Source organism: Mytilus galloprovincialis, chromosome 10 (assembly GCF_965363235.1).
Source record: "Mytilus galloprovincialis chromosome 10, xbMytGall1.hap1.1, whole genome shotgun sequence".
Taxonomy (NCBI): Eukaryota; Metazoa; Mollusca; class Bivalvia; order Mytilida; family Mytilidae; genus Mytilus; species Mytilus galloprovincialis.
This window is the reverse complement of record NC_134847.1, coordinates 80,121,415-80,403,589: the sequence shown is the minus strand read 5'-3', so window position 1 is coordinate 80,403,589 and position 282,175 is coordinate 80,121,415. Positions and strand designations below refer to the sequence as shown.

The following is a 282,175-nucleotide window of genomic DNA, read 5'->3' as shown; positions in this document are numbered from 1 at the left end:
CAGGAATATGGCCATTGTTATATTATTGTTCGTTTCTGTGTGTGTTACATTTTAACGTTGCGTCGTTTGTTTTCTCCTTTTTTTTAGTGTAATTTCTATTGCGATAAGACGTGTCACGGTACTTGTCTATCCCAAATTCATGTATTTGGTTTTGATGTTATATTTGTTATTCTCATCGGATTTTGTCTGATGTTTGTTCCGTTTCTGTGTGTGTTACATTTTAGTGTTGTGTCGTTGTTCCTAGGTTTTAGTTTGTTACCCCGATTTTGTTTTTTGTCCATGGATTTATGAATTTTGAACAGTGGTATTCTACTGTTGCCTTTATTTGAGCTTTTGTTTTTGCCATTTGTCTTAGGACTTTCCGTTTCAAATTTTTCTCAGAGTTCGGTATAAATTTTGTTTTTGTTTTAATTCATTAAACAGAATCAGGTGAAAGGAAAAAAGAGAATCATTTATTGTAAATCGCTGGGTCTTCCAAGTGTTCCACGAAAACTCTTTCTAAATTATTAACATCGATTTTATCAGCAATCAAAGATGGGCTTCAAAGTTATTGTGAAACTACCTATTCTAGAGGTGGCGTGAATCGGATGTGGATACTAAAAAAAAACATACAATCCAAGACTCTGTTATCCTGCAATATTATTAGAACAGTTCACTCAAGTCTTCCCAATTCCAAACTTAAAGACAAATTGAAAGAGTTGGTATTGCTTTGTTTTCTAAAAAAAAAGAATGGTCAACGCAGAGTACCTTATCGTAGGGAGGGATAAATCCTACTTTGTAAAGAATCACTCTGATCTAAACAAAAAAATATCTGAAACTGACATTATCATGATGTTTGATTTCTTGTTTGCCAACATATATGTTACGTTTGGAGGACGTGTTTTTCAACAGTCTGTAGGCATTCCAATGGGAATCAAAATGTGCCCCTTTTCTTGCCGACTTGTTTCTTTATTATAATGAGGCTGACTTCATACAGGAACTTCTTAGAAAGAACGAAGTTAGCAATATCCTGTAACTGATTTTTCCGCTGTATATATGGTGTTCTCTTAATAAATAATTCTCAAATTTGTGACTACATTGAACGCATCTATCCCATCGAACTAGAGATATAGGATAAGTTAGTGTCATATTTCGACTTACATCTGGAAATTGACAATGAGGGTCGTGTGAAAACAAAATTTAACGACCTAAAAGATGGTTTTAGCTTTCCAATTGCGAACTTTCAATTTATATGAAACAACATTACAGCACGGATTATATATCTCCCAATTGATATGATATTACCGGGCTTCTATGTCCTATCATAATTTTCCTTTATAGAAGGTTGCTGCTCATAAGGAAGCTATTAAATCATGAGTTCCAAATGGTGAAGATGAAATCATCCCTTCGTTAATTTTACGGACGCAATCACGAGTTGGTTGAGCGTTATGGAATAATCGTTTCACAGATGATATCGAATATGTTCCTTATGTCGTAACAACAATCCCCTTTTTACGAATATGACCTATGAATTATACTATATACCGGGTTTATAATAACATGAGCAACACAACCGGTGCAACATGTGGAGCATGATCTGCTTAACAAACCGGAGCACCGAAGATCACCCCTAGTGTTTTGTGTGGTTCGTGTTGCCTAGTCTTTAGTTTTTTATGTTGTGTATTGTGTTCTATTACTTGTCTGTTTTTCTTTTTCTTTTTTAGTCATGGCGTTGTCAGTTTTATTTTCGATCTTTGAGTTTGACTGTCCCTCTGGTATCTTTTGTCCCTGCTTAATAGACATTTTCACTATAAGCCGATACCGAAACCACAAATAGTAGCGAGGTAAATGAAAAATGTTTATAATAATAATTATTTCAACCCTTAAACTCCATTGTATTGTTTGAAATTTGAATAACCTAGATGGAGTATTACTTCAAAGGTTTGATTATTTCGAAATACTAAGGATTTTCTTATCCCAGGCATAGATTACTTTAGCCGCATTTTGCACATTTTTTTGAATTTTGGGTCGCCAATGCTCTGCAACTTTATACCTATTTGTCTTTCTAACTTTAATCTGAGCGTCACTGATGAGTCTTATAGTCTTATGTAGACGAAACGTGCGTCTGGCGTTACAAATGATAAGTCTGGTACCTTTGATGACAACGTACTTCAATTCATCAGTTCACCTGAATCTTTCAAAAACTAAACTTAAATTCAACCATTACTGAATGCAGTAATGCAAGTAATATACAATTTAAGATGATGATGTAATTCATTAACGATGTATATCATTCATGAAGCAGGTCTCGTCATTGGTAAAAAGACGCACATATTTTTACAAAAGGTGCAATATCGTTCCGACTATGTCTATAAAGAGGACCTATTATTATGTAAATTTTCATTCGTCTTATGGAATGTTCTAGTTCTACATAAACTCTTCTTGCAGGAATCACTTCATTGAAACATTTGTTTTGGTCGCGGATTTTTGCATTTTGATTGGGTAGTTGCATTACAGTATCTGCTTTGATTTTCAGATGGATATATGGTATCGTCAAGTAAGTAACAATCATGAGGAAACGGAAATATCTCGTGTGGATAAACTCATCATAGATACCAGGATTAAAATTTTATATTTACGCCAGACGCACGTTTCGTCTTCCAAAGACTCATCAGTGACGCTCGAATCAGAAAATGTTTAAAAGGCCAAATAAAGTACGAAGTCCAAGAGCATTGAGGACCAAAATTCCTACAATTTTTACCAAATACAGCTAAGGTAATCTATTCCTGAGGTAGAAAAGCCTTAGTATTTCAAAAATTCTAAGTTTTGTTAACAGTTAATTTATAATTATGACCGATCGCAACCATCAATGTGCAAGTCATTGCGTCTTTGTTACGACATACATTTTGTGTAGGAAACATGTTTTGATGTTTCTTATTTTCTTTTTGATGTCTCTTATGACTTGTGTATTAAGTGTATAGGGCAGTTGACAATGTCCACTATAAAACAATTGTGTTTTTTTGTTAGGCGATCTATTCTTTGGGATGTGCAATAAATAGATCCAAATATCTCTTCCATTTCTGGCCAATCACCCATCATAGATTCCCGGCCCATTCTTCAGCTTAAGGCCATATTATCAATAATCTGAATGTTTGATGAATAATTTCATGGATAGCTTATTTAATAATTTCATGGATAGCTTAATGCATTCATAGCACCAAACATCCAAACCATTTGTTTAAATGTAGGGTAACATCTTTACCAAATCAAAACCATTACAAGTTTATTTTTCTAGCGTATACATGGTATACGTACCGCTGCTTTATTCCTCTGTCTAACTCTCTCATTTATGTATTTTTATTTTTAATCGTTTATAACTTGCGTTATCATATTTTATATTAAATATTCGTTGAATTTCACTTTGCTTTTTTGATAGATTCATGTAAATTGTTGAATTTAATTAATACTCAATCTTGTGTATTCAAATTTCACACCATATGATAGAGGTGGCACGGTAGTATTTGCATTCCAGAATTTAGGTTGCTCTTTTGTGTACCCTACGTAGGTTAATGTATTTAAACAGTGTGATTGGACAAAAAATACAGTATCAACTGAACATACTTTCCCAAACTGAGGGATGAATGGGGTGTAGAACAAATGCAATAATTTTACATACAGATGAAAATGAATTTTTGAGAATTTTTTTAAATTTTTTATTCACTGCACCATAAAAGACCTAAAAGTACTAGTGGCCTTAGGTTTTTAAAAATAGCAAAAAAAGTAAACGGTCATGATACATATTCAAATTCATTTCTGAATAGTAAAATGAAAACACTTCAGTTAAATGTGAATGTAGAATTTTTTGCAGTGTTAGAAAGTGGTGAAAATTCTAAAAAGGCCATCATTATCCCTTATGGGCCAGGAAATACTACCGTGCCACCTTAAGGGGGATATACATGTTTACACTAAATCAATAAAGGAATTTATTTTACCTATGCAATTTGTAAGTTGATCAATAAAAAGTTGATTAAGTGCAACTATGATAAAAACAAGCCTTAAATTCCACCCCTGAGAGTAAAAATTGCTGATTCAGCAAATTTTGCCTGATCTGTGTGTAATAATGTAAAAATTTACCTAGAAAGTAGAACTTCATTATTTTTATGTAACTTGCAATACATTTTTAATTATAAGTGCTCGCTTTAACTTTTCGCATTGTCTGACACATGTGCAACCACTGAAATTTGAGACGCGACATTCTTCGGTTGCATGTACATGTACATCCTACTATTTTCACCGAAATAAATAAATTGCATAATTTCTTATTTTTTTTCAACACATGTACAGCTATACTAGTTTTCTTCATGTTTAATTTGTAGTTCTGATGTAACATGACACCAGTAGCAGCTTTTGGGGAACCAGTAAGTGGTTAAGGGGTCCTTACTTATTCATTTAGCTCTCATATTGGTTTGAAATAGAGATAGAAATAGGGGTTTCTTTACATTGACTAGACATTATTTTTGACAAAGAATGTTTTTATGATGTTATATCAGCAAGATTAAATGGTTTATTCATTTTCCATGCAAATACCATTAATTGTTAAGATTTTCTGACAGTGAAAAGCACAATAAAGGCAAATTGATTATGAAAGGGGACACAATTTAACTTAATGCATACATGAGAAATAGACAAACAGTCAACTTAGTGATGTATTCTAGTACATGTATTGTGAAACAGATTTTGGAATAATAGTATAAGTGCAATCTAAAGACTATTGTTGTATAGCCCTCATAATCTGGAAATGTTTAAAGTAGTATAAGGCATGCTGTAAAATGTGGAATGGACTTTAATCTCATTTTTCATGATTTGGTGCTTTAACTGTTTCTTTCAGTCAGATTAACAATAAATAGAGTTGGCAATCCAATAATTCCTACTGAATCACCATGTTTGACTTCTATGTTGATTTGAAACATCATATATTTGGGTTTTGTTCACTCTTTAAGTAAAAATGGTAAAATGAAAAAAAAGTGAAAATCTGCCAGATGGGGTAGGGATGTAATGTTTCATTTTTTTTTTGTAAGAAATAAGTGCAGACTAGTATTCTTTATTGTAATATGTTCCAAAGTAAGAAGTCTATGCATCATAGGTGTTATGACTGGTTTCAAGTTTGTTATGTCTTAGTTAAGGTGGCACGGTAATATTTGCATTCCAGAATTAAGGTTGCTCTTTTGTGTACCCTACTTAGGTTAATGTATTTAAACAGTGTGATTGGACAAAAAATACAGTATCAACTGAACATACTTTCCCAAACTGAGGGATGAATGAGGTGTAGAAAAATATGAAATAATTTTACATACAGATGAAAATAAATTTTTGAGAATGTTTTTAAATTTTTTATTCACTGCACCATAAAAGACCTAAAAGTACTAGTGGCCTTAGGTTTTTAAAAATAGCAAAAAAATAAACATTCAAATTCATTTCTGAAAAGTAAAATGAAAGTACTTCAGTTAACTGTGAATGTAGAATTTTTTTGCAGTGTTAGAAAGTGGTGAACATTCTAAAAAGGCTATCATTATCCCTAAAGGGCCAAGAAATACTACCGTGCCACCTTAAGTAACAGTGTTGCATTTATTAAATATGTAAACATTTATCATTTACCTCACTACTATTTTTTGTTTCGGTATCGGTTTCGGATCAGTATCGGTTTCGGTATCAGTATCGGCTTTTGGTGAACATGTATAATATGCAGAAACTTGACATGTTTCTTTCGTACAGCTGTTTGAAAAACATTTGAAGAGATATTATATATACTCCAATATTAAAGATCAAATGCTACACATATATGTTCATTCACATTTCTGTGTTCTAAATTGTAAATAGTTGAAATGTTTCAGGTAAATGTCAGATTTAAAAGCTACAAAACATTTTAACGCAGAAATCAACGAAAGGTATTGTTAGGAATTTCATGTGGACAATATTTATTAATAAAATTGAGAAAGGAAATGGGGAATGTGTCAAAGCGACAACAACCCGACCATAGAGCAGACAACCTTATATAACATTATAATATTTGCTTATTTATTACACTGTTACATTATGTTTGGTTTGAACATGCTAAATTGCACCATTGTGCGTGCTTTATGATCTGATATATCTTCATATTTATGAACAGCAACGGAACATATACTGTTATAATTGATGTTTTCCAGCAAATCTTACAACGTGTAGTTATTAATTATCCTATTTAATCGTGTAGTATATGTTATGCACGTGTAATGTGTAACATAATGTGCACTTTTGAAAAGTAGCAGAGTTATCCTTCTTTTCATTTTACCACTACATATTTAGCAATTAGATGATTAAAAGTATGTGTAATCTCTAAAGAAATAGATTATTTCTCATTTATGTTAAGTTTTATCTTGTACCTTTTTAAACAAGTTCACATTGTTTGTTTCTTTTTAATAATTTGATAAGAACATTGATCCTATAATAATAAATAATAATAGTAAAAATTTCTATAGCGCCCTATATAACAATAAAATCACTCTAAGGCGCTTTACATATATATATATATATACATGATAAAAATATATTAAGTTAACCACAAAACAAAATGAAATAAAAAATGTTATGTTTAAAAGAACTAAAAACGTATATATGAAAGATATATGAACATAAATAATTATATTGATAGAAAAATAATAGAATTAAAATCAATAATAAGTACAAAAAAAAAAAAAAAAAAAAAAAATAATTAAAACATAGAAAGCGAAAATATATGAAAAATTTAGCAGAAAGATTATAATAAATAATTGAAATGGTCATGATATAAGAACCGTTGTCTTACATTGATGTAGAATGAATTCTTATAAATATAACCCTCTCAAACAGTTATCATCGGAGATATCTATTATCTTAGGTTAAGCCGACTGTAACATCTAAGACAAAATTTCTTACTAGAGGATCAAAGGCTCGACCCTCTGGAAGTACTCTTGTTAGAGGAGCCGGGTGATGAAAACCTGAGATATAAATAATCTTCGTTTTGCAATATATTTTTTTCTCAAACCAATACACAGTGTAAAAATTTTACAACGGCAAATACATGTATTATTTTGATATCGATGTAAATCCAATAAAGTAAGTATTTTTTTCTTACGTAATCGATCAATTTAATTCATTAAATATTAAGTTTACACAGATCGACATTATGCACATATATTAAACACAACTGTTCGTTTAAATTGACTATTAGATCGATGTTTTGCTACTGTTAAAGCAACATAGCGTTATAAGCTTTATTTATTGTGGCCAGCAATGCTAAATGACTACTATATAAAATTAAAGACATTCGACAAAAGACCCGAACGCTCTCTATGCAACATATGATACTGATTTCATTCTGGTTCACTACCTGCAATAACATTAGTTTAGGAAATAAATCATAGAAGCCATACATTTTTTGGAAATTTACACATGGCCTGTCGTGATATTCAAATTTTATCCTGGACTTTATCGAGGGATAACATTATGAATATCCAAGCAAAGGCCATGTGTAAATTTCCAGAAAATGTATGGCTTCCATGAATTATTTCCTAAACTAATGTCAAAATATGTTTACGTCAGAAAGTATCAACCATAGTTTACACAATTAGTATGTATCACCTTCTAGGAAGGTTAAAGGGGACTTTATATATATCTAACTACACGTATGTGCCTTTCTGCAAGATAACGGCTGCCGTCAATATTGTGTTTGTTGATTTTCTGTTCTAATAACATATTTCCAACTATTTATATACGCATGGAGACAAAACACAAATAATGCTTTTACTCGGAATCCGAATATGTTTTATGTTGTGTTGTTGATTTCCATCAATATCTGTAGACACGTGTATTTGACAGTAATATCATAGCTAGGACTCTCCCGCAGCTTGACATATCTTCAGCAAGTGTCATAACAGCCAATAAAAATACAGTTTTTAGCCGGGTAGGAAACATTCTAAACTATATTCCTTTACATAATGGTAATAAAAAGATAATATAACAAGGTGATTAACAAAATCAACACTCTACCTGTATGAATTTTCTATTCATAGTGTGGTGATTAGATTCATACCACCAGGTCGCACACTGATTATATATGTCGATTATGGTTAACTTACTTCCCTTGTGCTCATTAGATCTGTTAGGGAAATATGCCTCTTTCAACAAATATATCAATAATATTTGTCTGCAACAATTTACTTCATCATCTAAAATCAAATGCTTTGAAATATTGTAAAAAAAAAATTCCAAGATTTACATATGTTTGCAGTTTCCTGTCTCTAATATTTAAATATTACACACCACATCGTAGTTTCGTTCATTTATTTAGTAGCATACATATACGATCTGCGCCTTTCAGAAAGATGGAGATCTTACAGCCAGAGTTAGCCGCCATTATTACAGCCAAAGTTAGTACTTGGACAGGAGGATGATTAGGCTACCTCCTGATATCCTAATATATAAGCGACCTGTAGCTGAAATCAGGAAAATGATAAGCGACCTGTAGCGCAAATCAGGAAAAAATATAAGCGACCTGTAGCTCAAATCAGGAAAAAAATATTATCGATCAGTAGCTGAACAGTCACTGTGTCCATAAACCAAGGGGTATTAAACTCTGGCTGTTGTGATCTTCGTTTTATCAAATCTTTTAAAATCAAATATTGGCATTGTAAAACATTCCATGACAATAATATTAAAAAATATGTAGTTAGAATGCCACATTTTCAGTTAGTGTCAGAAAACAAATTGATTTTTTTTAATTTACCATTGAGATGCATTTATACACAAAAACTGTATTGATCTATATTGAAATCGGTTTATATTCTCAACTATTTTCTATGTATAATTTTTGCATGGAAATTCTTTTTGCCTACATTTTTTGATTTTTATACTTATAATTAGGGTATTCTTTTAAAATATTTCACTTTAGTTTCCTGCCAAGATTTGTGCGTTTACAAGTGTGATCATGCGTTATATGTTGCTATAAAATCAGGTGTAATTGTGAGTTAATTTACAACGTTAACCTAAAGGTATCGGGAAGGAATATCTAGTCTTCCTTCACGTTCTGTTATTGTCAACAGGCATAATCTGCAACATAACAAATACGAGTCTTTATAAAAAAAAAAGAAGATGTAGTATGATTTCCAATGAGACAACTCTCCACAAGAGAACAAAATGACACAGAAATTAACAACTATATGTTACCGTACGGCCTTCAGTAATGAACAAAGCCCATACCACATAGTCAGTTATAAAAGGCCCAGAAATGACAATGTACAACACTTCAAAAGAGAAAACTAACGGCTTATTCATGTACAAAAAATGAACGAAAAACAAATATGTAACACATAAACAAACGACAACCACTGATTTACAGGCTCCTGACTTGGGACAAGCAAATTCATAATGAATGTGGCGGGGTTAAACATGTTAGCGGGATCCCAATGCTCCTCCTAACCTGGGACAGTGGTGTAACAGTAAAACATAAGAATGAACTATAAAATCAGTTGCAAAAGGCTTAACTCATCAGATGGATAAAAGTACAAGTGGACGTGGACGGATACTTGTACATCCTAACAACAAAAAGAGGTAAGGTACAGATCTAAGAGTTCTCGCAGTTAACGTTAAATGATATCTAGTTAAACGCCTCTAACAACTTTAAAAATCATGCATCTAAGACTAAATTATCAATCCGTACACATCCAACATCCAATGGATTTCGTGTTAAGACGTCATAAACAGTCAAAGAAAGACATTACCTTGTGCAATAGCAAGAAACAGGTATCGGCATATTGTAGATCCATGAATGTGTATATGTATATAACAAACAAGTAGTATTTAATTTGCTTTAAGTTTACTGATAACAAAACCAATATTTATACCAATAAAAACGATATTCAATGATCTTATTACAGTGTTGATTTTGTAACCTTTTAGAATATGTTTATTTAAAGGATCGACAGGTTTACCAGGATCGTTTCTAAATTTTCGGGCACGGTTAACAACATTTCCGTAGAAATGAGGATGTGCTGTCCCGTTGGAAATACGTTTTCTACAGGTACAGGTAAACATTAAAACCAAATCTGTATATCTATGGAAGAAAATAGTAAAGGTTGTAAGTAATTTATGGTAACGACACCCCTGGCTTAATAATTTATCAGTTATAAAATTGAGAAAGTAAATGGGGAATGTGTCAAAGCGACAACAACCCGACCATAGAGCAGACAACAGCCGGAGGCCACCAATGGGTCTTCAATGTAGCGAGAAACTCCCGCACCCGAAGGCGTCCTTCAGCTGGCCCCTTAAAAATATGTATACTAGTTCAGTGATAATGGACGTCATACTAATTATAAACTCTAAATTATACACAAGAAACTAAAATTAAAAATCATACAAGACTAATAAAGGCCACAGGCTCCTGACTTGGGACAGGTGCAAAATTGCGGCGGGGTTAAACATGTTTATGAGATCTCAACACTTCCCCAATACCTGTAGATTACGTTCGTTAAAATCAAAAACGTCCCAACAGGCACGGGCATAGCGAACGAGATGTGAAATATATACACTGTAAGATGGTGCAAAAGTAACATCACCATCTTAAAATTGAAAATAAACAATAGAAAACGAAAAATCGTCCCTTTTGTCGTAAATTTTAAGTGTGGAGTTTCCCGTTTAAGACCGAAATATCTTAATCTAGGAAAGGACAGTTATTACCGTTTGAATTTAATTTACTTAAAGTAAGTTCCTTTGGGTAAATTTCAGCAGTATATTGAGAAAATTCTTGATTGCTTAATGGAAAAATATCATCAAGATAACGGTAAGTGTTGTTGAATTAATCAATTTAATGCATTTTTGATGGGTCTTTACTGAGTTTGGTCATAAACTGTGATTCATGACAGTACAAAAACAAGTCTGCTATTAAAGGGGCGCAATCAGTGACCATATGGATACCTAGAACCTGTCGATACATTTTGTTGCCGAAACGTACATTAATATTAACAAAGATAAAATTAACAGCTTCAATCATCTCATCACACCTCCAGTAAGTATATCTAGCATATTTACCTTTTTCATCTAGTTTATGTTAAGCTTTATATATCTTTATATGTTCGCTGTAGTTTGTGTCCCGTCATCAGAGATAAATAAAAATATAACGAATTCGGTAAATAATTGATATTAACACAACCATTATAATTAGTAACGTGCAAAATTGCCAGTCTGAGAGTGAATATAGGGACGGAATTCTTATAAACTGCAAACAAGGGATTCGGCAGCATGTGTTTATAGCAGGTGCAATATGGATATAGAGATAAAGAAGCAGTCTGATCTACAATCGGATTTCAATCACAAAAATACCGAACTTCGAGATAAATTAAGACAGAAAGTCCCTCATCAAATGGCAAAATCAACAGCTAAAGCACATCTAACGAATAGATAACAACTGGCATATTTCTGTCTTGGTAGAGGTATTTTCTTTTGTAATGAATGGTGGATTAAACCTGGTTTTATCGTTAGGGTCAACGCATATGTCTCAACTAGAATAGGATGTATGCACAAAGTTTTTGGTATAAATTTGATAACAAAGCAATTGGAAGAAAATATTAACTCCAAGGTAAATTCCAAAAAGCTGAGGTCCATAAAATAGGACAAAATCAAATGATCGTCTATATTGACCAACGGAGGAATAAAAGAAACCCTGCCATATTCCTGACTTAGTACAAATATTTGATGCACTAAATGGAGGGATAACTCTGGTTTAAAGCTATGTGTAGCTAAACCTCTTTAGTCTGACAGTTATTATGATTCCAATATTTTGATAGAATTAGGTGGGCAGTGAAAATTCTTCTATACAATATTTATTTTGAATAGGAGCAACACTTATTACAAGCTCTGTATGTCATATTTTTGTTACAAAATATAACAAAACTCTAAGGCAATTTAAAAAAGGGGGAAATCCATAACAACTGACAAAATGAAACGCTATCAATCAACAGAACAAGTGAAAAACTGCTATATTCTTGAACTGGTAAAGATATTTTCGTAGAAAATTACGGGAATGGTGAATGGTCAAAGTAGTATGCAATTAATTGACGTCCTTTTTTATTCAATCAGATACCATATATCTAAAACTGATTTTTAATTTTCATTTAAGCCTATGCCTTGCTTGACAATTTTTGAAAAAAAGTCAGAGTTGCAGATCATATGTTAAATGCTATGTCATACAACAGTAGTTCGTATTTTAAAATCAAATCATTATTCGAAATAGTTTCATAAAAAAGGCCTTAAATATCTACGTCACTTTCTGATTGAAAAAAAAACACAAAATACTCAAGTCGTCCGCTTCGTAAATATTACTGTTCATAATTTATGAAAGTGAACTAAAGTTACTGTTGTAACTCTCTTTGACACACTTTTCGCTGTTTTATGAATGTCAGGTTGAATGATTCCAGACATTTATATTTTATTAACCTTCCAAACTTTTGATGACAACCAAAGGTCTGCAAAATGAAATAATTTCGGTATTACGCGGAAAAAGAAATCAGACATTTCTTTCTCATTAGTTCAACACATGGTGTCATATCTCAAAAATATTTTGCGTCCTTCTTAGTAGATATTTTTTTTTCTTTTATTGTGGTTATTTTATACAACTCTCAGTTTGCCAACATTTCAAACAAGATTCTTAAGAATGTATTTCTGTATACTATTTTTATTTTGGTGAAAACATGTATAATACTAGATCGCACTTTTTTTTTCAAAATGTTTCAATTTTGGTTTTTTTCCTTTGTGCTTATATTCAAATATAACACTATACATCTCAGTTTTATTGGGTTTTTGGTACTATGTATATATATATTTATATAGCGGATGTGGTCGAGTGGTATCGAGCGCTGGACATAAGGCTAAACGATTGGTTCTGTAGTGCATCAAAGGTGTGAGTTCGAATCCCGCTGAGGGACGGACAAAAATTTGTCAGCAGAAAAATCTAGTTCTAACACTGTTGGGCGAAATTTCCAGACTTATATATATGGATCTAGATACAGCACAAACAACATTTTCCAAAAGATAAAAAAAGTGAAAAAGTATAGTTTAATAAAACGCATTTGACTAACAGGTCGAACAACTGATGTTCTTAAACCCTGTGGATTACCATTGACGATTGCCAAATAAATTAATCACTTGATTTGACAAATGGATTTTTTATTACTTATTTAATACCAATAAACTCGCGACAAAGATGGTAAAGTACAAACATGAGGTACTATTGATTTCGACAGTTAATGTCTCTTCAGTGATGCTAGGGATCGAAACAGTATTTGGAAGCATACGGTTTTATCCAACGCAATGATCTTTCGTTCCTCTTTTAGCAACTATTAAAAAACATATGAATAGTCATATTTAGTGATTAAGAACAAATATGCAAAAATATAGTGCATGACATTTTAGCGACATTTCATTGTCTTTAGAACAAAAAAGGATTTTGAAAACGAAGGTATGTATGTTACTCTGGCAGTTGAGATCTTCGTTTTAATATATGATTTAGTTTCAACTTTTTACCTTAAAAAGTATACCATGATAACAATAGTACAAATTATGTGGTCTGCTGCTAGAGAGGTAGAATCAAATGTTTAGGACTGACTGAATATAGGTATTTTACGAGAAAATACAGGCTTGTGAATCAAACAAATCATCACAAGTAAACGTTAACAAACGATGCTAAAATGTGTTATAAGCCATTTTTTTAATTATATTTTTAAGACATAAAAAAAAATATCATTTGAATTCATCCAAACCTATCTTAATACGTTATTGTAAATATATTTATTAAAGTTATGTACACCGGTATGTAAAACAATACTACGTGTATTTGTTTATTAATTTACACGTGAGGTGAGACTGAGCATTCAAACACATTTTAACCGGTAAATCACAAAGTAGCAACCACATAGTAGACGAGCGCCGTGATTTAGCTGATACTTTTGAACTTTTGAAAGTGTATTTTGACAATAAGCTAGTAGATCTTAAATCAGATTAAGTCCGTGAACAAGACGTAATTTCCAAAAAGTTAAAAGAAGAGGTTTCCCTTAAATCCAAGCACGAGGGCAACAAAATACAATACAAATTTAACGAGGAAACTATTACTGAGTTAAACAAGGTTTATATTTTTGTTCCCCGTTCCGGAACCAAGTTTTCACGTATCATCATAGGCCTCATAGATAAGGTTAGGGCAGAAACAAACTGATACGCATAGCAGATACTTCAGCCGGTAGTTGGGCTACTTTTAGAGAGTATGAAGCAAAAGTTATCGCTTCAGACTCTGAAGATGAAAAGAAAATCCGCCAGGCGAAGTCAAGGACCATGCGTTCGACTAAAGACAAATCGATCCGTCGCCCATAACCCTACAAGACAACTTCTAGACCGGCTCCCGTTGAAACTGCTCCTAATCCTTATTATTCCAATCAGTATCAGTGTCAGAACCCGTCGCCCTTTCGAGCTAGCAGCGGGCGGCGTGAGCCGTCCCAGCATTATATGAGCCATGTCTGTAAACAGTTTGGCCACTGGAGGAAGAACTGTCCACTTTTTAAACACAACCACTTCAACTACAACAATACACAACAGAACAACTAACAACGAACAGTTAGTTTAATAATGATAAGTATAGATATTTATTTTCTGATTTTGATAGTGATTATTGTTTAAATCATGATATTGAGATTTTGCTTACACAAGTAAGATTTTTTTTAATTTTAAATCTAACACGGGTATTTTCTCTGGTGTAAAGGGAAGGTTAGCTAAAAGTATTCAGTACTGGGAGCATATTAGGGCTAATTCTTTTATTTTAGACACATTGAGCATGTACATGAAAATAACAAATCTGTTTTTCAGAATAATGATTTTGTTAGCTAATCTGTAAATGAACTTGTTCTTTCAGGTTGCGTCATTTAGGTCCCATTTCAACCTTACATTGTCAATCCGCCCAGTGTAGCTACTCAAAAGTCTGGGAAAAGGCGTCTTATTTTAGATTTGAGCACTTTGAATTTATCTGTGAAAAAGGAAAAGATTAAATTTGAAGATTGGAAAATAGCTGTGCAATACTTTCAGAAAAATGATTATCTGTATAAATTTGATTTGAAATCTGGTTATTTTCATTTGGATATATGTCCACAGCTGTCTGCAGCACACATATCTAGGTTTTTCGTGGGAAGATAAATTGTATTGCTTCTCTGATTTAGCATTTGGTCTTTCAACGGGTCCTTACATATTTACAAAGTGTCTCAGACCATTGGTCAAGAATTGGAGAAAAAATAGTATAAACATAGTTTATATCTTGATGATTGATTTGGTATGAATAACGAAAATAATGAATGTATCAAAGATGCTGAATTTGTGAAACAATCACTTTTGAGTGCGGGTTTTCTTTTGAACGAAGAAAAATCAGTTTTTACTCCTGTACAAAAGTTGGAGTGGTTGGGAAGCATTTGGGATTCATGTAATTTCACTTTATGCATTCCTCAAAGAAGAATTGGCGAATTATTACAATCTATTCATAATGTTTTCAGAGAAATTCCATATATTTCTGCCAGAAATTTGGCCCAGGTAACGGGTAGAATTATAAGTATGTCTCCTGTGATCGGAAATATTACTACAATAATGACTAGATATTGTTATATGTCTATTGAAAGTACAATGTTATGGGACAGTTATTTAGTTTTAGATAGTAAAAGTTTTGTGAAATCAGAATTAAAGTTCTGGCTTGATAACATTGCAAATGTAAATTTTAAAACATTAAATCAATATAGTCAGTCGCATGTAATGGTATATTCTCATGCTAGCAGCATAGCTGCCGGAGCATGTACAGTAGAGTAAATTTTCACACTATGTGGAAATCCTCTGAAATGTTAGAGAGTTACACGTGGAGGAAACTAAAGGCCATAGACATGGCGTTGATGTCTTATCAACATGCATTTGCTGGAAAATCCTTAAAATGGCTGACTGATAATCAAAATTATGTCAGAATGGTTTAAGCAGGAAGCATGAAAGAAAAACTGCAAGATATAGCAATTTCCATTTTTTCTATTTGTCTACAAAAGGGAATCTCCATTAACGTACAATGGATTCCGAGAGGTGAAATTTCGAAAGCTATAGGGTTAGGGTTAGGGTTAGGGTTGATTATATCAGTAAAATCATTGATTATGAAGACTGGGGTGTTTCAGAAATTTTCTATACTTTTATTAACGACCTTTGTGGTCCTTATACAGTCGATCGTTTTGCTAGTTCTCGTAACACAAAATTAGAAAGATTTAACTCTTTATTCTAGAATGTAAATACAGAAGCTGTAGACTGTTTTACTCAGAATTGGTCTGATGAAAACAATTGGATTGTACCACCTATTTACTAAGTGTTGAGAGCTATAAAACATATAATTGCTTGCAAAGCTATAGGTACTTTAATTGTACCAACATGGATATCTGCGACCTATTGGCCTTTCATTTTTGATACAAATATGAATTTCAGAGATTACATATCTGATGTTATTGAATTTAAAAATACAAGTGATATTTTTGTCAGTGGTTCTAATAGAAAATCCATTTTTGGCACTGCGCCTTTTCATTGCTCCAGTATTGGCATTAAAATTAGATGCGATAAGGATAACAAGGCCCTAGTGCACTAATGTGTATTGTAGCTGGTGATGTTAAAGTGGCGAGGCCCTAGTACACGAATGTGTATTGTAGCTGGCGAGGTTAAAGTGACGAGGTCCTATTACACGAATGGGTATTGTAGCTGGCGAGATTAAAGTAACGAGGCCCTAGTATATGAATGTGTATTGTAGCAGGCACGGTTGTTATTGATAAGGCCCTAGTGTGTATATACATTGTAGAAAGCGTGGTTGTATTCAACACGGCACTAATGTATATAGCATTGTAGTTGGCATGGTCAAATAAATATTGGACTAGGTCCTGTTATGTTTACAGTGGCATGGTTCACTTGTATATAAGTTGTAATACTTTCACATTTTTTAATGTTTGTTTCACGATTGCACATTTTTCAGATATTTAGCGAAGAGTAAAACTGATATTTACAGAGAAGGGAGGGATGCGGTTATTTTTAGAACTAATCTTGTAACTTGTCCTGTCTCTATGCTAGAACGATATCTCAAATTAGCTAGTATTACATCAAATTCTGATGAATTTATTTTTAGATCTGATAATTCTTATAAACTAAGAAGTACAGGTCCGTTGTCATACACGAGAGCTCGGGAAATACTACTTTCAAATTTACAGAGTATAGGCTTAGATAGTAAAAAATTTGGACTGCATAGTCTCCGTTCGGGAGAGGCATCGGCTGATGCAGCGGCTGGTGTAGAGGACAGATTGTTCAAGGAGCATGGTCGGTGGGAAAGTGACACAGCAAAAGACGGTTATGTTAAAGAGTCTTTGAAGGATAGACTTTCTGTAACAAAACATATTTGAATTTGATTATGTTTTTTTTCTTTTATTTTTTCTGTACCCTTTCCTTATTATTCGAAGCTTTGCTGCACACTGTCAGGCGAGCTGATCCCATACAAAGGTGTTGAGTTTATTTTGTAAATAATTTATGTTCGCTTGAAGTAATGAATTAGAACATAAATATATTTATTAAAGTTATGTACACCGGTATGTAAACATTACCACTTGTATTTGTTTATAAATTTACACGTGTTTGAAAGTATATAATAGGTTAAATGTTTTTCATTGGTCGAACTAGAACTGACCATAATATTTGAATAAGGTCATTTCAAATATTTCGTGCTATACTTTTGGCGGTTTTGTAAATTAAAGATATTGTCATTCGAGGTTCGCTTTTGGTGCAGTATTCCCTACCTCCCACTCGACTTATGTATTTTTCTTGTGTTATTTTTTTTATAATAATGTGTGTAAGAACAGAATCTTTATTTGATTCATAATATGTATTTGCGTACATAATGACAATTGTTTTTATTTTTGCAGATTGGTATTTGTGTTTGTTACCTGCAGCGGCCTAGGCAGACAGTAACACTGATGAACATTTATTACATTGCATTGTCTTTAATAAAATTAAAGCTTTGCTGCACACTGTCAGGCGAACTGATCCCATACAAAGGTGTTGGGTTTTTTTGGAAATAATTTATGTTCGCTTGAAGTTATGAATTAGAACATAATCAGGCTAAGCATGTCACTAAATCAGCTTTCTTCGTTCTTTTACGTCAGTATAATAGTTTGACTTAATTGGGTTTTGATTACAAAAATGCCTGTACTAAGCCAGGGATATGACAGTTGTCCATTCGTCTGATTTGTTTGAGCTTTTGATTTTGCTTTTTAATGACGAACTTTCCGTTTTTACAGTAATTTACCTCAAAGTTTGTTATTTTTGTTACTTTACCTTTTTCCAATGTTTTACAATTTTGCAAGGAGAAACAAAAAATTTGTAGGTATACCAAACTATATCATTGTCTAGACAATCCTGACATTAAAAAAGTGTTTTGATATTTTTATGTACGTTTTTGCTTGCACAATTTCCATCCATTCCATTAATCTGTTTTACAGTTACAAATTAATAAGCAGACCCGTTTGATTATAAATCATAACCAAATTATGCACAGTGTAACTAAGTGATAAAATTTATACCAGATCACACACAATGCACCACTTATATTCCATTTGTTCTGAAAGGCAAGGCTCAATTGTCATATCTAGATAATGACGGTATTTGAGAAACAAATCTAAAAGTATTATTAGGAGTAGCATAAAACGCAAATCATATGCCTACAATTTGGAATGACTGAATTTGGAAATGCTAAATGACGGCTTGTTGCCGAGCAAATCTTACAACGTGTTGTAATTCTATGTTATCGTGTATATCATGTAATACACGTGTAATGTGTAACATAACATGCATTTATGATAATGATCAGAGTTATCCTTCTTTTTATTTAAGCACAACATATTTTGCATTTAGATAATTAATAGCATACATAATATCTAAAAACACTTATTATTTCTCATTTATGTTAAGTTTTTTCTTCAAACTTTTTAAACAGCTCACATTGTTGGTTTATTTTTAATAATTTGATAAGGACATTGAACTGTAAAGAACCGTTGTTTTATATTAATGTAGAATACATGCTTATAAATATAAGCCTCACATATAGTAATCATCGGAGATATCTATTATCTTAGGCTAAGCCGACTGTAACATCTAAGACAAATTTCTTACCAGAAGATCAACGGCTCGATTTTCTGGTAGTACCCGGGTCGTTATACATGTTAGAGGATCCGGGTGCTTATAACCTGAGATATAGATAATCTTCGTTTTGCAATTAAAAAAATCAAACTAAAACAAAATTACAAAATACATAACTTTAATTACTACGGCAAATACATGTATTATTTCGATACCAATGTAAATCCAATAAAGTACGTATTTTTTCTTAACTAATACAAATGCAAATTTTGATGATCGCAGTACGATCGTGTAGATTGCAGTAAGGTCGTATCACGGTCGTGGTGAGGTCTTCAAGATCGTGATGAGCGTGGCCAACACTCAACAAGTTCAAAACAATCGTGGTGCGGTCGTCGCGAAATCAGGTCGTAGTAGAAGCGTAGTGAGATCGTACTAAGATCGTGGAAGATCGCAAAGGTCACTATACAATTGCAGCGAGAGCGAAGCGAAAGCGTGATTCTTTTCGGAGAGATTTCGCTACGATCTCACAGCGACGTTATCATGACCTCAATACGACCATCACGTTCTCACCGCGACCCAACTACGCTTCCACTTCGACTATACCACGATGTTCACGACGATAGTACGATTCTAGCACGCCCTTGTCGTCCTTATCACGCTCTTCTTACGACCATCATTCTCATTGTCATTTTCACATAAAATATATAAAAAAGCTCCCTTAATTTTGTTTTTTCTGAATGTAATTATCAATTTGCTCTAACGGCTCAACCATGTTTCTCGATTTTATGTAGTTAGACCGTTGGTTTTCCCATTTAAATGGTTTTTCACTAGTAATTTGTTATGCCCTTTATAGCGTGCTGTTCGGTGTGAGCCAAGGCTCCGTGTTGAAGGCCGTACCTTGGTCTATAATGGTTTACTTTTATAAATTGTTACTTGGAAGGAGAGTTTTCTCATTGGTACACATACCACATCTTCCTATATCTATTGACACATCTTTGTCATCTCTGTTATCGTTCACTAAAATATGGTCATTTGAGCTTCATGGACCAGCAATATGTTGTAATTTATGTTGGATTAGTTGGTCCGACATCTCTGCTTAATCAGGATTCGTTACTTTGCTCCCTCTGTCTCTACATCAACCCCTACCACCACGCCCACGTGTTCTAGTAGATTTTGGTGGCATGACTGTATTGTTTCCGATAAATCTACGTATTAATCAGAAATATATAGAAGGAATTTAACTGTATTGATATGGAACACAATGTTGACGTTATTGCTGAGAAAGTAGTGAGATCACGGTATGAACGTAGTATAATCGTGGTAAGAACGTGACTGTTATAATCTCATTAAGATCGTGTTGCAATCGGATAACTCGTGGTATGGTCGTAGTGAGAAAGTGAAGAGCGTAGAAAGATCTTGATAAGTGTAGTGATGTCGCAGAATAAGCGCGGTGAAAACGTGGTATTATCGTAACGGGATCGTTGTAGAAGCGTAATGAGGACGTAGTAGCATCGTGAAAGCAACGAAAATTTGCATGTTCATGCCGCTCATACCGTGACCGCACCACGATCTGAATTTATTTTAGATCGCGATGAGCATAGTGCGATCGTAGTCTAGTGGGACAAGGGCATCATCGTTGATTGAACTAAGGAACAAGCAAAATATCAAAACATTCTAAACACGGTTCCGAAACATATATTCCATTACATACTAGTAATAAAAAGACAATATAACAATATATTCAAGATGATAACCAAAATCAACATTCTACCTTTATCACTATTCTATCCGATTTTCTGATTAGATGTATACCACCAGGTCGCACAATGGTTATATATGTCAAATTCAGTTAACTTACATCTTTTATGCTAATTTGATTTGTTATGGAAACATCTCTTTTAACAAATATATCAATAAAATTTAACTGTAACAGTTTACCTCATCATCAAAAATCAAAAGCTTTGGAATATTTCCATGATGAACATATTTTTGCAGTTGTTAATTATCTCTAATATTAAAATATTACACACCATATCGTACTCACTGTAGTATCTTTCGTTGTTTGGTAATATTCGTATACGGTCTGACCGCGCTGAAGTACGTCCATTATTCATAGTTCATTATTCATTATTCAATAATGAATAATGAAATAGTTCACTATTCACTATTCACTGTTGAAAAATGAATAATGAATAATGAAATGGTTTATGTTTCATTATTCAAATTGAAGCGGTGAATAGTGAAAAAAATATAGAAAAATATTGACTGTGACACAATAGCTATATTTTGATTCGAAATGACCATAAGAGGGTTTACGGAGGATCTAAATGCCACAAAATGCATAAAAATGAGGAAATTTAAAAAAGAAGATGTGGTATGATTGCCAATGAGACAAATATCCAGAAAGACCACAATGACACAGACATTAACAACTCTAGCTCACCGTACAGCCTTCAACAATGAGCAAAGCCCATACCGCATAGTCAGCTATTAAAGGTTCCGCAACGAATATTAGAAGTCCTAAATGCCGAAATACGCGTGAAAATCAAGAAATAGCCAATTTTGAATAATGAAATGGATATTTTGAATAATGGAATTGAGTGCGGCGACCCTTTAGCCCCCAATTATAGATAAACCTTATACCTCATTCGAAAGCTGATTACAAGACGAACAAAATGTTTATAGTCAATATGTTCCGCAACGAATATTTGAAGACCTAAATGCCGAAATACGCATGAAAATTAAGAAATAGCCAATTTTGAATAATGAAATGGATATTTTGAATAATGGAATGGAGTGCGGCGACCCTTTAGCCCCTAATTATAGATAAACCTTATACCTCATTCGAAAGCTGATTACAAGACGAACAAAATGTATATAGTCAATATGTTCCGCAACGAATATTTGAAGACCTAAATGCCGAAATACGCGTGAAAATTAAGAAATAGCCAATTTTGAATAATGAAATGGATATTTTGAATAATGGAATGGAGTGCGGCGACCCTTTAGACCCTAATTATAGATAAACCTTATACCTCATTCGAAAGGTGATTACAAGACGAACAAAATGTATATAGTCAATATGTTCCGCAACGAATATTAGAAGACCTAAATGCCTGATTACGCGTGAAAATTAAGAAATAGTCAATTTTGAATAATGAAATGGATATTTTGAATAATGGAATGGACTGTGGCGACCCTTTAGACCCTAATTATAGATAAACCTTATACCTCATTTGAAAGGTGATTACAAGACGAACAAAATGTATATAGTCAATATGTTCCGCAACGAATATTAGAAGACCTAAATGCCAAAATACGCGTAAAAATTAAGAAATAGCCAATTTTGAATAATGAAATGGATATTTTGAATAATGGAATGGAGTGCGGCGACCCTTTAGACCCTAATTATAGATAAACCTTATACCGCATTCGAAAGCTGATTACAAGACGAACAAAATGTATATAGTCAATATGTTCCGCAACGAATATTAGAAGACCTTAATGCCAAAATACGCGTGAAAATTAAGAAATAGCCAATTTTGAATAATGAAATGGATATTTTGAATAATGGAATGGAGTGCGGCGACCCTTTAGCCCCTAATTATAGATAAACCTTATACCTCATTCGAAAGCTGATTACAAGACGAACAAAATGTATATAGTCAATATGTTCCGCAACGAATATTAGAAGACCTAAATGCCTGATTACGCGTGAAAATTAAGAAATAGTCAATTTTGAATAATGAAATGGATATTTTGAATAATGGAATGGACTGTGGCGACCCTTTAGCCCCTAATTATAGATAAACCTTATACCTCATTCGAAAGGTGATTACAAGACGAACAAAATGTATATAGTCAACATGCTCTGCAACGAATATTTGAAGACCTAAATGTCGAAATACGCGTGAAAATTAAGAAATAGCCAATTTTGAATAATGAAATGGATATTTTGAATAATGGAATGGAGTGCGGCGACCCGTTAGACCCTAATTATAGATAAACCTTATACCTCATTCGAAAGGTGATTACAAGACAAACAAAATGTATATAGTCAATATGTTCCGCAACGAATATTTGAAGACCTAAATGCCGAAATACGCGTGAAAATTAAGAAATAGCCAATTTTGAATAATGAAATGGATATTTTGAATAATGGAATGGAGTGCGGCGACCCTTTAGACCCTAATTATAGATAAACCTTATACCTCATTCGAAAGGTGATTACAAGACGAACAAAATGTATATAGTCAATATGTTCCGCAACGAATATTAGAAGACCTAAATCCCTGATTACGCGTGAAAATTAAGAAATAGTCAATTTTGAATAATGAAATGGATATTTTGAATAATGGAATGGACTGTGGCGACCCTTTGGCCCCTAATTATAGATAAACCTTATACCTCATTCGAAAGGTGATTACAAGACGAACAAAATGTATATAGTCAATATGTTCCGCAACGAATATTCGAAGACCTAAATGCCGAAATACGCATGAAAATTAAGAAATGGCCAATTTTGAATAATGAAATGGATATTTCGAATAATGGAATGGACTGCGGCGACCCTTTAGCCCCTAATTATAGATAAATCTTATACCTCATTCGAAAGGTGATTACAAGACGAACAAAATGTATATAGTCAACATGCTCTGCAACGAATATTTGAAGACCTAAATGTCGAAATACGCGTGAAAATTAAGAAATAGCCAATTTTGAATAATGAAATGGATATTTTGAATAATGGAATGGAGTGCGGCGACCCGTTAGACCCTAATTATAGATAAACCTTATACCTCATTCGAAAGGTGATTACAAGACAAACAAAATGTATATAGTCAATATGTTCCGCAACGAATATTTGAAGACCTAAATGCCGAAATACGCGTGAAAATTAAGAAATAGCCAATTTTGAATAATGAAATGGATATTTTGAATAATGGAATGGAGTGCGGCGACCCTTTAGACCCTAATTATAGATAAACCTTATACCTCATTCGAAAGGTGATTACAAGACGAACAAAATGTATATAGTCAATATGTTCCGCAACGAATATTAGAAGACCTAAATGCCTGATTACGCGTGAAAATTAAGAAATAGTCAATTTTGAATAATGAAATGGAAATTTTGAATAATGGAATGGACTGGCAGGACCCTTCAGCCCCTAATTATAGATATATATTATACCTCAATCGAAAGCTTATCAAGAAAGGAACAACGGTATATAGTCAATATGTTCCGTAACGCATATTAGAGGAGAAATGAAGGACTTAAATATCGAAATACGCGTGAGCATTGAGAAATAGCCAAATTTGAATAATGAAATGGAAATTTTGAATAATGGAATGGACTGGCAGGACCCTTCAGCCCCTAATTACAGATATATATTATAACTCGATCGAAAGCTTATTAATAGAGGAACAGAATGTATATAGTCAATATGTTCTGCAACGCATATTAGAGAAGTAACGAAGGACTTAAATATCGAACTACGCGTGAACATCGAGAAATAGCCAATTTTGAATAATGGAAGGGACTGGCAGGACCCTTCAGTCCCTAATTACAGATATATAATATACCTCAATCGAAAGCTTATCAAAAGAGGAACAAAATGTATCAAGTCAATATGTTCCGCAACGCATTTTAGAGGAGTAACGAAGGACTTAAATATCGAAATACGCGTGAACATTGAGAAATCGGCAATTTTGAATAATGAAATGGAAATTTTGAATAATGGAATGGACTGGCAGGACCCTTCAGCTCCTAATTACAAATATATATTATACCTCGATCGAAAGCTTATTAATAGAGGAACAAAATGTATATAGTCAATATGTTCCGCCCTATTAGAGGAGAAACGAATGACTTAAATATCGAAATACACGTCAACATTGAGAAACAGCCAATTTTGAATAATGATATGGAAATTTTGAATAATGGAATGGACTGGCAGGACCCTTCAGCCCCTAATTATAGATATATATTATACCTCAATCGAAAGCTTATCAAGAAAGGAACAAACGGTATATAGTCAATATGTTCCGTAACGCATATTAGAGGAGAAATGAAGGACTTAAATATCGAAATACGCGTGAGCATTGAGAAATAGCCAAATTTGAATAATGAAATGGAAATTTTGAATAATGGAATGGACTGACAGGACCCTTCAGCCCCTAATTACAGATATATATTATAACTAGATCGAAAGCTTATTAATAGAGGAACAAAATGTATATAGTCAATATGTTCTGCAACGCATATTAGAGGAGTAACGAAGGACTTAAATATCGAACTACGCGTGAACATCGAGAAATAGCCAATTTTGAATAATGAAATGGATATTTTGAATAATGAAATGGTTATTTTGAATAATGGAATGGACTGCTATGACCCTTTAGCCCCTAATTACAGATATATATCATACCTCAATCGAAAGCTGATCAAGAGAGGAACAAAAGGTATATAGTCAATATGTTCCGCAACGAATTTTACAGGAGTAACAAAGGACTTAAATTTCGATATACGCATGAACATTGAAAAATAACTTATTTTGAATAATGTAATGGACTGCTGCAACCCTTCAGTCCCTAATCAAGGCAAAATTTATACACTAAATTAAAGCTTATTGATAGAGGAATGACCATTAGAGGGTTTACGGAGGATCAAATGCCAAAATACGCGTGAAAATTAAGAAATAGCCAATTTTGAATAATGAAATAGATATTTTGAATAATGTAATGGAATGCTGTGACCCTTTAGCCCTTAATAATAGATAAACCTTACACCTCATTAGAAAGCTTATTACGAGAGGAACAAAATGTATATAGTCAACATGTTCAGCAACACATATTAGAGGAGTCACGAAGGACCTAAATATTAAAATACGCTTGAACATTAAGAAATAGCTTATTTTGAATAATGGAGTGGACTGCTGCAACCATTCGATCCCTAATCAAGACATTCTTTGTGGAAGAAAGAAACACACACACAAAAAAAAAAAAACAAGAGTGCACATGCTGAAATGTCTCGCCTTCTTTACTAATCATTGATATTATTTTGATAGTCTTACATATAAAGCTTTATTACAACTGTCACATAAACTCAACATAAACCAAGAAAATGAAACATTGATCAATTAACCATGAAAATAAGGTCAAGGTCAGATGAACCATGCCAGGTAGACATGTACATCTAACAATTCTTCAATACAACAAATATAGTTGACCTATTGCTTATAAATTAAGAAAAACCGACCAAAACACAAACACATAGCACTTAGCAATGAACCGTGAATATGAGGTCAATCAAATAAAACCTGCGCCACTGACATAATTTTATTATAGATAAGTATTTAAATAATTTCCATACACCAAATATAGTTGACTAAATGCATATAGTATTAGAAAATAGACCAACACTCAAAAACTTAACTTTGACCACTGAACCATGAAAATGAGGTCAGGGTCAGATGACACCTGTCAGCTAGACATGTACACCTAATAATCAATCCATACACCAAATATAGTAAACATATTGCATATAGTATGAGAAAAATAGACCAAAATTCAAAAACTTAACTTTGACCACTGAACCATGAAAATGAGGTCAAGGTCAGATGACACCTGTCAGCTAGATATGTACACCTTACAATCATTCCATACACCAAATATAGTAGACCTTTTGTATATAGTATAAAAAAACAGACCAAAACACAAAAAACTTAACTATAACCACTGAACCATGAAAATGAGGTCAAGGTCAGATGACACCTGCCAGTTGGACATGTACACCTTACAGTTCTTCCATACACGAAATATACTAGACCTATTGCTTATAGTATCTGAGATATAGACTTGAACACCAAAACTTAAACCTTGTTCACCGATCCATGAAATAAGGTCGAGGTCAAGTGAAAACTGTCTGACGGACATGAGGACCTTGCAAGGTATGCACATACCAAATATAGTTATCTAATTACTAATAATAAGAGAGAATTTAACATTACAAAAAATCTTAACTTTTTTTCAAGTAGTCACTGAACCATGAAAATGAGGTCAATGACATTGGACATGTGGCTGACGGAAAGTTCGTAACATGAGGCATCTTTATATAAAGTTTGAAGCATCCAGATCTTCTACCTTCTAAAATATAAAGTTTTTAAAAGACATTAAAGATGTTGACACGAAGTAAAAGTCTGCAAAATTGTAACCTTGTGCTCGAAAGGGGAAACTATTCGCACATGGGAATGTGAGAGATTAAACAAGCAGCTTTCTACCGTCTTGGCAAAGAGAGAGACCGATGGAGCTGTGCAATTTTTGAGCTATGGGATTAAAAAATCCAGACACACCGGGTACGTTTCACGACTTTCTGATTTTTCATAAGGATGTAGGATCGAGAGTGTTAGGATAGGTTTTGTAGGTCCCAAAACTTGGTCTGAAAAACAGTGAACTGGGGATGGTGTTTTTGGGGTGACCTTAATTGATTTTTTTATTGTTAGGATAAAGACATGAATCCAATAGTGAACATGGAGTTAGTAGTTGAAAACGTGAAAGCCCTGAGAGGTATAGTCAAAATGAACCACCTTCAAGGGTATTCCCGGTTGAGGAAAGATCAGTTGGTTGAGAGGTGATAGAAACGAAGACAAATCTTAAATTTCATCGTCGTCCCAAACCCCACACGAGGAAGGAGATTATCACCCAGACAAAACAACTTGGGTTGAAAGGGGTTAGCAGGCTGTCGATAGATCGACTGCTAAAGAAGGTGCAGGAAAAGATTTGGGAAGATAGGAAGGCCACTGGGGATAACATTAAGGTACATTTGCCGTAGAAAGCCTTTAAAGATGTATTTACTACCTGGAATATGACCCCATCATGGCATGGATGTGCAGACCCCCCTTGAGGTCTCTCGGGTGTCACGTGGGGAACTTATAGAATATGGGCATTGTAAGGGGCAAACCAATGTGATCATGCACTGTACCTTTGAAAAGATTAATCCAACAGGTAAGGCGGATGATGAGAACGAGAGATACTTTCACTCTGGAAACTAGATTTTCACCGCGGCCAAGGACTTGGTTGAAACCCTTGAGAAGATAGATGAAAAGATCGTAGAAAAGATTGCCCGGTTGACCTCTGACAAAACTAGGGAAATGGTGAATACTTCCTCGGTCCAGTGGGGGTGTAATTCTATTAGCTATAAATGGTTTTTGTATTTTTGACGAATACAACCAACTCAGAACGATTTGGCTATCACACCAAAATGTAATTTCTGTAATTCCTAAAATATTTGACACATGTTTAGCTAATTTCGCTCCAACTACGGCGCCCATCAACTCCAATCGCGGCAAAGTAATTACTTTAAGCGGTGCAACTCTGTTTTTAGCCATAACTAATTGCGAATGTTTTCCTTGTACAATGTAGGTGCATGCTCCATAAGCTTGTTTGCTAGCATCGGTAAAAATGTGTAATCTTGCTGTTTGTGGCGATAATCCATCGTTGTTAAGTAGTCTGGTAAATTCAACTGATTTTGTATCTTTAAGATCTGTAGATAAAGTAGTCCATTGCGTAGTTACATCTTCAGGTAAGCGTTCGTCCCATCCAAAATTACGTTTCCATAGTGACTGCATTAGTATCTTAGCTTTCACTGTCACGGGACTAAGTATGCCAAGCGGATCAAAGATTTTAGACGACTGTCGTAATATTTCTCTTTTGGTTACATCTACCATGGTTGAATCTATGTCTACTTCGGCAAATAAAAGTTTGTCGTCCGCAACATTCCAGCGCATTCCAAGTATGTTGACCTCGTTACTGGAATCTAGTACGTTTTCTGTTTCAGCAAGTTCTCGTAGTCTGTTAGAATTAGAGTTCCATGATCTGAGGTTAAAGCCTCCTTTCTGTAATAAACACCTGGAATCACGGTAAAATTGCATTAAGTCGTCTTCGGCAGTAAAACTAGTTAAAACATTATCTACAAACAAGTCTTGTGTAATTCTTGAAGCTGTTGGACTAGGATTCTCTTCAAAGTGTTTTAATAAAGTTGCATTCAGTATAAATGGTGAGCATGTAGCTCCGAATAAGACTGACTTGAAACGATATGTTGTAAACGGACTGGTTGAATCTGTTGGGTCACTTAACCAAAAAAAGCGAGTTACATCACGGTCAGATTTATGAAGTCCAACTTGCAGAAATGCCTTTTTGATATTTGTTGTCACTGCAAACTTCGTGACAGCGGCTCTATTTCCAGCTCGAATACACTTGATTCTCGACGAATCCATCTTTTATCCTGGTCACGGCACCAATCTCGTGATCGTATAATTGTAGTTTGCGTTGTGTTGTATGAATAGAGAAAAAGACGTCTATACAAATGGATGCTTTAATGCTGGAATACAATGACGTTTATATAAAGCAACCATGACGTTACATATAGAGAGCGGTAACGCGTATAAGTACATGTATGAATCCCGCGTAATGTGATTGTCTCTATTCATCCTCGACAGGGATGTATCCCTTCTCGAATGTACCTTTCATCTTGGTGATTCGGAAAATCGCGGTGGTTTAATGGGAGGTATGCTGCCGTAAAGGTTCCAATACAACTTGTTTTCATTCTCCTTATGACTTGCGGCAACAGGGACCATCTTGATAGCGGTGCTTGATGGTATTGCACTGGCGATCAAGATCGTCCAGGACATCGATATAGGTGCGTGTGGAGTTGGCTGAAAAGTATTTGAACATTTTCTCTTTCATGGTGCGGTTTCAACGTTTGACAATACTCGATTTATCTTCGTTCCCGGTGGAGTAGAGATCGATACCATGCTTTTGAAGCAGCTGATTTACATGTGTGTTGTAAAACTCAGTGCCTTTGTCTGTACATAGCTTCTTGGGCACACCGCTTGGAAGGCATCCCGCACCATCAGCCCCTTCCTGTTCTTGAGTGGTATCGGCCAGTCATATTTCGAGAAGACATCGATAATGCTCAGGATAAATTTATTTCCCTTGATGTCCCTAGAGAAGTCACTCATATCAATGAGGTCGGCCGCCCAGGTCTCATCCACACCACCCACCGCTACACAGCGTTTATGAAACTAACGTCAAACTGGTTTGTGCAACTCCTCAGCTAGCTCATCAGTCCAGCGAACAGTTTTTTAACACCTAGACGGAATCGAACTTTGGTACCGATGATTGGTCCGACGATACTGCAGTCCAAGCGTTCGTGTGTGGTACAGTTGGGAATGGTGTTAAGCGAGGCTAGCATAGCTTCGTCACATATGGTGTTGCGTGCGGTTGCATCCTTGTGCTGGGCATAACAAAGATCGTGGAGATATTTGGTCAACTTGAATAATGGGTTTTGACCAAGCCTTCGGGTGCCATCGGGAAGTAGTAGCTTTCTAAGTCTAGTCCCTCGCCCGGTGAAGTTGTGTCCGGGTACATGCAATGCCATGGGTAATCGGTTGATTAGTTTGTTCATGAACCCTGTACCGGTTGTGGCAACGAACTGAGACTTCTTGGCATCGCACACCTTGCAGTTGCCAACCTTTCTTCGTCGCCCGTTGCTGGTCATTACCTCGCTAGCGCTTGTGTTAACTGTGTCCGTCTTTCTATGACTTTCACGCAGAAAATCATCTCTATGTTATTTTAATAAATGAACGTTGAAGACATTTCCTACAGTGCCAACGCCCCCGCGAGGAGTAATCACTACCTCCTACTTCAGCGATCGATAAGTCAGTTGATCATTGGGAAATCGGACAGCGCGATTGATGGCTCCGACTAAAATCGATTGTACGTCTACGGATAATCGCTTCAACAACCTATCTACCAGCAGTTGGAGCAAGAGCTGGAAAAAAAGCTTCCCTAAAGAAGATATCGAGACCTACTACAGTGCAAAGGCAAGTCACCCTACTCGTTGATCGATGTGGTCAACACCTTATCACCACCACGACACCCGAGTGGTATCGATACTTTTTTCGATCAAGGAAGCGATGTACCAAACCCCCGAGAACTTGATCCCAGCCGTAAGAACCTCATGGTGAACCTCATGGTGTTCGACGACTTGATGCTGAGAAAACAGAACACGTGTAAAGACAACGTCGATTGTTTCTACCTGTGCCAGAACTACTTCACACTGCCCCGCCAGTCGATCCGGGAGAATGCCAACTTCCCCTGCCTCTTTCAGAAGAATGCTAAGAATATCGACCACATCCGACACGATCACTGCAACAATCTCACCAAGGAACAGTACAGTTTGACGCTCTGTGTAAGCATTGCTGGTCCAAGCCCTATGGATTTGTAACCATCGATTTTACAAGCACCAAGGCAAATGGAAAATATGCAAATTAAATGAGTTCTTTGAGGTATAAGATAATATAAATAGATGATATCTGGACACAGAGGAACCCCAGCCCTGCAAGTTCGAATGGCCCTGCAAATGCAATTTTGAGTGGGTTCCATGTTGAAAATGCAGTTGAGTGATCCTTCGACCGATCTACAGCGGTGGAGGTGATTTCAATGCATGGAACTCCACCATTATGGTAAGGTGTAGCGATTTTCTCAACCTCAATGCCCTGCCAAGACGCTTTGAGGCCACCAGTGCACATACCCATGACACTTGAATCTTTCGAAGAAAAGGGATCCGTATCAGCTGTGTAATACCTTCATGCGCAACTCATTGATTAGGGGCGTTCACACCAACGCTCAGGGGCGTTCAACAGCATTCGATCCTATTAGATAAATGACATTTATCAAGATTATCGACCCTAAGCAGCGTGAGGCACTTGTCAGGGAGTTGCAAGACACCAAACGGAAGATTCAAGCCAGTAATATGCAACATCGCCTCTACAAGATTGAACTTAGCCGGGACCTTTACAAGGTGTTCAAGCCTGTGGTTGAGGCTTAGCGAGAGGCAGCTTCACAGATCACCAAAAAGATTGCAGACCTTCCTGCAACAGTGCCAGTACTCCCTCCTCCACCGCCCAAGTTTGCCGACCCACTACTAATTGCACCACCTACAGAAACAGTCCTTGGAGCTCGAGCACAGCAGCATTTGCAGCTCAGTATGACTACATCCGCCGACCACACCTTTTGATTGCGATCTGAAAACGATGGTATCTTCATCAGAAGCTGACCAGTTACTTTTGACGGCGATAATTTGTTCATGGATAGTGTAAAGTACAAAGGAACCCTTGGCCTCTGGGAAGTTATGGTGAAAAAGAAACCAGAATCGTTCGAGCACGACGACCTTGACGACTATGAAGAGATCCTGAAAAGTTCCGGTGATATGTATAAAGTAGGGATGGCAACGAGTACTCGAGTACTCGGGTACTCGCTCGGAAGGCCGAGTACTCGAGTACAGTTTTAGTACTCGGATACTCGTTTGCCTGTTATACATTTTGAGATATTTTCTCTTCACATTTCCGCTCACTTTGGTTCCGTTGAAATATCCCCTTCGTAATATTAAATAAAATCAATTAAGATTATAGATATGTTTATCCTGAGGCTACTATTTGTTAAAGTAGTATCAGCAACGTCCTTTCCTTCCGAGGGAATGTTTTCATGTGCACTACTTGTAACAAAAAATAGAAAGTCAAACAGTCTTTCGTCTGAAATTGTTGACCAGATCATATTTCTAAATAAGAACAAAATCAAAGTGACCGGCGGTGAACCCTACGCAACAGATTAGGGACATTTTTAACGGTGTTTGTATACGGATCAACACTTTCATGGATTAATAATTAACTCGTCACAAGCCATAAAACTCACCTTTGTTTGTTAATCAAGACTTCTATGTAAACGTTATTGGTATGAGATGTACAATTAAATTAATTTAATCACTCTGTATTTTAAACTTAACTATAATTGTTTAATATTAAAAAAAAACAAAAGTCGAAAATAAACTGACAACGTCATGGCTTTAAAAAAAAGAAAATCAGATAAAAGATGGTGCAAAAAGGGAAGACTAAGCAATACAAAACAGTTATTTGAAGTCCAATATTATTGTTGCCAAATTAATGGACAAGTCCTATCATAAAAGATACCAACTCCTCATGAATAGATGATACATATATTGGCTACTTTGTCGGACTTTATATGCAAATATTTTTGTTTTTTTTTTTATTGTAATTTGGTTCATGAACACGTACACAAACTGCTATTATGATAGGTTATTTGTAGAAAACGGCAGTCGGTAATTCATTGCTTAATTGACACAAAAACAGAGGAGCAATGTTTATAGTACGTTAGTTTTATATGTAACAAAACACTGCATCCCACCTTAACTCTCAACTTTTCAATAGACGTTTAAGATTCATCCGAGTACTCGAGTATCTTGACCGAGTATCCGAGTATTAAATTTCAGATCTTTTGACATCCCTAGTATAAAGGCAATTCCATCTTTTTAAGAACCCCGAAAGCGAGTAAGAATTACAAGTGGATGGGAATCGTGTCCCACATCTACCAGAAATATAAGTTTGGCAGTGAGCTGCAAACCGTGTTTTTTTCCAACTTCAAGCAGCTTCTAGATCGCTTGGAACTGTGTGCTGCAGCATACCGAGCAGGAAATACTGGTGTGCGCAACGAAATTGTGTCGATTGTCCATGCTATGAAAAAGGGTAGATATATCAGCATCGAAGAATATATGGCGCTTCATCATAGTATCCTATAATAAATGTTGCAAATCAAGAAAGGTTACGCCTGAAAGTAGGCATACAGTGGTAGAGGACTGTTTGACACAATTAACAGTTTGGCTGGACGCATGTTTACTTCCTCTGCCACCAAAACCATAGGAAGTAAGACCGTGAGTGCAAACACCAATGAAGCCTTGAGAGGTGTTGAAAAAGGGGCCCCAAAGCCGTCGACCATGTGGTTGATAAAGTGACCCGCCCCCGAAAATGCAGAATGTCCACTCAACAGTCCAATGGTCAACCAGCAAACCGCAGCAAATCCAGTTGAACAACCTGATCTCCGGTTCTGGCATTGCTACCAGCCACGACTTTGTGCAGCGCTATAAATAAATACATAATGTACAACATCCTTATAATCACCGAAGGGTTGATCTACGACGTAAGTCTCCAAAAATATAAGGTTCACGGATACGAACCTCAAGCTGGTGCCAACCTGAATAATTCAGGTGAGATCCGAATCAACATCGAAACCCAAGACTTGTTCCTCCATCCCGCTGAAAGTTATCTCTTGGTAAAGGGGCGACTGTAAAAGAACCACGGTAGTTCATATGCTAATGCAGATCTAGTGTCTCTCATTCACAATGGAATCATGTTTCTCTTCAAGACTATCAGTTACAATTAATGCAAGCTCTCATGCCAGCTGATCGAACATATCAACGACCCAGTCGTTGATATCACTATGCTGGGAATGTTGATTTATCCCAACAATTTCTCCAAATCCCAAGGCCTTAACTAGCTGTGGTACAAAGATTCATCTACCGAAGCCGAGGCCGAAAACACAGGCTTTGCAGCACGTCATGGGTATATTATCACCAAGCCCGCCAATAATTGGATCGTTTTCATTCACCACACCCCTGAGACATATTTTCGGCTTTGCAGACGATTACAACAAGATTGTGTATGGATTCAAGCACGAATTGTCACTCGTGCGCGACTCGGACGACAATGCCATCCTGCTGCTGCCGTCAACGACGTGGCGAAAATCATCCTGAGTAAGATCTCTTGGTTTGTTCCTCACGTCCTTCCTTCCTTCCGATAAAAAAAAAACTGCGGTTGTAAAAGACCATCCAAAGCAAGAGTAAGATCGATTTTGGTTCCGAATACGACAGTGTGATTCTACAAGTGCTACCGAAACCTTACAGTTCCACTGGCGTTTGTCTGCCAAGAGCGGTCGGGAGAAACTGAGATACATCATCGTAGCCTTTCAGACCGGTAAAAGTACGATCGGACTTAAAATGAAGCCGTGTTCGACCACTGCCGGTTGCGAACTATCTACGTCACCCTCAACGCAGAACGCTACCTGGCGTTAGACTTCAATGCCAGTTTCACACAAACCAAGATCGCCAGAGAGTACAAGAATGTCGCAGAGTTCTAACTACTTTTTTTATCAGCAACTGCAACATTAACCCCTCCGATTTCAACGATCTGTATCTACTGTTTGTCATTGATGTGAGTCACCAGTCCATTTGAATCCGATAGTCAGAAGATGAACGGCGTGTACAAAAAGTACAAAAATGGATAAAATTCACCTACAAGTAACTCCTCTTTGCCAGCCGCCCTGCCGAAGTCTATGCGATCGTTGTGATCAACAACTGAGAAGTATGACGGTATCGAAGAGTGGAAGTAAAAATATGTGATAATGGTGTACCATAAATAAATGGATAACACATGGTTTCAGCAATTGCTAAAATCACCAACCCCAAGCATGGGTTTTCCTTCATCGTTTCTGGAAACGATAGCCAAATTCTTTCCCGGTTCAACCTCTACTGCAACTCAAGGAATCAAAGACCTACGAGATGGCATTGGTAAATCTGAAAACCAATAATTCCACCCCTAACATTCATATGTATACAGGAAACCATTCAATCTGCTACTCTCCCGATGATGGTGCCAACTGGTTTTCCATCGCACTGAGCACAGGTTCTTATGACATCGAAGACATCAACAATGAAATCCAGCGACAGCTACGGCTCAACAAACACAAAACGAAGATCATCATCGATGCCAACCAAGCGACCCTAAAGTAACGCTGACCCTCGCCAAACTCTATCAAGTAGACTTCAAAGTTGTCAATAACATCAACACCGTCTTGGGATCCAAGTGGCAGATTTACACGTTCGGTATGATCACAAACGGTTATACAGAAGGGGAGCACATTGTAAATATCATCAGAATCAACAGCATTCTGGTGAATGGTGATATCAACCATGAAGTTATGTAAATGGTACACAACAGTCTTCAATCTACAGCTTTTTTTTCCCGCAGACGGTCCTGGTATGAAAATCATTCAAACCCCCAAGCACCTTTGGTAGTATACTTGCTAGTGATCTTGCGAACCAGCAATCGCATGCAAACATATATCAACGATCAAGACGGTAGGCTCATCGATCTCAGAGGTGAACATCTCACTATCCGTTTTCATCTTCTTGCGTTTACACAGTGAATCCCAGTGGCCACGGTCTCTACCTCAAATCCACAAACGCCCGGATTACCTATGGGTATGGACTCTACTTGGAGCGTGGTCAGCAATTCCATGACGGAGCCGTTCTGATCTTATATTTAGATGCTTACAGTCCCTTCAAAAACATTGCCCTCCTCGGTATGCTCCTATAAAATAAATGAACGATTTAGATTCTTGGTACCGACAATGTGTGTCGAATCAACTCGATGCAGAAATTTGAAGGTATCAAACTACCTTGAATGCCTATAAACGTCTGGACAAAGCTGTATCTGTAGCACTGGGTGCTTGTTCTGTGGTTAGTTTGATGTTAACCAGCAGTACCCTGGGTTCAGCTTTGACCGGTACAGGTCTTATAGCCACCCTTCCTCTGGGGTTTCTAGCTTGCTTGAATGCTACCACCGTAATGGATCTCACACTTATTTCTAGGCATGTAACAAAAACAAAACAAAAAAAACACCACGATACCTTGCGATTGCCCCAGTCCAAAGAGTCCTTGGTTGAGCAATGTATCAGATCTGATTTAGCTAATGATGAACTGATCTATGATGCCGAGTTTGGGAAAGTCGTCACCTGCCTCAAAAACTCAATTCAATGGTTTTATACCCGATTTTCAGGCTTAAACAACATATCCTAACACTTCCAATTATACCGTCCTTATCAAAAATATAAAAGCCGTGGTAATCATAGCCGGTGCGCCTAGTTTTTTTTCCATCCCATAGCTCACGATTTGCACTGCTCCATCGGTCTCTCTCTTTGCCCCGACGGTGGTCAGCTGATTGTTTAGTCTTTCACATCCCCGGATATTTTTCCCTTTCCAGCACAAGGTTATGATTTTTGCGAACCCACATTTCGTGTCAACTTCGTGTCAACATCTTTAATGTCTTTGACAATCCAGGGTGAGTACTGACTAACTGCTCGCCATTTGAGGGTTTCCTCAGCAGTATTTTCCAAAATTTTGACCTCTTGCGCCATATTCTCTCTCTGATCAGACATATTTATAATCTCACAATCCATTGTGTTTATTATCTGTGGAGTTTTCTTGGTGTGTTTTCTTTCTTCCACAAAGATACATTTTCCCACGACCCCAGCCCCCACTTTTTCTCCTCTCAACCTCGTCAACGAGCGTGCAAGATTTTCGAATTTTTCAGTCCGGTCCCAGCAGAACTCCCCTCAAAATGTTCACGCATATTTCGATATTTAAGTCCTTCGTTACTCCGCGGAATAAATTGACTATATACCATGTGTTCCTCTTTTTATAAGCTTCCGAATGAGGTATAAGGTAGATCTGTAATAAAGGGCTGAAGGGTCACAGTATTCCATTCCATTATTCAAAATATCCATTTCATTATGCAAATTGGCTATTTCTTAATTTTCACGCGTATTTTGGCATTTTAGTCCCCCGTAACCCCTACAATGGTCATTGCGGTACATATTGGTTTTTTTCTCAATTTATTCACGTATTATTTCGACATTTAAGTCCGTCGTTACTCCTCTAATATGCGTTGCCAAACATATTGACTATATACCTTTTGTTCCTCTCGTAATAAGCTTTCGAATGAGGTATAAAGTATATCTATAATTAGGGGATAAATGGTCGCAGCATTCCATTCCATTATTCAAAATACCCAATCATTATTCAAAATTTGCTATTTCTTAATTTTCAAGCGTAATTTGGCATTTAGGTCCTCTGTAATCCCTGTAATGGTCATTGCGGCACATAATGTTTATTCTCAGTTTATTCTTCTATTAATAAGCTTTGATTTGGTGTAAAAAAATCCTGAATAAGAGGCGACAGGTTGCAGCAGTCCATTCCATTATTCAAAATATCCATTTCATTATTCAAAATTAGCTATTTCTCAATGTTCACGCGTAATTTGATCTTTAAGTCCTTCGTTACTCCTCTAATATGCGTTGCGGAACAAATTGACTATATACCTTTTGTTCCTCTTTTAATAAGGTTTCGATTGAGGTATAATATATATCTGTTATTACGGGTTGAAGGGTCCTGCCAGTCCATTCCATTATTCAAAATACCCATTTCATTATTCAAAATTGGCTATTTCTTAATGTTCAGGTGTATTTCGATATTTAAGTCCTTCGTTACTCCTCTCATATGCGTTGCGGAACATATTGACTATATACCTTTTGTTCCTCTCTGAAAAAGCTTTTGATTGAGGTATAATATATATCTGTAATTAGGGCCTGAAGGGTCCTGCTAGTCCATTCCATTATTCAAAATATCCATTTCATTATTCAAAATTGCCTATTTCTTAATGTTCATGCGTAATTCGATCTTCAAGTCCTTCGTTACTTCTCTAATATGCGTTGCGGGACATATTGACTATATACCTTTTGTTCCTCTCTTGATAAGCTTTCGATTGAGGTATAATATATATATATCTGTAATTAGGGGCTGAAGGGTCTGCCAGTCCATTCCAATATTCAAAATATCCATTTCATTATTCAAAATTGGCTATTTCTTAATTTTCACGCGTATTTTGGTATTTAGGTCTTCTAATATTCGTTGCAGAAAATATTGACTATAAGCATGTTGTTCTTCTTGTAATCAGCTTTCGAATGAGGTATAAGGTTTATCTATAATTAGGGACTAAAGGGTCGCCGCAGTCCATTCCATTATTCAAAATATCCATTTCATTATTCAAAATTGGCTATTTCTTAATTTTCACGCGTATTTTGGCAGTTAGCTCTTCTAATTTTCGTGAACATATTGACTTTATACATTTTGTTCGTCTTGTAATCAGCTTTAGAATGAGGTATAAGGTTTATCTATAATTAGGGGCTAAAGGGTCACCGCACTCCATTCCATTATTCAAAATATCCATTTCATTATTTAAAATTGTCTTTTTCTTCATTTTCACGCGTTTTTTGGCTATTAGGTCTTCTAATATTCGTTGCGGAACATATTGACTATATACATTTTGTTCGTCTTGTAATCACCTTTCGAATGAGGTATAAGGTTTATCTATAATTAGGGGCTAAAGGGTCGCCACAGTCCATTCCATTATTCAAAATATTCATTTCATTATTCAAAATTGACTATTTCTTAATTTTCACGCGTAATTAGGCATTTAGGTCTTCTAATATTCGTTGCGGAACATATTGACTATAAACATTTTGTTCGTCTTGTAATCAGCTTGCGAATGAGGTATAAGGTTTATCTATAATTAGGGTCTAAAGGGTCGCCGCACTCCATTCCATTATTCAAAATATCTATTTCATTATTCAAAATTGACTATTTCTTAATTTCCACGCGTAATTAGGCATTTAGGTCTTCTAATATTCGTTGCGGAACATATTGACTATATACATTTTGTTCGTCTTGTAATCAGCATTCTAATGAGGTATAAGGTTTATCTATAATAGGGGCTAAAGGGTCGCCACAGTCCATTCCATTATTCAAAATATCCATTTCATTATTCAAAATTGGCTGTTTCTTAATCTTGACGCGTATTTTGGCATTTAGGTCTTCTAATATTCGTTGCGGAACATGTTGACTATAAGCATGTTGTTCCTCTTGTAATCACCTTTCGAATGAGGTATAAGGTTTATCTATAATTAGGGTCTAAAGGGTCGCCGCACTCCATTCCATTATTCAAAATATCCATTTCATTATTCAAAATTGGCTATTTCTTAATTTTCACGCGTATTTTGGCATTTAGGTCTTCTAATATTCGTTGCGGAACATATTGACTATATACATTTTGTTCGTCTTGTAATCACCTTTCGAATGAGGTATAAGGTTTATCTATAATTAGGGGCTAAAGGGTCGCCACAGTCCATTCCATTATTCAAAATATTCATTTCATTATTCAAAATTGACTATTTCTTAATTTTCACGCGTAATTAGGCATTTAGGTCTTCTAATATTCGTTGCGGAACATATTGACTATATACATTTTGTTCGTCTTGTAATCAGCTTTCGAATGAGGTATAAGGTTTATCTATAATTAGGGTCTAAAGGGTCGCCGCACTCCATTCCATTATTCAAAATATCTATTTCATTATTCAAAATTGACTATTTCTTAATTTTCACGCGTAATTAGGCATTTAGGTCTTCTAATATTCGTTGCGGAACATATTGACTATATACATTTTGTTCGTCTTGTAATCAGCATTCTAATGAGGTATAAGGTTTATCTATAATAGGGGCTAAAGGGTCGCCACAGTCCATTCCATTATTCAAAATATCCATTTCATTATTCAAAATTGGCTGTTTCTTAATCTTGACGCGTATTTTGGCAATTAAGTCTTCTAATATTCGTTGCGGAACATGTTGACTATAAACATGTTGTTCCTCTTGTAATCACCTTTCGAATGAGGTATAAGGTTTTTCTATAATAAGGGTCTAAAAGGTCGCCGCACTCCATTCCATTATTCAAAATATCCATTTCATTATTCAAAATTGACTATTTCTTAATTTTCACGCGTAATTAGGCATTTAGGTCTTCTAATATTCGTTGCGGAACATATTGACTATATACATTTTGTTCGTCTTGTAATCACCTTTCGAATGAGGTATAAGGTTTATCTATAATTAGGGGCTAAAGGGTCGCCACAGTCCATTCCATTATTCAAAATATTCATTTCATTATTCAAAATTGACTATTTCTTAATTTTCATGCGTAATTAGGCATTTAGGTCTTCTAATATTCGTTGTGGAACATATTGACTATATACATTTTGTTCGTCTTGTAATCAGCTTTCGAATGAGGTATAAGGTTTATCTATAATTAGGGTCTAAAGGGTCGCCGCACTCCATTCCATTCTTCAAAATATCCATTTCATTATTCAAAATTGACTATTTCTTAATTTTCACGCGTAATTAGGCATTTAGGTCTTCTAATATTCGTTGCGGAACATATTGACTATATACATTTTGTTCGTCTTGTTATCAGCATTCTAATGAGGTATAAGGTTTATCTATAATAGGGGCTAAAGGGTCGCCACAGTCCATTCCATTATTCAAAATATCCATTTCATTATTCAAAATTGGCTGTTTCTTAATCTTGACGCGTATTTTGGCAATTAAGTCTTCTAATATTCGTTGCGGAACATGTTGACTATAAGCATGTTGTTCCTCTTGTAATCACCTTTCGAATGAGGTATAAGGTTTTTCTATAATAAGGGTCTAAAAGGTCGCCGCACTCCATTCCATTATTCAAAATATCCATTTCATTATTCAAAATTGACTATTTCTTAATTTTCACGCGTAATTAGGCATTTAGGTCTTCTAATATTCGTTGCGGAACATATTGACTATATACATTTTTTTTCGTCTTGTAATCACCTTTCGAATAAGGTATAAGGTTTATCTATAATTAGGGGCTAAAGGGTCGCCACAGTCCATTCCATTATTCAAAATATCCATTTCATTATTCAAAATTGACTATTTCTTAATTTTCACGCGTAATTAGGCATTTAGGTCTTCTAATATTCGTTGTGGAACATATTGACTATATACATTTTGTTCGTCATGTAATCAGCTTTCGAATGAGATATAAGGTTTATCTATAATTAGGGTCTAAATGGTCGCCGCACTCCATTCCATTATTCAAAATATCCATTTCATTATTCAAAATTGTTTATTTCTTAATTTTCATGCGTAATTAGGCATTTAGGTCTTCTAATATTCGTTGCGGAACGTATTGACTATATACATTTTGTTCGTCTTGTAATCAGCTTTCGAATGAGGTATAAGGTTTATCTATAATAGGGGCTAAAGGGTCGCCACAGTCCATTCCATTATTCAAAATATCCATTTCATTATTCAAAATTGGCTGTTTCTTAAATTTCACGCGTATTTTGGCATTTAGGTCTTTTAATATTCGTTGCGGAACATACTGACTATATACATTTTGTTCGTCTTGTAATCAGCTTTCGAATGAGGTATAAGGTTTATCTATAATTAGGGTCTAAATGGTCGCCGCACTCCATTCCATTATTCAAAATATCCATTTCATTATTCAAAATTGACTATTTCTTAATTTTCACGCGTAATTAGGCATTTAGGTCTTCTAATATTCGTTGCGGAACATATTGACTATATACATTTTGTTCGTCTTGTAATCAGCTTTCGAATGAGGTATAAGGTTTATCTATAATAGGGGCTAAAGGGTCGCCACAGTCCATTCCATTATTCAAAATATCCATTTCATTATTCAAAATTGGCTGTTTCTTAATCTTCACGCGTTTTTTGGCATTTAGGTCTTCTAATATTCGTTGCGGAACATATTGACTATAAACATTTTGTTTGTCTTGTAATCAGCGTTCGAATGAGGTATAAGGTTTATCTATAATTGGGGGCTATAGGGTCGCTGCACTCCATTACATTATTCAAAATATCCATTTCATTATTCAAAATTGGCTATTTCTTGATTTTCACGCGTATTTCGGCATTTAGGACTTCTAATATTCGTTGCGGAACCTTTAATAGCTGACTGTGCGGTATGGGCTTTACTCATTGTTGAAGGCTGTACGGTGAGCTATAGTTGTTAATGTCTGTGTCATTGTGGTCTTTCTGGATAGTTGTCTCATTGGCAATCATACCACATCTTCTTTTTTAAATTTCCTCATTTTTATGCATTTTGTGGCATTTAGGTCCTCCGTAAACCCTCTTATGGTCATTTCGAATCAAAATATAGCTATTGTGTCACAGTCAATTTTTTCTATATTTTTTTCACTATTCACCGCTTCAATTTGAATAATGAAACATAAACCATTTCATTATTCAGTATTCATTTTTCAATAGTGAATAGTGAATAGTGAACTATTTCATTATTCATTATTGAATAATGAATAATGAACTATGAATAATGGACGTACTTCAGCGCGGTTACGGTCTGTGCCTATCACAAACATGTAATTCATTTGGCAACAGTTCAGACAAAGCAAAGCGTAAATTGACATCCGTTTTTATTCTAAGCTACCCTTTTATGGCGAAATTATGCATAGAACTCCTTTTTGTCTTTATTGCTAAACTTATAAATTATTCTTTCTAAAATATTCCATTATATTTTTACTTGCAAGGATTGCGTGATAAAACCAGGCCTAGGTGTAATGATGAGTTTATCTACAACCTTACGCTATTCAAAAAAGAATATCTAGTATTTCCTCGCATTCTGATATTGTCATCAGACATAATCTGCAATATAACGAATACGAGTGTGTAGATCATGTTAAACTTTATATAAAGGTTCACGATTTGTTTATCCATTGGCTTAAAAATGTCATCATACATATATTATAACGAATTCAATAGAAAACTGTTATTAACACAACTTAATTCATCACCTGTAACTTGCAGATTTGCCTTTCAAATGTTTGGCTCTGAGCGTTCCTGATGAAGGTTATTCCAGAAAAGCGCTTCGGACGCATGCAATTGTTAACCGTGTTGTGTCCAACTTTTTTCATTTTTTTGTCCGAGTGAATTTTCGAAAACTGCAAACAAGAGATTCTGCAAAATGTGTGAAAAAAAGATCGAATGTCATAGGTGCAACTTATATATAGAGATAAAAAAAACAAGTCTGATTTACAAAGGGATTTCGACCGAAATTAGAGTAGCGAGGGTCAATGAATTTGTCTTAACTAGAATGGGATGCATGTTACTATTATTCTGTATAAATTTGAAGATACATAATAATCCCCCCAAAAATGTAAAAAGTATTAACTAAGGTAAATTAAAAAAGGCAGAAGTCCATGAAACAGAACAAGACGGTTGGATAAACTTGGTTTCAAGCTTAATGTTGCTAAACCTCACTTTTATGACAGAAGTTTTTAGTTCCATTTTATTGATAGAGTTAAGTGGGCAGTGAAAATTCTTCTGTTCAATATAAATTTTGAACAGGAGATCACTTATTACAAGCTCAGTACGTCATATTTTTGTTACAAAATATAACAAAAATACCGAGTTATAAGGCAGTTTTAAAAAGGGAAAGTCCAGATAACCTCATACGCTATCAATAAACAGAACAAGTCAAAAACTGCTATAGACCTGACCTGGTACAGACATTTCCGAAAAAAAATGTCTGGAATGGTATATGGTGAAAGAGACTTTTGAGGTAGGCAACTAACTGACGTATATTTTATTTCAATCAGTTACCATATATGTAAAAGAGGGACGAAAGATACCAAAGGGACAGTCAAACTCATAAATCTAAAACAAACTGACAATGCCATGGCTAAAAATGAAAAAAACAAACAAACAACAGCACACACGACACAACATAGAAAACTAAAGAATAAACAACACGAACCCCACCAAAAAACTAGGGGTGATCTCAGGTGCGCCGGAAGGGTAAGCAGATCCTGCTCCACATGCGGCACCCGTCGTGTTGCTTATGTGATAACAAATCCGGTAAATAGTCTAATTCGGTCGGTCACATTCAGGAAAGGGAAGGGGATTGTAGTTACGACGTAAGGAACATATCCGATATCATTTGTGATACAGTTATTCCATAACGGTCAACCAACTCGTGATGGCGTCCGTAAAATTTACGAAGGGATGATTTCAACTTCACCATTTGGAACTATTGGTTTAATAGCTTCCTTGTGAGCAGCAACCCTCTATCAAGAAAATCATGATAGGAAATGCAAGCACGGGAATATCGTATCAATTGGGATATATATACCCCGTATGCAGGTGCTGCTGGAATGTTGCTACTTAAAAATGGAAAGTTCACAATTGGAAAGCTGAAATCATCTCTTTTGTCGTAAAGTTTTGTTTTCAACCGACCCTCATTGTCAATTTCTAGATGTAAGTCAAGACATGAGGCAGACTTAACTGTATCTGTAGTATCCTTTACCTCTAGCTCGATTGGATAGATGCGTTCCACATAGTCACCAAATTTTGAATTATTTAGTGAAAGAACATCATCTATATAGCGAAAAGTAGAGTTAAAGGATAGTGCTAACTTCTTATCTTTCTTCATAAGAAGTTCCTGCATGAAGTCAGCCTCATAATAATAAAGAAACAAGTCGGCAAGTAGAGGGGCACAGTTTGTTCCCATTGGAAAATACAATGTAAATGTTCATTCAAGACAAGGTCCCTTGCTTGGAAAAATAAGAAAAAGAGTAAATGTTTGAGATCATATGTTTTAACAGTAAGCGTTAGCTGTCAGAACTTGCTAATCACAACACGGTGCTCAAGCTACCTCCTCATTTCCCAGAAATTAGCTTCATTAGATAATTTGAAGAAGCCTAAAACAAATTAAACATGAATAAATAAAGGCATTCTGTAGCTATAGTTTTAAGAGGAATGTGAACAAAACCCTTTAACAAGTCTTCAAACACTTCAAAATAATGTTTTTACTGCTAAGTCGAAAAAGTTGAAAATGACTTCGTTATACGGTAACCAAGATTGAAAAAAAAGTTGAATTCTGTTATCTTTGTGTTTTTGCCACAATTTTAACTGAAAAAGTCAGTTTTTGTCGGGTTTACTCGAATTCCTTTTGTGTCATTCTTAAACACTATAATTGGTATGTAGCCGTAAGCGTTTGCCTGTAATACCGAGGATAGTGGTAATCGTCATTATAACTTGAAGCAGTATTTTTGATAATTTATACAATTCAAAATTGGTTGATGAACGTTTTACGTAGGCGTCTTCAGCATGGAATGCGTTTTCTTTGCTATAGTAAATAAGGACCAGCTTGCTTTACTTATGTTGAATGAAAAATACGCAACAGTTTCATTGGAGAAAAATAATTGGTAGGGCGTTGTACCTTCTGCTCATTGATGTTTACATTTCTATAGAATTTTTGTCATTGTGAAAAGACAGCTAACAAGATTACGGTTCTGTCTGATACAACTTTATCCCAAAGATAGATTTTAAAAGATATTTTGCAGGAAACATCATTTTGTGTTATCTTGTGATCAGTTTTGTTCCAGATTTTATAGTTATGTGTGATTTATTGGATATAGTCATCACAAGTTGTAAATAAACAATTCTGGAAAAATATTATCTGGCTGTTCCGGATTCTTGATTTTGCGTGTACGTAATATTTTTTTAAGTGAACCTTAAACATTTTAAACCATCTTTTTACACTCTAGTCAGTATTTATAGATATTGTTTATATTGGTTTTCTTCTTTCATAAAAGCAAAGCACAGGAATTTTATTTTGTATTTGTCTTTCCCATTTTCATTATTAACTAAATCATGCAATTAATACAACGAAGAAGAAGAAAAAGAATGTAATATTGATTATCAACATTGTCAATGTCAGAGTAAATACTTAACTTTGTGTACACATATTACATTTATTAAAAATCATAAGCTATGCACATTCAGGATAAGATGACATAATACTGAACAGATAACATCATTTCTAAATGCATATAGAAGATTAGTGTGTTTTATTTATATATTGTTTATAAATATAGCGCATATGTCTGATTGGTCTCATTTTCACAATAAACATATATAACATCCAAAAGTTCTTCAGTAACACATTTTTGAAATGTCTAGACTTCTACAGTTACAATGGATGCTTTCACGTTAAAAAGTGGTAAAGTACGAGACAAACGAAACAGAAAGTTTTTGTTCATAATGCCTGATTATACAGTAAAGGATGTTTCTCTGCTGAAACGAATGTTTAGCGAGAAAGGCGAGTATTTAATATTTGCTAAACACGACAAATCGTTGAGGGTATATTTTGTTTGCAAAGTCAACAGATGGAGACATTATGACATAAAAACATTCAATACTAGATGTGAGTTTTTAGATGAATCCTGGAAGGAACTTGATGATATTATACATTTTTGTAAACATGAAAGCCAATCGTTTAAAGAGATGGGTACCAAGAAGAACGTGAATCGCGGGAGAAGAAACGATTTACGTAAAGCGATTGAAGACCAAAAGAATGGTTATAATGAAGAGGAAATGGCCAAGAAATATAAAGGGACATGGAAACGGTGGAGACAATTCATCCGAGCTATAATTGCCAGCGATGCAAAAATGGCAGCTCTTCCAAACATGGCAGAACAGTAGGGAAAACACTGCACACGAATGCGCAGTTTGATCGATTACAATTTCAATTAATATGTTTAATTTATTTAATCTATTTAATTTATTTAATCTATTTAATACTATTTTCTATGTCATGTTTATGTTCTAGTTGAAAAAAATCTTTAAATGTTCTTTTTCCTGGTACTAAATTTTCCTTCTACTTTTTTCTAAGTACTTAATTTCCTTGTCCATCGTGTTTATATAGGTTTATGATTACAAATTAAAATTAACAAAAACAGAATTGTTATCTATATACACAACTTCAATTCCAATAAAAAAAAAGAATAACAAAAGGAACCAAAACCCTATGTAAATTCAAAAATAGGAAAATTCAAAGTCTATAAAAGTTAAACGTGATGCATTATCATCCAACGGATGGAACGAATCGAAAAAGTATCCGTGACATTTCTGACTTAGTACAGAAATATTTAGATGTCAATGGAGGGCTCTTTATGTCAATTCAAAAATGGAAAGTCCATACAATAGTTATCAAAGGTACCAGGAGAATGTTGAATGGTCAAGGAAGTACGCAACACATTGACTTATGTTTGTTTCCCAATCACATATCAATTATCTAAAATTGATTTAGATATAGGAAGATGTGGTATAAGTGCCAATGGGACAACTCTCTATCAAAGTAACAATTTATAGAAGTAAAACATTATAGGTCAAGGTACGACCTTCAACACGGAGCCATACTCACACCAAACAGCAAGCTATAACAGGTCCCAAAAATTACTTGTGTAAAACCATTCAAACAGGAAATTAAAACCAACGGTCTAATCTATATACAAACGAAAAACGAGAAACATTTATGAACCACTAAACAGATTAAATGTTTAATTTAATTCAGAAAAGATCCATTACTGGTAAGTTAAGAAAAAAGAAAGTTTAAGTTAAATATCAAAATGTTAATTGTTATATTATGCAACAGTTTGTCCTTTTTAGATTAATTATTCAAACTTTTCATAATTTGCGTTGTATGCCTACCGTCACCTAAGACAATTATAAGTCATGATTGAAAACAAATATGTTAGGTGTTACATAGCTTCTAAGGGAGTTCACTCTAACATAATATACTGAATGTTTTAATCACAAGATATTAGTAAAGATATTGTTATTCAAAATGATATGTATCCAATGAAATTATTCCTGTAAAATGTGTGTTGAAAATGTTTGAAATTTTAAAGTTTTGTCACCAAATCAAAGTAAAATTCTTGTCCCAAGTTTGTGAAAATTCAAGGAGCAAAATCTTTAGTAACCCTTTCCAACGTCCGCTCAGTAGAAAGTACTACCTCTTCATTGACTTTATTTATTAAACAGTTCATAACATATATAATTGTACTTACATTACGGTTGTAAATATCTTAGGATCAATTAATTTAAACAGGTTTTGCTGTAATGGGCAGGCTTTTATGTTTATTGCTCTAAACTATTTCATATGTTCAACTCAAAACTTTTGATGACAAACAAAAGTCTACAAAATGAAATAATTTTAGTAACACACAGAAATCGAAATCATACATTTCTTTCACATGAGGTAAACACACAGTTTCATTTTTCCACGTCATGATAAGTCTATGGCTAAGAATGGTAAAATGCTAAACATTATATTTTGTCACTAATTGGATACATTCATTTTCTTTACACAAAACAATATTGGTATCCGTCTGTGAGTTTTTGCACATCCCCTCATGCAGGGAAATATCTTTTTTTCACCAAAAATGATGTGAAGGATAAAAGAAAGCAATTTGCTACGGATATGGTGTATACAAGCAGAGGAAGAATTTATGTAGCTATTGGGAGCCGTTCTCGTCAAACATATGATTAAGCCAATTTTTGAGAGAGAAATACGCAATGGGGTTAAGTGAAAACACACTGATATCAACAAACTAAAAACAAACATTGATAAGAACAAATAACACATTGAGGCTTTAAAAGGCAATAAATACACAATTTTAAAATTCAGTGAGATCAAAATAGTTATAAAGCCAAACAAGTACAAAGTTGAAGGGTATTGAGAACCCAAAATTCCAAAAAGTTGTGCCAAATACGGCTAAGGTAATATATACATATTGAGATTCATAAAGAAAAACACATCTTAAGTTATAATGCTGTATCTGAAGTTTAGTCGACGGGTGCCACATTTAGAACAGGTTCTGTTCACCCATCCAGAACACCTTAAATCACTTCTGGTTTTGTTTTATAGGGGTTCGTGTTGCTCTTGGATTAGTTTTAAATGATGTACATGTTGTACGTTGTGCATTTTCCTTTTTTTTAATATATGTAGATATAAGACAATGTGGTATGAGTGTCAAAGAGGCATGGAAACCAACGGTCTGACCTAAATGATAAGCGAGAAACGAGAAACACTTATGAACCACATCAACTTACGATAACTATTGAACATCATATTTTTGACTGTATTCCAAACGAAAAAATTTAAGTATATTTGTTTTGTGTTGTTTATCCCGGTTACTGTCTTGTCTATCAAATTTTATGGATATCGTGTTTCGATTTTAAATTTCAGAATCTGTCAAGTTTCGGGATTAAAACATTTACCTACGAATGGTTTAATTATTACTTTTTGATAACCAATCTCTTATCCCTTGGTTTTATCAACGTTTTCTATCTAGGAAGTAACATGGCGGGTGTCGTATTTTGAACATATGCTGCTCCAGAGCACCTGAGTGTACCCTAAGTTATTTATGGAGTTCGTGATGTTTAGTCTTTACCTTTTATATTTGGTGTCTTGTGTACTGTTGTTTGTTTGTTTGTGTGTTTGTTTGTCTTTTTTTCTTTTTCAATAATGGCGTTGTCGGTTTATTTTGACTTATGAGTTTGAATGTCCCATTGGTATCAACCTAATGTGTCAAGTCATTTCAAAAAGATTTCTACAAATTGTTCGTATGTTGCGCTATTATTCCATTTATAACCATGTATACGCCGTCATATTTTATATATGACTACCTCAATTAAAACTGATTCATTAACAATACCGATGCCAATGTAATCTATTCGTGGCACTGACTAAATATACAGGCTAAACTGATCTTGTGAACGCTTTTAATTCTCCTTGAACATAGTAACGTAGTCACAATATGTCGTAACCGTCCAGTACGAACATCCTTTTGGGGTTATTCGTTCAACGGTTTTATCGGGTGGTTAAAATCGCAGCCATGTTTAAAGAAGTTCAAAGAAGACTATTTGAGAGATGGATTTTTGCAAGGCATAATTTGCAACCGTAACTCTTTTTCAAATTATGTTGACTGTATATTTTGACCAATCAGTTCGATCTCGTCTAAAGTATGCATGGCTTCTCATTTGATCTATTTTGCATTGTCATGTCAGATGCCGTTCGATATCGGACTATAACATATTAAATAATCTGAATATGTATTCAATATAACGGTCCCTCGGGAAAGTTGTGATTTAGAATTCTATTCCCAAAGTCAATCAGAGATAAACTACCAAAATATGAAAGATAAACAAGCGTTCTTATACTTACTATATATATATCTTTATTCTGACAAACCTTCGTCAATACAATGGTATAAAGAAGTTACATGTGATAAATAGCACAATTATAAATTACAGAAAACATAATGTGTACACTATTTACAAATATAAGTTGAACTTAGCCAGGAGAACACACACATGAATTAATATGCCTTATAAATGTACATAGCTTTTTTAAATATGATTGTTTTGCCATATTCATTACTTCCTTAAATTTAATTCTATTTGGATAATCAATATACTTTTTAGCGATATACTTTTGTCTTTCTATAGCCATAAATTTACACTTCATTACATAGTGGAATTCATCTCCAAAATCTTTTAAGTCACATAGTTTGCATGCATATTCTTTTATCTCTCTGAATTTTTTTCCATCTTCCACTTTCTATAGGTAATCTGTGGTTAATGAGTCTAAATTGACATAAAGTATAAATATCTCGGGGTTCCAAAATGTCTAAATACTTTTCGAATCCGAAAAGTTCCTTAAAATACTTAAAATGTTTTGCTCTAGGAAATCACAGCAGGAAGTCAGAGTGTCCAACATTTTGATTGAGATTCCATAGTTCAGTTAGTTACATTTAGGTCAATACCGATGATTGACAAATCCTTTCACATAATGTATGACCTAAACCGGAATAATATAGTAACTATATGTATTGTCAAACATAGTACGGCCATTACAATCCATGATCTAAAGGAAATTTACGAGAAAACTTTAATGAATTTTTACATTTACGAGAAAACGTTAATAAAATTTTAACATTTACCATTACACAGTCATTTTTCATCATATTTTCTAATCGAAAACTTTGAGACCTCACATTGAACGTTAACCGACCATATTAACCTTCACCACGTCGTCTCTAATCCAATTTTGTACGATCATACCCTCATAGTGTTATTTCTCTTCTGACAAAAAACATTTTACATACAGATGACTACATTTCAATACACCACTTTTATGACATTTAAACATATTAAATATTTGAGATGTTATCTGCATGCTTGCTGTGGATTCTATATAAAAACGAATATATTTGATATGTATAATTTCCTTACAAAAACCTATATATTTATGAAACCATCTATTTAAAAAATACTGTCAGTAATTCAAGTATATTGCATCGAAACAGAGGTTCGTGTCATAAATTTTGATCAATATATCCTAAAGTATACTTTTTAGTCGAAAAATGTTAGATCTTAATCTTCAATAGTTTTAAATATCGATATGAGACTTCAATATGTTTATTCTAGTCTTATTCTATTTTGATAAATTGATTACTTGTCGTTGAAAGGCACGATAGGAGCTTATTAAAAGTTTCCAGATTGATTTAAAACCAATAACGTTTTTAAAGTTAAACACGACTACCTTTCATATTAGCTATACAATACTATAATTTTTATGCGTTTCTCTATGATTGACAGTTTACTATGTGCTTTAAATCTGTTGAGGTTTGAGCTTAAATCGTCAGTGTTGAAAAGTTTAGTCCTGTTATCTATGGTTCGGATATTCGTAAAATAAACAAATTATGACGATGACATCCAGAGAAAACTGACCAAAGTTTACCTTATATATTTGTGAGGATTTTGTAAATTATGGAATGTGCAGTGTTTGCTATTGTAGATTTTATTGACTTATATTTTTGAGATTTTTTGGATTTTGTAGTACAAGTAAAATAGTATGTGCATTTTCTCAAATCGTTTTTCTAAATAGTTAGCTTATCATCATAGTTTTCAACGCATATAATCTTCTGAATACTTGATCAGCTTTTATTTGTGGTAACAATGGCATTTCCTAAGAAAACTTCATCGAAAGAAGTATCATTTCAGCATTCTCACAGCGAGGCGGATATAGCTAAACTATTGATATCACTACCAAGTCTTAGTTGTTCTACGGGAGATTTACCTTCAAAAGAGCAGTTAATTTCTGATGACAACGAGGATGGGGTTTATTCATCGGAAATACCAGAATTCGAATTTGAAAAGACAAAACGAAATGTTGGTATCCCAATGGTTGCTGGTCAAACAGAAAATGAAACAAAAGCCAGAAAATTGAATAAAACGGAAGAAAGCCGACTGGAAACATTAAGAACACACTTTGAAAAGCAACGAACTATGTTTGAAAAACAGTATAATCAGCATCAACGCCGTTTCAGAATCAGATCTGCACGTGTTTTGCAAAATGGTAATGCAGCAAATGGAAATAGTGCCGGGAATACTGTCTCGCCACGATCACGGCCGAAATCTTTGCCAACGACTATGCCATCACGTGATTTAGAAAGACTGGTTTTCAATAAGCAAGCGTCCGTTCATAATGAATGTAAAAATGACAAACTATGTGGAACATGTGAGAGGATCCAGAGAATAATTAAACAATATGAAATAGAGATGAAAACCAACTTTGATGTTACAAACACACATCATACTGTGTGTTTATTTTCTGACGCTCAAATAAAGAACTTTATCAATCTAGTGGAAACAAAATATTGTAGTGATCTTCCTGGGGTAGTAGAAATGCTTCATAGTTCTAAATACTCTGGCGTTAGCCGAAATCATTCGTCAAGTACTTTAGTACCAAAGTCTGGAATTCAAGACAGGATTAAAGCATTCTGTAGGACACAGGAGGAATTCAATAAAAAGCACCCAGTGTCTCGTTCTGTAAAACTATTTGTGGATAATGAAAGAATAAAGCAAGCTCAGCTGGCTACAAAACTTTTCAAAAAATGAAGAAAAATACATTTTTTATATTAAAGTTTGACGACGATTTTGTTGAATTCTAAGATCTGTTTGAAATCATTTTTATATATAAAGGAAAATGTTTCTCGTATCAGGGTTACTAACCGTGGCTTCCTTCAATTATTTGTGCGGCTTTTCATTCATACATGTAGTACATACATCGAAAACTATTCTTTAGAAATATAGAATTTTGTTTTATAATATTTTATCTCCGTTTTGTAAAGTAAGTTGTGAATTTATTCGTGTTCTCATAAATATCTGAAAGTTTAACTTGTTAATGCTTTTGTTTGAATTCCAACATTCACGTATTTGCAGTGTTATCCAAATTTCTACATAGCAAATGTGTATTTAGTGAAGTTTCATCTTAGAATTTTTTACAAAGGTTTAATACATCATTTGCTCATTTATCAAAATGTTATACAACAATGTTTGATCATAACCGACGTCATTTGCATTCAACTGGCATACATGTCTTATATATGTTATAAATAACATTGTTTAACACAGTCATTTGTAGGCATATTACGTATGGCCATGCAATTCACTTCGATTCAATTTTAATATCCTTTCATACTCATATTTGATGAAAACTTTTCTTTTCATGTCGTCAAAAGAATAATTTAATTTCATACATGTATTACATGTATTTATAAACGGAAAGGCTTATATCAGTCGCAAAGATTATTATAGCAACACGTTTTGAAATAGATAATTTTGGTACACCGTTTTGAAAATATAAATTTTGATTACCATTTTAGGCAACTGTAATAAAATTCTACAAGATAAAGTATTAATTAAAAGAAATACCACTATTCTAAATTGGTTTAACCAGAATTATGAATGTATGGTATTTTAATTTGTGATTTTCAACTTTGTATGTAATATTGAATTGATTAAAGATCCTTCTTTAAAAATATTTAACAATGATAATCTGTGCTTATGTAATATATCCTTTCAACACACAATTGTTTTCTTATCACACTCTGACATATTATTTTTTTTACATAATGGGCATAATTCATTTTTATTTTTGATATCTTTGTATCGTTTTATTAACATGATATAATGTCAGTTACATATGAACTTTTTGTTTGTTGGTGTTTGATCAAAAACCGAAACTAGACAAGCTTGAATTTTACTTAAGACAAATAAGATGAATTAGAACTTACCATATATAAGTCACCGTGCGGCCTTCAACAATGAGCAAAACCCATTATATTCTATAAAAGGCCCCGAAATTTACAATGTAAAACAAGTCAAACGAGATAACTTACGTCTTGATTTTACGTGAAAATCACATTAATTGTTCACGTGAAATTCACGTTAATTTACCACAAAAGAGCGTATACGTAAAATTCACGCGAAATAAGTACATGTGAGTTTTACGCGAATCTCGTGTGAAAATCACGTGAAAATCGCATGATTTCTTTTCACGTGAAATTCACGTTAATTTACCACAAAAGAGCGTATACGTAAAATTCACGCGAAATAAGTACATGTGAGTTTTACGCGAATCTCGTGTGAAAATCACGTGAAAATCGCATGATTTCTTTTCACGTGAAATTGACGTAATTTATGGTAAATTTTGAAAATAAAGTTATTCTAATAACATCTAAATACTATCTTTTTATAAAGTTCACGTGAAACAATTTCATGCTGGGTTAATGTGAATCTCAGTTCATGATGAAATAAAATTATTAAAAATTATCATGTAAGTTTCACGTGAACATAGTGAGTTTCATGTGAAATTCACGTGAGCAAATTCATGCGTGCCTGTTTATTTTGAAGAGAATAATATTTTAAATTGGGTTTTTTTTTCAGTTTTTCAGACAGATTATTTTCTCTTATACAACTACTTAATGTAAAAATTCTCTCAAAAAAGGTATACTCTTCTGTGTACTTAATAGCTTTTTTTGGCCAGACTATTTACAAAATGTAGCTCAATGCCTTCCTTTTTGCATTAAGTTGTTAAGTTTACTTTTATTCTAATCCTGTATTTTCTTTTGATCAACACCTTCAAAAAGGATATTAAACATGTAATTGGAATTAAAAATCAAAACACAATTTCCTGTCAAAATATTTATCAAAGGACAGAGTTCGCAGGGTAAAGAAAACCATATGTAAAAAATGTAAGACCAGACTTTTAAGTTAGCATTTATACTTTAACACCTTTAAGATTCTTTTTAATCAAAATGTTCCTTCCAATTAAAGGACAAAAAAATACAAAATGGTACAATTTATTTGCCTGGTGGTAAGGTCAACATTTTGGTAACAGAGTATTATTCCTTGAACGGTCATTATAATTATAATCTCAGTCTATCTCGATTAGTGATCAACGATAGTAGAAAAGAAAAATCCAAATAAAGATCTTTTTAAATACCTTTAATTGTGCATGTAATATATATTGCTGAATTAAAAATTTAAATTTACTTGATCTACTAAAATGTAACAATTTACTTACAATGCATTATTGAAATAGTTACATTCAAAAAACATAAACTTAGTTACTCGAAAAGTTTAATAGCAATTTTTTTAAAGTTCGTGTACTCGGCGTGTAGTAATTTTGTAAAAACGCCACAGTGTTCTGATGATGCCGTGACCACTTCGAATGCTGGGGATCAGGTTAAAAAAAAATGCTTTAGAGTTTAGATTCGCTGCTGTTTATGGCAGGCTTGCGAGAGCGAAAACTGTTTGGCACTTAATAATATTTCCGCGTAGGATATGTTACTAGGTTGGAATCGTTCCTACTATGTATGTACAAGAGGGGCGACAGATACCAGACGAACAGTTAGACTCATAAATCAAAAATAAACTGACAAAACCATGGCTAAAAACGGACAAACAGACAAATAATAGTACACAAGAAACAACATATCAACTAAAGACTGAGCAATACGAACCCCACAAAAAACTGGGGGGGAGGGGGGGGGCAGATCTCATGTGCTCCGGAAGGGTAAGCAGATCCTGCTCCACCCGTCGTGTTGCTCATGTTATTACAAATCCGGTAAATAGTCTAATTCGGTAGGTCACAAGATCAACCAACTCGTGATGGCGTCCGTAAAATTTACGAAGGGATGATTTCAACTTCAACATTTGGAACTCTTGGTTTTATAGCTTCTTTGTGAGCAGCAGCCCTTTATCAAGGAAATCATGTTGGGAAATACAAAAGCGGGCATATCGTATCAATTGGGAGAAATATACTCCGTATGCAAGCGCTGCTGGAATGTTGCTACATAGAAATGGAAAGTTCACAATTGTGAAGCTGAAATCATCTCGTTTTTCGTAAAGTGTTGTTATATATATAATTATATGTATGTAATATATATACGGATTGACGTCTTAGTAGCCATCAATTAATCAGCCAGCAACGCAAACAGACAAACAAACTAGCAAGCAAACGAACATGCAAACAAGCAACGTGAAAGGCAAACAAGCAAGCAAGCAAGCAAGCAATAAAAATGTGGCGAAACAAAAATCGTCTTACTTCATTTACCTATAATTATTTTAAAAAGTAACTTTTAAGATAAGATTGGTTATGAATTGTGATAATATTTCTACTGTAAGTTGGCGATATTCCTCAGATGTGTTTGAAGATGGATTAAGGTATTACTTATTCAAAAGTAACTTTAAAAAGTATGATTAAATATTAACTTCGTTGTAATTTGATTCAGTTTTAGATTGATTTTGCGTTAAGTAGATAAGGCAGCACAGCAGACATATTATTGGTTATATAAAGCAATTCTCGTTATCAAAATAATTTACCAAAAGGAAATGTCATTATGGTAATACTAGAATGACGTAGACGCTATTGTGACCCACTAACCAGAAAACTTGGATAAACTCCGTTCTCGAATACATCTGGGTAGGTTGGTTCCCTCCATAAAATATTCAGTATGACTTCAAAATATACAAGTATTAATATTGTCAAGATCGTCAATAACGACCAGGTACCAGTCTAACAGGTGGGGAAATGTAATGTTATGGAAAAATATCTGATGACTTTCATTTTCAGTTTATTTTTGCACACATGTATTTTTGGGTTGCTGTCAGAGTACACTCAACATCTCCTTTATAAATACTTTTTAACACCTGATTGGGATATCACATGTATGCACCTTTGTCTCTACATATATGAATTGAGTATTATATATCACAATAAATATTTTCTCAGCTACACAATTTATTAATGCAAAAGCATTTTTTACATTTTTAGAGACTTAGCTAGTACCATTTTTTAGGTGAATGGTTATATTCACCGGTGTTATATTAGAATAGTTTAAACGATATTCATCAACATAATACAATCTACAACTTAATAATTAGCAATCCTTAAAACTCGAATTTTGAAAAATATCAACTATCCAAACAGATTTGAACAAATACAAATATGCAAACTTGCAAATTACACATGTATACTAATATGATTAACATTAGAGTTTGTCCATCTAATAAAATGACCTTTAAGAGGATAAACAAATTGAATCATTTAAACAATACAAATTGGTCAATAATAATCTAATCATAGATTAAGTAATTCCATAATCTATTTTTTTTCTGTTTCACTTTTAAAAAGCTTATAAGTGTCGAGTTAGTTATCAATGAATAATTTCATTATATTTTTATTTTCAACGAAGGGAGAAAATCCCGCACCTGAAGAGTGCTTCAGTTGGCCCCTAAACAATAAAGTATACTATTAGTTCAGCGAAATTGATAACACACTAAACTCCGAAACATATAAATGGACCCAAATTAAAAGAAAACACACACATACGACTAACAAAGACTAGAGGTTATTCACTTGACATACCGTCAGTCTCATTAGAGACGAGCACTAAGTGTTAAGGTTTGTTTGAATTGTGAAGTACAATTAAGAGTTACAGTACCCTTTAGCAGTTAAATATATGCTTAGAGGTGTCTGTTTGGGTTTTGATTGATGTATAAATACGCACCAGACTGAGAGTCCCGTCAGAATGGGAATATGAACCCATTGCTTCTTGTATTCTGAGAGACACGTTAAAGAACACTTACAGCATTCAGGATTCTATAAATGAACTATAAGAATATTCCCAGCCTTGTCTACGTATGCTCTGTTTTTCTAGTCACAGTCGAAATTCCTGCCCCCTCATCCTAGCATCGCTTACCTCATTTGAAATAAGGGTCAATATACAACACTGATTCCTTTTAAGATAGCATGACATGATATAATCAATAAAATTATGTAATTCATATTAATGGTAATACTTATGATACAAAATGTAATATGCAAACAAAATACATTCAAAGAATTTAGTGAGTCTGTTAATATCTTAATGACCCTATTAGTATTTAGCTTTATTGCATATCAAGGATCTATAAAATTGAATCGCTGTTATTTGATAAATGTAATAACGTATTGTGTAGTATCAATTTACTTTCAAATTAAATTACTGATATTCATATTTGATGTTATAGTTACTTGAAAAACCAATTAATTTGTTTTAAATGGCATACTTAAAAAATATATACTGCCTGTGCGATGTTATCGAACAAACATAAACACCAGTCTTTGATATAGGTTTACCAATAAACTGTGACATCTTCTGATTGTACGCAAACGCAAAAACTATACAGAATATTCGAAAAGGAAATTTGAGTTATTCTGGAAAATCTAAAAAATGATTTTATATCACACAACGATATTTTTTTTTATAAATTATAAAACTTTGTTAAACATTTTTCAATATGATTGGTTAAATAAAAGGAACTTGGCATGATTGCCTTGCTAAGTTGTACGTATCTACCATATTGAAATATTTATCATCGACCGAAATGGACTGAATAATATGATAAGTTCTTAAAGAAAAACAACCCTACTATGTAGTTATGTATTTTACATATACAGCAGATCTACACGATCGAATTGAAAAGATAGCTAGAATGATGCTTATTTTGCATATGCATTGTATAATGTGTTAAAGGTTAGGGGGATCACTCACTTGCATGCCTTATCCCACCACATTCTGTGGTCAAAAGCCTTTAATTCAGTGGTTTTTGTTGGTTGACTTCTGTTTTCGTTTGTTTTATACATACTAGTAACTCAGATCCGTTGGGTTTTTTTTTTTTGTATGTCTTGAATTGTTTTACATTATTTAATGTTGCGAGTTTTTATAGCTTACTATACTGTTTTTGCTTTGCTCATTGTTGAAGGTCCTGCAGTGACCTATATCTACGTCATTGTGGTGTGTGATTGGTATTTAATGAATGGCTAATATTTATTTTGAATTTATGGAACCATAAAATTAATTATGGACTCTTCACATTGAATAATATATTTTTTAGTTCCTGCGAATACTTGATGACATTGGATTGTTCCTTAAATTCTATTGACAGTGCTTATCATATACATATCTCATTACATTTAAAATATGTGGAACAGAATACAGATTTATGGTTTCTTTACCATCTATTTAATTGTGTATCATTTACTCCTTAAGGGTGACCATTTGATATTCAGGGATGGGATACTATAGGCTTTTAGAAATGAATATTCTGGCATGGTTAGAAAAAAAGGTAATCCCCTTAGAATTACCATACCTGAAATTGTGTGGTCGAACATTATAAAAAAGATGTTCCTCATTAAAAATGCTGTTTTTGTTCGGGTTCTTGTCGCTTTGTTCTTTGAAACTCAGATTAAGAATCGCATTATTCTTTTTGTGAACTGTCACTTCCAGTTAAAATCCTGTATACGTACTGCTATTCAATGAATGACAATCTAAGGTCGAGTATTTCGTTACTTCTGATTAGTTCGATAAACATTTGAATGAACATTTAAATTTTATAATTTCATGTATTCTATTCTGTGGTTCATTAATAGCGTACAATTTTTAGTTTGACAATTTAAAATGTTATAATCATATCTACAATACTGTCATTGAAAGATCTTCATATACATTGTATTTGATTTAAAAATTTAATGATAAATGTAAATACTTTCAACTGCTAACCTTTAAAAACAAATTATGGCTATATATTTCTCTGTCTTGGATTTCATCTTTCACATGTCTATACTTAGTTCAGTCATGATCAAGTGGTAGTGGAGATTACTTACTAATAATTTATTAGTTAGTTTTATATATTAGACTTAAATACTATACCAAAGTCAATGACCACTTGAGACTATATCGTCTTATTGATGTAATCAAAGATTTTTATAACCTTCTTATATACCTGAATATTTTGATTAAGTGTCTTCTGTTTGTTATCTACTAACAGGAGTCAAATTCACTTATTAAACACGAATCTTGGACTTGCCACAACTATTATAAAGGCTTCAAATTCCCAAATAATTTAACAGAAATATTTCCCGGTTAGTCAATATTTATAAAATTCAACTTGGCTACATCCTTAATCGCCTGAATGATGACTTATGATTCTTAAGAAATGGAACTATATAGTGGTGCCAATCTGTTCAAAAACATATGGTAGATCTCCAGAAAAGAAACTATGTTTCTGGTTTCACTGCACACAAAACAAGTCTTTGGAATAGAATTCCTGTTGTGCTATACAAAATGTTAGGAAAGATCAAAATAAATAGTTTTTAATAAAATAAAATTTTGAACAAAAGCTGTTCAGTGTATTAATAGGTTTTTATATTGAAATATATTTTTCTGTGAGCATCATCAAAAAGACATTTGTTTAAATTGCACAATTTGGGCAATATAATTGATAGTGCTAAAATAAATGTAATTTTGCTTGCAGCAGTTTGTTAATTTGAAACCCCAGAATTAAGTCTTGAATTGACCTAATGATAGACATATCTTTCTGTTTTTCAATTTCATAAAATACACTGACATTAAGAGGGAACACACTCAAACAGTATGATTTTAATAGCAACATCACTAACATGAGAGAAATGTTTCTTAATCCGAGACTTGATGATTGTTCACCATTGCAGTAGTTGATGAAGGAGTAGGCATGCTCAGGATTTAGATTCCTTGCAATTGTTTAATTGCACTCTTGTATTTCCTTTTATAATTATTTTCATAGGTTTATAACCCGAATTATGAGAGGGCTTACTTCCCTAAAGTTTAGAAGAATCAGTTTAAAAAAATAATTGAAAGTTAGATACAGTTTTACCCTTGTATCTAATTTTCATATCAGGAAGAACAGTCAGGTAATGGTTGCTCATAATGAACCCTGTACTGTAGTGTCACTGTACAATAAAATTGTCAAATCAAAGTGCCTGTGAGCACATTACAGGTAACTATTGCTCTCATTTAATTAAATGGTCTGTGAGAAATGAGTAGGTAAAGATTTCTCTCATATTTTAAAAATTGTGAACTAAATATACTGGATTTCTTGTAAATTAAATATTTTGATGTAACTTATCTCCCTTTGACCATAGACTGAACATATAATAGATTTAACAAAACTGTTGTCTTAACATTTATCGTTATAAACATGTAAATTTCACTTCAAACAAGCTTATACGTGAAACTCACATTAAAATAACCTCCTTTTTTTTTTTACATCAAATTCACATGAAGTCCATGTTATGAAAGAACTGATTGTATATATTGGACATTGAAAGACTAAACACAATGGTCACCTCACTGCACTTTAATGTGTGTACTCATAAACTTAGGAAAGAGTAGATTGATGTTGTATAGCTATCAGCCACCTATCTGTGACCTTAGAGATTTTATTGCACACTGCTATCTTTACCCCAAAACAGATGATAAACCACCTAAATCTAATAATTTTACTCTAAAATAAGCTAATATTTTAGTCTTGGATGTATGATTTTTTTATTAGTTGTTATTGGCTTAGAACTAGCTGTCTGTAACCATGGTAACTGTCACAACTCTCAGATCTGTATATGTACTTATTGTCTTTTTTGTTGGTGGAATGTATATATAAAAGTACATTACCATGTATGGTCTTGTTTTGTTAGATGTATTTCTGCTATGAATCAATTTTATGAATTAAGCCCTTTTCAATGATTGTTGGTTGCTTAATGCCTATTTCAACTGATTTTTATAGTTCGTTCTTAAGGGCATACGATACAGTTTTGATCCTGTATTTACAGTTTGATGAAAATTTCCATTCGACTATTTTTTGCCTGATTAAATCAAATGTTATAAAAAATATACCTTCATGTGCTACTTTTCGAGTTAAATGAGGTCGAAATTTTGTATATTTGCTCAAAATTCGGATTTGTGGCCGTATTTTATCTTTGAAAGAAAGCCACAACTTTTTTGTTTTAAAAGATAAACATAAATTGTATTTGTTATATAATTTGTAGTTTCTGTATTTTATAAGTATTCTAAAAACTTATGCATTTTTTATTCAGAAACAACGCATATTTATCAAATGGTCATGAATTGAGAATAAAACGTAATTTTTTGCTGTATATTTATCAACATAAAAAAAAATTACAGTTTTATAAAATTTGGTACACATAATCTCCCTGCAAAATGAAACAAAATGTGGTTTTAAAAAATAGGAGTTCATGCACTCTTTTCAAATTAAATCAGTTTGAATGATAAAAATCAGTCGAGAAATGCATCTTTTCCTGATATGTCACATAGTCCGGCGGCTTTGTAAAAAAATGTGCACATCCTGTTACAAGCATGAAATTTGGCATAGACCTTCCTCAACTATTACTCTTTTATTTCAGATAGGGAGGCATTTGAAAAAAAATGTCTCACTTCCGGTAAAATCCAAAATGGCGGACGTTATACTTAAATCAGCCCAATATCGAAGGCTAGCGTGTAAAAATGTCCTATTATCATGCTACTATCATAATATTTGGTACAGACCTTTGTGTTTTACTACTTTTGGATAAATTAAATAGATTAGATGTCTTCAGAAACCCCACTTCCGGTTAAAATCCAATATGGCGGACATTGTACTTAAATAAGCTTATTTTTTAGGGAGGGTAATTAAAATGTGTTTTAGCGTATTGCTACTATAATTACATTGTGTATGAACCTTTCTTTGGTGCTTCTGATGAAAACAATGTATAAGACATATGTCTTAATCAAAGAGCTGAAAGCTCTGAAGAAAAATGACGCCACTGTCTCTAATATTGGGATAGTTTTTATGCAAGTCTTGATTTTCACATACCGTAATTAGTTTAACAATGCAACATGTATCGTAAGCATATAATTGATATTCGTATATGTGTGTGTGTGTGAAGTGAAGGTGACAACTGGCTGGTTTTTTAAGACAAATGAATAGGTCAAGACTAGCTGAATTGTACAAATAAATACCGTAGAAAGGCTTGTATATTTCTCACTGGTACATAGTCTGAATCTGAGTCCATTCGCTTCCATTCACGTTTGCGCCCACTCATTTTCACCCCTTTCACTTTCACACCCTACATGTTCACACCCAATCTTAATTGGTTTTGTGTTTAATAACTATGTAAGCAAGTGTTTTCTTATAAGTATAATTGTTGTCATTGTCTCAAAATAAAGTGAGACAGCAATTTTTTTTTTGTGTTGAATAAATCTTAATTATGTTTTGGATAAGGTATTGCTAAAAATAATAATAATCCTTTCTAAATAAAGTGGTATTTTGTCAACGTTTTATTTTGTGTTGAATAACTCTTAATCATGTTTTGGTTAGTGTATTGCTATAGCTTGTTTCATTGACTTGTTTCAAAATGAAGCGAGATTCTGACTATGTTTGTTTCTGCGTGTTGAATAAATTTTATCATGTTTTGGTTATATTAGTGGATTGCTATATTTTGGTTTCTATGTTTTATTGTTTCGTTGTTTCAGATCAATGGGACCAAGCTGTTAAAAACAATTATCTTTTGTGTTTTTTCCTTTAAAATCTTCAATGTTATACTCATACCAAGCTATAAATACATTCAGTATTTACACCAAAGCAATTTAAAACAACAACCATAATTTTCCAATTATTCAACTTGAATTTGAATTAAAATTGGGTGTGAATGAGTAGAGTGTGAATGTGCGAACGTGTAGGGTGCGAAAATGTATTGGGCACAAACAGACCTGATGCCACACAGTCTGAACCCCTTCTCCCACAAAATATTAAGTAAATAATCTTTTTGTTACTGCTATCAAAGGTCTTATGAAACTCAGATAGTTTCAAACATTTGTCAAAGAATTCTAGTCAAACTGGCACCTAGTTAAATTGGCACCTGAACGTCGTAGGAAGGCGTCCCAGAAAAATAATAAAATAGCCTTGCCAGACGTCATAATTATTTGGACTAATACATGAGATATTGTGTATTTTTCTGCATTATTTTAACCAGTTGAGCATTTTACAGGATTGTTGGTTTAATGCTGTTTAAACTTTACTGAAAAAACAAACACCTTAAATTTGCTAATTATTTGGCATGAAAGTTTGATTAATTGAAAGGGACTCATAGTTTTCCATTTTATTTTAATAATTGACTTGTTTTTACAATTACACAAATTGTCTAATTGTTAAAACAACAGCTTTGGTAAGGGCTTCGTTGTTTACCTTTATACACTACATATTCACTTTCGTTTCGTGGTTTACCGAAATACACAACAACATATTCACTATGTACTTGGTAACAGTAATTAATTAATTGAATAGAAAATATTATATCAAATATTATTGGATGCCGAATTGACGTCGAATAGGTGCCGATTTGACTAGATGCCAATTTAACCAGGTGCCGACTTGACTTGTACGTTTCAATTCCTCTGCGATCGTTTGCGGTATTTTCTTGAGAAAACCTATTTTCCATCATCAAAGAGAAGAAGAAACTGCTTTAAAATGATTCTGGAACGCTTCATGATTGTTAAAATAAGTTTAATTCCCTCAAAAACAATTTTAAAACTTGCGATTAAACAGGAAGTTTCCAAAGCACGTGTAAAAGAAGAAATTAACCGGTGAGAGTGGAAATCCGTATATGACAGATATCCCTATAGTACGACTTTGAAAGTAAAACAGTTCAATCCTTTTGTAAAACAATCTTTAATATACCTATCACATTAATGTTTAAATGGTCTTAAGCTTATTCAAACCATATAAGTCGGTATGAAACACCAAAACGGAATGAACAATAACCGATTACGTTTTGTAGTTTACAAATTCTAAAACTGGTTCCCGTCAAACTACAACACTTTGTTCGAGTGTAGTGGAATACAAGCAAAAACCAGTGTAAACTGGGTCCTGGCTGGTTTAATACTACACAACGATGCATAATGATAACACAAGCAGGTTCCAGTTTGTTTGGAAAATAGGAAATACGAAACCAAGCGCGGTAGGCAGAGCAATGTAATGAAGTTCAGGTCGGCAGTTATGGAACAATGACTGCGTCATTTTCCAAAAACCCTTACTTCCGGAAGTATCCAAAATGGCGGACAGAGAAATATCAATTTTTTATTCAAATTTTCAACTTTCTTCAAAATGTAAAGAAAATGATTTTATTTTGTGCTGGTCATTAAACTTTTGGCTTTAAGTTATCCCCAAAACCACTTATTCTAGCATGTTGTAAATGCTAAGATATAAAGTTGAAACTTCCGGTAAAAATATGACGTAAATTTTAAAGATGAGTCCTCAATCTATTTCTTCGATGTAGAGTTTTGGATAGATTGATTTAAACAAAATAAAATCACTATAGTACTAAAAAATATTTAAAACTACTTCTATTTGGCCAAGAATACATGCTTATTCACAATCACCACCACATGCACACAAGGCAGTGCACGGGAGACTCGATTTTACACATTAAAAATAACCGCGGCATCCTTTCTTACATCCATAATGTACAAGCTTCTGAAAAAATGATGAGGTCTCAGAAAGAGTTTTTTTTATAGGGACCCTCTTTGTCCCTTCGCAATCCATTAGTGACAAGACTAGGTAGCATAAAAGTCAATCCAAAGCTCGTCTCACTAAACACCTGCATTAGTATACTACACGTTTTACATGCTTGAAAAGACTAGAACAAGTCGTGGGAAAAGCCTCACTTAAAATGAGATTTCCCTTTTGTGCAAAAAATTGACTTTCTTGGTTCGTTAATCATGTTAGATCTGATAAGTTTGTACAGTACAACCCCGGTGATTTAGGCTGATCAATCATCATTCTTTATGTTAAAGTCACATCTTCAAATATCATTAATGTCTCCCACGCAGTCTTTTTTTTCCTTTTCAAGCAAAGAGAGAACAGTATCACAACCCGTCATAAGGTATTGGTCAGAAATAAAAGTGTGTGATCACTCATTGCCTAGTGCATTTGAAAGGCCATTGATAGATATTAATCCAAAGATTTTTGCCTCCATAAATACAATCAATAGTTCGTCTGCCCCTTTGTTACGAAATAGCGAAATACTGGTAGTTTTAAAGCTGCTAAAAGAAGCAAGGGCAACATTTAGGGGAAAGGGAATACACAGACGAACCCAGGATTAATAACATCCTCAAAGATGGGAAAGTTTTCTGAGAGATGACGACAGTAAGAAAGAACTTTTAAGTTTTCATTCACAGGAGCTTGCTCAATACAATTTTGAGTACAAGGTAGTTGAAGCAACAAATGCTCAGGATGTTTAGTGTTATCCACCACTTGATGATGTTTCAAGTTTAGCACCATGTTTACACGAAGAGACTGACACTAGAATCAAGATAGATGTGTCTGATGCAGTGAAACATAGACTTAACTGAGTCATGACTCAAACAGTCGATACTGATGTCATTGCTGTTTCGCTATTCCGTGACATAGGGCAGACAAACTTTGGTTTGCATTTAGAAGGGGAAAAGTATAAGATATATATCAATCAATGACCTTTCAAATGCACTAGGCATTAAAAGATAACACGTTCGCTGGAAAAGGAACTGCGTTGGTGACATTAATGGAGTTTGAAGATGTGACTATAGCATTTAGAATGATGATTGACCAGCCAACATCACCATATGGATTTGATGTTTAATGTCATTGAAAACGATACGTGGTTTTGTTGGAAGATAAAAAAAAAAGAAACAGATTAGGTTAACAAGGCAAGAAAATATGTGTTTTTGCAGAATTTATTAAGATGTGAGAAACAATACCACAGTCTTTGTAAATGTTGGAAATCAGCTCTCCGATTGTGAATTGCGGCCTACTGAGTATGCTGATTGGGTATTATGTCCTTACCTAAATAAAATACCTTGAAACTGAAATACGAGTGGATGAAGTCTTGGATGCGTATGGTAGTTATAGCAACAAATGGTCAGGATATTCTATCTTATCTACCACGTAATGTATTTCAAGTTCAGCACCCAGTTCACTTTTAGAGGCAGACACTAAAATCATGGTGCATGTGTCTGATGCAGTGAAACACGCACTTAAACGAGTCATGATTCGAACAGTCGTTAATGATGATGTTGTCAATAGTGTTTCGCTATTCCATGACATAGGGGTAGACGTTGTGTTTGGGAGAGCAAAAGACTTTGGATTAATAACTATCAATGGCCTTTCAAATGCACTAGGCAATGAGTGATCTGGGTGATCTGAAACACTTATTGTTATCCATGTCTTTACCTGTTGTGATATGGTTCTCTCTTTGCTTGAAAGGGGGGAAAAGACTATGTGGGAGACATTGATCGCATTTGAAGATGTGACTTTAACAAAAAGAATGATGATTAATCAGACTAAATCACCGGGGTTTTACTGTAAGATCGCACAAACTTAGCAGATGGGTATAACATGGTTAACGAAGCAAGAAAATAACTATTTGCGCAACAGGGACGGCTTTTCGAGGCTATTCCCTCAACTTGGTCTAGTCTTTTCCAGCATGTAAATAATGTTTGACGTTGCGAAAATAACATTTTACATAAGCAACGTCATTATCTCCCCTATAACTGTATCGTATGCCCTTAAGTTGTACTGTTACACCACTGTCCCAGGTTATTGGATTTTTGTCACCCCAAAACTAGTTTAAAGGAACCAAATTCTGTGTGTCTGTCCCAAGTCAGAAGTCTGTAATATATTTTTTTTCAAATTTTATTCATTATTTTGTACATAATCAATTCAGTAGTTGTCTTGATTGGATTGTTTTACATTGTCATTTCTGGACCTTTTATAGCTGACTATGTGGTATAGGTGTTGCTCACTGTTAAAGGCCATACAGTGACTTATAGTTGTTAACTTTTATGTCATTTGTTCTCTGGTTGAGAGTTGTCTCATTGGAAATCATACCACATCTTATTTGTCTACCTATAACTTATGGAAATAAGTGTTAATTTACTATGACATTTCTTTTTATTATTTGAAAATATGCATTGTATGAATTGGCAAGGCAAACATAAAATGAATTAATTTGATTCATTACTGCTATCAGAATCTGAATAATTTCCTAAGAGTCCAAGTCCTGATGGTTTGACTATTGTATTTGTTGCACTAACATCACTATTTTTTAATGCTGTAGCTGTGCCATTAACAGTAACAGGTTGTCCATTTGATTGAGTTTGACTTATTTTCTGCCACGTAGGTAAAGCTACTTTCTTTTCGGTCTCTTGACTATTTTTGTATTCACTATTATTGCTATTTTCTGACTGATTGTCACTTGGTTTAGAGGTTACAGTTGTAGCTTTCTTTCTAACAACTAGTCCTTTTAATGATTTCTTGCTGTTAAATCCCCCCACACTTTTCTCCCAGGATTCTGGTTTCTTCTCTGTCTTTTGCTGTATAACTGATGAACTCTGAAAAATATTGTTTTGTTGTTATATATATATAGTGACAAACATAAACAATAACAGGTAACTTAAAGAAAGAAGTATAATTTTCAATATAAATATATATTTAGGTTTTGAATCAAGAAGACTATTAGATATATTTCATTTTGAATATTCTTATTATCAATAATGGTTAAGATTGATTTTATTTATAACACTACTCCTACATAGACATCATGCATACAACAAACATTATTACGTAAAAATGCCGTATTTCAAGTGTGTTAATTTACTCTATCACATGGCTGAGCGGTGACAATTCTTTTTAATGTTACCCTCTCGTCCAGACCAATCAAAAATTGACAATGCAAAGGGCAATGAATTTCTACGTTTTGGCTCAGATTTTATTATTTGACTGTCAAAATAAAAAAAATAAAACATTTTGCCTCACTTCTGTTGATTTTTCTAATACCTGTAATGTTGTTATGTACATGAAGTCATAGAACATACTTTTAAATACAATTCATCTGTAGAAGAAATAATAATCATAATGATAGGACATTCAATCAGTATAATAAATTGAATAACACATAACTGAGAGGGTGATAAAGCAGATTGGTACCCCTCGATAAAAGCAATGTCAACATATTGACTATCTTTATTTATATTGTGTCAGTCCCCGCATAATTGACATAGACCGTGTTGGTCCCTTTCTCTGTCATTTCAAAGTAACTTAGTTGAGCAACAAAAAACAAAGAATTAATAAAAATTCATACATGAGACATGTGAGACCTGTAAAATATTAATTTCATCAATTTGTTTTCCATTATTCACACAGAGTGATTTTGTTTTAAAATTCATCACTTGTTTTATCCAAAAAGTTGTTCAAACCTTAAATTATTCATCTATCGTTATGAAATCTATTATTATGATGTGTTTTTGTAATAACTATGTTTACCTGTGATAAAATATCTGTTGGTTTTTCTGTTGCTAGTTTTTTAGATTTAGGTTTGTCCTCGTCACTGTCAGAATCCTCCTGTAATCTCTTCACAGCCAGACCATCCTTTTCACCAAATATAGATCTGAAAACATAATACATGTAATACACAAACATTAATACTGTAATCTCTTCACAGCCAGACCATCCTTCTCACCAAATATAGATCTGAAAACATAATACATGTAATACACAAACATTAATGATGTTAATTCAGAAATTATTATGATGTTTATGTTATTGCAAAAAAAGGCGACTGGGTTATAAACGCAATAATTTAAACTCGCATTTTACTTTTTTTAGGAAAAACTAACCAGAATAGAATTCATTTTGCAAAAATTTAAAATTGCATTTTAGTCTTAAATGACAAAATAGCAATAATAAATGCTTGCAAGAATTTCTGAATTTATAGTATTTAAAATATCATAAAAAAGCATAAATTTTATCTGCTCATTGAAGCAACAATAGTAACAAAAGACAGGACTGACTTATTAAACATCACTAAATCAAATTTATAGGAGATACTTGTTACTGAAAAGGTCAAAAATTGATCCCACGTACCCTCACTCGCAGCAATTGAGAGATTATGATTTAGTTTTTGTAGCAGCATACAATGTTGAAATATTCCTCCTAAATTTCAACCATTTTAATCAAATATTCTTTGATGTCATTTATTTCATTTCTATATAAATATGATGGAAACAGTGAAGTGCAATAATGATCATTATCTGACTATAAATGAGGATTCATATTTTCAAACTGTAAGCAAATTGAAATAGCTATGATTGAAATAGTATGATGCATTTCAAAAAAACTCTTTCAAAAATTCCTATTGGTAGCTAACTTCCTTAGGATAAAATTGACAAATAGTTTTGTTACTATTCAGTACTACAAATTATAAAGTTTTATATTAGGAACCAAGTTCTAGTTATAAATGTTACAAAATACTTGTGCAAACTATAAAATTAAATCTCATAATATTTAAGAATGATTAACACTATTAAATAATTATTAACATAGAACAAATCAATTACCTAATTTCTTTTTCTTCCTCCTCGTCTTGTAATTTCTGTAGCTGTTTTTCGTACTCCAAATGCATCTCTATGACCTTGGCATGATCTACAGCAGCTTTCCTCGAGTTCATATCTCTTATTTCTTCTAAGGCATCAATTGTTTCTATCTCATTTCTGCTGGCTTTTGTTCGGTTTTCTAATAACTAAAATTTACAATCACATCTTTAAAAAACAATCAATTTCTTTTAGAGTTGTCTCCCATATACAGTTAAATTTTAAAATAAAAGATATTGTTTTTGGTTTTCCTGTCTTGTCTGTTGTTTTTTTTTTCAGCCCAAAAGTTTATTTTAGTCAAAATTTATAAGAGTAGGTGGGATTTATTTTAAGTCATCATTCAAATATTGTGTTCATTGAAGTCTAGTTTTATACATATATGGCTTCTACAGTTTGTCTTTTTTAGTGATTTTTAACGAAATTATAAGTAATGTAAGTTACAATGTCTAACACATTTTTAAAAAAAAAAAAAATATTGCAGTTTTTCATGATATAAGTTAGCAAATAAGGTAAATGATATGTTGGTTAAAAGTTTGTGTGAAGTCTTCCATAAATACTGGATTTGCTCTCAAAATTAGAATCTTTAAAAAATCCTTTAGCACAGTCTTTTTATTTATTTTTATTTATCTATAAAAAAAAACTAGAATACTAAATGTACTATGAGTCTCGATTTAGTTTAATATTTAATATTTCTTGTTACAATTACAGTAACATGCAGTTACATTATTTTCTACACATAGTGACACTATGACTTACTTTCATTGGATTATTTAATTCCTCCTGTTCTTTTTCTAGTTGTTCTTTCTCTGCCATTTGTTTTGCCAATTTCTCAGCCTCAAATAACCTTGTAGCTCCAGCTTCTAGTACATAGTCTGTGTTTTTTAAATCTGTCTAAAGTAAAATAAGAGATACTTTTGTAAATACAAACTTTACTTTATTTCTAATTTGTCTTTAATCAATAATGCATGTACACGTATGAGGTATGAGCTCAAAATATTTTATATTATTGCTAACATTGATAAACTGACAAAAAAAAGGGACAAATAGTAAAATCAGAACCCTACAAAGAATCAGAGAAATGTCTGAGAGAGATACATGAACATTCCTTTATTTCAAATGGTTTCCTAATTTTTTTAACATCAAATTCTAATTAAAAAGTATCATCTTTTCTTGACAGTCAAAAGTACTGAGCTGGTGATACTGATGGACGTATAAGTGATTTAAGGATGTACACCTCTGAGAAGCCAAAATTTACTACAATTCAACTTTATATCTTAACCTGATTTTTGGGTTTATAAGACTGTAAAAAAATAATTTGTGAAGAAAAAATTATGGTGGTGAACTTCCTTTTTTGCTACAGCCCTTTGAAAGTACCCAATTTTGATGATTTTCTGATTTTCATCCATTTTTACCTATTTTTGGTGAAAAAAATTCATTCCACAATAAAAAAAAATTCTTACTTTCAATAAAGATGAAGTGGAGGAATCTGAATAAATTTAACTTATAAAAACTTTAGGTAGGTGTTAATATAAGAAAGTTTTATCATAGTTTGATGCTTTTTTGTGTCAAATTTACCATGCTGTCAATTTTGTAAATTTGTGATTTTCTCTGTTTTTAGAACAAAATGCATATTATCTCAACTTGTTTGTTATAGATGATTGAAATAATACATATCTTAGAAGTTTGAAAAGAAAAAAAGTAATATGGAATGAACATGTTTGTGGTAAAATCATTTATTGTATCCCTCACCCATTTTCTCAAAATTTTGCCTAAAAAGACTGTCAGACCTGATTGGTAATAAAATTTGAAAAATTAATTACTTAAAAACTACTCATTGCAGATACATATTTTTTTAACAGAGTTAAGTCTAAGGGACATAACTAAGCCAATTATTTTTTACCTATAAGAGTAAATAAAATTCACTTGTATAAGTATCCTACAAATTTACTTATATGTGTATATTTTTTTTACTTCTTCAAGTAAATAAAAATTACTTGAAGTAGTATAGAAACTCAAATATTTCTTATTTGCAGATCTAAACTTTCAAACATGTTAAACTTTTACATGTATGTGGAGAAAAAGTTAATTTGTTCATCAATAAGTACCTTAAAAGCAATTTCTGATACACAACTAGGACATTTGATATAAAACCTGAATATTCTCAGACCAAGGAAGGTCTCATCCTCTACATCCTCTTTTCTGGAATTAAATTTCTTTCCTTTGTAAATGTACACACCACATGTATCACACCTGGAAATAAAAACACTAAACATAAGTCATGTTAGTAGTGTTTTTTATGATACTAAATTTCCTACCATTTATGTATACAGATAACATATAGAAAATAAGAAGATCTGTATTACAATGTATCTAACAACATTTTGATCTGTGATTTATGTTTGTTTCTATTACAAATTTCTTTTTCTTTTTATCTATTTCCATACATGAAGGCTTCAAACAACTATCTAGAATATGTTTCTTGGCACACAATGCTTGAGGGAAGTTTGGAAATTAACTTTTTTTCACTTCTGTTTTTCATTAACAATGTTTGTATTGTACAATGTTTTAGGTGTTAGTTAAAAAAAGTACAGTGAAACCTGTCCAAACCGAACACCCACTGGACTTTCCGTTTTGTTCGGTTTTCACAGGTGTTCGGATTGTAGAGGTAAACGGAAGTCGACATTCAAATTATTTTGGCACTAACTGACAAGGGATAATAAGTGACACAACAGACCACAATTTATTTTTGTGTTGATTTTGATGTAAATGTAAAAATATAAGTAGATGAAGATGGACGTATACGTATTGCTACATTTTTTTTTATATAAACCAAACGCCACTCCGTCAAACACGGCCGTCGTTGTGAAACTATAAATCGTTCAATGATGTCCGAATTGGAGCGATTTTGCTTAATTTACTGACCAATTCAGATTCCAAGTCTCTGTCAAATTACAATGCCGAAGTTGAATTGAGGTCGTCATTTTCAATTAATATCTGTACACACGAGTTCTCACACTAATCTGGCCCCCTCTGATTGATACTTCGCCACAAGATAAGAGTGAAACAGCAGCAGGGGTCCAGTTTAATCTCGGACTTTATCGTTACTAAATAGCTAACTGAAATCTACAGGATCATCTAAATTATATATAGGGCTTCTAAAGGGAATCCGACATCCCGTAAACAATTAACATGATTCGAAAGCCATTGAACTTGTTGTGTTGCATGACTTCTTAATCCAGTAAATGGCTTTAAAATTTAGATTTTGTGGCTGTAATTATTTGTGTCAGAGATTGTTGAGTAACGTGCATTTGAGTGATCTCGGGGAAAGTTCATTTCTTGTCCTTTTCGGCGATCGGTGCAGTTTAATGTTTCTTAACAAAAAAATCATTTGATCACTGAATGCATGGACACAAACATGCTAATTAGTTTGAAATAACAACTCATTAGTTGATTTAACCTCAAATACCCTCGGCGGTCATCCTGTGTTTGTTTAATTAAATCATGCAAGTAATTAAAAATACTTTTTTGTTTTGATTGCTATCGACCGATTTTGACAGGTAGTGTTTAAATACAAATTTACTAACGAGCCTTCAATAAGCGTTCGGAATTCAGTGTTGACAGGGTTCGGTTTTTTCAGGTTAAATTAACGCAAATTGATAGGGAAATTGTGTGGGACTTTGAAAATTGTTCGGTTTAAACTGAAATTCGGTTTTATCAGGGTTCGGTTTACCCAGGTTTCACTGTACAATTATCACCTTTGTAATAATGTCTTATCATGCTTATAATGCATATCTTTATATAACATGTCTTTGAGAATACATTACTATGATTGATAAGTTCTCAAACTTGTGCCTCATATATTTGTTTAGTTCATTAACAATAATAAAATTGAGAATAGTTTGGCGATTATGTCAAAGAGACAACAAACGACCAAAGAGCAGATAACAGTGGAAGGCCACCAATGGTATTTAATTGGTATAAGAAGATGTGGTATGAGTGCCAATGAGACAACTCTTCATCCAGGTATCAATTTATAAAAGTAAACCAATATAGGTCAAAGTATGACCTTCAACATGACATCATTTTCATGTATATGTATCTTTTTAGATGTCTATACTTGTTACCTCATGTTACATGGTGCCATTAAACGTATGTTGAAAGGTCTATTTTTCTCTCTCTTCATCTTAGGAATATTGTTTGGATCAAAATCTGCTGGATAGTATTTCTAAAACAGAAAAATAATCATGAATGTTGCATCAAGTAAAAGAAGATTTGGAGTATATGTCTACATGGTCAATCAGACAGCAACCCAACCACCTACATGTACATGTAATCAACTAAAATACATTCAATGGTCAGCTTAAACAATGTATGTCCGAAAACCTTTATTAAATATAATGCTTTGCTGAGTGCAGCCTGATATGACTGCAGATGTCTAACCCTGATCAGTTGGGGCAAGTCTGGACACATTATATTCAAGCTTGATACTCTCTGAATTTGGATAATGATAAAAATTTTGACATTATATATACATTTAGGTTTCAACATAAAATAAATGTGGTCAAAGATCTTTAAAATCTATTGTTCAGTACTGTGCAATTTAAGATTCCTTCTTGAAACTTGAAAAAAAAATATGAACCCCTCAAAAAAATTAATCAATTAGATGTATGAATACTGTTTTGTATAAATAATCTATTGTTATTGGGCATCATTCAACAGGCACACAGGCTCATTTGGCCAATAAGTTATTGTCTTGGTCCAGGTTGTCTCTGGTCCTGGTTTACCTGATTTCATGAAAACTATGCATTCACTAATAACATAAACAGGTCATTTGGGAAAACTGGTCTTCCGTTCCATCTAAACTGTCCTAAGTCAGGAATCTGATGTACAGTAGTTGTCGTTTGTTTATGTAATTTATGTGTGTTTCTCGGTTTTTTTATATAGATTAGACCGTCAGTATTTTCATTAACACGATTGTCAAATGAGGCCATACACATAAAAAAATGATGTAAAAATTTGCTGTTAAGTTACGTTTTTCTCTTGTTTGATTTCAATGATTGTCAATTTATTCACGCTTAGACCCCAATGAGACCCACTATAGAAATTGACTTTTTTTTATAATTTATATTTTCTGATAGAATATTGAATTTCTTGTCACTAAATTTATTTTCTTGACGCTTAATAGTGTTCTTGTCATTTCTTGATGCTTGTTGTTGCTTAAATTCTTCTTGTTGCTAATTGGTGAGACTGGTCAAAGAGTGTATTGGATCTTGATATAGTCTAATGTTTATGATATTAGTTTATTTGATTTCAATACAATTTAATTAAATCAATGTGAAGAATGTGAATGCTGGTTTATGCTTCCAGGTAGTAGTATGCTAACTGCCAATATATAATTATTATATCAAAGCTTTAATAAATAATTATAAAGAGCACAAAAAAAGGCATGCGAGTTAAAAGCTCATTAGAGCTTATGTTATCTCCTTGTTTAATGTTTGTAGACTATAAAGCTATCTATTTATTAACCCGAATAATTCAGTAGTTATATTCCGCTGATCTACAAAGGCTACATTAACGCCTGAACGTCTTCCTCGATCAAGACTGTCAACCGGAATTTCCACACCGCTTTGCAATATGGGAATTTTGATTTAAATTGGCAGCTAAAGAAGGAGGAGTTCCGGATGTTAATTGATGTTAAATGATGTAAACTGATGTTAATATTGATGTTAATTAATTATTATTGGATTTGTGTTAATTGAACAGACGTGTTTGGTAAGACAATTACAAGAGAGTTGCGCAGACTCATTATCCTGATCGCCGCTGATTGGCTCTCTCTCACAGAGAGCAGGCGACACGGCCAATGATCATAAGGAGTTCAAGCCCTCGTGTGGGAAAAAATCGGACACGGAAAGGGCTTGAATTATTCGAGTTATCTATTTATTTATCTATTTATTTACAAAAGGAGAAATGCACATCTGGTCAACAGTTTAAGCTATCAGATAGCTTCGCCTTGACACTGACAGCTTTATTTTTTATCAACAAATTAAACCAAAGACAAATGGACGAAATGGCGAGGGATTCAATTTTTCATGACGAAAACGGCTGTGAACTCTATATTCTCAGCATTTTCTATTATTCTATATGATAAAATATACATACGTTTAAAACTTTTCTTTCCGACATCTTTAGGCTTTCTTTAAAACGGTGATAAAATCTGTAAAATTAAAAATATCAAACGTAGTTTGTATCCGGAAATAACAAAGGGTAGTTAATATTAAGTCAGCTACGGACCTGATATGTGCCAACATCCGGATACTAACTTGGGCACATTTTTACATTTTTAAATTTTTAAATTTAAAAATAAAACAAAAACACAAAGCAATTAGATGTGTTTTTCGTCATTTTAATTATGTGCAGTTTAGCAGAAAATTCATATTGTGAATGTTGGCAGTATCATTTTAGAGGAAGGTAAAAAGATATGAATTTGCATTGTGGTATTCAGTGATCTTCAGTGTATTTTATAACTGAACAAAAATGCTTATGATAAAATACTTGCTTTACATTATCCAAAGTCATTTAAGAGTCTCCTAATAAAATTTACATATTGATTTAATAAAATAAAAATTATTATAAGATTCGTTTCGCTGGCTATTTGCAGATGACACCATTGCCTACATCACAGTTGTACATCAGATGATAATAATACCCTCCAGGAAGATTTAGACAAGTTGGCTGTCTGGGAAGAAAAATGGATGATGAAATTCCATCCAGATAAATGTCAGGTACTATCAGTAACAAAGAACAGAACACATATTATTAAGCATTACTGTTTATATAGCCACACTTTGGAGCACGTAACATCTGCAAAATACTTAGGGAGTAACTATAACATCAGACCTCAAATGGGATAAACATAACGGAAACATCTGTGCCAAGGCAAATAAAACCATCGGATAACCCATTTCTCAAAAGAAACATCAATATCTCTAACAGCGATATCAAAGAAAAGGCCTACATCTCCCTCGTTAGACCAACAGTCGAGTACGCCAGCTCTCTATGGGATCCATACCTCTAAAAGGATAAGGCAGCAACCATTTGATTTTCTGGGGGGGGGGGGGCTATGGTTTTTTTTTCTGAACAAATTTTTTTTTTCGCCTGCGGCGAAAAACAATCTATTTTTTTCGCGACAAGTCGAAATCAATTTATTTCTTTCAATTTTAGCACTACATATAGTGGCAGCTGAGGGTGAAACAAACAATTTTTTTTTCTCAGAATCAAAAACAAATTATTTTTTTCTCCAAAAACTGGAAACAAACTTTTTTTTCCAAAAAAAACCATAGCCCCCCCCAGAAAATCAAATGGTTGCTGCCTAAACACAAGTTAGAAATGGTACAAAGGAGATCAGCCAGATATGTAACAAACCGGTACAGTAACATATCTTCCGTTACAGATATGTTTGAACAACTAAAGTGAACACCACTTGAAGGTAGAAGGAGAAGCGCACCGTCTATCAATGCTGTATGAGATCAACAATCAAGAGGTCAACGTTTCAGCAAGCCACAAACTCATCCCACCAGACAGGATCTCAAGAAGTATGGGCACAAACTCTTTTCAGATCCCACAATGTAACACATCAGCAAGGAAAGAGTCTTTCTACCCGAGGACCATTAGGATTGGAATGCCTTACCCTCCTCAGTTACATCTGTCAGCAGCCTTGAATCGTTCAAGAGGCTCCTGACAAACAAATCAATCAAAAGCCCTTGTTTTTAATCCCCACTGTTAAATATTTGTATAGCACCTTTTTGTTTTTGTTTGATTTTTTAATTAAAATTATTTCAGCGCACACCCTAAAGTGAAAAAAATAGTCAACATGATGAAGGTGGTCACTAACCGGTAGAAGTAGAAGCTGTTTTTTTTCAATATTTTTTCTCTCTGTCTAAGTCACTTATAATTGATAAAAAAAACACACAAAATATCCATTGTGTATGTTACAGGCATTACTAAATTTAGGCATTTTGTAAAATATCTTAAACGTTCGCGTTCGGCATTTTCCAAATGACTGCAAGATTCAGTCATTATACATAATGACTAATTTTTCTAGGCATTTTTACAAAATGCCTGGAAAATTTGAAAGGCATTTTCAACAAAATGCCTGAAGTTATTTATAGAATGAAATTAAAAAAAAAAACAAACTGAAAACTTTGAATACCGGAGCAGTTTTATAGCAACTTAGATAAAAAAAAAAATGAAAATAATCAAGAATGAATTTTATTGAATTATTCCAAATTCAAACAAGCACAGAACTTGGCAATTATTCATTATATACCAAAATGTTTAGATGATAACTGTTTCACAATATTTGTCCTATTCTTTTTTTTTTTTGGCATATCAGTTGGGTTTTTTAGCACTTCAAACACATTAGGAGGAACATGGACCATCACACATTTAACTGTTATAACCTTTACTGATAAAACTCTTAAACTTTGACAACATTGGGTTTAGCAATAAGCACACACGTCATACATGCATGCCTATCTTCTTGCTCATATGTTCCCCCCAAAAAATCAGTCGATGCTTCTGTTGTTTGAGTTTTTATTCTCCGAGAGTATCACCAGCCTATAAGCTAGTATACTAAACAGCTGCGCCATGAGCGCATGATACGCCCGACGTCTTGTGTGGAAGTTTTATGCAATATTCATAAATAGTTTCTGAGGAAGTTTTAAGCAATAACCATTTATTGTTTTTGAGACACGGCGGGACATGTGAAACCCCCCCCCCCCCCTGTTTTTTTTTTTTTTTTTTTTTACAAATATCACTAAAATAAAATATTGAATCAAACCAAAAAGTATACAGATCTTTAGATTAATATAACAAAGAAGCGTGTAAAGTTTTAAGCAATAATCATAAATTGTTTTTGAGATACGGCACGACATGTAAAAAACCCCTCCCCTTTTTTACAAAATACCCAATAACTCAAAAATGAAATTTTGAATCATCACCAAAAAGTATACAGATCTTTAGATTAATATAACAAAGAAGTGTGGAAAGTTTTAAGCATTAATCATAAATCGTTTTTGAGATACGGCGCGACATGTAAAAAAACCCTCCCCCTTTTTTACAAAATACTCAAAAACTCAAAAATTAAATTTTGAATCATCACCAAAAAGTATACAGATATTAAGATTAATATAACTAAGAAGTGTGTAAAGTTTTAAGCAATAATCAAGAAACGTTTTTGAGATACGGTGCGACATGTGAAAAAAACACACCCCTGTTTTAGTTACAAAGTGCCGTAACTCAAAAAGTTTAAATCTTATTTTCACCAAAAAGTATACAGATCATTTCACCATCATAAGAAAGAACTATATTAAGTTTCATGAAATTTCGATAAGTCGTTCTCAAGTTACGGTGCGACATGTTTACGCCGGACCTACGGACAGACGGACAGACAGACAGACGGACGGACGGACACCGGACATTTGTATACCATAATACGTCCCGTCAAAATTTTGACGGGCGTATAAAAACTGTTTAAAACGCTTTTATTTCTTGAAATACTAAGGCTTTCCTTCCTCAGGAATATATTACCTTAGCTGTATTTGAAAAAACTTTCAGGAAGTCCTAAATGCTCAATTTCGTACTTTATTTGACCTTTTTAACTTTTTGTTTATTCGTATGCCACTGATGAGTCATTTGAAGACGAAACGCGAGTCTGACATAAATACAAAATTTCAATCGTGGTATCTATGACGAGTTTATTTAAATTCACAATTTAATGGTCTATTTACATTCTTATTTCTGTTTGATATTCAACCAAAGATAAAGAAGTGGCTATCCATTAACATAACAAAGTGTCCTTACAAGCAACTTTCTTCTACTGGGTCTGCCAGGTACTCCAAGAAACATCTTTCCTGGTACCTTTGATAAGTTTATTCACAACCACTGGGTTGATGTCACTTATGGTGGAGGTTATCATCGGTCCAGTATACGTAGTCAGCACTTCTGTGTTGACATGATCGAGTTATCATTGAAATGATTATACATGTAATCATATTTCCAAAAAAAATATTCCAGGTACTAAATATTTTTTACCCAGAAATAGCCTACAATTACTATATTTGCCATAACATTTAGGAATTTTAGATCATAAATGCTCTTCATCATCGTACTTTTCTTTGTTTTTGCTTATATTTACGCGTGTCTATAGCGTTCAAAACTTTAATGTTGATACCTATGTGCTCAGTTTATTTTCAAAGCGATTAACAGTATTTGTATTTATACTAGGTCCCTTGTGTTATGTGCGAAATAAAGTACTCGAAAGCTGGTGGAAATCAGATAGTGATACTGAACATTTCCAAAGCTTTGTTAGAGTTCATATAATCCAAATATTTTTACTTGTAGTAGTACACACATTTGACCTCTATTATTTACGCTGCTTTTACCATTTGAAACGAAAAGACATATTGAAACAATTAGTTCTTATTTGCTTCTTTTGAAAGAATGGTCAAAGTTGATAAAAATATCTCGTGTTAGCAGGATATAAATCATAGTTTGCAAACAAAATAAACCACACGGATTCAAACAAATAAAATGTCGAATTGACATCACAAAGTTAGTTTTTCTATGCACGACATACTTGTTACGTTTGAAGGACGGGTTTAAAAAAAAACACGATTTCCAATAAGAACCTACTGTGTTAAGATTTTTTGCCGTCTTGTTTCTCTATTCATTTGAAAACGAGGAACTTTTCAGGGAAAGAAATAAGCTAGCATTATTTTTATACTTTCAATTTTGCTAAATTGATGATGTCTTCTAAATAAATATTTTAAATGGTGACTTCTAGTATCACATAAATGAACTTTAGATAAAGAATATCACAGAAGCTGTTAAGGCGAGATCTACTCCCAATTGACAAAAAACTTACATGTAGAAATTGACAATCAGGGTCAGTTGAGAACAAAACCTGACAACTAATTGGATAATTTTAAGTCCTTCTATTTATATATAGAATGCTTCCAGCAGCACCTGCATATGTAGTATGTATCTCTCTCACAGCTGATAATATATCCAAGGGCGTATCCTATCCTGATTTCCTTGATAGATGGATTTGCTATTGAACGTATTTGCGGTGTCAATGTTGTCGACGTATGAGCTTTGAGACTTTTACAGGAACCATACCTTCGACTTTGGTACGACTGGTATGGATATCACCTGACGTACAGGAACCATACCTTCGACTTTGGTATGACTGGTATGGATATCACCTGTATATAAGTTAATATTTTTGTTGACTGGGGAGTGATCGTGAACATAAATATATTACCGGTAATTACGCAACTGTTTTTCAATTGACATCACCAATTCGAACAGTTACAATACGTATTTCGGTAACAGATATTAAAGCTATACTCACTTAAGGAATAGTATTTTGCCGTCACAATAAATGAAATAAAATTATATTGCATGCAAACAATCTATGTACGACTGTTTTAAATAATCATCATATTTCTGGGATTCTTGTCTCTAAGACTTCTCTACATATAACAGTAAGTATTCCTATTCAGATTGATAGGCGTATTTCTGAACGCCAATGAACAAATATTTTTTGCCTTTCAGATAGGTTCTAATGTCAACCGGGATGAATGAAAATTTGGGATAATTCTGCTTGATTGGGATTTCAGCTGCAGACTTAAACAGTTCTTCATCTTCTGTTGAAATTTCAAAGGAACATAGAACATACCTACGATTATCCTGAATGTCTCCTTTAGAAAGTGTCATAAGGGTAGATGTTGAGTTTCCAAGTGAATTGTCAATACCTAATTTGCTGTCATGATTTAACATTGATATGGTTATATTTATAAATTTTAAAACTGTTTACATAATTTAGAATTTTTGAAATACTAAGGCTTTTCTACCTCAGACATAGATTACCTTAGCTGTATTTGGCAAAACTTTTAGGAATTTTGGTCCTCAATGCTCTTCAACTTCGAACTTTATTTGGCCTTTTATACTTTTTTTGATTCGAGCGTTTAGTCCTGGTATCTATGATGAGTTTATTGTATACCAAGCAGTATATAAAATGTGATTTACACACAAACATGATGTTATTTTGGGGCTTTATTTGCAGGGACAACATAATATTTGTCATGGAGATAGAATACGTCTTTGTCAACATTTGGGTCTTTAAAGATTGTTGTAACTTGGGTGTTGATAGATCTAGACCCAATCATTTTCTTAATTATGATTTGTATTTACGACCTCACTGCCTTAATTCATTTCAAAGAGTATCTATGTATCATTTTTCGCCTTTAACCCATTGCCCAGCATTATCTGTGACTGAAGCAATCAGTATTTTGAAGTTTTTCCAATTGATCGATTAAGCCTTTCCATATTTCAGACCTTTGGATAACACATTGCGCATAAAGTGTTGTTGACAATGTTGAGGGAATCAGTAAAAACGTGGACAGCCTGATTATATATGAATGGGAAACTAGTACAGATGCAATTAAGTAGTTCAAACTTTTAATCGTCAATAATGAGATCCTACAACATGTGTTTGTAATTGAAAATGTTAGTTGCAAATGGTTTGGTATAGGTATGACATGATAGGTACAAACTGATCTTTTAAAAAGGATTGAATTTTCGATTGAACTGATTGAAGATAAAGAATATTGCCTACGTTGAAGGCATCGAGAACTTTGTTGGTAAAGGAGATCTTTCTGATTTTTCCAATGTGCTGGTTTGAAAAGTCTGTGCCTTGCAATATCCGAAATGATAGATGTAACCTTGTATTGATTTGAATGCGGGTTTGTAACAGTGGTTTCTAAATACAGGTTGTAAAGAGAATGACGTTTTGAAAGGATAATGAATAAATTTGTGTTCGAATGTGATGAATACTTATCAGCTTTTGTATTAATGGTATTCCACTGCATTATATATCTGAAATGTTAGATGAATAATACTTAATAAACAGTTAGCGTGTATATTAATTCATTGGGAAATTCCCGGAACACAGACACAAGGGACATTTGAAATATTTTATGTTTTTAAAAGTTGAATTACAAAATATACACAATGTTTATTGACAATGCGATATTCATATGTCACACATGATTCAGTTTCATTTATATACATGCACATCAAAAACTTGTAATGTAGAGGTTTATGATTTTTATAAAAACAGAAATGTGATCTGTAAACAATCATCAGAAAAATAATTCAAATAGAAAAAATACAAAGAAGACGTAACACTATTATAAGGTAACATTTTTTGTTAATCTTGTTTTATTATAATGTACAAGTAATATAGACCTTTTGCATCTGTATAATTTAGGTAAGATCATACCAAAAATGAATCAATTAAAATTAAGATTAAGTCCTCCTTCAGGGGACATTTGTGTAATTTTGAGCGGTAAATTTCATCATAGATAGCCAATGTTGTGAAATCTATTGATACCATGTTATTACTATGAAATATCATTAAACACTATTAATTGACACTTTGATCATCACAACAGAGCAAAAGGAACGTGTAGAAATAAATTACATCAAATTAGAAATTCAGCATGATCATGTTCTACTTATAACCTTAAATTATGACAATGCACGACTAGTTTTTTTTTTTTTATTAAACTTCATTATTGAAATGATAAAGATTCAAATTATCTGCTGCCCCATGATCACATGACACGCCCGCAAGTCACATTACACTTTAAAAATAGATAACGAAATATATATTTTAGTACTCGTCAAATTGAAAACTGCCCATGTCATAAAAATTATAATTCAGAACCGATCAGTGTATAACTATTTTGAGAAAGAAATCTAGCTCATAGATGAATTTGAGGTTTTACATGTATAAGACAAGCTTTATTTCTTGTTTTAAATATGAAAGAATATAATACAAAAGAAACACTGTGCTTGCAATTATGACTTAGCACACGTTGTGATTCGTATGCGCATCATGGGTGCTTCATCCTCTGCAATGATAAATTCTACTGGTGAAGGAGATTTCTCATTATGGACATATTCTGATGGTTCTGGTGATCCCTTAGAATTGTTATTGTGTCCATAGATACCCAGATCCGATTTAGCACGTGATAATGCAGAAGAAGGCACTTCCGGAAGTCTTTGTCGAACCAGACCTGCTGTTTTTGGTTTCGTGTAATCTGAGATACCACTACTCAACATTTTCGTAGTCGATTTGTCAAGCAAAACCCTCCCTGAAATAATATAAAACACACATGAATAAATGGTAAATATTTGACAAACTATTGTAAGCTATTCATATACAATATAAACTTTGCTTTGTAGATCTGTTTGCACTACAGTTATAGCTTAATTCTTTCACATGTTGTTTTGATGTCATTTCTTTCTTTATTTTTTCTTCTTCTTTATTTTAAAGGACGCTTTACAGTTATTATAGTACATTTTATTTGAATTGCGAATATACCACTTATTATTAAAAAGTGTATCGTAATTTGTTCAAATTCGTTGTGTTTCTTCTGTTAAAAATAATAAAGATTTTTTACTTGATATGTAAAGGTATGTAAAAAATTCTAATTGTTCCGAAACGATCAATGTGATAGCTCCTTATCCACATTTTAACAATATTTTTTAATCACTTGTACTACTCCCATGGACTGTTACCTTGTGTTACACGTATTTGTGCGAAAAACAACAACAAAACCAATATAGCGTGTCAATCAGATACAAATTATTGTTCATTAATATGTTTTGCATGTAACATTTTTCACTGGACGTTGAAACTGTTTATTTAATTTATGCAGTGATTGGTTTTGTTTAGAAACCCTCATTTACCTTCACATAGCCAGGGAATTTCGTTTATTTTATAAAACACACACATGCATCGTGGAACTCGCAAAATGAGCTTTGAAGTATTGCAATTATCAGATTGCACTTTATATTTCGCATATAATCATAAATAAAGGTGTGTACCTCTGCCAACAATTTTTGCATATTTAATGTCATCTAACGTCGGCATTGCATCTCTAGGAGTGAGCATTTTCTGTGATGAAATTGAGTTTGCGTAGATTGTTTTGGTTCTAGATAATGTCAGTGCTGCACCGCGTACTAGTCTCTGCCGACTTTTTCCTGTCATACCCCATAACTCCTCCGGGTATGGATCACTCAGGAAACTTGATGCTTGTTCTGACTCCTCGTGTGACTGTGGTTCTGTTAGTGTACGTAATGAGTACCTGTATGGTGTTTTAACAGATCCTGGACGGGGACCCGCAGGCGAGGTTTTAGGGACAGCCGTTTCCCTTTCTTGCAAAACATTGTTTAGTTCTATTTCAGTTTTGGCTCTTCCGCCAAGTGATGTGTTTGGAGGGGGTGGAGGTGTTTCAATATATGTACTCGCCGATTGTCCATTTACATGTTGAAATCGTTCATAAATATTTTTCTTAATAATAGGAATATTTTTGGGTACTTCTGGTGTGTCATAGCTGACAACGCCGTCTGCTGACCATTCATATACAGCTTGTTTAGGTTGGCAAGATAACATAAAATCTTTAGCTGGATGTTTTTGATCCGAACTTTTGTTTGAATTTGTTTTATATTGCTGTGACACAGCCATTCTTGGTCCTTTCTTTCTTAAAATAACATTTTCTCCTTGTTTTGAAAGTATCAAAGGTTTAGTTTTTGCATCTTTTAAAAATTGCAGGTAGTTTTTATACGATGAGGGTTGAAACCCCTGATTTGACAAACCTTTGTCAACAGTTTCTTTAACGTATCCATTAGATCTAGGAATCGATGTCTCCTGACCTGGAAATGATAACGGAAATGACGTAAAAGTATGACTTTTCCTTTGAGGAAAAGAAGGATCCATTCCTAGTCCAATCAAATGGAGTCCTGCTTCAAAGCGTTTGTGAATAAGATGATAGGTTGCGGCAACAGAATTCACTTTCCTTTCATGAAGCGAAAAAATAATATCACTTTCGTGGAAATTGAACATTTTTGTCATGTAATTCATGACAGCACTCTGAGGTACCAATGGTCCAAGTTGTGAAACAGTTGGATATTTTTGCACCGGAAGATCGTGACTGTCCAATAACCAAGGATGTATCATGAGTGCGTCCATTCTTATCCGCTTCCGGTCGTCTGCTGTGAGCATTCGCGTTAAAATATCGGCACATTCTGAAGTAAAGAACACAATTCATAAAACAATCACAAAATCATACCAAAACAAATGCAAAAGTAGTCCACGCAACTTTATAAGTTATAAATTAATCCAGTGAAATTAACAGTATATTATTAAATATTTTCTAATGTTTCACCTGTCCACAATGATAAATAACTTCAACATTACTACTTAGTCTGTCAAAGGGTTATCAGAACAATTAAAACATATTTGTCCAGCAATGATTTAATTTCCATAAAGATCAATTAATATTCAATATTATCTACTATTCCATACTCAACAGGTCTCGAATGTCAAAGTCACGTTGCAGATGTATTGTACATTCTAGATGAATATTTACATGGATGACAGAAGCTCGGGTCTATTATAATAGACTTAATGTAGGAATAATGCATTATCATTTCATGCTAATAATTTAAAGTTTGAATATGTTTGATTTAAATACCACAATTGTTCTTTTATCACATACTGGTATAGTTTATTAACATTAAAATCCTATATAATCTCAATAAAAGAAATCAGTCGTGTCCAGAGGTAGTCAAAGGTTAACGTTAGTTCATGCGTTGTATAATATATTCAATGCAAATAATAGCATTTACAATTTACTCACATTGCACGAAGCACTTTTTGAAAACATAAACTCAGAATATATCACTCTTTATATTCAGACAACATTCCCCATTTCCATTCTCAATTTTATTTCGTTGTTGACAGGACAATATCTCGTTATGTTTCTAGTCCAGTAAAAAGGAAAATAAGGTACATATGCACGTTTTGTCCTTTCCGTGTCTCGTGTCTATGTTTTGATGATGGTCTATTAAACAAATTTGACCACTTCACTGATTCGAGCAGTATGCCATTACAAATCTTAAGACATAATTTACAATATTAGGTTTCACTTTAATTAAAGTCTACACAATAGAAGAAAAAGGATTGACTCGTTATATTTAATTAAATATATATATAATTATTATACCTTGTGATAACCCGTCTGGTATCTCACAACCTTTCAATAGTAAGCTATGGAGCTGAGATAGATTGTTCGGTGAATCAGGAATAAATGGCAAGGCTCCTACCAGCATAGCATATAGACAAACTCCACTGTAAACATAAACACAATTACATTGATTTAAACTTAATTACAGTGCTGAAAAAGTTAAGAATAAATGCATATCAAGTTATTTCTATTTTTTGAATTATGATATACAAGAAACAAACCTGATTCTTGGGAAAAAGACTCGGTCAAATGTTTTCAGCTTAAAACGTCAGAGATTAATTGATTTTAGCTAGGTTCTGAGACCAAAAAAATAACTTTGGGGTAGAATGACAGGAGAGCGGTGGACTTTTGCTTCAGTTCAATAATTAGAGAACCATTCATACCAAAATTTCCAAATTCTAATATGATGTTATTGATGACCAGATGTAAGATAAACTCGATATTGTTGATTTGTACGTATAAAGGATCAGGAGCTACAGTCCTTCAGTGGTTGACTCATGTCAGTTTATGGCGCTCCGTGCGAACCGAATTTGATATAGCTTGACAAAATACTCGTCAAATTTTGATATAATAGTTTTTCTTGTATTACAATGAAGGTCAGGATTAGTTTTGACGGTTTTCACTTTTGTTGTATACGATTTATAACACTTGACTGCTTTAATAATTACACTAATAGTTGTTAAAATCCTTCTTGTTCCATGTTATGTCCGAAACCAAAATACTAGCATTGCTTCCAACAGCATTTTGATTTATGTATTAATATGATTAGCCACAGGCACTTAAATCGCTAATTCGGACGCCTCTACTAACTTAACATAATGTACAGTGTAACTTTACAATACATATTACACGCTTAATTACGGAAATGATCACGGTTATGAGGACTATAATCTAAATGCACTTAAATCCAATCAAATCACTGTTAACAAAATCTAATACGTACCATAATTGTAAAAGATTTAATTTCATAGGACCCAAGTAAAGTATACTTCTAAATGATTCGTATAAAAGTAAATCATACCGCATAAGCCCTTATAACTTTTTATGCGCATTATTTGTTTTCTTTAGTTTTAAGTATCTTCTTATTAAACATTTAATTTTTAACACTTACATATATATTTGTAAGGTGTAAACTAATGTTTGAATAGTTTGTCACATGCTACTAGTTTTCTAGACAATGTCTCAGTTGTGTATTTTATGTACATGCAACTGTAGTCCTCTTAAACCGACAGAAAATAATTTTGTTGATGTTGATGTTGTAATGTTTTGTATTTTATGTTACTATGTTATATTATTTTTTTTATTGTATTTTATTATGTTATTTCTGTTGGTATGTTTTTTATATTGTTATCTAATGCGTTTTTAACAAATAAAAATAATTTTATTCAATTTATTTTCATTACTTGTTGGTAGAATATTTGAATAGGACAAAGATGTTTCAAAGGCTGTAAACAAAAATAGACTTTGATCATCGTAAATTAATTCGTTCTTTCAACACCACAACCTATGCAAAAAATATCAACTACAAATAAAAGTCGTAAATCCTCGATGGAACTGTTTGGGTTGGCCGAATGCATATACATGCTAGTAATCAGCCACGTCTGATCAGAATCGGAACCCTAACGTAAGAAGAGAATCGCATTCTCTTTGTGTTATATAACTCTTTCAACAGCTCTCTGGAAGGTCCAAAAGTTATAAATGTCTGTCCCTATCCTCAGGAACATTTAAAACATTTTATAGTGATAGTCGAAATTTCCAGCCTTTCACCTCGGTTAACCCGTTCTACAGTATTCATTTTATTCCCGGGTATTTTATATTTATATTTTGCTATTCTACCGATAAAATGCAGTTGATATGATTTAAAAATGAAGTCAGAAACTTAAAGATTAAACCAAACACGTTTTTACCTATGTTTGGCGATCAAGTTCACGAAAAAGTACCCGGGATTCTAATTGTGTAATAAAATCAGATGTTTAATTGTTTTTTAGTACGTGGGTGAATGCTAAAACAAGGACATAGTAGATATAGTATGTCATGACTATATCATTTATAGTACAAACGTATCTATATCTGTTTCCGCTGTACTTCCGTTGTGGTATAAACAAGTGTAAATTGCACATGTTAGTCAACTATTTCCCAAAATGTACTTTGGTCGAGTAAATATAAAAAGTATACAAAATGATACTTGACATTTTAACACGTGATTTACGATCAAGTTACAAGTCCCTTACATGTACACTGGAATAAACGAATGCTAAACATGAATTTAAGCTGACGATTTTCAGTAGATTCATGCTTCGATAATTTGAAGCAGATTAAATTTTATACAGGCCATCGAATAAGCAAATCTTAAAATTGTGAATAAATTTGAACCCCAAATCAGTGTTCAGAGATATTAACTCTCTCCCTTTCACACCGGTACAGCTTACCGGTGAAACCAATTTCAATATTTTTTTGGGACATTTAGACATGTTTAATCGCCATTTGTTGAAGTACAGATGTGGTAAAGGGCTCAAATTAATCCTCAGATAACCAGCCATGCGATTTAATGTGCATCAAAGTTAAGTTTGGCCCTGTAGTTTCAGAGGAGAAGATTTTTGTAAAAGTTTACAGACGACGGACGACGGACGCCAAGTGATGAGAAAAGCTCACTTGACCTTTCAGGTCAGGTGAGCTAAAAAGGACATTAACAAAAATGAATGCTTCTTTCTAACTTATCTTACAGGTCAACATTTGCGTAGTGTCTATAAGGAACCCTACAGTATTAAGTTTTACACGTAATTCTACTTATTCAAATAAAAAGTAAAATCACAAAAATACTGAACCCCGAGGAAAATTCAAAACGGAAAGTCCCTAATCAAAGGCAAAAGGACAAAACACATCAAACGAATGAACAACAACTGTCATATTCCTGACTTGGTACAGGCATTTTAAAATGTAGAAAATACTGCCAAACGTTTTATTTCGAGTCAAATGATATTTTCGTCCATTTTATTAGGATCTCTTAATGTCCTTCGCCGAAGAACGATAGGAGTAAAGCATTACTATACAGAAGATAGTCTGTGTTGAAACCTTTCTGTTTTAAGTCGTTATGATATTAACTGAGTTCAGTTCAAATTTTTAAAAATATCACGAACAGGATGTAAAGATAATGTTCCGTTTTGTAGGTCAGACTTTCTTTTTTACATTATTTTCTTTTATGTCCTATTCCAAACACATCCTATTGTCGTCCATTACTACTGCATTCACAATAAGATCCAGATTGCAATTGTTGAGTTATCTTGTAGGGCAGGTTTTTACATGCAATTCTGAACTTCATTGCCAATACAATGGGTTTTGCCAAAGTGCATATACATTTTTATATATGTTACCAATAGTACCAATAGCCAGTATTAGTAGGTGTTAAACGGACATTTTTCATTTACGATAATTAAATAATACTTGTACGCTCTTGACCTTTTGTCGATTTTTTTAAATGAAGTATTACAGCTGCGTGTTGATGATATTTTATACTGACCATATTAGTATAAATTGCCGTGACTTGGTTACATATTCCACCGGCACATAGAATGGTATACACACGGAAATATATACTGTTAATCAATTAAGACGACTTTTATGTTTTAAGTTCAAAAATGATTCGAAAATATTAATGAAAAAGCAATATTGTACCCTTTTGGAGCACCTAAGACACTCCCTGATTTATTCTAGGGTTCGTATTGCCGATTAATTATTTTTCTATGTTGTGTTTTGTAAATTCTTGATTAATTTTGTTCGGTTTTTTGTTGGTTATTTTTTATGCTTTGGTAGTCTCTAGTCTATAGAAGTGTCAACTTGACACTATAATCTCTTTGTATTTTCGATCACTCTGGTAATTTTATGTCGCTATTGTATACAACTCATTAGTACATTTGTATTTATGATGTGGCACTGCAGAGAAAAATAAATAAATAAATAAAAGATTAATTAAATTATTTTTTTTAAATGAATAAATAATTAACCCTTATAAAACCTTAACTATCTATTTTGTGAACCTTCCAGTATCTTTACTAAAGACCCCTAACAAATGTTGAATATCTTCTATGTGATGTTTGTAATTTTCATTTTCTGTAGTTGCTAATAATATTTCTGATTCAAGTTTTAGTTTTGATGTTATGAAGTAGAGTGCAGAGCGGAGTTTCTCTCTAGCTTTCTCATAATTTTCACAATACAGTAGATAATGGTCAACTGTTTCTATTTGTCCACAGCTGCATTTGTCGATGAGTGCTGGGCATATCATTGATTTGTACGAGTTTAAATTACAATATCCTGTTCTTAAACTAGTAGTTATCCGATATATTTCAGTTGACGGTTTGTCTTTTGGAAGTGTATGTTTTACATTTTGTTGACAGGAATAACATCTTCTTCCTTTATCACGGGTGTCCCATTGGTTTTGCCATTTTTAACATTACACTATCTTTTGCTTCTTTTTGTATATCTTGTTTTGTAAATATTGGAATGCTTTGTATTTTTTCTGCCTCCTGTGCTGCTTTTTTAGCTAGTTGGTCTGCTAGTTCATTACCTTGTATATCAGCATGTCCAGGGGTCCATTCAATGGAAACAATGATTCTTGAAATATATATATTAAAAGATGCTTGAAATTTGAAAATGTGACTTTTTATCAAGTTACCGGCCCTTCATCTGTGCACCCACTCTTAATTTTCATTAAAAGCATTAAAAGTAAGTAGATGAATGTCTCGTCAATTCAAATTGACATTTTGAAAGTGTAACAATCCATTTAATTTGTAAAGTTTAGAGCAGTGTACAAAGACTCATATCAAGACGAAAGCATTATTCAGGGAGTAAACAACTCAGATATAAATCACACCAGCATTTCAATCAGCCCGATCATTCCATCGTTTCTATGACAGTTCGCATTATCGAAAAGATATACCATAGCTCTAACAATCCTAATCTTTCAACGACTCTCCGTAGACAAAAAGAAGACTACTGGATTAGACAATTGGGAACTGCAACACCTTATGGCTGCAATGACAAAATTGATGGTATAGGTATTCTATCTAGTCCTTCGTGTAACTCGGTGAATGTGATGAATATTTTCAACTCGACTCCTCGACGTAGACGCAGTCGTGGTCATCGTCATTATACATCACCTTCTCTGCATGATGTCTCTATTAATGACTTGCTGCCATTCATACAAAAGCCGTTAGGTATTCATCACATTCGCACGAAACTTTATTCATTACCCCTTTCGAAACTTCATTCTCTGTTCAATTTATGTTTGGAATCCACTGTTACAAACCCTCATTCAAACCAATACAAACTTGAAGCTATAATTTCGGATATTGCAAGTCACAGACTTTTCAAGCCAGTTCGCATTGGAAAAGATGAAAAAGAGAAAAGATCTTTTCTTAATCTTTCCTTTGCCAACAAAGGTCTCGATGGCGTCAACCTAGGCAATATCCTTCATCATAAATTAGTGCAATCGAAAATACCTCCTTATTTCAAAGACCAATCTGTACCAATAATTTCTTATACCTATACCAAACCTATTGCAACTAAAATTTTCAATTACAAACGCGTTTTGCAGGATCTCGATATTGACGACTTCAAGTCTAAACCTCCTGATTGCACTTGTGCTAGTTCCAAATTCACATATAATCCTGCTGGCCACGTTATTACCGGTGACCTTAACATTGTTAATAACACTTCTCTACGAAATGTGTTATCGAAAGGTCCCAAATATCGTGAGCCTAAATCCATCAATTGGAAATACAACTTTAAAATTTTGATGGATTCAGTCGAGGATTATGCCAGGCAATGGGCTAAGAGCGAGAAGGAAGACGTAGACACTCTTTCCGAATGGATTAAGGCAGTGAGGTCGTTGATACAAATCAGAATTAAGAAACTGAATGGGTCCATCAATAACCATGCTACGTCAATCTTTAAAGACCCAAATGTTGCAAAACACCTATCCGACCTCCATGACAAATATGTTGTTGTCCCTGCAGATAAAGCCCCAAATAACATCGTTTTTGTGTGTAAAAGTCACTACATCAACTGCTTGATAAACGAATTAGGTATTGACAATTCATGATCACTTGGTAACTCAACATATACCCTCACGACACTTACCAAAGAGGAAATCCTGGATAATCATAGGTCTGTTCTATGTTCCTTTGGAATTTCAACCAAAGATGAAGAACTGGATCTTCCATCACTGTATTGGATACCTAAACTACATAAGTGTCCTTACAAACAACGGTATATTGCTGGGTCTTCCAAGTGCTCCACGAAACCTCTTTCTAAATTATTAACATCTATTTTATCAGCAATCAAAGACGGGCTTCAAAGTTATTGTGAAACTGCCTATTCTAGAGGTGGCGTGAATCAGATGTGGATACTTAAAAATTCAAAAGATCTTTTAGAGTACATACAATCTAACTCTCTTTCATCTTGTAACAGTATTAAAACATTTGACTTTTCTACCCTGTACACAAGTATTCCACATTCCAAACTCAAAGACAAATTGAAAGAGTTGATATTACTTTGCTTCATAAAAAAGAATGGCCAACGTAGATACAAGTATCTTGTCTTAGGGAGGATAAATCCTACTTTGTAAAGAATCACTCTGATTCAAACAAAAAATTCTCTGAAACTGATATTATCAAGATGCTTGATTTCTTGATTGACAACATATTTGTTACGTTCGGAGGACGTGTTTTTCAACAGACTGTCGGCATTCCAATGGGAAAAAACTGTGCCCCTCTACTCGCCGACTTGTTTCTTTATTATTATGAGGCTGACTTCATGCAGGAACTTCTTAGGAAGAAAGATAAGAAGTTAGCAATATCCTTTAACTCTACTTTCCGCTATATAGATGATGTTCTTTCACTAAACAATTCAAAATTTGGTGACTATGTGGAACGCATCTATCCAATCGAACTAGAGATAAAGGATACTACAGATACAGTTAAGTCGGCTTCATATCTTGACTTACATCTAGAAATTGACAATGAGGGTCGGTTGAAAACAAAACTTTACGACAAAAGAGATGATTTCAGCTTTCCAATTGTGAACTTTCCATTTCTAAGTAGCAACATTCCAGCAGCACCTGCATATGGGGTATATATCTCCCAATTGATACGATATTCCCGTGCTTGCATTTCCTATCATGATTTTCTTGATAGAGGTTTGCTGCTCACAAGGAAGCTATTAAACCAAGAGTTCCAAATGGTGAAGTTGAAATCATCCCTTCGTAAATTTTACGGACGCCATCACGAGTTGGTTAACCGTTATGGAATAACCGTTTCACAAATGATATCGGATATGTTCCTTACGTCGTAACTACAACCCCCTTCCCTTTCATGAATATGACCTACCGAATTAGACTATTTACCGGATTTGTAATCACTTAAGCAACACGACGGGTGCCACATGTGGAGCAGGATCTGCTTACCCTTCCGGAGCACCTGAGATCACCCCTAGTTTTTGGTGGGGTTCGTGTTGTTTATTCTTTAGTTTTCTATGTTGTGTCGTGTGTACTATTGTTTTTCTGTTTGTCTTTTTTTATTTTTAGCCATGGCGTTGTCAGTTTGTTTTAGATTTATGAGTTTGACTGTCCCTTTGGTATCTTTCGTCCCTCTTTTAAAAAGCATGAAAAATAGAGAGAAAGAAAAAAAGACCAAACATACCAAAACAAGAATTTAAGCAGCCAGCTGTTTTATGTCGCAGTATTATTGCCAAAAATTTTGTGATAGATAGCGGCAACAGTAGTATAGCGGTGTTCAAAAGTAAAAAATCGATTGAAAGATAAATATATCCCGGTTACAAACTAAAACCGAAGGGAACACATCAACTACAGGAGAAAAGCAAAGCAAAAACAGGAACACTAAAATGCAACAAAAAACTAACGCCAACATACATAGACACAAACTATTTAATAACAACTGTCCTATTCCTGACTTGGTCGAGGACCTTTGAAGAAAAAATGGCCGGCTGAACTTAAATATCTAGCCAAATCACCCGCTTAATTTACAATGCTGAAACATATAGGTAATATAAAATAATAACACTACGTGACAGAAAAACACCACAAACACACGCAAGACACTGATCACAGAGAGATGCACACACAAAAAATATAATAGTCGACAACTCTTGCAAACCGCAGCGAAACAACTAACATCTTCCAGTAGCCCATTATAAAATTGTGTTTATCATAACGCATCGTCATAAAACAAACTTTTATATTGTATTTCATTCGATTTGTTTTATCTTTTGATATTTTATTTAAATCAAAACGAGTTAACCTGAAAAGAAAACAAAACATTTAGAACAATAAAGCTTTTCATTAATCTTCATATGTACTCGATATGTTTTAGTCAAATGACATGTTTATTAAATTTATCAGGGAACCGATATTTTCTTCAATGATGAAGTGGCCAATGCTCCGTGTTGAAGACCGTACTTTGACCATTAATTGTTTACTGTTACATATTTAGACATGAATGGAGAGTAGTCTCATTGGCACTCATATTTCATGTTCTTAAATCTAATTACTATCCAGATGATAAGCCGTATTAGCTTATTTATGCTTGTGTATTACTATATGAGTTCAGATCAAGTTCACAAAAAACATACAACGACCAGTATATGAATGTTTGTACGATGAGACTTTCTGATCCAATCTATCATTTTTTAATTTAAACTAGATCGTGTAACCGTCTATCACTACTGCATTATTTTACAATTTACTATTAAAGCAATTGTTAAGCTATCTTGTACAGCAGCTTTTTGAATGCACTTCTTATTGTCAAAGTGCACAGCAAATTTTCAGATGTGTTACCTCGTGCATCTGTGGTACCAATAAGAGGTGCAAAACGGTCAAAATAGTGCAATACTGATAATTATAATAACTTATAGGTTCTTGGCCTTTTATCGATTTTTCAAATTGCATTTAGAACTGTCACGTTGTATTTATGATATTTGACAATTACCATAAAAATATAGATTACCTGTGAATTGGTATCATACCAGACTGGCACGAAGAATTGTATACAAACGGAAATATATTGTAAATCAGTTTAGTCGAGTTCTAATAATAAGGTCAAAAATTGTCTTCAAATATTGATTATTTTTATTAGATTTCCAGAGTACCAGAGATCACTCCTATTTGTGTTGGGGTTCGTGTTCCTTAGTTTTCAATATTCTATATTGTGTTTTGCATACTGTTGTTTGTTGTTTGATGTTATTTCTTTTTTGCCAGGCGTTTTCAGTTTATTTTCGACAATTAGGTTACCAAAGAGACTTTGATACCTTTGACCTCTCTATTAACCTCAAATTTTAACTTAAAATAAAAATAAAATATAAACAGGGGTTTCTCAAAATAAGTACATGCTTCACATAGATTGCCAAATTTCTTCATTCATGAAATATCATTCTTGTGCGTTCAATTCTGAAAAGTTCTATTTTAATATGTATGTAAAAACTATTTGATTACGTAATAACAAGAAACTAGGCTGTAATGTAGAGATCCTATTGGTTCAGATCTATTTATACATGCTGCACTTCCTGATACAAAATGTACCACAATGCGCAAGAATGTATACCTTCAATACGATAGGATATGTGAGTTTTCGTATTCAATTGCAAGGTTATACCTCTCAAGGAAAAATGTCACCGACCTAGATTTGTATAAATTTGTGACATTTGTTATTCATCACGTATATTTATTTTTATGTGATATATATTGTGAAGGGAAATTTTGGGACAATTTTCTCATTACTCTGGTCTATTATTAAAAAGAATGTTAAAGATTTGAAGACTTCGTGTTGATATTTGAATATGATATTGGTCTATTTTGTTCTATACATGATTTCAAAACAGGTCACGTAATAAAAGATAATGAGGTATTGACAAATATTTCGGATCAACAAATTGACTGCTTTAATGAAATTTCTTTTATCAAACACTAAACAAAAAGACGTGGCTATTCACTTATACATCCCAAAATTTTGTGTAAATATATATTGATTTATGAACACAATCTTGAACGAAAACTGCTTGTTCGTCCTGTTGATGACATTTCGATGATTAAGTGTTAGCTAACTTGGAGGTGTTGCATAGCTGACTGGGAAAAAATAGCTAAACTAACTGAAAGAGTGGATTCTTAGTAATATAACTCCTGTGGTCAGTCAGGCATTTGGTGAATGGCTATTTTGACTCACCCACATATTGAAGGCAACAAACCGATCATTCCAAAATGAAAACAAAATTCGTAATTTGCTGATATAAACATTGCAAAATATTTTGTAGTTCTTGAAGGTGGTTTTATAGATTGTTTGTCACCACACAGTGGCATATGAAATAGGTTTAGACACATCAGCTCGCACCGACAGATTCTTCCGACCTTTTGGTTCCCTAAGACATATCAAATGGTGGGGTGCTCCAAAAATATTTTTTGAATTTATTTTTCTATTTATTTCACATGCTGACGATTCCTTAGAGTGGGTATTTGGACTAATCCGTTCATGACGAATATACGATGCAATAATGTTGTTCGGACGTGTCAGCTTACCATACCAAGATCAAGGCACCAGAGTTGGGTTTCATTTACCCGTATTGAATAGATGAACAACCACAGATGAACACGATAATGTCTTATTTTACCCATCCAAAATCCCATCCTCTTTTTATGGCTGTATGACATTAAAAAAGGCAAAATTCCAATTATCATCGAAGGTTAACTTGAAAGGCGCACTTAATATTCCGTAATCAAGAGCTTGCAGCTCATACTCAGACTGTGTAAAACGTCACCAGTGTCTGAGCCGAAAGTTAATGAACCAGGAGTATGTCAAAGAACGTCTTGTCCTTTCTCTAAAAAATTTCATCGGAATTACCAATATCTTGGTGATAAATATCCCGTATAAACTTCACAAATAATACACGATGGTCTTAAAGTATATATATTTAGTACTCACATTGTTGATCATCTTAATACCGAGTTATAGTATTTTTTTATTTGTCTGAATGAATATGTAAAAGTCTGTACCAAGTCCGGAGTATGACAGTTGTTGTCATTCGTTTGATGTGTATTAGCTTTAGATTTTGCCATTTGATTAGCAAAAATTTCCAATTTGATTTTTCATCGGAGTTCAGTATTTTTATGATAGGTATATAAAATTACGTTACAAGTTTATAATCAAACATTTACCATGGCACAATAACACAATGACGGGATGTATAAGTACAGAGCCACGTCATTATAACAGAGAAACACCTAAAGGCATATAGACATATAACAAGTCAACACTAAAAGGCATATAGATAAATTATAGAAAAAAGGATAGAAGCAAATTGAAAGATAATAAATAAATACAGTGACCAAAAATCTTTTTTTTAGGGGACATGTTATATGGTGTACCCCTCATCTTTTCTCTTTTACAATTGAGACAATAAAAAGTAAATGAAGCAAAGATACATACACACTCCAGATATCCACTGCTGGTCCATACTTCTGATTACTGAATATCTCTGGTGCTGCGTATGCTGGTGAACCACACTGTGTTACCAAGGAGGAGTCACCGTAGAAAACATTACTCAGACCAAAGTCTGAAAGAAAAGAAAATTATAATAGAAAGTACGTCTAGTAGATACAATATATCACATCCAGGTAATTGTTATTGTGTCTACATAGTACTAAGGAGACTGCTTTCCGATGTTCCTTTGTTTAATCTTACATTGTGTTATTCAATTTTACATTGTTTTGTTCAATCTTACATTGTTTTGTTTAATCTTACATTGTAACTCCACAACCATAAATTCTACCGTAAGCTATGACGATTGATTTATTCTCAACTTGTATTATTGTTCTACATATTCAGGACGAATGTCGCATTGAATTGCTAATGCAGATATGTTTTTATATAAATTGATAGAGGCGAAATCATTAGACAGCTACTCTGAAAATCAATATACATTACAGAGATGCTATATTAAGGAATTATGCTATGAAGTCGTCAAGAAAACAATGTATGACTTTAACATTAAAATCTTAGTGAGATCAGACAATCAATACAACATCAAAATGGAATATTTCAATTATTTCATTTTGTCATCTTTGAATATATCAGTTTCAAATAAACTCATCATAGATACCAGGATGCATTATGTAAATAGTTTACCACAAAATACTAATAAAAAGTACAGTATTTGCATCAATCCATATGAATTACAAGAATAACTACTAAATTGATTGTATTTTTCAAGATTCAAGATGCAATGTGTGACCAAAGAGTGGGGTCAGGTTTCCTTAAATTGTATTAGTTTCATCCATGGATTCAAAAAACCAAAACGTTGATGTGCCTATTTTTTATTTCAAATTCCATAATCTGAACATTAACATTTGTTTTATTTACAATTTTTCATTAATCTATTAAGTTAAAATTATTTTTAGTTAACAATTCGCTGTTTTAAGCAGTTTTGGTGAAACATCGCTGATTTAGTCTTCTTTTATATCCACGCTTTTCTTGTAGTTTGGTATGTAATGATGAGAGAATCAGTCATTCTGTTCGAACGTTTATCCTTTTGTTTGATTGAACACCTCTTATTTCATTCTTTATCCGAATGATGTTTTAGATTAACTTTGAGATGTCTTGGACTTTCACTCTGAATTTCACACCAAACTACACATGTCTATCATTTTCATCTAAGTCCCTGATCATAAGTACTACTTAATGAAACTTTCTTTGACTATGTTATACTATGCATTGATTGTTCGAAATATATTACGGGTTTCCCTTATTAGGTCTTGGACTTTGAAATATGCGGGGTATTATGTTATTCGCACTGCTTGTAGTACCTCTAGTTTTTAATGGCGATGTTTGTTTTGTTTATTGATGGATAATAGTGGCGGATCCAGAAATTTACATAAGTGGGGGCCCACTGACTGACTTAAGAGGGGGCCCGCTCCATTCACGCTTCAATGATTCCCTATATAAGCAACCAAATTTGTTCCCAAAAAAGGGGGCCCGCCCCTGCCCCCTTCCCCTAAATCCGCCTCTGGATAAGTTTGAACTGGAGTAAACAGTCATATTAAAGCGAGGGCTTTGAAACGCGGTAAATATCTCAAAATAGGGATATCTATTTGAAGTGGTTGAACAGTATCACGGACCATTCTTTTTAAGTGGATTTTTACTAAATTCATTTATGATATTATTTCTTACAGTATACTTAGCATTGATGCATTATTTCGTTTATGAATGTGTAACTGTACACATTATGTTAAGATAATATGAATGTGTAAATGTCTGAAGACTGTGCGACTGTCATACAATTGTGAGGTGTAACTGGCTATAACATCAGGTTTAATCCACCATTTTTCTAAGAAAATGCCTGTTCCAAGTCAGTTTTTATCGTTTGTCGATTGATGAGTTTGAGCTTTTAATTTTGCCATTTGATTTTAAATTTTCCTTTTGGAATTTTACTCTGAGTTCAGTATTTTTGTGATTTTACTTTATGAATTTTCAGGGACGCACAATGGTTTAATAATGATTCTTAAAATTTAAGAAAATAGTACGTTTATCTCTGAATATCGTATAAACTTGAATATACTCTATACGCATGTGTTGTTATAAAGTTGTTGCTTAAAATGAAAAGTTTTAAATGAAAAATTGAAGCCCTCGTCAAATAAGGTATGCATTTGCATACCGTATATTATTAGAACACCTTGTCGAGGTACACGGACAATTGTTCTTTTGATTATTTTACATTCATTTTCCTTCATCTTGTTTCAGTTGTACGTAGAATAAATCAAATATGCTTCAATGTTTTCGTCACCGTAAAAGTAACAAAAATAATCGAACGTATTCCTTTTCACTATAATCAGTTATATGCATCTGTTTGCTTATGTGCAATCCAGGAAGTTCTACAAAATGTATTTGCATTTGTAGAGTTAATATTTATTCAAGGCTTACTGTATAAACATCCCGATATATTTAAAATAGAAGGTTGTACAAATTTAGCATTATCCCTGACAAGAACTAATTTTAGAAGTTCCTGACACGTCTGTTCGACAAGGGTATTCTACAAGATAAATAGCCCAAGGGAATGCAGGAAGTGAATCATAAAACTGCATATCATTCGTTAATGGACTCTGGTCCTTTTCACTAAAACTAACAATAGTATATCATTATAATTGGATATTATTTTATAAGTATCTTCTTCCTACTAAATCTATTAAGAGTGTCGGTTTTACAATGCAATCTTTTAGGAAATATAGACGTAATACTTGCCTACTTACACAAGAAGAACAATACGTTTCGTTATGTATAAGGATTTGTCCATTTAAAGATAAAATGAAAAGCCACGCTGTCTATTTAAAAGAAAACTTGCTTCTTTTTTTCATTATTCGCGTGATACTGAAGATAAAGATGACAAATTAACCTGATCTCAGGAGATCTAAACATATTTAATTTCAAATAGTGCACAACTAGTCTAACATTGAAACATAAGATAAACATTTTAAAGGTAAATCATCATTTCAATATATTGTTAAATCCAGAGAACTACAAATGGCTGGCACACTAGATGGTCATGTTCACAGGCAAGACATCGACATGACAGTTTCGAAAGACTGTCAGCAGTTTTATATTGAAAATGAAACGTTAAATGAAGATAAAACAAAATCAACAAATGGTTATGAAGATAACTTTAGTTATTCCGGCATTGGTAACAAGTGCAATTGTCAACAGATTGAAAATCATGGTGGTCATAAACCGAACAGAACCATAATAGCTTACAAAAACAAACCTTCGAAAGATACAGTTGAAAATGTCATGAACATTCATTGTGAAAAACTTTACAGCAATTCTAAACCAAGCAACTGCATAGATTTAACAGGAGATTGCGAAGATATTTATTGTAAACAACTTCAAAGCGAAGTAGGTCAAAGTCATAAGAAGATAGAAAAACGTAGTATTAAGCGGAAACATTTGTATAAAATATCGATAGTGGTTGTGATTTTAGCAGCACTGACAATACCTACAGTTATATGTTATATTGTTCATAGACAAATACTGGAAAATGATAAAAATATTCAGTCTAGCACCGACTTTCAGTCGAGCAATGCATCTCAATTAACTGACAATAAGAAGGACCAATTTAGCAGTGGTACCTTTGAACTTGATTTTTATGACAGTCGTTTTGAGGATAAAAGCGCCTCTTTAAATGGAGCAAAGTGGATAACTAAGGATAATATATTAGTTGATTTTAACAATCGGAATAATACATTTTCTGTAAGAAAACCAGGTCTATATTCTATAAATTTGTCGCTTAATGTTGGAACATATGTAACACGAAAGTTGACAAAATCATTGGTATGCATACGTTTTGGTAGTGGAAAGCATGAAAGGTGCAATCGAGTCGTGTTGACAGAAAATATAGACATTCCGATATATATACAGGAAATTCACTATCTGTCTACAGGAGACACTTTCTGGATTTCGTTTACGAACAAGAACATATTATACCGGTCTTCTTCAGTTAATACATTAACAGTATGGAAAATGTAAAATTTTCTTATCATCCAATATTATGCAAATTATGTAATTATTGGATGTTTCCAATTAATGAATATTAGTATATCACATAAATGAATGGTATTGCATACGTCAACATTGTTCATTTTGAAATACTAAATTGCACACATCCACGCATTCAGACACTTCTGTTATTTATCAAATTTGTAGTTTTTTATACGTTGTACGTATGAATTTTCAAATAAAGATGAGAATCTGTACTGGTTTGAATTTATTTCTAGGTTCAAACATGAAAATGAAAATGACATTATTAATAAATTCGTGCGTCCCTTGAGCTTCTTTTGATATATTACATCAGAAACGTCCAAACCCAGACACTTGAAAGCCAATCAATCATAAGAGTTAAATCTATGAAGAGCTATCAATGTGATCATAAGGGACCTAACACCATAGAAAAATTATCTGAGATTAACTTTGCTCATGATGAGAGTGCAGATTGAATAATGTGAAATTTTTCTTATTCTTGAATGTGACCATATAACTAAGTAACGAAATCATTTTGATCATCATCTTTGCAATGTAGACAATTGCGATGTTTTTATTATTGCGAAATATGCGACAGGATTGTAATCGCAATAATTTAAACTCGCATTTTGAAATTTTTTATATGAATTATACAGGATTTTTCTCAATATCGCTAAAATTTAAAGTCGCGTTTTAGTCCAAAATGACAAATCGCAATAATAAACGTATACAAATCAGTTTGGAATTCTATAGAATCATTAACTTGGTCAAATTCAAATATCTAAAAATAAAGCTTACATTTAAAGATATTCGACTTATTGAATCGACTCTAATATTAACACATTTGTGTCAAGGTCATTTAAAAGATTCAAGTTCAGCATACTTTATGTTTGTTTAAAAATTCCTTTGCAACTATTTTAAATGTTTTAAAACTTTAAAGTTATGACTATTTTTTATAAAATAAACATGACTACTAACAGGAAAAGCATAATATTTTTATATCCAAATTCTGGTCGTATAAATAACTGTACTAAACTAATTTACAATTTATATAATTGTATTTATGCGACTATCAATGATATTCTGGAATATCATAACATGCAAACATTAATCTTACATAATAATATATATAGCTACCAAAGAAGTTCCTGAAAGGATAAAAAAATACCATGCAAGATGTAAACAATATCATTCGTTCCGTAAGGTATATTTACATGCAGTTAAACCAGTATTCAGACGTGTATATCTATGTTATTGTGATATTTATTAAATATCTGGTATCAGTTTAATGTTACATTTTACATTGCCATTAAAGCGGGAGGTTTGGCATGTCACAAAACCAGTTTCAACCCACCATTTTTTTTTTGAATGTCCTGTACCAAGTCAGGAAAATGGCCATGTTATATTATAATAGTTCGTTTCTGTGTGTGTTACATTTGAATGTTGTGTTTCTGTTGTGTCGTAGTTCTCTTATATTTAATGCGTTTACCTCAGTTTCAGTTTGTAACCCGTATTTGGTTTTTTTCTCAATCGATTTATGAATTTCGAAAAGCGGTATACTACTGTTGCCTTTATTTATACTTATATAGTATATTGTAAAATTCACCATATGTAGATATACCATACAGACTGTTTTGTTAATGCAATGAAATCACTACTTGACGAATCAGAAGCAGAAACCAAATATTTTTAAGTCATGCAGTTAATCGTTTAACAACATCCTGTTATTTGTGTGATATGCAGTTCCTTTGCGAATCACTTATCTATCTTGTTTTCATTGTTGACATTTTTATAGGTTTCAAAGCAGAATTTTTCTGCTTCATTCGAGGAAAAAAATACAAGCACAAAGAGAGCGGGATAATCTGGTTTTTTGAAATGCAAATCGTCAATTTGGTTTGTTTTAAATGTTTCCAGTAACGTTTACTTCAGATCTATAAGATCTATACTTGGAGTTCGTTCAACCAAAACAGGGTCTTCCATGTGTGTGGTATAAGGAATTCGGGAAGCAATTAATTGAATCAAAAAGTATCTGAAAGAGAGATCAGAATACCTGAAATGCAATTGATATTACCCCTTAATGTTATACATATAACAACAAGCCATCGACCATCAGTCTAATAAAATAGGTAGATGTGGTATGGTTGTAATAAGACTATCCACAAGAGAACAAATGACACAGACAATTTCCAGTTCAAAATATGGAATGAACCAAAAATTAAACATAGGACATAGCTTCATCAGAAAACACTTTTTTTTTAAGAAAGTATACCTATTTTTTAAAACTGTCTTAAAATAAGAAGATGTGGTATGATTGCCACGTTTCAACTATCCACCAGGCATCAGACGTCTAAAGATGAACAAGCAAATATACCTGGCCAATATTTTCTATAGGCATTGAACCATCAATTCAAACTTCATGGCTTTGAACATCGTCAATCATCCGTCGTCCTTGAAAAATGGGATATTCCAAGTGATTTATTTTGGAGATATAATTTAAAGGGTTATTAAGTTTAGAAAAAGTACCTTTTATATACATTTAAAACTTTTGCAATTTAGCATGAATATTATGACATTTGTAACTATAAACCTTCGTACATGTAATAGGATGTTGTTTTTAAATTTGTAATCTAAGATTAGGTTAAAAATCTAAAAACCAATTTGATGGTTTCTTTTACTATTTATGATTCTACTATCTTTGGTATAACAATGGCTGAAAGAAGTTCAATACATTTGAATTTTCAAACAAAAAATACATGGTTTTTGACGGCGGTAAACAATGTGTCTCTGTTGTTCTAGTGATATAAAAATGCAATTTTGTTTGTCTTACTAAGTGCAAACTTAAATATTCTAAAAGTAAATGTTCCATTTTAACATTACTATGCACACAACGTGAAGAAATGTAATTATTAAAATGATGGATTCAAATCAATCAAAAGATAGTGTTCTGTTATTCATCAATTATTATATATGTTACGATACTACAGGTATAAATTCCCTACTAAACTTCATTATAAGTAATTTCAGGTAGAATACGTTTCTAACAGTGCTTGCAATGAAACATTAGAACATAATTATTAATAAAAATTACAATAAGCTTACATGTAACGTAACAAAGCTATTCAGTATATTTCCCGATAAAAACCCGACTGACACTGAGAGTTCTGTTCTTACAGTATACCACATTATAATACGGTGTAGCATGTGTACATCTACGGTTAGAGATCAATTAGGTTCTGGTAAACAGCAACGTCCGTTATATGGAAAAGTTGTAAAGTCATGGATGGGCGAAGTGCAAGATGTACTAAAAGTATTCATCGGCTGCATGCATATAAATTGAAGATATAGGAAGGTTAAGAAAACTATCTCTCATTCATTATAACTCTCTTGTTCCTTATAATTATACAAAATACTAACAGGACTAGGTACTCCAACGTCAATCCAATTTGTTTAGCATGCAACAATGTATATAGCTGATTGTTCGATGAAAATGCTGACTATGCATATTTTTCAAACAGCAAACATTATATTTTACCATGTGATTTAAACAAAGCAAATTGAGGGAACTAATTGTTAAATTATAAATAACTTCGCATATATATGTTAATTAGTCTAGAAACCAGTTAAAATTTTGGAAAACCCGGAGAACAGTCAAATATTTTGTGACCTATTTAACAATACATGTAGATCACGAATCACTTATTGATTAGAGTACATAGTGCGTACACAGTATATATGATGATATATATATATATATATTCATACTAATGTGACGGAATAATGGATTCACGTTACACTTGAAGTATCATTAATTGAAAAGATGAAGTTTCTATAAAATTAAGTACATGGTTCCGAGACATGGTTATAACTGAAAAGTCATCTGTTTTGCACTTATATAATAGACAAAACTTAATAGCTACTTAGGTGGAATAAAAACGTTTTTAGCCAAAGAGTTTATTCCTTAGGCTTGATATCCCTTTCTCGGTGTTTGTTACTATCAACTTCGAATAAGGACATATGTCGACATTGCAACATTACAAACAAAACCAAAATATCATAGTAATGATAGAATAGATGCAAAGATAAGGTATCTAGCCATATCACAAATTAGACCCAAAGATTATATTAAAATATATACCCATCTCACAAATTAGACTGAATGATTATAAAAAGTTCTACTCCATAACACAATTCAGACCCACAGGTTAACAGAGTAAGGTCTCTAGCAACATAAAATGCGGACCAACAGGAAACCATATGAAGGCATATTTCAATTTTAGAAATAATACTAAATGTTATCATACTCCTTACTCTAGCAACATGAAAAATTAAACCAACGCTCCCGTGTCGAGGTACATAAAAATATATATTAAGGTTATCATATTCGTGTCCCTAGATCCATCATAAATGAGGTAAAATAAATAACGATATTAAAATTTAAAAAAAAATTACAACAAGTACTTAAGCTATAAATTTCGGAAGTGGTATTGATAGATTTAAACAAGATAACCACATGTCCAACTGATATAGAACACATATTTTAAAAGATAAATTAAAATCATGGAGAGAAATCTGCAAACATCGAAAATAATTCTGACCTGGGCCAAGCACATATCGTTTATTCTTCTTTATTTTTTTGCTAGTTTATTTTTTTGCTAGTTTTGCCGAAGATTTTCAATTTGATATCATGTTTTTTGTTGTTGTTGCTAATTTTGCTGCCATCAAACAGTGGAACATGTGGGAATAACCAACGAATTTGATTTCTGATATTCTGCAACCAAGTCTGTAATCATTTATGTAAAGCTACAAATTAATATATCCAAAAATTTCTATCAAGTAAAAGAATGAGCAGAACTGGAGTTTGAAACAGCATATTTAATTGTTACTCAAATTTAAAAAAAAAAAAAATAATATTAAAAGACTGGTTTACAGAAAAATCAGGACCTTATTATTACTCCCACATACTTAAATTGTGTGAATGGACTTTTTATCTTCGTCATATCCGATATAACAGTAAAGGCATGTAGTTAGTCACCCTATTGTTACATAACAATTACCATATTTAGATAGCGTATTTTGTGAAGTAAAACATGTCTTCTTTGAAATACGGATGAAAAGTTGATAGAGTATACAAATGGCAAGTTTGATCATCTTTCACCATTTAAAAGAATTCCCAAATTGCTTTGGTTGAAAAGTAAGCAATATTTTGTGTAATTATCATGAAAATAATAAAGCAAAAATACAATGGAATAAAAATATTAAACATAATGAACTCCAAGGAAAATTTAAAACGGAAAGTCATATTTTGAAAGGCATAATTAGTTATAGCTCTATAACAAAATCTTGTATAATTATTAACCAATTACTTTTTTTTCGTCTTTCTCATTTAAACTAAAACAATGTCTCATACGGGGTGGGGAAATCAAAACCTATCAGTTAATGGAGGCCATATAAAAAATAAAGTGTTGGCATGCATAAATTTATACAAATGCACAAAACATAACAGAAATCATGTGAATACAGATGCACTGGAAGGGTAATTATTTTCTGATGTACTAATAGCAAAATGCAATAGATAGCAAGTGATTGCGTTTATCAATTCGTTAATATATTTTCCGGACTTATACTAAAAAAATGGCTCTTTAAAATACCTCCCACGCTGCTACGAAAGCAACTTAGTATGTTGACGGCATCAACCGATAAATTACTCAATTATTGTATTTAATGATCCTTTACTATTCAGATGGAAAGGGCAAAAAAATGTTAATCCTAAAAATTATTTCGAAACTCAAAGACTGACGTAGGTACTGAAAATCGTCACACATTTTAAATAAGATATTAGGAAATTAGCTAAATAGTTAAATTATCAAGCTCATTTCAGCCAATCCAGGGAATCTTCAACGTAATGAAATAATTCAATTGTGAACATTTTTTTTAGTCAATGCATTTTTAATTTTGTTATTTTTTCTAGTCACATCAACTATTCATAAATATCAGAATACATACAATGCAATGTTAACGTAAAAATACTGGAACACTGAATACTTTTTAAATATTTTTAATTGAAATCATACACAATTTAAATTATCTATATATATCGCTAAAATTTGTGTCGCATTTGAGTGCTGCTGACTTTTAGATTACGTATATTCCATACATTGAAGAGAATAAAACCATCATATATCAGTTATGGGAATTTTGTAAATATGCATGTAAACAAGTCACAAAGTTGTATTTGAATGTTTTATAATAAGATTACCATAAACAATAATAAAAAACAGAGGATATACATTAGATTGTTTCTGCAGAACGGAAGATGATGAGGATTTTTTTAAAAGACCTAGAGGGTCTTGAATGGTCGGTTTTTAAGCATGTGCATTTATTAAATTGGATGTCTTCCTGGTTAGTCGATCAAATTCCTAAAGTTCATAACTGTACCAAGGACGAAGCAATATCAATACCTTAGTGTGCCAGCTTAATAATTAATTCACAGAAATCTACAACATGCAAATGTTAAATAAAATACCGGTGTGGGCCAGCTTAATAACTAATTCAGAGAGAACTTAAATATGCAAATGTTAAATAAAATATCAAATCGTCTTCAAATATCACGTGTAATTGTTTAAATAAAGAATTCATAAAAGTTTAATTTTAGACATTGCCGTTTATCCATCTAAAACATTATAAATCAAATACACCACGTGTTTCGTGGGGTAACTATCCATGTAATTCCTTAATTTTATAATAATTATATCAATGATCATGCTATTAATAACTCAGTCAAAAAAGTCCTCATGAAATTTGAATTAAAAGTAACATTTGTTTTATGAAATGTCACGGAGCCGAAATTAAAAATAGCTGATTATTCACGTTGGATGGTGGTAAATTATTATATTTACTTATCTCGAATTATCAAACATATATCATCCTTTACGTCAACTTAATGTTACACCCACTATGGAGTGAACGGCCCGAGGTAAAGACAATCACTGTCTGCTCTATTGTAAAGCTCTATTCTCATTCAAGCATTATAATTTATAAATACTTATTCGTACACCGGTCGGAGAAAGAGAGGAGGGTAGTCCTAGATATGAAGGGTTACAATATTTTGTAAATTCCCTGGGTAGAATATTGAGGGGCTAGTTTATCTGCAGACAAAACTATTTGTATTGATCCCTATTTTTATCAAGGGCCAAGTGAGCTTTTCCCATCACTTTGCGTCCGTCGTCCGGCGTCGTCTGTTAACTTTTACAAAAATCTTCTCCTCTGAAACTACTGGGCCAAATTATTCCAAACTTGGCCACAATCATCTTTGGGGTATTTAGTTTTAAAAATTGTGTCCGGTGACCTGGCCATCCAACCAAGATGGCCGCCACGGTTAAAAATAGAACATAGGGGGTTAAATGCAGTTCTTGGCTTATAACTCAAAAATCAAAGCATTTAGAGCAAATCTGATATGGGTAAAATAATTATCATGTCAAGATCTATCTGCCCTGAAATTTTCAGATGAATCGGACAACCCGTTGTTGGGTTGCTGCCCCTGAGTTGTTAATTTTTTTAGGAAATTTTGCTGTTTTTGGTTATTATTATCTTGAATATTATCATAGATAGAGATAAACTGTAAACAGCAATAATGTTCAGCAAAGTAAGATTTACAAATAAGTCAACATGACCTAAATGGTCAGTTGACCCCTTTAGGAGTTATTGCCCTTTATAGTCATTTTTTAACCATTTTTCGTAAATCTTAGTAATCTTTTACAAAAATCTTCTCCTCTGAAACTACTGGGCCAATTAATCCAAACTTGGCCACAATCAACTTGGGGGTATCTTATTTAAAAAATTTGTCCGTTGACCTGGCCGCCACGGTTAAAAATAGAACATAGGGGTAAAATGCAGTTTTTGGCTTATAACTCAAAAACCAAAGCATTTAGTGAAAATCTGATTAGGGGTAAAATTGTTTATCAGATCAAGATCTATCTGCCCTGAAATTTTCAGATAAATCGGACATTCAGTTAGTGGGCTGCTGGTAGCAAAGTTTTAAGATTTACAAATAAATCAACATGACCGAAATATGGTCAATTGACCCCTAAGGAGTTATTGTCCTTTATAGTCAATTTTTTACCATTTTCATAAAATTTGTAAATTTTTACCAACATATTTTCCACTGAAACTACTGGGCCAAGTTCATTATAGATAGAGATGATTGAAAGCAGCAAGAATGTTCAGTAAAGTAAGATGTACATACACATCACCATCACCAAAACACAATTTTGTCATGAATACATCTGCTTCCTTTGTTTAATATTCGCATAGACCAAGGTGAGCGACACAGGCTCTTGGAGCCTCTAGTTATTTTATTCTTACACTTTTTAGATCTTTTTAGAATTGCAAAATTTATTTAATTTATTTGTACTAAAAGACAACGAAATTTTTCATTAATAAACTTGTACTCATGTATACGCTGATAAAATAACATTACCTGTGAATATATATATATAAATTCATGAATGAAATTTCGTAAGATGTATTTTAGATAAAGGAGCGGACGTTCCTGACCTTGTTGTGTCAGTCAAATGTGATAACAAGTGTTACTGCAGTATATCATACAATAGATTATTTAACACGCTATAGGCTATATTTGTTTATTTTTTTGTCAAATTCATAAATAATGCTACATGTGTGTATATATATATATCTAATAAATAATAAACAAGATTTAAATACCATTTGTAAAAATATACAATATAGGTAAAACCTATTGGAAAATACGCGTAGCGAATAACTACCGATATGTATACACTTGTTACCGAGAAATTGTGACCCGAAATCACAAAGGCGTAATGATCTAAAAATAAAACTTATGAAAACCCACACGTATGGTATATTAAAGAGATTAGTTGGCAGTTTTCCGTCAGTCCAAATGAACAAAATGCCAAGTCCAGTAGAAGAAGAATCTACGACTTTGAATAAGACCATGGAAAAAGGCGTGGAAACAAAAGGTCAGGATAACACAGTATGCAAATGTGATAATTACGATCCCACGACTGAGGATACAAATAACAATGAGAATTGTGAAAGTACCAAAAAATCATCGAAATTCAAAGAAGATAGTTCTTGTGAACCCGGCGAGAAAAAGAAATTCATTATGGACGAGGATAGGGATACCAAAGACTTTATAGTATCATTTTCGTGCTCGCAATGTACATGCATTGCATACAAAGACTATTCGGATGACAAAGAAATAAGAAAGAGAAAGAAGACATCAAAACGTTGTTTTTGTTTGACTTTGTCATTTGCTGTGATATTCTGTGTTTCGGTGATAGCGTCTTTATCTTATTTGACTTTTTCTATACTTAGTAATACGAACTATGACAATCAAAACCAGGAGTTGAGTAACTTTGGAGCTACGGCGGCGCCGCTTGTATATGAACATCGGAATGAACCGTCGAGAGTTAGGTCGTCTGTGGCCAAATATGAACTTGATGTGGACGAATTTGAGCCCGCTACTGATAAAGTATTACCATGGAAACAGCACAAAGGTAGTAGACCTTTGAAAACAATTTATAGTTATAACAAATCAAACAATTCCATTTCAGTATTAGAGAGTGGTGATTACTATGTACAAGTGACTTTAAGTGCTGACACTCATTCGTTTCCCAGTGGTGATCTAGTGACAATAATACCATGCATTAGATATAACAGGAATGACAATTGTCAAAGAATGAAGATTCCCGCAGGAATGGCTGTACCGATACATCTACAAGAAGTTGTCCATCTGGAATCGTATGATACAATTAAAGTGACAGTTTTATCCAAGACAAATTGTATCTATACAAGTGCTCTACATAACGTTCTGACAATTGTTCGTCTTCACTAACTCAGGATCTCAGTAATTGTTAAATCTTGTTTTCAAATACTCGTTAAAATATTAAATTATGTTACTGTTCATTTGTGTTTTTTATTTTTCTAATTTTCAAGGTATGTATATATATAGTCTTTATTATACGTATAAATTTATGCAAACATACAAAAGCTAGCTTTCAGTAGCTGCAAGAACTACAAGACCGTGTTATGTCCGTTGTTAAGTGTGTGTGCCGAATGATATGTCCCTTACTAAATATACTTCCGAAACTTGTGTCTTTCGGTGTGATTCCCTCCTACTCGGGATCTAGTTTTAGAAATATAATTCAAATGTCAAGATAACATTAAGAAGCTGTGGTATGATTGCCAGACCAAATGATGATAAAGTAGCAGCTTTCCATGGTCATTTTCTCGTGTTATCTTTAACAACCCGGTGTCATTGGCATTATTTTATCAACGATCAAAACCCTTTACATGTTTTTTTTAAAGATTTTTAGGTGTTTAGGAAAAAAAGCATTATACTCATTTATCCAATCACAACGCACCAAAGTTAACTTCCTTCGTCTTAGTATGCAAACATAAAAATGAAACACTTCTATTTTCTATATATGTACTGAGGATTTAAATATAAAACGACATAAAAGGAAAACTCAAAGCTGCGATTATCTAGATACTGTTTTCTTATGTAATTGGGGAGTAAACACTTTTATTCTTTTTATAAATATATTGCGTTTTAAATACAATACAGAGACATGTAAATCCGGATATCCTGGTCGGTAGTCAAATCTTTACAATTTTTTTATTCAGTTGTACTATTTGAATTAATTACAAGTAAAAACTGTTTAAACCAATTGCAGTTCCATGCAGTATTTGTTTTCATTTTCCAAATAAAAAAGAACATATTGTCTGGCGATGAGGAAAAAAATCATCACTTATATCAATTGACCATATCGTATCGTAATATTGTACTGAACACATAATATGCTTATGTTTGTTATTTGCCTTAATATTAGTAAACTTTATGTATGTCAATGTGCCATTTTCTATTTTGAAGACTAACTAGAGGCTCTAAAGAGCCTGTGTCGCTCACCTGTATTAACTGATGATTTGGAAATCATGTAAAATAAGATTAAAATCATAATTTACAGTTGAAGATATTATTAGATACTATAATAATATCTAAGATAATAGCAAAAAACTACAAAATTTAGGTAAAGTTACTAACTCAGGGACAACTGGTTGTCGGATTTGTCTCAAAATTTCAGGGCAGATATATCTAAATCTGATAAACATGTTTGCCACCAGTCAGATTTCTTTTTTGCTTTAGTTTCAGAGATATAAACCAAAAACTGCATTTTCCCCTATGTACTATTTTTAGCCATGTCTGTCATCTTGGTTCGCAGGCAGGGTTGTCGGACACATTTTTTAAACTAAATATTCTTATGATGATTGTGGACAAGTTAAGTTACATTTGTCAAAATCTACAGTTTACCCCTATGTTTTATTTTAAGCCATGGCGGCCATCTTTGTTTGCTGGACGGGTCACCGGACAATCTTTTTAATTAAATATCCCAATGATGATTGTGGCCAAGTTTGTTTAAATTTGGCCCAGTAGTTTCAGAGGAGAAGATTATTGTAAAAGTTAACAGACGACGCCGGACGACAGACGACGGACGCCAAGTGATTAGAAAAGCTCACTTGGCCCTTCGGGCCAGGTGAGCTAAAAATAAGAAAAATGTGGTATGATTGCCGATGAGAAAACTCTCCACCAGAGACAAATGAACATATAAGTTGACAACTATAATAAGTCACCGTAAATACGGACTTCAACAGTGAACAAAACCAATTCAAACATATTAGTGTGCATGATCACAATAAGACATATAGCTTATGTAAAAAAACATTGAGGAGGCATGAAAATGTCGGGTGATCATCTGTCCGTACGTCCGTCCATATAACTGCCAATTTAATTACCACAAAACACGGATTAAGTCTGAATATTTGTGATTTCACTTTAACCATTCTAGGGTTATATAAATGGACCTTTACAAATGGTGAAAATTATTACTTTTTTGTTTCCGTTCTTTAACTTAAGATTGCCTCAATCAAATTTTATGAAACTTATACACGATGTTTCTTACCACATAAATCAGATCAAATTTGAAATTGGGTGCCGTCAATTTTATTGTTCCTAAGTTATACCCTTTTGTAAACATAAAAATTGCATTATTTTTTCAATTCCATTCTGTAACTTTAGTTTGCTTATTCAAATATTATGACACTTATACACAATGCTTATTACAACAAAATACAGATCATGTTTGAATTTTGGTGGTGTCATTTTTACCGTTCTAGAGTTATGCCTGTTTACAAATGGAAAAATTGATGATCTTTTTTCTGTTCTACAACTTAGGTTAGCATCAACCAAATGTTCTTAGACTTATACACAATACTTATTACCACAAAACTCAGACCAAGTACAAATGTGTGTAGCGGCACTTTTAACGTTTTTCATTAATGTCCCTAAAGTTAAAACTTTATATGATATGCAAGCGGGGGCATCATTTGTGCTCTATGGACACATTTATTTTTTGTAACTTACTGCAAGCACATTGCCATAGTCTATATGAACAGACCTTTGAATAATACAGACACAAACGTCTTAATTTTATTTGTACATGGGGGAGAAAGATGGAAAAGAAATTTCTTGAAGTTATTCAAACAATTAACAAGGACACAATAAACAGAATTCAGAAAGTGGTTAATGTCCGACTCCTTTACTGGGTCCGTAGGTGATCTGTTGCAAGGCCAACTTTGCTATTATCCAAAAAAATCTTCCTTTTCCAGTTACCGTCGATATTTACCTACCGTACCCCCCCCCCCCCCCCCCCTCCCTTTGACAGCCTAAAAAAAAAACCTATCGATTGTATTCTTTTCTAATTTTTTCTTATCCTTAACATGCATGAAATGTTTGCCACTGGACGTTATGCAACCATCTAGCATTCAATCAATTTCTTTTTAAGACAAATGGTTTGTTTAACATTTTTTGATAGTAGACACCACACCAAAAGAACATCCTATCAAAATTACTATACAAAATATTAAAACACAATGTATCACTGCCATTCTATTTGTGTTTTGATGTGGGGTGTTATACGACCATTTGTATACAGTCATCAATATGATGGCGGCATGTAGATATACATGTAGTGTTAGTGTCCGGGGTAAAACGGTGACTTTCGGCATGTCACCAATTTATCCTGTTAAAAAATATATTGGTATAAACGTAAAGGATATGATATGTTGAGAGGATCCTAGTCTCTACATACACATTTGGATTCATTTTCATATTTAACGCTCACAGTTTAGAAAATATACATCAGACAATTCAAAAGTGTTGTCAATGGCCATGACGTGAGAATGTGGCATAGAAAAACATGAATGATAAACGTTCCTATTCGAAATTTTTCTGACACCACACGGTATGTAAATATATTGGCCGTCATAAATATGTGTGAAATATTTGACCCTGGACGTAAAAGACCGGGCTGAAGTACGTCCATTATTCATAGTTCATTATTCATTATTCAATAATGAATAATGAAATAGTTCATTATTCACTATATCAATATTGAAAAATGAATAATGAATAATGAAATGGTTTATGTTTCATTATTCAAATTGAACCGGTGAATAGTGAAAAAAATATAAAAAAATTTGACCGTGACACTATAGCTACATTTTGATTTGCAATGACCATAAGAGGGTTTAGGGACGACCTAAATGCAACAATATGCATAAAAATGAGGAAATATAAAAAGGAAGATGTGGTATTATTGTCAATGAGACAAACATCCACAAAAGACCAAAATGACACAGACATCAACAACTATAGCTCACCGTACAGCCTACAACAATGAGCAAAGCCCATACCGCATAGTCAGCTATAAAAGGCCCCAATAAGACAATGTAAACAACTAACGGCCTTATCTATTTTACAAAATGAACGAAAAACTAATATGTAACACATAGACAAATGACAACCACTAAATTACAGACTCCTGAATTGGGACAGACACATACATAAATAATTCAGCAGGGTTAAACATGTTAGCCAATTTTGAATAATGAAATGGATATTTTGAATAATGGAATGGACTGCTGAAACCCTTTAACCCCTAATTATAGATAAACCTTATACCTCATTCGAAAACTTATAACGAGAGGAACAAAATGTATATAGTCAACATGTTCCGCAACGCATATTAGAGGACTTAAATGTCGAAATACGCGTGAAAGTTAAGAAATAGCCAATTTTGAATAATGAAATGGATATTTTGAATAATGGAATGGACTGCTGCGACCCTTTTGCCCCTAATTATAGATAAACTTTATACCTCATTCGAAAGCTTATAACGAGAGGAACAAAATGTAGATAGTCAACATGTTCCGCAACGCATATTAGAGGACTTAAATGTCGAGATACGCGTGAAAGTTAAGAAATAGCCAATTTTGAATAATGAAATGGATATTTGGAATAATGGAATGGACTGCTGCGACCCTTAAGCCCCTAATTATAGATAAAATTTATACCTAATTCGAAAGCTTATAACGAGAGGAACAAAATGTAGATAGTCAACATGTTCCGCAACGCATATTACAGGACTTAAATGTCGAAATACGCGTGAAAGTTAAGAAATAGCCAATTTTGAATAATGAAATGGATATTTTGAATAATGGAATGGACTGCCGCGACCTTTTAGCCCCTAATTATAGATAAACCTTATACCCAATTCGAAAGCTTATAACGAGAGGAACATAATGTATATAGTTAACATGTTCCGCAACGCATATTACAGGACTTAAATGTCGAAATACGCGTGAAAGTTAAGAAATAGCCAATTTTGAATAATGAAATGGATATTTTGAATAATGGAATGGACTGCTGCGACCCTTTAGCCCCTAATTATAGATAACATTTATACATAATTCGAAAACTTATAACGAGAGGAACAAAATGTATATAGTCAACATGTTCCGCAACGCATATTACAGGTCTTAAATGTCGAAATACGCGTGAAAGTTAAGAAATAGCCAATTTTGAATAATGAAATGGACATTTTGAATAATGGAATGGACTGCTGCGACCCTTTAGCCCCTAATTATAGATAAACTTTATACCTTATTCAAAAGCTTATAACGAGAGGAACAAAATGTAGATAGTCAACATGTTCCGCAACGCATATTACAGGACTTAAATGTCGAAATACGCGTGAAAGTTAAGAAATAGCCAATTTTGAATAATGAAATGGATATTTTGAATAATGGAATGGACTGCTGCGACCCTTCAACCCAAAATTATAGATAAAACTTATACCTCATTGGAAAGCTTATAACGAGAGGAACAAAATGTATATAGTCAAGATGTTCCGCAACGCATATTACAGGACTTAAATGTCGAAATACGCGTGAAAGTTAAGAAATAGCCAATTTTGAATAATGAAATGGATATTTTGAATAATGGAATGGACTGCTGCGATCCTTCAACCCCAAATTATAGATAAAACTTATACCTCATTGGAAAGCTTATAACGAGAGGAACAAAATGTATATAGTCAAGATGTTCCGCAACGCATATTACAGGACTTAAATGTCGAAATACGCGTGAAAGTCAAGAAATAGCCAATTTTGAATAATGAAATGGATATTTTGAATAATGGAATGGACTGCTGCGACCCTTTAGCCACTAATTATAGATAATCTTTATACCTAATTCAAAAGCTTATAACGAGAGGAACAAAATGTATATAGTCAACATGTTCCGCAACGCATATTAGAGGACTTAAATGTCGAAATACGCGTGAAAGTTAAGAAATAGCCAATTTTGAATAATGAAATGGATATTTTGAATAATGGAATGGACTGCTGCGACCCTTAAGCCCCTAATTATAGATAAAATTTATACCTAATTCAAAAGCTTATAACGAGAGGAACAAAATGTTTATAGTCAACATATTCCGCAACGTATATTAGAGGACTTAAATGTCGAAATACGCGTGAAAGTTAAGAAATAGCCAATTTTGAATAATGAAATGGATATTTTGAATAATGGAATGGACTGCTGCGACCCTTCAACCCCTTATTATAGATAAAACTTATACCTCATTCGAAAGCTTATAACGAGAGGAACAAAATGTATATAGTCAACATATTCCGCAACGCATAATAGAGGACTTAAATGTCGAAATACGCGTGAAAGTTAAGAAATAGCCAATTTTGAATAATGAAATGGATATTTTGAATAATGGAATGGACTGCTGCGACCCTTAAGCCACTAATTATAGATAAAACTTATACCTCATTCGAAAGCTTATAACGAGAGGAACAAAATGTATATAGTCAACATGTTCCGCAACGCATATTACAGGACTTAAATGTCGAAATACGCGTGAAAGTTAAGAAATAGCCAATTTTGAATAATGGAATTGACTGCCGCGACCTTTTAGCCCCTAATTATAGATAAACCTTATACCCAATTCGAAAGCTTATAACGAGAGGAACATAATGTATATAGTCAACATGTTCCGCAACGCATATTACAGGACTTAAATGTCGAAATACGCGTGAAAGTTAAGAAATAGCCAATTTTGAATAATGAAATGGATATTTTGAATAATGGAATGGACTGCTGCGACCCTTCAACCCCAAATTATAGATAAAACTTGTACCTCATTGGAAAGCTTATAACGAGAGGAACAAAATGTATATAGTCAAGATGTTCCGCAACGCATATTACAGGACTTAAATGTCGAAATTCGCGTGAAAATAAGAAAATCGCCAATTTTGAATAATGAAATGGATATTTTGAATAATGGAATGGACTGCTGCGATCCTTTAGCCCCTAATTATAGATAAACTTCATACCTCATTCGAAAGCTTATAACGAGAGGAACAAAATGTATATAGTCAACATGTTCCGCAACGCATATTACAGGACTTAAATGTCGAAATACGCATGAAAATTAAGAAATAGTCAATTTTGAATAATGAAATGGATATTTTGAATAATGGAATGGACTGCTGCGACCCTTTAGCCCCTAGTTATAGATAAACTTTATACCTAATTCAAAAGCTTATAACGAGAGGAACAAAATGTATATAGTCAACATGTTCTGCAACGCATATTACAGGACTTAAATGTCGAAATACGCGTGAAAGTTAAGAAATTATAGCCAATTTTGAATAATGAAATGGATATTTTGAATAATGGAATGGACTGCTGCGAACCTTAAGCCCCTAATTATAGATAAAATTTATACCTAATTCGAAAGCTTATAACGAGAGGAACAAAATGTATATAGTCAACATATTCCGCAACGCATATTAGACGACTTAAATGTCGAAATACGCGTGAAAGTTAAGAAATAGCCAATTTTGAATAATGAAATGGATATTTTGAATAATGGAATGGACTGCTGCGATCCTTCAACCCCAAATTATAGATAAAACTTGTACCTCATTGGAAAGCTTATAACGAGAGGAACAAAATGTATATAGTCAAGATGTTCCGCAACGCATATTACAGGACTTAAATGTCGAAATTCGCGTGAAAATAAGAAAATCGCCAATTTTGAATAATGAAATGGATATTTTGAATAATGGAATGGACTGCTGCGATCCTTTAGCCCCTAATTATAGATAAACTTCATACCTCATTCGAAAGCTTATAACGAGAGGAACAAATGTATATAGTCAACATGTTCCGCAACGCATATTACAGGACTTAAATGTCGAAATACGCATGAAAATTAAGAAATAGTCAATTTTGAATAATGAAATGGATATTTTGAATAATGGAATGGACTGCTGCGACCCTTTAGCCCCTAGTTATAGATAAACTTTATACCTAATTCAAAAGCTTATAACGAGAGGAACAAAATGTATATAGTCAACATGTTCTGCAACGCATATTACAGGACTTAAATGTCGAAATACGCGTGAAAGTTAAGAAATTATAGCCAATTTTGAATAATGAAATGGATATTTTGAATAATGGAATGGACTGCTGCGAACCTTAAGCCCCTAATTATAGATAAAATTTATACCTAATTCGAAAGCTTATAACGAGAGGAACAAAATGTATATAGTCAACATATTCCGCAACGCATATTAGACGACTTAAATGTCGAAATACGCGTGAAAATTAAGAAATAGCCAATTTTGAATAATGAAATGGATATTTTGAATAATGGAATGGACTGCTGCGACCCTTTAGCCCCTAATTATAGATAAACTTTATACCTCATTCGAAAGCATATAACGAGAGCAACAAAATGTATATAGTTAACATGTTCTGCAACGCATATTAGAGGACTTAAATGTCGAAATACGCGTGAATGTTAAGAAATAGCCAATTTTGAATAATGAAATGGATATTTTGAATAATGGAATGGACTGCTGCGACCCTTTAGCCCCTAATTATAGATTAACTTTATACCTCATTCGAAAGCATATAACGAGAGCAACAAAATGTATATAGTTAACATGTTCTGCAACGCATATTAGAGGACTTAAATGTCGAAATACGCGTGAATGTTAAGAAATAGCCAATTTTGAATAATGAAATGGATATTTTGAATAATGGAATGGACTGCTGCGACCCTTTAGCCCCTAATTATAGATAAACTTTATACCTCATTCGAAAGCATATAACGAGAGCAACAAAATGTATATAGTTTACATGTTCTGCAACGCATATTAGAGGACATAAATGTCGAAATACGCGTGAATGTTAAGAAATAGCCAATTTTGAATAATGAAATGGATATTTTGAATAATGGAATGGACTGCTGCGACCCTTTAGCCCCTAATTATAGATAAACTTTATACCTCATTCGAAAGCATATAACGAGAGGAACAAAATGTATACAGTCAACATGTTCCGCAAAGCATATTAGAGGACTTAAATGTCGAAATACGGGTGAAAGTTAAGAAATAGCCAATTTTGAATAATGGAATGGATATTTTGAATAATGGAATGGACTGCTGCGACCCTTAAGCCCCTCATTATAGATAAAATTTATACCTAATTCAAAAGCTTATAACGAGAGGAACAAAATTATATAGTCAACATATTCCGTAACGCATATTAGAGGACTTAAATGTCGAAATACGCGTGAAAATTAGGAAATCGCCAATTTTGAATAATGAAATGGATATTTTGAATAATGGAATGGACTGCTGCGACCCTTTAGCCCCTAATTATAGATAAACTTCATACCTCATTCAAAAGCTTATAACGAGAGGAACAAAATCTTTATAATCAACATGTTCCGCAACGCATATTAGAGGACTTAAATGTCGAAATACGCGTGAAAGTTAAGAAATAGCCAATTTTGAATAATAAAATGGATATTTTGAATAATGGAATGGACTGCTGCGACCCTTAAGCCCCTAATTATAGATAAAATTTATACCTAATTCGAAAGCTTATAACGAGAGGAACAAAATGTATATAGTCAACAAATTCCGCAACGCATATTAGAGGACTTAAATGTCGAAATACGCGTGAAAGTTAAGAAATAGCCAATTTTGAATAATGAAATGGATATTTTGAATAATGGAATGGACTGCTAGGACCCTTAAGCCCCTAATTAAAGATAAAATTTATACCTAATTCAAAAGCTTATAACGAGAGGAACAAAATGTATATAGTCAACATGTTCCGCAACGCATATTAGAGGACTTACATGTCGAAATACGCGTGAAAATTAGGAAATAGCCAATTTTGAATAATGAAATGGATATTTTGAATAATGGAATGGACTGCTGCGACCCTTTAGCCCCTAATTATAGATAAACTTCATACCTCATTCGAAAGCTTATAACGAGAGGAACAGAATCTATATAGTCAACATGTTCCGCAACGCATATTAGAGGACTTTAATGTCGAAATACGCGTGAAAGTTAAGAAATAGCCAATTTTGAATAATGAAATGGATATTTTGAATAATGGAATGGACTGTTGCAACCCTTAAGCCCCTAATTATAGATAAAATTTATACCTCATTCGAAAGCTTATAACAAGAGGAACAAAATGTATATAGTCAACATGTTCTGCGACGCATATTAGAGGACTTAAATGTCGAAATACGCGTGAAAGTTAAGAAATAGCCAATTTTGAATAATGAAATGGATATTTTGAAAATAGTCTAATTCGGTAGGTCAAATTCATGAAAGGGAAGGGGATTGTAGTTATGACGTAAGGAACATATCCGATATCATTTGTGAAACGGTTATTCCATAAAGGTCAACCAACTCGTGATGGCGTCCGTAAAATTTACGAAGGGATGATTTCAACTGCACCATTTGGAACTCTTGGTTTAATAGCTTCATTGTGAGCAGTAACCCTCTATCAAGAAAATCATGATAGGAAATGCAAGCACGGGAATATCGTATCAATAGGGAGATATATACCCCGTATGCAGGTGCTGCTGGAATGTTGCTACTTAGAAATGGAAACTTCACAATTGGAAACTGAAATCATCTCTTTTGTCGTAAAGTTTTGTCTTCAACCGACCCTCATTGACAATTTCCAGATGTAAGTCAAGATATGAAGCCGACTCAACTGTATCTGTAGTATCCTTTATCTCCAATTCGATGGGATAGATGCGTTCCACATAGTCACCAAATTTTGAATTGTTTAGTGAAAGAACGTCATCTATATAGAGTTAAAGGATATTGCTTACTTCTTATTTTTCTTCCTAAGAAGTTCCTGCATGAAGTCAGCCTCATAATAATAAAGAAACAAGTCAGCAAGTAGAGGGGCACAGTTTGTTCCCATTGGGATGCCGACAGTCTGTTGAAAAACACGTCCTCCGAACGTAACAAATATGTTGTCAATAAAAAAATCAAGCATCTTGATAATATCGGTTTCGGAGAATTTTTTGTTTGAATCAGAGTGATTCTTTAAAAAGTAGGATTTATCCCTCCCTAAGACAAGATACTTGTATCTACGTTGGCCATTCTTTTTTTATGAAGCAAAGTAATACCAACTCTTTTCATTTGTCTTTTAGTTTGGCATGTGGAATACTTGTGTAAAGAGTAGAAAGGTCAAATGTTTTAATACTGTTACAAGATGAAAGATGGTTAGATTGTATGTACTCTAAAAGATCTTTAGAATTTTAAAGTATCGACATCTGATTCACGCCACCTCTAGAATAGGCAGTTTCACAATTACTTTGAAGCCCGTATTTGACTGCTGATAAAATATATGTTAATAATTTAGAAAGGGGTTTCGTGGAGCACATGGAAGACCCAGCAATATACCGTTGTTTGTAAGGACACTTATGTAGTTTAGGCATCCAATACAGTGATGGAAGATCCAGTTCTTCATCTTTGGTTGAAATACTAAAGGAACAAAGAACAGACCTATGATTATCCAGGATTTCCTCTTTGGAAAGTGTCGTGAGGGTATATGTTGAGTTTGCAAGTGAATTGTCTATACCTAATTCTTTTATCAAGCATTTAATGTAATGACTTTTACAGACAAAAACGATGTTATTTGGGGCTTTGTCTGCGGGGACAACAACATATTTATCATGGAGGTCGGATAGGTGTTTAGCAACATTTGGGTCTTTGAAGATTGACGTAGCATGGACATTGATGGACCCATTCGGTTTCTTAATTCTGATTCGTGATAAGTCATTTATTCATACCTCTCGATCGATTTGCCTACCGTCTTAGTCGTTGAGATATGTTTGCATGCGATTGCTGGTTTGCAAGATCACTGGTAAGTATACTAGTTTTTTGGGTTTTTGAATGATTCTTATACCAGGACCGTCTGCGGGGGAAAAAGCTGTAGATGGAAGACTGCTGTAATACCATTTACATAACTTATATGGTTGATATAGTATGGCGGCTTTGTGAAAAATTGGACACATCCTGCTACAAACATGAAGTTTGGCACAGACCTTCCTAAACTATTTCTCTTTTATTTCATTTCCGGTAAAATTCAAAATGGCGGACATCATTCTTTAATTAGCCCAATACCGAAGGCTAGTATGTGAATAGACGTTATGAACATGCTACTATCATGAAATTTGGTACAAACCTTTGTTATGTACTCCTTTAGATATATGCTATAGATTAGACGTCTTCAAAAACCTTACTTCCCGTAAAAGCCGACATGGTGGACATTGTACTAAAATAAGCTTACTTTTAGGGAGGGTAATTGAAATGTATTTTAAACTATTGCTACTTTCAATATATTGAGCAGGAACCTTTCTTTGCTGATTGTCATGGATACAATGTATAAGACATATTTCTTTAAAACCATACTTCCGGATATATCCAATATGGACATAGAAATATTGTATTTCATTTTAATATTTAACTTTTTTCCCAATGTAAAGAAAATGTTTTTTTTTAGCTGGTCACTAAATTTTTGACTTTCTCACTTCCAAATTCAAGCCAAAGTTCGTCTGCCCCTATTTGACTGAATAGCGAGACATCAATGACAGCAACATCAGTATCGATCTTTCGAGCCATGACTCAGTTGAAGTCTGTGTTTCACTGCATCAGACACATGCATCTTGATTCAAGTGTCAGCCTCTTCGTGTGAACATGGTGCTAAGCTTGAAACATCATCATGTGGTGGATAACACAAAACATCATGAGTAAGTGTTGCTACAACTACCTTTTCCTCAAAATAGTTTGAGCAATCTGTTGCGAATGAAAACTTAAAAGTTCTTACTTATTGTCGTCATCTTTCAGAACACTTTGCCAATTTTGAGGATTTTGTTTGGACTCTGGGTTCGTCTGTGTATTCCCCTTTCCCTAAATGTAGTTTTGCTTCTTATAAAAATGCTCCTGATATTATATCTTATCTACCTCGTGATGTATTTCAAGTTAATAACCATGCTCACATTAAGAGGCTGCGATTGAATCATGATTATAGCTCTTCATCATTTATATAAGCTTTGGATTTCAAATATTTTGGCCACGAGCATCACTGAAGAGACATATTTTGTCGAAATGCGCATCTGGTGCAAGAAAATTGGTACCGTTGATTTTATTACTACCACTGGGTCGATGCCTCTGCTGGTGGACTATTAGTCCCCGAGGGTATCACCAGCCCAGTAGCCAGTACTTCGGTACTGGCATGAAAATACGGATTTTTTGTGTTATTAAAATTTGCTGTTACAAAATATTAGAAATTATTATAAATTAAGGAATGTATCTCCCTCATGCAAAGCTCTGATTCCTTTTACGAATTTGGCTATACTTTTTGGACCCTTTGGATTATAGCTCTTCATCATTTATATAAGCTTTGGATTTCAAATATTTTGGCCACGAGCATCACTGAAGAGACATATTTTGTCGAAATGCGCATCTGGTGCAAGAAAATTGGTACCGTTGATTTTATTGCATGTGTCTAATGTGATGAAACACGAACTTGCACGAGTCATGATTCGAATAGTCGTTACTGATGATGCTGTCATTACTGTTTCGCTATTCTGTGACAGGGGTAGACGGACTATGGGTTGTGGTTTGGAGGGCAAAAAGTTTTTTATAAATATACTAGTATATCAATTGCCTTTCAAATGCACCTGGCAATGAGTGATTACAAACACTTATTGGGATCCATGTATTTACCGGTTGTGATATAGTTTTCTGATTGCTTGAAAAGGAAAAAAATGTGGGCTACATTGATGGCAATTTGAAGATGTGAATTTAAGGTAAAGAATGATGATTGATCAGTATAAATCATCGAGGTTTAACTGTAAGATCACACAAACATGGTTAACGATTCAAGAAACTAACTATTTACGCAATAGGGAAGACTAATTGAGGGTATTCCCTCAACTTGGTCTAGACTTTTCCAGCATGTAAAACGTGCAATATACTAAGGCAGGTGTTTAGAGGGGACGAGCTTGGAATTGGCTATTATGCTACCCAGTTCAGGCGCTAATGGATGCCGAAGGGACAAATATGATCACTTATTAATAACTCTTTATAATGCCTCATCATTTTGGCAGAAGCTTGTACATTGTGGATGTACTGGGGAATACGGTTCAATGCAAAAGATTCTACATCCTAAGCATCAGAAACAAAAGCAATACAATCTACAGTTTAAGTGGACACATACTTCAACAAGTCAAGCATGACCCGTTCCTAGTCCTAAATATTTCGGAAGACCTCAAATGGACCACCCACAAATTAAACATTTCGCTCGTCAGATCAACGATGGAATATGGAGCCATAGTATGGGACCTATACACGGTAACAAACACAAATAAGCTAGAAAGGATACAACGGCAAGCGGCAAGATTCATTACCATCTATTACAAGTCAAGATAGGACAGTTGTGTCTCCAATATGATTGCCAAACTGGAACTACAAGACCTCTTTACAATTGCAAGACGAACAAGTTAGAAGTTGATGTTTATGTACAAAGTGGTTCAGGGACTGATTCCCGTTATTGAACCAGACGAATTTATACAAAAGCACGTCCTAAGAGAAACATAACTGCCAATAAGTTCGAAGATTACCACGCAACAAATATTGTGGAAAACAAGTTAGAATCACTCTTAGTGTTTTGACATTCCACTAAGCAAAACACCACAATACTCAAACTCACTCTTTGAAAAGACAGTGATCGCGTCGAATCAGCTACACAACACTGTAGACTAAGTGTTTGCATCAAGCGTAGAGAGCGTATAATCTGCTCTTAATGCTCGTCAATATATCTGCGCGCTCTCTCAAACCGTTATATTAAATCCAGAATTGGTATCGACAATGTATTCATTTTTTATGGAAATATTCTTTATAAAGCACAAAGGTGTCAGTATTCACCTCAAATCAAACAAAACCCTTGAATAGACTTATTAAGAACGGATATAGTTACGATACTGTTGTCAGGTCATTAAAGATTGCATATTTTGGCGTTAATATTGATTCACTTATAGGGTCTTTGCATCGGAACTAAACACATTTATCAAAAAACAGTTGTTGTCATGACAGGGGTTATGTTCTTCTCATTTATGTTATGATGGTATGATACTAAAACCCTAACGGGAAGGATTGTGCCTGATGTTCATACTATGAAATCATAATCTTTCAGTCAGTTTAATTGAAGTCTGGAGCTGGCATGTCAGTTAACTGCTAGTAGTCTGTTGTTATTTATGTATTATTGTCATTTTGTTCATTTTCTTTGGTTACATCTTCTGATATCAGACTCGAATTTCTCTTGAACTGATTTTAAATGTGCGTATTGTTATGCGTTTACTTTTCTACATTAGCTCGAGGTATAGGTGGAGGGTTGGGATCTCACAAACATATTTTACCCAGCCGCATTTTTGCGCTTGTCCCAAGGCAGGAGCCTCTGGCCTTTGTTAGGCTTGTATTATTTCAATTTTAGTTTCTTGTGTACAATTTGGAAATGAGTATGGCGTTAATGATCACTGAACTAGTACTAGTTTAGGGGCCAGCTGAAGGACGCCTCCGGGTGCGGGAATTTCTCGCTACATTGGAGACTTGTTGGTGACCTTCTGCTGTTGTTTTTTTCGGTCGGTTTGTTGTCTCTTTGACACATTCTCTATTTCAATTCTCAATTTTATATACTGATACAAATACAGAGGATATCGCGGTCGTTGTTAATGTGAAAAATCGGGTCTCCCCTGCACTGCTTTGTTTTCATGTGGCGGTGACAATGAATGAATATGGTGTTTTTAGCCAAAAAGTAGTAACTTGATTTTTTTTAATGTTATAGTAATTTAAGTTTTAATCAATCTATCTAAAACTTTTAATCAAAGATGTGGTTTGGGGTCTCATTTCCTAAATCTACGCCATATGGTTTTTTTTTACCGGAAGTGTTATTTAAAAATTTAGATCAGAATAATTTAGTGGAAAACTAGAAAACAAAGTTTAATGACAAGCAACAAAACCCACAACAAGAGCGTTTTCTTTTTATTTTGAAAAAAGTAGAATGTTGAAATAGAAAATAGATATTTCTATGTCCGCAATTTTGGATATTACCGGAAGTAATGTTTTTAAAGAGATATGTCTTATACATTGTATCCACGAGAGACACAAAAGAAAGGTTTGCTGCACAATGTAATGATAGTAGCAATACATTAAAACACATTTTATTTACCCTCCCTAAAAATAAGCTTATTCTAGTAGTATGTGCGCCATGTTGGACTATACCAGAAGTAGGGTTTTTGAAGATAATTAATCTCTATCATATAGCCAAAGGTAGTAGATAACAAAGATTGGTACCTAATATTATGTTAGTAGCATGATAATAATACCTTTTCACATATTAGCCTTCGATAAAGGGCGGATTTAAGTATGATAACCCTAATTTTTGATTCTACCGGAAGCGAGACATTTTTTGCAGATGTCTCTGTTTCTGAAATGAAAGAGTAATAGTTGAGGAAGGTCTATGCCAAATGTCTTGCTTGTAGCAGGATGTGTACAAATCGTCTCAAATATATGTGTAGCCCCCGCACTAATATCACTATTCCCAAGAATGCTGTTGATTCTGATGATATTTACAATGAGCTCCCCGTCTTGTATAGCCGTTTGTGATCAAACCGAACGTGTAAATCTGCCCTTTGAATCCCAAGATGTGTTGATGCTATTGACAACGTTAATAGAGTCTGGCGAGAGTCATCGTTGATCTTCGGGTGAAACTCGCATTGAAGTCTAGCGCCGGGTAGCGTTCTGCGATGAGAGTGACGTAGATAGTTCGCAACTGGCAGTGGTCGAACACGATTGCATTTTGAGTCTGATCGTACTACGATGATGTATCTCGGTTTTTCCCGACCGCTCTTGGCAGACAAACACCAGTGGAACTGTAAGTTTGGGGTAACACTTGTAGAATCACACTGTCGTATTATGAAACCACAATCGATCTTACTCTTTCTCTGGATGGTCTTGTACAACCGCAGTTTTTTTTTCATCGGAAGGAAGGAAGGACATGAAAACAAACCAAGAGATCTGACTCAGGTTGATTTTCGCCACGTCCACAGGTTGATTTTCGCCACGTCGTTGACGGCAGTAGCAGGATAGCATTGTCGTCCGATTCGCGTACGAGTGACAATTCGTGCTTGATCCATGCACAATCTTGTTGTAATCGTCTGCAAAGCCGAAAATGTGTCTCGGATGTATGGTGAATGAAAACGATCCTTTGTTTGCGGGCTAGTTGATAATATACCCATGTCCTGCTGCAAACCCTATGTTTTCGGCCTCGGCTTCGGTAGATGGTTCTTTGTACCACAGCTAGTTGAATCCTTGGAATTTGGAAAAATTGTTGGGATAAATCAACATTCCCAGCATGATGATGGCAACGACTAGGATGTTCGATCAGCTAGCTTGAGAGCTTGCATTTATTGTATCTGATGGTCTTAAAGAGATACATGATCCCATTAAGAATGAGAGGCACTAGATCTGCATAAGCAGATGCACTACCGTCGTTATTGTACAGTCACCCCTCTACCAAGAGATAATTTTCAGCGGGATGGAGGAACAAGTCTTGGGTTTCGATGTTGATTCGGATCTCAACTGGATTATTCAGGTTGGCACCAGCTTGAGGTTCGTATTCGTGAACCTGATATTCTTGGAGACTTTCGTCGAAGACCAACCCTTCGGTGGTTATAAGGATGTTGGACATTATGTATTTATTTAAAGCGCTGCACGAAGTCGTGGATGGTACCAATGCCAGAACCGGAGATCAGGTTGTTCAACTTGGTTTGCTGCGGTTTGCTGCGTTGAACACTGGACTGTTGAGTGGACATTCTGCGGTTTCGGGGGCGGGTAACTTTATCAACCACGTAGTCGACGGCTTTGGGGCACCTTTTGCATCACCTTTAAATGCTGCATTGGTGTTTGCACTCACGGCCTTACTTCCTGTGGTTTTGGTGGCAGATGAAGTAAACATGTGTGCAGCCAAACTGGCGATTGTTTCAAACAGACATCTACCACCGTATGCGTGTACTTTCAGGCGTAACCTTTCTTGATTTGCAACCTTTACTTATAGAATGCTATGATGAAGCGCCATATATTCTTCATGATATGTCTACCTTTTTTCATAGCATGGAAAATCGATACAATTTCGTTGCGCACACCATAATTTCCTGCTCGGTAAGCTGCAGCACACAGTTCCAAGCGATCGAGAAGTTGCTTGAAGTGGAAAAAAAGCATGGTTTGCAGCTCAATGCCAAACTAATACTTCTTGTAGATGTGGGACACGATTCCCTTCCACATGCACTTCTTATTCGCCTTCGGGTTTCTTGCAAGGATGGAAAGTCCTTTATACATAGTACCGGAACTTTTAAGGATCTCTGCATAGTCGTCAGGGTCGTTGAGCTCGAACGATTATGGTTTCTTTTTACCGTGACTTCCCAGAAGCCAAGGGTTCCTTTTTACTTCACTCTGTCCATAAAAACATTATCGCCGTCAAAAGTAACTAGTGAGCTTCCGATGAAGATACCAACGTCGGCATACTGAGCTGCAAATGCTGCTGTGCTCGAGCTCAGAGGACGGTGTCTGTATGTCGTGTAATGAGTAGTGTGTCGGCAAACTATGGCGGTGGTGAAGGTATGGCTGGCTGGCACTGTTGCAGGAAGGTCACCTTTTAAAGGTCCCAGCTAAGTTCAGACTTGTCAAGACGATGCTGTATATAACTGGATTGAATCTTCCGTTTGGTGTCTTGCAACTTACGTCATTTATCTAATACTAGTAGATCGAATGCTGTTGCACGACCCTAAGCGTTTGTGTGAACGCCCTAATTTATGAGTTGCACATGAAGGTATTACACAGCTGATACGGATCCCTTTTCTTCGATAGATTCACGTGTCATGGGTATGTGAACTAATGGCCTCAAATCGTCTTGGCAGGGCATTGGTATTAAGATAATTGCTCCACCTTACCATAATGGTGGGAGTCCTTGCGTTGAAATCACCTCCACCGCTTTAGATCGGGTGAAGAATCACGCAACCGCATTTTCAACATATGCTCCTCATATCGACTGGAATCCACTCAAAATTGTATTTGCAAGGCCATTCGAACTGTGTCCAGATATTCTTTATACCTAAAGAAATATTCGAGCTGATCCATTCTTTATCTTATACCGCATAGCACTTATTTAGTTTGCATCGATATTTTCCATTTGCCTTGGACCAGCAATGCTTACACAGAACGTCAAACTGTTTCTTGGTGAGATCGTTGCAGTGATTGCGTCGGATGTGGTCGATTTTCTCAGCGTTCTGCTGGAAGATGCAGGAGAAGTAGGCATTATCCGGGATCGACTGGATGGGTAGTGTGAAGTAGTTCTGGTACAGGTAGAAACAGTCGTCATTGTCTTCACACGTGTTCTGTTTTCTCAACATCGTAGAACACCATGAGGTTCACCATGAGGTTCTTGCGGCTGTGATCAAGTACTCGGGGGTCTAGTACATCACTTCCTTGCTCGAAGAAAAAAGTGTCGATACTCGGGTGTCGTGGTGGTAGTAAGGTGCTGACCACATCGATCAACGAAAAGGGTGACTTGCCCTGCACTGTAGGAGGTCTCGGATATCTTCTTTGGGGAAGCTTTATTCCAGCGCTTGCTCCAACAGCTGGTAGCTAGATAGGTTGGTGAATGGATTATCCGAAGACGAACAATTGGTTGTAATCGGAGCCATCCATCGCACAGGAATAGGTTGTTTAGCTGCGTCGTCTTACCACAGTCCCAATGCTCGACCGTCTTATCGATCATTGAAGTAGGAGGTAGTGATTACTCCTCGTGTGAGCGTTAGCACTCTATGAAATGTCCTTAATGTTCATTTGTTAAAATAAAATAGCGATGATGTTCTGTGTGAAAGTCGTAGAAAGATGGACACAGGTAACACCAGCGAGGTAATGACCAGCAACGGGCGACGGTGAAAGGTTGGCAACTACAAGGTGTGCGATGCCAAGATGTCTAAGTTTGTTTCTACAACCGGTACATGGTTCATGAACAATCTAATCAACCGATTACCCATGAAAATGCATCTACCCGGACACAACTTCACCAGGCCAGGGACTTAACTTAGAAAGCGACAACTTCCCGACGACACCCTGAAGGCTTGGTCAAAACCCATTAATCAAGTTGACGAGGCAGCATATCACCACGATCTTTGTTATGCCCAGTACAACCTCCTCGTGTAGGGTTTGGGACGACGATGAATTTTAAGATTTGTCTTCGTTTCTATCAACTCTCAACCAACTGATATTTTCTCAACCGGGATTACCCTCGAAGGTGGTTCATTTTGGCTATATTTGACGTTTTCAACTACTAACTCAATGTTCAATTGGATCAATGTCTTCATCATAACAAAAAATCAATTTAGGTCACCCCAAAACCACCATTCCCAATTTACTGTTTTTAGACCCAGTTTTCGGGCCTACAAAACATATATATTCGAACACATTCGATCCTACAATCCTTATAAAAAATAAGAAAGCCGAGAAACGTACGCGGTGCGTCATGATTTTTCATCCCATAGCTCACAATTTGCACAGCTCCATCGGTTCTCTCTTTGCCAAGACGGTAGTCAGTTGCTTATTTAATCTCTCATATCCCCATGTGCGAATAGTTTCCGCTTTCCAGCACAAGGTTATAATTTTGCAGGCCTTTACTTCGTGTCGAAGTATTTAATGTCTTTGACAATCAATGTTGAGTCCTGCCCTACTGTTCGCAATTTGATAATTTCCTCATCATTGCAGCGCTGTTCTCGATTGGCCTTTACAGCGGCCATTTTTTTTTCAGAATTTCTACCTCTTGTGCCGTATACTATCTCTGACCAGACATATTTGTAATCTTAAAGTCCATTGTGTTTATTATATCTGTGAATTTCTATTTTTGTGTGTGTGTGTTTATTTCATCCACAAAGAAAACGTTTCCATCGACTCCAACATAAAAATGGGTGTGTGGCAGAACTCTCATAATCATGCTACTGTTCATCTCTTAATTAGCCTTCAATTTAGGTATAAGGTAATAAGGGCCTGGCGTCAACGGTTCACAACAGTCCATTCTGTAAGACAAGTGTTCTGTAATTCAAAATATGCATTTCATTATTCAAAATTGGCTATTTTTTTTATTTTCATGCATATTTTGGCATTTAGGTCCTCCGTAACCCCTCTAATGGTCATTGCAGCACATATCATTTATACTCAAGTTATTCCTCTATCAATACGCTTTAATTTGGTGAATAAAATTTGCCTTTGTTAGGGACTGAAGGGCTGTAGTAGCCCATTCCATTAATCAAAATAAGCTATTTCTTAATGTTCAAGCGTATTTCGATATTTAGGTCGTTCGTTACTTCTCTAATATGCATTGCGGAACTTGTTGACTATAAACATTTTGTTCCTCTCAAAATATGCTTTCGAATGAGGTACGAAGTCTATTTATAATTAGAGGCTAAAGGGTTGCAACAGTCCATACCATTATTCAAAATATCCATTTTATTATTCAAAATTGGATATTTCTTAACTTTCACGCGTATTTCGACATTTAAGTCCTCTAATATGCGTTGCGGAACATGTTGACTGTATACATTTTGTTCCTCTCGTTATAAGCTTTCGAATGAGGTTGAAGGTTTATCTATAATTGGGGGCTAAAGGGTCGCAGCAGTCCATTCCATTATTCAAAATATCCATTTCATTATTCAAAATTGGCTATTTCTTAACATTCACGCGTATTTCGACATTTAAGTCCTCTAATATGCGTTGCAGAACATGTTAACTATAAACATTTTGTTGCTCTCGTTATATGCTTTCGAATGAGGTATAAAGTTTATCTATAATTAGGGGCTAAAGGGTCGCAGCAGTCCATTCCATTATTCAAAATATCCATTTCATTATTCAAAATTGGCTATTTCTTAATTTTCACGCGTATTTCGACATTTAAGTCGTCTAATATGCATTGCGGAATATGTTGACTATATACATTTTGTTCCTCTCGTTATAAGCTTTAGAATTAGGTATAAATTTTATCTATAATTAGGGGCTTAAGGTTCGCAGCAGTCCATTTCATTATTCAAAATATCCATTTCATTATTCAAAATTGGCTATAATTTCTTAACTTTCACGCGTATTTCGACATTTAAGTCCTGTAATATGCGTTGCAGAACATGTTGACTATATACATTTTGTTCCTCTCGTTATAAGCTTTTGAATTAGGTATAAAGTTTATCTATAACTAGGGGCTAAAAGGTCGCAGCAGTCTATTCCATTATTCAAAATATCCATTTCATTATTCAAAATTGACTATTTCTTAATTTTCATGCGTATTTCGACATTTAAGTCCTCTAATATGCGTTGCGGAACATGTTGACTATATACATTTTGTTCCCCTCGTTATAAGCTTTCGAATGAGGTATGAAGTTTATCTATAATTAGGGGCTAAAGGATCGCAGCAGTCCATTCCATTATTCAAAATATCCATTTCATTATTCAAAATTGGCGATTTTCTTATTTTCACGCGAATTTCGACATTTAAGTCCTGTAATATGCGTTGCGGAACATCTTGACTATATACATTTTGTTCCTCTCGTTATAAGCTTTCCAATGAGGTATAAGTTTTATCTATAATTTGGGGTTGAAGGGTCGCAGCAGTCCATTCCATTATTCAAAATATCCATTTCATTATTCAAAATTGGCTATTTCTTAACTTTCACGCGTATTTCGACATTTAAGTCCTGTAATATGCGTTACGGAACATGTTGACTATATACATTATGTTCCTCTCGTTATAAGCTTTCGAATTGGGTATAAGGTTTATCTATAATTAGGGGCTAAAAGGTCGCGGCAGTCAATTCCATTATTCAAAATTGGCTATTTCTTAACTTTCACGCGTATTTCGACATTTAAGTCCTGTAATATGCGTTGCGGAACATGTTGACTATCTACATTTTGTTCCTCTCGTTATAAGCTTTCCAATGAGGTATAAGTTTTATCTATAATTTGGGGTTGAAGGGTCGCAGCAGTCCATTCCATTATTCAAAATATCCATTTCATTATTCAAAATTGGCTATTTCTTAACTTTCACGCGTATTTCGACATTTAAGTCCTGTAATATGCGTTGCGGAACATGTTGACTATATACATTTTGTTCCTCTCGTTATAAGCTTTCGAATGAGGTATAAGTTTTATCTATAATTAGTGGCTTAAGGGTCGCAGCAGTCCATTCCATTATTCAAAATATCCATTTCATTATTCAAAATTGGCTATTTCTTAACCTTCACGCGTATTTCGATATTTAAGTCCTCTAATATGCGTTGCGGAATATGTTGACTATATACATTTTGTTCCTCTCGTTATAAGCTTTCGAATGAGGTATAAGTTTTATCTATAATTAGGGGTTGAAGGGTCGCAGCAGTCCATTCCATTATTCAAAATATCCATTTCATTATTCAAAATTGGCTATTTCTTAACTTTCACGCGTATTTCGACATTTAAGTCCTCTAATATGCGTTGCGGAATATGTTGACTATAAACATTTTGTTGCTCTCGTTATAAGCTTTTGAATTAGGTATAAATTTTATCTATAATTAGGGGCTTAAGGGTCGCAGCAGTCCATTCCATTATTCAAAATATCCATTTCATTATTCAAAATTGGCTATTTCTTAACTTTCACGCGTATTTCGACATTTAAGTCCTCTAATATGCGTTGCGGAACATGTTGACTATATACATTTTGTTCCTCTCGTTATAAGCTTTTGAATTAGGTATAAAGTTTATCTATAATTAGTGGCTAAAGGGTCGCAGCAGTCCATTCCATTATTCAAAATATCCATTTCATTATTCAAAATTGGCTATTTCTTGACTTTCACGCGTATTTCGACATTTAAGTCCTGTAATATGCGTTGCGGAACATCTTGACTATATACATTTTGTTCCTCTCGTTATAAGCTTTCCAATGAGGTATAAGTTTTATCTATAATTTGGGGTTGAAGGATCGCAGCAGTCCATTCCATTATTCAAAATATCCATTTCATTATTCAAAATTGGCTATTTCTTAACTTTCACGCGTATTTCGACATTTAAGTCCTGTAATATGCGTTGCGGAACATCTTGACTATATACATTTTGTTCCTCTCGTTATAAGCTTTCCAATGAGGTATAAGTTTTATCTATAATTTTGGGTCGAAGGGTCGCAGCAGTCCATTCCATTATTCAAAATATCCATTTCATTATTCAAAATTGGCTATTTCTTAACTTTCACGCGTATTTCGACATTTAAGTCCTGTAATATGCGTTGCGGAACATGTTGACTATCTACATTTTGTTCCTCTCGTTATAAGCTTTTGAATAAGGTAGAAAGTTTATCTATAATTAGGGGCTAAAGGGTCGCAGCAGTCCATTCCATTATTCAAAATGTCCATTTCATTATTCAAAATTGGCTATTTCTTAACTTTCACGCGTATTTCGACATTTAAGACCTGTAATATGCGTTGCGGAACATCTTGACTATATACATTTTGTTCCTCTCGTTATAAGTTTTCGAATTAGGTATAAATGTTATCTATAATTAGGGGCTAAAGGGTCGCAGCAGTCCATTCCATTATTCAAAATATCCATTTCATTATTCAAAATTGGCTATTTCTTAACTTTCACGCGTATTTCGACATTTAAGTCCTGTAATATGCGTTGCGGAACATGTTGACTATATACATTATGTTCCTCTCGTTATAAGCTTTCGAATTGGGTATAAGGTTTATCTATAATTAGGGGCTAAAAGGTCGCGGCAGTCCATTTCATTATTCAAAATATCCATTTCATTATTCAAAATTGGCTATTTCTTAACTTTCACGCGTATTTCGACATTTAAGTCCTGTAATATGCGTTGCGGAACATGTTGACTATCTACATTTTGTTCCTCTCGTTATAAGCTTTCGAATTAGGTATAAATTTTATCTATAATTAGGGGCTTAAGGGTCGCAGCAGTCCATTCCATTATTCCAAATATCCATTTCATTATTCAAAATTGGCTATTTCTTAACTTTCACGCGTATTTCGACATTTAAGTCCTCTAATATGCGTTGTGGAACATGTTGACTATATACATTTTGTTCCTCTCGTTATAAGCTTTCGAATGAGGTATAAAGTTTATCTATAATTAGGGGCAAAAGGGTCGCAGCAGTCCATTCCATTATTCAAAATATCCATTTCATTATTCAAAATTGGCTATTTCTTAACTTTCACGCGTATTTCGACATTTAAGTCCTCTAATATGCGTTGCGGAACATGTTGACTATATACATTTTGTTCCTCTCGTTATAAGTTTTCGAATGAGGTATAAGGTTTATCTATAATTAGGGGTTAAAGGGTTTCAGCAGTCCATTCCATTATTCAAAATATCCATTTCATTATTCAAAATTGGCTAACATGTTTAACCCTGCTGAATTATTTATGTATGTGTCTGTCCCAATTCAGGAGTCTGTAATTTAGTGGTTGTCATTTGTCTATGTGTTACATATTAGTTTTTCGTTCATTTTGTAAAATAGATAAGGCCGTTAGTTGTTTACATTGTCTTATTGGGGCCTTTTATAGCTGACTATGCGGTATGGGCTTTGCTCATTGTTGTAGGCTGTACGGTGAGCTATAGTTGTTGATGTCTGTGTCATTTTGGTCTTTTGTGGATGTTTGTCTCATTGACAATAATACCACATCTTCTTTTTTATATTTCCTCATTTTTATGCATATTGTTGCATTTAGGTCGTCCCTAAACCCTCTTATGGTCATTGCAAATCAAAATGTAGCTATAGTGTCACGGTCAAATTTTTTTATATTTTTTTCACTATTCACCGGTTCAATTTGAATAATGAAACATAAACCATTTCATTATTCATTATTCATTTTTCAATATTGAATAGTGAATAATGAACTATTTCATTATTCATTATTGAATAATGAATAATGAACTATGAATAATGGACGTACTTCAGCCCGGTACGTAAAAGCATAAAACAGTCGAGCAATCATGTTATGCAAACTGTGACGTCAGAAATTCCTTTATTACGTTCCAGATCAAGATGGTAACTGTAGTCAGGGGTACAAAGGCGCATGACTTTGCATAACTCATGAAAAGTAGACGTTATAGAAATTCGAGTTACAAGAGAACGATGAAGCCAAGCTATAAAATAAGATCGACCGATTTCATTATTGATAGTTTTGAACTGGATACATCTAACGAAGTACGTAAAGGAAGATATAGAAAAGTTTTATTTAATATACCAGGGTATACTTTCAAAGATGTCCTGAAACTAAGAAATGCGTTTTACAGAAAAGGAGAATATATGATACTTAGTAAACACAACAAAGGCAAGGTACTGAGAGTATTTTTTGTTTTCAAGGCAAACGAATCGAAAAAATATTTCATCAATTGTTTCCGAACGAGATGCAAATTCTATAAGGTATCGAAGAAGTATGTTACAGATTTGATTAATTTTTGTGTTGTTGGGAGCGACATTTATGAAGAATTTGGATGTAGCAGAAGAATCAATCGTGGTCGAAGAAACGATTTAATAAATGCAATAGAAGACATGAAGAACGGTGTGGATAACAGAAAGATGTACAGAAAATATAAAGGAACTTGGAGACGTTATAGAAAATACATCAGAACCAGTGCTGAAAATGAGAAGAGAAGAAGACAAATAAGGAAAAAGAAAAAACGAGGATTTCAAACAAAGCTGAACAGTCGGACATTCAAATAAGTTTTCTAATAAGATAAAGATAGGAGGTTATAATATTGAGGTTATATATAATAATACTTTATATAATTATAGTGTTAAACATGATTTGTATTTGATGAAAATTTTTACAACATATAAGTTCATAATTTCAAGCAGGTAAATTTAGCATGCATTGTGAGGATAAAAATCTACTTTTTTCTGTGAAAACAAATTCCCAGCAAAAACGAATCTTTAAATATTAATTAAAATGCCTTCTCAAATTACGTTTTGGCTTAATATGTATATTGATAACATGGAATTAAAGACAATTTCATCTGACTTGAGGATGCCAGCATCAGTTTGACTGTAACCGACATGCTATCTTTATACATACACATTGTTTACATTGGTAAGTAAACATGTTTTCTTAATACATTCGCCTCGTTTACATGGATAGGCAAGAAAGTTATCCTTATACATTCGCCTCATTTTCACGGTTAGGCAAACATGATATCCTTATACATTCGCCTTGTTTTACCCTTTTCACAGTTTACTCACTTTAAAAATCTAACAAAAGTAAATGATATAATTGTTGACTTGGATCAATCAATCAAAAAAAAACTTTGCACGTTGCAGGGTACTATAATGCTACAATGTAGCTATGCGAGCCAGTGGGGTTTTCTCAGAATGATAAAATTCCAAGTTTCATAGTCGTGCCATCTTGTTACAAGTTGGCTAAAATGCAATAACGAGTAAGATGAGTTAAGTCGTTAAAGCAAATAGCTAAGTCGTTAGAACAAGTTAGCTAAGTCGTTATTACGTGTTAGCTACGTCGTTATAACGAGTTAGCTATGTCGTTATAACGACTTAAAATATAAATACAACGTACGTTTTTAATAAGATAAGATAAGAAGAAGATAAGATAAGAATTTTATTAACCTAATCAAGAACCCATAAAGGGCATCATTTTACAACACAATATGATTGGAAAAAGCAAAACAGAAAACTAATACCATACTTTAACGTTATGGACAGGATCAGAGCCTACCACAACATGTGTTTTTATAACTATTATATTAAATCTTATAACAATAAAATATTATATTATTTCATTTATTTTGTTTAAATCTGGATCTTATTTTTAAACCTTTAATAATGTAATTTCCTAGGTACATGAGAGTTGGTAAATGATCATTTGTGAACAGCCAGAAATATTTCTTATCATTAGGTAGTTCTTTAAAATTAGTACAAAAAGTGATAACTTTATCAAATAATAATTTCCTCTGTTCATTATATAATGGACAATTTACTGTAAAATGGGTCTCATCTTCAATAGAATTTGATCGATGTGATAAGCAGTGATGACATAGTCGTTGAGTTCTCTCTATGTATTTTTTACTATATCTATCTTTCTCAATTCTAACTTAAGATCATGAGCACTTATTCTCATTTTACATATAGCTCTTCTTATACTAAAATCTTTAATTGATAAATAAGCCTCCTTTACAAAGTCAGTCTTGAGGTTGAAATAATTTTCTAATTTACTATTACCTTGTGATAAGGTTTCAGATCTTTTGACCAACCAAAATGTTTTAAAACTATTACAAAGTTTACATTTTACAAATTTAATTAATTTATTGAGCTTTGTATCTAAATTTTGTATATCAAGTGATTGAAGTACATATCTCATAGATGAATACCAACAATTAATGTTTTCTGCATCTAAAATTTTATTACAAACATAAGCATCATAAAGTAACCCTTTGTCCAATTTGTTAAGCCTGTGTACATATTTTACCATAGATATAATGACAGAAAAATAAAGAGGAAATCTTGCAATCTCTGATAACACTGCTAAATTTGAGGCTTTCTTATTTACACCAAGAATATACTTTAAATATCTGAAATGTGATTTTTCCAAATAATCATTTAAGATGAACAGGACAAACTTTTATACAAAAAGAAAGATAACTCTAATATTTCTAATATACGTTTTCACATCATACCATTCTTCAGCGAGTTATTTATTTTCTTACCCAATGTAACACAGATATAATATGGGTATAATGTTGTGAAGAGTCCGTCTGTCCGTCCATAATCAAAAGGCTAACTTGTCGCCGGGTTCGTGTCGTTACTTTAATAACACCCCTTCTAATTTCAACGTCATTCACAAATACGTTGAGTGAGTTTATTTTGGCAAATTGTTTAAGTTTTTCGATAAGCAATACATTGCACAAATTATCTGTTAAGGTGATGACTTTTTTATTGTGATACTTATATAAATAACACAGACTACTCATGGAATTTGCCAACAGACTCCTTCAAATGTATATGAGAATATCAGCTCATCAATACCTCAAAAATATTCGAAAAAACACACTTCTGAAATGTGTGAAGATCATTAAAAGATGGGAACCCAAAGTAATAAATTTTGTGATACAAGTTAAATTAAAACTTGCAATTACTTTTTCAATGGTATTTCTTAATTTTTTAGAATTTGACTTTTTTTACGTTTATACACTAAGTGGACAAGTGTAACGGTTCCATGTATTAACATAAACAGTACCAATTTGTCTGCACCAAATACGTATTTGGACAAGCAATGTCTCTTCAGTGATGATCGAGGCCAAAATATTTGAAAATCAAAAGCTTATTAAAGGGATTAAGAACTATGATAACTCAAAAAGGACAAAAAGTATAGCCAAAGCCGGGCAAGGAATAAGAGCTTTGCATGAGGTAAAAACTGAAATTTTAAACTACTTTATTCTTGTGACAAATCTACTAAAATGTATAAGAATTGATTTTTCTTATAAATGATTACAGTAAAGTAACATAACATAAAAGGAGCCAATATTGAGAGGTATTTTCAGAGAGAGAAAGAGATATAAGGGGGGGACTCATTGGGGAAAACATTGACAAAAATGGAAAACTTATTATTGTTGATTGTCTAAACAACTTTTTTGTTTCCACTTTAATTGCAATTAAACACTATCAAAATATTGTATATATCTTTATTCTGTCAAACATTTGCAATTACAATGGTATAAATACGATAATATTATTAATATAATTCGTTTTAGATCATAAGAACCTGGGGTGAAATGGAAACTTTTCAATAAGAAATACGGAAAACTCAAATATTTAAATGTGATCTCCGGAAGACGCGATATTTATTTGACGTACGTTTTTAGAGTTTCAATAGTTAAATAAACGAATCTAAAGCTAATGATTAAGATACTATATCATATATCTAAATGAAGTTTAAGAGGACTTCAATCAAAGGTACATGTAGGTCTCTTTTCAAGAATACACAAAGAAAGATAACTCTAGTTTTTCTAACATACTTTTTTCACATCGGCAAGTAATAAATTTACAGGTGTCAGAGCACCAATTCAAAATCCTTATCTATTTAAAAAATATAAAAGAAAATACACTTTTCTTTTCAAAAATAATAACCATTAATTCAAGTCCATAAAATCCTGTGGCCTAGTCTATCCTGAATTGAACATGTATCACAATTCCGCATGCCATTTTGTAACCCATGTTTAAGTCTTGTATGCAAGAACTATCTTTCGGGAGCCAAATATTACTGAAAATAACGCCTGTTTTTCTTCAAATCTTAAATAAGTACACTTTGAATTTCACTAATCCTCATTTTTTAATGCATAGACAAGAATATTTTGGCTCAAAATGGTCGAAATACATTTCTTAAAATTTGTTGGTTAGTTTAAGTAAAGATCAGTAAACAATGACATCAAAAGCACTACTTTGTATCAGAGTAGGGCTTCTTTTAAAATAAGTTCTAAAGTGTGCGAGTTGGTGGTCTGACACCTAAAATACCCGACGAAACAAACATGCGATGTGTATTATGTTAAAATAAGTCTGTAAGTTTGTCAACGCAGTCAGTAGGTTAAGTTGTTGTTGGGGTCGGGCCTAATTCATAATTACCATACCCTCTTATCATTTCAACTCCATTCATAAATACCTACATGTACATGAAGCATGAGTAAGCTTAAGAGAATCATTATTGGTATCATTTTCAGGGGAAAAACATGTGAAAATATCGAAACGACTTTTTATCGCCGATAAAGTGCTTTAACATCATCAATTTATTATTTTCATATTGAATATACGAATACAACTAAATTGGTTTACACACTTCTTGACAGTTTTAACATTTTAGAGGTGATGACTATTATTATTAAATGTATTAATCTATACTTACACATATTTGTGTGTATCCATACAATAAACTATGATAATTAGCGTAGGTAAATTTAGAATAAAGAAAACCTGTTTAATAAAAAGTACAAACAAAGCATTTCGAATTTTAAATCCTTTTTTTTTCACATGTCTACAAGATTTAGTGTGGACGCAGAATTTAGTATATACATTGTATCAGATCACCTGTTGTTAAGCCAATAGAACGTGTAGTTATAAACAGAGAAACAAGGAAGATATTCTTTCTTTCATAACAACAGAGAAACGATATAATAGATAAAAGGAATGGTTGCTGATTGTAAGGTCAAAAGATAAATATGTTAAACATACTCAATTGACAAAGAAACCCATTTCAGACCAAATGGAACCGATTAGTCCAGTAACATATATTTTGGGGGGAAAAAAATTGACAAAATAAAACCAGGTATCAAACCAATTGTATCATTCAAATATACTGGGTGGGATATGGCCTCCTTCAAACAATATGTAAAGGTTTTTGTGACCTAATTAGCTATATTTAGGTCTAGGAATTTCTAGAAATTTCGAAGTATTTGATACAGAAATTGATAAAAAAAAAAAGATCATATTGGCATTCATTTGCTTTAAAAGTTTAGGGAACCATCATGTTTGAGTTAGGAAATAAACTCATCATAGATACCAGGACTAAATTTAGTATATACGCCAGACGCGCATTTCGTCTACAAAAGACTCATCAGTGACACTCGAATCCAAAAAAGTTAAAAAGGCCAAATAAAGTACGAAGTTGAAGAGCATTGAGAAGTTTGACAAGTTTGACAAGTGTACGAATAAGGAGGTATGGATTCAAGTAAGTTAAAAGTCCCCTCCTCCCTTCGAATTTCTATTATCCTTATATGTTGTGTACGCATTGGTCTATACATTTGTACTACCTGCACAAAATAAGTTGTGTGGCCATTGGATAATTTTTGTTTTATTCTTTCGTTCTTTACTGGTGCGAGGATACGGAGATAGTCAGTGAAAAACTTCTGAGATGAATTTTATTCACTGGTCTTAAGCTCCTCCCATTTACATTTCCTATCACAAGGTCCAACCGCTGAATCGGATGGTTTTTCCCGTTTGTCCCACTTTTAAAATTTTTAGAGTTCTGATTGTCCCACATGAAAAGTTCTGATTGTCCCACATTGCTCTGATTTTTTTTATTTTTAAAGGTCGCTCTGGCAACATATCGGTTGCTAAAATTCTTTTGCACGCAGTTCTCAAAATTTGACGTTCTTATTTCTGGACTTTTGTTTCATGACATATAATAATCTAATTTTCCATTCAAAATAATTGTACACGATTCATCTGTGGATAACCTAGCACAACACGACTTAACTGTACATCTCCACCTTATTTCTCAAGTTTTTCTTAACTGTTACATCTCCACCTTATTTCTCCAGATTTCTGTACAAATGCCTGCCGGAATTTTGTGTTCCTCAACAATGATAACCGGTTTTTCCTCTATCAGACTTTATTTTCTTGAATGGTATATCAGACACTCTTGACTCGTGAAAAAATATTCTATTACTAAACAATTTATTTTTTGGTGAGTTTTCTTAAATATGATGAGTGTTCAATTAAATCTTAAGTGGAAATTTTAATAATAGTACATGTATGATATAGGTAAAACATGTACGGGTATGATATATTAAGTAAAAAATATTTACAGGTAAATAATTACATTAGATGTATGTTTCATTATAATACGTTATTCTGATTGGCCAACTGCACATCTCGTGCTATTCCTGAAACAATTGTATTAGACAATAACATTTATCATTCATGATGACACGAGGTCCCACAATAAAGTGCACAGGTAAATTAAATGAAAACTTGATAAAAATCGTGTTTTCATGATTCTAGCTAAAAAAATGTAATTATAAGTATTGAATGCTTCTTTTTGTAACTCTATAGGGTTGTAAAAGCGTTGACCGTGCGCACATTTTTAGTATGAAGCGCTTCCGCGCTTCATACAAAATGTACTTCGGTCAACGCTTTTACACCCCAATAAATTTACAAAAAGCAGCATTCAATTCTTAAATGTGGCGCAATTTCATTTCATTTATTGGCGCAATTAATACCATCAAAATAAAACAGAGTGGCGCAATTTATACCTTTTCAAAACTGCAATTGGCGCAAATTGATTCTGCCCATTATTTTGTGAAGTAAAATGTTGTTATATAAACAAAGTAACTGTGGTTTGTTTTGCTAAATAAACAATAATTATTTTTTTCATATTAAATATCAATTTTATAAAAGTATAAAATATTTATTTTTTAAATGTATAAAATATTTATTTTAAAACAGTATAAAATATTAATTTTATAAAAGTATAAAAAAAGTTTTTTAAATCATAACTGATAAAAGCCCCTTTTATTTAAAAAAAATATATATATCTGATTTATCAACTATATCTACAATGTTAGGTTATTTATAAAACAAAAGTCAACACCGTAATTTTACAAACATTTTCTCTGTAAAGTTTATAAATAAAAATAAATATAATGCATGCAATTTAAAAAGGTATAAACTCATTTACATTCTAACCTCCCACACGAACTTGCTGATGGAGAGATGTTTCCACTAATATTTGCAACTTTACCAGGGAAGTCATTGCAAATAAATACAACTTTCCCGACCTATTGAAGACTGCTAACACCCAATGTCAGATTCAACTGAACCAACAACTTTCTTTATTGATAACGAAGCTACTGTCTAGATTTTTTACCAGATCTGCCTTTCCTTTCCAAAAATCATTATTAGAGATTGTTTTACCAACATTCCTACTGCCCGAAGCCAGGATTTTCAAAAGAAAAGGGGGGTTACATGGACTTGCGAGACAACCATACTCAACAGTCACAATTTAAACAGAACTTCGACTGTAAATGTGCTTATTGGTTTTAAAGTGCATTCAACGAGACTCGTCACCACTATATAAAGACTTCCATAAAAAAAAATAGAAGATGTGGTATGATTGCCAATGAAACAACTCTCCACTAGAGACCAAATGACAGAGAATTGTCAGTAGTTTTAAAGGCACCGTTTAAAAAAATTGTAAAACAATTCAAAAGAGAAAAACTAACGACCTAACTTAAGTACCAAGCAATAAACGAAAAACAAATATGTTTTAGGACAGGAACATACAGAAAGTGGCGTCAACCCTCCCAATAATCCAGGACAGTGTTTTAACAGTACAACATAAGAATTAACTATAAAAGTCAGTTGAAAAGGGCACATCTCATCAATGGATACAAATAGAAATGCATATAAAAAGATACAGAGTAAACGTGGTCGACTTATTATACATCCCCACAACAAAGGGGACACCAATCGGATAGTGCAATTACTATTAATCCGTCAAGTGAATGCATTCGTCCGAAGAAAAAAAACCACAATAATACCGGGTCTTGGACTATATCGCTGCATGCAATTGATTCAGTTTGCATTTTCTTTGAATCCAAGTAATACTTAACGTGCATTATCCTCGAACAGAAAGTGTTGTAAAATTTCAAACTACTAGTATCATCAAACAATCAGCAAACATGAAGTTGCTGCACGGCAGATCATAAACTTTCTTACACACTTCAACTCGTTATTATCAAGCTACATACAGACTAAAAATGAATCATTCAAGCCAAGAAAAGTTTGATGAAAGAGGTAAATATATCGACTGCTTTACCGTTTGCGATGCAGGTAATAACAGAAGTTAATTCACTTGAAGACCGAAGTCATATTTCAAAGAAGATTTAGTGATTTTGAGCCGTAATATAAGTACAGCATTTTTGACATATCAATTTCTTTTGACCTATCCAGTGAAAACATGTGGGAAAATGTCATTAAACAAATCTATCAATTCAATAGGTGAAAACAGAAAAGGGCACAATACCGCGCCATGCTCGAAATTATTACCAGCTGTAATTTATTACTGGTCCATAGTCTTTATTATAACAACACTTTCTTCAGACATCCTCGCCTAACGAAGTGAGAACAAAGTACCAGTATTTCATATTGCTTATGATATCGATGCGTACCTCATTTATATTTCATATATTTATATATAGAATGACTCTAAATAAAACCACCGTCGAATATCGTGGTTTCACCATTTAAGTAATATATAAGTGACTATATCATACTTCGACAGTTACACACCGATTTACTCAAAACTTACAAAGAAGTTTGTGCATCAGTAGATTCCTTTCATTTTTAAAATGTAGAAAAATAATTTTCATGTTTAAAATGTAGAAAAATAACAGACGATAGTACTTCACTGATGTTCAAAACTCGTAAATCTATTCTTACTATACACAAACAAAGAGAACAAGGAAATAGCAGTATATTTTTGCACAGAAAATATTCAAAAAAATATTCAAATAACTTTAAAATACAGTTTAAATACTGGTATATTTACAGTTATATATAGATAGGTTGTATTAACCTGTACTTTTTGAAGGCTATTTTAATCTGGAAATCTCCAAATATATAAGTAAGCTATAAATATCAATATGCAATCCTTACACCGCCATTTGTAATTTTTATAATGTGTAAAATGTAGACGAGTATCACAATCACTACTAAATATTGAGATAAATGTTAATTCGGATTTATTATAATTCACAATGGATTTAGAAATGAACGGATTACATCAATGTGTAACTGACCAGACATGCAAAGAAATAAAAAATGGCGAAGAAGAAATCATGATAGACATTAGACAGTCAAAACTGAACAGACATGGAAAGACCGTTCCTTTGGACGATAGCTTTACAGATTTAACAGCTGATAACATTGAGCATACGAGCACCTCGTCAAATATCGATACAGGTGCATCGTCAAACATCGCTTCAAGTACATTGCCTCACGTCGATACAATCACATCATCATATGACGAGGAAACTCATCTCTTATCTAAACAAGACACAAGTGATACAAAAATACCAAGTATCGTTAACCTTCCTAATGTTTCTGGTAAGCAAAATAACATTTCAGCATTGCCACCACGGCAGGATCAAGGGACACAACACCAGGTAAACACTAATTATCTATTTGAAACTCAAACGAAACAAAAATGTGATTGTTTGATTCCTGTTAGTAATAATGGTGATGTTGGAGTTGAAAGTACAGACAATGAAACAAACAATGTGATTAGCGAAATGACAAGCAAGAAAAACAGATCGGTTTGTACGTGTTTATGTTTTCGAATTGTTAAGAAATATATATCGTTTGTTATAACGTTCATAATATGTGTTGTCACTGTTATAATGCTGTTTTACTTTTTGCCAAGAGAACACAGTGACAATCATATCAACCATGAACATGACCTGAACTGCTCAAATGACATAAATTCAATTGATCAAAGGGTACATGCATTATCAATACCAACAATTCAAACCGTATCTCTTCATATCAGATGGAAACACATTACAAATGTTGATGCATCAAAGATTCTGAATTTAACATGGGTTCAACCACAAGAGACATTTATTGCATTGGAAGAGAATGGTGCAAAATTATCCATACAAACCAGTGGAATATATACCGTGCATCTTTCATTTAACTTACAAACCAGAAGTAGCCGCCATGACTCGATAGTTCGTCAGCGTTTCAGTTCATTGATTTGTGTAAGATATAGTCGCTACAGAGAAATATGCAAGAAACAAATCATGGTAGAGAATACAGCCATGACCGTCTCAGTACTTGATGTAAAAGAATTATCTCAGGGGGACTTTATCTGGATCAGTATGTTAGGGGTAAACTATCTCTACAGGACTGACGCTGGAAACTACCTCAATATTATCAAGCAATAAACATGATGCACTTGCTGTGAAGTGAGAGTATTTTGGCTCCGTGTTGAAGGTCTCACTGTGAATGAGATAAAGAGCACCAATAGAAGCCCTTATCATTGAAGTTCGCTTTTTTGTGTTTTTTTTTTTTTTTTTTTTTTGTTGAGTATGTACTGATTTTGTGTCACGGAGGGATACTCCATGTCTTTGTTTTTCTGTTATAATAAATACTATTGAATAATGTTGCAGAACCCGACCTCTACCAAAAAGAGAGCATAAACACCTGTATGATATGCATGCTGTACTTGCATTATGTTTAACATTGAAAAAACGAATTATTCAGGTCACTGTTTATTTTACCCCAAGATTGGAAACCCTTCCGAAATTTTGTATCTGATGATTTGTTCGTGAAAAATCAGTATTCAACATTGCTGAGATTGAGCAATTAAAAACGGAATCAGGCTGCCATGCGCAATGGGTTTTGATAATTATCCAAGGTCGTACGGTCACTCTTAGTTTATGGCGGAGAGTTGTCTCGTTTGCAATATCTAGTTCAAACGGCTTGTTAAGAAGCTGATTCTAAATATATATGGGTTCGAATCCCGGCGAGGGAAGAACCAAAAATTTGCGAAAGCAAATTTACAGATCTAACATTGTTGGGTTGTTGTTTAGACGAGTTGTATATACATTATGTACACAGCCATGTATCACCATCATTGATGGCGATCCGATGGATACATCTGTTGTAGAGTTGTCACTGACTCAGACGTACTTATATATATATATATATATATATATATATGTATATAAATCTAACATTATTGGGTTGAATTTTACACGAGTTGTATATATATTTATCTTACCCCTCTTATACATTTCTAGGAATGTGATTGGTTAAAAGCGTCCGCGTGAAGACCGTGTATATTTGATATTAGGTTAGTAGGGAGGTGGGGCTTATTTCACACACGGTTAGTAGTGGAGTTCCGTCCCTTTATATTCCATATTAGCTTCGCTCTCATCCCATATGGAATTTACTGACCCCATATATACCGTATTAGGTCACTAGCACACTATGTAACTAATAATATATGTTTATATAACAAGTCTAAAAGGGTACAACTTCACCATTAAATAACTATAAAATGAACAAATATTAGATAATTCGGATAACAGATATCCTTCTTCGGTACTAGCACGATGTCAACTGAATCATGTCAATATATTCAAATTAATTAAAGTTTATACAATTTAAGCGGACATCACAGACGTTGGTACAATTTTAAAATTTCCAAACACGGCGCAAAGATAACAAAGATATGCCAAATAAAAATAGTTATTTGCGAAGTGAACAGGGACCACTCTAAATTTCCAAAGGTTGTGACAGTTGAGATGTTATAACAGCATGGAGAGCAGTCCCCACATAAAAAAAAAAACAAAAAATGCCCCAACCGACTCAAGCCGGTATATTAACATTTCAAATTTGACAACGGTAGGGCAATTGCAACAGAACCTTTATATTTAAGCCTCCCAAAAGAACAGCAATTTAATAATGATTAAAAAAATGAGTTTTATTTAATAAGGTGAAATAATTGAACGTGGCTACGTACTTATACATCCATCCCAAATGAATGGAGCCCTGTAATTTATACTGGTAATTTAAAAAAAAATCTTCAAACTGCAAAGCCAGTCAGGAAGCTGGAGTTACTGGTAACAAGTGATGACAGGAAAATGAGTGACTCATTCTATGTTTTTTCATTTATGTCCACTTGGGAAACTGTCCTTAACTTTCTTATCCTAAATCTTTCCTGCGCGACTCTGTCGACCAGTCATTTCTGTACACTAAAAATAAATACTTCGTGTATTGTATCAGAGATCCTTGTTTAATTCCTACAAGAAGGTAACAGCTCCCGAAACGAAAGCTAATTTTTATAAGCTAGAGTTAGAGGAGGGAGTAAGGTCTCTGCGCAATGCTGGGCGGTGTTGTCGTAGAAGTTAGAAAATAAAGTACAGGTTCCAGCCCCGGCGCCGGGGAGGAAGTTTCGAATCAAATCTACTCTAACATCGATAGGTAAACCGTTGATTTTCTAGGCACTTTATATATATACTGTACTTGGTTTTTTTTTCGCGGGTACTTATTTTCGCGAATTGTGTATTTCAAACACGTTCGCCTGTATTTATTTTTGCGGTTTTATAATTATTGCCTTTCAGTTGAAAGGTTTGATTTAGATTCGCGTGTATTTATTTTCGCGAAAATAAACCAACCGCGAAATTTGTGAAAATAAATACACCGCGAAAATAAGTACAATTACAGCATATGTGGATGATAACAGACTCCGGAGAACACATAAGCATTGATACACGGTGGGTATGGTTGTCCTGCGAGAGAACGTACTGTGCTGGTGATTTGGTCCTGACGGGTGCTGGTGGGTCCTGATTCTGTGCTGGTGGGTTTGTTTACATTGTATCAGAACGGCAATAAAACGACTGTTTTGTTGCTTAATTTTTCTCTGATGCGTCATAAGTACCATCCAAAGTATATTACAACAATATAAAATTGCAAAAGTCGTGCAAGTTCGTTAAACGGAATTGTCCTGACGATGTGCTGGTGATAAGAAAAACGGTCCTGGTTCTGTGCTCCTATGTCCTGGTTCTGTGCCTTTATATTTTTAGTTAAAAGTGGCAAATATTCAAGATCATTGATGCTGTACTGTTATTGACTACTAGTAATTAACTGTTGTCTGCTTTCTTGAAATTGACATTGTTATGAATCTGTTTACTGTTATTATGAGAAGAAAAAAAAACCCTATTTTTTTTCTTTTTAAAATTAACTGTGATTTTATTGATTGGCCTGTTAATGGAACCCTTCTTGCCCCCTTTTAAGATAAGAAAATATGTTTACGATTTTCGGGATAACGATCATTTTGCAAGATCGCCAAAATACGTTGTATTTTATACAATACTTATATAAAGTAGATGATGTTGTATGTTTGTTGTCAATGGACAAATTTCCATAAGAAACCAAAGAAAGTATTTGTTAACAACCATACGTCATTGTACGACCTTCAACAATAACCCATAAAATAAAAATGTAAAAGATTTTGTATAAAAATGGAGAGCAAAAATATAGAAGAAAGGACTTTCTGAGCGTTTGAATCATATGTCTTTAGCAGCTTAAAACACATTTGTTTGTGAAAAATTGAGTGCTGACTATAAGAATGACAATAGTATTGCGGGTTTGTTTGTTGTTTTTTTTGGGGGGGAATGGGGGATAAGTTAGAGCGAGGTTACAGTGAAATTGATAAGCTTGGAATAGTTTCCCGTAAGTTTTAAAAGTTGTATTTTAAAAGAAAAATGTATCTTACAGCTATTAAGAATCACTTGCTGTATCTGTAAGATTTTTTCAACATATTTTTTTTGTCTGAAAGGTTATCAGGTATTTTTTTCGAAAGTTCGATAGAACACTAAAAAAGTCACTATTTTATGAAAGGGCAGACTAGAATATGTCAGAGAATATGTCAGAGAATGAAGACGAGATAGAAGACGAGATAACCTAGAGAACATTAACAAACCTAAGATTTCTTAGCTTTTTCATTTCAAAATTCCAAAATAAATAAATAGTTTTGACAGAGACATATAATACAATATTGTATTATATGTCTCTGGTTTTGATAAAGAATTACAGGGGATGAAGTGAACAATGTGTCCTACTTTTCTATATTTAAATATTTTTATGAATAAAAATCAAATGTGCCTTAATTATGATTGAAAATGAGTAAATGGAAAAACTACCAAACTAAAATACACTTTTATTTTAATATTGGTAATATCACTAAGCTTTTAAGTTTTGTGTGTCAAACACACCATCTCTGTAGTAATGACTCCTTATTAAGATATTTCACATCTCCATTTTTTTTTTCTGCATTTTTTTATATTGTGAATTCTTAGTATTATTATATCAAAATGTAGACTTAATTTATATTTAAAAAAACTGAATCTAAAGCCAGATAAATCAAACATTTTTGTTTCTATCTATCCGTAACAATCAACGTAAACACGCCTGGAAAGTAAAATGCGTACTCGACTGTCTGTAATCGACCATTTTTAGACACCCTCCTAAAAAACAAGCCGAGGGTGGGGGTTCAGAGATGCAAATTAAGTACTTAATTAGATCAATATTTTATATTTTCGTGTATGGTTTATCACCCCCTCCTGTGGCCTGTCAATTACTAGGATAACAGTCCTGTCAAGTATGAGCTGGCTAAAATATTTCAGAAAAGAAGATGGAAATGTGAAAGTTTCCGTGCGTCAGGTGCAACAGCATACGTACAGATAACTTGTCTCGTCAGGGTGGAAGCTAAAAAGTCCACGAAAATTTGATTTAAAACCTTTATTCGTTCCAACAAAGATATTGAGATTTTGTTGAGGATTTAACCATCTACGACAACAAAATTTCTTTTTTTTTTTAGAATTTACAGCTCTTCTATAAATATATGCAAAGCAAACCATTGATTAAATTGCTTGCTATGATTGTTTGGATGTTTGTAAACGACAGGTAAGTAGTCTGTTTACTATATACTACAATTTGTTTGGAAAATAAACATTAACTTCAATTCCTGTCAGTTTTTATTTGTCCAATCAAATCCCAGTATGTATTGAAACTCCGCCTACCTATTGTTTGAAAACATCCAAGCAAACATAGCAAGCAAGCCAATCAAAGTTTTTTTGTGCATGCTTTTATAGAAGAGCTGTAAGTACTGCTTCATCAAACATTAAAATGTGAACTTAAGTTTTGAGACTTTTTTAATCTACACGATTGGGATTTTTGTATATATGAGAACATGGTTTATCTATTAGTTGAAAATGCGGCTTTGAACTAGCTTTCAGTACCTGCAAGCATTCGTTATTCAATAATGTGTGTCTTTGTGTTATTATTTTATGTAATAAATTGTTGTGTTGGTACACCACTGTAACAATGAAGGAGGAAATGAGGAGGGTTGGTTGGGTGGAAGTGGGGAGGGTATGCGGAGCGCTAACAAACATGTCTATGCGGCATGGCCTTGATCATTGTTGAAGCATCAATGTAAGGGGCATTTAAAATATCTTAATAAAACTATTCTTATTTTAGATACTATATATTGTTATCTGATATTGGACGAAAGATGTTGCCCTTTTATGTAATTATTTAATACAAGTTACGATCATTTCAAAACACATATTAAACAGCCAAATGGATGCACAAGAGCTAAAATAGGAGTCATAGATCCTATTGACAACAATTATCTGCCCAATTTTATTGATTTCGTAACATTTGTTTCAAATATGACCAACTTCTTATCCAAAATCACCAGCACCGTATCAGGACCCACCAGCACAATGACAGGACCCACCAGCACAGTATCAGGACATGAATAAATTGAGAAAATGCTAAATTTTAATAAATTGCAATGTTTTTTCACAAAATAGTTTTGTCGCGTGGATTGCGGTATAGAAAGCGGACTCTATGAGCATTTTTGTTTTATTTTTTCAGTTCGAGATTTTCTGAAAATGAGCATTTCTGTGTTACGCTTACTGAAAAAGTTTAGAGGGTCAACTTTTTAATGGTTTACATATGAACCCATAAGAAACAAAATTGAAAAATCTCAACCGTTTTCTTCCATTTTTTATGAGTGAAAACGTCAAAAATCATTTTTTCGTCTTTGTTTACATTTTTTCATTGATCACCAGCACCCGTCAGGACCAAATCACCAGCACAGTACGTTCTCTCGCAGGACAACCATACCCACCGTGTGATAGCTAAATCACTTTGACAGATTGAACCAAAAACCACATAAACTTAAGCCGTCTGAGCAGTCTTCAGACTATAACATAATATGCTAAACAGAAAGTTTACCTCGAAAATCGTGGTAATATCTAGCCACCGGTTTCTTAGTTACTTATGCGGACGCTACGCACAAGGAATAAGGTACCGACATTATCAGCAAAAAATAACACTTTGTACGATACTAGTAACTTAAACTCGCTTTGACTAATTATAGTAGAACTTTAAAATTCAAACCACAATGGAATTAGAGATTTTTTAGCTCATCTGGGCAAAAGGGCCAAGTGAGCTTTTCTCATCACTCAAGGCGTACGTAGTCCGTCGGCGTCCTAGGTCGTTAACTTTTACAAAAACATAAACCACTGAAACTAATAGGCCAAATATACCCAAACTTAGCCCCAATCATCATTATATTAAGGTATCTTGTTTTAAAAATGTGTCCTATGATCTCGCCCGACAAATAAGATGGCCGACATGATAAAAATAGAACATAGGGGTTAAATTTTTATCAGGTTGAGGTATATCCTCCCTGAAATTAACACACGAATCAAGACAACCTGTTGTTGGGTTGCTGTTCTGAATGAGTAGTTTTAAGAAAAATTATTATTTATGAATGACTTCCTTCAAACTTTATATTAATGTGGGGATTAATGAAAAGAAGCCCACTGTTTGATTTTTTTAATTTCCTTGTTTCTCGCTCAAGGTCGATTAATGAGATTTTAATTGTCGGACTTTAGTATCTTTTCATATATATAAACAAAACTTGAGTTTGCTTTTTTTTTGGTATAGTGGAAACTTTACATATTAACTGATGAAATGGTGAACATAACGAACTTTTAAGACTGAGAGAAAAAAACGGTATCCTGGAGCATGATTTTCTACAGAGCCATTTTATTTGCTTTTGCTTAAGGGCTATGAAATATCTCATTTTATTATTGCTACAATATTATTAATATGCACAATATGGGCGCAACTGTTTATTTGTACATGCATTGCAGTGATAAATCAACATGTGGAAACTGTGTCAAAGGGTTAGATCACTATGTCTCCATTAACCCTTCATTAACATTAATATGTCATACAAATTGAACAGGACTAACTGCCCCATAAAAGGTCTTATTTTAAATGGGTAGGGTCATGGTTACAATTTAGAAACAGAAAATTGCAAGACATTTTGTTTTCGTGTTTTAAGCAAGGAAAGGAAGAATTATACAAAAATTCACTAAAAGCTGTATTCAATCATTTTGCAAAGATCTTTTTATCTTCCAATCCAAGTATTTCTACTCTATTACATATATATATGACCATACAATAAAACCCATTTAATACCCAGTGACATTATAGGTATGTTTAAAACTAGCTCTGGCAGAAAAAAAGTGATTTACAGCACATTTATATAATTGATCGTGTTTAGATAAATCCTATTCAAGATATGAAATAAACAAAAAGTCTTCTAACTTAGCTGTGCTAGGAGAGGGTTATACAACAAACTGTGCCCCTCTACTTGCCAACTTGTTTCTTTATTATTATGAGGCTGACTTCATGCAGGAACGTCTTAGGAAGAAAGATAAGAAGTTAGCAATATCCTTTAACTCTACTTTCCGCTATATAGATGACGTTCTTTCACTAAACAATTCAAAATTTGGTGACTTTGTGGAACGCATCTATCCCATCGAATTGGAGATAAAGGATACTACAGATACAGTTAAGTCGGCTTCATATCTTGACTTACATCTAGAAATTGACAATGAGGGTCGGTTGAAAACATAACTTTACGACAAAAGAGATGATTTCAGCTTTCCAATTGTGAACTTTCCATTTCTAAGTAGCAATATTCCAGCAGCCCCTGCATACGAGGTATATATCTCCCAATTGATACGATATTCCCGTGCTTGTATTTCCTATCATGATTTTCTTGATAGAGGGTTACTGCTCACAAGGAAGCTATTAAACCAAGAGTTCCAAATGGTGAAGTTGAAATCATCCCTTCGTAAATTTTACGGATGCCATCACGAGTTGGTTGACCGTTATGGAATAACCGTTTCACAAATGATATCGGATATGTTCCTTACGTCGTAACTACAAAACCCTTCCCTTTCATGAATGTGACCTACCGAATTAGACTATTTACCGGATTTGTAATCACATAAGCAACACGACGGGTGCCACATGTGGAGCAGGATCTGCTTACCCTTCCGGAGCACCTGATATCACCCCTAGTTTTTGGTGGGGTTCGTGTTGTTTATTCTTTAGTTTTGTATGTTGTGTCATGTGTACTATTGTTTTTCTGTTTGTCTTTTTCATTTTTAGCCATGGCGTTGTCAGTTTGTTTTAGCTTTATGAGTTTGACTGTCCCTTTGGTATCTTTCGTCCCTCTTTTATAGATTTACTTTATATTTTTCAGGTGTATTATAAATGCTGAAATATTGGTTTAGAATTAAAAAAAAAATATGAAAGATGGTTTACTGTATGATACAATGTACTTATATGTGTAACAAAAACATGTTTACTAATAATATTTAATGCCGGTATTCATCCATACATTACATAAAGTGATTTTTAAACAGCTGAATATTCATATTTGGAATTATAGCTCAACTTTTTCCAAGTCAGTTAGGCAAAATTTTTTGTAATAATTTTGTAAAATTTTGGAACACAAAAAGAACTAATGCAAATAATCGTAAATAAGATACTTATTTCAAACTAGAGTTAATTTCGATTGCAATTGAAGTGTTAAATAAATCTGTTTTTAACGATGTAGCACTAAGATTTAAAAATCAACTATCTTAAAAGTAAATCTTGGTTAAAAGGTGTGACTTAATTAAATATAGAAAAGGTGTATTTACTGAATTAAATATAGAACATGTGTATTACTGACATAAAAAAAGGGAAAAAATGATATCTAAGTAAAATTAACAGAAGTGAAATTAATCCGTTTTTCAGCATCAGTATACATATTTTTGGTATATAGTTTTAATTATTGTTATTTCCGTTGTTGTCGTAGAATTCTTAATAATTATCTTCCGTCCCACGACAAAGTTTAAATTTAACTCTTACATGTCACTATTTAAAGAGTCATTCTTAACAGGGAATTTTCGGTTGTCACATTTAATGCACATTCAAAATGTTTTTCAACAAAAATGCCTTCAACGCCAACAGATCAAGAAGCAGATACACATTTTGACAAACACCTTTCATTACGTGAACAACATACTGATCAAGCTACATTAACACATGGTTTGGAAACGAATGTGGAAAGTTGTGCATTTCAAGACGATTTCCAATTACAAGGTGAGAATTATCGTTATAAAATGTAACTAAAACAAATTTAAAATTAATTGAAGGTCTTTTCACCCGATTCCCTATATTTTGATGTTAAAAATAATAATACTCGGTTAGAAATTTAATTTTCAGTGCCAAATGATAACTTATTGTACCATGATTAAAAAAATATATGGTTTCTACAAATTTTGTTTGAAATAAGGGAGATAATTTGTTACTTCCGATTTGAAAATGTTAATTTTGGTCTCATTTGATAGTTTACTTGACACTGATTCCAAAAATATATTGTTCAATGTACTTTTACAATAAATAAGTACAAAAGTACAAAAATGGCTACTTTCGGTTTACAATAGGTCATTTCCAGTTGATTTCTTCAAGGTCATAAATTAGCTGATCCATGGAAGGGGGGGGGGGGGTCCGGGGGTTGTGTACCTCCCCTTTTTTGTGGACGATCAATGCATTTGAATGGAAGCATATAGTTGGAACCCCCCTTTTTAAAATGGCTGGATCCGCCCTTGGCACGACTCACATGACTTGCAACCTAAAGCACAAATTCCAATAGCTTTATGAGACTCTAGGATTCTACTATACATTGTTAATGAGTTATATAACCATACGACTTATATTAGATATAAAAAGGGGGAAACTCCCATTAAATGACTAATTACCCTTTCAAACAAATTACGTGTTACGACATTTCGCAACTAACAATTCTGTGAAAATATGTTGTCGATATCTTATAAGATTTCTTAAAATAAGTGATAACAAGCCAAAATTAAAAAATTAAAATTTTAAACATGACCATGACCTCATTTTTTTGGACCAAGGACCTCAAATCAAAAGACCCATGACCTCTGTCACTTATGGTATTCCAGTTACAAATACCTTTCACTTATATCAAATACAAAAGGAGTTATAACTCTCATATGGAACCTTTATACGGCTTCGGTTCAAAATTAAACGAAACATCCTGAGGATATAATGAGCAATTTGGAAAAAAACAATTGTTTCTTATATGGTTGCGAAGTTTTAGAAAAACAGTGTTCATGAGGGGGGATAACTCTTACATGGAAAAGTATTCTGTTACGCAAGTTTAGTTTCAAAAGCGTACAAACTGTACAATATCATATTCTGAATATCTAACTGACTTCTTGCAAAACATTAAAACAGCGAAGGGAAAAAAATTGGCAGAAGAAATTAAAAAAATTATTAAAAACCAATTGTTCAGAAAACAATTGAAGGTATTTCCACCAGTTAGGATCTATTTTGATATGAAAATATTAAAATTTGTTTTTTAATGCCATATCTAGCGTTCAATGACAGCTTATTGTACGCTGTTTCCAAAAATATATGGTTTCCATACAAAAATAAATAAATAAGGGAGATCATTTTTTACTTCCGGTTTAAAAAATGTTACTGCCGGTATTGTTGATAGTTTACTTGACACTGATTTCAAAAATATATGGTTCTATATACTTTACATTCATTTAGTACCAAAAAAATAGCTAATTTTGGTTTTCAGAAGCTCACTTCAGGTTGGGATTTTCCAAAGTCAAATGGCTTGCAACCTAATGCCAAAAACCCCATGGCTTTATCATGTATACATAAAGGGAAAAAGCAAAGGTCAAAATCTAGGACGTTAAATCAAACTATTCATTCACCAAGGACCTTAATTCGAAAGACCCTAGGTCTAAATTATATAAGATAAATGAGTTATATCATCATAGGTGTAATTTAAGATATAATAGGGGAGAAAACTCCAATTAAATGTCTCTTTCATCAACTCCAATTTATGTATTACATCATGTCGCAACTAAATATTCTGTAAACAAAATTGTCGATGTCTTTCTTCTGAAAAAAAGTGATATGGGTCATTTTCAAAAAATGTCGAATTTTGAAATTAAAAAAATTATTAAAAGTTACTTATTCAAACAACCCTCTACATAAGTAAATCATAACAAACAGTACTTTAAGAACAACATATTAAAAGATGCAATCTTAATGATGTCATACAAGAATATGTTGAAACATTTTTTGATCGGTGGTACATTATTTTGTCTATCCTGTTACCATTTTCAAAAGAAATTTTGGGTTATTAAGAAAAGGTTTAGATAAAATGTTAAGCTTGTTTTACGTAGACAATTAGATGGTTTTCAAGAGAATAAACTTCTATATATATTCATTCTGTAATATAATAGATTATTTGCCAAGTTTCCAGGTTGTACTGAAAAATGCCTCTAAAAATTGGTTTTCAAAGGTTGTAAAAATTACCACCAGTAATGCAAGTCTAAGGTAGCAATTTATATTGTTTGGCATTTTTTCACCCTTTCAAATAAACCCAACATCAAGTAAATCCCTCATAAGTTAGTTTACTTTTCTCTATATTTCATTGGTAACAGGAACGTACGTTTCTGATATATTACTATATAAAAGTCTATCCTGTTACTTTTTTGTCTTTCCTGTTACCTTTTTGTCTATCCTGTTACCGATATCAGTATTGCACCTGCGAATGCTTGAATTGGGAAGATTAAGACGTTATAACCTTAAGATGACTTCAAACAACGAAATAGTTCATTCGTTTTGCACCTATATGTTAAGATAAAAAAATTAACGACGTTTTTGTCTACAATTGTCTATGCTGTTACTGTAACCATAGCAACCATAGTAACAGGATAGACATAACAGGATAGACAAATTTCTTCGTTTTTGATTGCTGTTGTGAAATAACTACTCCCTTTGGTGAAGTGATTATGTTTTTCTATTGTGAATTTGGTTTCCAACACGCTATTGCACTTTTTACAAATATACTGTTGGTGTATTTAATCAAAATTGATGGTAACAGCATAGACATAAAAAAAAGTACGCTCTATTTTTTTCACTAAATGTCTTGAAATTTCTTTTCTCTACACTGTCGTTCAAGAAACGAGGCGTTTTAAATGTAAAGATTACTTTGCACTTTTGAAATCAACACTGACTGATTCAATATTCATAGGGAGAATAATTTCACGGCTGATTTAAGTAGCGGTAACAGGAAAGACATGAACCTCCTGTACGCAGATTCAATTTAGTTTGTAGATAATATGTTACATACAATGATATAGAAGCTACGAATTTTCGTTAGAGTAATATTTAACGTTCTTAAAAAGTCCCTTTTGTAGATATCAAGGCGATCAGAAAATCGCAAAAAAATCATTTGAAATGTGTTTTTCTGACACTGTACGCAGACAAATACCCCCAAAATGGGTCTTAAATGCAGTTTAATCTTATCAAAATAGATGCAAGGTGTGTTTATTATTAATGTTCTGAATCACAAATCCGACAAGCTTTCATTTAAACCATTACAATTGAAATTTCCATTAGAAATAAAAAAGTTAGCATGGGTGTACTGAAAATTCGACATTTTTTGAAAACGACCCATAACAAGCCAAGATAAAAATTTTGAACATGACCTTGACCTCATTTTCATTTTTTATGGACTAAGGACATCAAATCAAAACACCTTAGGCCTTTAACAATTATGGCTCTCCAGTTACAGATACATTTCACCTATATCAAATACGAAAGGTGAAATACCTCTGATATGGAATCTCTATACGGCTTCGGTCAAAATTAAACGAAACATCCTGAAGATATTACGAGCAATTTGAAAATAAATTTGTCGGTTTCTTATACAGTTACGAAATTTTAGAAAAAACAAGAAAATCAGTATCCGGAGAGATAACTGACAGAGAAAGGTATTCGGTCATGCAGGGTCAGTTTCAAAAAGTGTATTAGCTATTCGATATCATATACCAAATATCTAAGCGACATATTGAGAAACAACCAAACAGCGAAGTAAAAAAATTAGGCGGAAGAAAAAAAAAATAAAAAAAATAATCAGAAATAAATCAATTGGTCTTTCAACGGAAAAGTGGAAAGACCTTATAATCAAATGCAAAGCAATAGGTCTTTCCACGGAAAAGTGGAAAGAGTGGAAAGACCTAAATATATTCAAAGAGTAAGTTGCAAATAAACATATGTGTTTATATGTACGTAATAAAGTAATTGGAAGGTGTTTTTATTACAAGAACCTCTCTGTCGTATCTATTCGATTCGAAAGCCTCGATGGATATTTTTAACACTTGGAAATAGAGTTGCCCATCCAGGAAAAGGTGTGTCCCGAATAGGAAAGAGGTGTTTATATATATTTTGAATATCAAACTGACACTTTGGGCCCTCCTTAACCATAGAAGACAGAAAGTGTATCAAAATTCCTTTATGTCAAATTGGTATCTACTTATTAACCTGCTGTCTGCAAAGTATTGGAAAGACAGGGATCAGGGTGGTCTCAACATTGCCCCGTGCCCTTTGTTCTGAAATTTTGACAATTGTTAGCTGAAAAGTGATAATCTAAGGCCTACGTAGATATTGAAGATGACAATATTCTGGAAAATCCTTTTCATACAACCTTTATATATACAGAGTCTATGAATCAGTCGAGTTCTATGGACATTGAGATACCGGGGGGGGGGGGGGGTCTCACCGTCATGAAGGCGGTCTCCGGTAAGTTCTCACTGTATATTTCTTTTTGGGGGGCTTTCCATAAATATTTCTATTTCTATTTTTATATGTTTTTAGAGTGATTGGTGCTTTTTTTGTGTATTATATGTTACATGTAAAATTACATCTTTGATCTATCTTTGATGTCGTGTTATTAAGGAATATTCATATTAAATAAAGACAAATATGCAACTGACAAAGGGTTTATATTCGAGGACAACGAGAATTTACAACAGCTTGAAGGGGTCACAAAACGATTTCCTACGTGTCTTTTCACTCCTCTAAACTATGAAAATCATGCTTTTAAAGTTATCAAATATTTCAATTTTTTAAAATAATTTTGAACTATTAAAATTTGAATATCGAAGCGACTGCTAACAGCCGGTTGGATATCCAATATCGAATATCGATTAACAAACCAGATAGCTCCACATACATTTAAATTAAGATGAATATCCCCAAATCAACTTTTGATTTGCAATATTCTATAGTTGTAGATGATAGAGTCGAGCGAATGAATGAATCAAATCGAAAAGAAACACATTATCCAAATGAACAGTCGAGATTGAGCACAAACTCAAACAGCAATATTAATCAAGTTGAACCCTCATTCGACACGATTGTCGGAGCTATTTCAAGTATTGAAACTACAGGACAAATTTTGGCTAAAAATGCAAGTCCTACGTGTTGTTCATCCAAAAGCGATAAAGCTATATCAACCAATTGCTCTGGTTTAAATCCTATACACATTGGCAGTGTTCACAAATCAGAGGAAGAAGTTGATAATGTCGTTTCCAATAAACACATTGGACGAGAGGAAAATCAAACTGAGGAAAAGAGCGTTGAATACTATGGACTTCTTGAGAAAGGAACGAATAATAACAAATTTAGTAAACAACTTAATCGTAGGATTTCAACAAACTGTACCAAACTGGTTGTCGTGGTTGTAATCATCGCTATTATGTGCCTAGCATTAGTTATAGCAGTTATCGTACTTTTTATACGAACTAAAACATTGCAAGGACATATAAAAGAAAATACTTCAGGTGAACGATCAAACGACTTCAATAGTTTAACATTGCATGTTAACTGGAGTAACATCAAAACTGTGAATTCAACACAAAATGTTAATATAACATGGTTTCCAGCAGAGCAAAACAAATTTATGAATGTGAAAAAGGACATCATTAATATCAACCATAATGGAACATATGAGTTGTACTTGTCTTTAAATATCGACATACCAAGGTTAAGGGGAAACGCACCAAACGAATCATTAAGATACATTTCACTCATTTGCCTTAAAACTAACCGATATGAGAACCAATGTCAGCGTCAAAGGTCACTCCCAAATACAGCATGTACTGTTTCAATCAGAGGTGTTTTTCCTCTATTGGAAGGAGACAAGATTTGGGTTAGTGTGATGGGAATCAATCAAATTTATAAAAGCAAAGCTAACAATCGTCTCGTTATTACCAAGTATATATAAATAACTAATTATCTTTACACAGACTTTTTGACGGTGTGCATTTAAACAGAAATTGACCTGGTTATAAATGTACAGCTAAAACATTAACTTAATTAATTGAAAACACATATTTTGCAGCAGCTAACAAAAAGCTGCATATAGCCAACTAATATTGCAGTTCCCATACATGTTAACGTCAGTAGAACAACACGAGGTATAATACTAATAGTGACAATTCTGGCAAAACAATCTGCCTGTGGGATTTGTCTGGAAAAGGTACATAAAGTATGCAATGATGGGAACACATGTAAATCGTTGATGCATCGCAGATTTTGAATTTAACATGGGTTTAACCCCAAGAGACATGTATTGCATTGGAAGCTTAAGAGAATGGTGCAAACTTATACATACAAACCAGTGGAATATAACAGTGCATCTTACATTTAACTTACAAACCAGAAGTACCCGCCGTGACTCCATTGTTCGTCAGCGTTTCAGTTCATTGATATGTATAAGATATAACCGCTACAGAGAAATATGCAAGAAACAAATCATGTAGAGAATACAGCCATGACCGTCTCAATACTTGATGTAAAGGAATTATCTCAGGGGGATTTTATCTGGATCAGCATGTTGGGGGTAAATTATCTCTACAGGACTGACGCCGGAAACTACCTCACTATTGTAAAGCAATAAACATAGTAAAGCAATAAACATAAGGAACTTGCAGTGAGGTGATAATGTTTTGGCTCCGTGTTGAAGGTCTCACTGTGACTGATAATTTGTTCGTGAAAAATTTCTTTGGATCCTCATCCATACCAAAATCAATATTAAATATTGCTGAGATTGAACAATTAAAAACGGAATCAGGCTGCCATGCGCAATGGGTTTTGTTAGTTGTTGAAGGTCGTACGGTCACTCTTAGTTTATGGCGGAGAGTTGTCTCGTTTGCATTCTTTAGTTCAAACAGCTTGCGAAGAAGCTGATTCTATTTATATATCACATGGCATAGATTGATGATGACGCACTCGGGAGAACTTCTAAGCATTGATAGCTAAAACAAATTGACAGATTGAACCAAAAACCATAAAAACTTAAGCCGTCTGAGCAGTGGGATCAATAGACCGTTATAATTAAAGTCTCCAGACTATAACATAGTATCATAAACATAAAGATTACCTCCAAAATCGTGACAATATCTAGTCTCTGGCTACTTATGCGCACGCTATCAACATACAAAGACTGAGGTACCGACATTATCAGCCAAAATTATTATATAATTTTTATATTCAAAATGTCTGTCCGCCAATCCGTTTGCACGTTAACACTTTGTACGATACTAGTAACTGAAACTCGCTTTGACGAATTATCTTATATATACTATTGAACAAGAAGACCTCATTTTATGTGTCGCTTCTCTTCCTTCCACAATAAATTCATCATCATGTCTCTGTGTCCTATAAGTACCATGCATAGTCGCACATATTTCATCTATTCTTATGATTATTCCAATTGAGTTATTTTGGGAGAAAATAGAAAAAAGGCGTCCTGATATTGTTTCCGTCAGCAGACCGACTTTTAAGTCATTGATAATACTTCCGGTTTTAAACTTGCACATGATTTTCACAGGAACTCGAAGAGAGGACAATTATTTTCGAGTTTATCTTCATATATACTATAATTATACTACTATACTATGTAGAGACTCTCTATGTAATTAAAGCAGTGATCGCCGTGGAGAAGAAACTTGGAATTTATAGATACATTGTAATAGGAAATATACTTTACGTATGTTCATAGTGTTATATACAGAAGGCTTCATACAACAATTAATTCACTTTGTTCGTGGTCTTGGAATATACTTTTTAATTACTATATGGGACAATGCTTACTAAGTATTATATCTACTGTTTTCTTTGAAATGTTTACTATTTAAGGGGTCATATCGGTTGCATATATATTAAAATAAGTAAAACGTTGAATAAATGTATTGTTGAAAGTGACGGAAGCGATTTGATGTAAATGAAAGTAGAGAAGAAATTAGCTGTAGCCATTTATTCAAGATTCAAATCCTACCATTGGCATGTTAATAGGGCTTTCAAAGAAAACGCACTGATGGATTGTCCTATAATCATATTTTATTAGAATAATAATGGTCTATAAGCGGTTACATTTATTTAATGTTTGAAGCGGATCAAGCGGTGCAAATTTAATTTTAATTTTAATTTAATTTGAATTTTACCAAAAAAAAAAAATGCATTGTAGCAAGTCGAAAGATTTGTTGTCTGAGGCCAGAAATGCGAAAATATTGGAATTGAATAGAAAGGAAACAAATAACGGACTTTGGAAAAAGGAAGAAGGCTTTTGATACCTCTTTTGAAATTTTCTATTAAAATTCATCCTACATACTTTAAACCAAGCTCTAAATGCCCGCAATTTCGCAGGGTGTTCTAGTAACGTTAGAAATTAACACAAAACTGGAATTTGAGATTGTTTTGGGGGGCAATGTGAGCTTTTCTCATCACTTGGTGTCTGTCGTCCGGCGTCGTTAACTTTTACAAAAATCTTCTCCTCCGAAACTACTGGGCAATATTTACCCAAACTTAGCCCCAATCTTAATTGATCTCGCCGTCCAACCAAGATGGCCGACATGATGAAAATAGAAAATATGTATTAAATGTTGAGGCTGTGAACCTCTAGTTATAAATGGTGACTCTTAGTGTCATTCCAAATCTTACATCAATTCAGGGATTAAAGAAAGGAAGCTCCCTTTGAGCATTTTTTGATTTCCAGGTTTGTTTTACCAGAGTTACTAATCTTCAATTGTTACATTAAACGAAAATTTTAATATCCAAGATTCCTGGATTGATTTCCTTCAAACTTTATATTATTGTGTGGATTGATGAAATGAAGCCCCTATTTGATTTTTTGAATTTTCTTTTTTTCTCGCTCAATATATATATATATAGTTGTGTCTTTTTTTCATTGAGACTTTTATTAATTGTCAGATTTTAGTTTATTTTCAAATACAGTTTGATTTTTTTTATATAGTTGAAACTTCACATAACTGATGAAATTGGTAAACATAATGAACTGTTCGATTGTCAATGAGAGGAACAAAACGGTTTCCTAAGTAAAGTATGTGGTATGATTTCCAATGAGACAACTCTCCACAAGAGACAAACAATGCTTTTGATAGAAACAAAATGACACAGAAACTAACAACTATAAGTCACCGAATGTCCTACAACAATGAGCAAAGCCCATATCGCATAGTCAGCTATAAAAGGCCCCGAAATTACGGTTTTATTTATGTAAAAAATGAACGGAAATGCATGTTTTTCTGCAGTGAGCTATTGTATTTGCTTATAAAAAATCTCATCTTATTCTACTACAATTTTGATATGGGCAGTATGGTCGTAGCATCCGCACTTGTTGCATCTTTTTATTTATATTGCAAAATAAGTTAGCAAGTGGAAATTGTATCAATTGGTTGGACCACTACATCGTATGTCCCAATTAACCTAGAAGTCATCATCCACTTGAATTATCATACACACAAGTTAAATAGTACTAACTGTTAAAATGTCTCGTATATGGCAGCGTTCATTTATAGGAGCGTAGGGTCACGGTTACAATTTCATAGAACAAGACAATTGCAGACTAAAAGAATTTGCAAGACAGTGTGTTTTCATGTGTTGGTTAAGATCGATTTCCAATAAGTATTGTTCCTTGTCAAAAAAATTTATCAACATACACGTACACATTTTTTTGTATCACAATTAATAGAACTTGGAGTAGCAACAATCCCAGTTAGACCATGAAACATATATTTACAACGGTGTATTTGTTATTGTGTTCTATCATTATGTCGATTATAAGTTCCAAAAAGCTTGTTATGTGCTACTTTTATAAACCAAGACGATGTAAGTAAAGCTTATTTCTTATTCATTAATAACCGGAAATTTTTGAAATGGAAATGAATGGGACTTGCTCTCTTATATATAAACCAAGTATGACATCACAATATATGTGTGACTCAAGATACGACTGATTTGTATTATACAACTTTCGGTTTCGTTTATAAAATAAAGTATCAAAGACACGAATAGCGATAATTATTAACGACAAGTTCTACCCTAATTTTTGCTCTGTGACATGCGTTAACATTCAAAGAGGTCAACTGTCAGACGGGGGATGGACAATGAATAAACTTCCATTTTACATGTTCTAAGAACTGAAAAAAATTTCCAATAGAAAACTGGGTGAAAATAAATCATTTGTATAATGAAATGCAAGATGTGCGCACAATTGAGAAGAAAAAAATAATAATTATGGCGAAAAACACGAAAATAGGTAAGGCTGCCTAGCAAAAAGTAAAATCACAAAAATACCTCACTCAGAGGAAAGTCAATTCGGAAAGTCACTAATCACATGGCAAAATGAAATACAAAACACATCAAAAACGAATGGACAAGAACTGTCATATTCCTGACTTGGTACAACATATGAAAAGATTATTATAAAATAAACTAATAAGAAAAGTCTTAGAAGGAGGTTGATTGGAACATCTTATCGATCCAGCAATATACATTGATTACAAGGCATCGTATGGTGGGTTTTTTTCAGCCTACGGGTCATTACAAATATTTGAATTTCAACTCTAAATAGAGCATTGAACTTGGTTCATTTCTATCAAAAGCATTGTTTGTCTGGATTTTGCTCAATTAGGCAAGTTACCTATTCATGATATTGTTCCCAATCGTTTGTATTTTAGTATGCAGAAGCATTTGTATTGAAATTCACCTTTCACTTTGATGGAAGAAAAAGACCAAATATTTCCTTAACAAAATAGTAAGTACACATCTTCAAAGATATATCTTCAAAATTTATTTTAAACGCATAATGTGCGCAAACAATAGATTTTTTCGGGTCAGGGATTTCGAGTATAACTTTTTTTTAACCTCTCTTCGGTTCGACAAGCAATAAATAGTTACGAGCGTTCTAAAAATAAGAGGTGGATTTTCAGTCTATTTATGTATATTGGTACATGTATTTCGAAATATGTTCCTCACTAAGTGTCCGTTCATTTGAGCCACTGCTACAATCAGAAATATAATGCTGAATTACTGAAAAGGATACAAGGAACAACATGAACAAGTAAGTTCGATATTTTAAGACGACTGGATCAAAATTAAAACTATTTACCTGTCAGGAAAAACTATAAATACATATTACTTAATTTTTCGAAAATATGTAATTAATAAAGCTCTTAATTTTTTGTTTCATTTTTTCCCTACATCTTTTTTTAGTACGTCCATATTTCAAGGACTACAGCATTGTGTTAAAACATGCTTACTCAAAAGCTCATAATAGAAAGTATAATTAAGATGCTATTAGCATGTCCGGCCGAAAAAATATATATTAACGATAATCTTGTAATTTTTCTTGTTGCTTATCAAAATGCTGCTGCTGCTACTGACGATTATGATGAAACATTTATATTGAACGAATGATTATGTTTCTTATATCATTGTGTTGTAGAGATTGCCACAGTTAAGGTTTGAGAAAAATAAAAATGGAAAGCTGGCCTACTGAAAACAATAAAGATTTTGTGAAAATAAAAACGGGGAATACATTTTCTTGGCCATTAATAGGAAGTATATCATCTCTATCAAAAAAACGTCTGAGCCTTAATATACAGAAAGTTATCGACCAACACGACGTACAAACATATGGTTTGGTCAATGAACGGAAGTCGAGGTGTAAATCAGAATGTAATGAAGGTAGGACTTCATCTGAAGAGGAATTACTTTTATTGAAAGAAGAGCAGAGACAAGAGATAAACGACTTTCATAACAATTTGAAATGTGAATCCTCGTGTAATCCAAGTGGCACCAAGAAATTTCGTTTACTAACGAATAATTTGCAGGAAAGTAGTACTAGTGAACGATCGCGGAATTCTTATGGACACATACCAATAGAAAATGTTACCGTTGATCAAAATAATTATGATACAAAAGAACATACAGAAAACAAATCAATATCTACTGATGTAAATAGTACCCATTCATGCAAACATACTGAAATGACAAAATCTGTAGATAACAAATCCACAATAAACAACTATAACCATGCTAGGATTTTATTAATTGTGACATTGTTACTAATATCATTCTTAATGGTTCCTACAATGGTTTGGAGTGTCTATGTCTTTTTGCGACCATCTGCATGTGAACCTCAAACTACATGTGAACCTCAAATTACAGATGGACTTTTTATCCAGTCAACAACTTTTAATATTAATCGAACTGCTCATCAGTTAGTTAGCAAAAAGGCAAGTGTAAATATTACGTGGCAAAATAAAAATGATTCGTTTCTGAGAGCTTATGGAGAAACAGTCATGGTAAAACAGAATGGAACCTTCCACATTGTAGCGACAATCAATTTAGACACGTCAAGCGTCAGTGATAAAATATTGTCTAAAGTGCCAGAGAAGGATAGATTTCGTTCACTTTTATGTATCAATATGAGCAGGTACACTGTGGATGAAGTGAATACATGTCAAAGAACTAATCTACCACCTTATACATCAGTCCCGGTAACATTGGGTCCGGTAATTGTACCTTTAATGAAGGGAGACCGGATATGGTTAAGCGTTCTTGGTATAAACCAAGTACAACGAATAGGTACTAAATTAGTTATCACACAATATTTAGGTGGCATTGGGTGAAAGAAGTCAACTTTTTATATTGAAAGTAAACGGCGTCATTGCCGTCTGGTCGACATACAACTAAAAGTGGCATGATATTAAATTAAACCAAAGAGCTCGACATTTCAAAGCACAAGAGAGACAATAATTAGCTACGGTAAATTAAGTTTGAGATCGTTACCACGCCACACGCATTGTGGCTTGTGAAGAACGTGAACTTAATGTATATCTGAAAGACCAAACTGCTTCAAACTTACGTTGAATAGAACGTAGATTTGATACAGCAATCGAAATTTGTGTACATAAAATTAATTTTAAGACATTGATATAGCCCTTAGATTAATTTTAAAGCCTTTAAGAACCTATATATTAGTACTTTATTATATAAAAAAAAATCATTGAAAATACTTTGTTTACTATAGTTTGTCCTACTACAAAATGTAATAAAGGGAATCAAAACTTTTTTTTTAATTTGAGTCTACTTCTTCTTGACGCTTGACAACTTACATGAATAGTAAGCTGTTGTTTTATAAATGTGTTGTGTGAAAAACATTTCCGGAAGAGTCTTATTGGCAAATGATAATCCAAACATGTATTATGTTAATAATATGTAAAATAACCAAAAAGAAATACGCATGTACGCCATATCAATACTTTATCTGATCCATAAGCGAGTGATGAAAATAACAAATAGAACAGCAAATAATATGCATACATGTCCAATCGAAAATCCTTATCGTTTACAATAATTCAACAATCTATAATCAGAAAATGGACCGAAATTTATAATATCAATGATATTTTGTGTCAACAGACAATCAACAGTTGCCATTATAAATACTCCCATGGACCTTCTGTCATTCTGATAATAAAAGTATCTGACATAATGTTCAGTATTCTTTAATTGATATTTTTGGTGAAATAAAAGAAAGGAGTTGGAATAATAGTTTCATTTATTTAGTTTGTCGTCAAAAATAATAATTAGGAGGATGTGATGTTCTGAAGGACTTGTTCCTTCAGAACATCACATCCTCCTAATTATCTAGAATTAAACTTTCTTTCTAATCCTGAGTGGACCAATCTAAATAAATTTTACATAAAAATACAGGTAGGTGTTAATGTAAGAAAGTTTAATCATATTTTGATACTTTTTCATGTCAAATATACCATGTATACCATGTTGTAAATTAGGTAAATTTGTTATTTTCCTCTGTTTTAAGGGGGCTCAATCATTTTTTTTTATATATATAGGATATAGAAAAATAAAATTAACAAAATGTGGTCATCGTTCAGCTTACCATCTGCCTTCGAAAGAAGCATAAAATTGAGAACGCAAATGGGGAATGTGTCAAAGAGACAACAACCCGTCCATAGAAAAAACAACAGCAGAAGGTCACCAACAGGTCGTCAATGCGAGAAACTCCCGCACCAGGAGGCGTCCCTCAGCCGGCCCCTAAACAAATATATACTAGTTCAGTGATAATGAACGCCATACTAATTTCCAAATTGTACACAAGAAACTAAAATCAAAAAATAATACAAGACTAACAAAGACCAGAGGCTCCTGACTTGGGACAGGCGCAAAAAGGCGGCGGGGTTAAACATGTTTATGAGATCTCAACCCTCCCCCTATATATCTAGCCAATGTAGAAAAGTAAACGCATAACAATACGTACATTTAAAATTCAGTTCAAGAAAAGTCCGAGTCTGATGTAAGAATATGTAACCGAAGAAAATAAACAAAATGACAATAATACATAAATAACAACAGACTACTAGCAATTAACTGACATGCCAGATCCAGACCTCAATTAAACTAATTGAAAAATTATGATTTCATCATATGAATATCAGGTTTAATCCTTCCCGTTAGGGGTTTAGTATCATACCATCATAACATATATGAGAAGAACATAACCCGCGTTATGCCAACAACTGGTTTTTGAATAAATGTGTTTAGTTCCGATGCAAAGACCCTATAAGTGAATCAATATTTACGCCAAAATATGCAATATTTAATGACCTGACAACAATATCGTAACTATATCCCTTCTTAATAAGTCTATTTAAAGGTTTTGTTAGTTTCTGAGGTTAATACTGACATTTTTGTGCTTTATAAAGAATATTTCCATAAAAACTTGGATGTGAAATACCTGAACGTATAAGAGGTCTGCATGTTGAGCTATATTTACGAATGATGTCCTTATACCGATGATGAAATTTAGTAAATGTTTTGACTAGTTTGTGATATCGAAAACCCTGGTGTAATAATTTTTCAGTAATACATAAATTTCTCTCGTTACAATCTAAAACATTGTTATATACACGAGCGAATCGTACAAGTTGAGATAAATAAACTCCGTAAGATGGTGACAATGGAACGTCACCATCTAAAAATGGATAATTAACGATAGGAAATGAAAAATCATCTCTTTTATCATAAATTTTAGTATTAAGCTTTCCGTTAGTGATATAGATATCAAGATCGAGGAAAGGGCAGTGGTCATTGTTAGTATTAGCTTTATTTAAAGTAAGTTCAACAGGAAAAAAATTCTTTAGTATACATACTGAAGTCGTCATTATTGAGAGCCAAAATATCATCCAAATATCTAAAAGTATTATTAAATTTGTTTATCAGATGTTGTTTCGATGGATCTTTTTGATTTTTGTCATAAATTGTAACTTATAGCAATACAAAAACAGGTCCGCAATAAGTGGTGCAAAGTTAGTCCCCATTGGAATTCCGATAACCTGACGATATATGGAATTTCCAAAGCGAACAAAAATGTTATCTAGTAAAAATCCAAGGGCATTTATAGTATCAAAGCATATCCAATTGACATAGTTTTTTTTGTTACTAAAAAATTACCTAAAAAGAGTTTGAAAATATGTATTCACATTCTGACTTTTTAAATGCCCATTTAATTAGGTGTGTGATTTTTTTTCTTAATGAGAATGTGAGGCAATGTGGTATAGTCAGGATAGAAAAATCAAAACTTTGAACAGATTCAAAATCACCAATATAAGCATTTGTAAAGGAACTTTTTGTCTGTTAAACTAATAGGAGAAATAGAGGTAATATCGGAATAAAAAAAAAGAACTGAATTACAGAAATCGCTTCGGTTTTACAATAATTTATTTCAAGTACAGCTTAATCGAAAATAATAATAAAAAATATAGGTCACCGATGAGTTAAAAAAGATATTTCATTTTCTTCCAAAATGGCAATTTTTGCACCAAAGGGAGATAATTTGGAGCTTTTTCAAATGGTACTCGGGCAAAACCAAATTGTTTTTTTTTTATATTTGTACCATATGATAAAGTAACAACTAATAAAGTAATAAATAAAAGAATATATACAAGTTTATGCAATATTTATATAACACATAAATAACAAATAATTAAACAGCTCGTGAATATCTTTTAAAACAAAAAAAGTTATGTATTTCTATCGAAAGGAACCATACGTCCTCAAATCCGTTTTTTGAGGAAATATCTTAAGTTTGAAACTCAGTTTACTCAAAAAGTAGCACATGAGGTAATTTTTTTATTACATATTTGATTTAATCAGGTAAAATAAAGCCTACATGCAAAATTTAAATACGGGATCAAAACTGTATCGTATGTCCTTAAGAACAAAATGCATAAAGACTGACTTGAGTTTGAAAGATTACTGAAAAACTACTTATTGCAAACACATAATTTTTCACAGAATTAAGTTTAATTATGACTCTTTTTAAATTCATTGATATATTCCATTTGTATCACATGTTTTTTTTTTAAATAATTTCAGAACGAGGTTGAAACGTGATTGAAACGTCAGAAAAATACATTATTTAGTTATAAAGAGCCTGTGGGAACAAATACCTTGACTCCCTGTATATCTGTTATTCATATTTAAAACAATAAAAGATAATAAAGTACAACTACTTGCATGACTCACTAAAACATCAAGGTTAAAGAAATTAGGAAGAATAATAAAATGGTGTGATTGATTCAAACATAGAAAAGGTGTTTTTATTGAAATAAATATAGAAATGGGATAAGTTAAAATGTATAAATAACATTTACAGTCAGTTTATTTTAGATTTATGAGTTTGACTGTCCCTTTTGGTATCTTTCGTCCCTCTTTTACAGAGGTTAAAGGAACCATTTGTTATAATTGTACACATTCCTTGAAATTAGTTTAATTATTGTTACTTTACGGATTGTTGTTATAAGTATACCATGTATACTGTTGCATAATAAACTTCCGTTCAATGACAAATTTAAATTTGAATTTTACATATAACTATAAATAGTGACGCATATGCTGAAGGAAATTTTCAACGTTTCACAATGATAGATGCGTATCGAGCTTGATTGTTTTAGTACAAAAATGCCTTCGAAGCCAACAGGTCAAGAAGAGAATAAATGTTTTGACCAAAACCTTTCATTACGTGGTCAGCAAACTGATCACGCAGCTAGACCAAAGTATTTTGGAAATAATGTGGAAAACTGTGCATTTCTAGACGATTTCCTATTACAAGGTGAGAATTATCATTATTATTATTATTACAAAAATCTAAAAAAAAAAACAAACCACAAAACTTATATGAAGGAAAATGCAAATATTTTTCAAATTATAAACACGTGAAAAAGGCTTGAGAAGAAACTCTATCTGACGTATGTGTTTGATTCCGAAATTTTGAAATCCTCGAAGGATATTTGTTTAACTTTGAAATATTGTGTTAACCACAAGTGAACATGTTCCAAATATGATCATGAAAGTGTCATCAACTTCAAATTCTGAAACAGTTTAATAAATACCAATAAGCAAACATAGAAAATGAGTCAGATTTTACGGGTTGTGATCATACTTGATATCATGTCAGCTTACTACTTCAGAGTGAGTCGCCAAACGATTACAATATCTCTCAGCAAGGTCAAGTTTATAATCTTGATTCAATTTGGAAATTAAGATCAGTACAATAGATGGGATATTATTTCATGATTTTTTTTCAAGATCTGACTTCGTACTGATCTATATGTATTACTTTTTAATACAACATTTACTGTTTGCAAATAAATTTAGAGCAAGCTAAAACATTGTTTAATCAAAAGCTGATGCTTAGATAGAATGTTATTGATTTATTTCTTAGAGAGTTTATCTTAATTTTTATGTTAAACTCCCACAGACAAATATGAAAAAATATCAAAGAACGTCTTTTGATTACAAAAAAAAACCCACAAATGTTGGTTCACTGACATTAATTGTGAAAATATTTATTTGTTACCATCAGAAAAAAAATAGTGTGGTTGAATATCCACGAATGGTTTGTAGCACTAGGCCAGTCACAGGTCCCCTGAAATCTTGTAAATGTTCATTCAAAAGCAGTTAGATTATACAATCCTATTAAAAAATAATTGCCATATAAAAGAGATGAGATTTCATGACACTGCATGGTCCTTAGAGGAATATAACTGTTATGGTTACGTATCAAACGGTATAGCTCATCCCGTGTGATTTACCTGCATCGGGTCCCTCAGTGGACAGAAATGTAAAGTTTTGAAAGTCAAATGATGGTATTTTAATAACATTTATGCAAGACCAATGTGCAATTTTAGTTTAAGTTTAGTTATAACATACATTTTTTATTATTTCAATTGGTTATTTTAAATCGAAATCATGACAATACCATAACATCCATAAAAAATTAAAGCAACAGTTTAGTAATTTCATGCGTCCGAAGTGCTTTTCTAGATTTACCTCCAACAGGAACGCTCAAAGCCAAACATAATTTATGTTTGTTTATATATTTTAAAAATTCCAAAGCGTCTTAACACACAAATAAATCTCTTCTACGAGATTAAGTGTAATAACAAAGTTTCGTTCTTATTTTGACTTATAACTTTGATTCGTCCGATATTATGGTTTTTTTCCAGAAAAAAACCTTTTTTTTTGCAGTTTAGTGTTTATATAACTTTTGTAGCACCAAGTTTAACACAAAAAAACAATACTAGACTCACATTACGTAATAAAACCTGTAATTTAAATTCCTCAGAACAACTTTTGATTTGTAACTAAATGATTCTCCAGTTTCAGTTGACAATGACGAACGAAGGGACAAACTAGCAAAGGCAAACACTCTTTCAAGTAGACAGGCACTATTGTGCACGAAACCAAACATCGATCCAAAACAACGCCCATCATCTATAAATGACGATTCAAATTCATATATTGAACCTTCTGAACACTTTTCGACAGAAAGTACAGGTTTTAACAGTAATATACCAAAGAGCAACAATACTGTATTAGAAAACTGTAATTCAAATCATGTACATATTGCAAGTGTTCACAAGTACGAGAAAAAAATTGATACATCTGCCGAAGATGATAACAAACATAGCCGACGAGAGGAAATATCAACTGCGAAAAAGGGCGATGGAACTGAGGAACTACTTCTTGATAAAGGCAGAGGTAAAGAAAAACATAATGGTCGACCTATTCGTGTGATTTCTATGACCTGTAAACAACTTATTGTCATATCCATAGTCATGGTAGTCGCAATTCCAGCATTGGTTTCAGTAGTAATCTTTCTTTGTATACGAAATCGTGAATTAGATCTCACTAAAAATACTTCCAGTGGAAAGACAAACAATATCAAGACTTCTACTTTATATGTTAACTGGGATGACACCAACACTGTGCATTCAAATCAATATGTTAATATTACATGGTTAGCAGAAAATCGAAATAAGTTTATAAGCGTAGAAAGGGACATCATTAATATTAATCTTAATGGAACATATGAACTGTACTTGTCTTTAAATATCGACATACCAAATATAAAGGGAATAGCATTAAACGAATCAATAAGGAACACATCACTAATTTGCCTTAAAACCAACCGATATGATTCCCAATGTAAACGTCAAAGGTCACTCCCAAATACAGCATGTACTGTTTCTATCAAAAGTGTTTTTCCTCTATTGGAAGGAGACAAGATATGGGTTAGTGTGATGGGAATCAATCAAATTTATAAAAACAAAGCTAACAATCGTCTCGTTATTACCAAATATTTTTTTTTCTGATATAACGTCAACCCAGACCGTATTCACAATTCCGGTGAAGGTTGCGCGTATACGAAGTGAAACCAGGCGCTACGAACACTTATCAATGCAAGAACAGCGTTGCACTATTTACGATAGTAAGATGGATACTGAGGAACATGTTCTACTTGAATGTCCGCTTTATGACGATTTGAGGAACGAACTTTCTGAATACATTAACAGTGAAGATAAGAATTTTAGCATGTTTTCGAATCGTGTCTTTTGTTAAGGGGTGCCAAAACGTGAATTTTATATACAAATATGACAGAACCTGAAAATCTATTATAGACACTAGAAGACGTTTTAAGTGTCTAGTTTTTTTACACAGGACACAGGGTTTTTTATGATATTTTACTTTTTGTCTTTCATAATTCTTTTAAGAATGGCTTTAATATCTATTTATGTTTTTTTTATGTTTTTGTGATGTATGTATATATTTTGTATGTGTAAGTCAAAATAACAACACACGATATACCAAGATATAAGACCAATAATGAAATTACCGGCAATCAATCTGCCCGTAGAATTTGTCCAAAAAAGGTACATAGGTAGTTTGGTAAATTAACAAATGTCGCTAGTTTTTTGAAGAGCATACATGTATTAAGCTGTTTGGCACTAAAATAACGTACATGTTTATTGAAGCGTCTTAACTATCGAAATGTTAGCTTATTCGATGTTATTAAAACTTTTCTTTAGACATTTTTCAAAAAAATGATGGTAGTTTACGCAATATAAAAACATTGCATGATTATATTGTAATTGTGATATATTATTAACTAAAAATGTAATTAAGGATATAGAATGCTTAGCTATAATTGATTTATATAAAACTGAATGGCATAATAAGTTGGTTTTGAATGAATATGCCAAACTATGTTCTTGTAAATGACTAAAAACAGAATTTAAGGTAGAAAATTACATTTGTAAAACCATTGCAGGGAAATATAGAAGTGCTTTTGCAAAATTTCGCTGTGGTGGTCACCCCTAAAAATTGAAACGGGCCGGTATCAGAACTTACCTATTAATGAAAAAATATGTTTTAATTGTAATGATGATACCATTGAAGATGAGAAACATGTAATTTGAATGTTCACTATATGCAGATTTTCGTGCTTTATTGTTTAGTCATGTAAATTCTTTTTGTCATGATTTTAATAACATGTCAGATGAAGATAAATTTGTATTTTTATTTAGTGATGAAAATGTTTACTATTATACTTCCAAAATCTGCTATATTTTACTAAAACAAAATGTGTATTATATTCTATAAATTTGTATACTTTTAATATGTTTTATGTTTAATATTTTATGTGTACATTTGTATATATATACTTTTCGGAAATTGTTGTTTGTGCTGACCCTTCTACAACGAAATATGTTTTACATGCACACGTATAAACATTGCGGTTTTTATCTAACGCAAACATAGGTTTGAACGTAGTTTTCAATCTAGACTTGTTTATATATGTAAATGTAAATACCATATTTATAGTCTCTCATAACTCTTTTTAAAGTGGCTTGTGTTTTATATTTGAAATTGTAATAATAAATAATAAAATTAATTAAATGTTTTATAAGAGGTGAGACTCAAATAAAATATTGTCTTATCTCGAAAAATGGGTTTGCCAATTTTTGCAGCACATGACGACCACACTCTAACCTATCAAATATCGCATACTGTTGGTGTTAACGTTAAATAAACTTCCTAATACAATTGGGTTTTATCCGAATTTTTCAGCGCATTTGATTTACAAAACTTTAACGAAAGTCAAATTATTCATTTGAATATTTCCAAAAAATGGAAGGTTAACTCCTTTTAACAAATCACATTGATGTTATAAAACTTGTTTATATATCAGTCCGCGACATATTTGAAATGTCCTTCATTAGAATGATACTGGATGTAGTTACCCTTATTTTATATTCAAATGAAAGACCAAATATTATTGCATATCTAATATTTGTACTGTTGAAATGCTTATAAAGCTGTTTCCACAAAGGACAATTTTGTAAGAATGTGATCATCTTGTACACCACCGGCCTTCATACTGAAAACTGGATGCATGTCGTTTTCTGTGATCTTTTTACAAAATGTTGATCGAAGATAAATATATTCATGTTTTATGCTCGGAAATACGAGGACTCAAGTTACGATCAAAAGATAACTTCATTGTATGGGAAGGAAACCGTTAATTTTTAAATTCTATCATTAAGCTAATACTGATGAATAAGCACATAGCAATGTATATATAGATCCAAATGAAAATTTTCGATGGCCATTATTAAAAAACCAATTGACTTTTGCAATTGTACAAACATTTTGTCAACGCCTACAAGTCCTTCGAGTATCTTTTATTTATTAACCTGTATGAAAAATGGAAACAAAACATAAATGAAGGATAAGATGCATTCAACCTTGTCTGTTTATATGAGTGTTCAAAATGTTCGGGAATAAGTTTTTTTTTATGTAAAAATTCCTCTCGTTCTTTCAGAAGTTTTGAGATACTCGAAAGATTTTTATTATACTTAATAATATAGTTGCCTACCATAAATAGGGATTTGTCCCGAAAGGATTGAGGTTTTTTTTTAACCGCAAGTAAAATAAATCCTATTATTAAAAAATAACACATTGTGTTCTATATATACAAAGAATAATATCCATACTGGGTATTATGTGTGCTAATCCCATAGCAATATGTCGCGAAAAAGGCTATAAAGTCTCACTGTTTATCCCTGTATTCGTATACACTAAAGTCTTTTTTCAAATCAGAAGTTTCGAATGTCTTGTAATTTATTAATGATAATTAGTGCAATCAACAGGAATGTGTCCGGACTCTTCAAGGTCGTGATCGGAATAATAAAAAGGATTAAAATACTCATCCCATTATTTAGATATACAAATAATTTGTGTAAACTTTTGAATTTCTTGTAGGATACTTATTATGTTTGATAGTGTGTTTTCCACATAGTCTGTTTTAAATAAAAGTGGATCTTTTGTTTGTCATAATGAATATTAATCATCCTGTTTTGTCAAGTTTTGATGATATGTGAGAGGTTAAGGTAGCTATAAGAATAGGTTTAATCCACCGTTTTATACATATGAAAATGCCTGTACCAAGTCGGGAATATGACGGTTGTTATCTATTCGTTTGATACGTTAGAGCAGTTTATTTTGCCGTTTGATCAGGGACTTTCCGTTTTCAATATTCCTCGGAATTCGGTATTTTTGTTTTTTTACATTTTGGAATGATTGTTAGCAAGGTCGAAACTCAACACTTTGTATATCATGATAAATACACTTCATTTTTGCTCTAATAACTTTAAATTAAAATATTCGTACTGGTGTAAATGCACAATGGTATGTTTATATACAATAAACTGTGTGCCTAAAACCAAAGTTCTGAATTTATTAATTACTTTTCTTATATGATTGTGTGTGTTGTTAAACGCCCGGAATGGCAAATTATAAATACGTATTAAAGAACTTGCTTTGGTGACAAACACAAATGTGAAACCACCAGATCAAAGAGTAATAAAGTGTAAAACAAAGTATATTCATCTTTTAATCCATACAACAAGGTTATAACATTTAAAACGAACACATCTATTTTGCGCTTGTCCCAAGTCAAGAGCCTCTGGCATTTGTTAGTCTTGTATGATTTTTAATTTCAGTTTCTTGTGTATAATTCGGAGTTGAGTATGACGTCCATTATCACTGAACTAGTATACATATTTGTTTAGGGAACAGCTTTGACCCATTCCCCATTTCCATTCTCAATTTTACATATAGGTTAGCCGTATCCTTCATGAAATATACAATGTGATATCCGTTCACTTGTGACTTATAGTATTTTTACACATTAACCAGTACCACCAAACAAATATGTGAATGCAAATTTTGCAATAAAAGAATTGCAACTTAGGTTTTAGTAAAAAAAAAAAGAAGAAAACATTCAGTTTTGGATGCAATAAAAATTCATGTATCTATTGTTAATTGTTCTTTATACCAAATTATCAGAAATATTTTTTTTATTTTTCTGTTCCGAGATAAAAGATATTGTTCTATTTCCCAATAATATTATAAGTCTTCTTATCTAAATCCAAATTTTCAATTGCTTTTACCCTATTTCTGTGAAAGGAGGAAAAGAGGCTGACGTACTATATAGTAACTGTGTTGCTATTTAATTTCATACTAGGTTGTCATAAAACACGACAGACAAGATCTCCAACTTGCTTTCATCGGGAGTAAATGTAATTTAAATGTTCCTTTTTAAATTCGACTAAGAACTTTAATTCGTTCACGGAAATTATCCAACATTGTTTATATATTTTGAAACACAAACTGAAATGTTAAAACTTGTTATGAAGAATCTTAAAAACATGGATTTTAATGCTTCTCGCGTTTCAGATGACAGAGTTGAACGAAGGGACGTAATAGTTCGAATGTAAGCATGCTCTACCATTCGCAGGACGTATTGAGCACGAAACCACACCTCGATGCAAAACAACCTTTAACAACTACATTGAAGCATCGACTTTATACATTGAAATCTCTGCATTCTCTTTGAAAGAAATTGCAAGCCATAAAAATAATATACCAAAAAATGGTACAGACTTTATTTGATAATGGTAATGTTTTAAATCATATACATATTGCCAGTGTTCAGAAGTCCTTGAGAAAAATCAACACTTCTTCTGAAAATAAACGGTGAGGACGAGAGGAAATGGAAACGGGGAAAAAAAGCGATGAAAATAATTTAATTCTTTAGAAACGACTGGTGAAGAACAACATATTAGTCGACACACTTGTATAATCTATTTGATCTAACTGTTGTTCGTAGCCGTAGTCGTTGGTGTGGTAGTTGTATTAGTTTCAACAGTTATCTTTCTTTAAATACCAATTCGTGAATAAGGTTATCCTTAAAATATTTGTTAAAGGAAAAACGATTTCAAGAGTTGACATCATGAGCCTGTAATTCAGTGGTCGTCGGTTGCTGTGTATATTATTTAATTATTTTGTAAATAAATTAGGCAGTTAGTTTTCTCGTTTGAATTGATTTGAAACTTAAATCTGACTATGCAGTATGGGTTTTGCTCATTGCTGATAGTCGTACAATAGTTTATACTGCCTAATTTCTGCGTCCTTTGGTCTCCTGTTGAGAGGTGTCTCATCGGAAAATATATCAAATCTTCTTGTTTTTATGATTCTACTATATATGTTAACTCGAATGACATCAGCATTCAAAATGTTAATTTTATAAGGTTAAATAAAAACAAAATTGAAAGCTCGTTTGATGTTAATCTCAAGTGAAATTTTTCATGTGAAATTCATGCGAGTTTCAAGTAAATTTAATGTTGAAAAATATAGTTAGAAAACCAAACAAGTATAAAGTTAAAGAGCATTGATGACCCAAAATTCCAAAAGTTGTGCCAAATATGGCTAAGGCTATATATGCCTGGGATAAGAAAATCATTAGAATTTCGAATAATTCATACTTTTGCAAACAGAATTTATACAAATGACCATATAATTGATTTTTATTTCAACACCGAAGGGCTGACTACTGGGCTACTACTAACCTCGGAGACGAAACGTCCAACAGTAGTGGCATCACCCAATTTGCTACGGGAATTTCTGTTTTAAATTTTCCTTTGCGTTTATTATTTTTTTATGTTACCTCCTTTGTAAGTAAGTAATCTAATTTATTAACGTAAAGCCAACAATCGTCTTGTAATGATACATCTTAATTGCATGTTTCCATTCATGTCGATGACAGTAGGATATTACAAGATATGACTCAAAATTTGACAATATAATGCCGGCATACTAATCTGCCTATATGATTGGTTCGGAAAAGACAGTTGTCTAAAACTTACAAAGACTGATAGCTTTGAAAGTACACATGTATTAAATTGACAATAACTGATAGCTTTGAAAGTATACATGTATTAAATTGACAATAACTGATAGCTTTGAAAGTATACATGTATTAAATTGACAATGGCTGATAGCTTTGAAAGTATACATGTATTCAGATTAACGACATTTTTGTTATTTGTATGTGTGTTAAAGCTTTCTGATGTGAAGGCTTTCAAATATTCAAATTGTAGCTTATATAAAACAATGCAACACATTTTCGACTCACCTGTTCAAATAAATAAAAAAGTGGTTTTAGATTGAAAGCGAAATATAACGTTTCATTTTAATAAAAAATAGTTGCGAATCGAATATTTCCAGTACGAAGATGAACGACTACTGTTGAGCCTAAAACAAAATTAAGTATTTTTAAACAATTATTTCTAAATGTTGTCCAACTTTTTTTCTATAAAATTGTAAATAGCATTTGATTGCATTGAAAAGTGTAACGCCACTTTTAAGCAGATTGGAAAAGATAGAAGGTTCTATTTTTTATTTTAACAATATCAAAACTGGTACATAAAAGTTAAAGCCTCAAGTGCCATACAGAAAAAAATAACCTAAAGATTTCCCTTTCTAATAGATATATCTATTTTGTAATAGAATGAATGGAATGTAAATAATATATTATACACAACAATCCGGATGTCACGACGTGTATTTGATAGCTTTAACCCATATCTTCGTTAATTGTTATTAAATGCACAGTTCACAGTTGCGATGTTTATAAGGTAGCTGGCACGGTAATGTTTACAATATGTATTATGTTGCTCTTTTGTGCCCTCTTTTTAAGTCAATTCATCTGAACAAAGTGATTTGATAAAAACATAAAGTGTAAAACACATAAAAAATACAAGACATATTTTGAACACCAATTCCAAGGAAATTCGCAGTAAACAGAGAATTTCATAGTCTTAAAATAATCTGTCACAAAGATCTAAACTGGTACGTTTAAGACATTAGACTTCGACCCAAAAGTACTTAGAAATGTGAAGCGAAAATACAAGTCCTAATAATGCATACGGGTCTTTTTTTTTATCAGGAACGCAAGTCCTAACAAAACATATAGCATTTAATTAGGAATACCGATCCTAACGATACATACAGGTCTTTTTATTGGGAATAAAAATCCTAACGATACTTATTAATTTAGGAAATTTCGCAGATTCAGTAATCAAAGTAATACTATAGTATTAATGAATGGGTGTTTTTATAATGGCCCTGTTATATGTCCTCGGTCAGTAATAATGGTCGAGGAAGTCTGTAATGGCCCGAGGCAACGCCGAGGGCTATTACAGATATCCGAGGCCATTATTACTGACCGAGGACATATAGCAGGGCCATTATAAAAACACCCATTTCTTAATGCATTTATTAACCAACTGAACAAAAGTGTATGTGTTGCTGCTAACTTGATGCACTGTCTTACTCTTTTAATGACAGTTTAGTTTGAACAAAATAATTTGTACTTCACCATTATCAAGCTTTAAATATACCAAATATCTAAGATATTAAGTTGAAAGAGATATGTGTCAAAAAACAGGATGAACAGTTATCCCTTTATATGGTTCTTTAATGTTGGTTGCTGGTTACTAAATTTATAAAATACAAAAAGGTATTATACTCTTTACAACTTAGTTTTATTCACTTTATTAAAAACCCTAACAGGGCTTAATACAGACAAACTGGGCATTAATACAGGGCCATTACAGAAAAACAGGGCCAGTACAGAAAAAACAGGGCCATTACAGAAAAACAAGGCCATTACAGAAAAAAAACAGGGCCATTTCAGAAAAACAGGACCATCACAGAAAAAACAGGGCCATTACAGAAAAACAGGGCCATTACAGAAAATATGTAATTTTTAATAAACAGTCACTTTTGGCAATAATGCACTTAGTTGGTTAATATTTAGTTATAATTGTTATTATCAAGACCAACAAAAATGTAAACCTAATATAAAAATAAAATGTGCGCTGATTGCCAATGAGACAACTGTAGTAACTATAAGCCATAATACAGCCTTCATCAATGAACAAAATTTTAAACAACTGAAGCGAAAAGACAAGGTTAATTTTCAATGGAAATGTTCAATCAGTTATGCTCTAATAAAACTGTAATATATTGTTTAATTATTTTAGGAAAACGTCATAATTATCCCTACGAAACATGTAAAACTGAATTTATGTTCATGAAAATTCGATTGAGAGAAAACAAATCTGGGTTATAATCTTAAACCGAGGGAAAATAATCAACTATTAAATTATGCAATGTAAAGATTTTAGTAGATATATGTTACATAAGTTCAACCCGAAATATTTTACTGGATCTGGTTCATTCCATTATGATAACGTCATACCCCTACAAACCAAGCTCACATATTCGAGGAGAACGAATAATTCGGAGCTTCAGTCTCAGTAGTCTTCCAGTTGATCAATCTTTTTCATATTTTCCTATTGTATGTTTTGTTTTAGAATGTTGTTTTCGGAAGCCTTTAATCCATTTTCCGTTTCACCATGTTTTTATTCATTTTCTACTCGACCTATGCATTTTGATTTTCCATTTGTTATATTCCTTCTTTTTATCTCATCAAAAATCAATGGAAAAAACAAACGCCACTTGGGTGTAGGGTGTGTTCTTGTTGCTCGGTCCTTATTTTTTGTGTTGTTGTTTTGTGTGTATGGTGTTGATGGTATCTTATTATTTTCGACCGATGAGTTTGAACTTATCTTTTGTACCTTTCGCCTCTATTATCAGTATGATAAATCATACACACTTTAATTTGTAATCATCATAGATATCAGGTTTGAAATTCTGTACATAAGACGCTCATTTAGTCTACAAAAGACCTATCAGTGACTCTCAAATAAACAAAATGTAAAAAGGCTTATAACGCATGAAGTTTAAGATCACTTAGGGACCCTAAATTCCGACATTGATGGTAAAATTTTTAAGTAAAAATATAATTATTTAAATGAATTCTGTTTTGTACTAAAATGCATGTAAATTCCTCATAAGTATATACTAAATAGTCTATATAAGAATAATATAAGTAAAACGTTAATTGTTTAGATGCCACCACAATATGAAGGGACAACAGATCATGATCAAAATGATGCATATAGCCTACATACTGCTATAGACATTTCTCGTGCTTGTTTTTATTATTGTCCTGAGAAATTCAAAACAAACCAATTTAGATTTTTTTTTATGAACTTGCAAGGATAAGTCAGTAGATAAATTTTATCCTAGCATTGTCAGTTGTAAGGATTGTGTGTGGGAAACAGCCCAAGCCTTAATGTTTGTTTAAAACAAGTTATTGCTTTGATATAATAAAATAGCTGTTAAATGTATGATAACTAAAATGGAGTCATTTTAAAATAATGTCAATATAGGATATTGTACTGGATTATGACCTCAACCGATAAATTATTAAATTCGTAAAGTAGTATTTAAATTTTATTGAAAGCTTTATTGGTTGTTACAGGTCAACAGTATAATGTAAATACATTTTCCTGTGTGATTTTAATAGATAGCTTCCTAAGTGGGGTAAACAACAAACATTGTGTACACAAAAATTGCCATTCAGAAATAATATAAATTATAATATATATAAAGTAGTATACAGGTTAATTTGAATATATATACCTCATGTAGATTGCCAATAATACAAGGGTTTTATTTACAAGTTGAAGAAAAAACATAAGTCGGGGATTCCCACACCTTTTTCATCGATAAATACAATATCCGGACCATGAATTTGAATACAAAAGTGTTTGCTGTTACTTTATCAGTTAAGGAATACCTGTGTCACAAATAGCAACGTATATTATGGTCAATTGTTGTAGAAACGCTTAGCTCCAATTTCTTCAATTGTAACATCACTGAATATTTTCTTATCATCAACAGCACTACTAGGCGAGCACCGATTTGAGAAAAAGCCTCTCGTTAAGGTTTTTAATGCACCTATCTAACACACAGCTAATTTTGGTATCAATTGAAAGAAAAACTTCTAGAGCATACGATTTGGGTGGTCGTCAAAGTTCCCTATGGTCACATTTCTTGCAAATATCACGAGAACACAGACACGTCGAAATACTTTGGATTATACGGTGACTCTTAACATTGAATATATCGGTATTGTTGTAAATATATTATTCATTTTTATCTAAGATAGCTTCGACTACATTCTAAAAAGACATCGAATCCAAAAAAAAGAAGATTTTATGAAAAATTAGTTAATTCAGAGGCATCTGTCAGACCAACCCTAAAATGTAAAAAAAATACCATATTTTTTAAGATTGTCAGTATCAATGACTTATTAAAACCCTCATATTTTTGTTTTCATAAATTTCATATACCTTGAAAAGATTGCGACACACATCGAAGCTCAATGATGGATAATAAATGTTTGACGACTTCTCTAAAATCTGCATCATTAAACGGTATTCCGGATCTGTCTCGTGTTTATACCAGACGCTCAAAATTTGTATAAATCGAGTATCTAACATGCACAGGTAGCATTTGAGTTACCAAAACACAAGTTGTGTTTTAACATATTACTTAATAAATATTCGTATATGTGTTACCGAAAGACCATTTTAAGCATTACTAACGATATTGGCATGTGATATGTAAGCAGCAGTCTGCATTTTGTAGAATAGTATATTCTTAAATATTATCATGATAACTCATCATGGATGAGTGTCCAAATCTTGTGAAATGTGCGCCACCTCCAATGAAGCGCGGTCGCATGTCCATAAATAGGCAACTCTGTATAACATGTCAAAATATTACACAAGAGACTCAATATGACAACTGATAGAGGTTTTACAACCTTAATGAATGCTGTAAAGATGATGTGTTTAGGTTGCTTTTGAGTGAGGTTGATACATTAGAGGCATTTTTGGTTTAACAAGGACGAAGGCGTCATTGATAAGATGGTATCTTACAAGGCATGTGCTAGGCATATAACATCGGCAATGAGAGCACGTGCGTGTCTTGTCTAGGTTGATGACAAATGTCACGATGAAGCAAAACCAGCTGCAATGAAAAGGGATGAAAAACATGTACACGATCTAATTGTTTATATAACAGAAAATATGACAAATCCATTTGACGTTGATATTCACCCCCGTCAGCTTATTAACATTTCAACTGGTCTCCATGTAAGTCACGACATTGAAGATTCACTGTTAAAATCATTTGAAACTGGAAGAACTAAAATGAAGATATTTGTTAAATCATCTCTATCAACAGACAAGGCAGGTAGCTTTTACCACCCCATCCAAAGATCAGGACTGAAGACCTTTGAAGATATGAACCGTAAAGTAAAAAAGAACTAAAATGCAAATCTGGGCAAGTTGTAAAAGGTCATTTGAATCCCGAGCTTGTGTTTAGACGTGCACTATCTCTAACTAAATGTAGAGATGACGTATCTGTGGAAACTGTTTTGTCCTATCCAATTTGTCCCATTCCCATTGCATGGAACTATGAGGAAGACAAATAAGTCTGATCTTGCCCATGAATTGGAAAATTTAGTAGGTTCAATCCCTAACATTCCTCTATTCGACCACAGTGCTACCGTACCAATAAGAGATGGCATGAGCTTAGTTCAGTCATTTGATGTTAAAAGGATGTCCACATTTAGAGACTTGGCCAAATCTTACATTATGCAGGTACAATCATATTTCTATCAAGCAATAAAAACAAGCAAGCTCTGATTACTTTCCTTGGTCAATATCTGAGCAGCAGATTGTCTGATATGTTCCAGGAGGAAAATAAATGTTTAAATCTTGCCTGTCGATTTTCGAAGCAAGAAATAGTTCGACAAATCTCTAATGAGCATGTAATCGATCTCGCAGAACTTTTCTGTTCGAACGAAGAAGCAGACACAAGAATCTTGCTTCATGTTTATACACTCTGAAAAAATCTTTCAGCAGTTGAATATAAGGGGACGAATCATAGTCAAGTGTTCCGATACAGATGTGCTTGTGCTCTGTGTTCATTATTTCAAGGTTTTTGTGTCGACTGAACAAATGTGGTTTTCCATGAGTTAAGTCAATCTCTTTCACCTTTACTAGCTAGCATTCTCCCTGCAGTTCATGCTTTAACTGGTTGTAATACCACTTCCGCTATATTTGGGTTTGGCAAAAAGACTATTCAAGTTGATAAGAAAATCTCCGAGTAGGTTTACAAATCTGCAAAACTTTGACAACATTGATTTTTCCACATCATTGTCAGCTGCCAGAGAGCTTATTTCAAGCTTGTATGACCCAAAAGACAAATTCGCTTCATCACATGTTGACTTTAACAAGTTACGTTTTAAACTTGCAACATGCAAAGACACAAGTTTGTTGCTATTGCCACCAAGCGAAACCTGCATTCAAAGAACATGGTTTGCGGTCATATCTTCAAACGAAAATTTGGATGGCCTCACATCTCGATCACCCAAATCCTTTGTCTCCTTATGAATACGGAGTTCACATGGCGCGGATCCAGTGTACTTTTTAGGCATGATGACGTCTGATTTCCTGCAAGATTTAATATGTTCTTGCAACGGGAAATATATATGTAGCAAGTCATATATTTGCCAAAAGCAGCAGATGTCTTGCACTTAGCTTTGTCCATGTCAGGGTAGTGATACCTGCCAAAATATATATTCTAAAGAGAACATCGACCTCGAAGATCAAATGAATGACGATGATGAAGATGAAAACGATACCATTGACTAAAATCGAGAGAGCATTTGAGCAAAGGGGCAACATAAAGTTTAATTTGCCTCATTGTTATTCAATGTAAAAATGTATATTACTATTAATTTTATATTCTTATAATAACTCTACCAGCTGAAATAAATGGTTGTGTACTTAAGTTCCATATGCGATGAAAGTGGTAGTTAAAATTAAAAAAAAAAAACCAAACAAACTTGCTAATGATCTTCGACTTTGACGTGGTTGGCAAGCTTAAGACAATTAAATTATTTTGTATTTATAACTGTCGAACTAACAGGAGACAAAACTAACATATATTTTTAACTGTGCTGTTAACATGGTAAATATGCGCTTTAAAGCAGTTTTACGATATGTTTGAATATAGTTTTATCAATATTTTGTCGGTATAAAAGACATGCTCGGCGAGACCGATGATTAGAACTTTAAAAACTTGTTATATATGTTATTAATATAGAACCAAACGAATTTGTGTGATTTCGATGCAAAATTAAATATTACCGAGCGTTTTGCGTCAATACCCGTAAAAAATATGATTTTCACAAAAATACGAGATTTTTTTCATTTTAAACACTTTTTTTTTATTTAATTTCAGAAACAAAAATTAGATAGACTACAGTTTATCAAAGGATATATTTCATATTATATTGCAGATGAATTTGTTTTTAAACTGCATTTTTCGGACAATATCGTCAAATTATGACTTATTATTTTTTCCCCTTTTTTGCCGTTTTTAGAAAAATGTGACAATTTCCCAATTTGACGACCAGGCAATTCTGAATGTACGATAAAAGACCTTTCAAATGATATATCATATAGCCGTGTGTTAGGTAGGTGCATTAAAAACCTCCGAATCCTTGTTTTGGCGCTCGCCTATACGGACCCCATATGTGAAGCTGAACCTCTATACAATTTAAAACTACTCGATATTACCCCTGGTTTTGCATGGCGTTCGTTTCGCTTCGTTTTAATTTTTTTACATATATATGTTGTTTGTAGACGATTTTTTTGTCTATTCGTTGTTTTTTTCTGATTTGTATTTTGTTTGGCCATAGTTTAATATGTTTTTTTTTTCTCAACGCGTGATTTTTATTGTATCTATGGTATTGTTTGCCCGATGTAACGCCCTTTTACTCAAAATACTGTTACGGCATGGTCTTCAATAAATATGGTGTTGCATGTTAAATTCCATTCGTCTGATCTCTATTTTAAGATCGTAATGTTCCAATGAGGATTTCTTAAAGTTTTAATTTATCTGTTTAACCCTCTCAGTCCCAAATAATTATCATTTTCATACATTGAAAACCATATTTTGTTCGAGGTGAATGCATATATGTCCACTTAGGACACAGACAGTTAATGTCTCGTTAAAGAGCACTCAATATCTTTTATTCATTGTAAGGTATATGGATTGAAATCTATATATTCAAATGTGCTTCAATTTTATTCATCTCAAGATTAGAACGAAGTCGACCCGTTCCAACTGGTATTCTTAAAATTAATTACAAAAGTAGCAAGTATGTTTTTTTTTTATTGTTAGGGGACGACCATTTGATATTCAGGGGGGGGGGTCGGGCAGGAGGATTTGTTTTTGATCGGCTATTTATTTTTGTAAAATAAGAGGACAGATTATTCATTTTCTGCACTATTGAAGCAAGATTTTACATCTTCATTAAAGCAAGGGACTGATTATTCATTTTCACAACTATATTTATGATATTAGAAAACATACAATTTTTAAATGATTTGTTTAATATAAATAATATATGTATAGTCAAGTTATTATGTACCATTTAATCAGATTTAATCATCATCCTCTGCAGAAATGAATCTTTTATATTCCCAACTGCATATACATGTATTGCATATATACATAATATTAAAGTTTGGTTGTAACCAGCCTCTTTTAAAGGTATTGGCAAACATATTTCGTCGAGCGGAGCGATGAAAACTTTTTTTAAGGGTTTTGCAGCCACTGAAGGCCAAAGAAGCTATAGAACAAATGATGCAAAATCCTGCTTTCTGGGTTTTCAAGAGACCCTTTCATAATCTGAAATTGCAACTTTTGTTTTAATAATTTTTTGGCAATATCTTTGTCTCAAAGCAAAATGTATAAATTCATTGTAAGACTTGAGTTTCTAGGAACAACATCAAAAGACCAGTGTGCTTGTCAGATGAAGTAAAAATGGAATTCACATAGTAAAGTCTGTTGCTGCTGGATTTTTCTAAACTCATGATCAGGTTCATAACAAAATTACTAGATTACAAAAGGAATGCAAAACTAACTGCATACAGAAGGGCAATCAATTTAAAAAAGAGAAATAAATAAGAAACATTTATCTCGAAAAATCACGGCTACGTCTGAGGGAAAACAGAACTTGCTTCTTGCAAGGCACTCGCCTTGAACACAATTTGATATGGAGACAAGCGTTTGGTTTTGAAATTTCCTACACGAGGCATTTGCCTCAATGTAGTTACGGCCCTGTTAAAATAAAAGTGAGGTAATGTTTCCTGAGACAATACACCTCAAGTTAAATGAAACCAATTTTGCAGACAATTCAGGTATATTAATAATTAAATAATATTTATACTTTTATTATTAAAAAAAAATTGGGAAGTGTTTCACGATTTTTTTTTGAAAAAAAGATGAACTTATGAAGAATCTGGCGCCATCTCATACTTTCGATTATACCTGCTGAGTTATTTATTTCCCATACATTGCAAGTCAGGTAATTTATTTGCAAACTACCACAGAACAAACTATTTATTTTTGTGATTTTCAAAGCTGAGTTATTTATCTTCAAAATCCACCTGCCCCATCCCCCCAGAATATCAAATGGTCGTCTCCTAACAAGGGGTTGAAAATGATGTTAAAGAATCTAAAATGAGACAAAAGAAAATGCCTTTGCATCAAAACAGATTAACAGATGATTCCAGAAATATAATGAATGTATTTCTATTTACACTCTTCTATATCAACGTTTATCCAGAACTCGCAAACTTGTACATTTGAAAACAGGGACGTGTAAGTAGGTAAAACGTACCAGGAAGTATACATTTAACAAATGGTATTATATTCAACTGAAATTTGATATCCTAATTTCCATATTTTAACACTTCAGTCAAAATCTATTTTTGGCCTTTGGGGAATTCCGTTGTTTATAAACATAAATAAATACGACAAGGGACTATGCAGCAAGTTTACTGTTGTTATGATATGTGTTAGCAAAAAAAGTAAACAAACTGAAGTAAATAAATAAATAAGGATATGTAAGGACATTGATACTGTTAGTAAAGTTGTAACTATGATTCATATTTTAGTTCAATTATAAATAGCAGTTGTAACGGTTAAGATAGTATCAATTGCATGTTACTATGCAACATACATCAAGAACATTTTTAAACTATTAACGAATCTAATAATAACAAAATTATTCAATTCTAAGAATCAATAAAATATTTATCTTAAACGTCAAATTCCCCATGAAAAAACTATTTTGATTTTTCTAAATATTATTGCAATACCATAACTACAATTAAGATAAAGAAATTAGGTTGATGCACCATGTTTCCGTATTGATAAAAATCAGGGGAATCTAAATTAAAAAAAAAAGGAGCATAATACGTAGCCTTTGGCAATCCTTTTAAAATGAATAACAAAACTTGAATTAAAAAAGTTGATGCAAACACAAATAAAATTGAGAATGGAAATGGAGAATGTGCCAAAGAGACAACAACCCGACAACAGAGCAGACAACAGCAGAAGGTCATCAACAGATCTTCAATGCAACGAGAAATTCCCGCACCCGGAGTTGTCCTTCAGCTGGTCCCTAAACAAATATATACTAGTTCAGTGATAATGAACGCCATACTAAACTCCAAATTGTACACAAGAAACTAACAATTAAAATAATACAAGACTAACAAAGGCCAGAGGCTCCTGACTTGGGACAGGCGCAAAAATGCGGCGGGGTTAAACATGTTTGTGAGATCTCAATCCTCCTCCTATACCTCTAGCCAATGCAGAAAGGTAAACGCATAACAATATGCACATTAAAATTCAGTTCAAGAGAAGTCCGAGTCTGATTTCAGAAGATGTAACCAAAGAAAATAAACAAAATGACAATAATACATACATAACAGACTACTAGCAGTTAACTGACATGCCAGCTCCAGACTTCAATTAAACTGATTGAAAAATTAGGTCTTCATCATATGAATATCAGGCACAATCCTCCCCGTGAGGGGTTTAGTATCATACCATCATAACATATATAAGAAGAACATAACCCTCGTCATGCCAACAACTGCTTTATTAATAATAAATGTGTTTAGTTCCGATGCAAAGACCCTATAAGTGAATCAATACTAACGCCAACATATGAAATCTTTAATAACCTGACAACAGTATCGTAACTATATCCCTTCTTAATAAGTCTATTTAAAGGTTTTGTTAGCTTCTGAGGTGAATACTGAAATTTTTGTGCTTTATAAAGAATATTTCCATAAAATATTGGATGTGAAATACCTGAACGTATAAGAGGTCTGCATGTTGAGCTATATTTACGAATGATGTCCTTATAGTGATGATAAAATTTAGTAAATGTTTTGACTAGTTTGTGATATCGAAAACCCTGATGTAATAATTTTTCAGCAATACATAAATTTCTCTCGTTAAAATCTAAAACATTGTTTCATACACGAGCGAATCGTACAAGTTGAGATATATAAACACCGTAAGATGGTGACAAGGGAACGTCACCATCTAAAAATGGATAATTAACGATAGGAAATGATAAATCATCTCTTTTATCATAAATTTTAGTATTAGTAATGTTAGTATCATCTTTATTTAAAGTAAGTTCAACAGGATAAATTTCTTTAGTACACATAATGAAGTCGTCATTATTGAGAGCCAACGTATCATCCAAATATCTAAAAGTATTATAAAATTTGTGTATCAGATGTTGTTTCGATGGGTCTTTGCTGATTTTTGTCATAAATTGTAACTCATAGCAATACAAAAACAGGTCTGCAATACGTGGTTCACAGTTAGTCCCCATTGGAATTCCGATAACCTGACAATATACGGAATCTCCAAAGCGAACAAAAATGTTATCTAGTAAAAATTCAAGGGCAGATATAGTATCAAAGCATGTCCAATTGACATAGATTTTTTGTTTATTGCTACTAAAAAATGACCTAAAAGAGTTTGAACATATATATTCACATTCTGACTTTTAAATGCCCATTTAATTAGGTATGTGAAGTTTTTCTTATTGAGAATGTGAGGCAATGTGGTATATAGGGTAGAAAAATCAAAACTTTGAACAGATTCAAAATCACCAATATAAGCATGCAGTTTATCAAGTACTTCCAACGATTTTTTGACACTCCAAAAGTAATTAATTCCACTATTTTAGAAGGCCTTATTTGAACAATTTATTATCACGTTTTTGATTGTACCAAGTGTACTGGTAAGACTAATTATAGATAATTTAGTAGTGGAACAATGGCTTGAAGACGAAATAAATCTATACTTGTAAGGTGTTTTGTGTAGTTTCGGAAGCCAATACATAGTTGGGACTTTCATTGTTTTTGGTTCTGCTTGTAAAGCGGTAGCTAAAAGTTTATGTTTGCTATATATGTCGTTTTCTGAAAATGGAGTCAGTTGGAATGTTGGTGAATTGGTGATTTCTTTTTGTAGAACCTCAATGTAAAATTTACGTCAAACAATAGTAATATTGTTAGCAGCTTTGTCGGCCGGGACAAAAACAAATTCCTTTGCTAGTTATTTTAGTTTATGTTTGATAAGAGAAATAGGTTTATTGTGGTTATTGTTAAGAGTAAAATGTTCTTTAAAATGTTGAAGACGTACATCAACTATGTTCATTATTGAATAAAAAAAGAGTCCAAAGATTTGTTGTCAGCTTTTCCCGTTTTTTATCCATTTCAAACAGTAAGTACGGAGTGAGTCGTTGATGATATCACGACACTCATTCCAATTAATAATTGACGGGGGACGATATTTAGGTCCTTTACTGAGGAATGATTTTAACTCTCGGTCTTGAACGATGTTAAGATCTCCTGTTATAACATGAAAAATGGGTCCATAAATATATTCGGAATTACTACAATTACATGAAGTACGTGTATTTTCACTGATATTATCATCTTCACACAATTGGCTATAATTAAACACAAATTTCCGGGTAGATTTCTTGCAAATATAACAAATAAGAGGGAGCTCAGTATTATAAAAATATCCAGGAATTTGTTCTTTAACAGAATGGTCGTTAAAAATACCAGCAATATTTACAAAATCAAAACCTTTATTGACATACTTTATTTTAATAAAATGTTTTTTATGATCTTCAGGACGATCAATTTTAGGAAATAACCTATTTGAGGTAATAGTATACTTTTTTTTATTATGCAACTGATTCGACATGTAGATATATAAAGACAGATGATGTACTAAAAGATAGGCGAATCAATGAGCTACTTACTCATATTTGAAATTGAAAATCATATTGATTAATTTGTCTTGATTTGAGAGAAATTAAATATTTTCAGAAACTCCTTATTGTCAGTTTGCAGCAACCAAATATTTTATTGTGCATAATTAAGCACAATATACAGGCTCACAATCGGTGATAAATGTTTAATATCATAAACAAGCATAAGATACAAGGCCAAAAGCAATATCTCAAATGTTTAATTTATGTCATTTTACATTTAAAAAATGGCTGGATCTATTTTGTTCAACTGCCCTTACTAAACAGCAAATATTTAAAATAGAAATTATGTTGAAGCTGCATCTCACATGCCAAAATATAAATGAGACATTATTTTATAGCGTTGTTATGGTCTATATGACGGAAATATTTTGTCAGCTGATAACATTAATTTTTTAGTTTATTTTGCACAACTTTTTGGAATTTTGGATCCTCAATTCTCTTCAACTTTGTATTTGTTTGGCTTTATAACTATTTTGATATGAGCGTCACTGATGAGTGTTATGTAGACGAATCGTGCGTCTGGCGTACTAAATTATAATTCTAATAACTGTGATAACTATTAAGATATGAATGGATTTGACCACTTATTTAATTTGGGAAATACTCATTTGTTTGATTGTATTTTAGTTTTTAATTTTGCCACTTGCTAATGGACTTTCCTTTTGAATCTTCCTTTGAGTTCAGTATTTATTTTTCCCTTTTGTCTATCCTTTTTTTCGTAGTTCATTGTCAAATGACAAATAAACTGTTTTGCTACTATGAGTCCATGAAACTGTGAAATTGTATAACATTCAATAAAAACCATGACAACAAAGAGTGTTAAGTATTTTTGATTTTTCAATTTATTTTATTTCATTATTAATAATAAGACTGTTTTAATTAATTGAATTATTGTACATTTACATGTACATGTATATATGTATTTGGCTAACTCTTCAAACATAATATTGTCAACGATAAATATTTGCAATGCCCTCTATAAACATTGATATTTAAATGTACCAGGACACGGCCGACACTCGGCTAACCGAGAGATTGGTCGGTTAATCTATATTGAGTATGCGGCTATATCGGCGGTTGGTCTGTTAATCGGGTTGGCTAAAGTCTGTTAATCAGGTGTTATCGAGAAAATCATTGAAAGTTCAGCATGTTTCATTGTATAACTTTCTAAATATATTTTCATCATAAAAAGTATTCATGTCTAACAAAACAATTCAATGTGCTGAATTCAGTGGTGTAATTATTATTTTTCTAGCTTCGATGTACTATCTATAAAATGAAAAGGCGGGTTACTCATCAACAAATTTATACACATTTTACACACATAAAAAGTACACAAAATGACACATTGGTTAAATTTACTTGCATTCAATATTTTGAACATCGAATAAAGAAAGGCATTATGTTTGTTAACCATATTGATAACATTGTGTGAAAAATCTACACGAAAATCTGTATTTTGGCGACATAAATCAATCTTTATTTAAAACCTGGTCTGTTAATGGGTCGGATGTATAAAACCCGGTCTGTTAATTGGTCTGTTAAGAGTTATGAATGGCAATAAAAGTATAATTTTATTGCTATATGGGGTGTTATTGGATCAAATGAGCAGGCTCACGACGAGCGGCTAAAATATACGAAAACAACACATGAGCAATGAAACATAACATATACGGCAACAACACACGAAATTGAAAATTGATAAAAATGGTTTCAAAAAGTGTAATATTAAAGTAATATTAATTTCATCCAAGAATGATCGCATATATCATGTTGATTCTGTTTAATTGTCATGAATGACACAAATTTTTCATCTACATTGGTAATCAGTATATAAATCAGAGATAAACGTCGTAATGTAACTAAATATCAGTAAGTAAAATATATTGGGATGACAAAATATGAAAAATAAAGAAAGAATAATGAGTAAGATAAATAAAATGTAGACAAAAAATGACATAACCGTGTTGAATTTAAAGAATACAGAAATAAACAATACCCCAATCCGGACCGTCATGGTATACACGAGAATCTGGATGGAAACGCAGAATATAGAATAATATATAAGGACAGTAGAGAGTGATACATTGCTAAAAACGAGAGAAAAATAATACTTGTTTAAGAATACACACATGAAACACCGATGGCTGTTGAAACAGTAACGGATTGCGATGTACTTATATTGGTGACAAATTCTAGAAGTTTACATGCGGACAACTATGGTGGCAGGTTAATGCCATTTTGCGTTTTAGCGCTTTAGAGTTTTCGCCTTACATATTCTATATGGCGAAAACGCGAAATTGCGAAGTCGAAAACGCGAAAACGCGAAACCGATTTCTCGTTTTCGACTTCGCGTTTTCGACTTCGCAATTTCGCCTTTTCGCGATTTCGCGTTTTTGCCCTATAGAGTATAAAAGGCGAAATCGCGAAAACGCGAAATGGACTTCCCCGGCCACCATAAACAACTGTAGTTCTCCTCTGCACTTCTGTAGAAAGGAACTAAACGGAATAAAATGAATTGAAACTTAAAATAAATAAATGTAGCTGCATTCGCTCCTTTCCGTTTACTTCTTTAGAGTGATTTGTAAACAACATATGATTAAGTAATAGAAGAAAGGAACCAATTGGATGATGCTGACGAATTAGGGTTTAACGTCCAGTGACAAATATCATGTTCATATGTGAACGAGAACACGTTATATGTACCCTGTGATGTATTAGAAAGACACTTTCAGTCGGAATTGAGAACGTGCTACTTCGAACAGACACAAAAATTAAGGCTGATTGAAAACGTCAATAAAAAACTCATGCATATTCCAGAGGCCAATCCATATTACGCTATATTGAAGTGACACACCCTTCAATAAAATGCAAAGAAAGTCAAAATAAAATGCTCTTTCTAGGATTCTGTGGCACCGTATTGTCATTTTTGTTTACTCAGGAACATCTCATTCTTAAATTTTTCAAGGGGAAAATATAAAGGTAGCAAAATTATTATCGTGGCTAAAAAACTCTTAACTGACACAATTTCGATTGTCCAACCCATTAACAGACTTTATTCCCATAATTTTCACTAAAACGTGGTATTATTCACGTTATTTTACAATTATGAAATATTGACTAATGTCAATTTATTTTTTAGAACCACAGTACTATTTTTTGTCCTTTAAATGATATCTAAATTTGTTTGTTTCGCCTTTTATTAAAAAAAATGCTATGCTTATAAGCATAAATACTACATACTTGCGCGACGCCTTTTAGTTTTACTGAAAACTGCGCAGACTAAGAAATGTTTTTACAAGTGCAAAATGTTCTATGATAGACATCATTTTGTCAGACACTTTTCTTTTTTTGATTTGGTTCTTATAACATGCCAAAAATCTGTATATTTAATAGAGTTTAACATTAAATTAAGCGTTTTACTCTTAACAGACGTATAACCAACCCGATTAACAGACCAGTCGCCCATATAGCCGTATACTCAATATAGATTAACCGACCAATCTCTCGGTTAGCCGAGTGTCGGCCGTGCAGGAGCATGTCATAACTTCAGAAATTTTTGAATTGCGGCCGGGGATGAAACATCTAAACTATATCATATATCACATACATCAGGATAGCTCGTTTGCAGCACTGATGAGTTATTTGTATTTCTGTTGTTCCTTTAGTTATTTCTTATAGCTGACGCGTTTGCCTCGGTTTTGGTTTGTGACCTTATTCTAACATTGGACTCCTCTACACTGAGTTTTGGCTAGAGGTACAGGGAAGATTTGAGATATCACAAAACATTTTAACTTCGGCGCAAAAGAGAATTTAAGAAACGTTTGTTACCAACTATTTCAATACAGAAGCACTGACTATATCCTCAGGAACATCAGCTGTATTGACCAAATGCTACTCTTTGGAAGTATCATTAAATAATTATAACGTGCATATCGTTTTGACTGAGCGAGTTGGAATTTTAGTTTCTTTAACATTTCTAGATTCTTGAATCGAGAATATAGGGAAAGTATAATCATGTCAGCACCAAAGTACATTTGCAAATCATTGTGTTGTTTAGGAAGCTTTATTTTTACTTCCTAAACATTGGAGCCTTGGTTATTTCCTGTAAATATTTATGCATATTTCAGCACAAACGAACTTGTATTTCAGAATATAGGTTAGATCCTTGACAATCGACGTAGCATATTTACTGTATGTTTCTAACACATAGGCTCTACAATGGCCTACTGAAACTCTATGCCAAAATTTATGAATAGGGGAATTTAATTCCGTGCCCGATCAAGCGCACCTGCTTATAACACCGAGTTAGTAACAATCATATATAGAGTATCAAGGTAGGTAAACTACTGCAAGGGACATAATTATAACTTAATAGTTGAATCTTTGTCCTTATTTTTTATTTTTAGAAAATCGTCTGATTTCTATTTTTAGTTCCAAAATATCAACTATAAGAGTGGGCGTTTTATTTTGGTCTGCATAATGTTAGATGTAGGCAAACACAACCGACGAGATGATGAAGTCTATTATAACACCAGCAATTTCAGTTAGCGTTCAAACCGAACAGGGTTCACTTAATACCGGCAGTAAGAACATAGTAGTTCCTATTTGCGACGAAATGAGCATGCTAATGCCACATATACTGACGACAAATGCAGATTTTTCTAAAAAGCATAACAGACAGTCGTCGAAGGATATAAAAATAGCCAGAAAACATTATCAGGATTCATGCAAAGCGGTAAATATAACCAATCTGTGTTTGACTATTGGATGTCTGACATGTGTTGTTTACATTCTAACATATTACTATCGCATTGGCGATGGCACTGGTTTGGTTGGTAAATACCACTTAAATAAGCTTCAATGTTCCAAGAATAATGCTACCTGTGATAGGATGCCGTGGATTATAAAGAGCCAGGATTCAACGCAAGTTTCTTACGATACCAAAACAAGAAAATTACGGATTTTGCAACCTGGTTCATATTTTGTTCAACTTTCTTTAAATCTAGATCTCTCTGACAACAATGACAACCAAGTTCGTTTTGCATGTATAAAAACTCACGATGAGGAGAAATGTGGACGATTCGATCGCAGTGCAAGGCAGGTTGATGTATCTGTTGTGATTAAGATCCTTAAACAAGGACAATCACTTTGGATTACTTTTAACAATTGGAACAAAATATACAGTATCAAAGAATTAAATATGCTCTCCATCTCTAAGCTCTGAGAGGAAACCTAATCCAGAATTCAAAGTCGTTCATCTTTCTGCATTTAGCAGTTAAGAATACTACACAGTAAGATACGAGATTAAGAAAAGGCATAACTGTACAGTATGCGAGATACAGCTTTAAAACTGGTGCGTCGTTATGTTGTTTCTTTTATTTATTTATGTATGTATGTTTGTCTTATTTTTATATATGGCTTCATAAAGAGGTTTAATTTTGTAATTTATAAAAATGTTCACTATGAATAAACCAACTTGACATATAATAGCTTGATAAAAGTCTCAATGGAGTGTGCATGCTCTATTTGTTACTTAAAATGTCATCTTTATTATACTGGATTAAATGGCTGATAATCAAATAGAAGCATGAACTTACATACGACACTTTACATGTTTAAAACTCTTTAGACAAATATGCATCAAATGTACAAATGTTATGCGTATGAAAAGAAAAATAAAACATTTGCTATTTTTTTATAAAGAAAATAAGTCTGAAACAATTTTGTTTCATAAGGTACTTTTTAGGGGGGCTAACTTTTCGATCAATTTCTGGCTCCAATAAGTCCTTAATTAATCTACTTTTAATTACTGTAGAAAAATCAAATCATATTGCAGATGTCGTTGATATATAAAATTCTAAAGGGACATATTGTATGCAGAATTGTAGGAACAGCGGAATTTACAAAATATTTTAGATATATGTCCCAGATTTTAAAACGCTTTTTGAATAAATTCATAAGTTATCAGGTAGATCTTAATGAGTTGAATGTAGAACGATTTTTTTTTTATGGTGCAAAAAATCTCGTACCACTGGTGGGTATTTATTTTTAAACTGAAACTGCAAATAATGTGGTTAAAATTTGATCTCCTAGTTCCTTTTTAGACCGATACGTAAACACTGCTGTATTTCAATGATTGGAGGTTAAGACAGGTTTTACTGTTATATTACCATGATTACAGAATGTTGTTAAAAGTCTATCAATAATAAATCACAAAAAATAGGTTTTCTTATGAATCAACGCTATGTCGCAATATTTAACAGTTGTAATGATGATGAGACGTATTTTTATGAATATTAAACTTTATTCAGCAATGTCCAGAATTCTTTGACACTTTTCATATTACATAACTTAATCACAATATTTGTTGAGTTGAAGACGTTTAAATGTTTGATGACCTCGAGCTTATAACTCATTTAGCTATAGAGTATCGATTCAGCAATAAAAGTAGTTTTTATAACATGTTGTTGATATTCCGATATAACTATGTTTTTAACCTTCATTAAAAGCAGATAATTGTTTATCTAATGTAATATTGCTCTTTATGTTTTGTTAGCTTATTATTTATAAGTCAATCACAAAACCTCATTATAGTATTTGAGTTTTGAAGACATTTAAATTGTTTATGACCTCGAGCTAATTACCCATTTAGCTGGAGTGAAGCGATGCAGCAAAAAGGTAGAGTTTTTTTACATTTTTATTAAGCTGTATATGTCGATATCATCATCATAACTGTTTATCTAATGTTATGTTTCAAAATGATTTGTTTTTAATTAATGCAAATACAACATTGTGTATTATCTTGGTGCTAACAAATAAATAGTTCAAAACAGTTTTTGTATTGGAGTCCTTATTAACCAACTGGTAACAAATTATGATACAAACAGACATTTAAACTATTTGACCTTAAGTTTAAATCGGATTTAAAATATGTCTCATACATGCTCATGTTACACATCATTGTTAAACACTTGGGAATATACTGTTACCATAAGCTAATAAAGAAAGCGGGGTAACGTGTGTGTTTTGAATATATTTAATAAACCCAAACAAAATCAAACATGATCAAAATAACACTATTGCGTTAACAAGAAATATAACACAAGGTACATTTTGGGTGTCATAATTTTATACTCTTTTCTGGGTTAACATTCGTCAAAAACAGTTACAGATATTAACAAAAAGAAAGACATAAGCCGTAAAAATGACTAATCTCGTTTTAGATATACGATGTAAATCAATTAAAAGAGGAATATCCCGAATACGGTATATCTTAAGAAAACTTCAGGATTCAAAATCTTCAATTTCTATATTAAAACCAAATGATATATATTGTAATAATGTACCAAAATTGATCAGCATAAGTAATAAGTTCGAAACGTTGAACTTTTCCAGAGTAGCCTTTCAATCGAAAACTAATAAACCACATGAAACTACAAACTATCGGACTAAATCAATTAACGCAGTCAAACTCTAATTCGGCATCTACGTAAATTTATCATAGATACCAGGCTTGATGTTTACGTTGAGTTGCGTAACACTAATAAAATACTCATCCGTGACTCTCGAACAATATTTTTAAAAAGGCCATATGAAGTACTAAGATCAAGAGCATTGATGACCTAAATTCCGAAAGTTGTTGTCAAATACATCTATATTCATTATTGGAAATGATTTGTACGTTCTACGTTAGATTGCATTGATGACCTGAATTCCGAAAGGAAATGAATCTTACGAAACACCAACAAACCGGAGAAGGTACATTGTATTGTGGATACATGTTCATGTTTTAATATGTATGATTTCATTGAAACGCGATGCATAAAATGTTCTGATGCAAACAAGTTTACAATACTTAAATTCACCTCGCTACTGTAATATCGTATCGAAAAAAACAGTCGAAATATCCAAAAACAGCATTGTCGAATTGGAGGGAAGGCACATACAAACCAATTCGCTGCTTTTCAAGGAATATTACCTGAAAATTGTCCGTTCAGTAGAGAGAGGTTTTGCATGAATAGCAACTATTTTTTTGTGATTTATAAATATTCAAAAGAAGATAGAATCAATTTAGTGGTTCAAGGTGTTGCTGAAGATAATAATCAAGAGTAAAAAGTTATAGTGCAAATATAAATGTCATATATACGTTTTACTAAAGAGGTGTACTACTTACATAGTTTTGAATTGCTTGTTAATAAATAAATGAGTACATGTTTCAGTCTTTTGACTAGACAACGATAAAAACCGGATTGATTAGTCTTTTGTAGACGAAACGCGCGTCTGGCTCAAATACAAAATGTCAATCCTGGTATCGATCATGAGTTTATTGAAAACTGCTGTGGGGACATGCTCCCGTTGATCTTGTGAGATCTCTCAACCTCATACTGACAAAACAGGTAGAGTTAATTGATGTTTAAATTAGCAATCAGATATTTCAAGATCATTTTTATGTTTGCGGTAATAAACATGTTGCTGTTACCCAACTTCTCATTTCGTTTAGCAGATCTTGGATATACGACACAATTAACAACAATAAAAAAGAACAGAAAAATAGCATCAAAAGTTATACGGATTTTTTTTTACAAAAGAAGTGAAAGCAACACAATTTCATGCTATATATTACAAGAAGACTACAATGCTTCTGTATGATTAATATTATTATTTGAACTAAAAAAGGCACTGTTAATATTATGGTGGCATGACTTTGAATTCGCTGTTTCAGAATCTGATGCATCCTGGGTAATATTTTCAAAAGCGTACACCAAAACGTTGTGATTGGTTTAAACGTTTTTAACAATGGAAATTCAACCAATGACGTAACGTTATTTTGATTTACGTGTACGAACAATAAAATTACCCATTATTGTTTATATTCTGAAACTGCCAATTGCTCAGACAAATTTTGGTACATAAAGGATGCTAGTCGGTGCCATTTTTCTGGATATTGAACCTTCTCATGTTACAGTAAATTTACGAAGGCATATGACCAAAAGACTTAAAAAATCATACATGTAGTTTAACCATAACTAAAGGTATCAGTAGTATACCGCTGTTCAATAGTCATAACTCGATTAAGTAAAAACAAATCCGGGTAACAAAACAAAACCGAAAAAAAAAAATACATCAACTATAAGTGGAAAACAATAGAAAAACTGAGCTTCAACAAAGCAAACGCCATCATACATTTAACAGGACTACAGATAACAAATTCCTGAACTATATATATATAATTTATTTGCCTCCTATTGGAGAGTATGAAACAAAGCAAAGACAATTACAATTAATCATATACAAACAACACGAGTTATGATTTACACAGAGACAGTCAATAAAGACGAGATCACGACGAAAAGTTCAATTATTTACATATGTTCATTACAGTTTGAAGATAGTTTATGTACTTCTAGCAGCAGTTGCGGTTCTGTAACAATTTACAAGAATTGTAGATAAAGTTCACACACGTGAAGTTAAACTGTTCACGTTCTTTATTCTGTAGATCAAAATCGGTGTCACAGGCAAGAATACAATTAAGCAATTTATTGTCAGTCATATTTCCTAAGTGAACACTAAATGAAATCGGGTTTATGTCTATAACACTCCTCCAAAATTGATCTCGAGCATCAACTGTATAGTCACATGATAGTATCGCATGAGTACAAGGATCATCAAAAAGTTTACCACATTTATCGCACAGTATTCTGTTGTTTTGTAAGTTCTCGCGTATAAGACAGCACGTTGATGTTACAAAATGGGCCTGTCTGCGCATCAGTGGGTGACGTAGTGCTACTCTCCACGCCGCATGCAGTACACAAAACGAGTGAATGTCTTTGAAAACAACAAAATCAGGATCCACTGCCATCCGATGATGCCACTTTACTACCTCAACCTGGTAAATTGACGTCTTGACTACCGATTTCCAAATTGCCGAACTTGGGAATTGTCCATCATTGAGAAACTGATCTAGATATTTCGATAAACCATATTTTGTGAGTATTTCAATAATGTCAAAAGCGAAACCTGATCTGGTGTCATATTGATTATATCTAGCATCAATGAGTCTACGGAGAAGAATACGGAATGAGACAGCTGAGTATGGAAGGCGACATGTTCTTCCAAAAAACAACCGTTTTCGTTCACATATAAAACTTTCAATTGAAAGCCATCCTAACAATGACACACACATGTCGCTTCTTGTTCTTCTTGGTAAACCTTGTATAAATTTACAAATATAGTGGTGAGTTCTTTCAAGCATCAGTATTTCAGTGCAGGTAAGTTTTCCCCAGAGTTCACAACCGTATAGTGCTTTCGGATAGCAGAGCTGACGTATAATCTTTGCGCATACAATTGGATTTACAATGGCTGGGTGTATTCCAAGGCGTATAACTGATGTTGTTGTCGAGCGCAAGGTGCGACAAGCTTTAAGAGTTCTGTCCATTGTTTTAAAAGATGTATCTAGTTGAATACCAATATGTCGAGCAGAAGTTACATAGTTAATCGGTTCTTGATATAGATATGTTGGAGTAGAAGTTCTGCGTTTACCGAATTGTAATAATTTGCTTTTTGCTGGTGAAAACGTGAAACCCCACATGTTACTATAGTTCTCACATATTGTTACCATCCGTTGTGTCGAAACGCAGTTTGTAGCAATAATAGCAATATCGTCTGCTTGAACTGGAGAGCTAGCATTAAGATCGTGAAAGAATGCACCTTCTTTTGAAGATTCTAGTTCGTTTATAAGGTCATTTATGAAGATCAAGTACAGTTTAGCTGACAAGGAACTTCCCTGGCGAATACCACGCTTTAGTTCAAACCATTTAGACAATTTACCATTTGAAGACACGGCACCATACAGATTAGTGTACATACTATCAAGCAAAAGCCAAAGTTTACCATGAGCTCCATACTCGTGCAGTTTTAAACGAAGTCCATCATGCGGAACAGTATCAAAAGCTTTCGTGCTATCTAGTAAAACAATATAAATAGTCCCATTCTTTTCAATATGATGGAGAGTTACTTCTTGAAGATTAAAAGACGCATTGAGGCTGCTTAAGAGCTTTTGATACGCTACTTGCTGTCCGTTCGGAAAATCTGTTCGTATGCTGGAGAGCTTGATGTCGATTAGTTTTTCGAATACTTTTGTAATACTTGGTACTAACGAAATTCCCCGATATGAATTTGTATCAGTTCGGCTTTTGTTATCACCTTTATATAGGAGGATAATCATACTTTTGTGCCATTCTTTTGGTACGTAGGCATATTGCAGAATCAGATTGAATAAATAACATAAGTGTTTCATTAACAGTTTGCCACCGAAACGCAGGTGTTCGTAAGCAATGTCATCATGACCACATGCTTTGTTACATTTTAGCTTATTACATATGTCATGTACTTCCGAAAATTCAAAAGTAATCCAATTGGCTGAAGTGTCTTTAGTAGCACTATTTCTGATAGCCTTCACCTTCTCAGAAATTTCATTTTGACGATTACAATCTTTGTAGTTTGTAGGCGAAAAAACAGTGCAAAAATGTTCATACCAAATATCGCATATATCGTCAGAATCAGTGTAGAGAATGCCATCTTTCTTAAGCGACATGCATCCGGAAGACTTCTTCTTTCGTCTGTTTAAAATGGTCCATGCATGTTTTTGATCTATATCGATTTCTTTTTCTAACCTGCGTGCAGTTGAACTTTCAAACTCATCAAATGCTTTTCGAAGTGCAGCACGAAAAAGTCTTTTTGAATTTTTATATGTCACAAATGCATTACAATTGCTGTCATGGCAATGACATTGATTTATCCATTCTTTTCGAGCGGATCTCATGTTGTTACGTAAAAAAGTCAGGTTGTTATTCCAGTATGGTTTCATGTAACCTTTATAACTGATGTGTGGTAAAGTTTCAATCTCAGCAGTTTTTATAGAATTGATAATTTCATCGTAATAACTTTCAATCGTTGTTTCGTTAATTTGACCACTAGGATACTCTAAAGTCCACAGTTTTTGAGATACTGCATGAGAATAGTCTGTTACTGCGCCTTTATTTCGCGCACGGTCCCATGCCACTTTTGGACGATTTACAAACACTGGAGGTTGTAAGTTAGCTCCCTTTCCACGAAATTCGAACGTACATAGTACTGGATGGTGATCAGAGATACAAAAAGTATGATTGTCTAAGACACTCGCTTTCCGAATGTTTTCAATGTTGTCAACGTTAATTATAATATGATCTATTCCGGTAGCCGGACCTCCATGATGCGACTGAAACGTACAAACGGGTCCTGTGCAAATCGCCTCCATATTTACAGACACTAGGTTATGTTCAATCATAAGTGAACGGAAAAAATCACTTCTTTGGTCTGATGAAAACATGTATCTTGGTCCATTGATTTTCGTATTAAAGTCACCCAATAAAACTACTGTCCCAATTTCCTGATAAGTAGTATATAGTTCAAACATATATTCGACATGTTCACGAAAGAAATCAATTGAGTGAGAAGATGCAGGTAAGTACGCACAAAACGCAAAAAATGTTTCACAATTTGGAATATTAACTTCAATACCAAGGAATCTAGAGTTGTTACAGTCTATCACCGACGTATATGGATAAATGACTTTCGAGACTAAGAATGCTACTCCTGATCTATCATTTACTCGTAAGGATTCGATATTTGATTCGTCCACGCCTTTCGAGATAGACACAAAGTTACTATCTATTGAGTCAAGTATATGCAATTGATATGATCGAAGCCAATGCTCAGACAGAGCACAAATGTCAACATCATTATTACGTAAGACTTCTGAGAGATACGGAATGCTAGAAAAGATTCCTCTACAATTCCAACACATGAAATTTAAACTAGTCGTATCCATGATTTTTGTTGTCAGGTACCGGAATTGAATGTTCTGCTGCAAATTGCTCCCATGGCAACCATGGTTTAACAAAAATGCCCTTTGGCCAGAATTCAGGGTTCTTTATCAGAGCTTCATCTTCAGCTGCGACATTCAGATGAGCAGATGCACTCCGTCTGTACTGTTTGTCAAAATATCGTAGGAAAGTCACCTTAATGTTCCGACTGTCTAAAAATGAACGCATTGCATTTTCGGATGAAGTTCGTTTATCGATTCCGCCAACATAAAATCGGGATATTCTCTTCTTGTTTCTTGATACACCTTTAAATTCGGAAGTTGGGGGATTACATACGGATCTTGGAAAGTGTACATCAATCTTTTGTGTAGAGTCGATTTCGTTTTCAGGGTTCTTTGGTGCAAGTGTTGTCCTTTTAACAAATGACGCTTCAACTTCGGGTTCCTTTATTTCCGGTGATTTTTGTAATACATCTGAGACTGAATCGTGTGTTTTTGATTTGCCTATGTTCGAGCGTAGAAATTCGTCAGATTGCATTTCAGATACAATTTTGGCATATGATTTTTGTATGTTGGTCTCATTCGTTTTTGCATTTCGTTCAACTGTGTTGATACGTTTTCTGATATCAGTTATTGATGAGGTAAGTGAGGATGATGACGAGTCATATTTTTCTATGCTGGTTATAGTGTCTTTAAGTTGTTCACTTAAAACCTGAACTTTGGTACGCAATGAATTTACACCGGAGGCTTTCGAGTCAGATATTTTTGTAATTCGGATACATTCAGAGTCGAGTCTTGACTTGGTTTCATTACACAATTTTATTGTCGCCTCAAGTTTTGACTTGCTTTTCTCGGCTAGAACTTTTTCCGTGGAAATTTCCAAATCTAAGGACTTCACTTTATTTGTCAGTTCCATAATGACGTTTTTGTTTGTTTCGTGTATTTTTGAACTCTGACATAGTTTTTCAGACATATCGGTAACTGTCTTTTCTAGATGGGAATTTTCATCCTTCAATCGTGAAATAGTAGATCTTGATAAATTGAGCTGATTTTGAATGTTAATTAACCTTTCATTTTGCTTGTTAATTTTGCTATTCATCGATCTGTTTTCTGTTTCAAGTTTGTCTAGTTTTTCGTTTGTTCCCTTCGTAGTTTTTTCATGTGTCAATTTCATTTCTATAATAGAGCTTTCTATTTTAATGATAGTTTCTCGCATACACAAATCAGGTATTTCTACAGGAGTAGACGAAACCACGTTTACATCCAGGTATGAATTATTTCTACCAGAGGATTTGCTGCTTAAGGATTCTTTCAAGTCATCGCAATACTCTCCGACTGAGGCAAGCCTGAGCACAAAACAATCTCGTCCAAGCTTTTGTACCAGAGGTTCACCATTTTTTGTTTTTGGTTGAATACGCTTTTTTAAGACTGCAGAAATAAAGGGAAAGTCAGCTCTACCTTTTGCTTTTATAAAATATTGCATTCTTAATTGTTCTAATAAATCGGGATTATTGTTGCAAATATTGCATAAACATGAGATAAAGGAGTCTCTTGGTAGATTACTGCATTCATTTTCGATGCGTTGGAAAATTGTTTCATTTTCATTAGGCAAATGTTCATAATTTATGACAGAATCATCAACTAAATGTTCAGAAGAACCAATATTTAGAAAATGGTTTGCTATCATTGAAGAGTCGCTGTACAAACTGTGTATTTCACTTTCATCGGTAATGCAACAAGACTTCTGAGCTAATTGTAATGAACAAGGTGCTAACTCGGTATACGTTCGATCTACCGTTATATCATTATGATCCATTGTATCTTTAAGTCTACAGATTATTTTACCCTTACGGCAATGCAAAGTCCAAAGTCCAATTTTAACATAACATTTAAACTCCTGTATGCTACTTAAATTTTCAAACTCTAACGTGAGTTGTTTTTAGTAACGGTTGTGTAATGTTAAGTTTTTTCGATCACTTTGTATATAGTTTATATGTTGAAATGCAAGGGAAAACTCACAAAAACTTCGAACAGTGTGTAGAAATATCCAAAATAACGATATCCAGCACAGTATTATGAAAATAAAGTTTGTAAAAGCTATGAAATCATCAAAATAGTAGGAGCACTGTCGAACACATCTATTACAAATTCAAAATCTTCAATTTCTATATTAAAACCAAATGATATATATTGTAATAATGTACCAAAATTGATCAGCATAAGTAATAAGTTCGAAATGTTGAACTTTTGCAGAGTAGTCTTTCAATCGAAAACTAATAAACCACATGAAACTACTCAAATTTATCGGACTAAATCAATTAACGCAATCAAACTCTAATTCGGCATCTACGTAAACTCATCATAGATACTAGGCTTGATGTTTACGTTGAGTTGCGTAACACTAATAAAATACTCATCCGTGACTCTCGAATAATATTTTTAAAAAGGCCATATGAAGTACTAAGATCAAGAGCATTGATGACCTAAATTCCGAAAGTTGTTGTCAAATACATCTATATTCATTATTGGAAATGATTTGTACGTTCTAAGTTAAATTGCATTGATGACCTAAATTCCGAAAGGTGTTGTCAAATACAGCTATATTCATTATTGGAAATGAATCTTACGAAACACCAACAAACCGGAGAAGGTACATTGTATTGTGGATACATGTTCATGTTTTAATATGTATGATTTCATTGAAACGCGATGCATAAAATGTTTTGATGCAAACAAGTTTACAATACTTTAATTCACCTCGCTACTGTAATATAGTATCGACAAAAACAGTCGAAATATCAAAATACAGCATTGTCTAATTGGAGGAAAGGCACATACAAACCAATTCGCTGCTTTTCAAGGAATATTACCTGAAAATTGTCCGTTCAGTAGAGAGAGGTTTTGCATTAATAGCAACTATTTGTTTGTGATTTATAAATATTCAAAAGAAGATAGAATCAATTTAATGGTTCAAGGTGATCCTGAAGATAATAATCAAGAGTAAAAAGTTATAGTGCAAATATAAATGTCATATATACGTTTTACTAAAGAGGTGTACTACTTACATAGTTTTGAATTGCTTGTTAATAAATAAATGAGTACATGTTTCAGTCTTTAGACTAGACAACGATAAAAACCGGATTGATTAGTCTTTTGTAGACGAAACTCGCGTCTGGCGCAAATACAAAATTTCAATCCTGGTATCGATCATGAGTTTATTGAAAACTGCACTAAAAATACTACTTTACATTACAGAGTAACTTGCTGTGGGGAAATGCTCCCGTTGATCTTGTGAGATCTCTTAACCTCATACTAACAAAACAGCTAGAGTTAATTGATGTTTAAATTAGCAATCAGATATTTCAAGATCATTTTTATGTTTGCGGTAATAAACATGTTGCTGTTACCCAACTTCTCATTTCGTTTAGCAGATCTTGGATATACGACACAATTAACAACAATAAAAAAGAACAGAAAAATAGCATCAAAAGTTATACGGATTTTTTTTTACAAAAGAAGTGAAAGCAACACAATTTCATGCTATATATTACAAGAAGACTACAATGCTTCTGTATGATTAATATTATTATTTGAACTAAAAAAGGCACTGTTAATATTATGGTGGCATGACTTTGAATTCGCTGTTTCAGAATCTGATGCATCCTGGGTAATATTTTCAAAAGCGTACACCAAAACGTTGTGATTGGTTTAAACGTTTTTAACAATGGAAATTCAACCAATGACGTAACGTTATTTTGATTTACGTGTACGAACAATAAAATTACCCATTATTGTTTATATTCTGAAACTGCCAATTGCTCAGACAAATTTTGGTACATAAAGGATGCTAGTCGGTGCCATTTTTCTGGATATTGAACCTTCTCATGTTACAGTAAATTTACGAAGGCATATGACCAAAAGACTTAAAAAATCATACATGTAGTTTAACCATAACTAAAGGTATCAGTAGTATACCGCTGTTCAATAGTCATAACTCGATTAAGTAAAAACAAATCCGGGTAACAAAACAAAACCGAAAAAAAAATACATCAACTATAAGTGGAAAACAATAGAAAAACTGAGCTTCAACAAAGCAAACGCCATCATACATTTAACAGGACTACAGATAACAAATTCCTGAATTGATTCAAGACATAAAATGGTATGTTGAAGCAAGTTTTATGGCTAGCCCTACATCTCGCTCATATGGATATGGCAATACTATAAATATCACTAAAATGACAACACTATGTGACAGGAATGCAGTACAAACAAACGCTAGAGCACTCAGGACAGAGATAGTACTATAAGTGCATAATAGTACATACCAACTTCCCAACTGATTTGGTATTCAAGAGCTTGAAGCACCTACTCAGACTTCGAAACGTCACCAGTGACTGAGTAGAAATTAAGGATGTTCGCTACTCAGTTTAAAAATAACAAGCTTTCCATAACACTAGTATATATTGGTAGGGGATAATTAAAGGAACCAAAAGAGCACAAAAACAATATAGGTCAATGTGCTTGTTTTCGAGATATAAGCCATTGAAATTTTGGCGGGAAAGTGTTCACTCTTGATTTTTCATAGCTTTATCATTGACAAGTTTAAGTTCTTGAAAACTATTAAAAAATAACAAAGATTTTATAAGACTTTTACAGATGGCTTATTATTATACATGTTAAAGATTTATAGAGAAAAATTGGGGTCAATAGGAATTTTTTTTAAGGCATTCGAATGGATAAAACCAGAGGATTCCGAAAATCTGACACTAATTCCAAAACATGACAAGAAAACATCCTTAAATAAGCTAGGGGTATGTCAAGGAACGTCTTTTATTCTTAAAACATTCCTCTGAAGATACCAAGACCTTGTTGATAAATATTCTATATCAACTCCACACATAATACACGATAGTCTTGAAAAATATATTCTATGTACTGACGTTGTATATCGTCTTAACGATTCATTGTATATTTTTATTTGACTTGGTAAATTATTACTTCAACTGTTTAGTTTATTGGTGGTAAATAAAGGCAACAGTAGTATACCGCTGTTCAAAACTCATAAATCCATGGACAAAAAACAAAATCGGGGTAACAAACTAAAACCGAGGGAAACGCATTAAATATAAGAGGAAAACAACGACATAACACTAAAATGTAACACACATAGACAAAATCCCACGAGAATAACAAATATAACATATATATATAACATCAAAACCAAATACATGAATTTGGGATAGACAAGTACCGTGACACGTCTTATCGCAATGTGAATTTACACTCAAAAATAAGAGAAAACAAACGACACAACGTTATAATGTAATACACACAGAAACGAACTATAATATAACAATGGCCATATTCCTGACTTGGTACAGGGCATTTTTAAAGGAAAAAATGGTGGGTTGAACCTGGTTTTGTGGCATGCCAAACCTCGCACTTTTATGGCCATGTGAAATATAACATCAAAATGACAACACAGGACTACAATATAAATAAATTGGAGAACACAATTGACAAAGAATCACACGAACAACAGCCAACAAAAGGCAACATAGTCAAAATTTTAATACGCCAGAAGTGTATTTTGTCCACACAAGACCTACGTGTGACGCCCAGATACAAAAGTTTGAAAGCCGAAACGAGTGCAAAGTTGAACAGCATCGAGGACCAAAAAGATCAAAAAGGTTGTGCCAAACACGGCAAGGGTTTTCTGTTCGTTACCAGAAAATCCCTATAATTTAGAATAATTTATTCTTTTGCAAACAGTAAATTTTATAAAATGAATATTCAAAAGATGTACATGATAAAACTGAAGTATTAACTAATTACAGGAAACAACTGAAATACATTTACATAACCAGACATTTGAAACACAAAAGTAGACACATCCGAATAAGTTTAAACCTCTACGCCAAGTGACGTCCTATTAGTTTTACGTGCCTCGGTACTTGAACATCCCGTCATTGTAGTATGTGCTATGGTAATCCTTTGTCGTCTTGTCTTTCGTTTTTGCTAATGTGTTTTGTCTATTTGCCTTTTTGTTTTTTTTTTGCCAACATATTTGTATGGTGTTTTTTTTTTTTTTGTTTTTTTTTGTGATTAAGATTATAACACAATGTTAACTGCTGTATCCCTATTTTTGACATATTTACCTATTGTGTCTGGTTGTTTTGTTCACACAGTGTTGTAAATATAAAGAAATTGTTTGCGACTGCTATGCAAATGAAAGGTTAAGCTAGCTTTAAAACCAGGCTTCATTCGCCATTTTCTACATAATAAAATGTCTGTACCAAGTCAGAAATATGACAATTGTGATTCATTCGTTTGATATGTTTGAGCTTTTGATTTTGCTATTTGATTAAGGTATGAATTTTCCTCGGAGTTCCTTTTTCTTCCGTATACCGTCAGTAAATTAATTTCCAACGTGTTTTAACAAATAAATTCGGATTTATCGTATTGCACTATAATAATCGCATCTCATCGCTTCAAATTAAAAACATCTGTTAGAAGGGTGATAACTCAAATTCAAAATGATATTTATCTTTTCTTTGCAAACATGGTCTGAATTATTAATCATTAGCAAAGACAATTTGTAAATAGCCATAAATATCCAAAGTGTGAGAATATTCTGTATACATTGTAGTTCCTGACTATGATATATTGAACATATCATGATGCTCAAATCGAGTAACATTGAAAATTAATTTGTTGGTTGAAGTTCTCCACATGAGCACCAGCATAATGATAAAAAACATCATCTCTTTGTCACAATATTATGTCTGACAAGGAGGGATAATTCAAGCAAAACTTATAGCAGTGAGGCGAAAAAAAACACGGGTACATTCAAACTCATTGGTCGAAAATAAATTGACATGACATGCCAAAAACGAAAAAAAGATCAGCAGATATGTGGATGATACGAGAATTCTTAAATTCTGTTGTGGCCACAGTCAAAAGAAGTCATTTTCTATCAAATGTTGACTACGTAATCTTTAATTCAATATCCCTTTACTGTTGGTTTAATAAACTTATTAATCAATTGCCCACTATTATTTTGAATGCTCATAATGCTTGAATTGTATATGTATGTATACCGTTTCGCAGATTTTAAAACCATCATATAATTTACATATATTAATATACATGTATATGACATGGTATTTTTAAAAGCGACCTTGTCGTTCAATGATGGTTTTGCAAACTGCATTTACATATATAGAATTGAGAATGGAAATGAAGAATGGGAAAATACATGTATATATAATTAAGATTTTTTTTTTCTCTTTTTTTTTTTCTTTATTTTATTTATTATCTAGCGCTTTTATCCCTCTGTCGGGGATTTTGATTACGTTTTTTTAATATTCCTCTTAAACTGGTCTTTCTGTACATAAGAATTAAACTACAGTTTAAGGAGAGATAACTCAATTTGAAAAAAGATCCACTCAAAATACTTTGATATAATACACGATACAGATACGACAAAGATGAAAATCTGTAATGAGTATATATATATATATATATCTCATTACAAATGCTTTTTTCGTATACATATATTAGATACAAGTATCGTTATCAACAACATTGATGATCTTGTGATACAATGCATGATGCTTGAATCAAGTTAAAATCTTGAAAATTGTTATATGCTGTTTCTTCACTAATTGTATATAAGAAGCCTCGCCAGTTAATTCGGTGTCTCGTATCCAAGAAGTATATGTTCTTGTAGATTGACATGTTCGTCTGTGGATTATCAGTTCATTACATAAGCTTTTAGACCTAAATACACGCAGGAAACAAAAACCAGGATGAAATGTATGACATCTTTTTATTAAAACAGGAATGATCAATTCAGATTTTCATTTTGATTAGACAGTATCTGCTAGTGATAGCATAATATTAAAACAACCATTATCTAGGTCAGGGAATAGTAAAACAACCATTATCTAGGTCAGGGAATAGTAAAACAACCATTATCTAGGTCAGGGAATAGTAAAACACACACAACAATACGCCAGCACTGAAAAAGACAAGTTAAGTAAATCAATAGAAATAAGTAGAATTAAAAGTTCTACTCACCAATTATCTTCAGATTGAGATCTTTGTCAAGTAAGAAATTTTCTAATTTCAAGTCTCTGAAATAGAAAATAGTGTATACCTCAAAATAAATACTAGTACTGACATGCAAGTACCTCTTAGCAAGTAAAAAAAAAGTAACTGTTAATATTATTCTTTAGATTAACTATCCAAACTTTTCTGACTAAATTTCATTGATATGTCCCCCAAAAAAAGAAATTAAAGAAACAGCAGACACGTCTTCCTCCGACTCATTTTTAGACCTATACCTCGAACTTGATATACACGGTCATCTGAGTACCAGAATCTATGGCAAACGAGACGTTTAAAAACTTTTAAATTTTGACATTATCAATTCCCCCTTCTTAGTAGCAATATACCAACTTCACATGCATATGGGAAATACATTTCTTACTTATTCGTTATTCAAGAGCTTGCAGATCCTACTCTTTGTAAAAAGTCACCAGTGTCTGAGCAGAAAGTTGATGAACCAGTCGTATTTTAAAGAAGTCTCGTCATTTTTCTTTAACAACCTTTTTTTTTATCGGAGGTACCAAGACTTTGTTGATAAATATTCCGTGTCAACTACACAAATAATACACAATGGTCTTGAAGTATAGATTATGGGTACTGACGGTGTTTATCGTTATTCTATTCTTTTATTTGTCTTTATGAATATTACTTTTACTGTTTACACAGCTACTATTGCATAGGTACTATTTCTGATCCAAAAGACTGTAGTACTTCTTCTTTTAATATTCAGTACTATATTGTTACTTTAAATTTATTGTAATATTTAGGTACCTGTATTCTACAGTACTTGATTTGTACTTGAAATTTAAGTACTACAGATTTTTTGTTACTTCGTTACATTTTCAGCATTCTGAAAGTTAGTCTACTTCAAATCTCTTAAAGTTATGATTTTCAAACTTGGAATATTGTGATCACTGTTGGTATTTTTTATGTACCAAAATTTTATTTTCAAATCAAGTACTGTAAAATACAGGTACTTACATATTAAAATAGTTTTAAAGTAAAGAATTAGTACAAAATATTAAACGTAAATTTCCAGTACTATAGATTTTAAGTACAGAAATAGTACCTACATGTATGCAAAAGTAGCAGTGCAGTCTGTTTTTATTGGTATCCATTTGACGTAGATCGGTACTTTGACATCCCGTCATTGTGTTAATATTGTTCTATGATAATTCTCGTATTATTGTCTTTCAATTTTGCTTATGTGCTTTGTCTATATGTCTTTTTGAGTTTCTTCGATACATATATGATGTGGTTATGTACTTATACATCCCGTCATTGCGTTATTTTACTATGGTTAATCACTATAAAAATATGATTTATTATGAAAAAGTAAAATCACAAAAATACTGAACTTAGAGGAAAATCAAATCGGAAAGTCCATAATCAAACATACAATTTAATTCACTCGTATTAATAAGAAAAATACATATAAAACACGACCCAGAGTTCAGTGCAGATTCTGAATTGTCATAAAGAACCGGAATAATTTATTCACGGATTAATTTTATGAAATAAGTTCATATTGATTTGATTTAAGGGTAGAACTTTCCTTTAATATTATGATATGTATGTGTTATTAACCTATAGACAATATTTGATTTGATATTAAGTACACGTGCGGGTTACTAGCCCGTAGCAGCATTTGATTGATTTAATAGTATTAAGTACACGTGCGTGTAACTAACCTGTGAACAATATTTGATCGATGCAAGTGGTCAACAGCAGATACTAGTTGTCGAGCAAACTTTCTACACTCAAACTCAGGCAAAAACTTTCTACAAATGATTACAATACTGTCAAATTAACACGGATTTGAAATCATCATCACATTTGATTGAATAGGTACATATATCTAGAAGTAGTTTGTTTCTGTATATACTTTATAACAGACTTTTTATTGAGAAGTAAAAGAAAAAGAAACTCCCTCGTGATACTTCTGTATATATAAAAGGTACTAACTATGGTTTTATAAATTTGATTGGATTATAAAATTAATGTCATTTTAAGATGTGTACATAATGTTTCTATTAGATTATTGATTTTTTAATTATAGTTATTTTTTTTTTATTTTTTTTTTTTAATTCCTATATTTTCATCAGTACTGTTGCTTGTTACATTGTCTTCAACAAGTCCAAGCTCCTTGTGAAGAATACATATAAATGTCAATAGACCACTTTCGAGTTCATCCGTCACCGGAAAAAACTCGTCAATTATACGCGCCTTTATGACGTCATTTACCAGATAGAGGGGTCGCCTGTATCCCTGCATTATTTACGTTCATCAAGCGTCTTAGTGATCGTCATTGTGCAGAATAAACTAGAAAAAATGGTTGTTCTGTAGGTACTTAATGACAATTCCCTAATGACAGCAATGCTGATTGTCAATTTTGAGAATTCAATTTGCCGAATAATTCGTACAATATAGAATTATAGTTTTCCAACCACTCGCTCAACATTGGAATGGAAGTGACGACGCCCCTAAACGCACAAATGACGTTCACTAAAACCAGAGTTTTTGCAGGAAATGCATCGAACTCGAAAGTTGTTTATTCTATTATATTAATATATAAAACATCAATCTAATAAATGTTTCTTAACATTAACTAAAAAATTCATATTCTTTAACTTCTTTGAATAATACATTCGTTTTGTGTAAACTCTCTAATGAATAGACAAAAAACATCAAGTCTTTTCATTTTCTGATCAGATACATAGTAGGATTTATAAATTGAAAACCTAATAATAGTAATAATTAAGAAAGTTAAAGCCAAAGTAATATTTATCAGATATTTTATAGCCAAAAACAATATCTTTCAATTTGAAATCTTGGTAATACATTTAACCATACATTTATACCAATCTGGTTTGTCATTCCAGATAAATTTGAAACATTTTCTTTCTATTTCTTTTTATATTTTTCTGGAAATACGCATGAGCTAGCTAAAAAGGTAAAGAGTGGTATAATCAAAGATTCGATGATCAAGATTTTCCCTAAAATAGTGAGATTTCGCTTTTTCCAAAGAATAAATAATTTATCCTTTTTATCTATTTTATTTTCAAAATTTAATTCCTCACATTCTTCATTATTATGTCCAAAATAAATCCTTAAGGCTTTTACAGTTTTATCTGTCCAGTTAATATTTGCTATTTTGTCTTTACTATTTTTGAGTTTTCCTATCCATATCCCTTCTGTTTTATTTTTATTTATAATTAATCCGGAATAAGATCCGAAGATTTCAATTTCATTCAATGCTAGTTCGATATCATTTTTATCATTAAAAATAAAGTTGTGTCATCAGCTAATTTGCTTATTTTAATACAATGTGTTTTTCTATCAAATTTTATCTGAAATCCTATTATATCTTCGTTATTTCGAAGTCTCAGTGCCAATATTTCAACGGATATGACAAAAAGTAGAGCAGATAAAGGACACATTAAGTTAATTTTTAATATGGTTAACCATTTTTTGTGTGTTTGTGTGCGTGTGTCAAGTCCAGAAGCTTTTCATATTTCAAATGCATACATGTATCTATGTAACCAATGATGTTACACCTGCATACCTACCCTCCAAAGACTCTTAACGGTTTATGTTTATCATAGGTAACAATGTGGGGATACATAAATACCCTGCCACATCCACTCCGTGTTTTTGTAAGTTGCGTTTCTGCTTTGTATCCATCTGATGAGTTGAGCCCTTTTCAACTGATTTTTATAGTTTGGTGTACTGTTACAGGACTGTCCCAGATTAGCAGGAGGATTGTTGCCTTCAAATTAATTCAACCCCGTCACATTCTGATGTGCCTGTCCAAAATCAGGAGCCTATAACTCATGGTTGTCGTTTGTTTCTACGTAACACATTTGTTTTTCGTTCATTATTTTGTAAATAAACTATGCCGTTAATTTTTTAGTCTCGATTGAAGTGTTCTAATTTCTAAATCAATTTGTCTCTTGTGAAGAGTTGTCTCATTGGCAATCATAACACATCTCATTTTTATAAATTCTATTTTAAATATAACAAAATTGATACAATTCAATAAACAAGGTAATCTTTCGTAAGACTAAGTGTTGCACTGCTACATAAATTCCATTTATGGTGAGGGTTGTGCTCTCACAAATAACACTAGTCATGACTCAATTTGGGCCTTGTATAGCTTGCTGTTCAGTGTGAACCAAAACTCTGTTTTGAAGACCGTACTTTGATACATAATTGACACTTATACCTCATTTTTTTTATGTCAACCACGCCTCATTCAGAATTTGCGTGTCACTAGTCGGTAGCCTTAAGTTTACAATTCGGTTGAATGCTGTTTATCGTATTTGTGTGTAGATATGTTTGTTTTGGGGTGAATTGTTTGATCATATAATATACCTATCACAGTATCTGAAAACACAATTTTACATCATTTTTGTTAAACGTAATATACGAAGAAATTATTGAACAGATATTATATTGCTTACTTCATACATAAATACTTGATGAATTCACCACCTTCTACAGACTCCAGCACTAAGTAATAACCGTTTTCTGTTTCCATCACTTCGTACATCCGTACAATATTAGGATGTTGTATCTTTTGTAAAACGATTGCTTCTCTACGCACATTTCTACGAACAGATTCTTTCGCCAGCAAGGCCTTCTTTGGAACTACTTTTACTGCAACCTGTATACGACGAACAACATATAGAGTCACATTTTTCAGTAATTTTACACCATCATGGACACTTTCACAATGTACTATCATCATGACGGTCAGTTGAAAAACCAGAATGTAATACCATATTGTACATGTCAATACAATAGATAAAACAAAATAACATCAAAGAAAATCAAGGTTCCTGAGTGTCAAGTTAAAGGACTTACTTACTTTGCTTCTACATTTACAGAAAACGAACATGTGTTCAATGTCCTATTGACTGCTGAATTAATATAGATTCCATACAGGAACTTTTTTTTAAAAAGTGGCACATCCAAAGCTTTGTGTACAGACTGTTAACACAGACATGACTACTAGTGATGCTTTATAAAACATAAGCTATGAATCCCGATACCTGACGGAGAAATGATTTTGTAACCTGAAGTTTGGAAAGCCCATGATACGTTTGAGAACACGACACATTAATCAGAATAGCCTATATATTTGACTTGCAGGAGTAGTAAACCTACATTATCACCGTTATATATTTTTATGAAATCGAACTGAAGATAATTGTATGGCACTACCAAAGAAGTTCATTCTTTGCGATTTAAACTATAAAAGATGTGTTTGAAAGACATGGTGGTCAAATATATCATCACTTTAATTCCGTTTCCGAATACTTTCATTCAAATCATCCTTAAAAGCCTTTTATGAAATGAAATGCATATTTGTATATTAAGTTCGGCCCACTTTCTTGCAAGACACAATCTCCATAGAAATCACATATTTATGTTGTCAGTTATAATAAATTAATCTTATTTTATCGCAGTCTGATCAGAAAGATATTTTTTCTCGATGCATTGATACACATTTAATACGAATTTAATTAATATGACTACAAATGAATTTACCCGACCTTTTAATTAAAAATCATTTAACAATGTCTATAATCTAACGTCTATCGTATAAGTCAACTTATTATGTATGTTGTCTCAATATAGAGTTGTTAGATGTGAACTATTGATAATTGGTAATTGCGATATATTAATATCCTGTGAAACTTTTTGGCCTTTATGTATTTAATGTTTTGTTTCGATTTACATATGTTGTTAGACCTTTGTGCTTAAAGCATTACGATTAAAGCATAGAATATGTAATTGATATATAATTACTTATTTAAAACGTTATGATAAAAAATTTCCATGATGTGCATATAACTTCATTTTAAATCTTCAACATATGTATTAGTACTTTCATCCTTTCGGCTTGATTTCTGTAAAAAAAAACAATCTTAATAAAAAAAAATTTATAATCAATAGATGTTTTATTGATATTTTTTTATAGTATCCAGATGGGAGGAACAGGTGGTTGTTTCCCTTATGAACCAACATAGAAATGGAATTTTCTTCTTTTAACGTTGCCTAGGTTGCCCCTCAACCTTTTTTCAAATTCTTAGATCTGCATCTTAAAATGAATGTTTTTCTTGTTTCACTAGAGGTATCTTATAATACTAAAACATCTGTATTGCAAGCAATCCAACAGACAAACAAAATATATCTATTCCAGAAATGTAATCCTAAAACATTGTCTAAAACACATTATACAGCCAGGATCTCAAAAGAAAGAAGATTTCTTTCATCTATGGACCGTAAATAAAACGCTATCCATGTAACAGATGTACTGAATGCAGCGGTTCTGTGTCTGGATGTTTTTTCCAATTGTTGCGATGTTTTTGTGATCTTCAAAGATATTGGCAGTGTCTATGGTCATGTTTTTTTAATGAATACTTTAAAGTCTGACACTTTATTTTTTCATTCTTCTTGCAAATTAAAGAAAAGTTTTCATTTTCGCCTCATATTACTGATATTCAATATGTATAGATTTGTGTTACAAAATTATAAAATGTTGCAAATGATTTGCTTGATTGGGTAATAAGTCAATGAGACAGCATCTCAACGACACAAAAAAAGTATTGAGACGGTCTTTAACAATTCAAACTCATACAGATATAAAGTGGGTCACCAACAGACATCTACAGATATGAAAATGTCTTCAAAACAGTTAAATCACAAAAATACCAAACTTCGGGGAAAATTCAAAACGGAAAGTCTAATCAAATGGCGAACACATCAAACCAATGAAGTACAACATTCTTTCAACAGACATCCACATATATAAAGAGGGCCTCCAACATACAAGTATATAACAGATATTTACAGATGGTCTACAACAGACACCTACAGATATAAAAAAAGGTCTTCAACAGACACCTACAGATATAAAAGGGGTCTCAACAGACACCTACATATATAAATAGGGTCTCTACAGACACCTACAGATATAAAAAAAATGTCTCAATAGAAACTTTTAGATATAAAGAGGGTCTCAACAGACACCTACAGATATAAAGGGAGTCTACTTCAGACACCTACAGATATAAAAAGGGCCTTGACAGACACCTACAGATATAAAGAGGGTCTACAACAGAAATTTACAAATATAAAGAGGGTCTCAACAGACACCTACAGATATAAAGACGGTCTCAGCAGACACTAACATATATAAAGAGGGTCTCAACAGACACCTAATGATACAAAGAGGGTCTACAATAGAAATCTACAGATATAAAGAGGGTCTCAACAGACACCTACATATAAAGAGGTTCTACAACAGACATCTACAGATATAAAAAGGGCCTTGAAAGACACCTACAGATATAAAGAGGGTCTACAACATAAATTTACAAATATAAAGAGGGTCTCAACAAACACCTACAGATATAAAGAGTCTACAACAGACACCTACAGATATAAAGAGGGTCTACAACAGACACCTACATATATGAAGAGGGTCCTAAACAGACACCTACATATATAAAGAGGGTCTCAACAGACACATACATATAAAGAGGGTCTATAACAAACACCTACAGATATAAAGAGGGTCTGCTACAGTAACCTACAGATATGAAGAGGGTCTACAATAGACACCTTTATATAAAGAGGGTCCTCAACGGACACACACAGATATAAAGAAGGTCTACAACAGACACCTACATATATGAAGAGGGTCTCAACAAAAATCTACAGATATAAAGAGGGTCTCAACAGAAACCTACATATATAAAGAGGGTCTACAACAGACACCTACAAATATAAAGAGGGTCTACAACAGACACCTGCATATATGAAGAGAGTCCTCAACAGACAACTACATATTTAAAGAGGGTCTCAACAGAAATCTACAGATATAAAGAGGGTCTCAAGTGACACCTACAGATATAAAGAGGGTCTCAAAAAACACCTACAGATATAAAGATGGTCCTCAACAGACACCTACATATATAAAGAGGGTCATCAACGGACACATACAGATATAAAGAGGTTCTACAACAGAAAACTACAGATATAAAGAGGGTCTACAACAGACACCTACTTATATGAAGAGGGCTCAACAGACACCTACAAATATAAAGAGGGTCTACAATAAAAATCTACAGATATAAAATATAAAGAGGGTCTACAACAGACACCTACAGATATAAAGAGGGTCTACTACAGTCACCTACATATATGAAGAGGGTCTACAATAGACACCTATATATAAAGAGGGTCCTCAACGGACACATACAGATATAAAGAAGGTCTACAACAGACACCTACATATATGAAGAGGGTCTCAACAGAAATCTACAGATATAAAGAGGGTCTCAACAGACCCCAACATATATAAAGAGGGTCTACAACAGACACCTACAGATATAAAGAGGGTCTACAACAGACACCTACATATATGAAGAGGGTCCTCAACAGACAACTACATATTTAAAGAGGGTCTACAACAGACACCTACAGATATAAAGACGGTCTCAGCAGACACTAACATATATAAAGAGGGTCTCAACAGACACCTAATGATACAAAGAGTGTCTACAATAGAAATCTACAGATATAAAGAGGGTCTCAACAGACACCTACATATAAAGAGGTTCTACAACAGACATCTACAGATATAAAAAGGGCCTTGAAAGACACCTACAGATATAAAGAGGGTCTACAACATAAATTTACAAATATAAAGAGGGTCTCAACAAACACCTACAGATATAAAGAGGGTCTACAACAGACACCTACATATATGAAGAGGGTCCTAAACAGACACCTACATATATAAAGAGGGTCCTAAACAGACACCTACATATATAAAGAGGGTCTCAACAGACACCTACAGATATAAAAAGGGCCTCGACAGACATTTACAGATATAAACAGGGTCTACAACAGAAATCTACAGATATAAAGAGGGTCTCAACACACACCTACAGATATAAAGAGGGTCTACAATAGAAATCTACAGATATAAAGAGGGTCTCAACAGACACCTACATATAAAGAGAGCTATAACAAACACCTACAGATATAAAGAGGGTCTACTACAGTAACCTACAGATATGAAGAGGGTCTACAATAGACACCTTTATATAAAGAGGGTCCTCAACGGACACACACAGATATAAAGAAAGTCTACAACAGACACCTACACATATGAAGAGGGTCTTAACAAAAATCTACAGATATAAAGAGGGTCTCAACAGAAACCTACATATATAAAGAGGGTCTACAACAGACACCTACAAATATAAAGAGGGTCTACAACAGACACCTGCATATATGAAGAGAGTCCTCAACAGACAACTACATATTTAAAGAGGGTCTCAACAGAAATCTACAGATATAAAGAGGGTCTCAACAGACACCTACAGATATAAAGAGGGTCTCAAAAGACACCTACAGATATAAAGATGGTCCTCAACAGACACCTACATATATAAAGAGGGTCATCAACGGACACATACAGATATAAAGAGGTTCTACAACAGACAACTACAGATATAAAGAGGGTCTACAACAGACACCTACTTATATGAAGAGGGGCTCAACAGACACCTACAAATATAAAGAGGGTCTACAATAAAAATCTAAAGATATAAAGAGGGTCTCAACAGACACCTACATATAAAGAGGGTCTACAACAGACACCTACAGATATAAAGAGGGTCTACTACAGTCACCTACATGTATGAAGAGGGTCTACAATAGACACCTATATATAAAGAGGGTCCTCAACGGACACATACAGATATAAAGAAGGTCTACAACAGACACCTGCATATATGAAGAGAGTCCTCAACAGACAACTACATATTTAAAGAGGGTCTCAACAGAAATCTACAGATATAAAGAGGGTCTCAACAGACACCTACAGATATAAAGAGGGTCTCAAAAGACACCTACAGGTATAAAGATGGTCCTCAACAGACACCTACATATATAAAGAGGGTCATCAACGGACACATACAGATATAAAGAGGTTCTACAACAGACAACTACAGATATAAAGAGGGTCTACAACATACACCTACTTATATGAAGAGGGGCTCAACAGACACCTACATATAAAGAGGGTCTACAACAGACACCTACAGATATAAAGAGGGTCTACTACAGTCACCTACATATATGAAGAGGGTCTACAATAGACACCTATATATAAAGAGGGTCCTCAACGGACACATACAGATATAAAGAAGGTCTACAACAGACACCTACATATATGAAGAGGGTCTCAACAGAAATCTACAGATATAAAGAGGGTCTCAACAGACCCCAACATATATAAAGAGGGTCTACAACAGACACCTACAGATATAAAGAGGGTCTACAACAGACACCTACATATATGAAGAGGGTCCTCAACAGACAACTACATATTTAAAGAGGGTCTACAACAGACACTTACATATAAAAAGAGGGTCTACAACAGACACCTACATATATGAAGAGGGTCTCATCAGAAATCTACATATAAAGAGGGTCTCAACAGACACCTACAGATATAAAGAGGGTTTCAAAAGACACCTACAGATATAAAGAGGGTCCTCAACAGACACCTACCTATATAAAGAGGGTCCTCAACGGACACATACAGATATAAAGAGGTTCTACAACAGACACCAACAGATATAAAGAGGGTCTACAACAGACACCTACATATATGAAGAGGGTCCTGAACAGACACCTACATATATAAAGAAGGTCTACAACAGACACCTACATATATAAAAAGTGTCTACAACAGACACCTACATATATGAAGAGGGTCTCAACAGAAATCTACAGATATAAAAAGGGTCTCAACAGACACCTACAGATATAAAGAGGGTCCTCAACAGACACCTACATATATAAAGAGGGTCCTCAACGGACACATACAGATATAAAGAGGTTCTACAACAGACACCTACAGATATAAAGAGGGTCTACAACAGACACGTACATATATGAAGAGAGTTCTCAACAGACACTTACATATATGAAGAGGGTCTACAACAGACACCTCCATTTATGAAGAGGGTCTCAACAGAAATCTACAGATATAAAAAGGGTCTCAACAGACACCTACAGATATAAAAAGAGTCGCAACAGACACCTACATATATAAAGAGGATCCTCAACGGACACATACAGATATAAAGAGGTTCTACAACAGACACCTACAGATATAAAGAGGGTCTACAACAGACACGTACATATATGAAGAGAGTTCTCAACAGACACTTACATATATAAAAAGGGTCTCAACAGACACCTACAGATCTAAAAAGAGTCTCAACAGACACCTACATATATAAAGAGGATCCCCAACGGACACATACAGATATAAAGAAGGTCTACAACAGACACCTACATATATGAAGAGGGTCCCAACAGAAATCTACAGATATAAAAAGGGTCCTCAACATCTATCAACAGACATCTACAGATGGTTTATATAAGACATCTACAGATATAAACCACTCTATACCAATAATTAAGAGCAGTTCCTAATATCATTTAAGAGACCCCTGTTTTATTTTATTTAGGCCGTAGTTGTGAAATTTATAACAGTATTACTACTTGATTTGAAATTTGATTTAAATACCTTGATCTATGCATAAAACTGTTTAATTATTACTTGACATATTGGTTTAAAACATTTAAATTTCACTTCTTTTCATCTTAACTTTGAAATTGTGATTGACTTAGCAAATATGATATACAATGCATGTAAACATATTCATCACAACTTGACTTTAGACATTCTAACATACCTTTTCTTTGGCTATTATATGAAATCCTTGGCGAACTTTAGCGAATGATCCCTCTCCAATTGTCCGACCTAATATATAACTGCCTACTTTTTTCTTCTTATCGGTAGGAACAAAGTTTTCATCTGTAACCTTTTCTAAACTCTCCATTGTACAACAATTCAAAAGGCTTTTAACGGCAAATTATGTAATTCTATCACTTCGCGACATATTTCCAATAAATCACCTGCAATCATACATAGATATATAATTAAATATTATGCTATAATCTTTCAGACTTTTTTAACTCACGATATTCATCCTTTAGAATATGAAATTCCATAACCTTGATTTGAACTTTAGAAATTACGATTTCTTTTATTTCAAAATAAGCGTGTTTTATGCTTGACAATATAATGTGATGTTTTATTTCTGTAGAAGTCCCAAGCACCAGTAGTAGAAATATTAAATGCACAGTAAGACACATCTAAAGAACACAAACGTCGACATTTATTGAGACGTGTTATTTAATAGTTCACCATTTGTGTCAAAATAAAATCAAATAATTTGACGGTAAATTATTGATTCTAACGATGATCCTGGCTATGTTGTTGAAAATGAAATAAGATCAAATAGTCTTTGACGGGTTACTCATTTTAATGGTCCGAATCAAAACACCAGCTTAACTTGTAATTAAGATAGTAACAGTCTTTATTAGTTCACACAGATCAATGGCAACTTATTATGAAAGGAAATTAAATTGTTTAGATGCTTTTACCATATAAAAATATCAATATAAGGTAATATATACGATATTTACTATTTTTGTCCCCTTTTGTTCCTAATTGTCGGAAGCTCAAACGTTTTTATTCGTACACTTTCAATAGATTCGTATTACTTATTGTTAGCAAACATTACTAGGTCAATCTTCATAACAGTAAGAATACAGTATTCCTAAAAATCCATCTCCGAAATGAATCCTTGAAAAGTCTTTTCGAGCATGCAAGGCTAGCTGATGTATAGCTCGTAAGGTTCAACTGTAAAAGTAAGGCTAGCTATTGAATAGCTCGTATGTTTCAACTGTACAGACGTTAAATAGTAATACATGTACTATCACTAAATGATGAGCTTGGGTTGCTTGTATCCCGTTTACTAAAACTCGGTCATTTGTTCCCATTAACTAAAACTCTGTCCTTGTTTCTCGTAAACTTTAACTCAATTTTACTACGAGGATGGAATGCTTTCATAAATGCACTAACCAAATACTTGCTAATATTTGACCTTTTGAACGCAATATTCCATATATTTTCATTTGAAATGCCTTTTGTCTTTATTATCTTTTGTGTTTAAAATATTATTGACATAATCATGTCACACAATAAAAAGTATCTGACTTATCTAGTCTTGGCATAATACATAAGTCCCTCGAACATCCAAACATTGTACTTCAAATCCTGGTTCTCTTGGTATTCGTAGGAATGTATTCCGTCGCGTAAAAAATCAGCTATTGGCTTCAATGTGTATTCTTTATCATAGTCAGAACGAATATAGACAGTTATAATCCATGTTTGATCAATCAGAATTAAAACTGCGATATAATTAATACCCCCTGTCTCAGTTTAAATGATCCCTTGTAATATACCCACACAACATTTAATACAAGAGTTGATACAGTTTTTAGGGAACCAGTGATGCAGAATGTCCCGATACCATAGTGTGAATTATATCGTTATAACCACTACATCTTAACTTTTGTAATACTGCCATAGACCTTCTTTGTAAGGTTCATTGATACTGTTTAACATTTTTCTATTAATATTTGCATATCTGATAAAACTTTAAATCTCGTTAAATCTCGTCTTTATCTTGTTAAAGTGGTAATAGAGGAAACAATCTTTTACAAAAATAATTATTCATAATTTGATTGTAAAGTTTTATGCTACTTTCATTGATACTACACAAAGTATACAATCGGCCAACTAAGGAGAAGTATATAATATTTGGTATTTAATTTTAAGTAATTATAATTAAGCCACTCCAATAACGTAAACTGCATGTTTTACTTATTGTGAATTGAAATATAATTGTAACGTCTCGAAGTTTTCGATTTTAATTTTTTTAATCATAATTATATCATGCTGTTTATCTTTTCGACACAAATTACTTAAAGATACTAAAAGTCAGGTTTGAACGTTCTGGTCCGCATTAAAGTTCGGTCTAGTTATTAGTTTTTATCCCTTTTTGTAATGGTAGTAGATGAGTTTCTTAACTTTCTATTTTCTAATCTGATGAGGAATAATTGTTGGATTTCAATGTTTACTATACTAGAGGTCAGTATATAAAAATACATGTATATAGAATGAGCGTCGGACTGAATAAATAGATCTTTAACCTTTTTTCATTTCTATTTTATTTAAAACCATCATACCAAAAAATGACGTTGATTTGTTTTCAAGATAGTCTAAGATTTTAATACATATGTTGTGTCGATCTGTCGATTTAATCCTTTTTCAATTGATTTTCACAACTTGTTCTTATTTGGTGGTGTTAAAACACTTTTCTGAGTTAAGGGTAACTTATTGTTGAACACTCACACACATGTTCGACATCGCGATACTATGTATTTACCTGTTCACAAGAGTCTGTGGTTATTGATTGCTGTCATAGATATAGGAAGATGTGGTGTGTATATTTGGTTGGTTGTTTTTTTTATAAATGAGGCCCTTTTGGTGTCAATTTTGATATGCATGAGTCTTTTATAACTTACAATATATTATGGTTTGTTTTTTCTCATTATTGAAGGTTTCACGGTGACCTATAGTTGTTTGAAACTTCGTCCTTTTGTCCACAGGCACTTTTGTAGTCTTCACTATGAAAATTGGAGGTCTTGAAGGGAATTTCTTTTATGTATGTCTTATGCTTGGTGAATCACGAATTCATGAGGTCTTCGTAGATTTATATCAAAGAACAAATGAAATCTTGTACTTGGTCTTGGGTCTTATTTTTTCTATCTGTAGACCACGTGACATTTTGACATTTTGTTTTAAAAAAATGATTAGCTTCACTTTTCACATTACAGACCCATTTCTTCATATAGATAGTAGTAGCCGTAGAAATCGTTGCTCAGTCTTCATGTGATATTTTCAACAATCACTGACAAAGGCTCTTAAAAGTCAAAATGTGAAGCCACTGTTTTTGTCTTCTAGCCTTTATTAGTTTTTGCTGTCTTTTGTTGGACCGTATAAGAAACATTTGACAATGTCTTTGACAACGACCATTCATTCAAAATCTTAGTTTCATTCATGCAACTTGTACATGCACGTGTATGCCACTTTAAAGATATGATAATAATTCAGTGGAATCATCGGTTGTCTTTTTTTTTTTGCTCTCTTGATGAGATGTACAAAAAATCAACAGCAATTTATTGTGGACTTAAGCGGTGTTGTAGACTTTAAAGGAATTGTGGACTTTAACGGTAACACACATCATGTGGCAATGGGGTATTGCCTCGACGTTACACTTTTTAGTCATTTTGTCGCTTTTTTCAATCCAGATATATACCTTGCGTACATTATGAAATATGATCCGGGCTGAATCCAGGATGGTTAACCAGAGATATTTACACCAGTCTATATATAATACTAAATAAAGATTAACCAACTTTGGGATTTTCCCTCTAAACAAAAAATATACATGTATGCGCAAAATTATACTGACTCGCATCCATCTACTGTACTTGTTTACATTCTTTGCATCACAGAACCTTGCATTATTTCGAAGTCTTATATTTTGTTCCGCCTGCCTGAACGCATAGGAGGAAATCAACACAAACACTTTCCTTGTCCTGTTTGTGAATAACGTCACAGTACCCACGGTAACCATTTATAAATATTTTGTCATTTAAGGATGTACTTTTTTGAAATTCAAAGAATCAAGAGTTAAAAATTGATAATTTAGTCATGTTAAGGCCAGAAATTACCTTTAAATTGTAGCCAACAGAAGACACAAATCAATATTAAAATTTAACAATATTTATTATACAAAAGTTTAAAAGAAGTATTACACAAATATTACTGTCAACTTAACTGTCAAAATATGAGTCCAATCTTTTATCTTTATCTGTATCCGGATATCTTTCGGAGTCCAATCTGAATATTACGTTCACTACTACGGTCACAATCCAGTATGATGTTGTTTGTAGAATAAAAGTGTCAATTCAAATGTTATAAGTATTAATGTCTATCGATGTCTAAGTCTAAGTGTGTGAGTTTAACTTTAGTGTCTGTATATATATATATAGTTGTCACGGAAAATTCTAGAACACTCTAGAATGGAACGTCCTAGAAAGTTACAACGGTAGTTTCTAGTAAAATGTAGAAGTTTATATAACGCATCTTTTATTATGATCATTCTGGAATCATTACATATATGTAAGTCAAATGGAAAGTTCCAATCATTTTGTGATTGTTCCAGTGATTTCTAAACAGCACAGTTCTAAGATTATTCTGTAAACAACTATCAGGCCACACAACACAAATCAGGCCAACATAGATAAATACAATAATTACAATATCATAACAGTCGGAAGATCCTTTGTTAAGGAACAAAAATCTAAAAATATTGATGGGTCATGGAGCTCCTTTTCGAAATAATCGATTTTTAAATATGGCAGGAAAAGGCCGACTCATATTTTATCCTTATATTTGCATTAGTTTTATTTGGGTTTCTAATCAAAAGAAAAAAAACGAGAATTTGCTTATATTTTGGCAAATGACCTATTATGAACTAATAATTACATTAGATTTATGTTTCATTATAATACGTTATTCTGATTGGCTAACTGCACATCACGTGTTATTCCTTAAGCAGTTGCATTACACAATAATTACATTAGATGTATGTTTCATTATAATACTTTATTCTGATTATCTTTCTGCACATGACGTGTCATTCCTTAAGCAATTGCATTACTCAATAAAACTTTTCATTCATGATAACACGTTGTCCGACAATATGGCTAAAAATGTAATTATAAGTATTCAATGCTTCTTTTTGTAACTTCAAAGGGTTGTAAAAGCGTTTCATTCTAAAAATGTGCGCACGTTCAACGCTTTTACAACCAATTTTGCAATTGCTTAAGTAATAACACGTGATGTGCAGAAAGCCAATCAGAATAAAGTTCTAGAAGCTCTTCATTCTAAAAATGTACTTCGGTCAACGCTTTTACACCCCAAAGAAGTTACACAAAGAAGCATTCAATTCTTAAATACAACTTATCGTTCATGATGACACGAGGTCCCATAATAAAGTGCACAGGTACATTAAATAAAAACTTAATGTAAAGTGTGTTTTCATGATCCTATCTAAAAAATGTAATTATAAGTATTGAATGCTTCTTTTTGTAACTTCATAGGGTTGTAAAAGCGTTGACCGTGCGCACATTTTAAGAATGAAGCGCTTCTGTGCCTTATACAAAATGTACTTCGGTCAACGCTTTTACATTCCAATAAAGTTACAAAAAGAAGCATTCAATTCTTAATTAAGTCTTATATGAAAAAATAAATGGGTGTTATTGGGCAAAACATTTTTCCTTGTATCGTATGGTAAAACCCAAGAAGTCCGAACATCTGACACAAATTTCAAAACCTCACCTAAGTACATCATTAAACCGGAACGATGAAATAAACCGAATGATCTCAAAAAATAAAATTTAAGGTAAAAAGCAAACGTATTGCTTATTTCAGGTGTACTTTTAATTTGACTTGTTTAGCTTAAACATATTTTATTTTACTTGTACACTTCGTATTTTCCCGTTTTTTTGGGGTACATTGATTTATATAACTTATACCCTCTTACATATAAGTACTGTTCGGTAAGATTAAAAAACTTGCAATGTTATAATTTCTCTTATTTCTGTACTGTAACTAATTCTATAAGTTCAGTACTGATTTCCTCAGTACTGTTTCAGTACTGATTTTGTCAGTAGTTTCAGTACTGATTTCGTCAGTAGTTTCAGTACTTATTTTATCAGTATAATTATTTAGTACTGATTTTTTCCAGCATTGTTTCAGTACTGATTTCGTCAGTAATCTTTCATTAATGATTTCATAAGTAATCTTTCATTACTGATTTTGTCAGTAATGTTTCATTACTGATTTCTTCAGTACTATTTAATTATAGTACTGGTTAAGTCAGTACTGTATCTGTACGGAATTTTTCATTACTGTTTTCAGTATATACTTACTTTTTTAGTGCATGGATTAATAAATCACGTTGTTCATTTACAGTGATGACAATTCATAAATTATAGGAACTGAAAAACAAATGAACTAGGTAATTATATATTGATATCAAAGTATTGATGTTCTTTTGGGTGTTTTGTACATTTGGTTTGGTTTAACAATTGTATTGTTGTCTCTTTTGCACTTGCCCCCGTTTCCATTCCTATCCTATATTGTGGACAGTAAGTTTTGTTATAATTTCTGTATTTCTTTTTTCAAGTACTGACGCTGATTTGGCTTTGCTTAAGGTCAACAGTTGCTTTAGCATTTTTTTGGATTTTTTTAAATATTTTGGCCTCATGTATCACTTTAACACATATTTATAGTCCAAATTCCATCTTGTGCGGTCAATTGACATGGTTTATGTTTTTAGTAAGATCTTTTTCATATAGGTTTTATATTTTGACAATACCATACTATCTGTGTCTTGCCCAGGTCAAATCAAAACATATGTCATGTTTAACAAGACCTGAACATTGGGACTGGGTGTATTACTTTTGGGAAGATTGATGGATGAATGTTTATAAATATACTGACTGACTTTAAAAATGCAACACTAGATTAGTCCTTTTATTTTTTTTCAGATATGCAATCTTTTTAGAATACTATATAAAAATTACTTTCACTCATTGATTTATTATCTGTAAAAAGTTGCAGTTCTAAAATTGTATCTATTACGTTATGGTAAATGTTCAAATTATGTGGTAAGCAAGTATACAACGTTTAATAAATAAATGGTGTGACACTTTATGTCTCGTCTACCACCATGTGTTACTTTAATTCTTGTTTTTGTTTATCAATTCATTCATCTCTCCATTCGTCAGGGGAAACCCAGTCGAAATAGAACAAATGAATCGAAGCGATTATGCTCACTGTAATGTTTACACAGACTCAAGCTGGCAGCCACTTTTATCGGCCAATCAAGATAGCAGCCACTTTTTTCCAGCAGCCAATTTTGACGATATGTCTAAAAACCAAAAAATTGCATGAGACTCAAACGTTCCAAAAATCGCTAAATCTTAGTTAAATATAATTTAACGGCGGAATTCGACAATTTCGCGGCTTGTAATGATTTTAAAAGCATTTCATTACTTTTAAAATATGTATGTGAAGTTAGCTGCCGGTTTGTTATTCGATATTCGATATTCCATATCAAACCGGTTGCTAGCAGTCGGTTCAATATTAAAATTTAGTTAAAAAGTATGATTTTCATAGTTAACAGGAGTGAAAAATTACGCCGCAAATAGTTTTATGACCCCTTCAAGCTGTCGTAAATTCTCGTTGTCCCTCGTTGTCCTCGAATATAAACCCTTATATTAATTACATATTTGTCTTTATGTAATATGAATTTTATCAATAAAACGACATCAAAGATTCATCAAAGATTTAATTTAATATAAAATATATAAAACTAAAACTAAAGCCAGCCACTCTAAAAACATTAAGAAATATAAATAGAAATATCTATGGAAAGCCAAAAAAAATTAAATAAATATATATATAGTGAAAACCTACGGGAGACCACTCAGATAACGGTGAGACCCCTGGTGTTTCAATATCCCAAATTCAACGAAATTATAGACTTTGTAGTATATAAAATTAGGTGTAGATATAAACGTGACTAAAAGGATCTGGGTTATGGGTATTGAAAATACATCAATGGGCAACTTTGAACCTCTGTGGTGGCCAGACGGGCCCGGATCCCAGAAAAATATTTAAGTGGGGAATAGCTTGGGTCAATACCTTTAAAACGAGCTAGGTCCGGTTCGGAACTTTGCCGTAGGGATATACCGAAGAGTACCGAATGTGTGGTCGATATGAAAAATACGTAAATGGGCAACTTTGAACCTCTGTGGTGGCCAGACGGGCCCGGATCCCAGAAAAATATTTAAGTGGGGAATAGCTTGGGTCAATACCTTTAAAACGAGCTAGGTCCGGTTCGGAACTTTGCCGTAGGGATATACCGAAGAGTACCGAATGTGTGGTCGATATGAAAAATACGTAAATGGGCAACTTTGAACCTCTGTGGTGGCCAGACGGGCCCGGATCCCAGAAAAATATTTAAGTGGGGAATAGCTTGGGTCAATACCTTTAAAACGAGCTAGGTCCGGTTCGGAACTTTGCCGTAGGGATATACCGAAGAGTACCGAATGTGTGGTCGATATGAAAAATACGTAAATGGGCAACTTTGAACCTCTGTGGTGGCCAGACGGGCCCGGATCCCAGAAAAATATTTAAGTGGGGAATAGCTTGGGTCAATACCTTTAAAACGAGCTAGGTCCGGTTCGGAACTTTGCCGTAGGGATATACCGAAGAGTACCGAATGTGTGGTCGATATGAAAAATACGTAAATGGGCAACTTTGAACCTCTGTGGTGGCCAGACGGGCCCGGATCCCAGAAAAATATTTAAGTGGGGAATAGCTTGGGTCAATACCTTTAAAACGAGCTAGGTCCGGTTCGGAACTTTGCCGTAGGGATATACCGAAGAGTACCGAATGTGTGGTCGATATGAAAAATACGTAAATGGGCAACTTTGAACCTCTGTGGTGGCCAGACGGGCCCGGATCCCAGAAAAATATTTAAGTGGGGAATAGCTTGGGTCAATACCTTTAAAACGAGCTAGGTCCGGTTCGGAACTTTGCCGTAGGGATATACCGAAGAGTACCGAATGTGTGGTCGATATGAAAAATACGTAAATGGGCAACTTTGAACCTCTGTGGTGGCCAGACGGGCCCGGATCCCAGAAAAATATTTAAGTGGGGAATAGCTTGGGTCAATACCTTTAAAACGAGCTAGGTCCGGTTGGGAACTTTGCCGTAGGGATATACCGAAGAGTACCGAATGTGTGGTCGATATGAAAAATACGTAAATGGGCAACTTTGAACCTCTGTGGTGGCCAGACGGGCCCGGATCCCAGAAAAATATTTAAGTGGGGAATAGCTTGGGTCAATACCTTTAAAACGAGCTAGGTCCGGTTCGGAACTTTGCCGTAGGGATATACCGAAGAGTACCGAATGTGTGGTCGATATGAAAAATACGTAAATGGGCAACTTTGAACCTCTGTGGTGGCCAGACGGGCCCGGATCCCAGAAAAATATTTAAGTGGGGAATAGCTTGGGTCAATACCTTTAAAACGAGCTAGGTCCGGTTCGGAACTTTGCCGTAGGGATATACCGAAGAGTACCGAATGTGTGGTCGATATGAAAAATACGTAAATGGGCAACTTTGAACCTCTGTGGTGGCCAGACGGGCCCGGATCCCAGAAAAATATTTAAGTGGGGAATAGCTTGGGTCAATACCTTTAAAACGAGCTAGGTCCGGTTGGGAACTTTGCCGTAGGGATATACCGAAGAGTACCGAATGTGTGGTCGATATGAAAAATACGTAAATGGGCAACTTTGAACCTCTGTGGTGGCCAGACGGGCCCGGATCCCAGAAAAATATTTAAGTGGGGAATAGCTTGGGTCAATACCTTTAAAACGAGCTAGGTCCGGTTCGGAACTTTGCCGTAGGGATATACCGAAGAGTACCGAATGTGTGGTCGATATGAAAAATACGTAAATGGGCAACTTTGAACCTCTGTGGTGGCCAGACGGGCCCGGATCCCAGAAAAATATTTAAGTGGGGAATAGCTTGGGTCAATACCTTTAAAACGAGCTAGGTCCGGTTCGGAACTTTGCCGTAGGGATATACCGAAGAGTACCGAATGTGTGGTCGATATGAAAAATACGTAAATGGGCAATTTTGAACCTCTGTGGTGGCCAGACGGGCCCGGATCCCAGAAAAATATTTAAGTGGGGAATAGCTTGGGTCAATACCTTTAAAACGAGCTAGGTCCGGTTGGGAACTTTGCCGTAGGGATATACCGAAGAGTACCGAATGTGTGGTCGATATGAAAAATACGTAAATGGGCAACTTTGAACCTCTGTGGTGGCCAGACGGGCCCGGATCCCAGAAAAATATTTAAGTGGGGAATAGCTTGGGTCAATACCTTTAAAACGAGCTAGGTCCGGTTCGGAACTTTGCCGTAGGGATATACCGAAGAGTACCGAATGTGTGGTCGATATGAAAAATACGTAAATGGGCAACTTTGAACCTCTGTGGTGGCCAGACGGGCCCGGATCCCAGAAAAATATTTAAGTGGGGAATAGCTTGGGTCAATACCTTTAAAACGAGCTAGGTCCGGTTCGGAACTTTGCCGTAGGGATATACCGAAGAGTACCGAATGTGTGGTCGATATGAAAAATACGTAAATGGGCAACTTTGAACCTCTGTGGTGGCCAGACGGGCCCGGATCCCAGAAAAATATTTAAGTGGGGAATAGCTTGGGTCAATACCTTTAAAACGAGCTAGGTCCGGTTGGGAACTTTGCCGTAGGGATATACCGAAGAGTACCGAATGTGTGGTCGATATGAAAAATACGTAAATGGGCAACTTTGAACCTCTGTGGTGGCCAGACGGGCCCGGATCCCAGAAAAATATTTAAGTGGGGAATAGCTTGGGTCAATACCTTTAAAACGAGCTAGGTCCGGTTCGGAACTTTGCCGTAGGGATATACCGAAGAGTACCGAATGTGTGGTCGATATGAAAAATACGTAAATGGGCAACTTTGAACCTCTGTGGTGGCCAGACGGGCCCGGATCCCAGAAAAATATTTAAGTGGGGAATAGCTTGGGTCAATACCTTTAAAACGAGCTAGGTCCGGTTCGGAACTTTGCCGTAGGGATATACCGAAGAGTACCGAATGTGTGGTCGATATGAAAAATACGTAAATGGGCAACTTTGAACCTCTGTGGTGGCCAGACGGGCCCGGATCCCAGAAAAATATTTAAGTGGGGAATAGCTTGGGTCAATACCTTTAAAACGAGCTAGGTCCGGTTCGGAACTTTGCCGTAGGGATATACCGAAGAGTACCGAATGTGTGGTCGATATGAAAAATACGTAAATGGGCAACTTTGAACCTCTGTGGTGGCCAGACGGGCCCGGATCCCAGAAAAATATTTAAGTGGGGAATAGCTTGGGTCAATACCTTTAAAACGAGCTAGGTCCGGTTCGGAACTTTGCCGTAGGGATATACCGAAGAGTACCGAATGTGTGGTCGATATGAAAAATACGTAAATGGGCAACTTTGAACCTCTGTGGTGGCCAGACGGGCCCGGATCCCAGAAAAATATTTAAGTGGGGAATAGCTTGGGTCAATACCTTTAAAACGAGCTAGGTCCGGTTCGGAACTTTGCCGTAGGGATATACCGAAGAGTACCGAATGTGTGGTCGATATGAAAAATACGTAAATGGGCAACTTTGAACCTCTGTGGTGGCCAGACGGGCCCGGATCCCAGAAAAATATTTAAGTGGGGAATAGCTTGGGTCAATACCTTTAAAACGAGCTAGGTCCGGTTGGGAACTTTGCCGTAGGGATATACCGAAGAGTACCGAATGTGTGGTCGATATGAAAAATACGTAAATGGGCAACTTTGAACCTCTGTGGTGGCCAGACGGGCCCGGATCCCAGAAAAATATTTAAGTGGGGAATAGCTTGGGTCAATACCTTTAAAACGAGCTAGGTCCGGTTCGGAACTTTGCCGTAGGGATATACCGAAGAGTACCGAATGTGTGGTCGATATGAAAAATACGTAAATGGGCAACTTTGAACCTCTGTGGTGGCCAGACGGGCCCGGATCCCAGAAAAATATTTAAGTGGGGAATAGCTTGGGTCAATACCTTTAAAACGAGCTAGGTCCGGTTCGGAACTTTGCCGTAGGGATATACCGAAGAGTACCGAATGTGTGGTCGATATGAAAAATACGTAAATGGGCAACTTTGAACCTCTGTGGTGGCCAGACGGGCCCGGATCCCAGAAAAATATTTAAGTTGGGAATAGCTTGGGTCAATACCTTTAAAACGAGCTAGGTCCGGTTCGGAACTTTGCCGTAGGGATATACCGAAGAGTACCGAATGTGTGGTCGATATGAAAAATACGTAAATGGGCAACTTTGAACCTCTGTGGTGGCCAGACGGGCCCGGATCCCAGAAAAATATTTAAGTGGGGAATAGCTTGGGTCAATACCTTTAAAACGAGCTAGGTCCGGTTCGGAACTTTGCCGTAGGGATATACCGAAGAGTACCGAATGTGTGGTCGATATGAAAAATACGTAAATGGGCAACTTTGAACCTCTGTGGTGGCCAGACGGGCCCGGATCCCAGAAAAATATTTAAGTGGGGAATAGCTTGGGTCAATACCTTTAAAACGAGCTAGGTCCGGTTCGGAACTTTGCCGTAGGGATATACCGAAGAGTACCGAATGTGTGGTCGATATGAAAAATACGTAAATGGGCAACTTTGAACCTCTGTGGTGGCCAGACGGGCCCGGATCCCAGAAAAATATTTAAGTGGGGAATAGCTTGGGTCAATACCTTTAAAACGAGCTAGGTCCGGTTCGGAACTTTGCCGTAGGGATATACCGAAGAGTACCGAATGTGTGGTCGATATGAAAAATACGTAAATGGGCAACTTTGAACCTCTGTGGTGGCCAGACGGGCCCGGATCCCAGAAAAATATTTAAGTGGGGAATAGCTTGGGTCAATACCTTTAAAACGAGCTAGGTCCGGTTCGGAACTTTGCCGTAGGGATATACCGAAGAGTACCGAATGTGTGGTCGATATGAAAAATACGTAAATGGGCAACTTTGAACCTCTGTGGTGGCCAGACGGGCCCGGATCCCAGAAAAATATTTAAGTGGGGAATAGCTTGGGTCAATACCTTTAAAACGAGCTAGGTCCGGTTCGGAACTTTGCCGTAGGGATATACCGAAGAGTACCGAATGTGTGGTCGATATGAAAAATACGTAAATGGGCAACTTTGAACCTCTGTGGTGGCCAGACGGGCCCGGATCCCAGAAAAATATTTAAGTGGGGAATAGCTTGGGTCAATACCTTTAAAACGAGCTAGGTCCGGTTCGGAACTTTGCCGTAGGGATATACCGAAGAGTACCGAATGTGTGGTCGATATGAAAAATACGTAAATGGGCAACTTTGAACCTCTGTGGTGGCCAGACGGGCCCGGATCCCAGAAAAATATTTAAGTGGGGAATAGCTTGGGTCAATACCTTTAAAACGAGCTAGGTCCGGTTCGGAACTTTGCCGTAGGGATATACCGAAGAGTACCGAATGTGTGGTCGATATGAAAAATACGTAAATGGGCAACTTTGAACCTCTGTGGTGGCCAGACGGGCCCGGATCCCAGAAAAATATTTAAGTGGGGAATAGCTTGGGTCAAAACCTTTAAAACGAGCTAGGTCCGGTTCGGAACTTTGCCGTAGGGATATACCGAAGAGTACCGAATGTGTGGTCGATATGAAAAATACGTAAATGGGCAACTTTGAACCTCTGTGGTGGCCAGACGGGCCCGGATCCCAGAAAAATATTCAAATGGGGAATAGCCTAGTAGGTCAATACCTTTGAAATTAGCTTGGACAGGTTCGAAACTTTGCCGTAAAGATATTCTTAGGAGTTCCGCATGTATGATTGTTGAAGAATCTCAATTAATGCGTTGTGTTTTCTATATTCGTTTAATTGTAGTGATAGGTAATGAATAATACAATAACGTCACTCACTATAACGTTATAGTTACAACGTTACCATAGCATAATGTTTGTACTTTGAGTTTTTTCCGACGTTCTTGGGGCCGAGAAAACTGAAGTATGTAACGAATAATTACACGGAAATGTAAGTTCACAATATAGATCAAAGAAATTTAAATTAATGTCCATCTCAAATTAAAGAATCTAGTTCCTTATTCTCAACTGATCACAACTAAAGTTCATTCATGGATTTTTTTTCTGCCACATACGGTAGCTTCACTCAGCCTAATTTTCCTTATGCGTAGTAAGTTTCTTTCCTGTATCTATTTAGCGTCTTGACTCTACCAGTTGAGGATGTGCTCGTTCGTCTAGGTAGCAATTTACCTTCTTGGAAATTTTCCTCAAATGGATGATCTACTTTGTACGAGCCATTGTGATTTGTCTTGTGGTCTTCTTTTGGCAACGGTCGTACCTGAAGGTATATCATCTGAACGGTCATTTCCATAGCAACTTTGCCGTGGACTTTCCTTTTTCGCTGTGTTCTTGTCTTTAATGACGTTTACCATAGCTGTAGATGTTGTCGGATGGTTGATGTTTTTATTTATTAGTTATGATAACACACATCCGAACTTTGACTGTACAACGATGGGTCCTTTTCCTCTTATAACTCTGTCCTCGATAATTTACCAATAGTAGACGTCAATTTCAAAACGTTCTGCACTTAAGTTTAAATGTGTCAAGTTCCTTGTAGTCTGTGAAATCTTGTTTTAAATCGGAACGGCAATCTCTGTAACAATGAGTGTGTCGATATGGACTTTTTCTCCTGTTTCGGTCTGTAACTGTATTGTTGCAGTGTCTAATTAGTTGCGAACCTTCTGGGATAAATCTCAAATCACAGACGAATAAATGCTTACTTTCTGTAGGATTTATTTCTAATTTATCAGTTAATTTAAGTTATAAAATAAAAGAAGGCTGTGCTCCCTCGTCAAATAAGATGTTACATTCTACTTCTTGGTCGTTATTTACAACTGGTGCAGTTGTTGTTTTCAGAAGAATGTCGTGACTCTGATGTGATAAATACATTACTGTAGTCTCGTTTGATGTTCCAACTACGTTGATTGCTGACTGTTGTATTGTAGGCTGCGGTGTCACACATGGAATTACCTCTTTTCCTTTACATATACTAGTATGATGTATTCCGTTACACTTTTTGCATCGTTCAGTAGACTGGCATGCGGCCACTTGGTGTGACCCTTAACAGTTAAAGCATAACTGTTTCTGTTTCACAATTTGATTTCTTATGTTTGCGTCTGTTACTTCAGGGCACTCCGTCGGATAGTGCTCAGCTAAACAAAATATACATGTATGTGTATTTACCTTCTTACGTGTGTCTGTGAATTTGCTCTTGTATGAATTTGATTACGTACCCATAAAAAGTGCAGTGGCGTACAATATGTCTAAATTCATGACTCCATCGCCAGCTTCAAGTATTTCAATCTCTTTAGTTATTTCTTTTCGTAGATTTTTCAGTATCAAGTTATATCTCCCGCGTTTTCTTGCAATAGATTTTCTTATGGCAATCGATAACTTGTCCAAAACTAAAGCGAACCATACATCTCAGGTGTTTGACAAAGTGACTCTAATCCTCGCACATATGATTCAAGTTTGTCTCCGTAAGACCTCAAGCTAAATGCATCATTTGTCGGTGCGGGTAAGCTCATGAGTGATTTCATGTAAGCATTAAAAATTTTGTGTGGGTTTCAAAATCTCTCTCTTATCAAACAAACGGGTGTCTCATAATTGGCGTATGTAAGAGCAAATCCTGCTATGGTTTGGGCGGCGGTTCTTATAAGCTGGGCTTTCAGATAACTAAATTTCTGTATTGGTGTAAGGCTACTATTTTAGTGTATAGTACATTCGTAAAAGTCCCAAAATGTGCTCCACTGCAAAACATACCCGTCAAAATGTGGCTAATCTAATTTAGGTAATCTATGGTTTATATTACTAAATACATTTGGTAGTTGGGCTGGTGGTTGTATATACGAACATTCTTCCTGCTCTGTTGCCGACATGTATTGCCTTTAAAGTCAGTCACGGTAACATAAATGTTACAGAATCTCAATAAATGCGTTGTGTTTTCTATATACGTTTAATCGTCATGATAGCTTATGAATAATACAATAACGTCACTCACTATAGCGTTATGGTTACAACGTTACCATAGCAAAATGTTTGTATTTCGCGTATTTTCCGACATGATTATTATGAAAATTATGTTAAGGCACAACTTTAAACCCCAATAGCGGTCAGAGTTGCCATGATCCCAGAAAAATATTAAAGCTCGGAACTTTGCCGTAAGGATATGCTAAGAAGTTCCGAATATATGGTTTGTAAGTAAAGTACGTTATATGAATTTCGGAACCACTGTAATGCAGATGGCTCAGGATTATATAAAAAAGTAGTGAATAGCCTGGGTTCATACCAGTGGTGTAAAATAGAGAGTGCTGTCACACTTTCAATTTTAGTAATTAACAGTGAACGTGAAAGGAAGAAGGTGACAGGGAAAAAGAAAGTGACGTCATATCAGTAAGTAAAAGTAATGACATTACACAGGTAAATTAGCGTCATGGTGTAAAAGTTAAAGTAGTCTGATTTAAAACTGTTTACTAAGGTGTTTAACGTTTTAGGATAAGGTGTGTAAGTGTAAGGGGTGTTAGGGTTATAATTTGAATAGGAGTACAGGGTGATGTTTTTTAAATCGAAAAATAAACAGAATATAGAAATATTTTTATAAGTATTAAGATTATGATGGCATCTTATATTCATTGATCTGAATACCTTTGTCACAAAAGAAAAACAAAAATGGAAGGACCTGCCAACAAGCGAGGTGAACCAAATTATTGACACTACAAGTGTGGATGAAATATTTTGTGATAGTTACCTACTAATCTTGAGGTCAAGGAAGTTGGTAACAAGTAAGATGTGGGCTTATAGTGTCTTGTAGTACAAAACGAGAACGTTGGAAGGACCGTTCATCAGACGTACGATCGCCTACACCCTTATTAGACATAAAACCGCGTAGAAGTACGTGTCCTTGTTTTCCTTTTCACATCTAATAAACATTATATTAAAAAAAATACCAGTGGTGGTTAGGGGTGTAAAATTGAAAAATAAATCATCATAAAAGACATGTGTGTGTAAGGTATTAATTTATTAAATGAACAATGGCATTAACAAACAAAAATATACCGGGTCCGCCTAGATTGTCATTTAATATACATAATATACATAATAAAGAGGTTGCGCTAGGTTTATAAAGACAATACCAACTGGACATTTACAAATAACGGTAAACTAACTACATCGAATGGCAAAGGATTTGGGGTTAAAAGGATATAGTATAAACCCAAAAAGAAGTGTTGGTAAAGCTTATTGAAGACAAAACGCATCAAGTGTTACCCAATAGAGATGTGTTCACTAAAAATGAATTAATACTAAAAGAAACTTAGTATACCTTATAGATCTAGGTAAAGGAAAAAAGATTTCAACAAGACATAGCTAAGGAACCTGTTATTAAGGTGAAAGATGGTAGAAAAGAACTACAGTGCTCATTGGACCATTTGTTAATTTATTTTTAAGGCAAGTCGAAGTGCTTTACATCACAACTTAAAGTAGGCATCGAAGGTGCTTCTAGTACAGTTAGTAAAAACAAACCTTGCAACAGGTGACAGTCCACGTTTTAGGTCAACTCAAGTTAGTATTACTGAATTAACCAACTAAGACACTGAGCTAACAGTAATGATAGAAAAGGCAAAAGAAAGCATCGTAACTTACATGCGTGATGGAAGTGAGTGAACGTAAGTCATATTGTAGAAGTACACCTTCATATGGATAATTTGTGTCCCTGAAGTGTAAGTCTTACCTACGCCTTTCAGTAAAACTAGCACAGAAGAAGGCCATTATTAACGTGAGCTCAAAATCACATCATGAAGAGGTGGATCAGAAAAGTACATTTTTCGAGTGAGTCAATACAAAAAATAGGAAAAGGAGTTGAACAAAAAGGGGAAGGGGCTAGTTATGTCCTTGAAACATATTGACCACATTTTAAAGGCTAATTACTACCATGTATACTTTACGTGTTTCGGTATGGTGTTGAAATAAACAACAACTATTAAGAAAAATTGTGTAGTGTACCCGTTAAGAATTCAAAGAACATCAGAAAGAATAGAACTCACACAAACATGTTGTATTTAACCAATGCTACTAAACAACATTAATGTTGGATAAAAAGTTTATCACATTTGTTCAGTCCCAAAGTGTCATTCCACAATGGTAAAGTGTGTTTGTCGAAGATGTATGAACCACTGTTGAAGTGAGGATTTTTAGACGAACATTTAGTGTATCGTGATAATCGGAATGGAGTAAAAATCGAGATTCCAGAAGAAGATACCTTTACAATATCTTACAACATAGTACAAACGTAAAATGCGATTTCCTTATGTTATTTATGGTGACATTCAATGTAGCTCAGAACAGATAGACACTTGCCAACCTGACAAATTAAAAGCTTACACGGATGGTAACCAACAAAATACACCTTCTGGTTTTACTACCGTGTCAAGTATGCTCATGGGGAATACAAAGAAACAAAAGTGTACTCAGTGGAAGACATTATCAAAAGATTTGTGGTTTGCATGGAAGAGATAATGAAGGAGATTGCAGACATGTACATTGATAAAAAGACCTGGTGATGACTGAAGAAGATCCCCAATGTTTTACAGCGAGTTAAGATTGTCACATGTGCGATGATGAATTAGATGACGACAAAGTACGTGATCACGAGCACTTGACAGGTAAGTATCGTGGTGCAGCACATAAAAAATTGTAACTTAGACTGTCAATTATCTATCTTTGTTCCCATTGTGTTTCATTACTTAACAGGGTATGACCCCACTTGTTCGTACAGGCGTTGGGGTTTACCGATGGTAAAGTGAATTGCATTCCCAACACTGATGAAAAGAACATATTTTTTTTCTAAGAAAGTGGATGGGTAAGAAATGCTTTTCATTGATTCGTGTAGGTTTATGATAAATTCGTTCGACACCTTATATAGGTAGCTAAGAATGTAAAGTTGAACCAAATTTAAGGTATGAAAGTCGTGATTTGGGTAGTACAATGAATAAGTGATAAAAAAATGTTTATCTCACGATTTCATGAAGGGTCATTACAACATGACGAAAACACAACTAATATCTGCTGACCGACTTAACAATGAACACATTAGTGTGGCTGACTATGCTCATGTACAACATGTGTTTACCATTTTTTTAAGAAATTTGAAACAGTGTTGTTCCCACGGGTTGGTATTAACCAAAATGCATCGTTTGTCAAAATTTTAACAATCAATTTGGCTTAAAATTTTCATTGACCTGAACACTAACCTTAGAATCATAGCCAGCATCGTATCTGAAAAGTATTCTTTTAAACTGATGAACAACTCAATGTTTGAAAATACCCTGGAAAAGACACGTTAATGGGTGAATATAATATTAATGACTACTGATAGGCAACCGTTGAAACTAATAGCTAAACCCAACTGTGACCAAATCGTGGTGTATAACGAGTCCATGGTAGTAGTAAACATAAAGAAAACCAAACTAACGTTTGAAAAGCCTGTATACTAAGGAGCATTCATCTTAGACATTTTAAAGATTTTAAATGTACGACATTCATTTGGACTTTGTGCGTAAAACCAACGGGAACAAAGTTCGACTACTGTTTACCGACACTGATAGTTAAGCATATTAAATTCAAACCGACGACTTTTACAAAAACATATCTCACATTCAAAACAAAATTGACACATCAAACTATTGTATGGACAATCCGTTTTTTCCGACAACGTCAACAAAAAAAAAAGATTGGTATGCATGTGGTGGTCAAATGATGGCTAACTTTATAGAGCTTCTTACAAGATGTGCTAATATCGAATGGATGATGGTCAACACACCAGGAAAGCCAAAGGAACGAAGAAACAAGTCAATTGACAGAAAATTACATTTAACAATTACAAGACGTATTTGGTGACCTTTTAACCCTTCCATTATGAGACCTGGAACCCATTGGACGTGTTAGTTTAAGACGACAACCAGCAAAGTGTATTGTGATTCTTACGGACTTTCATTCCCCCTTACGGAATGGCAAATTACTTGAAACTTAAGATCTACTACATCACCGATGAACTTCAGATAAGAGCACCAGTGATCTGTGGACACTTTTGTTTGTACATTGTTTTTGTCACAATTGTTGTCTGAAGGAAAACCTTGATGAAGTTGCGTTTCCAGGACAGACAAATTTGGACTTTATGGAAATTGAGAAATAAATAGGAGTCAATTGCTTGAAGAATTAAACATGAACAACAATTGTATCACTAACATTAAATCTCCGAATAATAATACGGATGCTGCAACAAAACGACGAGTCATGCGTCAATTAAAATACTATAGGAAACAATTAAAATTACAATTACAATCCGCGTGTAACCAGATGTAGAGGGATCTAAAATGACTAGAGAAAGGATATGATACAACCATTAAAGAACTCGAGAAAAAGGAAGATGAGTTTAAGACCACTCTGCACCAAGAACTGGAGGTAAATCAGATTAAAAACTCGACACATAAAACATTAATGAACTCTTGAAACTTTAGTTGTCAATAGAAGCTTAAGAGCAAAACAAGGAAGATCTAGAGAGTCTGAGGGTGTGTATTATATCGAAACATGCTGATGGGAGATTAAAAGCCGTTAGTGGTTTATTATTTAATAAAGACGTAGCCCAGATGTTTAAGAGCCTTCACCACAATACTCGCATAACGAAAGTATCCTTTATAATCTTGGGCAAATTGTCAAAGACTATACTTGCTAAAATGTTGGTACTCCATATATATATCTGATTGTTTGAATCAAGAGTTTAGGTTACCCTTTTCATCGAACAAAGACCTGTTTCACCCCAAACCTGTTTTGTTTTCGCAAGACCTTTCCAATGCGATTCAAATCCTGAACCGTCTTTTTAAATGAAGGTTCATAAAAAGAACCTTGTTCTTCTTCGTCAGTAAAATCCTTGATGCGATACCTTTGGGCTAAAGTGTTTAGCACTTAGGACAACAGTTAAGACTTTTCTCGGTCCACCTTTTTAAACATTCTTTTCTTTTAAAGTTTTAAAACTGTGTCCGTCCCCTACTTTAAATTTAACCTGTTTCAATGAAAGAAGGTTACCATACAAGTTTCGTACACTTTATATTCGTGTTCTTTTTTAATAGTATTATTAGAAGCCATCTTAATTGATCTATATTTGGAGGTGTTGCACTAATGAAGGCGATTATCCACTATAGGGAATCTAAGGTGTGCCTTAACGTACTTTTCATATTAACCACACATGCTTTTGGAATTCTTAGGCTTATCTCTACGGCAAAGTTTCGAACCGGACCTAGCTCATTTTAAAGGTATTGACCCAGGCTATTCCCCACTTAAATATTTTTCTGGGATCCGGGCCCGTCTGGCCACCACAGAGGTTCAAAGGTGTCCCTTAACGTAATTTTCCGTATTAAACACACATTCGGTACTTTTCGGCATATACCAACGGCAAAGTTTCGAACCGGACCTAGCTCATTTTAAAGGTATTGACCCAGGCTATTCCCCACTTAAATATTTTTCTGGGATCCGGGCCCGTCTGGCCACCACAGAGGTTCAAAGGTGTCCCTTAACGTAATTTTCCGTATTAAACACACATTCGGTACTTTTCGGCATATACCAACGGCAAAGTTTCGAACCGGACCTAGCTCATTTTAAAGGTATTGACCCAGGCTATTCCCCACTTAAATATTTTTCTGGGATCCGGGCCCGTCTGGCCACCACAGAGGTTCAAAGGTGTCCCTTAACGTAATTTTCCGTATTAAACACACATTCGGTACTTTTCGGCATATACCAACGGCAAAGTTTCGAACCGGACCTAGCTCATTTTAAAGGTATTGACCCAGGCTATTCCCCACTTAAATATTTTTCTGGGATCCGGGCCCGTCTGGCCACCACAGAGGTTCAAAGGTGTCCCTTAACGTAATTTTCCGTATTAAACACACATTCGGTACTTTTCGGCATATACCAACGGCAAAGTTTCGAACCGGACCTAGCTCATTTTAAAGGTATTGACCCAGGCTATTCCCCACTTAAATATTTTTCTGGGATCCGGGCCCGTCTGGCCACCACAGAGGTTCAAAGGTGTCCCTTAACGTAATTTTCCGTATTAAACACACATTCGGTACTTTTCGGCATATACCAACGGCAAAGTTTCGAACCGGACCTAGCTCATTTTAAAGGTATTGACCCAGGCTATTCCCCACTTAAATATTTTTCTGGGATCCGGGCCCGTCTGGCCACCACAGAGGTTCAAAGGTGTCCCTTAACGTAATTTTCCGTATTAAACACACATTCGGTACTTTTCGGCATATACCAACGGCAAAGTTTCGAACCGGACCTAGCTCATTTTAAAGGTATTGACCCAGGCTATTCCCCACTTAAATATTTTTCTGGGATCCGGGCCCGTCTGGCCACCACAGAGGTTCAAAGGTGTCCCTTAACGTAATTTTCCGTATTAAACACACATTCGGTACTTTTCGGCATATACCAACGGCAAAGTTTCGAACCGGACCTAGCTCATTTTAAAGGTATTGACCCAGGCTATTCCCCACTTAAATATTTTTCTGGGATCCGGGCCCGTCTGGCCACCACAGAGGTTCAAAGGTGTCCCTTAACGTAATTTTCCGTATTAAACACACATTCGGTACTTTTCGGCATATACCAACGGCAAAGTTTCGAACCGGACCTAGCTCATTTTAAAGGTATTGACCCAGGCTATTCCCCACTTAAATATTTTTCTGGGATCCGGGCCCGTCTGGCCACCACAGAGGTTCAAAGGTGTCCCTTAACGTAATTTTCCGTATTAAACACACATTCGGTACTTTTCGGCATATACCAACGGCAAAGTTTCGAACCGGACCTAGCTCATTTTAAAGGTATTGACCCAGGCTATTCCCCACTTAAATATTTTTCTGGGATCCGGGCCCGTCTGGCCACCACAGAGGTTCAAAGGTGTCCCTTAACGTAATTTTCCGTATTAAACACACATTCGGTACTTTTCGGCATATACCAACGGCAAAGTTTCGAACCGGACCTAGCTCATTTTAAAGGTATTGACCCAGGCTATTCCCCACTTAAATATTTTTCTGGGATCCGGGCCCGTCTGGCCACCACAGAGGTTCAAAGGTGTCCCTTAACGTAATTTTCCGTATTAAACACACATTCGGTACTTTTCGGCATATACCAACGGCAAAGTTTCGAACCGGACCTAGCTCATTTTAAAGGTATTGACCCAGGCTATTCCCCACTTAAATATTTTTCTGGGATCCGGGCCCGTCTGGCCACCACAGAGGTTCAAAGGTGTCCCTTAACGTAATTTTCCGTATTAAACACACATTCGGTACTTTTCGGCATATACCAACGGCAAAGTTTCGAACCGGACCTAGCTCATTTTAAAGGTATTGACCCAGGCTATTCCCCACTTAAATATTTTTCTGGGATCCGGGCCCGTCTGGCCACCACAGAGGTTCAAAGGTGTCCCTTAACGTAATTTTCCGTATTAAACACACATTCGGTACTTTTCGGCATATACCAACGGCAAAGTTTCGAACCGGACCTAGCTCATTTTAAAGGTATTGACCCAGGCTATTCCCCACTTAAATATTTTTCTGGGATCCGGGCCCGTCTGGCCACCACAGAGGTTCAAAGGTGTCCCTTAACGTAATTTTCCGTATTAAACACACATTCGGTACTTTTCGGCATATACCAACGGCAAAGTTTCGAACCGGACCTAGCTCATTTTAAAGGTATTGACCCAGGCTATTCCCCACTTAAATATTTTTCTGGGATCCGGGCCCGTCTGGCCACCACAGAGGTTCAAAGGTGTCCCTTAACGTAATTTTCCGTATTAAACACACATTCGGTACTTTTCGGCATATACCAACGGCAAAGTTTCGAACCGGACCTAGCTCATTTTAAAGGTATTGACCCAGGCTATTCCCCACTTAAATATTTTTCTGGGATCCGGGCCCGTCTGGCCACCACAGAGGTTCAAAGGTGTCCCTTAACGTAATTTTCCGTATTAAACACACATTCGGTACTTTTCGGCATATACCAACGGCAAAGTTTCGAACCGGACCTAGCTCATTTTAAAGGTATTGACCCAGGCTATTCCCCACTTAAATATTTTTCTGGGATCCGGGCCCGTCTGGCCACCACAGAGGTTCAAAGGTGTCCCTTAACGTAATTTTCCGTATTAAACACACATTCGGTACTTTTCGGCATATACCAACGGCAAAGTTTCGAACCGGACCTAGCTCATTTTAAAGGTATTGACCCAGGCTATTCCCCACTTAAATATTTTTCTGGGATCCGGGCCCGTCTGGCCACCACAGAGGTTCAAAGGTGTCCCTTAACGTAATTTTCCGTATTAAACACACATTCGGTACTTTTCGGCATATACCAACGGCAAAGTTTCGAACCGGACATAGCTCATTTTAAAGGTATTGACCCAGGCTATTCCCCACTTAAATATTTTTCTGGGATCCGGGCCCGTCTGGCCACCACAGAGGTTCAAAGGTGTCCCTTAACGTAATTTTCCGTATTAAACACACATTCGGTACTTTTCGGCATATACCAACGGCAAAGTTTCGAACCGGACCTAGCTCATTTTAAAGGTATTGACCCAGGCTATTCCCCACTTAAATATTTTTCTGGGATCCGGGCCCGTCTGGCCACCACAGAGGTTCAAAGGTGTCCCTTAACGTAATTTTCCGTATTAAACACACATTCGGTACTTTTCGGCATATACCAACGGCAAAGTTTCGAACCGGACCTAGCTCATTTTAAAGGTATTGACCCAGGCTATTCCCCACTTAAATATTTTTCTGGGATCCGGGCCCGTCTGGCCACCACAGAGGTTCAAAGGTGTCCCTTAACGTAATTTTCCGTATTAAACACACATTCGGTACTTTTCGGCATATACCAACGGCAAAGTTTCGAACCGGACATAGCTCATTTTAAAGGTATTGACCCAGGCTATTCCCCACTTAAATATTTTTCTGGGATCCGGGCCCGTCTGGCCACCACAGAGGTTCAAAGGTGTCCCTTAACGTAATTTTCCGTATTAAACACACATTCGGTACTTTTCGGCATATACCAACGGCAAAGTTTCGAACCGGACCTAGCTCATTTTAAAGGTATTGACCCAGGCTATTCCCCACTTAAATATTTTTCTGGGATCCGGGCCCGTCTGGCCACCACAGAGGTTCAAAGGTGTCCCTTAACGTAATTTTCCGTATTAAACACACATTCGGTACTTTTCGGCATATACCAACGGCAAAGTTTCGAACCGGACCTAGCTCATTTTAAAGGTATTGACCCAGGCTATTCCCCACTTAAATATTTTTCTGGGATCCGGGCCCGTCTGGCCACCACAGAGGTTCAAAATTGTCCGGAAGGTTGTCACCATCAATTAAGCAGTCGCTGGTAGGTGTTCACTATACATTAATTTCTTTTCTTTTTTGGCTTTCCATAAATATTTCTATTTATATGTCTATATGTTTCTGGAGTAATCAGATTTTGTTTCATGTTTTATATATTAAATTACATCTTTGGTGAATCTTCGGTAATGTTTGATTGATAAAAATCTATATAACATAAAGACAAATATGCAACTTGTATCAGGGTTTATATTCGAGGACAACGAAAATTTATGACAGCTTGAAGGGGTCATAAAATGGTATTTTTTCCCTCATGCTTTTTAGTGATTTTCAACTAAATTTGAATATTGAACTGACTGCTAGCAGCCGGTTGGATATTGAATATCAATTATCGCATGTCATATAACGAACAGACCGCTAACTTCACATACATATTTAAAACGGAATGAAATGCTTTAAAAATCAGTAGAAACCGTGAAATTATCGATTTCCGCTGTTAGATTGCATTTAACTAAGATTTAGAGATTTTTGGAACGTTTGAGCCTCACGCAGTTTTTTGGTTTTTAGACATATCATCAAAATTGGCTGCTGGAAAAAAGTGGCTGCTATCTTGATTGGCCGATAAAAGTGGCTGCCAGCTTGAGTCTGGTTATAGTAACACACATTTTAAAAGTTTATAGAAACAAATAAAATGACAGTTTTTCGGCTAAATTACGAAGTATTTTATCATTTAACACCATATGCATAAGATTTCAAGTTATCTATTACATAATTAAGCAGAACAATTAGATAGCAAGTCGACGACATGGGTGTCTATTCAGTTGGATCTAAAAAAATTCATAATCTCCGATTTTAAAAATAAAATTACCACGGACGGAGAAGATATCAATCTATTTATTTCCTTAATTTTCGTTTCTGCCCTTTCATTATGTGACTCGAGAAAAAATTTCAAAAATGGGTAACACTTGCATCGAAAAGAGAAAATCGAGTGCACCTTTTTATGTTAGGGCGTGTTTGAGTTGAATATTTTTGTCTTGAAAACGTTAAAAGCAAAAGTATTTGACCAACATTTCGCTTCAGATTCTATGATTTTTATATATTAAGGTTGACTTTATAACATAAAAATTCAATATACTAACAAAATGAAATATATGGGTCAATTGAAATACCTTCCTAATGAATCACAAAAGCAGAGTAGGTATGTTCGAATAGAATCACAAAAGCAGAGTAGGTGTGTTCGAATAGAATCACAAAAGCAGAGTAGGTATGTTCGAATAGAATCACAAAAGCAGAGTAGGTGTGTTCGAATAAAAAAAACAAAAGCAGAGTAGGTGTGTTCGAATAGTAATGTTTTACTTGAAGTAATTGCGGACAGACTTTTGAGTTGAATCTTAAAAATGCATATCTTCGATTTCTCGGTTTTTAAAGGTAAATTGGCAACGCGTCATCACTACAATGGCTTCCATTTTTACGGTTGTCAAAATGAACTGGCGTAATGTGGAAAATTTTGACGAAGCAGAATCCTGACTGACATGTCAATGAGATCAAATAAATGCCTCATTATCATAGGTAAAATACACATCGTCAACATCACATCTGTCGTAGGTCTGTTTTTTCTTTTAAATAACTTAATTAAGTTGAAATTCAATGGTATAAAAAGTCAACTTAGTCTTCAAGTATAAAAAAAACCCAGCCCATATCCTTAATAAAATAGGAACATCGGAAATATTGAAATCAAATTCTTAATTTAAATAATTGTCATCTGATCATTAAGTGGATTAAAGTAATATGTATGTGTCAAAGGACTTCAGCTATTCCCTAACCGAAAATATGTACTATAAAGATCATTGAAAGTGTACTTCGATACATATAAATGAACTGAAATTTAAAAAAAAAAACAAAAATTGTATCATATTAACTTTTTTTTCTATTCAAAGTTTCATATATAAACTGCAGCCTTCGGGGAGCGACTTGAAACATGGCAGCTATTTTGTTTAAAGATAAGGGACAACCAAAGAAACGTAAACATATTACAAATAATATGAGGCAGGCATAACCTGTGAATGGGGACGAAGTCTGTATGTATTATTTTTTGAATTCAATCACGTTGATAAAAGAAACTGAAATACCGTACGTAACGTTCCCGATTTTGATTCTGTTGTTAGGGAATTAGCTGTGACGTTCTTTAAGTTATGACGTCATATTCGATGTAAACAAAAGAAACGCTTTCATCAGGTAACGTTTTTTCATATCAAACAATTATTAAAATTGAATTTGTATTGAGATCCAATCTTATATTTTACTAGACTGATAAATATAAATTTTTTCAAATCTCATACAAACAAGACAGATATCTGCGCAAAAGCGGAGGAAACCGGAACAGGAAGTAGATCTGAAAAAAAAAGTTAACGATTTTGAGTTCATTAATAGAATGAAAAATTCGGGAAATTTTCCCGATTTTTTTTTTTTTTTTTTTTTTTTTTATGGATTTTTCTACCGTAATTGGGGACTTCGTCCCCATATTAATAATCAGAATAGATTAAAAATACGAATCATCCTTTTGAATTGCATTATTCATTTTTAGTAAAAATGACAACTCAACAACAGATCGATCCTTCCATTGAATCACTGGTGGTAAGTGGATGGTCGTAACTAAAAGTTACGACCATCCGGAGATGGGAGACAACTCTGGGGATAAACTTTTCTTTTCCGATTTTCGTGCGGTAAAATGTTCATTTGAGTCAAATCGCTTGTCTCATACATACTATTCGGTGGTTCGGTGATATTGAAACCAAATTTGATGCATTAAAACATTCCAATTTTCGTAAAATAGTCATTCAAAAATTCGAGCATGATGGTCGTAACTAAAAAAAACAAAAATGTTGAGGATGGTCGTAACGAAAATTTGTGATGGTCGTAACTCTGTTTTAAATAAGACCGAGTAAGGCAAGTCAAGAGTTTTAAATGTGTCTATTATTGTATTCATATATTATATGACGTATTTCTGAAGAATTTTTAAAATTTTTACATACAACGTAAAATAAAGCAATTTCAATCCGTGTAACACTTATCAATTCAAAATTTTAAAAAAGTTTTCAGATATTAGTTTGGGGGAATTTTGATTAAAGTTTCAAATTGGTAAAATGTTTTGGAGCGAACAAGGCAAGTCAAGAGTTTTAAACGTGTCTTTTATTATATGAATATATTATATTATATTATTGTGAAAGTACGTTGTTTTCACCAATGATAAAAACTAAAAGGGGTGAAGAGAGGGGTACTTGTAAAGTGCGAAACGGAAGAAAATTGGAACGAATCGAACGAAACAATACAAAATGAAATGACAGTCATATATACTGAAAGTATAATGTATAAAACTAACCAGAGGCAAATAGTTGAATTAATGTAAGCGATTAAATTCATTAACAATGTAAATTTCTCAAAAGTGGAGAATTCATTTTAAAACAAGAAACACAGCCTTGGTTATGATAATTCTTAGTTGAAAATAAAAAGCACGAAATGTATCAAATCATTTTTAATTACAAAATAAATGATTTTAAGGAAAGGCATTTTTAATAAATTGGACATCACATAAAATACATGTTTTTTTTTCTTCTTTAGATTTTGCATCTTTTGAAAAGATAAACATTGTAAATACTTTTTGGGGATGTACCTACTAGCTGATTTTTTGAAATCTACAATTTAAGATTGATACATTAAGTCGAAAGAGCATTAATAAGGAATCAAAATAATCTAAAAGTTAATATTGATAGGTTATGAAGGTCGTTATCTAGACTAGACTATTCCCGCTAATTCGCAGGTCCGTACCTGAGTTAAACAACATACGCTTTATTTTTAGCCTGGATTTTTAGAAGTCATATTGTTATTGGGTGAAATCAAGCTGATGATAAGGTGGAAAGTTATGTCCATTACGAAGTCCATGAGTAGCGTGTAGCCATTCATACAATATAAACATATAACATACACATACTGTTCAACCTGCATACCGTGGGGTTTGTATGTGATAGTTGCCGCAGTACCTTTAGTTCTACCTAAGTCTCTGACATATTATCCTGGTTACAAGCTTAAGTCTGGCTACAAACGTGTAGTAGTGTAAAATATATATCAACAATATTCCTAATTTCGAGGTTAATACAATGTGCATTGCGACACCATGGTTCAGTTTTCATTCCGTACCAATACTTATAACTAATATCAATGATATACCGCAATATATAATTGTTATGTAATCGATAAGAAATAAAGACAGCACGTTTAAAAATCCTGAGTTGAGTTCAATATCTTAGCGGCTACGTAGTTGCTATCAATATCTTTGTAGCAACTAGACTATAGCTACACCTTCAATAGTCAAAATCTACGTAGCAGCTACGATATTGATCTCAACCCAGGACTCCGAAGTGTATTTGTGGATTTAATTTCCGCATGAACCACCAAAAGCCGAATATTTGAAGGCCTATAGTTTATAAAACTGCATAGCTGATTAAAAGTTAAAAATGATTGTTCAGAATTGTACGTTTAATAATTTCACCTGCCGACATGATTGCAGATAAAAAAAAAAGTCGAAAATAAAAAAAAGATATGAGGGAATACACGTGCATTTAATAATTTTATGCCTTAACGTACAGTAAAAAAATATTAATACTCAACCCTAACATACTTTTAGGCTTAATGCGAGTTGATAAGTTTTCACTGTTACTCCTAAATGATGAGCGTTTGGAATACATCAGAACTGTGTTTGTTTAATAATTTTCTAGCTCAATTTCTGCATACCATTATCATAGTAACAAATACTATTGTTTGTAACAAATTATATATGACATCAAAAAATTGTCTAAATACTCGATTTACGGTCATCTTTCAAAGTTACGACCATCATCCAAAATATTATAGTTGGATTTACGACCATCACACATTTTTTTTTTTTTTTTTTTTTTTTTTTTTAATGTTATAATATTTTATTTGAATTTTACATTTGTTAGAGATACAAGAAGTACCGGTATCTTATCCCGGCCTCGTTAACATTAGTATATAGCATTTTATTGATAAGTTAGTACTTGCTAGTGCACAATATGTATATATAGTAATAATGACATGCATGTAACTGAATAGAAATATGATAACATGATGTATAATAAATTCTAATTTATGAAATTAATTTAATTTTTGCTGCAACCAGATTATGGAATTTTTCGTATTTGCCTTCTTTATTTATCAATATTTCATGATATTGAAGAAATTCTTTTTTGAAAATTTCAAACATATTAATTTGTTTTGTTTTTTGTTCGGATATATAGTATCCTTTGTATACACATCTTCGCTAGCCAAGGGTTACGATCCACTCCAGTTCTCTTCACCCTTGGCGGATTGAGCTAACATTTGTGATATCAATGTTGCGCCATCTATCGGAAGATTAAAGTCACGCCTATTCCGAATACATTATTCTTGACCAATGGTTGCACTTGAACTCTTCAATTTGGAGGTAAAATCACGCCAACGTCTAGATTCTACACACTTGGTAACGCCGGAAACGAAAATATACGTCAACATTCATGCATTTGTGCATGAAACATACACAGGAACTGCTATTAGTTGATTAAAAATATTCGAGTTGTCACTAAATATAGTCGTATGTTTAGTGCGGTAAAGACTTGTTGCACAATAAACACGTGGCAATTGTTTACAAACACTTTCTACATTTACACGTGATCATGTTATAGGCGCTTTTTGATTGGATGCAGCGAGCTTCTACTGCAACCAATAAAAATCCTTATCTTGTGTCTCCGAAATGTTAGCTCAATCCGCCAAGGGTGAAGAGAACGGGAGTGGATCGTAACCCTTGGCTAGCGAAGATGTTGTATACAGTAAAAAGAATAATTGTAATTAAATCATTAATACTGTAGTAACTTGTATCGTTTATTTTGTATCCGTACAAAAGTGATTTAATTGATATGATGTGATGTCCTATTTTAAGTTTATCAAGTAAAAGTTTTATTTGATTCCAAAATGATTTCAGAAATTTGCATGTTAAAAAGTAGTGCTCATAATCTTCGATGACATCACAAATATTACATAGCGGAGTTTTAGTTATTTTCCAAGAGAAAAGTAATTGTTTGGTTGGTAAAATGTAGTGCAGAAATTTCCATCTTAACATTTTGAATTTATTATCTTGTATATAGTAAAAGATATAATTTAGCATTTGTTGTCTTTTGTTTGTGTTGTTTTCCAAGATAAATAAGTTGTCCCATTTTCACACATTTAAAGTTACGACCATCATGTTCGAACTTTTGAATGACTATTTTACGAAAACTAGAATGATTTTGTCTATCAAATTTGGTTTCCATATCAACGCACTCACGATAAGTGTATGTGAGACAAGCGGTTTGGCTCAAATGAACCTTTTACTGCACGAAAATCGGAAAAGAAAAACTTATCCCTAGAGTTGTCTCCCATCTCCGGATGGTCGTAACTTTTAGTTACGACCATCAGCTTACCACCAGTGATTGAATCGGCAATGAAGGTGATACACCGTGACGGCCGAAATACATATTATATTCACTAATTACTCTAAGTATCAGCAATTATCTTGACCGTTCTTCCATCGCCGAGATTCGAATTTATGCTTTTATAGGGATATTTTGACATTATGTATATATTTGTCGCTATAAAATATTTTTGATTGTGGGATGTTGATGAAGTAAGTAAACCATGACAAAGTGTGAATCAGATGTTAAGATAATGTATACGTAAAAGGGTGGCTTTTTATGTATGTTTACTTATTTGATAGTCAATCATTACCCCTGAAGGGTTTTTCGTGTATGTTTACTTCCTATTGACTAATTGATTTTCCCATTGTTTATCCTATCATCCCAAATATGTTATAATTGTAAGTCGAATGTTCGGAAGTCCTGTTTGTGGTTTAAAGCAACTCATCATAGATACCAGGACTAAATTTAGTATATGCGCAAGACGCTGGTTTCCTCTACAAAAGACTCACCAGTGACGCTCGAATCCAAAATAGTTAAAAAGGCCAAATAAAGTACGAAGTTGAAGAGCATTGAGAACCAAAATTCCTAAAAGTTTTGCCAAATACAGCTAAGGTGATCTACGCCTGAGGTAGAAAAGCCTTAGTAATTCAAAAAATTCAAAAATTTGTAAACAGTAAATTTATAGATATAACCATATCAATGACAATTCATGTCAGCACAAAAAGTGTTGACTGCTGGGCTTTTGATACCCTTGGGGAAACAAATCTCCACCAGCAGTGGCGTCGACCCAGTGGTTGTAAATAAACTCATCAAAGATACCAGGACTAAATCTAGTATATACGCAAGACGCGCGTTTCGTCTACAAAAGACTCATCAGTGACGCTCGAATCCAAAAAAGTTAAAAAGGCCAAATAAAGTACGAAGTTGAAGAGCATTGAGAACCAAAATTCCTAAAAGTTTTTCCGAATACAGCTAAGGTGATCTATGCCTGAGGTAGAAAAGCCTTAATAATTCAAAAAATTCAAAAATTTGTAAACAGTAAATTTATAAATATAACCATATCAATGACAATTCATGTCAGCACAAAGAGAGCTGACTGCTGGGCTTGTGATACCCTCAGGGAAATAAATCTCCATCAGCAGTGTCATCGATCCAGTGGTTGTAAATAAACTCATCATAGATACTAGGACTAAATTTAGTATATATGCCAGACGTAAAGGAGTTGGTCCAGTAAGACCCTTGTTTGGCCCAAAAATATTGCAGTTTTACTTTTAATTATTTTTTGGAAAGTAAAATGGACTGTTTTTGACAATACAATACACATTTATCGGTCACTAGCATCATTAAGTCATGCTTAATTACTGAAATCTTCAAAATTTTAGCATTTTAGTTAAAAATATTTTCGTCTTAAATAAAAGTGGCCGCATTTGTGTTCATTCTTAATATTGAAATATAAGTTGTATTTGATGATAATACATATCTTATAAAAAGGTTGAGGATGAACACGGATTTGGCAACTTTCATTTTTGACAAAAACCATCTGAAAAGTGACATAGTTTGGCAGATTTGATAGATTTTTCATATTTAAGCTAGAATCGGAGCGTTTTTAATGAATAAATCAGTTGAAATTTTTCACATAAACTAATTGAATCAATTGAAATGGATTCTTAAGTTTTTAAAAAGTGTCCACAATCTTTCGTTAGATGAACCTGAAATTTGAGGCCAAAATCGGCCCTTACCGGACCTACTGCTTTACGATTGTCACTCAAATCTCAGTTCATTGCGAAAAAACTATTACATAACTTCTAAATAGCACTGTGTATATCAATATATCTAAAGAGGCAATAATTTATGTTTCTAACATGTATATATATGTTAGGTAAATAAAGGCAACAGTAGCATACTGCTGTTCAAAAGTCATAAAACGAATGAGAGAGAGAAAAAAAAACGGGTTACATGACCCAAGGAAGTCCTTGCATGACATCATTTTTTCTAGATGTAGCAACGCTGTCTAAGTCTCTCAAATCTAAAGAAGGGGATAATCTCCGGAAATACGGGAGGATTACATCTGATTTACATGTAAACAACAAATAAACATTTACTTTTTTTTCTTGTTTTGAAAAGAGCATGTTTTGGTTTTGATAAAACAAACAGTCTCATTATCTCAAAGAGGGGGCAAGGGATTTAGCTGTTATGCTGTTATGGGGCAATTTAATTCTTTGTTATCTGTTATTCTGAAAATATATTTGCTGTTAGCTGTTATTGTCTTATTCATTGTTAGCTGTTATTGGACCTTTAGGTTTTTTGTTATCTGTTATTGTGATAATGTATTTGCTGTTAACTGTTATTGAAAATTGGAATTTTAGCATTTTTTGTACAGCCAATATTCGGTAGAAATTGAAGATTATTGGACATTGTGGTTTACCACTAGTAATATGGTGGTCCCATATTCGACGAAGGATTTCATTAACATATACCCATCACATATCATCACATAAACATATGAATATCAGTGAGATCCAGGACAATTCCAGTATATCTTATGATTATCCTTTGTATTAAATTCATGAACGTGTAACTTGCTGTTCGGTGTGAGCCAAGTCACTGTGTTGAATACTGTACTTTGATCTTTGTTACTTGGATGGAGAGTTGTCTAATTGGCACTCACACCACACCTTCCTATATCTATGTATTTAGATTTGTTTTTTGTATAGGGATAATTTTTCTTTTTTCCCGTACATACATACTAAATTTGAACAATTCTTATTGCGGACCTGTTTTTGTATTGCTATGAATTACAATTTATGACAAAAATAAGCAAAGATCCATCGAAACAACATCTGATAACCAATTTAATAATACTTTTAGATATTTGGATGATATTTTGGCTCTCAATAATGACGACTTCAGTATATATATTAAAGAAATTTATCCCGTTGAACTTACTTTAAATAAAGCTAATACTAACAATGACCACTGCCCTTTCCTCGATCTTGATATCTATATCACTAACGGAAAGCTGAATACTAAAATTTATGATAAAAGAGATGATTTTTCATTTCCTATAGTTAATTATCCATTTTTAGATGGTGACGTTCCCTTGTCACCATCTTACGGTGTTTATATATCTCAACTTGTACGATTCGCTCGTGTATGTAGCAATGTTTTAGATTTTAACGAGAGAAATTTATGTATTACTGAAAAATTATTACACCAGGGTTTTCGATATCACAAACTAGTCAAAACATTTACTAAATTTTATCATCGGTATATAAGGACATCATTCGTAAATATAGCTCAACATGCAGACTTCTTATACGTTCAGGTATTTCACATCCAACTTTTTATGGAAATATTCTTTATAAAGCACAAAGGTGTCAGTATTCACCTCAAAAACTAACAAAACCTTTGAATAAACTGATTAAGAAGGGATATAGTTACGATACTGTTGTCAGGTCATTAAAGATTGCATATTTTGGCGTTAATATTGATTCACTTATAGGGTCTTTGCATCGGAACTTAACACATCTATTCAAAAACCAGTTGTTGGCATGACACGGGTTATGTTCTTCTCATATATGTTATGACGGTATGATACTAAACCCCTAACGGGAAGGATTGTGCCTGATGTTCATATGATGAAATCATAATCTTTCAGTCAGTTTAATTGAAGTCTGGAGCTGGCATATCAGTTAACTGCTAGTAGTCTGTTGTTATTTATGTATTATTGTCATTTTGTTTATTTTCTTTTGCTACATCTTCTGACATCAGACTCGGACTTCTCTTGAACTGAATTTTAATGTACGTATTGTTATACGTTTACTTTTCTACATTGGCTAGAGGTATAGGGGGAAGGTTGAGATCTCACAAACATGTTTAACCCCGCCGCATTTTTGCGCCTGTCCCAAGTCAGGAGCCTCTGGCCTTTGTTAGTCTTGTATTATTTTAATTTTAGTTTCTTGTGTACAATTTGGAAATTAGTATGGCGTTCATTATCGCTGAACTAGTATATCTTTGTTTAGGGGCCAGCTGAAGGACGCCTCCGGGTGCGGGAATTTCTCGTTACATTGAAGACCTGTTGGTGACCTTCTGCTGTTGTTTTTTCTATGGTCGGGTTGTTGTCTCTTTGGCACATTCCCCATTTCCATTCTCAATTTTATTAATATGACAAAAAGGAAAACATATGGCAAGGGATATCAGATGAGGATCTCAATTAAGGACTAGGTCCTTACAACCAGTTAACATTTTATATAATAAAGTACAGACTCAGATCTGTGATTCTGTTCAAGGCAGAACCAAATACATTGTACAATGAAAGTTCCAACCATGTACTGGGTTCCGAAGCTACACAATACTCATTACAAACAAAGATTTATTTCATCTTCAAGCCATTTTTCCACTACTAAACTATGTATTCTACTTACTAGTACACTTGGTACACTCAAAAACATGATACTGAATTGTTCAAATAAGGCCTTTGAAAATAGTCGAATAAATTACTTTTGGAGTGTCAAAATTAGTTCGAAGTACTTAATAAATTGCATGTTTATAATTGGTGTTTTTGATTTTTCTACCATATATACCACTGTGCCTCGTAGCCTTATTAAGAAAAAAACGGGCATTTAAAAAATTTAGACTGAGAATATATATATATTCAAACTCTTTCAGGTAATTTTTAAGTAATAACAAACAAAAGAACTATGTCAATTAGACCTGCTTTGATACCATAACTGTCCTTAAATTTTTACTAGATATCAGGTTTGTCTGCTGTGGAGTTTCCGTATATCGTCAAGTTATCAGAATTCCAATGGGAACTAACTGTGCATCACTTATTGGGACCTGTTTCTGTATTGTTATGAGTTACAATTAATGAAAAAATTAAGCAACGGGAGGGATTGTGCTTGATTTTCATATGATGGAGACATAAGCTTTCAGTCAGTTTAATTGAGGTCTGGAGCTGGCATGTCAGCAACTGCTAGTAGTTCTTTGTTTACCTATGCATCATTGTCATTTAGCGTAATATCTTTTGTTACCTATTCTGACATCGGACGCATTGGTGGCCTTCGGCTGTTATCTGCTTTTTTGTCAGGTTGTTGTCTCTTTGACATATTCCCCATTTCCATTCTCAATTTTATTACACACTTTTTAATAACAGTACAAAAATAAATGCTGAAAAGTATTATATAACAAATATACAGCTACGCCATGAGCTTATGATACGCCTGTCACCTTTTTGAAAGATTTGATAACTTCACAATGACATATCAGATATTTAACAAAAAAACGAAAGGGAGCTCACATCAATAGATATAAACAATTATCCAAAGTTATGCAAATTGGTTGAAGAGTTTTTGAGTTAATGTTCAACATGTTGACGACGGACGGACAACGGTTTACCATAATACGTCTCGTAAACGGGCGTATAAAAAATATTATCATATATTGAGTAGTAAACACATTGTAGATACATAGTTCTGAAAACATGTTCATAGAAAATGGAATTCATTACAAAGGATTATACCCGTATTTGGAAAATACTTGATTTGTCCAGGATCTGACTTATCTTAATATTTCATTTACTGTTATCTGTTTTTGTCCACTTTAATTCCTTGTTATCTGTTATAAGTCAAATCAATTTGATGTTTTGTTGTTATTGGGACCCACTTGCACCCCTCCTCAAACATTCCAAATGCAGTACCACTCTCAGAAGATGTGTTGTGGTTATGGATTTGAAAAGAAATCTTCATTGCGTCAATTTTTCTGTCATCAAATTGATACCTTATATATTGAATATTGTATGGCATTGCCGCACTATGAATCGGTATTCTTTTTGGTATTTTTCTGGTTGAATTGCTGAAACCCGAACATGTTGCTAATAACTGATAACAGTTAAAATTCATGTAAATATAGCATACACCCCAAGACGTTCATTTGAAAAAAACAATGAACTACTGTGTGTTGCTCAATAGAGAGGATTGAAATACATCCTTGTTCAACCATGCCTGTTAACGACATCAATTTAAACTTCAGTACACATTAACGAATAAAAATTTCGCAGCCAGGGGTATAAACAAAATATATAGTTTAATACCTGGTCAAATCTAGGTCCTTGATGTTTATTTTTAGAAGATCGTCTGATCTTTCTATTTTTAGTTCCAAAATATTTCCTATAAGAGAGGAATTTTATTGGTTCGTATGCATTTTACTAAATGTAGGCAAATACACTCGATGAGATGATGGAATCTGTACTTTCATCAGCAATTTCTGTAAGTGTTCAAACTGAACAAGGTTACCCTCATGCGGGCAGTAATTGCACAGTGATTCCAATGTGTGAAGAAATGAACTTGTTAATGCCACATGTACCGACGGTTGTGCCACATGTACCGCTGGCTGCAGATTTGTTAATGCCACATGTACCGACGGCTGCAGATTTCACTAAAAAGCATAAAAGACAATCCTCAAAGGATATTAAAATTGCAAGACAACAATTTCAGCTGAAGGGTCCATTTCGACAGGATTCTTGCAAAGTGGTAAACATAACGAATTTGTGTTTAACTATTGGATGTCTGACCTGTGTTGTTTACATTCTAACATATACCTACCGCAGTGGCGATGGCAGTGGTCTGATTGGTAAATACCACTTAAACAAACTTGAATGTACCAAGATCAATGCTACTTGTGATAAACTGCCGTGGATTGTACAGAGTCAGGATTCGAATCACGTTTCTTACGATACTACAACAAGACAAATAAGGATTTTGCAACCGGGTTCATATCTTGTTCAACTTTCTATAAATCTGGAAAACTCTGTTATCAATGATAAACTAGTTCGTCTTGCATGTATAAGAACTTACAACGAGGAAAAATGTGGACGATTTGATCGCAATGCAAGGCAAGTTGATGTATCTGTTGTGATTAAGATCCCTAAACAAGGACAATCACTTTGGACTACTTTTAACAATTGGAAAAAAGTATATAGTGTCCAGGAACTTAATAGGCTTTCCATTACTAAGCTTTGAAGGAACTCAAATCAGTTGAATTCATCCGTCCTAAATTAACACTGTAACACTGTTTAGAGCCCCTTATTAATTTATAAATATATATATTCGTGTATGTATTGCTTCATAATGAAGTTCAATTTTATAATGTATGCACTCGCCAACATTTGAATGCAAATAAATTGCAACATAATACCTAAATAAAGTATCTGTCGAGTATTTATGCTCTGTTTATTGCTTCAAATATCTCTGTTAGGGTACAGTTTTTTAAAGGTAAACAATCAAATGAAAAATTTTACTAAAAAACAATATTAATAAAGAATATAAAATGTTGAATACTGATTCGCCTGATGTTGAATTTACTATATATTTTAAAACGACTGAAATCCCTCCTGTTGTTATCGGATGTTTTTATGACTATTAGTGTGAGATCTCTGTATAATTTTTCTGCTGTTTTAAAACAAAAGGCCTAGTTGATTTTTGTATTACTATTTTTGTTTATTTGTTTGTTTATTTATTTATTTATGTTTTTTTTTTTTTGGGGGGGGGGGGGTAAATGAAAGATTAAATGTCATGCACGTCTTGATTATTCGATACGTAGAGTTCGTTTTAATACTCTCATGCTAAGACAATGAAACACCAAATAAAACTGAGTGAAAATAAGACGATATCAAAGGGAAATTCAAACTCATGAGTCTAGAAGAGGGACGAAAGATATTAGAGGGACGAATGATAGCAGAGGGACGAAAGATACAAGAGGGACGAAAGATACCAGAGGGACAGTCAAACTCATAAATCGAAAAAAAAACCTGACAACGCCATGGCTAAAAATGAAAAAGACAAACAGACAAACAATAGTACACATGACACAACATTTAAAACTAAAGAATAAGTAACACGAACCCCATCAAAAACTAGAGGTGATCTAAGGTGCTCCGGAAGAGTAAGCAGATCCTGCTCCACATGTGGCAAGTGAGACCGACAAAATTGTGACAAAAAATGAAAAATAATGAAAAATAATATAGACTGAACAACATGGACAACACCAAAACTGGAGATCACTTTAAGACATATTAATAGTCCAAATTCCATCTTGTGCGGTTAATTGACATGGTTTATGTTTTTAGTAAAATGTTTTTGATATAGGTTTTATATTTTGACAATACCATACTATCTGCGTCTTACCCAGGCCAAATCAAAACATATGTCATGTTTAACAAGACTTGAACATTGGAACTGGGTATATTACTTTTGGGAAGATGGATGGCTAAAAGTTTATAAATATACTGACGGACTTTAAAAACGCAACACTAGATTAGTCCTTTTAATTTTATTTCAGATATGCAATTTTTGTAAAATACTATACAAAAAATTACTTTCACTCATTGATTTATTATCTTTAAAAAATTGCAGTTCTAAAATTGTATCTATTAAGTTATGGTAAATGTTCAATGGTCAGCACTGAAACCCTAGTTTCCTCCTTATCAATGGATGTATCGACATCGAAGGCATTGACTGTCTGTAACTAACGCCTAAACCATCAACAGAAAGGTCAACCAATTTTGTTGGGCAGGTTTTGAGTTAGGTTTTTTACTTTCCAGTTTTGGAAATTATGGGGTCAAACTTTTAATCTGCCCGCCAACCCTTCCCCTAACTTTGGACAGATTCGCCAAGAATATGAAATGATTGCAAGAGTATAACACAAGTATACAACGTTTAATAAATAAATGGTGTGGCATTACTTTCATGTCTTGTCTACCACAATGTGCCACTTTAATTCTTGTTTTTGTTTATCAATTCATTCATAGATCTCTCCATTCGTCAGCGGAAACCCAGTCGAAATAGAACAAATGAATCGAAGCGATAAATCCTAACTGTAATGTTTACTATAGTAACACACATTTTAAAAGTTTATAGAAACAAATCAAATGACAGTTTTTCGGCCAAATTACGAAGTATTTTATCATTTGACACCATATGCATAAGATTTCAATTTATCTAGTATATAATTAAGCAGAACAATTAGATAGCAAGTCGACGACATGGGTGTCTACTCAGTTGGATCTAAAAAATTGATAACCTTCGATTTTAAAAATAAAATTAACACGGACGGAGAACATATCAATCCTTTTATTTCCTTAATTTGCGTTTCTGCCCTTCCATTATGTGACTCGAAAAAAATTTCAAAAATGGGAAACAATTGCATCGAAAAGAGAAAATTGAGTGCACCTTTTTATGTCAGGGCGTGTTTGAGTTGAATATCTTTGTCTTGAAAACGTAAAAAGCAAAAGTATTTGACCAATATTTCGCTTCAGATTCTATGATTTTTATATATTAAGGTTGAGTTTATAACATAAAAATTCAATGTACTAACAAAATAAAATATATGGGTCAATTGAAATACCTTCCTAATGAATCACAAAAGCAGAGTAGGTGTGTTCGAATAGAATCACAAAAGCAGAGTAGGTGTGTTCGAATAGAATCACAAAAGCAGAGTAGGTGTGTTCGAATAAAAAACCAAAAGCAGAGTAGGTGTGTTCGAATAGTAATGTTTTACTTGAAGTAATTTCGGACAGACTTTTGAGTTGAATCTTAAAAATGCATATCTTCGATTTAACGGTTTTTAAAGGTAAATTGGCAACGCGTCATCACTACAATGGCTTCCATTTTTACGGTTGTCAAAATGAACTGGCGTAATGTGGAGGAAAATTTTGACGAAGCAGAATCCTGACTGACATGTCAATGAGATCAAATAAATGCCTCATTATCATAGGTAAAATACACATCGTCAACATCACATCTGTCGTTTTTGTTCAAGTTCAGAGTAATAGTAAATTATACTAGTCTATCATCCAACATGTAGGTCTGTTTTTTTTCTTTTTAATAACTTAATTAAGTTGAAATTCAATGGTATAAAAAGTCAACTTAGTCTTCAAGTATAAAAAAAACCCAGCCCATATCCTTAATAAAATAGGAACATCTCAAAAATTATTTAAATTCTTAATTTAGATAATTGTCATCTGATCATTAAGAGCATTAAAGTAATATGTATGTGTCAAAGGACTTCAGCTATTCCCTAACCGAAAATATGTATTATAAAGATCATTGAAAGTGTACTTCGATACATATAAATGAACTGAAATTTAAAAAAAAAACAAAAATTGTATCATATTAACTTTTTTTTCTATTCAAAGTTTCATATATAAATTGCAGCCTTCGGGAAGCGACTTGAGACATGGCAGCTATTTTGTTTAAAGATAATGGACAATCAAAGAAACGTAAACATATTACAAATATTAATAATCAGAATAGATTAAAATTACGAATCATCCTTTTGAATTGCATTATTCATTTTTAGTAAAAATGACAACTCAACAACAGATCGATCCTTCCATTGGATCGGCAATGAAGGTTATACACCGTGACGGCTGAAGTACATATTATATTCACTAATTACTCTAAATATCAGCAATTATCTTGACCGTTCTTCCATCGACGAGATTCGAATTTATGCTTTCATAGAGATAATTTGACATTATGTATATATTTGTCGCTATAAAATATTTTTGATTATGGGATGTTGATGAAGTAAGTAAACCATGACAAAGTGTGAATCAGATGTTGAGATAATGCATACGTAAAAGGGTGGCTTTTTATGTATGTTTACTTATTTGATAGTCAATCATTACCCCTGAAGGGTTTTTCGTGTATGTTTACTTCCTATTGACTTATTTAGATTTTCCCATTGTTCATCCTATCACCCCAAATATGTTTTAAGTCGAATGTTCGGAAGTCCTGTTTGTGGTTTAAATAAACTCATTATAGATACCAGGACTAAATTTAGTATATACGCAAGACGCGCGTTTCGTCTACAAAAGACTCATCAATGACGCTCGAATCAAAAAAAGTTATAAAGGTCAAATAAAGTACGAAGTTGAAGAGCATTGAGAACCAAAATTCCTAAAAGTTTGCTAAGGTGATCTACGCCTGAGGTAGAAAAGCCTTAGAAATTCAAAACAATCTAAAATTTGTAAACAGTAAATTTATAAATATAACCATATCAATGACAATTCATGTCAGCACAAAAAGTGCTGACTGCTAGGCTTGTGATATCCTTGGGGAAACAAATCTCCAACAGCAGTGGCGTCGTCCAGGTGGTTGTAAATAAACTTATCAAAGATACCAAGACTAAATTTAGTATATACGCCATACGCGCGTTTCGTCTACAAAAGACTCATCAGTGACGCTCGAATCCAAAAAAGTTAAAAAGGCCAAATAAAGTACGAAGTTGAAGAGCATTGAGAACCAAAATTCCTAAAAGTTTTGTCAAATACAGCTAAGGTGATCTACGCCTGAGGTAGAAAAGCCTTAGTAATTCAAAAAAATCGAAAAATTGTAAACAGTAAATTTATAAATATAACCATATCAATGACAATTCATGTCAGCACAAAGAGTGATGACTACTGGGCTCGTGATACCTTCAGGGAAATAAATCTCCATCAGCAGTGTCATCGATCCAGTGGGGATATAGTTACGATACTGTTGTCAGGTCATTAAAGATTGCATATTTTGGCGTAAATATTGATTCACTTATAGGGTCTTTGCATCGGAACTAAACACATTTATTCAAAAACCAGTTGTTGGCATGACACGGGTTATGTTCTTCTCATATATGTTATGATGGTATGATACTAAACCCCTAACGGGAAGGATTGTGCCTGATGTTCATATGATGAAATCATAATCTTTCAGTCAGTTTAATTGAAGTCTGGAGCTGGCATGTCAGTTAACTGCTAGTAGTCTGTTGTTATTTATGTATTATTGTCATTTTGTTTATTTTCTTTGGTTACATCTTCTGACATCAGACTCGGACTTCTCTTGAACTGAATTTTAATGTGCGTATTGTTATGCGTTTACTTTTCTACATTGGCTAGATGTATAGGGGGAGGGTTGAGATCTCACAAACATGTTTAACCCCGCCGCATTTTTGCACCTGTCCCAGGTCAGGAGCCTCTGGCCTTTGTTAGTCTTGTATTATTTTAATTTTAGTTTCTTGTGTACAATTTGGAAATTAGTATGGCGTTCATTATCACTGAACTAGTATATATTTGTTTAGGGGCCAGCTGATAGACGCCTCCGGATGCGGGAATTTTTCGCTACATTGAAGACCTGTTGGTGACCTTCTGCTGTTGTTTTTTTTTCTATGGTCGGGTTGTTGTCTCTTTGGCACATTCCCCATTTCCATTCTCAATTTTATTGTAAATAAACTTATCAAAGATACCAGGACTAAATTTAGTATATACGCCATACGCGCGTTTCGTCTACAAAAGACTCATCAGTGACGCTCGAATCCAAAAAAGTTAAAAAGGTCAAATAAAGTACGAAGTTGAAGAGCATTGAGAACCAAAATTCCTAAAAGTTTTGCCAAATACAGCTAAGGTGATCTATGCCTGAGGTAGAAAAACCTTAGTAATTCAAAAAATTCAAAAATTTGTAAACAGTAAATTTATAAATATAACCATATCAATGACAATTCATGTCAGCACAAAGAGTGCTGACTACTGGGCTTGTGATACCCTCAGGGAAACAAATCTCCACCAGCAGTGTCATCGATCCAGTGGTTGTAAATAAACTCATAATAGATACCAGGACTAAATTTAGTATATACGCAAGACGCGCGTTTCGTCTACAAAAGACTCATCAGTGACGCTCGAATCCAAAAGAATTAAAAAGGCCAAATAAAGGACGAAGTTGAAGAGATTGAGAACCAAAATTCCTAAAAGTTTTGCCACTTACAGCTAAGGTGATCTACGACTGAGGTAAAAAAAAGCCTTAGTAATTCAAAAATTTCAAAAATTTGTAAACAGTAAATTTATAAATATATCCATATCAATGACAATTCATGTCAGCACAACAAGTGCTGACTGCTGGGCTTGTGATATCCTTTGGGAAACAAATCTCCACCAGCAGTGGCGTCGACCCAGTGGTTGTAAATAAACTCATCATAGATACCAGGACTAAATTTAGTATATATGCCAGACGAAAAGGAGTAGGTCCAGTAAGACCCTTGTTTGGCCCCAAAATATAGCAGTTTTACTTTTAGTTATTTTGTGGAAAGTAAAATGGACTGGTTTTGACAATACAATGCACATTTATCGGGCACTAGCATCATTAAGTCATGCTTAATTACTACAATCTTCAAAATTTTAGCATTTTAGTTAAAAAAAAAATTCGTCTTAAATATGGCCGCATTTGTGTTTGTTCTTAATATTGAAATATAAGTTGTATTTGATGATAATACATAACATATATAAAGGTTGAGGATGAACACGGATTTCGCAACTTTCATTTTTGACAAAAACCATCTGAAAAGTGACATATTTTGGCAGATTTGATAGATTTTTCATATTTAAGCTAGAATCGGAGCGTTTCTAATGAATATATCAGTGGAACTTTTCCACATAAACTAATTAAATCAATTGAAATGGATTCTTAAGTTTTTAAAAAGTGTCCAAATCTTTCGTCAGATGAACCTGAAATTTGAGGCCAAAATCTGCCTTACCGGACCTACTGCTTTACGATTGTCACTCGAATCTCAGTTCATTGCGAAAAACTATAACATAACTTCTAAATAGCACTGTATATAACAATATATCTAAAGAGGCAATAATTTATGTTTCTAACATTATATATATATATAAGTTAGGTAAATAAAGCCAACAATAGCATACCGCTGTTCAAAAGTCATAAATCGAATGAGAGAAAAAAAAACGGGTTACATGACCCAAGGACGTCCTTGCATGACATCATTTTTTCTAGATGTAGCAACACTGTCTAAGTCTCTCATATCTAAAGAAGGGGTAATCTCCGGAGATATTGGAGGATTACATCTGATTTCCATGATAAAACAAAAACAAGAACAGTGTCATTATCTCAAAGAGGGGGCCAAGGGGTTTAACTATTGTGCTGTTATGTTGCAATTTAGTTCTTTGTTATCTGTTATTCTGAAAATATATTTGCTGTTAGCTGTTATTGTCTTATTCATTGTTAGCTGTTATTGGACTTTTAGGTTTTTTGTTATCTGTTATTGTGATAATGTATTTGCTGTTAACTGTTATTGAAAATTGGAATTTTAGCATTTTTTGTACAGCCAATAGTCAGTAGAAATTGAAGATTATTGGACATTGTGGTTTACCACTAGTAATATGGTGGTCCCATATTCGACGAAGGATTTCATTAACATATACCCATCACATATCATCACATAAACATATGAATATCAGTGAGATCCAGGACAATTCCAGTATATCTTATGATTATCCTTTGTATTGAATTCCATTTTTTATGAACATGTAACTTGCTGTTCGGTGTGAGCCAAGTCTCTGTGTTGAATACTGTACTTTGACCTTTGTTACTTGGATGGAGAGTTGTCTAATTGGCACTCACACCACACCTTCCTATATCTATGTATTTAGATTTAGAAGTACTTAATAAATTGCATGTTTATAATTGGTGTTTTAGATTTTTCTACCATATATACCACTGTGCCTCGTAGCCTTATTATGAAAAAAACGGGCATTTAAAAAATTCAGACTGAGAATATATATATATTCAAACTCTTTTAGGTAATTTTTAAGTAATAATAAACAAAGGAACTATGTCAATTGGGCCTGCTTTGATACCATAACTGTCCTTAAATTTTTACTAGATATCAAGTTTGTCTGCTATGGAGTTTCCGTATATCGTCAAGTTATCAGACTTCCAATGGGAACTAACTGTGTACCACTTATTGGGACCTGTTTCTGTATTGTTATGAGTTACAATTAATGAAAAATTAAGCAAAGGGATGGATTGTGCTTGATTTTCATATGATGGAGACATAAGCTTTCAATCAGTTTAATTGAGGTCTGGAGCTGGCATGTCAGCAACTGCTAGTAGTTCTTTGTTTACCTATGCATCATTGTCATTTAGTGTAATATCTTTTGTTACCTATTCTGACATCGGACGCATTAATGGCTTTCGGCTGTTATCTGCTTTTTGGTCAGGTTGTTGTCTCTTTGACATATTCCCCATTTCCATTCTCAATTTTATTACATACTTTTTAATAACAGTACAAAAATAAATGCTGAAAAAAGTATTATATAACAAATATACAGCTATATGAGCTTATGATACGCCTGTCACCTTTTTGAAAGATTTAATAACTTCCCAATGACATATCAGATATTTAAAAAAAAAAAAAAAACGAAAGGGAGCTCACATCAATAGATATAAACAATTATCCAAAATTATGCAAATTGGTTGAAGAGATTTGAGTTAATGTCCGACATGTTGACGACGGACGGACAACGGTTTACCATAATACGTCTCGTAAACGGGCGTATAAAAAATATTATCATATATTGAGTAGTAAACACATTGTAGATACATAGTTCTTAAAACATGTTCATAGAAAATGGAATTCATTACAAAGGATTATACCCGTATTTGGAAAATACTTGATTTGTCCAGGATTTGACTTATTTTAATATTTCTTTTACTGTTATCTGTTTTTGTCCATTTTAATTCCTTGTTATTTGTTATAAGTCAAATCAATTTGATGTTTTGTTGTTATTGGGACCCACTTGCCCCCCCCCCCTCCTCAAACATTCCAAATGCAGTACCACTCTCAGAAGATGTGTTGTGGTTATGGATTTGAAAAGAAATCTTCATTGCGTCAATTTTTCTGTCATCAAATTGATACCTTATATATTGAATATTGTATGGCATTGCCGCAATATGAATCGGTATGCTTTTTGGTATTTTTCTGGTTGAAATGCTGAAACCCGAACTTGTTGCTAATAACTGATAACAGTTAAAATTTATGTAAATATAGCATACACCCCAATACGTTCATTTGAAAAAAACAATGAAGTACTGTGTGTTGCTCAATAGAGAGGATTGAAATACATCCTTGTTCAACCATGCCTGTTAACGACACCAATTTAAACTTCAGTACACATTAACGAATAAAAATTCCGCGGCCAGGGTTATAAACAAAATATATAGTTTAATACCTGGTCAAATCTAGGTCCTTGATGTTTATTTTTAGAATCGTCTGATCTTTCTATTTTTAGTTCCAAAATATTTCCTATAAGAGAGGAATTTTATTGGTTCGGATGCATTTTACTAAATGTAGGCAAATACACTCGATGAGATGATGGAATCTGTGCTTTCATCAGCAATTTCTGTAAGTGTTCAAACAGAACAAGGTTACCCTCGTAGGGGCAGTAATTGCACAGTGATTCCAATGTGTGAAGAAATGAACTTGTTAATGCCACATGTACCGACGGTTGTACCACATGTACCGATGGCTACAGATTTGTTTATGCCACATGTACCGACGTCTGCAGATTTCACTAAAAAGCATAAAAGACAATCCTCAAAGGATATTAAAATTGCAAGACAACAATTTCAGCTGAAGGGTCCATTTCGACAGGATTCTTGCAAAGTGGTGAACATAACGAATTTGTGTTTAACTATTGGATGTCTGACCTGTGTTGTTTACATTCTAACATATACCTACCGCAGTGGCGATGGCAGTGGTCTGATTGGTAAATACCACTTAAACAAACTTGAATGTACCAAGATCAATGCTACTTGTGATAAACTGCCGTGGATTGTACAGAGTCAGGATTCGAATCAAGTTTCGTACGATACTACAACAAGACAGATAAGGATTTTGCAACCGGGTTCATATCTTGTTCAACTTTCCATAAATCTGGAAAACTCTGTTAACAATGATAAAATAGTTCGTCTTGCATGTATAAGAACTTACAACGAGGAAAAATGTGGACGATTTGATCGCAATGCAAGGCAAGTTGATGTATCTGTTGTGATTAAGATCCCTAAACAAGGACAATCACTTTGGACTACTTTTAACAATTGGAAAAAAATATATAGTGTCCAGGAACTTAATAGGCTTTCCATTACTAAGCTTTGAAGGGACTCAAATCAGTTGAATTGATCCGTCCTAAGTTAACACTGTAACACTGTTTGGAGCCCTTATTAATTTATAAATATATATATATTCGTGTATGTATTGCTTCATAATGAAGTTCAATTTTATAATGTATGTACTCGCCAACATTTGAATGCAAATAAATTGCAACATAATACCTAAATAAAGTATCTGTCGAGTGTTTATGCTCTGTTTATTGCTTTAAATATCTCTGTTAGGGTACAGTTTTTTAAAGGTAAACAATCAAATGAAAATTTTTACTAAAACACAATATTAATAAAGAATATAAAATGTTAAATACTGATTCGCCTGATGTTGAATTTACTATTTATTTTAAAACGACTGAAATCCCTCTTGTTGTTATCGGATGTTTTTATGAGTATAATTGTGAGATATCTATTTTTCTGCTGTTTTATAACAAAAGGCCTTGTTGATTTTTGTATTACTATTTATTTATTTTTTTTTTATTTTTTTATTTTTTTTTTTTTTTTTTTTTGGGGGGGGGGGTAAATGACAGATAAAATGTCATGCACGTCTTGATTATTAGATAACTAGAGATCGTTTTAATACTCTTATGCTAAGACGATGAAACACCAAATAAAATTGAGTTAAAAAAGAAGATATCAAAGGGAAATTCAAACTCATGAGTCTAGAAGAGGGACGAAAGATATCAGAGGGACAGTCAAACTCATAATTCGAAAAAAAAACTGACAATGCCATGGCTAAAAATGAAAAAGACAAACAGACAAACAATAGTACACATGACACAACATTAAAAACTAAAGAATAAGTAACACGAACCCCACCAAAAACTAGAAACTAGGGGTAATCTAAGGTGCTCTGGAAGAGTAAGCAGATCCTGCTCCACATGTGGCAAGTGAGACCGACACAATCGTGACAAAAAAAAATGAAAAATGATGAAAACATAAAAACGTATATAGACTGAACAACATGGACAACACCAAAACTGGAGATCACTTTAAGACATATTTATAGTCCAAATTGCATCTTGTGCGGTCAATTGACATGGTTTAAGTTTTTAATAAAATGTTTTTGATATAGGTTTTATATTTTGACAAAACCATACTATCTGTGTCTTACCCAGGCCAAATCAAAACATATGTCATGTTTAACAAGACTTGAACATTGGAACTGGGTATAATACTTTTGGGAAGATGGATGGCTGAATGTTTATAAATATACTGACGGACTCTAAAAACGCAACACTAGATTAGTCCTTTTAATTTTATTTCAGATATGCACTTTTTGTAAAATACTATATAAAAATTACTTTCACTCATTGATTTATTATCTTAAAAAAAATTGCAGTTCTAAAATTGTATCAATGGATGTATCGCCATCGAAGGCATCGACTGCCTGTAACTAACGCCTAAACCATTAACAGAAAGGTCAACCAATTTTGTTGGGCATGTTTTGAGTTAGGTTTTTTACTTTCCAGTTTGGATCATTACAGTGTGTTTTGGAAATTATAGGTTCAAACATTTAAGCTGCCCGCCAACCCCTAACTTTGGACAGATTCACCAAGAATATGAAATGATTGCAAGAGTATAACACAAGTACACAAATGTATACAAAGTTTAATAAATAAATGGTGTGGCATTACTTTTATGTCTCGTCTACCACAATGTGTCACTTTAATTCTTGTTTTTGTTGATCGATTCATTCATCGATCTCTCCATTCGTCAACGGAAACCAAGTCGAAATAGAACAAATGAATCGAAGCGATAAATGCTTACTGTAATGTTTACTATAGTAACACACATTTTAAAAGTTT

The 282,175-nt window shown here is 33.6% G+C and overlaps 3 protein-coding genes across 3 annotated transcripts; 1 reads left to right on the top strand and 2 right to left on the bottom strand.

Moving 5' to 3' along the window:
• The first annotated feature begins 52,284 nt into the window (after positions 1-52,284).
• On the top strand, positions 52,285-53,893 carry LOC143048531 (uncharacterized). Its single transcript, XM_076222238.1, has one exon. It carries the CDS (start codon positions 52,673-52,675, stop codon positions 53,612-53,614), a length of 942 nt encoding a protein of 313 aa, XP_076078353.1. The 5' UTR covers positions 52,285-52,672; the 3' UTR covers positions 53,615-53,893.
• A 14,930-nt stretch (positions 53,894-68,823) lies between these two features.
• LOC143048530 (splicing factor YJU2-like) lies at positions 68,824-77,596 on the bottom strand. Its single transcript, XM_076222237.1, has 7 exons — positions 77,479-77,596; positions 75,444-75,544; positions 73,425-73,569; positions 72,076-72,210; positions 71,287-71,468; positions 70,214-70,337; positions 68,824-69,282 (listed from the first exon to the last, which is right to left on the bottom strand). The coding sequence occupies exons 1-7, from the start codon at positions 77,500-77,502 to the stop codon at positions 68,896-68,898; spliced, it is 1,098 nt and encodes a 365-aa protein (XP_076078352.1). The 5' UTR covers positions 77,503-77,596; the 3' UTR covers positions 68,824-68,895.
• Positions 77,597-84,343: 6,747 nt separating this feature from the next.
• On the bottom strand, positions 84,344-231,775 carry LOC143048529 (uncharacterized). The gene is made up of 8 exons (XM_076222236.1): positions 231,473-231,775; positions 224,144-224,346; positions 221,372-221,461; positions 219,651-219,706; positions 99,965-100,091; positions 88,458-88,582; positions 86,278-87,477; positions 84,344-85,541 (listed from the first exon to the last, which is right to left on the bottom strand). Exons 1-8 carry the CDS (start codon positions 231,617-231,619, stop codon positions 85,246-85,248), a joined length of 2,244 nt encoding a protein of 747 aa, XP_076078351.1. The 5' UTR covers positions 231,620-231,775; the 3' UTR covers positions 84,344-85,245.
• Between the last annotated feature and the right edge of the window lie 50,400 nt (positions 231,776-282,175).

Bases quoted from the DNA above. Each gene is read 5' to 3' on its own strand.
- LOC143048530 (XM_076222237.1), bottom strand. From the start codon at position 77,502: ATGTCGGAAAGAAAAGTTTTAAAC. The intron at 70,338-71,286 runs GTAATTGATTTG...TTATGTTTTCAG, and splicing joins GAGGAAGAAAAAGAAATTAG to ATCTATATTTGGTGAAAAGG. The intron at 69,283-70,213 runs GTAAACATAGTT...AATATTTTTCAG, and splicing joins CAACAGATATTTTATCACAG to AGTTCATCAGTTATACAGCA.
- LOC143048531 (XM_076222238.1), top strand. From the start codon at position 52,673: ATGGCATTTCCTAAGAAAACTTCATCGAAAGAAGTATCATTTCAGCAT.
- LOC143048529 (XM_076222236.1), bottom strand. From the start codon at position 231,619: ATGGAGAGTTTAGAAAAGGTTACAGATGAAAACTTTGTTCCTACCGAT. The intron at 100,092-219,650 runs GTGAGTAGAACT...CTTTTCTTTCAG, and splicing joins TCTCAATCTGAAGATAATTG to ACTTTGGTCTGAGTAATGTT. The intron at 88,583-99,964 runs GTATGTATCTTT...TTATGTTTACAG, and splicing joins GCAGTGGATATCTGGAGTGT to TGGAGTTTGTCTATATGCTA.